The 204,589-nt window shown below is 37.3% G+C and overlaps 5 protein-coding genes, 2 long non-coding RNA genes and 1 other non-coding gene across 17 annotated transcripts; 4 read left to right on the forward strand and 4 right to left on the reverse strand.

Annotated features, from left to right (window-relative positions):
• Positions 1-35,269: 35,269 nt before the first annotated feature.
• On the reverse strand, positions 35,270-102,281 carry KIAA0586 (KIAA0586 ortholog). Of its 4 annotated transcripts, none has more exons than XM_087952354.1 (33): positions 102,126-102,281; positions 100,323-100,564; positions 99,709-99,794; positions 98,369-98,435; positions 97,488-97,557; positions 96,790-96,952; positions 96,079-96,315; positions 93,993-94,155; positions 92,985-93,164; positions 90,634-90,745; positions 90,004-90,148; positions 89,433-89,474; positions 87,859-87,963; positions 87,290-87,498; positions 86,360-86,432; positions 85,382-85,528; positions 84,149-84,323; positions 82,638-82,826; positions 81,561-81,754; positions 78,769-78,864; positions 77,581-77,664; positions 75,884-76,077; positions 75,070-75,188; positions 74,109-74,299; positions 70,730-70,871; positions 67,875-68,094; positions 64,423-64,664; positions 63,753-63,829; positions 60,615-60,749; positions 59,420-59,591; positions 56,092-56,216; positions 54,653-54,740; positions 35,270-35,642 (listed from the first exon to the last, which is right to left on the reverse strand). In XM_087952354.1, exons 2-33 carry the CDS (start codon positions 100,555-100,557, stop codon positions 35,497-35,499), a joined length of 4,623 nt encoding a protein of 1,540 aa, XP_087808480.1. In that variant the 5' UTR covers positions 100,558-100,564; positions 102,126-102,281; the 3' UTR covers positions 35,270-35,496. The 4 variants fall into 4 exon arrangements, with proteins under 4 accessions (XP_087808480.1, XP_087808479.1, XP_087808478.1 ...); XM_087952353.1 differs by having other exon boundaries at positions 84,149-84,326; positions 102,126-102,269; XM_087952352.1 differs by having other exon boundaries at positions 102,098-102,256.
• A 57-nt stretch (positions 102,282-102,338) lies between these two features.
• TIMM9 (translocase of inner mitochondrial membrane 9) lies at positions 102,339-108,525 on the forward strand. Of its 4 annotated transcripts, none has more exons than XM_026670191.2 (4): positions 102,339-102,676; positions 104,591-104,654; positions 104,915-105,010; positions 107,952-108,525. In XM_026670191.2, the coding sequence occupies exons 2-4, from the start codon at positions 104,616-104,618 to the stop codon at positions 108,084-108,086; spliced, it is 270 nt and encodes an 89-aa protein (XP_026525976.1). In that variant the 5' UTR covers positions 102,339-102,676; positions 104,591-104,615; the 3' UTR covers positions 108,087-108,525. The 4 variants fall into 4 exon arrangements, with proteins under 4 accessions (XP_026525976.1, XP_026525975.1, XP_026525977.1 ...); XM_026670190.2 differs by having other exon boundaries at positions 102,345-102,826; XM_026670192.2 differs by having other exon boundaries at positions 102,372-102,732.
• A 26-nt stretch (positions 108,526-108,551) lies between these two features.
• Positions 108,552-118,107, reverse strand: TOMM20L (translocase of outer mitochondrial membrane 20 like). The gene is made up of 5 exons (XM_087952356.1): positions 117,975-118,107; positions 113,042-113,085; positions 111,042-111,123; positions 109,556-109,698; positions 108,552-108,652 (listed from the first exon to the last, which is right to left on the reverse strand). Exons 1-5 carry the CDS (start codon positions 118,105-118,107, stop codon positions 108,608-108,610), a joined length of 447 nt encoding a protein of 148 aa, XP_087808482.1. The 3' UTR covers positions 108,552-108,607.
• LOC148133496 (uncharacterized) lies at positions 117,912-119,791 on the forward strand. The gene is made up of 3 exons (XR_015746893.1): positions 117,912-118,428; positions 118,518-118,705; positions 119,701-119,791. It is a non-coding gene; the product is annotated as an uncharacterized LOC148133496 (long non-coding RNA).
• Positions 119,792-121,482: 1,691 nt separating this feature from the next.
• Positions 121,483-174,253, reverse strand: ARID4A (AT-rich interaction domain 4A). 2 transcript variants are annotated; one of them, XM_026670195.2, is made up of 25 exons: positions 173,589-174,253; positions 171,960-172,027; positions 170,439-170,549; positions 169,081-169,146; positions 167,674-167,764; positions 160,597-160,676; positions 160,417-160,511; positions 159,006-159,138; positions 152,548-152,627; positions 150,657-150,724; positions 149,424-149,593; positions 139,562-139,634; positions 138,278-138,372; positions 138,079-138,176; positions 137,261-137,486; positions 135,910-136,154; positions 132,550-132,744; positions 131,062-131,146; positions 130,428-130,629; positions 130,170-130,232; positions 128,027-129,139; positions 126,842-126,946; positions 124,572-124,781; positions 123,888-124,034; positions 121,483-123,295 (listed from the first exon to the last, which is right to left on the reverse strand). In XM_026670195.2, the coding sequence occupies exons 2-25, from the start codon at positions 171,963-171,965 to the stop codon at positions 123,192-123,194; spliced, it is 3,861 nt and encodes a 1,286-aa protein (XP_026525980.2). In that variant the 5' UTR covers positions 171,966-172,027; positions 173,589-174,253; the 3' UTR covers positions 121,483-123,191. The 2 variants fall into 2 exon arrangements, with proteins under 2 accessions (XP_026525980.2, XP_026525978.2); XM_026670193.2 differs by having other exon boundaries at positions 132,550-132,747.
• A 187-nt stretch (positions 174,254-174,440) lies between these two features.
• Positions 174,441-181,979, forward strand: LOC113413715 (uncharacterized). Of its 2 annotated transcripts, none has more exons than XR_015746894.1 (2): positions 174,441-174,573; positions 181,903-181,979. It is a non-coding gene; the product is annotated as an uncharacterized LOC113413715 (long non-coding RNA). The 2 variants fall into 2 exon arrangements; XR_003371083.2 differs by lacking the exon at positions 174,441-174,573 and adding an exon at positions 174,633-174,757.
• PSMA3 (proteasome 20S subunit alpha 3) lies at positions 177,825-194,430 on the reverse strand. Of its 2 annotated transcripts, XM_087952355.1 has the most exons (12): positions 194,282-194,430; positions 192,175-192,295; positions 185,794-185,876; positions 184,595-184,718; positions 183,968-184,069; positions 183,460-183,533; positions 181,923-181,995; positions 181,086-181,151; positions 179,635-179,681; positions 178,841-178,908; positions 178,593-178,657; positions 177,825-177,987 (listed from the first exon to the last, which is right to left on the reverse strand). In XM_087952355.1, the coding sequence occupies exons 3-12, from the start codon at positions 185,814-185,816 to the stop codon at positions 177,943-177,945; spliced, it is 687 nt and encodes a 228-aa protein (XP_087808481.1). In that variant the 5' UTR covers positions 185,817-185,876; positions 192,175-192,295; positions 194,282-194,430; the 3' UTR covers positions 177,825-177,942. The 2 variants fall into 2 exon arrangements, with proteins under 2 accessions (XP_087808481.1, XP_026525981.1); XM_026670196.2 differs by lacking the exon at positions 192,175-192,295.
• Positions 194,431-194,640: 210 nt separating this feature from the next.
• On the forward strand, positions 194,641-194,713 carry TRNAK-CUU (transfer RNA lysine (anticodon CUU)). The gene has a single exon. It is a non-coding gene; the product is annotated as a tRNA-Lys (tRNA).
• Positions 194,714-204,589: the final 9,876 nt, after the last annotated feature.

Here is a 204,589-nt window from a genome sequence, read left to right on the forward strand (position 1 = left end):
GAACTATTAGTAAGTGGTAGATAGCTCAACAAGGTCAACTAGGGTTAGTATGGGGATGGGAGATCAGCCAGGAGTGGGAGGGAAGAAACAATGACAGACCATTTCCTTATCTACATGTCTCTGTCCATCAAAATCTCTAGGACTGACATCAAGACAACCTGATTTTTGTTGGTCTTGTTACTACCGAAGACTTTGACAGAAGAACCAAGCATTCAGAAAGTGGCCGGTCTCCTTCATTGATAGCATGGAGTTCACATGAAGGTTAAATAGCCATCTTTCAAGGATGTTTTAATTTGGATGTCAGTGTTAAACAAAGATGGGAATTAATGGTCTCTTTCCAACTCTCAGATTGTGTGCCCCTAATCCAATTTCTTGTGTTCCACAATGGAAGAAGCACAAGTTTTATGGAAACTCACAAGAATAGTTCAAATAGATTGCCCCTTATTATTACTTTGCTATTCTTCCTTATTATTAAGATGGTATTCGGTAACAACTGGAATTCATAACTCCCCGGTCTCCATCAGAAGCTCCCATTTCATTGTCATGAATCTGACATGATCTTTATTTATTTATCAGACATTTTGATATGGCCACTCACATCCATATATTTATATGAAACAGAATTATGGCTACACTTATATGTCACCTATGTAGCTTATTCACTCTTGCCAGTGAACAATGGAAGTTCCTTTTATGATATGTTTAGTCTGATAATGTGATCTAAGATCCCAGGCTGCATTTTTCCAAGTAAGTATGTATGCACAGGAAAAAAACAAAATGCAGTCTGATGAATAAAATATAATAACAGTAAACCAATACAATACCTTTTAAAGAGCAAACAAATGTGCTGGTCCATGATCATAATAAATATTGAATTGAATCGAAGAGCAGGTAAATAAGACCAATTAGCTGTGACATAAAATGTATGTAAAAATTGGGGGAATTCTATGGTTTTGGGGAATTGAATGAACTTGCTGACAAAAAAGGACATTAAAATCAATGTCAGACAAAGTACTTCCCAACAGGGGATGTCACCACCAAATGCTTGCTCTTCTTAGAGTCATTAGATTGAAATAGCATTAATGTCACAGGAGACAAGCATATATACATAACACATTTATGGGGGAGGGAAGGAAGGAGAGGAGGGAGGGTGGGAAGGAGAAGGCAGGAAAGAAAAGGGAGAGAAGAAGGAAGGGAAGGAGGGAGGGAGGGAAAAGGCAGGAAAGAAAAGGGAGGGAAGAAGGAAGGGAAGGAGGGAGGGAGGGAAAAGGCAGTGAAGAAAAGGAAAAAAGGGAGGGAGAAAAAAATGTATATGCGTATTTTAATCAAGCATATAAGTTGCAAATTGCAGTTTGTCTCAGTGATTAGGTAATTAGTTACAGTATATCTTAATGAAGAACTGTATAATAGGAACTCCCATTCCCAGTAGCCCTTGAAATGAGGCTGAGGGATGGCAGAGGCCTCCTTCAGTAATTTAGTATTTTAGTATTTATTTGATTTGTCAATCGCTTACAAGATACAGGTACAAGAATAAATATAGTTTTGAATACATGAGATAGATACTTATAACAAAAATAAAAAAAAACAATAAGACAGGGACGGTAGGCACGATTGGTGCGCTTATGTTTGCGACTCTGGGACTCCACACTCTGACGCGAAGGCTGTGCCATTTTTATAGCCAGTTGCCGGTGCAATGCTGGGGAAAGTGGCTTCCCAGGGGAGAAGGGACAAGTGGGCTGAGGAGATGAAGGAGAGTGGAGAAAGAAGAGTCCTTTGAACACAGGGCTGTCCCAAATTGCAAAGGATTGCGATCAAAGCTGCAATGTGGCAGCTGTTTTAAAAACAACCCAAATCAATCTGGCAAGGTTATTGCAATGAAACAAATGTTACAGGCTTTGTACACTAATTAGAGGCTGTGGCTTTTTCTCTTTCTTTTTTTAAACAACGGTGATTTTTCTCCTCCCCTCCCTCCAAAGAAGGAATAGCAGATGGAGGGGATATAAGGGAATATTGGAAACTAAGATAACTATGTTTGGTTTTGAATTTGGGACAATGTATGATGAGAGAGGAAGACCCTTCCACAGACATGGGAGTGAGAAGGACGTGGTCCATGATTTCATCCCTCTTTGTCTATGTCGCTGCCTAGGAATGGATCAAAGAACCAGAAAGTCAAGATGATGATGCTAGGTTGAATAGGGATCAGCTAAAAAGATCACCAAGGAAGCACAGACTTTCTAACTTGAAGTTTGATGAGTTTTTGAAACTGTAGTTTGTTGTTAGGAAAGACAACACTATAGCAGTGGCAGTCATCGTCTCAATCCTGCCTGGGATCACACAAATGCAGGTAGTCCTCGACTTACAACAGTTCACTTAGTGGCCAATCGAAGTTATAATAGCACCGCAACCTTCTGACAGAGTCAATGGGGAAACCAGATTCACTTAACAACCGTGTTACTAATTTGACAACTGCACTGATTCACTTAACAAGTGTGGCAAGAGAAGTCGTAAAATGGGGCAAAACTCACTCAACAAATTTCTCACTTAGCAACATACATTTTGGACTCAACTGTGGTCATAAGTTGAGGACCACCTGTACTTTTAAGCTAGCTATGCAAGTTTTAGGCTAATGGGTGATGCAAAGTCAAACCCACATCCTTCTTTTATAATTTGGTGTATTGTATGTGTTATGTGAACACAGTCGGTCCTTCTCCTCTTAAGAAAACGTTTGCCAAAAATGCCAGCCTTGCTGCCTTTTTTCTTGTATTTCTGAAAATATTTGCAGTCTTCTTTTAACTTAATCCTTTCATTTGTCTATTTGCAACTACAGCAAATACCTAATAGATTATAATTGTTATTCAAGTCTGGCTGAGACTTTGCAAATGGATAGATAGTTGATGGATAGTTTAATAACAGATCTCTGCCCTTTGGCTCAATATCTGAAGTTATCTCACTGCGGGCTCTATTTTAAACAGACAGCATTTTTAAAAAACATTGGTTCATTAAGTGCAAACTCAAAAATATACTTGTGTCCCTCATCACAATCCTTTCTAGTCTTAAAAGTTCTTTTTTCTGTTAACCCCACATGGCGAGGGGGCTGGAAGAGAAAAGAAATGTTAAGATTAGTAAACTCTCCTCCATCCCTTTTCTTTGTTATGATCAGCATGGATATCTTTCAAAATCAAGTAATGCCTATCATTACATCTGGATGTAGAAAACGGTTGGAAAAAAAGTTTGGATAGTTTGGAGCTGTTGGTCCCATCACTGATCCTCAGGTGCTCAGGGGTCTTTCTCCAGGGGTGGGATTCAAAAAAGTTTACAACCGGTTCTGTGGGCATGGTGTGGCTTGGTGGGTGTGGCAGGGGAAGGATACTGCAAATCTCCATTTCCACCCCACTCCTGGGGGAAGGTTACTGCAAAATCCCATTCCTTCCCCATCCCACTAACCTGCTTTCCAGCTCTGTTCTCCTGTGCAGGGCAACAAAAGAAGACCCAGCCAATCATCTGGGGCTCGGGAGGCAGATAATAGATGGGGGCGGGGTCAGTTAGAGGTGGTATTTGCTGGTTCTCTGAACTACTCAAAATTTCCACTACTGGTTCTCCAGAACTGGCCAGAACCTGTTGTGTTCCACCTCTGTCTTTCTCCCTGTTGGATTCTTCGGATTTTCAAGACTTGGGTGTAAGGTTCTGCAAGAACTTGAGAAGGATTTGGGGAGCTATGCTTCTAATACTAGAACTTTGCCTTTTGATCAGTGGTTCTAGAATATCTATGCTGTACCTATCAACTACCTGGATCACCCAGTCTCGAAAAAACAGTTTTTAAAAGTCTGCCTTTTTAAAAAAAAATATTCCGGTCATTTTTAAGCACAAACTTCAGTTGAAAGCACCCAATTAAAAACTGCCCAGAGTCCGTTTCGATAGTGAGATGGGAAGCATATAAATTTAATAATTAAAGGAAAGAACACACCCAGAGTCTACTTTCTTCCACACATTTAACTATAAGTTCTGTACATTAGAACATTACACGCCACCTTCAGATGCTCTTCCCTAGCCTGCACATGACTGTTAGAGCCAGCCAGGAGATGTCATGGATTGAGTAAAATGTGAAACTCACTTAACAACGCTCTTGCTTAGCAACCAAAATTTTGGGCTTAATTGTGGTCATAAGTCAAGGACTATCTCTGCCTCCCTCTGCATGGCAGCCTTGTCCTAGTAAACTCCTTCTCCTTTCTGGCAATTTTCCTCTCTGTTAGAGGCACCAAAATAATCCAGCCGATATAAGGTTTCCTGCTGGAGCAGGGGGTTGGACTAGATGACCTCTAAGGTCCCTTCCAGCCCTAGATTGCTGTGCTGTTTCAAAGATGATCATTACCTGATCAATCCCAACAGGACTCAATAGAAAAAAGAGGATGGGGAAGGGGTGGGAAAGGAGATGGGATGGGATGGGAAGGGAAAAGAAAAGAAAGGAAAGGAAAGGAAGCTGCAGAGCCATTCTGATTGTGGATCTAAAAGACATCTGAATCAGAGGTAGTATTTATTTTTATTTATTTGTTTGATTTGCCAATTGTTTACAAGATAATAAGTATAAATGTATACATAGTTGTGAATACATGAAATGGTTACATATAAGAAAAATAAAAGAATAAGAGAAACAATAGGACAGGGACGGTAGGCACGTTGGTGCGCTTATGCACGCCCCTACATTCAGCAGGTTCTGACCAGTTCTGGAGAACTGGTAGCGGAAATTTTGAGTAGTTCAGATAACCGGTGGTAACCTTCCCCCTGGAGTGGGATGGGAATGGAGATTTTACAGTATCCTTCGCTTGCTATGCCCACCAAGCCACACCCACCAAGCCATGCCTACAGAACCGGTAGTAAAAACTTTTGATTCCCACCGCTGATCTGAATATGAAGATCTCCTATGAGGCTTCTCTTCTGAGCAGACCAATGGAAGTTGTGGTCGCATGATATACTAAGCCAGATAACAAGCATGCATGTATTTAATATAGGGTACAAAGTCCTGTTTCTCTAGATTGGTTCCTCAGGCTTTGGATAATATCAGCATCAAAGTTTTGTTCGGGAACTGGAGGAGATGGGGATGGCTGTGGGCACAGGATTATTAGGCCAAACTTTTAGACTCCAAAGGTCATACAAATCCAGCCAAAAATGTCACCATCTTCTTTGTTGCAACCAAATGGAGGCTATCAGGTGAGCATGAAATATTTCACAAAGTTTCTGTGTCTTGTCAGGCTTCCTTCTCAGGCAGGAAGCAACCACTTAAGCAAACTCGCAAAAAAAACAACACCCCAAATCTCTTTTCTTTGGGTTCCCTCCCCCCCACACACACTTTATTTGATCCCTTCTCCCAGACGGTCTGGTCCATGTCCTTTCAATCCTTTGTTTTTATAACTGTCAGGTTTGCTATTGCATTTCTCCCTGTCACTTTGAGAATTCTCCTGAGATTAAATAATTTTGCTTCTCAAGTCTATTGGCAGTGTGACCTGTGCGCATCACATATTGCTAGAAAACAGATATCATGATTAAAAGTTGTATGTCCTGGGGTAGACCTTTATGAAATCCTGTGTAGGTGGGACTCCAAATTGTGGAGTAGTAGAGGGTTAAACTGATGGTAACAGTCCTGACTTTTCTGCTCCACATGGTCAGCTAGATGTAGATATAAATATTTGTATTATACTCGTGTGCCCTCCTTGTAGTGATTAGAATAGAAATAGAAATAGAAATAGAAATAGAATAGAATAGAATAGAATAGAATAGAATAGAATAGAATAGAATAGAATAGAATAGAATAGAATAGAATAGAATAGAATAACAGAGTTGGAAGGGACCTTGGAGGTCTTCTAGTCCAACCCCCTGCCTAGGCAGGAAACCCTACACCACTTCAGACAAATGGTTATCTTTTTTAAAACTTCCAGCATTGGAGCATTTACAACTTCTGGAGGCAAATTGTTCCACTAATTAATTGTTCTGTCAGGAAATTTCTTCTTAGTTCTAAGTTGCTTCTCTCCTTGATTAGTTTCCACCCATTGCTTCTTGTCCTGCCCTCAGGTGCTTTGGAGAATAGCTTGACTCCCTTTTCTTTGTGGCATCCCCTTATTTGAACACTACTATCATGTCTCCCCTAGTCCTTCTTTTCATTAAACTAGCCATGCCCAATTCCTGCAATTGTTCTTCATATGTTTTAGCCTCCAGTCCCCTTATCATCTTTATTGCTCTTCTCTGCACTCTTTCTAGAGTCTCAACATCTTTTTACATCTTTTTTTTTTAATTCTTTGGATGTGGTTAAACTACAACTCCCAGAAACCACTGCAACTTCCAAACAGATTTTCAATGGGATGTGCATCTAACTGCTGTTTGCCTGGCAAAAATTTTGCAGAAGTGAAATGGGTGTGTGTGAGGGAAAGGGCACCCATGGACAAAATCCTCTCAGAAGGCCCCAAACATGGATAGTGGAAATTTATCTTTTTAGAACAGCTGCAGGAATGCCATGACTACTAAGCCAGATGTCTAAGGGTTCTGAAAAACAACCAGACAAGAAACCACAAATATTGGGCTGACTAGGTCAGGATGACAGAAGCATGAGCACATTTTATTAACAAGACAACCCATTGCCACAGGAAAAAAAAAAAATTTTTCTGGAGAACTTAGACCACATTTGGCAGATTAAGACCAGCAAAGCAGACAAAGAAGAGAAAAGAAGCAAGGATTTTCAAGCAGAAAATAAGAACCAGAAAGGTATTTTAATATGGAGGCAGTGTCTCTCTTTTTCTAAGAGAACAACTTTTTCCCCACCCCACACCAGTAGAATCTCATCTCCAAGCAGCTGATGAAGAAATTGGATCTCAAGCATTTTGCTGGTTGCTGTTTTATGAGGACCAGATGTGGAAAAAAGGGGAAATTCTCCACATAAACCAATCTCTGCTTCCCCCACCTCCCTTCCAAGCTCCAATGGTTACTTAAGCATGAAATATATTTCATTTCAGAATTCAGGAATAGCCTGGAGGCCTTGCGTAGCTGATTCTTATAGACTGTCTTGTACTGCCCATTGCAGAAAAGGGTCTTGTGTGTTTGGGTGTCCTGTACGTGATTTATGCATATTTTAAAATCAGTTCAGTTACAAAGCAATAGCCATAGCAATAGCACTTAGACTTGTATACCGCTTCACAGTGCTTTCTTGCGCTCTTTGAGTGGTTTATGATGTCAGCATATTGCCCCTGACAATCCGAGTCCTCATTTTATCAACTTCAGAAGTATGGAAGGCTGAGTCAACCTCGAGCCATTCGGGATCAAACTCCTGGGTGTGGGCAGATTTAACCTGCAATACTGCATTTTAACCACTGTGCCACCACTGCTCATAGGCATGGTCAAATTAACTATGATTTTCCTTCTTAACCAATTTTTTTGGGTACATGCATTATATTAAACAAAATGTATTGTTTAATACATTTTTAAGAGCCTCGCAGTGGTTAGAGTGCAGTACTGCAGGTTACTTCTGCTCACAGCTGGCTGCCTGCAATTTGGCAGATCGAATCTCACCAGGCTCAAGATTGACTCAGCCTTCCATCCTTCCGAGGTGGGTAAAATGAGGACCCATATTGTTGGGGGCAATATGCTGACTCTGTAAACCACTTATAGAGGGCTGTAAAGCACTATAAAGCGGTATATAAGTCTTAAGTGCTATTGCTATTAATGTGTTTAATGTAAACAAAACAAAATAGCAATAGCACTTAGACTTATGTACTGCTTCACAATGTTTTACAGCCCTCTCTAAATGGTTTACAGAGTCAGCATATTGCTCCCAATAATCTGGGTCCTCATTTTACCCACCTCGGAAGGTGAGTCAACCTTGAGCCTGGTGATATTTGAATTGCCAAATTGCAGGCAGGCAGCAGGCAGCAGAAGTACCCTGCAATACTGCATTCTAACCACTACACCACCGCGGCATCTGTTTGAATGGTGTATGTTTACTTGTGTGAATAAATGAATCAGGCCAAGTGAATAAAAGTTAATCACAATTCTTTTTCAGGGAAATCTGTACATTCTGTCCTACATCATCAAGGTAGACCAGCAAGAGTTCCAACACGTTGCCTAAACCAGGGGTGTCCAACCTTGGCAACTTTAAGACTTGTGGACTTCAACTCCCAGAATTCCTCAGCCAGCTAAGCTGGCTGAGGAATTCTGGGAGTTGAAGTCCACAAGTCTTAAAGTTGCCAAGGTTGGACACCCCTGGCCTAAACCCTAATAGGTGACAGTGCTGTGTTTTTCTCTTCACCATTCTATAACTACCTCACCCTTTTCTTCAAAACTCTGGTGAATTGTCCAATATTTTTCTAAAAATATTTTTTAAGGGCACATTCACTAATGTGCCTTTTCAGTGGCAGGGAATAACTTGCATGCTGCAAATATATTGATGCTTATAAGTGTGTGAATCCTTCTGAATTTTCAATCGTTCTGCGAAAAAAATATGACTAAAAGGTGATCTGTTCTCCACACAAGTCTTAAACTAGATAAAAAGAACCCAAGTAAACAAATGAGTCAGAAATATTATACTTGTTCATTGTCTATGGAGATAGTCACTCATCCAGGACATAGCTGTCCCACAGGTGCTTTTTCAAAAACCAACTGGACTTTCTTTGTTTTTTCTTGAAGACGTTTCACTTCTTATCCAAGAAGCTTCTTCAGCTTTGTCAGAACTGAAGATTCTTGGGTGACAAGTAAAATGTTTTCAAGAAAAAACAAAGAAAGTCCAGTTACCTTATGAAAAAGCACCTGTGGGACATTATACCTGTTCACTTGTTTATTGAGAAAAATGACCCAAAGCTACAAATTTGTGTGGGGCAAAAGTATGTGACACTTTGCTTTCAGTAAGTGTTGTGCCCTTCTTGGGCAACAATAATTGCAACCATTCCTCCTTACTGAACAGCTTCCACTCAAGCATGTTGGTGGGCTTTCTTGCATAAGGTGCCTGAATCAGGTCCATCCGCAATATTTCTATAAGATGGACAGACGTTGACTTGGCAAGTCCATAACATTATTGTATAACATCTACCTTCTTTGGTTGTACGATTTGTATGTTTGGGCATCATAAGCTTGCTGCATGACCCTCTTTCTCTTGAGCTTCAATTCATGGGCAGATACCCTGACATTTTCCTGTAGAATTTACTGATACAGTTCAGAATTCATAGTTCCATCAGTGATGACACGCCATCCTTAAGGCACCATACAGGGCAATAAATATGTGAGTAGTTAAGCCATTACAAATAATCATTTAAAAAGTCAACAGGAGCAGCAGCACCATAAATGATGATCAGTCTTCCTAATAAAGTGAGTTTTATCTGCCATTCTTCTAAGTAGTTTGGAGAAGCAAAGCTGGTTTGGTTATTAAACAGAGTGGAGAAGATTCCTTGGGAAATAGATCCTGGAGATCAGAGAACTGTGATGCTGGCAGAATTGTACACTGCTCAAAAAAATAAAGGGAACACAAAATAAGACATCCTAAATCTGAATGAACAAAATATTCTTATTAAATACTTTGTTCATTACATAATTGAATGTGCTGACAACAAAATCACACAAAAATGATCAATGGAAATCAAATTTAGCAACCCATGGAGATCTGGATTTGGAGTTACACTCAAAATTCAAGTGGAAAAACACTACAGGCTGATCCAACTTTGATGTAATGTCCTTAAAACAAGTCAAAATGAGGCTCAGTAGTATGTGTAGCCTCCACATGCCTGTATGACCTCCCTACAATGCCTGGGCATGTTCCTGATGAGGTGGAGGATGGTTTCCTGAGGGATCTCCTCCCACACTTTGACTAAAGCATCCCCCAATTCCTGGACAGTCTGTAGTGCAACGTGGCGTTGGTGGATGGAGCGAGACATGATGTCCCAGATGTGCTCAATTGGATTCAGGTCTGGGGAACAGGCGGGCCAGTCCATAGCATCAATGCCTTCATCTTGCAGGAACTGCTGACACACTCCAGCCACATGAGGTCTAGCATTGTCGTTCATTAGGAGGAACCCAGGGCCAACCGCACCAGCATATGGTCTCACAAGGGGTCTGAGGATCTCATCTTGGTACCTAATGGCAGTCAGGCTACCTCTGGAGACCACACGGAGGGCTATGAGGCCCCCTAAAGAAATGCCACCCCACACCATTACTGACCCACTGCCAAACCAGTCATGCTGGAGGATGTTGCAGGCAGAAGAACGTTCTCCACAGTGTCTCCAGACCCTATCACGTCTGTCACATGTGCTCAATGTGAACCTGCTTTCATCTGTGAAGAGCACAGGGCGCCAGTGGCGAATTTGCCAATCTAGGTGTTCTCTGGCAAATGCCAAACATCCTGCACAGTGTTGGGCTGTAAGCACAACCCCCACCTGTGGACGTCGGGCCCTCATACCACCCTCACGGAGTCTGTTTCTGACCGTTTGAGCAGCCACATGCACATTTGTGGCCCACTGGAGGTCATTTTGCAGGGCTCTGGTAGTGCTCCTCCTGTCCCTCCTTGCACAAAGGCGGAGGTAGCGGTCCTGATGCTGGGTTGCTGCCCTCCTATGGCCTCCTCCACATCTCCTGATGTACTGGCCTGTCTCCTGGTAGCACCTCCATGCTCTGGACACTATGCTGACAGACACAGCAAACCTTCTTGCCACAGCTCACATTGATGTGCCATCCTGGATGAGCTGCACTACCTGAGCCACTTGTGTGGGTTGTAGACTCTGTCTCATGCTACCACTAGAGTGGAAGCACCGCTAGCATTCAAAAGTGACCAAACCATCTGCCAGAAATCATAGGAACTGAGAAGTGGTCTGTGGTCACCATCTGCAGAACCACTCCTTTATTGGGGATGTCTTGCTAACTGCTTATGCTTTCCACCTGTTGTCTATTCCATTTGAACAACAGCATGTGAAATTGATTGTCAATCAATGTTTCTCCCTAAGTGGACAGTTTGATTTCACAGAAGTGTGATTGACTTGGAGTTACATTGTGTTGTTTAAGTGTTCCCTTTATTTTTTTGAGCAGTGCATATGCTCTATGATTTCCAAATGCAATCTCACCTTGGATGCTAACATTAGATGTCCTGGATGGTCTGCTTGCTTTCTTCACATTATAGATATATCTATGGCCTTTTTGCCCTTCATTTCAGGAAGGAGAACATTTTAGGAAAATTTTCTTTTTGATCAATAAATATAATAAAGGAAAGTGTGGATGACAGAGCCTGCAATTTTCATGATTAAGGAGCTGAACCCAAGACACTTTGCTGCTACCCTATCCTAACCTTCTACCTGCAACATTACAGTGGCTCTTAAGTTTTCACAGCCCCTTTAGAAACTTGTACGGGCAGTTCTGAAGCATTATCAAATCCTTTCAATCTATACAATATGTTGAAAGGATTAACCAAATTCGTGGAAGATAAGTTCAGGGCCAACTTTAGTTCTGTAAGGCCATTGGATAAAATGTCCTCAGATGACTCCATCCTTTCTGGGATTCTTTTAAATTCCTTGGCAATAGTAACAAACGGCGAGTATTAGGAGCTGTTGTTTACATTTTCCACAATGGTCTTGATTTGGGGTTACACCCGGGGCATGAAAGAAAATTAAAATAATACTTTCCAGGTTGAGGAACACTTTTAAAGAATCAGGAGATGTAGGGAACATATTAGGCATAATCCAGGAAGGCATTGTTACGATTCAGGGAGTGTTAACGTTTATAGTGTATGAAATATAATTGTGGGTTACAGTGTAAAGCAGACCTGTGCATTTCGTCTCTCTTCCCCGCTTCCAGACCACAGCCGGTTTTTTGGTTGTCCCTGTCCCGTCCATGTGAGGTCAATCAGAAATTAAAAATCAAATGTAAATAAGGGTACACCATTCACACAATATAATTGCATTGCTTTTATTTTGAAGGCAATTGTTATTTTTTTAATGTATATATGTACATGTGTGTGTGCCTACACACCTTCACAGTAATCACAACCATATAATTTAATACTGCTGCTTTAAATACAACAATAAAATTAATATTGAGAGATTTAAGTTCAGTCTATTAGTTCGGTGCTCCACAACATTCCCAGTTTCTCATATGGTCCCTTGGGAAAATTAATCGCCCACCCCTGGTGTAAGGCAAGAAGTTCATTGGTCAACTTCTGGATGAGTGGAAGTGAATGGAGTCAAATCATTGGGGTGAAATTTTATTGCATGGTCTGGCTGTCTTTTGACTTCCTTCACAGACCTCCCAGCAAGCACCCAGCTCCTTCCTCTACCTACAAAATCTGAGGTGTCTTCATAAAGTACTGTGAATGTGCTGTGAGGATTTATCCTGGCAGTTCTGATTCCAGTAAATCTCTGCATAAACATCCTAAAGCATGATTTACAATTTAACCTTTTTTTTTCTGTCAGAGGCAAAATTAGTCTTGAAACTCACACAGAAACATCTAGATTTTGGGGCAAACTAGCATGTCATTCCTACATTATCACGAAGACACATACACACACACACACACACACACACACTTATTTATTTATTTATCACATTTAAATCCACCAGACTCTTGGTGACTCACAACAAATAACAAAACAATAACAATGACTAAAACAGTGCCTATGGGCTTTATCCCTCTGTCCTCCTGGGTGACAGCTGGTTGGGAACTACAGCATCTATGAGAGACCAGAATGTATCGATCATTTAGTTCAGGAGTGTCAAACTCCCAGCCTGTGGGCTGGGTGCATCACGTGTTGGCTAAACCCATGCCCAGTTTAGCAAAGGGGGGAAAGTCCCAATATGTCACATGACGACGCCATGACTACATGAGTTTGACATCCATGATTTAGTTCCAGCCTCTTGAAATAGTTAGTGATCCTGAGACCCACTGACTAACAGGAGACATCATGAAGTCAGTTTCATCCATTTGAAATTCATCAGACACAAATGTCCATGGGTTGGATAAAAAGAATTGAGGCGGTAGCCAAGCCTTCCTGTTTTCATGTGTCAGTTAGGACTGGACAGAACTTGGTTAACATAATCTTTTCTTCCAAAAAGTCATCTGATTTCTTGTTACATCCCTATAGTCTGGGGATGATGGGAGCTGTTGTACCTTTCATACTCCTGCTCTGAGCAGTTCTAATAATCTATGGCTTTATTTGTGGGTTCTATAGTTATAAATATATGCCTTCGAACCTTGTTCTGAGATGAATAGAATAGAATAGAATAGAATAGAATAGAATAGAATAGAATAGAATAGAATAGAATACAATACAATACAATACAATACAATACAATACAATACAATACAATACAATACAATACAATACAATACAATACAATACAATACAATAGAATTCTTTATTGGCCAAGTGTGATTGGACACACAAGGAATTTGTCTTGGTGTAAATACTCTCAGTATACATAAAAAAAAAGATACATTCATCAAGCATCATAAAGTACAACACTTAATAATAGTCATAGGGTACAATAAGCAATCAAATCATACTAGGAAACAGTCAATAAAAATACAAGCAACAAGGGTACAGTCATACAGTCATAAGTGGGAGGAGATGGATGAAAGGAAGGATGGGAGGATTAATAGTAATAGTAATGCAGACTTAGTATATAGTTTGACAGTGTTGAGGGAATTATTTGTTTAGCAGAGTGATGGCGTTTGGGGAAAAACTGTTCTTGTGCATTCATTTAAATAAATAAATAAATGTTCTTGCTAAAAAGCCAGGGTCTCTCCTCCCTCAAGCTAGAATTTGGCTGCATATAAGGTATTCCCAACTCCCCATAATGCCTCCCCTGTCATATGTGGAGGTTCAGTGGCTATTCACACACTTCCTGGCAATTCAGCAATGCACAACCTTCAGCGGCCATCAGGGAAATATCATTCTTCCAGCTCTTACTCCCAGTCCATATCTAATTATGCTCTTGCCTTTTGGCCTTATTTTGAATACAGTAAGAAACGTTTCTTAAAGCCCTATTGCAAGATGGGGATATGGCAATAGAGGCTGCAGCTAGCTAATCATTGCCATGCCCAAATCGTGTTGAAATCATTGGAAGATATTTTCTCCAGAAAGGAAGATCCTTACATATTGTCTAGGAACTTGAGAAAGAACATTCATCTGTGGTGTTTATTTATTGTCCTTGCTGTTGACCAACCTGTTTCTGAACACTGTGAAGTGTTGATTGCTGTTATCTCTTTGTACTGAAGTAATCAAGGAGTGAGAAAGGGAGCAGGCTTGGGGGATTTTTGAAGACTGCAAACAATAATTAGCATGCAGATTTGGAGGCAGAAGCACATCTGCGTGTTTTGGTTGCCTCTGTGTTTGTTTAGCTGATTCATCTGTGGCTAAACTAGAGCTTCACTTAGCCCAGCAATTAGCACCAGAAATATAAATTTGGGAGGAGGCTAATTATCACAAGCAATGGCTTTTCTCTTTTTTTCCCATTCAGTGGCAGTGAAATTGTAAGGCACCCATGAGGGTTTCAACCAGTGGAGAACCAGAGCTGGCTTTCTGAAGGAACTTTTCCTCCAAAAAGTATCCCAAAGCAAAATCCTCCTCCTAATTAAAAGACGGAGGCAAGCTTTTGCCTATAAGTAAGTACAAAACAATGTGCTACACAGTAAGCTGCTATCCCTAATGCATACATGACTTTAAAATGCAGCACAATTAATTGGGCTTTCACCAAGACACAGCTAACAAAGGTGTCTGTGTTCTGGTAATTGTCTTGCTTTTGTGGAAAGCCCTGAGAGGAGAGGAGAGTATGAATTAAACAGGCTATGTGGCAGGAGCCAGAGGCAAATTATTTAGAACAAAGGGGTCAGAGTCCTCCAAACTCTTTTGCTGATCCCAGTTGTATGGAATCTAGCCATCTTTACTATTTGAAGTCAGGGAAGGCAGCAAAAAGCATGCATCTAAGGATTAGAGCTTTTTTTTTAAAGGAATAAATTCATAAAAGACATTCCAAAGATGGTTTTCAGTTATTATCCCAAACAAATACTCAACCAACAATTCCACGAGACTGGAAAACACTATTTTCTCTATCTGACCATCTCCAATGGATGCAATAGAGTGGCAGAAGCTTATAGAAAAACTTGGGCCAGGATTGACATTATAAATCTAGAAATTCATTTCCTGCCATCTGCCAAGGGGAGGTGACTCAAGATGCATACACAACAATCAAATACTAATGGGAAAAAATAAGAAACCCTTATTAGAAATACAATCACTCATCAAATGCACTAGCAGGATTGAGCCCAACATCCAGTGCAAGTTAAAAACCCTCCATATTCACTACAACCAATTGCTCTGCTTACAATAAAGTAACTATTTTAATCTATTCAAATAATGCAATTGTTCTAGGTGGAATAGCTATATTTATTTATTTTTTAAAACAAACTTTATTGACTATAGAACTAAAATATCAAACAAACACATACACAACACACACAAAAAAAGAAAAAGGAAAGAAAAAAGAAAAAAAAAGAAAATGATTAAAAACTAACAATTCTACTATATTTATTTTTAATGAAAGCATCTCTGATGGTTGGCTGAGATGATGGAAGTTATAATTTATCATGTCTGGTGGTACCAAACCAGAAAGCTATTCTATAGATGAAATTTAATTTAATATACTTTTAATATATCTTAAGTAAACTGGTATGACTGATTTAAAACTTTACAAATCCATTTACAATCTCAATTATGACATGTTTATATCCATTGCGCTCCAGAAAAGTCATTCATTTATGCTGCATGATAACAAAAGTCAGAAATCATTGAAAATTCAAAGCTGATGAAATAGTACAAAGAGCAGACAACTGTAACTGTCTGAAACAAGGAAAAAACCATTTTTAAAATCAACTCAACCAACCATTTCATAGAAATTATGCTGAAAGTTTGATTCTTGGGGATTTTCAATTCCTTGTTAATATATCATAGGTGAATCTGAACAATGCATTTGCCCATCCTCAATCAAAATGCTGAATTCCAGTGAAGCCTTTAAAATGTGGGTCTCAGAGTGGGTTCAAAATTTCACATAGATACGACAGTTATTCTGAACTTAACATCCATGCATCTTATCCCTCTCCTTCTTGCTTATGTGAGAAGATTCCTAGATTATTGCCCATGTCCCTATAAACAAGTTTTTCTATTGTAATAGCAGGAGCCTGTGAGGATTCCAAGGCAATTTGGACTGGCAATTAAGGAAGCATGACTTCCCACCTTAGCCGTGAAAGCCAAATGGGTGACTTTGGGCCAGTTAGTCTCTCTCTCTCTCTCTCATCCAAACCCACCTCACAGGGTTGTTGTGAGGAAAATAGGAAGAGGAAGGTATGTTGGATATGTTCATTGCCTTGAGTTATTTATTCAAAAGAAAATAAAAGGTGCAATATAAATAATTAAAATAAATTCCTTCTAGGTATTAGCGAGAACTAGACTGCTGTTTCTTCAGCAAAGATGATGAAACATGTGTCCTTAGAGACTGTGTGGTATCTTCCACTTCCAGTACTATAGGAGTCCTGAGAATGATAATCCAAGTCTTCTCATACCACCAGTTTCTTCACAAAGCAATGCTGGCTAGCTATGTAATCATTAGGAATACAGAATAGAATAGAATAGAATAGAATAGAATAGAATAGAATAGAATAGAATAGAATAGAATAGAATAGAATAGAATAGAATAGAATAGAATAGAATAGAATAGAATAGAATACTTTATTGGCCAAGTGTGGTTGGACACACAAGGAATTTGTCTTGGTCTAAATACTCTCAGTATACATAAAAGAAAAGATACATTTGTCAAGAGTCAAGAATCATAAGGTACAACACTTAGTGATAGTCATAGGGTGCAATGAGCAATCAAATCATACTAGGAAACAGTCAATATACATCGTAAGGATACAACAAAGTTACAGTCATAAAGTCACAAGTGGGAGGGGATGGGTGATAAGGAGTGATGAGAAGATTGACAGTAATAGTAGTGCAGACTTTGTAATAGTTGAACAGTGTTCAGGGAATTATTTGTCTAGCAGAGTGATGGCTTTCAGGGAAAAAATAACTTGATGGCATATAATGAATAAATCAATCACCAGTTGTGCCAATGTAGGCAAAGTCTTTTATGGTAAAAGCAATTCGACAAAGTGAGGTGATGGATTCCAAGGTCCCTTCCAACTCTATTCTTGACCTCCGGGGTCCCACAAGATGACACTATTTAATGGAAGGGTATCAGAACATATCAATTCTATCAGATGTTACTGAACAGATAGGCATCATTCAAGGCAGATGATCCCACAAATATCTACAGCAGATATTAGCTTTAAGTCTTGTGGACTTCAACTCCCAGAATTCCTCCTCCAGTCTTGTTAGCTCAGGAATTCTGGGAGTTGAAGTCCACAAGTCTTAAACTTGCCAAGTTTGAAGACCCTTGATCTAGAGCCCAATGCCATATGTAAGACTTTTTAAACAACAACTAGCTGCTTCAATTCTTCCTGGAAACTTAATGGAAACCAGTGCAGTTTACACAGCAGAGGTGTTACATAGGTGTGCCAAAGAATTCCCATCACGACTTTTGATGCCCATCATAGCTTCTGATGTCACTCATAAACAGGCTCTTGCTACGATCTCTATATGGAGATCATTGCAATAGCTCATCTATGAGCAACATCAGAACTTCCCAATCCAGAAATTTCTGCAAAACACACATGCGCAACACACACACACACACACACACACACACACACACACTGTCATTTTATTCATACATTTTTCTACAGTATAACTTTGGAACGATTTATGAAAAAGATAAAAGACAAATGAAATAAAGATGACATATATTTTAAAAATCTTTTGGATTGCTGCCAGATATTATATATTCATTTGCATGGTATGTGAGGAAAAAATATCTTGTGTAAGCATTCACATTCAAAACTCACAGATGTTTATTTTCAACCCAGATGGCATAATCTAACCTGGAGGACACCAACTTGGAAAAGGATCCTGTAGGCTCTATGCTGAAGCTATAAAAGTGGACTGACTGATTCCATATAAGGCTGTCTCTTATACTCTATGAATCTCTATGAAAAAAGCTAATTTGTGGGTTGGCCAGCTCAATTTCCTCATGCATATGCAAACATGCTATCCCCTGCTGTGAATTGGCCTAACCTTGTGCATATTTCAGATACCAGCAAGAGAGAGATAAACCCAGTTGGGATTAGCTAAATTGGACAGACTGTCTTTCTAGAAGTTGAGCTGTTAAAAACAGATGGCAACTTGAATCCCATTCTGGCGTAAAAGCAGGATATACCAGTAGAAGCTCATTTCCATCGCTTTCAGAGACCCAAAAGCTGTTATATCCTGTTTCATTTTTAAAAAAAAAAATAGGAAGAGGAAAGGACCATCTTAACTTCCCAACAAATTTCCTACAGTGCAAACTTGGGGAATCTTTACAGCAGCCCTCCCAATGGAGTACCCTGAAGATTTGTTTGGATACCAGCTCCCAGACTTCCCAAATGCATGACCCAAGGACATAAGCAGGGGTGGGATTCTACCAGTTCGCACCTATCCGCTAGAACCGGTTGTTAACATTCTAAGCAGTTCGGAGAACCGGTTATTAGAAGAAATTACTGGCCTAATCCTGTAAGGAAGGCAGGAAGGAAACATTCTGGTGTTGCTTACAGAAACTGCCTCTCCATTAACCCTTATTACATTCTTGGCAGGACTAGACTTCCTGCCTCAGGAACGTCTCTGGAGTTTTTTTTCCCTTCCTTTTCTGGTACTTTGCTTGTGTGGAGTGACCATTCAAAGTTACAATGGCACTGAAAAAAGTGACTTATGACCCATTTTTCACACTTACGACTGTTGCAGCATCCCCACAGTCATAAGAGGCCAGGCGAGGAGATGCGTGCCTCGATGTGAGTGATATTGAGTTGGCCACACCCAGCCAATAACGTGACCACCAAGCCATGTCCACCCAGTCACATGACCACCAAGCCACGCCCACAACTAAGCCATGCCCACAGAACCAGTTGTTAAAAAATTTGAATCCCACCCCTGGACATAAGCATGCATTTTCAGAGAATTGGGCGAATTTATAGTTTCTGCATATTTTAGCTGAGATTTAAACAATCCCTTTGGTGGCACAAAAGATGCCATTCCTAAAGATCATCCCCACAATGCCACCTCTGCATATCCTGAGCAGAGCACACACTTAATGTAGCTGCAATATTCAGAAAGAGATAATTGTTTCCAGAAGCGAAAAACAGTGATGACCTAAGATAAGAAGTACTTGGAAGTCCTGCGGCAGGAAAATGCCAGTAAAATACATTAAAAACAAACAAACAAAAAGAGACCCTCAAGCCATGTCCCATAACCTCCATAATGTAGATCTATACCAGATGGATATGAAAACAGCTGCTCACAACAAAATCTTCCTAATGAGAGAAGTCCAGTATTGTGCTGTTTCTCCAAAAAAAAAAAAAAAAACTTGAACATTCTTATTCCTGACACTTTGATTTTATTTGAAATATGCTTGTGATTCTTTCTGAGAGCTGTGCTCAAATATGAATTTATATAATCCAAATGTATTCTATTTATATAAATAAAATATCCTAATTTTGAAATATCCACTCAAGGAAAGTTGCTAGTTGCAGTCATAGGAAAAATGGCAAAAGTCTTTGTTTTTTCTTATCCACGATTTCTATATTCTTATCCACTATTTTTTTGTTCACAAAAAAAGGAACCACACTTTTCTTCATACATCGGGGGGGAAATGTCCAAAATCCACAGCTCAGGAATTTTTTTAATTAAAAGTGAATTTTCCATCAGTTTGAGCCAGTGGTGGGATTCAAAATTTTTAACAACTGGTTCTTTGGGCGTGGCTTAGGTGGTGGGCATGGCTTGGTGGTCATGTGACTGGGTGGACATGGCTTGGTGGTCATGTTATTGGCTGGGTGTGGCCAACTCAATATCACTCACATCGAGGCATGCATCTCCTCGCCTTGCCTCTCGTGACTGTGGGGAGGCTGCAATAGTCGTAAGTGTGAAAAATGGTCATAAATCACTTTTTTCAGTGCCATTGTAACTTTAAATGGTCACTCCACACAAGCAAAGTACCCACAAAGGAGGGGAAAAAAATTCCAGAGATGTTCCTGAGGCAGGAAGTCTAGTCCTGCCAAGAATGTAATAAGGATTAACGGAGAGGCAGTTTCTGTAAGCAACACCAGAATGTTTCCTTCCTGCCTTCCTTACAGGATTAGGCCAGTAATTTCTTCTAACAACCGGTTCTCCGAACTGCTTAGAATGTTAACAACCGGTTCTAGAGAATAGGTGCGAACTGGTAAAATCCCACCCCTGGTTTGAGCTCAGTTATGCCGGTGATTTAATCTAGATATTTCCATACAATTTTCTTGGCATGTTACAGAAATGATTCACCACTACCTTTTTCATATATGTTTTTTCAACATTCCAAAATAATACAGAATTAATGGGGAGATATGGTTTCTCTGTTTCAGAGCTAGGTTATGTGCATCTACAAATGTATTCTGACTGCAAACCTATTTCTGAGATCATGGACATCTGCAGAGCTTGATCAAAGCAACAAAAACAGCATTACACCACTGTACTGCTGGTTCTACTCCTTTCATACATGGATGTGACATCATGGCTTCCATCATGACAGCACACAATGCTATTCTTATCATCCTTCCTCTCTCTGCCCTAGTACAGATTCCACAGCCTCAGACAGACTTTGTGCTGCAAAGCTCATAGTTCTAATATTTGATATAATGATATAATGTTTTAGACTTGTACGTCATTGTTTCTTTCTGTTTTGCACTGGTCAGATTTCATGTATTGTGTCCAGGTCAGGAGAGTACATTTCAGAAAGGACACTACCATATTGGGACATGTCCAAGAGAAAACAGCGAAGGTGATACAAGTCCCTTATATTTTTTGATTCATGCTTTTTCCTTCTCTTGCTTTTTGTACCTCTGCCTGATGAAGAGTTCAGAAACTCAAAATCTTGCATACTCTTCCATATAATTTTGGAGTGAATTTAACAAATGAATTCCCAGCTGGGAAATGGGGTTTTTTGCTCACTGAATTATTTTTAAAGTGTTGTTTCTTTTTTATTTCTTTTTTATTAATACATTTTGCTATATTCAGTTAAAATATTTGTGCATTTTTGACACTTCAGAAAAAGTTGAGTAAGCTACAATGAACTAACTGTAAGTCAACATTAACCCATATGTTTTGGTCTTGTCCTATTGTCATTGAGTTTGAAACTGGCATCAACAGGATTTTTAGTGTACTTGCTCAGATCCTTCATTCACCAAGTCCAGCCTTATTGACCATGACTGACAGAATATCAAAGGTGTACTTAAAGATGCGTAGGTTGATTCTCAAATTTCGTACATGCCAAGATGAGTCTGAAGGCCTGGTATTCTGTCCTGGTCCAGGCAAGGCTGGGTTAGTAAAGACGAAATGCATATTATTAGCTCATGGACAAGATTCTAGCTAGAACAATGCTTTGAGATGCTTCATAAAGATTTAAGTAAAACAAAAGCTGTTTGCAAAAATTCATTGAGGCAGTGACCTAGTTAATTGGCCTACTGAGGCAATGACCTAGTTAAAGGGGGGAAGGGGGCATAAGGAAGATGGAAAGGGGTCTGAAAACAGTTCTAAGAAAGGTTCACATGTACCCATTGATAAAAAGTAATGTGACATTTTACCTTACGGGATTATTTAGCTTATGGATGGTTGCAGTGTCCTCAGGTTAGATGATTTACTTTTGTGACCTTTTGACAAGTAAAGTCAATGGAGAAGCCAGATTCATTTAACAACCATGTTACTAACTTAACTGAACCAGACTGTGTTCTTTCTCTGTGTCATATAATATATTTGGCTATATGCATAATTTTGTATTTATTTATTTATTTTGACATGTTTATGTAGTATTTATTGGAGGTAGTGATCTTTGAGAGCTGTATGCAACGAAATTTCGTCTTAAATGTATGCCGATTAGCATACATTCAAACTGGCAATAAAGCTATTCTATTCCCATTCCCATTCCCTGTTCTGTTCTATTCTATTCTACTCTATTCTACTCTACTCTATTCTCTGCAGCGATTCATTTAACAACTGAGGCAAGATAGGGAGTAAAATGGGGCAAAACTTAACAATTGTCTTGCTTAAAAGTGGAAATGTTAGGCTCAATTGTGGTCATAAGTTGAAGACTACCTGAAGTAGATAACTAATGAGTGAAATTGTAACCTTGTAAGAAAGTATAAAAACTTTAGTGCATACCTGTGTCAGGGCACACACACACCCATCTCCTTTTGAGCTGGAATTTACTGAAATTGTCAGCTTAAGGTGTCCACTTTGTGTCTGCACAAAAATAAAGTCTTTGAATTCAACTCTCTGTGAATCATTGGCTCATCGCTCTGGGGGAACAAACTAAAACGTGGTTTGTGGCCATCAAGTCTTCTAAAAGTCTCTTCAATTTAGAGACCTAAATTGACCCAAGCCTCTTCACCACACTTAGTCCATTTAAAGGTGCCATTAGATGTAAGTTTTGATGTGACATAACAGGAATAGGATTAACTGAATGTGAAAGAATCAACTTACAATTAGATTTATCATTCATCATTTACTTCATAGCTTACCTGTTCTGTGAATTTTAATCGTGTTTAAACAGAAAATAGATCAAATCTCTTCCGATTCTTCCTACTTTTTGCCTTTTGGAGTATCTACTGTCCTGCTTTCCATTTTTAGAGCACCTTCCCCCCAGACTAAATTTTAAAACTGTATCTCTGTTGGAAAATAGTTTTGCACTCCTGAATTAGAGAAAGTTAATATGAATTTGTGGTATTCTAACCACTTCCAATATTAAAAAAACAACAACCACAAAGCCTAAACGCTTATGAAAAGCTAAGGTTCTAATATTCGTAAAACTATTACGATGCCTTTCCAAGAACTGTGAACGGAATGCAATTCTTTTCAACACTAGCATCATATTCCTGTAGGAAGTGAACTCTACCTTGTCTTGTTTCCCAGGTGTATTTTTTAAATGAAGTGTTGTGGCTATCTGGAGTCTTTCACGCACTCTCTGTTAAATTGTACTTGTTAGCACCACGCCAGGGGAAAACCCACCTCATTTTCCAATAGCAAGTCAACAGACTTAGAGGTGGTGTTCATTGCCCACAGTCTCCATGGATAAGCCCTTTCTGACAAGGAAAAAACCCTGTGAGGGAAAGTGCGGAGAACTTCATCTGGCATTGCCAAGCTTGAGAAGACAAAAAGCAGTTGTGATTTGTCAGCATAGCAAAGGCCCAAACTGCCGCAGCTCACAGGAAAACTGTCTTTTGCCGTACATTTCACAGCTGTCAGTTCTGTTTCTCTACAAGTGCTTCTCATGTCTTGATATCTGGGGCAAAAAATGCTTTCTTCTCTAAAGGCTGCTTTCTTCTTATTCAAGTTTTTAAGACGTAGATTTAGTTGAAGGATTTTTTAAAAATCCAGCCTTTGTGCCTTGAGATCCGTATGGGGTATGCTGAACACATACAGATAGTCCTCAACTTACGGCAACAATTGAGCCCAAATTTTCTGTTGCTAAGTGAGACAGTTGCTAAGTGAATTTTGTCCCATTTTATGACCTTCCTTGCCACAGTTGTTAAATGAGTCACTCAGGGGTGGGATGCTAACCGGTTCCACCCGGCTCTATAGAACCAGTAGCTCTGAAGAGCAGCAGACACCGAATCGGTTCTGTGTTTGATGCTGTTTGGCCCACCTGCCCGCCTGGTCTCTTACCTGTACTTTATTTCCTGCTTTTTCAACCTCAGCTGCTTTACACGGCACAGCTGAGGTAAAAAAGCAGGAAAAAAGAGGCTTTTCAAATGCTGCGCATCTGCATGCAGCGCTTTTCAGCTGTCTGGGCGGCACAGCTTAAGGTTTTTTACACACTACGCGCAAAACGTAGTCACCAAACCAGTAATAACACTGGTTGAATCCCACCCCTGGAATCACTGCATTTGTTAAGTTCATAATACGGTTGTTAAGTGAATCTGGCTTCCCCATTGACTTTGTTTGTCAGGAGGTCACAAAAGGAAATCACATGACCTTGGGACACTGCAACAGAAATATGAGTCAGTTGCCAAGTATCTGAATCTTGATCACGTGACCATGGGATGCTGCAATGGTCGTAAGTGTGAAAAATGGTCATAAGTCACTCTTTTCAGCGCCTTTGTAACTTCGAACAATCACTAAATGAACTGTTGTAAGTTACAAGGACTACCTGTATAAGAAAAACATATAGAGGGCTTAGCTAGTGATGGCAAACCTATGACACATGTGCTAAAAGTGACACGCTATGATAGTTTGGGTGACACGCCAGTGCTCACCAACACCTGATAATTATGCTCAAAAGCATGCCCTGTTCTCAGGCAACGTTTGGAGGCTGCGAAGGTTGTGCAAAAATGGGAGGGGTTGCTCTCATGCAGTCCCTGGACCAGTGGTGGGATTCAAAAGCTTTGACTACCATTTCTGTGGGCGTGGCTTGGTGGGTGTGGCTTGGTGGGCATGGCAGGGGAAGGATACTGTAAATCCCATTCCTTCCCCACCCCACTAACCTACTTTCCAGCTCCGTTCTGTGCAGGGCAACAAAAGAAGACCCAGCCGATCAGTTGGGACTCGGGAGGCAGATAATAGATGGGGGCGGGGCCAGTCAGAGGTGGTATTTGCCGGTTCTCCGAACTACTCAAAATTTCCGCTACCGGTTCTCCAGAACTGGTCAGGACCTGCTGAGTGCAGAGAAGAGCAACCAGGATGATTAGGGGATTGGAGGCTAAAACATACAATGAATGGTTGCAGGAACTGGGCTTGGCTAGTCTAGTAAAGAGAAGGACCAGGGGAGACATGATAGCGGTCTTCCAATATTTGAGGAGCTGCCACGGGGAGGAAGGGGTCAAGCTATTTTCTAAAGCGCTTGTAGGCCAGACAAGGAATAATGGATGGAAACCGAAGAAGGAGAGATTTAACCTGGAAATAAGGATAAACTTTCTGACAGTGAGAACAATCAACCAATGGAACAGCTTGCCCTCGGAAGTTGTGGGAGCTTCATCACTTGAGACTTTCAAGAAGAGATTGGACTGCCATTTGTCAGAAATGGTGTAGGGTCTCCTGCTTGGGCGGGGGGTTGGACTAGATGACCTACAAGGTCCCTTCCAACTCTGATTATCTATTATCTGTTATCTGTTAATACCACCTCTGCCCTGGACCCTTGCACAAAAGAGAAATTGCACATTGTGCTCGCATAGTGTCTGGAGCCTCCAAAATTATTCAAGAATAGGCCGTGCTTTTGCATGGCTTGCAGAGGCAGAGGAAGAGCATTCTCTGAAGCCATTTGAAAAACAAAGGTCTCATGAGATCTGGAGCAGCCTCAGGTAGGCTGCACCCTGCCTGAAGGTATGTGTCATAGCATGGCAGATCCTGGGGAATAGCACGAGGCAGCCTTTTTGAGTAGTAACGCTGGCACTAGGGCTGAAGTCAAGGCCCGAGCCTCTATTTTAGGCCTAGTGTCAGTCAGGGGGGTGGGGAGTGAGACTCCAGCAGAATCAAGTTAGGCATTTTCCAAATTTTTGATGTGCTGAGCCCACAACTTTGCCACCATTGGCTTTTAGACTCTGTTTCTCAACCTTGGCAAGGACTTCAATTCCCAGGAAAATTCTGGGAGTTGAAGTTTACACATCTTAAAGTTGGTAAGGTTGAGAAACACTGGTTTAGAATGTTGGACCCAGACTGGGAGTTATATACATTTTCATACTCACACTCATAGATATCACTGAGATTATTGCCTCAAATCTCATTTCCAGCCTGAAAAAAAGGGTTCCTGTAGAGCAGGGGTCCCCAAACTTGGCACCTTTAAGACTTGTGGACTTCAACTCTCAGAATTGAAGTCGAAGTCCACAAGTCTTAAAGTTTCCAAGTTTGGAGACCTCTGCTCTAGAGTCATTGATCAGTTTAAAACTGCAGGCCCTCTCACCACAATTAGGTTTTCACCTTCTGCTTCTACGATTGATGTCCCTCACATCTTCTTAGTGCCAAATTTTTTCAGGAAAAATCATTCCTAGTTACATATTTTATGTCTTCCTTCTGTGAAGAGAAACAGCTTTTCTGTTTTCCCAGGCAGAGGACAAACTAAACAGTACTTTGTTCATTTTCTTTTTGTAAATAAAATATTTTTTCCATGGGAGAGATCATATTTCACAAATGTTTGGCTGCATCTGACTTCTAATTTCTAAAATATTTCTCTACAAAGAAAACCACAGAGTCTTCCTCTGTTTCAACTGGGCCAAAATTTCATAGCTAACAATTGCATCTTTTTCTTCTACTTCCAAGTCAGCAGCGAGCCTGCATGACTTGGACCCTGTAGGATTTGATTTTTGTTTTTATTTTAATTGCTCCAGTGGGAGGAAAAAACCTTGGACATGACAGCTTCCCAGTCTCCTTTAAAGTTGCCTGGACAACATTAAAAAAAATGGCCATCCCGAATGACTGGGTCACTTGAGATTGCATCTGCATGAGCAACTAATTGGGTCAACTATGTTGTTTGATCACTGCCAAAGTGTTCCAAGCTTGCTGTACTATTAATTTTGCTTGTACCGTTATTAGCAGAAATTGCGTGCTTTTTATATAAATAGGCAGTCTTCTTCAACTTAGCATGTTCCAGCACTACTGGGATTGCAATTGCCAAGAGTCATGGGGAATTCTGGGAGATATAACTGATCCAAAGCACAGAATTCCAACCTACAGAGGGTTTCATCAAAATAGCACATGTAATGGTTACAGCTGTCAAAGGAGCAAAGGACATGCAAGCTGCATATTCTCAGTTGATCATAGAGACAGTTTGCTTCCTCAAGAATCCAAATGTATGGCTGAAAGTTATTTATTTATATAATATTTGACCACTAGCTAGGAACTTGCCAAAATAAGTTGCTTAAAATTAGTTATCTACTAGACCAAATTTTATTTCTCTAGAGTAGTTGGATAGTTTATATTCATCCTTCCTCCAAGCCCAGGCTTTCCAGATGTGGTGTGTACTTCAACTTCCACCCTACCCTGCTTTTCTGCCTGGAAATTTTTAAGAGAATGGGTTTCTCAGCTAAAGGCACCCATTTTCTTCTTTATATTTTATGAGATGAAACTGGGTATGTCTAGTTTGATGAAAAGAAGGACTAGGGGGTGACATGATAGCAGTGTTCCAATCTCAGGGGCTGACGCAAAGAAGAGGGAGCCAAGCTATTCTCCAAAGCAACTGAGGGCAGGACAAGAAGCAACGGATGGAAACTAATCAAGGAGAGAAGCAACCTAGAACTAATTTCCTGACAATTAGAACAATTAATCAGAGGAACAACTTGCCTCCAGAAGTTGTGAATGATCCAACAGTGGAAGTTTTTAAGAAGAGATTGGACAACCATTTGTCTGAAGTGGTGTAGGGTTTCCTGCCTAAGCAGGGGGTTGGACTAGAAGACCTCCAAGGTCCTTTCTAACTCTGATATTCTGTTTTATTCTATTCTAAAGTATATTTTATGAGATGTAGCTTGTTTTTTAAAAAAATTAAGAAATAACATAAATAATAAATAGTTCCTACACTATGTCCTGCCTTTCACTTTTTGCAAGGAATCTGAATTATGAAGCCAAACCTGACAACAGGAGGGCGTTTCTGCTTTTTTCACCTTACAGCTAGTGTTTCTTGAAAAAAATATTGTGTCAATTCATGTATTACTAGGATGTCATCAAGGGAAATAATGTATGAAGAAACAGAAACCAGTGACAGACAAACTGGATATTTGATCAAAGCCATGGTTTGCACTACTACTAATGCTTGTGGTTGATGGGAGTTGGAGTTCAACAATGGTGAATGCTAGGGTGGGGTAAGCTTCTTTTAAAAAGTTCACTCCTTAATTGTAATTGTTTCTTTTACACATACACTGAATTATCCTACTCTTTCAAATGAAAATTCTGGCTGCAGATTTAGCCTACTTTAAAACAAACCCTTGTGATTAAATGTATTCTTGGCCTTCCTAATGTATTCATTACTGATCTGAAAGATGTGATTTCTCTGTTAGTGCTGATAAGAGGAGGGATTATCAAATATTGAAAAAGATTATAGAGCCATCACTGTAAAATAGATTAATAAAACAATGGAAATTGACTGCTATAAAACATTAATAAATTACACTGCACATGTAGAAGAAAAGCTGTAGAAAACAAACATCTGAGAAAGAATAGAATTAACTTGGGCTTTAATTATAGTACTATCAAGGAAAAGCGCCTTTGTTGTCATAGTGTAAATAAATTATAAATACATTATACACAGGGGTGAGATTGTAACAGTATAACAACCACCACAGGCTATATATGGCTCATGGAACCCTGGCTACACAGGTAACACTCATTTAGCAACCACAATTAACATCAGCAGCTCTGTCATTAAGCAGGAAATCACTTGACCGTGACTGTACTTTCCTTTTTTGCATTTCTATTATTTGGAATGCTCATGCCAGTGCTGGGATAATTAGCAAGAAAGGAATTAATGTTTGTATTTACATTCATTGGAGAAGAAGGGATTTCAAGAGAGTAGACAGGCAGGTGGGGAATATATGCAATGCAATGACACTAGCCACACTGAATGAATTCAGGGCTGGGAGCTGGATGCACTCTATGAGAACAAGTGAGAATGTTCCCCATTATAGGCCTGTAATCCTGTTTCCCTTCTGTGAGAGGAAAAATGGATCAAACACATTAGGGCTGTCAAACCGGTGGCCTGAGGGCAGATGCATCACGTGTTGGCCACGCCTAGTTTGGTGAAGTCACGATACATCACATGATGCCATCTTTTTTTTGAAAATAATTTTATTGGTTTTTAAAGACAAACAAAAACAAACAAAACATAAAAAACATCTTTCATAAATATACAAGCAGTGTGTCGGTTGGTTTACCAATTTTTTGTGCATCCATTTCGTAGTCTCAATTACAGTTACATTGCATGATAACTCATATTATCAATCAAAAATTAAATACCCTAGTATCACTATTAAACAATCATTTGACTATAATTTTATTCATTCATATTTTGCGAGATAACTATAATTTACTTAGTTTATTTTATAACAATTCATATAATCCTACCAAATCTATCCTACAAACATTTTATAGATATGATATCAAAAAAAAAAAAAAGAAATATATCTTTATATATTCATTATTTTCTAAAATTCTAGATATTCTATTATTGTATTTTATCATCTAACCATTGATAGAAAAGGTCCCAAATTTTATAAAATTGTTTATCCTCTTGTTCTTTAATTTCAAATGTCAATCTGCTCATTTCAGCCCATTCCAATATTTTCTTAATAATTTCCTCCTGCGGTGGTATTTTCTCATTTTTCCAATTTTTAGCAAATACAATCCTAGCCGCTGTTTACACATGATGCCATCTTGATGTTGCAAGTTCGACACCCTTGGCCTATAGAGACTGCTTGGTTCTCTGCCCCCCCACCCCCAGCACCCCCCCCCCACACACACCTATGCAATCTTTCCACTCTGAGGTGAGAAAAAAGGGGGAAAAAACCTAAGGCTGTAGACAATCTCTCCAATGCCTGAGCAGTTTTTTCTTCTCTCTCCTTGCAGAGCACAACTATTGGAGAGGAAGGGATTACAGGAGAGTAAGTAGGCACAGAATGGGGAATATACCAAGCTGTTTGTACAGTGTGGTTGCAGCTCCCAGCCTCAAGCATGTTAAGGATTGCCTCATAACTTTTGATATGTATTCCCACTGTGTGTGTGCTTCCTCTCTTCTAATCCATAATTTTCCAATATGTTTTCTCTGCAAGAAGAGGTGGTGGGGAGGAACAGATCAGTCAGAAGTCAATGCATACTAACTAACTATAATGGCAATCACATGATTGAGGGACACTGCAAAGGTCATAAATTTATTTATTTATTTATTTATTTATTTTATATTGCCGCCTATTTGGCTATGGCAACTCGAGGCGGCTTACAGAATGTAAAACCATATTTAAAATAAAATAAAAAAACAATAAAACCTAACAAAAAGAATAAATTAATAAAGTACAATAGACCAAGTCTGGGAAAAAAAAAAATGCAGGTGTTGACCTTGAAGTTATTTTTTTCAGTATGTTGAACTTGTTTTTATCAATGTCCATTTGATATATAGCTTCAAATGGTTGCTGACTAAGATAGTAAATGAGACCTACCTCTAAATTCCTGCATACCTGTTAATCAGCCATAATCTGGATATTGAGATAGGATTGCTCTTCTAGCAGTTAATGGTAATCTCTCTACCACAAGGGGCTTCAAAACACAATTGCCTTGCTGTTATTAGCAGTCAAGAAATAGCCAACTAAAACAGGCCCAGAGTCTATTGCCATGCTGTCATGCTCCTTTCTCCCCACCCCTGGCTGAATATGCTTTTCTCAGCCCACAAAGCATGCCCTAAGCCCAAGATGAGCTGCAATTATCTGATTCTTGATGGTTCTGGCTCCACAACCCACATTTCCAATCCTTCCCCAACCTCTTATTATCACATTAGAAAGTAATCCTGCATCTGCAGACTCAAAGAAGTCCCACTCAAGACTTAATTTTGAGGAAAATGTGCACAGAATGGTGTCCCCCACTGTATCAACAACACAAATGTTCTCCTTCCAAAATTTCTCTGCTCCTTGAACTTAATTAAGATACCAAGGAGGTCATCAGTCATAGGACCTACTCCTTGTTGCATAAACCCTGTACTGCATGTGGTTGCTTTACTTTTCTAGAAAGTTGAGAGGTGGACTCAAAGGGCTTAAATGCAGACCTGGAGCTCACGGGAAGATTTTAGCTGCTACTTGGAAGACTGGAAAGTGGCACAATGTGGTGAGGTTTTTGGAGAAATTGCTATTCACTGGAAGAATCTGCTGCTGGTTTTTGAAACAGAAGTGCAAAACTTGAATGGAGGATCCAAGCTGTTTAACAAATGGGTGTATGTCATCTGAGCCTTCCAGAGGAAGAAAAAAACAACAGGGCTACTGACATTTTCTTTTTGCTGTCAACCGAGTAGGAAACTGAGGGAGTGGGTGGGGTGAGCAAGTTAGCAAATAGCCCACAAAACTGCCTGGCAAATTGAAAGGTAGCAGAACTTTCCCAAGCAAGGTAGGAGGGAATGGCTATAAAGAAAATCAGTACCTTGGAAGCAATTACTTAGCCACAGAAAAAGAGGAAAATGGAAGCACAAGCGGATAGATTAAGTAGAGACTTGCAGAGTTTGGCGAAGGAAAGGAAGTGAAGCATTTAAGAAAAGCAGAGCAATTTAGGTTTTGTAACATGCTCTCATATAAAATAGCTCACATAAGTCGGAACTTCCGGTTTGAGCTTCTTCGGCGACAGACCGAAACCTCGTCTCTCCGAGGCTTCGATCCGTGGTCACCGCTGGAGCGCCCCGAGCCGGCTGGTTTTGGGGCTAAGCCACCCCGTAGAGGTGGTGAAGAGGGGGGAGACTGCCAGCAGGGTTGAGGAGAGCCGCATCTCTCCTCCCCAGCTGGCCATTACTCCCTTTCCCGAAGGCGGTTGTAGCAGTGGTCAGAAATGGCCACCACAAAGAAGCACTCAACCAGAAAAGAATGTGCAGGAGGAAGATAAGAAGAGAAAATTTTGGTTGACCAGGTCAAACAGCAAAAGCAACAAATAAGGTACCCTGGAATTTAAACTTAACTACATTGTTCCCAAAGATTTTGAAGCTACGAAGGAGAGAGAAGGGAAAGGATTAGGTTTTTTTTTTTCTTCCCTTCCTTATACTGATTGCTAAGAGACTTAAGCAAGAAATTGAAAAAAAATCCACTTTGACATTAATAGGCATCTAAGCTGAAAATAAAAGTCGAAGGGATAATAAAGATTTCTGGACATTTAAAAGTTTTTAAAAGCAGGAAACGAGAAAAAAAGAATAAAAGGGCAGGATCTGGAAAAATGGAGGAGACTGCCTGGAATTAAGGAATGGAACTGTAATTAAAAGGAACTTACAGTGAAATTTTAACAAGATTCCTCAAAGATACATTTTAATTGAAACTTGGTAATAAAATAATAGAACCCCAGGAAGAGAAAGTGGAAAAAAGAAGCAAGTAGAAACAGCCTTGGATTATTTGGTGATTTTTGGTTTTTGCATCTAGATGACTAAAATTAACCGGGCGGTTGTTTAAAAGTTTTTAAAATGGTATCACTCTTAGAAGAACTGAAAACGGAACTTAAAAAATGGAAAGAAGATGCACAAGAAAGGAGAAGTTCTTTTGGCTTCATGTTTCAATTCTTAGAAATGGAGATCTGGAACTATGAGAAGCAACAAGAAACGCTTGCAGAACAAGAAGATTGGGACAAAGAAGAAGCCATCTTTAATGATCAAATAATTTTAAGTGGGGGGAAAAAGAAAAGGGGGGGAAAGAGAGTGAAAGGTTTAAGACTAGAAAAAACAACCAAAAAGAAGAACAATTTGAAAGATAAGTATAATATTAGAAAGCAACAGAAGAGGGGATTACAGATGAGAGAGTTAGAAGTAGAAAGACGAGGGGGTAAAAAGGGGAGAGAGAAGAAGAGGGGGAAGAAGGCAAGGAAAAGAAGTTATAAAAAACAGAAACAAGAAATGGAGAAACAGAGAAAAGATATAAGGATTGTAACCATAAGCTTGTTTAGAGATAATGGGTGAAAATTTAATTGCAAAAGGAATTCTGCAAAGGTACATAAGATAGCATTGTTATATTACAAATAGAAATAATTTTAGAAAATATGATGATGGATAAAATGTTTACTGTAATGTAGTGGGATGTTTGTTAATAAATAAATGAATTAAAATGATTGAGAGAATTAAAAGGGAACATTTTTAATAATTAGTAATGATTTATAAAAATATAAGTGAGAAATATGGAAAAAAAGAATTAACTATGGAAAGTTTATAAGTGTTCCCAAGGAAGTATGGTATTTAATTGAAAAGAAATGTTAAAGATGTTAAGATTTTAATGCATATTAATGATAGAATTGAATTGGAATGGAATGTGTGTTTTATTTACATATATAATTTTTTCTTTTAAAGAATATAATCTCTATTTTAAGAATGTACCAAGCAGAACTCGATTTGAAGTTATGTATTATATTGAATGCTATAATCTTAAAGGTATACATTGAAGCTTAAATGGGAGTTTGAATGGAGAAAATTAAAGGATATAAAGGTGTCATACTCTAATTGGTAACTACAGGGAAAAATTTGCTTAATTAGAAAAGATAATGTGAAATTGAAACAGGACAGACAAAAGTATAAATATAATGATTTGAATTGAGATGAGATAATTAAAACAAAGTTGAGAAAATTAAAAGAGGGGAAAAGCTATGTAGAAAATATAAAATGGTAATAAGATATGGAATAGAATATAAAAATGAGCATGAAATTGAGTTTTGTGTCTGTATGAAGAAGTGATAACCTGGGACCATGCTATTTTCAAAAAAGATGTTTTATTTGTATTTTGTTTTTGTGAAAACCCAAATAAAATTTTCAAAAAAATAATAATAGCTCACATAAGTCTGGTTAGTAAAATTCTGTCAAGAAAAGTGGTATGCACAGGCTTTGCATTAAAGACAATCCTAGGCCAAAGATCAAGCAAGCAAGCAGATGATAAAGAATGCTGGCTGAGATTTTGGTCGGAGACAGAATTGGGCTACTATTGATGAGAGAATCTAATGAGCTGTTAGATAACTTTCTATGCTCCTACATATCCTCACATATTATGTCCGTGTGCTAGCACTGCCTTCTCTAGTTTCCAGCAACAGCAGACTCAATGGTCTGACTCTAAGAAATTGCCAGGGAATGCTAGTCCTTTTCCTAATTTGTTCCTGTTTGTCATTGTGTTTTTAAATTCAACTTACCCTTCAACATCCTGTGATCTAATTCATCCACCCCTGGAGACTTGGAATTCATTTAAATTAGCTAAGTTCTCTCTGACCTTATCCTAAGCTGTTCCCTCCTCACATAGTGGCTAAATCGCATTTGGCAACATCTCCATTTTCTTTCTGAAAAAAACAAATAGCAATAGACTTATATACTGCTTTACAGCCCTCTCTAAGCGATTTACAGAGGCAGCACATTGCCCCCAACAATTTGGGTCCTCATTTTACCCACCTCAGAAGGATGGAAGGTGAGTCAACCTTGAGCCTGGTGAGATTTGAATTGCCAAATTGCAGGCAGCAGAAGTAGCCTGCAGTACTGCATTCTAATCACTGTGCCACTGTGGCTCATGCAAAATATAAGATAACCATTTGGCTACTTGGCTACCAACTACCAACCTCTATGGACCTTCCTTCGGTTATCCATTTATTTCTAACATACCCAAAGTATCCTTTTTTGGATATGTTTGGTATCTTCTGGAACCCTCAGCTCATTCTATAATTTAGGAGATAGCATTGTATTCTTTTATTATGTTATCCTTTCATTGTCCATATATGCCCCATTTCCTCTTCATCATTCAGAGGGGTCTGAACATATCCATGAAGGTCTCTTTAGAATTATTCCATTTTGCCTTATTTGGGGAACAAGGACAATCTGATGATAAGTGGGCTACTGGAGCAAATCATACATGGATGAGCTGACCAGGAATTGATAGAGTGTATGTATATAAATGAAAATGGAGCAACACCATCCTTGCAAGGTCTCATGGGATATTCTTTTATTATGATAAAAGACAAAAAGTAAAATTGTAAATATGCAGAGATTCCAATATTAATTAGGAAGTTGGATTTTATACTACACCTGTCTTAATTTATACCATGACACCTATACAAAGGTCAGAATAACATGTTTGGCTTGACAGCCTTCCCCTTCCAGATTAAGGAACCACATTTAGATTCCATTTTTCTTCCCAGTTACACTGATCTTCACAAAAGTACGGATAGTAATTGTAAATTACATGGAATAACAAAACTTTGTCCAGCTGCAATTGTAGGAAAATCTTTTAATCCAATGATAGCAAGCATAAAGAACTTCTGAAGCTCAGTCCTCAGGTTTGGCATGAAACCCTGTGGATGTTGCTAATTTTTAACATTTTTAACATTAGAAAGTAAGAAAGACCAATGGTCTGATCGCCCATGTTCTGCTGTGCAATCTGATTCTCCCTTCCATTCAAATTTGTGTTTTCAAAAGATGAACAAAGAAACAATACCAAGACTTAAACTTTAAAAACACAAAATATTTTATTAAAAATGTACATATCTTATCAACACATATGCACACACACACACACACATATATATATAAAGGCAAATCAATTCTTTACAATAATATGGCTGGCAACATCTCTGCACCAAAAGCTAGCGTGTTACATTATTTTCAGACAAATATCCATCAACATCCTCTTCCCCAAAATGCCTGTGTGCATGAATAAGCCTGCACATTTCAAAATGTGTCTGCTCCAGAAGAGCCTGAACTCCCATGGACTGAACTGAAGCTCAGAGTTTTGTCCTCTGTATCAGCAGATGGCACCTTCACAGATACTTTACCTGGTGCAGGAAGGGGACTTAAATGGGGTATGACCTCTATCCCTGAAACAGAAAGAACATTTAGTCATTTGCAGGTCAAGTTGCCCAACCTCAAACTGAAAAATGCCATCTGACTGCACGGCCTTCATTTTAGAAAACACTAAGATCCTGAATGCTTGTCCACTGCCAAAAAATCATGAGACTATTTTACAGAGGGAACTAAAATCGTGATTCAGATTTTCCTAGATATATTAACATCTGGTAGTGGTGTACATTAATAACACATTAATAATGGCTATTTTTTTCTTCTAAAAAGTAGGGAAATCTTTCCAAATACAAAATTGAAAATGAAATATTAGATGGTTTAAATTCAGTAGAGTAATGTAGATTATTAACATCATTACTATAATAGCTAAATCTGAGATCTTATTTACAGACTGGATCTTGGCAGCTTTATTCAGCCAATGAATTTGTATTTTTTTAGTCTGTTAAAATAATAGTTTCCAATTATGTTCCAGTCTGCAAATTTAAGCCACAGATTTCAGGAACAATGTAGGAATGAATACATGTTTAAAGTTTATTTAGTAACCTTTTGTCTTTCTCTATTAATACTGGCTACACAAGAACAATCTTACCATTGCACTGAAAACAGATCATTCCCCCCCTCCCACCACCTCTCTCTCTCTCTCTCTCTCTTTCCCTCCCTCCCTCCCTTGACACAATATAGCAGATGCTTAGCTAACTTTGAAACAGTACCTAAAAGTAAACACAGAGCATGAAATCATTGTTATATTATGACATCCAATGATTGGATATAAGCTTGGCTAATACAAGGCTCGTGGTTGTAAATTATTTAAGGAACCTGAAAATGTGGATTGAGTTCCAAGATCATGCTTTGGATTGGTTTGCATTATTTTCCAGGCAAGCAAAATGTTTCATTAATTTGCAGAGCAAATTACATTTTCTCTTCAATTCTAAAGGATTGAAAACTCTTTCCTCTTTCCTCGCTTAATTATCTAGCATGACTATACAATGGCAGAAGATTTATGTAATCTGTTCCTTGTTGTGCCTCAGAGACTAATAATTAGCTGATCAAAACTGACATGAAAGCTTCTCTTTCAATATTGTGTTCAAGAGGATGGGTGTTAAGTTTCTGAAGTCTCCACCTGGACTGCCCATAACTTGCCTCCAAAAGACCTACCTCTAGTCAATCTTATTGAGGGTTAAGAGTCTCAAAAAAGCCAAGTTCACTATTACACAGTTAAGAGTCTCAAAAAAGCCAAGTTCCTTATTACATTGGGGTGCTATTCTGATCCTACTCCCATGTAAGATATTAGAACAGGATGGGTCAATCTTTTATTTTTGCTATTGAGGGATACTGTCATCTTGGGCATAATCTGCTGGATGTAACACAGTGTGTATAACTGAATGAAGTTAAAACATCTCTTCTCTCTTCAATCCTCCTTGCTTCTCTTTCATAGACTTTGGTTTTCTCCTCTCATTCTCATTTTGACACAACTTACAGAAAAGGAACAGCTTTTATCATCAGTTATTCAACTGATTTTTCCTAGAGAACTTTGGATACAAGATTGTGGATTGCACACTGCCACCACTTCTCTAGACATATGTAGTGAGTTTACATGCAAATGAATACCAACATGATCAAGGAAAATCTTTTTTCCTGATATTTTAAAATGAGCAGAGGTTGAGACAAAAAATGTTTATGTTTCCAGGATCAGTATTGGACATTAAATATTTCTTTTCAGCAATATTAATATACCACAAAGTGCTCCCATTGCTTTTGGAAGACAGTATGGTACGTTTTGAGTATATAGCAAAATATGTGGGTTCCAACACAGAGAAGCCAAAATCTAACAGGTATCACTCTATACAAGGGGAATTTCAATACCATGAAATCTGTGCAATGGGCTCACTTTGCAAGGAACCAAATTCCACTGGATGTACATTGTACTGTATGATTTTAGTATGCAAACTATACAAAGGATAGTATAGATTTCCATCACATGTACGATATCACAGAACTGACATGTCACCTCAATGATATATTCTCTGATTTTTCAAACTATAATTATTCTCCCCCCCACCCCCCGAAATTTATTAACTTTCACTGCATACTATTCTCAGAATAATCATACAAATTTTCTAATAGCAAGAGAATATTGTAATGCTTAAGTGGGCAAATATATTGTATTCACTGAATATCTACAGGTGTATTCCAAAATCTGATTTATTAAATGTTCTTTGTGATTTCTGCCCTTTTCTTTCAAGATTGATTGACATATGCTAGATGCTGGTAAAGCATAAAAAATATTCAAATGTCATAATGCAACTATATGTTTTATAAACATGGTCTTCAAAGCAATGATGCCAGAAAGGTTAATGAGTTGTGTCTATCCTCAATGGCATTCTTTATAGTAATCACCCAGTCTAACAACTTACGGGCTGTTCATTTAAACAAAAAACAAAAGCTAAGAAACCTGAAAAATGCTTATTTAACTGCAAGTAAATATACAAAAAGAGTCCAGCCAGATGTTGAAAATGCTATAAACCATATGTAAGCACTAAGCCTAAAAATTTAAAAACATATTTTATATCGATACATTTCCAAGTATGACCAGAGTGTCCTGTGCTTCCTGTAAAAGCTTACCAAGTCTTTCTCATAGCGTAAGCAATATTGAGGTTTAAGAGAAATATTTGATTTTTGAATGACATTATCAATGATGGTATTCCCATTAAAAAGGATGGGTCCAAGGGAAAAAATGAACATAGTTAAAATGTAAAATTCAATAAAATTATACGAAATAAAATATCCCTCTGTTAAAATTGTACACTGATGGTAACTTCTGGAGAGGCACTGAGAGGCTCCATTTGGCACTACTATGTGTAACTATAGAGGGTGTATCTCTACTCAGAAAGAAAATCAGTACTAGTAGGCAAGAGAACATATGATCCAGGGATATTCAATAACAAAAATGCCTGCTCAATATGAACAGCAGTGAAAAAAAACCCTTCAAATCTTAGTGGAGTTAACGCATCATACTATTGTATTACTTTTTAAATTTGACTCTGGCTTAATAAACTAGGTGAATCTAATCTTAGTGACGTGTAAATGTGTTTTGAACAACCATGGTTTATTGACTAAACATTAATAAAATGTAACATGACTTAGCAATATATTGCAAACTGTTAGAGAAGGCATTGGTATTAGAGGAGGAATTATTTTAATCTACATTTATATAAATCTTTGTTGGTCCTCACCCTCTGGAGGTTTTTGGACCTCAAGTTCTGTTTTGGAACCATCAAACTCCAGGCCAAAGACTGCTTCAGCCCTGAAAGCCCAGAGGTTCAACACAAATTGCTTTAACCCAGTTTGTATTAATTACACCTGCTGCCAGAGCTCCCACTGTGGCAAATCAGACACTTTTCAAACACAAAATGAAACTAGTACAATATAATGGGTTTGGTCTGAAAATGGTTTTGGTATGAAGGATGCTAAGCTGCTTCCTCTCAACATTGCCCAAACTTACTGTAGCCATCCTATTTCATTCTTTTAATCTGTCCTGTGCCAACTGCTCTTCCTTTCTGTAAATAACAGTCTTTACATACAGTAATAAACTTTACTTTTGGGACCCTATATTTTTCAACAGTCTAAAACAGAGGTGTCAAACTCGCAGCAGCCTCACGTGACATATTGTGACTTTTTTCTCCTTTGCAAAATCGGGCGTGGGCGTGGCCAACACGCGACACATCCGGCCCGTGGGCCACGAGTTTGACAGCCCTGGTCTAAAATCTTTGAATGGCCCCTTGAAGAAACACATGATTTTAGTTTAGTTTTCTGCTACAGCCCATCAATAAGCTACTTGTTCATACCGAGAACATTTTGTCCTAACATACATGTTGCTGCTGTATTCTGCCCAGCCATTTAATTTTAATGTTACCCTTAATTACCTGTCTTGCTTTCATCTATCACTTGATAAAGTCTTCTGATAATGACTCTTATATGGGGTTGACATTGCTATTCATAAAATCATCACAGATTTTGGGCAACCAGCTAGATTGGTTGGATGAATCTAAAACTTTAGAGGACAAACATGCAATAAAGATTTATACATATGTTTCTAAAGTACTGCTTCAGTTGCATTTTAGCAGCACATGAGGCTAAATGTTTCTCTACTTAATGTTTATATGGTTTTTGCATTTTGGGACTATGCTGTAATGCTGTTTTTCTTCCAGATTTTACTTTAAAAGAATAAAGAGCAGCTTGGGATGCTTCCTACAAAAGCTTTCCCCAGTTTATTGCTTCTCCAGAGATATCCGACTACAATTCCCACCACTCCTCAGACAACATAACCAGTTAAAGATAATGGGAATTAGGGTTAACGTATCTTGAAGGCATCAGTTTAGGAAGGATACCTTGAGATCCAGACAAATCCTCCTCCCAGATGTATGAATGTGGACTCTGCACTGCCACTATTTTCTCAAACATGTCCTTCAGATATGTTAGAATTTCAGTGTGCATAATATCTCAGCCAACATGGACACCAAAGTGAAAGTCCAGCACATTCAGAACTGACCAAATTGGGAAGACTACACTATTGTATCTGGAAACATAATATACCAACATGAAAGCTGCTTTGCCATTAGTCTTTACATTTATTTCTTTATTGTATGGCACATTCACCTCACAGTATTTACATTGACCAACTTGGGAAAGAAGATGCATGGAATGCCATACTTTGCCTAAATCATGCAATTTTATTTGTTTTCTCTTTAGCTCTTAGAAATGTTGCCTACACTTTTAAGAGATTTTAGAAATAGTTTTCATGGACAAATTGATGAGAAAACTCCATAGAATCACAGCATTTTCTTACTGATATGACTAGGATCTGTTTTTAAATATTTTTCAATCCCACATATAAGAAGCCAGAAGGGGGTAGAAGTATCACATTGCAAAGTTTGCAACCTAATACAAAAATAAAATGGTTGAAATCTATGAAAAGAACACCTGGAAAAACATATCTAGCAAAATATTCATCTTCCATTAAGAACAGGGCAGAAGAAGTGACTTGTTTCTTCTACTGCCAGATTCTGACTGCTTGGCTTTGTTGAATATCAACTTCAAAGTTTGAGTGTTGTTGTGTTCAATGTCTTCGTGCCCTCCGATGAGTTTGTTTCAAGCCTGATCCTAAGACATCTAAGTAGACAGCTGCAACCTCCTAGCTCAATGCTTTATATGTTTCCAGAAAAGAAGCAAATTTCTTTTGCTCTTTATATAGTCATATCCCTGCTCCTCTTTGTGATTTTCTCTCTTCCTTTTGCCTGCTTAAAGCACCTGGATTGTATTTATATATACAATTATTTTGAAAAACACATAACTCATTGCTGAGGAAATGCTGGCAACGTTTACTGCAGCTCCATATGAACATGGCAGCCACTCTATAGTTAAGATAGCAGCAAAAGGGAAGTTACACTATCCTTGCTGGAGTAGTCATTCTTATAGGCTTGATGAAAAGTACTAAAGAAAATGCAGAAGCTCTAAAGAACTAAAATATCCAACTTGATCCCGTCTTCATAATTTGAAATATTAGGATTATTAGGCAGCTAACTGAAATATATAACAATAATAACCTCATCTTGTCTTTGACTCACGATATTAGCTCTTGTTGTTCAGAAGTGGCTTATTGGCAAACAAGACACTTGCTCGAAGAACTACAACTTATATCCTGCTCACCCATTTAGTTTAGCATTATATGAAAATATTTGGAAGAGGATGAGAATTTAATTGTGGTAGATAGGAAAAACAATATGGATAGACGGAGGTCAACCTGAGGTCCTATATGTTTAGCTCTTTTTCAAGGAGAATACATGAAAGGCAGCCATGTGAATAGATATTCTCTTACACATACTTGCCATCCTGATGAGGTTATACTCATAAATACATTTACCACTTGTGATAAAAAGTTAGGATTAGAAATTACAACATGTTTCCTTACCACAACTAACATATCTTGCTAGCAGCATGATTACAACCAGAATGCCATGATAAAGTTGATTTTGGGCAGGAATTAAAAAGGTGAGTAAGAAGCAGGTATAAATGCTTCTATTTTGATAGATTACATTGTCAGCTTCGGAAGCCATATTGAGATTCGATGCTCCACGCTGCCACAATTGAGCCTGGGAAAGTGGGAGGGGGGAATTCGTTTGAGTATATCTAGTTAGACAAAATAAAATTCTTTTGCTGGTTCAAGATCACATAGTGTTGCGCATAGTGAAAAGGAAGTCTTACGTTGGGACGGATGGTGATTGGGCCATGTGATGTGGTGATGGGTATGAGGGGTGGATTTGTAGTTTTTACTTTTGCAAGGAAGCCCGAAACTTTCAGATTCGGGATTCCACAGATGTGCCAGTTACTATCCAAATGAAAGGAACTTTTGAGAGAAGTCTGTCTCGTTCCAGCAATGTTCCATTCCAACCAATACCTCTGAGACAGACATCTCTCAAAACTTCCTTTTATTTCACGAGAAGAGTACTACACTCCTCTGCTTGCAACAGAATACCCCATATCACCAGGCTTGAAATTTTGGGCATGGACAACCTTGAACTACGCCACCTATAGTTGGACTTAAGTGTAGTACACAACATTATCTGCTACAATGTCCTACCAGTCAATGGCTACTTCAGCTTCAACCGCAACAATACAAGAGCACACAACAGATACAAACTCAATGTTAATTGCTCCAAACTCGATTGCAGAAAGTACAACTTCAGCAATAAAGTGGTCAATGCCTGGAATGCACTATCTGACTCTGTTGTTACATCCTCAAACCCCCACTCGTTTAACCTCAAACTATCCACGATTGACCTCACCCCATTCCTAAGAGGTCTGTAAGGGGCGTGCATAAGTGCACAATCCTGCCTATTGTCCTTGTTCTGTTGTCCCCATTTATTTGTACCTATTTCCTGTGTTCTTACTCATGTTTATATGTATCTATTATCTTGTAAGCAATTGACAAATCAAATAAATAAAATAAATAAAACTTTAGCAAAACTATTTGCTAATGGAGTCAAGAATGCTAACCAGGGCTAACATCTGGCATGTACAATTAATCATTAAGTATATTCCTAAAGGTTCTCTCTGATTGTGACAACCACAGAATAATGTAGTATTTAAAATGTATTATGAAACTGTGTTGACAAACTAACACTAGGGAAAGAATCTTGAAAACAGTCCTTTTATCTGCATTATGAGCATGGATAAGGGAACCCAACTAGAATGCAGATTTCATCAAGGGGAGTGAATTTACAAGGAACATATTATCATTATGAGGAACACTACTATTCTGAGGCTTTTCCATATATTCCCATGGTATTTTTTTTTAATATTTCAGGAATGACCCAGAAATTAAACAATGATACACCATAGATTCTCACTGTGTTTTTCAAAGTTTTTGTAAGTAGTATTCAGGCATTTATAAAGATGTTTTTTGAACCACAAAAGCCAGTATGGCATAGTGGATAGGGTATTAGCAGAAAGTCCCAGGTTCGAGTCCTCACTTAAAAATAAAACTTTGGGTGAATAGCTCATGCTTAGACCAACTTATTATATGCAATTGTTGTGGGAATGCAATTAGAGGAGCCCTTCCCCCTGTCATGTTAAGCCACCTTTTCCAGAGAAAAAAGTAAACTATGCAGTTACTGGTCCTTCCTGAAAGCAGAGGTTCTCGGGATCCTAATTATACATCATATAAGAATTCATATAGATATACATACTGCCTGCCTACCTACAGTCATCGTTAGTAAGCAGTTTTTCACATGACTTGTATTTATTGAATTAAAAAAATCAACCTTATCCCCGTTAGATATTGAACAGTAATCATCACTTAGAGAAGCAAATCCCCTTATTGTTCCATGTCATATATTATTTTGAATCATGTCAAGAAATTAAAGCGTGCTTATGCACATGTGCATATACTTGCTCACACACTGCTTTTTAGAAAAAAAAGCATTTTTTTCCAGTACAGGAAACACTTGTAAAATTTAAAAAAAACTTTAATAAACCATATACAGATTATACAAAAATGAAAAGTTCACTGGAAAGGAGAACTTACAGTTGAGTTGTGAGGTTCAGCAATACTGTACTGATCATCATTCACACATAACACCACTGGAAATAAAAACTGGTTCAAGTTCTAAGTTGTCATTGTTTGGTTAATAGTTTCAAGCTGCTGCAGCACAGCTGCACCAATCCAGCCAGACAGATTTTCACAGCAATGCTTTGATAGCATGGGGGCCCTTAAGTGTCAAGATATAGAAAAAGCAGCAGTTGTTGGCTGTGAAAACAGTCTGATGCAAACCAGATGGGGGCTCACTTGATGGGCAACATAAAAAGAAAACAATGGGTTCATTCAACAAAAGTCAAGCAGTCACTGCCCAAGAGAGAGTGAACAGAACACAACAGTCAACCGGAATGGAAGAAAACAAGAAACAGTTGTGAGGTTCTGGATGAGGAGATTTGCTGCTCTTCAGACTAAACAAAGTTTTGATTTCTAACTCTTAGATTAATTCATTTCATTCCAGATTACAAGCCTCTTCCCATCTTCCTCATCTCTTTCAATATATATGCAATTTATTAATTTTGCTTTAAGCAAAAAACACTTGTGTATAAGAAACTGTATAGGATAACAAGTTATTTCTAATCACTACATCTTGAAAAGTACCTAACAAAGCAGAAAATTTCCAAGAAGGGTTGGCTGTTAATTCTAAAATGGCTCAGTTATTCATCTATCAATAACACTGCTGAACACATTTTTCACTGAGTGATCAGAAATGGTTTCATGCATGAGAATCACAGTAAACTTGATTTGCTTGGAAAATTCCCATTTCTCTGCCATAGTTTCGCAGTGGTCTAGTTCAGATTATTATCACATTAATAAATATAAAGCAAAATGAATTAATTAATATAAAGTACATTTATAATACAGTCATTTCAATTCTAGCCTGGTGCTACAAAAAGAAAAAATACTGTCAGGTTGGTCCTTTTGTTAAGGTATTCCTTAATTATCAGTTTTGGAAGAGAAGGGGAACCCAATTTAAATCCTACATCAATTTAGCCAGGCCACACACCTAGGAAGTCAGCTGTACTTCACAAAAACCCATACCTTTTAATAACATTTGTCAGTCTGAAAAGTTGGTATCAGACTCCTTCTCTTATTAATAATGATCTAATCACAGTCAGTAGCAAGACCTTCTCATACTACTGTTACAAAAGAAGATGAATTCAGTAGCAAAGTTTAAGAGAAGTAACATGTTCTTTGCAAGGATGAAGGGTTTATATTATGCTCATATTTAGTTATATGTTTTATTTGTCATAGCAATGTAAATGTAAGTTGGACTAGATGAGAAAACAAAATTGTTGTAGGGGATGCCAATTTTCTTGCATTGATTAGTAGCTCAGATTCTTGTAGAGTCCTTAAGCTTGCAATAAATCTTTATACCCATTTAAACTGTCTGGATCTTCTGATTTCCCCGGATTGACATTAATCTGAACTACTAACTACTACTAAGTAAATCAGAAGTAGATAAGAGTCAGTGGAATTGAAGGTGGGATGGACTTAGATCTCTTGTGGGTGCAAAGGGACTCATGACTGATGATGCATTTGATCCCTCCCTTGGGCTCAAGCCTGATCATCTCCTTATTTTTTCTTTTAATAATCATTTGTAAGGAGGGTTCTTAATCAAGAAAATGTGAAATTAATTGCAGAGTTACTGCTGAAAGTCAATGTAGATTTGAAGATAGGAAGACAGGAAGGGCTGAGGGTCAGCTTAATGTTAACCTTTCAATAATGCCTGAACAAAGTCTCTTTCCTTTCCATCCCTGTCCAGTTATTTTGGCCCTTTGCCACATGTCCACCCAGGTATTGCCATTTTGCTCTGGCCCTACCCTTGTTCAGAATGTGGCTTCTGCAAGTACATATTGATACATATCTTCATTACATAGGATTGCCCTCCTGCCCTACCAAGAGCAAAATGGAAGGAATGCACAATACTTTTTCCACAGAAATGTGATACTAAAGCAGAAAAGGCTAGTACAAATAACTTGCTTTTTTAAAAAGAAAGCATGATCTGGTTTTTTAAAAAAACTTTCATTAAGGCCTGCCAAAAACACAGCAATCAGTTGAAAACTACCATAATTCTTTAGAGGGTTGGGCTGGTAGAGGCACATACAGCATATTAAAACACTGGCAATTAGATTGTAACCAAAATGGGCATGACTTTCATCTAAAAACTTAAATGGATTTCTGAGTTTAGTGCTACGTTTCAGTGAATTAATACAGATCTTCTTAATGTTGGATTATATGTAAGACACATAGTCTTGCAATGATGGAGTGTTACAAACATCAAGCCAACATAGTTGGAATTACATATGCAGTATTAGTATACTTCCTCTTTTGCAACTCTAGGGGTGAGAACTAGGAGTTACACTGCAATGAGTGTATGTCAACATAAATTCACATTGTCCAAATCTATGTGAAATAAAACATTTTTTTAAACTATGAACTGCAAGGGTGAAGAAGGGTATGTTTCTGAACTGTGCTGCAAATTGGAAAGTTATTACTTTCTGCTTAAGGTAATTAACTGTCAAGATTTGGATAAAAGTAAATTTTTGTTACACAAAGGTAATCAGTGAAATTAGTTGTTACAAAATATGGTGACAAGGTACTGTTTTCAGCGGTTTCAAAAAGAGATTTAAATAACAATAAGCTCTGTTTCTTGGAGGCTATGTCATTGTGATAACTGATGTCCTAAAACCAGTCTTCAGTAGAATAAGGGCTACATTAGATGTAATAAAATTACATTTAAAATTCAGATAATCATCAGTCCCATGATGTAGAGCAGACCAAGAAATAAACTCAGGACTAACGATACATATTAAGCTTGGCTACTGTAAAGGCGTACTACAGGTCTGATGGTGCTTGACCTCCTTTCCCTTTTATACACCTATGAGTTAGAGGTGGTTTGAGATATTTTCATAAACCTGTGTCACTTGGGTTGCAGCCATGTTTTTGCCTTGTATCTTTGGTAATGGATCTTGCCTATTTCTGTCCAGGTCAGTCTCTTTACTCTCTACAATATGATTGATATATAACCCTTTCTGAACAAAAGCATCCCTAGAGTTTTTCGTCTTCTGGCAACCCCCTTCAATGGTTATGCTGCTTCTGAAAACAATGTGCAAATTGTTACAGTGCATCTTTCCCTCCAAATATTTACCTGTAAACTAAGCTGGCATTCTCAGTTGATTACAGTGTAAGAAGTTGTTGAAAACAAAATAATGAACAAGAGTTGCAAATGGCTGCAAACATTGCTGCTGAAAACTGTAGGTGTATCAGAAAATCAGGTGATGATGACAATCCTAGAGGCACACACATAAATATGTAATTTTGGATCATTCTCAATACGTTAAGTATAATATTCTTGGCTCATTTGTTTAACTGAGATTCTCCTACCTAGCTTTAGGACTTGTGTGGCAAAAAGATCACGTTAGGTCATATTTATGTAATTCTTTATTGCCCAAGTGTGATTAGACACACAAGGAATTTGTCTCGTGCATAAGCTCTCAGTGTACATACAATAGTGATAGATCATTATCATAGTCACTGTAAATTTACATTAATCATAAAACAGATACAAATATTAGTAATAGTCATGGATACATGTGTGTATGTGTATTATGTTTTTTTCTACATCTTAATTATAATGCATTTAATTTTAATATGTATGTACAACTGTCCAAAGAGTATTCCTGATCACTGGATTAAAATTAATAAATAACTGCATCTTAATAAGCAATTCCTTGATGAATCTTTATTTATAATATCTATTTTAAAAACTTGTATGATTTCCTATCTCAAGTAGTAATCCTAAATAGCTTACAACAACCAAGAATAACAGGAGTAGAAACACAGCAACTCTTCCCACCAGGTGCCAGATCAACCATGCTATTAACCTCCTGACTCTACTCCCAGCCTAGCCCAAATCCTTAGCGGAACAGTGAGGACTTCAGGGCCTTCTGGAAAGTTAAAGAGGTATTTTATATGCCGCTTAGAAAATTTGTTGAAGGGATTGCATAATAAACAAAAAACAAATGCTGCTGAGGGTAACAGCGGGAAACAGTTATAGCCTTTATGCTCTGCTTATAGGCTTTTGGTGGCAATTGTGGGAAGTACCAAATGTGGAATTCATTCAGCAGTGTTGTTCTGTTGGTGAGCCATCCTTATGCCAACTCTGCCATTGGGGATCTTGGAAACTGCAGTCATAACATATTTGTAAGAGGGGGATCAATCTATTATCCAAACCACCTTAAGGCAGGACAAGAAACAAAGGGTGGAAACTAATAAAGGAGAGAAGCAACCTAGAAATAAGGAGAAATTTCTTGACAGAACAATTAATTAGTGGCTTGCCTTCAGAAATTGTGAATGCTCCATCACTGGAGGTTTTTAAGAAGAGATTGGAGAATCACTTGTACGAAATGGTATCGGGCCGTGATGGCAAAAAGTGTGTGTGTGTGCATGCATGCGCACACTCGCATGCCTGCACCCATGACGCAATGCACGCATGACTCCCCCCGCCCCCCTGCACATGCACATGCAACCCCCACACGCTGTATGCCTCTGTGCATGCGTGCAATCTCCCACGCATTCGTCTCCCCCCGCACGTGCGCGGCAGGTACCCGAGAATCAGCTGGCTGGCGGGGGGCGCGTGCATGCGCAGTGGGGGTCTTCCGGGCGACCTCTCACGTGCCGGCAGAAGTGGCTCTGCGTGCCACTTCCGTCACGCATGCCATAGGTTTGCCATCACGGGTATAGGGTTTCTTGCTTGAGCAAGGGGTTGGACTAGAAAACTGCAATAATAGAAGAACTTCCAACTCTGTTATTCAATTTTGTTATTCTGGAGGCACCAAAATAAGGAAAGGACAAACTCAGATGGACTAGCAGAATAAATTTCCCATATATTTGGGATCCACAGACTATATCTGCAAATCTCAGCTGGGAATAATCTTTCTTTGGATACCAACATCTTTTCATCAGCATCACTCATCTCACTGATAATCTTTTCAACATCAGCAATGACCCTAATAGCAGACCCTTTCTGGCCAAACCTTGAGAACCAAAGAATTTCCAATTACAGGCTCTTACACCTAAGCCTCCTTTTCTCACCAGATTCTAAATTCATTTATAAAAAATGATTTTTTTACTGGCTGAGACTGTTTTGAGACTGATATCTTTGCATTTCAAAATAAAATGTTGAAAGTGATTGCTTTTTCTAACTATAATTCAGGAATGCAAAATAACACAGCTTCAAAAAGATCTTGAGAATCTGCACGGGGGGGTGGGTGGGGTTGGGGTTGAAGGATTGATGGTTATTTTATAGATGAAACAACTACTGTTATTAAAATAGACAAATGCAGATATTTACAATGATTTTTCTAAGCAGCTTTGGCTATAGCCTCATTTTGTATATATAAAACAGACTCCGCAACAAATTCAAGTTACGGAGGGTGGGGGAGCTAAGCCAGAGGGCAGTTAAGGACACTTTTATATTTTCTGCTTGGTATGTGTCAAAATGACAGACACCATGCTGTGACTGACAGATCCAATTTATGAGAAACCTTGGCAAGGGTAATGAGATAGCTCTTGGGCAAATGCAGTCATTAGCATCTCAGATAGGTTTTCCTGTATTTGCCATTCATATTGTTCCCCATTTATGCAATATGACCAATGCTTGAAAAGATGAAACCAGGTCAGCCTTACCAGCTCATCATCATCTGCTTTTGTTCCCTATCACTCAAATTGGATGCCAGTGGGATTTGTGCCCTACCTGCGTGTTCGCCTTCTCTTAATGGCGGTGGTAGCAATTATTAGTAGCATAAAATATGTGTTATTGTTCCCAGTATCAGGACAAAATTATTCAAGTTAATAGAATAACAGAGTTGGAAGAGATGTTGGAGGTCTTCTAGTCCAATCCCCTGCTCAAGCAGGAGACCCTATACCAGGGGTCTCCAACCTTGGCCACTTGAAGCCTGGCGGACTTCAACTCCCAGAATCCCCCAGCCAGCAAAGCTGGCTGGGGGATTCTGGGAGTTGAAGTCCGCCAGGCTTAAAGTGGCCAAGGTTGGAGACCCCTGCCCTATACCATTTAGGCAAATGGTTGCCCATTCTCTTCTTAAAATTGTCTAGTGATGGAGCATCCACCACATCTCAAAGCAAGCCATTCCAATGATCAAGTGTTCTAACTGTCAGGAACAGTTCTCCTTATTTCAAGGTTGGTTCTCTCTTTGGTTAGTTTCCATCCACTGGTTCTTGTTCTGCTTTCAGTTGCTTTGTAGAATAGGTTGATCTATTACATCCTGGTAAGCTTCTGAGCCTCATGAAAAGTTAGTAGAAATTGGCAAAAAGTGTTTCTTTGGTAGATAGAATCCCCAAAATGATAAATTATCTTCCCTTTTCTCTGCTTCCACTGACAGAACCCGCCTTTCTTCCTTTTCCCTTTTCAACCATCTCTTTTATCCTCATACTTTGATTCAGCATTCAAGTACTTTATCTCATATTTTACAGGTAGCTGACCTAAAAACCCACATTTTTGCAACAATTTTTGCCAGCATCAGCTTGGTATAGAATAGAATTCTTTATTGGCCAAGTGTGATTGGACACACAAGGAATTTTTCTCCGGTGCATAAGCTCTCAGTATACATACAAGCAATAAGATATAAAATCATGATCATAGTCATTGTAAAAATACATTCATCATAAGATACAAAAATTAATGTTAGTCAGAGGATACTAAATGAGCAATATATTTAGTAATATTTAATAATTTAGTAATATATGTATATAAATATATACATTCACACAAACACATACATTGTACCAATATTTCTTCTCAACACAGAGAAAATTTGTGGATGAGAAAAGGAGTTAGAAATAGCTCAAGTTACTAAAGGCCTGAGATAAGACAAAAAAAGAGGTAATGTGAAAATAGTTGTAACATCATTTGTAAGGCTATTCCATCCTTGCACACTATTCTTGCTTCTACCTTTACTCTCAACCCATTAAGTCTTTCTTTATATATTTGTTTAGGAATTTCACCACATACACACATATATCTACATTCAAATCTTCTGAAAAATAGATTTAAGGCAGAGAAAAGGAAGCATTTCTTCATTTGTTTTATAAGGATTCCATTGCTATAAGTAGTAGTGGTGGACTACTGGTTTACAGACACAATATATATAATGTGATTGATTCTACCAATTTAAAAATATTTTTTTAAATAATTGCTGGGGAATCAGTCTTCATCAAATTAACATTAGGGGAGATGGTCTTCAATCCTTTTTCCTCATCTTAGCTCCTCTTGGATCAAGTACCAGCACTCTATTTGTATTTTTTTTTCTTCCATCAGAACTAATTATAAATGTTATGGGGAGATGAAAGAATACAAAAGAAAACTAAATTGCTAGATTATGATAAGGAATTTGAATGTTTATGTTTAAAATAATAATAATAATCCATGAAGACTCTTTTAAAATTAACACAAGGTGCTCCAATTATTTTATTTAACTGCTCTTTAAATAGTGTATTATCAACTCTATACAGTAGTGTCCTCTATGGCTTGGCACCCAGATCTTTTCAGGACCAAATTGGTCCGGCTGTTGAGAGAAGCAGAGAAGCATTGTAAACTCTTCTTAGACTTCTGAAAGTGATTAGGACTCAATCCCCATCAAGTCTGTTCTTCCAGTCCATAGGAACTGTCCCAGTTCTGATGCCAACCAGTTTTGTACCATCCCAAACTTACTTCCTACTGATTGCTCTGTGCTATCTGACAATATCCGTTTTTCCTATTATACTGCAAGCTTTTATTTCAAGCAGCATAGCCTATATTGTCACATCATTCTGTCCTTCAAAAGCAATCATCAAAAGAAAATCAAGAAAAATTATCCCATAACTGTTATTTTTTGTGTATGAATTGTTCATTTTGACTGTGTTGTTACTTACAACTAAAGCATCTGGTAGGAATTTAAAATAACTGTAATTCATTAGAATAATTTATGATTAATGACAAGGCATCAGCAGCAAAGTGTTTTAAGCAATTAATTTATTAATAGAAGAAATTAGTTTTGTAAACACACATTAGCTTCCAATTCTTATTTTCCAATACTGCACAGAAATCTTGTAAGCTTTTACAGACTGTTCTTTGATCATCCATTTCATCATGACAGCTACACTGCTTGTTAAATTTGTGAAGTGTTTAATATATTCAAGGATAGCAATGCACAGTTGATCCAATAATTTTAAATGGCAAATAATTGCTATTATTGCCTGATAGAACCCATATGGTATTTGGTATAGGAGGTTGGGCCAATATTAAAATTGGCTCAGTGATGAAGATTCATGTAGGAAGCAAAATTTTCACAAGATCAAATGTTTAAAAAATGTGACAGATAGGACAGAGTTCTGAATATTTTCCAGTAACCTACTACTGATGTTTATCTGTATTTATTAGAGATATATCCTACCTTTATGTTAACTCAAAGTGATGAACATAATGTTTCTTCCCATCTTCCCCACAACAATCTTGTGAGATTGGGTTGAGCTGAGAGAGAATAACTGGCCCAAATCAGTCATTTAAGCTTCTGTGCCTAGGGGAGAACTAGAACGGTCACCTAATTCGACTTTAACCACTACACCAAACATTCTCCTTAATACGATGTAACTGCATATCATGGAGGAGTCAATATATGAAAATACTTTATCTAAATTTATTAGGTACTGCTTTTCCAGAAAACAGGACATATCAAGTGGGGACTGTTTTTGAAAGTCCTGGGATAGCAGATCAGAAAACCTCTCCTCAGAGCCTGCCTCCATTTGGCACTGCCCATTGTGTGCCTCTTAGTAATTGCAATGGAAAGCAATAATCTCCAGCCCAAAGCAACTTTGTCCAAACAGGATCAACAGGACAAAACCAACATATTTACTTGCACCTGATTGCAGGCCTTAAGTATAAAGCAAGGTTTCTACAAAAAGTTAAAAGGCTAATTATCTTGCAAATCTAGAAGTTACTGGTATTAGACATAACTAACAACTTATATGGTTTTCTTACCAGAATTTACCAACAGAGCTTCTGAAAATAAATATTAATTTTATAGTGTTATTTAAAGTTTAAAGAGACTCAGACACAACAAAAAGCATCCCAATATTTCCAATAAGTCGAGCAACCTTATATAATTTTGTCCAAATCAATGTTCCAGATTCAAATTAATAATTCTTAACTGAATAAACATCACTATATTGTATTTATATATTTAATTATACACATATAATAAATTATAATATATACACGTGTATGTGTGTGGGTATAAAAAATTGAATATCAATTTTCCACGAGGATTTTTAAAGTATATACAGAACAAAAATCAAATTAGAAGCACAACTATATTTATCCAAAAAGAAAATGATCCTCAATTAAAGATTATCTTTAATACCCACCCAAAAATATAAATTTGGTAAAAAAAAAACCACCCTTTATTTACTGTATTCTCAGTAAATGTAAAGTAATCTTCATAATATTGAAAGATACGTTTCTGTAATAATTTACTACCTGAAGTAGTTTTCCTTAACATTACCATTCAGGTGAATATACTAGTGTAAATATAATTGCAATAATTGTAACATAAAATAATCTCTCTCTCTCTCCCTCCCTCCCTCTCTTTCTCTCACACACACAACCATATACAAACATTTTGATTCAAACAACTACTTCATAAACTTGTAGACAAGTATATGCTGCTCCTAATCCATGATTCTGTTATGAAAAAGATAAGTAATATTTATACTGAATAGCCTATAAAAAATTCCAGCATAAATATTTGATAAATAAAACATATACTAGCATGATTATTTGTTGAATGTAAAATCATTCTTAATCATTTACTAATTTCAAGATAATTTCCTTTATGTCCAGCAGGACATGTTATTACGTAGAAAAAGGATGTAATCTGAGGCGATCTCCAGCTGATCTAGGGCTTAAAGACTTTATCTTACCATAAAATAATAAACATCTCCCGTTATCCTGTTACAACAGTCTAATTAAATTCTATTTTATATGGCATTTATAGCAAAGCAGTTATCCCTTAAACAACCACTAACATCATGAAAAATTTTGTTGGCTGTGTCTTTTTCCATTTTGTAAGGAGCCTTCTCTTCCTAGCCTTCCTCCTTTATAAGCACAAGACACTGCCACCTTGTGGTCAAGAATTCAGATACAACCAGATTGGCTAAAACTTCCTATACACTCTCTAGCACCAAATGTGGATTTACTACAAAAGAGATCATTCATGGGACCCACTGCTAATCCCAGTTTTCAGGCAAGAGTATCTGTATAAGAAGATGCAAAAATATGTTTTCTATACTCTTCTAGATAACTCTGCATTATTATCCTCCACGAAACTTTGAAAAGTTCAGAATCTCAAAAGAGATTGAAGCATGGTTCTACAATCTATATCCTTCAATCTTGTCATTTTTCTCAATATCTATACCACTGAATTTTAACCACATACAACAGATGCAATTTTCCTTTTTTGTGTGGTGCTTCTAAGTCAGTATTGACTCCTGGCAAGTGCCTGGACCAGTTCCTGCAGTTTTCTTGATAAGATTTTCAGAAGTGGCTTGCCTTTGCCTTCTTCCTAGATCTGAGAAAGTGTAACTGTCCCAAAATGATTTCATTTGTTAATACCTAAGACCTTTCCCTTTTTGATTTGGATTACTTGGGAGCCTTGTTCAGAGTGAAGAGAACTGGGAACTCTTTGGCCTATTCTCATGTGTCTTATTAGACCTTTACTTTACTCATGTGTCCATTTCTTTGGTGTTCAAGCAATGGGTTAAAAAGAGTGACGAAAATATACTCAGCCTCAACTTTATACAAGAGACACATCCCCCAAATCTGACAATTCAATATGGATCAGGACAACAACTTTCAAACACGGTAACAGGATAATTTACCTTTCTGCTGTGTATGTTCGGATTTTGGTTTTACACAGATGATTCTGGAATTCACTGGTATTTCCTGGAAAGCTTCTTGGGACTTTGTCTGCATGACAATTATGAAACACATGTTGGTATTATGATATCTAACTGGATCAAGTAAGATCAAACAAAACTTCAAGAACGTAATTTAAAAAAAAAAACTGTTCCACATTTATCCCTGTCCAATCTTTCTTTCCAGCAGAAATTAAAGCAGAACTGATAAAATGAGACCTAATCCCTAATGGCCATTCATGTCAACTAGAACAAACAGAACACTTAAACTGTAGATTTATAACATTTGCCCTGAACACGAAGATATTCTTTTTACTTTGAAATGAGTAATGGAGGATGCGAGAAATCACATTTTGTGGATCTCCCCATAGATGCTCCTGAATCCATAGATGCTCCTGAATCCTTTCAAAAGTGGCAAAATCCTTGTTTATGCTTATGTTTATTGAGATCTTTTTCCTTTATTAATTCCAGTGGCAGCATTTAACTAAATTGGTTTGATCTTGAAAAGCCAAGCAGGGTTTGATCTGATTGGATGGAGGATGAGAAGATACTAAGAATGTAGACAAACTGGGAAGTTTAAGAAATATGCAGGGAAAAGAAATAATTACAAGTCATGTATATACAGTATGGTTTGGTTATGTATTTATTTCATCATCCAGCTCACCACAGTGATTCTGCAATCCATAACCATATACATAAACATGTATACACCTAAATGGCTACCAAGGCAATACTCAAACAACAAAAGCCCTAACATATCTTGGGCACAAGCCAACCTCCTACCCACAGGCCTGGGAACATAACCAGGTCTAAGGCTTTCCAAGCAGTTGGCAGGATTATAGCAAGTTGAATTGCAGGGGTACTAGGGTTCCAAAGGCTCATTTTCTGGGTCTCACTAGATGGGATCCAAAGCATACCTGTCCTATTGGAACTCACAATTGGAGAGAAGCAATCCCACAAATAATCCAGTGCCATGCCTTGAAAGGCATTATAAGTAACAACCAGCACTTGAATTGCATCTTACTTATATGAATTATGTGCCTTTATGCTTTAAATGACTAGTGAGAAATGGGGTGCAATATTCCATGCAAAGAAACAAGCTCTCTAGATAGCTATCTTCATGACAGGTGAGACTATCAAGAAAAACTTCTTGTAACATCTGAATTCAACTTCAGTCTATGTGAATTCAGGTTAGAAAAACACTTTTTTTTGCTGAAGAATAACACTTCAAAAACCACTTTAGATGTAAAATAGTAGGATAATACACACACAAAAACAAGTGAGATAGCTCTAATGAAATCTTATAAAATACATAGAAAGAGGTGCTTTGTAATACACAGAAAAGAATATTAAATACTATTTAAAAGAATACTAAAACAGTCAAACACATTGGCAAGGGCTACCTGCAATGAGGCATCCAACTGAGGTGTCAGATTGGTGTTTCCATATGCTCCTAGGGAATTAGGTTGAGCAAGTTCAGCTATGCTCATTGGCCCATGAGTAACATCAGGAACACCAAGAATATCTCCTGAGGGATTAAAAACATATTAAAAGCATGGTTTCAATTTAAAATGTTACCATTTCCAATGCACACCTATAAAGTTGGGTTGATAGCTCACTACCGTACGTGAGATCCCATGGCTGAAACACTGCTATCTACATTCTTTGTAGGTTACTCTCAGACAAGATTTTGAACATGCTCTGTATGATCATTGTAATTCTTTACATGCATGGTTATGATTTTTCAAAATAACTGGTGGGAATTTTGCCAACAGACAGAAAACGTTTTGAAATTGAAACTCGTAAACTAGTCCATGTTGGCATAAACAAAGTTTATTCATAAATCTCTTAATATCACCTTTTAAAAATACTTTATTGGGAGAAAGCACAATGAAAGTTTTCATAAAGAGTTGCATCACACAAAATGGGGATAATTTTAGCCCTAAATTATACATTATACCTTCATTATTGCAATGACACAACAGTGTATACGGGAAATTACTTTTTCTTCCTATAGTTGTTTTATTCTCAGTCTTATTTCTTTCACTGTTTTCTTTTTTCTTTTTCCAAACCATATTTCACCAGGCCAACTCCTGATGCTAAAAAAACAGGTATGTCCCATATTCAAAACATCTCACCATCCTTATAGTCTTCACTAATTCTCTTGATCTGTCATCATAAATTATGCTTTCAGAATTACATGCATTCCTTTGACATCTATATCCATGAATAAATTTATATTTAAAACATGTATTCAACACAGATATTTTCTAAAGAAATACATATCAAACAATCCCATTGTCATTCCCTGAGTTTCCACATGACCCAATCACTTTTACTATAATCTCATCTTGCTCCTATCTATTTATTTATGTTATTGACAGAAATAATGTTTCCTTGCTGCGAAGGTTCTTCCTGCTGAAGCGCCCAGCCCAGAACAATCAATCAATCAAATGTTTATTGTTAATGTACAACAATGACTCCCACTTAGCCTTCTTTCTGCTGTTGTGAGGAAGTCACCCTGTTACTGTCCCTGCTTGTACCTCTCCTCGCCAAGGAACTCTCAGGATCCAGCACACCACGCCAAAGGAGAGGTCCTTCTCCCCAAGCCCAGGCATGATTGGCAACTTGCCAGCTCAGATATGAATAAAAGTCCTCAAGCTTGGAATGGTGTGTGTGTGTGTAACAATGACTCTTGCCTAGCCCACCACTTGGGGGGGGGGGGGGCACTGTAAAGCGTGGTGAGGAAGCCTTTGGAGAAGAAGTGCAGACTGGAGAGAACTTTTACCTCCCTTCAGTTGGGCCAGCTTTGGAAACAAGAGTGGAAAGTCTAGGTTTGTGGTGAGTTGTCCCCATAGCAAGTTGGTTAGGGTGATTTGTTCAGCGGTAAGGTGGCTGCGGCAAGGTGGGGGTGATGAGGTGGTGGAACCAAGTTGTCCTAGACCAGAGAATATATGTGGCTCAAGATTGAACTTTGTGGTCCTTGGGGCTCTCTGAATTTGGTTGTTTGCTTGCAAATATTTCATTACCCAACCAGGTAACATTATCCCTGCTAGTCAGTATGGGGTTTGCTCACTGTTTACATATAGTAGCTTGCCCTGCCAATCTTGGTGGGGGTGTAGTTTTCTCCTTGGTAGTTCCTTGATTAGAGTATTATTTTCTATTTGGATTTTTTTTGGTCTGGTGTTAATTCCTGCTTATCTGGTCTTATTGCTCTCTCTCTCTCTAGCATTTTGGATTTTAGTTTGGTCTAGGATGCTCAGTGTCCCTGTTGAAAATATGGTTCAGTCTGCCCATCTCAGTCATCAATAGACACAAACCTTATTTACATGCAATATTCACAGGACAAGATAAGCTTAGAGTCCTCACTTAACAACTATGCAGTCCTCACATAACAACTTCAGACAAAACTGCCAGAATTGTTGTTGCCGTTGTTTTAAAGATATTATACAGGTAGTCCTCATTTAGCTACAAGTGGACCAAAAACTTTGTCATTAAGTGAAGTTGTCACTAAGTGAAACCACATCTTTGCTCATGATCTTAGTTTTCCTTTGCTTTATAGACTTGTGAAGGTTATAAATGTGAGGATTGGTCTAAAATTACTTTTTCATCAATCCCAGAACTCCGTACAGTTGCTAAATGAGGTAATTGATAAATAAGGACTACCTGTACTTCACACTAAGCTGAATTTTTATATTAAATATTAACCACAAAAATATTGACTTTTACTAAAAATCTTGATAGAATTACCATTACTTAATACCAGGAATCAGTTAGCATGCTTTTTGTTTCCCAGTATCAATGTTTATTTTGAAAAGCTCATTTAATATGTTTTTAATTTGTGCATAAAGTCAAATTCTGAAAATATGTAATCTTTATAACCAGATGACCTCATATACTATTTAACTGTTAACAATTCTAAATTATAATGCAAGCAACAAGCTTGAAATAAAATATGGGCACTTACCCTAAACTGTTGATGGAATGATATATAACGATGCTGTACTTTATTCATTTATTTTTACAGAATTAGCATAAAAAGTTGTAACTATTCAAGAATTCAATTCCCCTCCCTCCAAGAAAAAATATATTCTGGGCTAAGTGTGTTATTTAACTGTGATGTCTTTTTCAAGAACTCTTGAAGCAAGAAAATACTTTTAGTTGAAGTATTTGTGTTCTGAAAATATTAAATGTTCCAATGTTGGAAAGTGCCTATTACAGCATTGGGCCTTTCATGAGGTCACGTCAAATGTTTTACTCGCCTTATTACCTTACAGCTGAGGACAGGACCTGATGCTTTCTAAGGGCTCTCCCCATTGAGCTATGACCTCTGCTTAAGCTCTTGCTTGACTGGCAACAGAAATTCAGGATTTAAACCAAGGGGTACATCTTAAGAAATATACTGCGATAGTAGCTCCGATTTCCAAAAAGTAATGTATGCCAGTCTGAACATGCACATCTATTTCGCTTTCTCAGAGCCAGCAAATTTTAGCCAGAGAGGTTACCTTTTTAAAATGTCTTTAATCTACATAATCCCTACATAATTTAGATATTGGTTAGCATACATTGTGGCATTAGATTTTACCTATCTCCCAGCATATAGAATGAAGAAGCAACCCTTCCGGATGTTTTAAACCCATGGTTTTATGTTGCAAATTGGTAATCAGAAACTTTTTCAAGTTATACTATAATCTGTTTGAATACTTCATAATACTTCATATAAACTAATACCTGCAACATTGTCACGCTGTCCTGATGGTGACATCTGTTGAGTTAATTCTTGAGGAACTTGGCTGGTAGTCTGGCCCATGTAAACAGAGTGTCCCATCAGGATACTTTCAGCAGCTTTTGTTAGTCTTGGTCTTTGACCCTCGCTAAGTTCCCCAGCACTGTTGTCAGTATCCTAAAGAGAGGGGGGAGGGAGGATGGGAGGGAGGGAGAGAGAAAGCGAGTTGCACATCTACTCCATTTTGAAGTGGCTCCCATTTGTGAAGGTGGGCAGAGGGAATTCTTAAATGGAATCGAGGAAAGGAAGGGGGAGGAAAATTCAAATGCAGAGGGAAGGGGGGGGGGACTCAGCTTTTCTTTATTTATTAAAAAGAGTTCTGCTTTGGAGGGAGGAGAGAAGCATCAATTTACCTTTATCTCCTTTTTTTTATATAAAAAGGAATCTGTCTTAAGAGACACAAAAGCTCTTCTGTAATCAGATGCTTACAAAACACTGTATGGTAAAGTTGCTCCTGTTTACAAAAAGACGGAATAGAAGACTTCTCCAGCTACTCGCAAGCATGCAAAGATGCTCTTTTTAATAATAATAATAATAATAATAATAATAATAGTTTGACTCATCCCCACTAATAATTGCTACTACTATTAATAGTCTGTTTCATTACCACATGGTTGAATCATCAAATAACTGGTATTCCAAACATGGAAACAACTGGTGTCAGTAAAAACATTTAAATCAGGGTGTCCAACCTTGGCAACTTTAAGACTTGTGGACTTCAACTCCCAGAATTCCTCAGCCAGCAAAGCTGGCTGAGGAATTCTGGGAGTTGAAGTCCACAAGTCTTAAAGTTGCCAAGGTTGGACACCCCTGATTTAAATATTTATAGAAAAAATAGAGGAAGACAACATTAGTGATTGGAAATGAAAAAATATGGGTTTGTCAGTATTAGAAGAGACATCTTCCACGCATTATCATCCTTTTCAGTCGTTGCTATGATCCCACATTCAATTATTTTTTTAAGAACACAAATATGTTTGGCTACCAAAGAGCAAAAATACCAATAAAACTTCCCATTTACTTGATGTGGCTTCAGCTCCACTAGCAGTGAGTCTCCACAGATCATAGTAAAGGAGTGTGGCTTTCAAAAGAGAAAAAGTTGCCCATTCCCGTTACAACAGATTTAGAAATAAATGGTACCTCTGAATGGCAACTCTCTTCAGGCAAAGTAAGTGGAGCTTGGTTCAGTTTTGAAAAGAGAGAAAGGACTTGATCTCTGTGGGGTCCTCTGTGAGGTCTCCGTATCACTTGTCCCTCACTGGGAGGGTCATAATCCTAAAAGACACAATAGTGTTTTTTTTTTCCCCCCGAGCTACTCATAAAAGATAAACCACATTCCTGACATTGTGGGCTCTCAAAATGAAACAGCAGCTTAAAAAAATAGGAGCATTAAAACATCAGAAAAAGCACTGAAGCCGTATTATAGCATCAATGTACATGTACAGGATGTACATACTTATGCATGTATACGTTGGAGTCGGGCTGTGTCCACATTGAATAAAATAAATAAATATATAATAAACATGACATTCTTGAAACACCTTCCCCAATCTTCTAACAGCCAGATATGCTAGCACTGCAATTCCCAGAATTCTCAGTTTGCAAGATCAAGAGTTGCAACTTCAGTTACCGTATTTGCCGGCGTATAAGATGACTTTTTTGCCCTGAAAAAGATGCCTCCAATTGGGGGGGTCGTCTTATATGCCGGGTCGTCTTATACGCCGGCAAATAGTAATTGGGAAGCACTGCGGCTGCCCGCGGCTGAGGCACTTTGCGCACCGTGGAAAGCGAATCCCGTGAAGCCGAAAGGAGCAGCCAGCCTTCTCCCAGCTCCCAAGGAAACAAGGCTCGCACCGCCCGAGCTCCGCTGAGGTATCCAGCTGGGGCTGTCAGGAGTTGTTACCGCTAGCGCGGCCCGCACGGCTCCAGTCCTGCATTGCCTCGGGAAGGGAAAGGCAAAACCAGGAGCCGTTGCTGCCATTGCAAAGCGCCGCCGCGGCTCTTCCTTTTTGCCTTTCCCTTCCCGAGGCAACGCGGGACTGGAGCCGCGCGGAGCCGCGCCAGCTAACAACTCCTGACAGCCCCAGCTGGATACCTCAGCGGAGCCCGGGCGGTGCGAGCCTCGTTTCCTTGGGAGCTGGGAGAAGGCTGGCTGCTCCTTTCGGCTTCACGGGATTCGTTCCACGGTAGACAAAAGTGCCTCAAAAAAAAAAAAAAAAGTGCAAAAGTGGAAGGCGTGCGGAAGAGGGGCGAGTATATAACAAACTATATTTTGAGTGGAAATGTTGGGGGTCGTCTTATACGCCGGGTCGTCTTATACGCCGGCATATACGGTAATTAGAAATACTAGGTTGGGCACAGTTACTTAATCTTTCCCATCCTTTGAGTAGGAAAAAAAATCCTGCTAATTAAACCTGGATTTTATTATGCATACACGTTACTGGTCCTATCACTGAGATACATTTGCTCATTTATCCAATACCTAGAAATGACTACAAAGTAGCGTACATGGACTAACCTGGACCATGGTCAACAGATATAAAGGTGTTCCTTGAGTTATGACAACAATCGGGACCAGAATTTCCATCACTAAGCAAGGCGGTCATAAAGTGCAGTGCCATGAGATTGCATCACTTAGTAATGATAATCCCTGCAGTTCCCATTGCTGTCATTAGGCAAGGACTGAGGGTGGTTAAGTAAACACCTCCTTGCGACTTCCTGCTGGCTTCCAATAATCAAAGTCAGAGGGGAAGATAGCAGGAAGGTCCAAGTCCCAAATGGCTAACAAGCAGGCTGGGTGGCAGATAAGTAGCTGCTGCCAGGTGGGAGAGGGTACACAAGTGTACATGAGTGGCAGGGGAGGTGTGGGAAGAGGCACAGAAAAAGCTCAGTGGGATTTGGGATGGCTGTTGCCAGGTGGGAGAGGGTATGTAAGACGCAGGGGGGTGTATGCGAGTGCAGCAAACTTCAGGGAAGGTGCGCAGATGGGGGAGACTTACTCGAGTTTCCCTACTGACTTTGCTTGTGGGAAGCTGGTAGGAAGGTCACAAATTGACATCATGTGGGATGCTACAACTGGTATAATGGCAAGCTGGTTGTCAAATGCCCTGATCACAAGGCATGACCACAGGGTGCTGGGAGAGCTGGTATTCTGAAAATTAGTTGTAACCAGTGTTCATTCAACACCATCTGTTAGGAATATAAGTCACCTAACAGGTACTTGGGTTAGAAATATATAAACCAGGATAAACATTTTAAAACTGTATCTTTAAGAAAATGCAAAACTGTAGTTGGGTGTGGTTTCTCAAACGGCCATAAGATGGAGCCAGAAACCTGGGTTGTTTTAGTCTTAGTCTCAGAAGAGAGTGTGTCTGAGTGAGCATCTCTGTTTCCTTCTGTTGGAAAATATTGCCGTTCCTCCATTTTTTCTAATTGACTGATATTTCTGGATTTAATGTAAGTCTGTTACTGAACTGTTTTTTGACACTGGACTTTGATATTTGGATTATCCCTGGATTGAAAACTGACTGATTTACTTGTGAATGACTTTGGACTGTGTTTGGACTTTGCTTAAACCTTTCTGGAAGTAAAAACCTACATTTACTGTACAGTGTATCTGTGTACTGTGTGTGTATTATTCAAACACTTCTCTCAAATACGTCTCCCTGTATGCGCTCATTCTCCTAACGGGGAATTACCTCAACACCATCATAAGTTTGAATGGTCGCAGAACAAGTGGTTGTTAACCAAGGACTACCTATATGACATCAACCTTCTTCAAGTACTGGGTCTTTTTTTCTAAAGAACACTGCTTCCTAGACAATATTGGAATTACTAGTCAAACAAAGTACACAGCAAGATCAATTTCTATCTTGCATTTTCGAAAGAACTGGGGGAAGAGATGACAATAGAGTAGAGTTGACATTTTGGATATGAAGTCCATAACATACTGTGTCAACTTCTCGTTACTGTTGTAAATAAAGTACTGCTTTCAACTTAAAAAGCATATAATTGACTTGGGCTTCCCAGAGATTCTGCTACTAGCCCATCAGCTTGGATTTAAAATCAGGACATTTACTCTGCATGAAAGCCAACTAGTTACTCTTTTGGCCAGCCAGGATGAAAGTATGATCATTTTTCTATTTTATAAGCCAATCTCCTACTCTGTATTTACTGTGTACCCAAAACTGGCATTTATTGAAACAGTTTAAATATATACTCCATTAGACTACAGCATCATATTTGTTCCAATGTTTAATTTTTAAGTGATTTTATTACCATCTCAGGGGCATCATGAAGAGTGCAGGCAAAACTGTCACTGATGGTTGGAAAAGACAGTCCTCCTTCTGCTAAAGCTATAAAGATGAGAAACACACAATTGTGAAATGAACACTTGTGTTACAACTGGATTTTGTCTGCAAACATATCTGCAAAACAGATTTTTGAAATGGGTAGGAAATCCTCCCTTTAGATTAGGTTCAAAATTTATGTTTGCCAAAGTCTACAGCAATTACTCTTCCACTGGTTTGGCATCTTCTCTCTCCCCTTTAATCTGAAAGGGTTTCTTCTTCCTTTTCCTTCCAGACTGGTAGGACTCATAAACGTGATTGCGCCAGAGTATCATGTCCAATCTGGTTACAAAATACCCATAAGGGAAACAAAAGCAATTACTTCATTCCAAACCCCAAAACTGTGGGATTAAAGAGAATGCCTCACATTGCAAAAGCATTTTCCAGAGCTGTGGTATTTTTATTGTGTTAAGATATTCTCAACCCTTGCTATCTGGAGTAATACATCCAGAATTATATCATAGTCTTCTTAAATATGTAAAACTCTCGGAAAATTGTGTTACTATAGGACATATATCAGGACTTGATTCTCTTGGATATGGAGTTCTTTAAAAAAATAAAATGTTACAAGAATGATAGAAGGTCAGGAAAAGCATCACCTTTTGCAGCTAGCAGTTGACCATAGCTGTACAGAATTTCTCCTTCAGAAATTGGTTTGTCTGGAGCCTCAGTTTCTGTAGTAGTTGGACTGCTTTCTTCCGAGGAGTCAGAACTAGATGTTTCCATGGAAGGTGATGGAGCTCTAGGTTCTGCAAGAAGTGGACTGTGGGTCTTAGGTAACTCCGGAGAGATTGGCAATACCAAAATTTCTGGCTCTTCATGCTTACCCACGGACATTATACTAAAAGTGACCAAAGAAAATCCTTATAAATAATAGATGACACATATTTGCTAGCATTCCTTTAAAATATTTCTCGTATCATTTTGGCACATATTTTGACTCATATTTGCTAACATTTCTTGAAAATGCTTCACTATCCTACCAGCAGATAAAGGTCAAATGACAATTATCATAGACAGAATACAATATATACAAAAAGCCAAAGAATTACTGCCGGACAAATATGTCCACATCCTAGGAAATACCAACCCAATACAGAAACTAGACAACCTGATCAGGAGCATCCTTAATGAGCTAACCAAGAAAGATTGAATCACAAAAGAAGAACAAGGGCAGATGAAAAGCAGTGGATCCATCTTCCTACACTTCCATGAATGCCCCAAAATACACAAGTCCAACATACCTCTTTGTCCAATTATATCATTAGCAGGGCTCCCAGCATTCAGCATAGCCAAAGAACTTATTTAAAAAAATCTTAAATGCCCCGTAGAGCAGGAGTCCCTGGACTGCGGCCTGTGGCCTAATGAGAACCAGGCCCCGTGAGTGACGGGCCGGCATGAACACAGCTTGAGTTGCACGAGTGGTGGACTATCGTGTGTGCACATGAGTGCAGGGTTCAACTTGCACAAGTTGAGTTGTGTGCGTGCATGTACACCAGCCAACTGCTTGTGCAAGTTGAGCTGTGCACACATGTGTACACAGGCCCGCTATTCATGGAGCCCAGTTCCCCTCTCCCCCCCCCAATGGGTCGCCAAGCCACAAAGGTTGGGAATTGCTTTCACTCATCTGATCTAGCCAAATACGCTATGTTCAAAATGTCCAAAATCATGGACAGCATCAATCTCTGCCACTATCTTTCAGTTTGATGGACAAATATACCAACAAACCAGAGGAAGGTCCATGGGATTAATAGCAGAGAGTACTATAAACTATGGCCCTCCCACACATAAAACAAAAATTATGGATCTGGTATGTACACAGCAGCTTCATCTCCTTTGCCATAATAACAAAGGAACAACTGGAGAAGACACGTTAACCAACAACATCTCCAGAAGAATAACATTCACTAGGGAAGAAGAATACCCTTCCTGAATATCCTCATCAGCAGGAAGAAACAGCAAATTAGAAAGACAAGTCTATTGAAAAACAACCCACACTAACCACGTGCTCCATTACCAAAGTCACAACTTAACCTCCCACAAGAAGACCTGTGTAAGAAGGTCTTTAAGATGAAAGCAAATGCACTATAGCTACCCAAAGCATCGGAAAAGGTAAATAGATTGCCTATACATTATCACCCAACAAAATGGATTCCCATGCACCTTTATCAAAAAGTACCTGATCATTCAACACACTACAGCACAATCAATGAATGACAATACTGCCATACATCAAGATATCTCAGAAACAGCTAACGGATTATTACAAGCACACTGCAACAACCACAGCACACAAACTAAACAAACCTCTCCAAAACACGTTAAGTAAACCAAAAGACAAAGGAATCCAAGAAGAACAAATAGGAATCATTTACAGCACTACAGTGTAAGGACTGTTACAGCCTTAGGTCAGACAGGCAGAAGACTAGCAAAGGGACCTATGAAAACCAACTAGCAATCAAAAGACACAATGAAAATTTCTTAACCTCCTAACACAGGGGCAGACTCAATCAGTTTCAACTGGAAAACTGTGAGCATCCTAGACCAAGCTAAATCCAAAAAACCCTGCAGAATTCCTGGAAGCTTGGCATTTAGACAAATCAGTCATCAGTAGAAACACAGGAATAAAACAACTTTACGCAACAGGGAAAAGAGACAATTAGTGGGGAAAACGGTTAGGAAGGAAACATTCTCTCCAGCAATCAGCATCCAGATAAATAAGGGTTATTATCAGACAAGCAGACCACAATATCCTAATCAAGGAACTGCCAAGGAAAAAAACAACAGCTCCAAAAACTGGCAGGGAAAGGTATAGAACAGTGGTGGCTAATCTTTTGGGGCTCCTGTACCGACAATTATGTGTGCACTTGCTCTTGCACGCTCGCGCGCCAGCACCCAGAAGGCGATGCACGCGGGTCCCCCCTGCGCCCCTGCACATGCCCGCATGACCCACACACTGTGTATCTCTGTGCATGCATATGCCACCACTCCCACGTGCTGCGCATCTCTGTGCATGCACACGCGTCTCCTGCGCACCCCCCACATACACACCAGATACCCGACAATCAGCTATCGGGCGTGCAGCACCACGCATGTGCAACAGACCAGCTCTGGGCAAGGGCTCGCGTGCCATCAGTAAGGGCTCTGCATGCCACTTCTGGCACGCATGCCAAAGGTTCGCCATCACGGGTATAGCATATAATGAGGGGGGAGGGGAGAAAACCCCATATTAATCTACACTGAAGATATTATCTAGTAGGGTAATAAAACATCTGCAAGCAAACAATAACTAAGAGAGGACCAAGAACAATTAAACCCTGATCTATATTCAGGTAGTCCTCAACTTACAACCACAATGGAGCCCAAAATTTGTTGTTAAGTGAGACATATGTTGTGAGTTTTGCCCCATTTTACGATCTTTCTTGCTTTCTTGTTGTTAAGTGAATCACTGCAGTTGATAAGTTCGTAACAGCTGTTAAGTGAATCTGGCTTCCTCACTGACCTTGGTTGTCAGAAGGTCGCAAAAGGGGATCATGTGGCCTTGAGACACTGCAACGGTCATAAGTATGAACCAGTTGCCAAGCATCTGAATTTTGATCATGTGATCATGAGGATGGTGCAAAGGTCATGTGAAAAATGGTCATAAGTCACTTTTTTCAGTGCTTCAAACCTCAAATGGTCATTAAATGAAATATTGTAAGTTGAGGACCACCTGTATATTTTATTCTATGGGATTTCTTTAAAAACCACTGCTTGTTCGTTGAAGAGAGTAACATAGGGCCTACTACTTTTAAAAAATGCATTATATTTTTGGGGGGCTAGCATTGGAGTAAATGCAGCACAGAGATGAGCATGCTATAATATGACGCAAAGCTCAATATATATTCCAAAATATTAAAAAGCCTCTTTGCATTCCACCTAGCCAATAAGAAATGCCAGAAAGACAATTTCAATTTGGCATAAAAACTAGTCTTGTATTGCTTTTCTTTTGGCTGTGTCTTATTCTTGCAGTTGAAGGCCGCAAGAGTCATTAACGTTGTGGAGGACTCACACAGCTGTTGGATGATAATCTTCTTCACTCTGTGGACTCGGCTTTTCTTCTTCCAGAGGAAGTTCTGTATCTCCCCATGCATTGGGAGAGGTTTGTCTTTTCATCAGTCCTGTGTCCAGGATGCGGTCTGATATAGGAGGGCTTGGTGAGGCTACTATGGGTGTTGCTGTAGGGGTAACCACAGGTGTACGAACCGTACTGACAACTACTGCCTCAGACCCTGCATGTACTGTGGGGTGGGGGGAAAGAGAAAGGGAATGCAAGGTCAAATTATATTGTTGTCTATTTTTTTTTGTAATGCAGAGAGAATAATCTAGTCCCTATAGCTGGAGCCATTCTCCCTTCTCTGAAAATTCTTTCAGGTTATTATCATTATTTGCATTGAAATTATAGTAATCCTAAGTTTTTCACAGAGAGGATCTATCAGATGGATGTAGAACAGGGGTGGGCAAACTTTTTGGCTCGGGGGCCGCATTGACTTTTAAAATTTGACAGACGGGCCGGGTCAGCACAAGATTTTTTGGGAATCGCCCCCTTCCCCTCCCTCTTCTCCTCCTTCCTCCCCTCGGAGGCCCCGAGTCAGGAGTTGCTACCGCCGGCGGCGGCTCGTGCGGCTCCAGTCCCGCGTTGCCTCGGGAAGGAAAGGCAAAAAGGAAGAGCCGCGGCGGTGCTTTGCAACGGGAGCAGCGGCACCGGAGGCTCAGGCTCAGCGGCTCCTGGTTTTGCCTTTTCCTTCCCAAGGCAACGTGGGACTGGAGCCGCACGAGCTGCGCCAGCAGTAGCAACTCCTGACAGCCCCAGCCGGACACCTGAGCGGAGCCCGGGCGGAACTGCCTGTTGCTGCTGCCGGAGCACCGCCGGGTCGCCTCCTCCAAGCAGCCCGCCCGCCAGGCTTCCCTCTGCCGCGCGGCTCGGGCCAGGCGCGAGCGCCCGCAAGTTAAAAGGAAGCCAAAAGTTGCTGGGAAGTTGCTTGGGTGCTGGGAGCAGGCTTTTAAAGTGCCGCCCGAGCAAAGTTTAAGCAGCCCGCCCCCGGACCCTTCCCGCTCCTCGGTGGGAAGAGGCTCCAGCCTGCAAACTTTGCCTTTGCAAAGTTTAAGCCTGAAGCCCGGAAAAAAAAGGATCGGCGGGGACTCACCTTCGGAGAAGTCGCACTCGAAGGTGATTTCGAACTCCCAGCCGAGGCCTTTGCAAAGTTCTTTTCTTTCCACCCGAGAGCGTTCCGCACTGTTTTGCAGCTTTGGGGGCCACGCGGCACAGGGCAATACGCCACGCCCAGCTATTTTTTTTTCAGGGGCGGGCCGGATTGGACACACCAACGGGCCGGATGTGGCCCGCGGGCCGTAGTTTGCCCACCCCTGATGTAGAAGGAAATGAAAAGGATGGGAAACCTAAGGAAAGTTAGCATCAGATTCAAGCCTCAATTTCTTTCACTTGATTATCAAAAAAGAAAAAGGCTTGCTAACTTCTATATAAGCTGTCAGGGGTCTGCCCACACACACTGCCGTTTTTCATACCCACTATAACATGTCTCAGCTTTTACAGGCAAGGAAAGAGTTGGGATGCAAACAGGAACTCTGAGAGAAATGCCGCTATTGGAACTCTGTGCAGCGCCACAAGCAAAGTTCATTTTGCTAGTGCCCTGAGTCACAGGGAAGGAATCCATGGAGTTAGCCCACCCTGCTGGAGCCCTCGTCCTTTTTCAAATCAACCACAGGTCCTACGTAAAACTACTGGATGTTGGATGGGCATCTAGGAAATTGCAGGTGGGGACAAAAACTATTTAAGCTCAATTCTCAAATACACAAGTATGCTGCATGATATAATGTGAAGTGGCATGGAAGAAAACTGGATGAAAGCGGAATGGCTATTGCCAACTTTGGTTGATATTCTGAGTATGGTCATTCCTGGATCCATACTACAGTTGTTAGAGCATAGATAATATGTGATTACTATAGTACAGTGGTTGCCAGCCAGTGGGCTGGGGACTACTGGTTATCTGCGAGAAAATTTTGGTGGTCCACAGAGAAATGTCACCCCTAAAGTACCCCCCAAAGCAATTAATCTAGACTGTGCAGGAACACAAGGCTGCGCCGCCCACATGGCCCTTGGGAACACAAGGCTTGCGTCGCTTGCATTGCGAACAACACAAGGTAGTGAGGGGAGGGGAGAAAGGGCAGAGTGGGGGAACTTGGCCCACTTGCTCCACATGCCTCGCCTGGCCATTGGGCTGCTTCTCTCTGCTTCTGCTTTTGGCTGTGCGCAAGGAAAGCAGCAAAAATCTTTCTTTTCCTCCCCCAAACCCCACCAGAAATGAGTCTTTGGGACCCTGCAAGGCATCCTGGCGGAGTTTGGGGGAGAGAAAGAAATACTTCTGCTGCTTTTCCTGCATGAAGACAAAAGTCTCTCTCTCTCCCCACCCCGAGAACGGAGCTGCGATCCCAAATAAAGAATGATCGACTGGTAGGAAAACAGGGTGGGGAATTTTCCTGCAGATTTTTTGGGGGATTTTCCCAGGGTCTCTGGTCCGCGGGATTTAAAATTATGAGTTTGGTGGTCCCTGAAGTCCAAAAGGTTGGCGACCCCTGCTATAGTACACTTTAAGTAAAGCTACAATTATGCTTGGTCTGGAAGTTACAGCTGTAGCAACCAGGTGGCTGAATGGGGCATCTGGATGCATATGTTTCTACTTTGTTCCAATGTACTTTGAGTGATTAAAATCATGCTTTGTGATGAAAACAACATGAAACCTTGTTTATAAGAAAGCTCTTCAAAAGAAAAAAAAATCATGCTTCAAAGCAAAGATTGTTACATATAAATCATAATTCCTTTTGTAGTCTGCAAATCTGTATTTTTACCTATTGCACCCATATCTTCATCCATCTCGTTAATAGACATGGAGGACTCTGGGGTTTTTACGGTAAAGGATTCTTTTACAAGTGGTGGTGATGGAGATGGTGTGGATTCAGGTGTGACTGATGGAGTAGGTAATATAGTTTCCTGAAAAGGAAAAAAAGACACACAAAGGTAATAAAAATACTAAAACTATTGAAACCATCCTCATTGCTGCTGCTTTTAACGCATCTCTGCTATAACTTTAAATTTTGATTGAGCCAATTAATTAATAATCCTCAATTAAATGAATCTAATGCTTGCTATTCCAAGAAGGGAGAGTTTATTAAAGCACAAATATTTTACTGGTCAATGACAATGTTAATTTAATGCATTTGATTCTTCAGCCTGGATACAAAACCAAGTAAGTAATAAGTCTGGATTTGGAGTACAAATATAGAATGTCATGTTAAAGCAAGCCAAGATCTGCCTTCATACTGAGGCTTAGTTCTCGAATTTTATATGCCCAGAATAAGATTAAACCAATCTTTCTTTGCTGTCCAAGCCACTGTCTGACCAAAAGAATATACAAAGCCACCGATCTTCTCAAAGCCTTATGGAGAAACAGAATGGCCACTGATTCAGCTGCTTCTAAGCAGCCCTTGTAGTATTGTGGTCCTGGATATTTGTTCTGTGCATCTTGCCAGTTTCACTGTGCTGTGCCATAAGGCAGTATTCTATCTTCAGTGCTATTTATTATCTGTATGAAACTGCTCGGGATGGCTATACAAGATTTTGGAGGCAGGTATCACAAAGAGGCAGATGACCTTAAACTCTACTAGGTAATATCTGAACCAGGAGAGGCTGTGCATGTCCTCAAGTAGCGATTGTGTGGATGAGGTGGATGAAGATTACTACACTGAGACTGAATCCCAAGAAGACAAAGATTTTCTGGGGTTTAGAACTGGGAAATTTACATTCCTCAGAAAGAACAGATACCTGGGTCAAGAATACATCTAGGGACATCCACACTGGAAGCTCAAATTACTTTCACAGTTAGGGATACTTATTGCCAACTTTGGTTGATATTCCGAGTGTGGTCATTCCTGGATCCTTACTATAATTGCTAATGCATAGATAATGTAAGATTATTATAATACACTTTAAGAAAAGCAACTATTGTGCTTAATCTGGAAGGGGTGACATGATGGCAGTATTCCTGTATTTGAGAGGTTGCCACAAAGAGGAAGGGGTCAACCTATATGCCAAATCACTTGTAGGCAGGGCAAGAAACAATGGATGGAAACTAATCAAGGAGAGAAGCAATCTGGAATTAAGGAGAAACATCCTAACAGGGAGGACAATTAACCAGTGAAACAGCTTTCCTCCAGAAATCATGGGTGCTTCATCACTGGAGGCTTTTAAGAAGAGACTGGACAGTCATTTGTCTAAAATGGTACAAGGTCTCCTGCTTGAACAGGGGGCTGGACTAGAAGACCTCCAAGGTCCCTTCCAGCTCTATTATGATTGATTGAAGGTACAGCTGATGCAAGATGTGTCAATCAGGTGGCTTGCTGAAGCAACTACCCTGGCTGCCACAGATAGTCCTTGACTTACAACCACAGTTGAGCCCAACATTTCTGTTGCTAAGCAAGACAGTTGTTAAATGAATTTTGCTCCATTTTTCAACCATTTCTGGGTAGTTAAGTGAATCACTGCAGTTCTTAAGAGAACCCATCTTGCCCCATTGACTTTGCCTGCCAGAAGCTGGCTGGTAGAAGGTCACAAATGGCAATTGCATCACCCCAGGACAGTGCAACTGTCATCTATGTTTGCTAGTTGCCAAGCACCCGAATTTTAATCCACATGACCATGGGTCGTAAGCTGAAAAATGGTCATAAGCCACTTTTTCAGTGCCATTATAACAGGTTTAACAGATTTAACAGATAATCAGAGTTGGAAGGGACCTTGTAGGTCATCTAGTCCAACCCCCCCTGCCCAAGCAGGAGACCCTACACCATTTCTGACAAATGGCAGTCCAATCTCTTCTTGAAAGTCTCAAGTGATGGCGCTCCCACAACTTCTGAGGGCAACTTCTGTTCCATTGTTTGATTGTTCTCACTGTCAGAAAGTTTCTCCTTATTTCCAGGTTAAATCTCTCCTTGTTCAGTTTCCATCCATTATTCCTTGTCTGGCCTTCAGGCGCTTTAGAAAATAGCTTGACCCTTTCCTCCCTGTGGCAGCCCCTCAAATATTGGAAGACTGCTATCATGTCTCCCCTGGTCCTTCTCTTCACTAGACTAGCCAAGCCCAGTTCCTGCAACCGTTCGTTGTATGTTTTAGCCTCCAGTCCCCTAATCATCCTGGTTGCTCTTCTCTGTACTTTTTCTAGAGTTTCAACATCTTTTTTATAATGTGGTGAACAAAACTGGATGCAGTACTCTCAGTGTGGTTTTACTAAGGCTTTATAGAGTGGTATTATTACTTCCCTTGATCTTGATTGTATCCCTCTGTTAATACAATTTAGGATTGCATTAGCTTTTTTGGCGGCTGCTGCACACTGCTGGCTCATATTTAGCTGGTTGTCCACTAAGACTCCAAGATCCCTCTCACAGTTACTGCTATTGAACCTGGTTTCACCCAGTCTATATGTGTACTTTTGGTTTTTCTTGCCTAGGTGTAGGACTTTACTTTTCTCTCCATTTAATTTCATTTTGTTAGATATGGCCCAGTATTCTAGTCTGTCAAGATCCATCTGGATCTTGAGCCTATCTTCTTGGGTGTTAGCTATTCCTGCCAGCTTAGTATCATCTGAAAATTTGGTAAGTTCCCCTTCTATTCCCTCATCTAAGTCGTTAATGAAGATATTGAAGAGTACTGGGCCTAAGACGGAACCTTGTGGCACCCCACTGCTTACTTCCCTCCATTGTAGACTTAGACCCATTAAGGACTACTCGTTGAGTACGGTTTGCCAGCCAGTTGCGAGTCCATCTAGTGGTGGTGCTATCTATTCCACTTTTTTCTAGCTTACTAAGAAGTAGGTTGTGGTCTACTTTGTCAAAAGCCTTGCTGAAATCTAAATATATTATGTCCACAGTATTTTGCTGGTCTACTAATTTAGTCACTGTGTTGAAGAATGAAGTAAGATTGGTTTGGCATGATCTGTTTTAAAAAAATCTGTGCTGACTGCTATTTATTACTTTACTTGTTTCTAGATGTTGGCAGATCTGTTTTTTTATTATTTTTTCCAGTATCTTCGAACAGTCACTAAACTAATGGTTGTAAGTTGAGAATGAGCTGTAGTTTAAACCATTTAAATAGCAGCCAAAAACGTTAAATTATTGGCTGCCCAACTCCAAAGAACTTTTATTAGTCTCAAATTAAGTACAAAAGAAAACAACTTACCTTTTCTGCCAACTGTGGCACGCTTGAAGAAACAACTGGATCCAGTGCAGCTTTTTTGCTTTCTCTGTTGCCCAGCATTACAGCGACTCTCTCAGCAAGGGCTTCATTGACAAAATGTCTTATCATATCAGAATCTACTGGGATGCCAGCATCAACAAATAGCTGAAAACCTTTAGTGCCTGCTGCTTCAACTGAAGATGGATCAGAACACAAGCAGAAATTCAACTTAAAAGTTATACATAATAAGGTTTGGATATTATGAACTATATTCCTCATTTTCAGTTGTTTCTGCTATCCCAAAGCTGATCCTGAGCCAGAGTATTGCTAGGAATGATGTGAGAGACAATGCAAGTGATGGAATGATACCCCATTTCCCCCTTATGCCTTTCTGTTTATATGTGATTCTAAATGCTTAACTGTAGGCTTTAAAGGACAAGCCCATAGAAACATTTAATATCTCAGTTTACTATTTCTTATTTTTCATAATTAGAGCCAGCTCAGTGTAATGGTTAAGGCATCAAGCTAGAAACCAGAAAACTGGGAGTTCTAGTCCCATCTGAGTCACAAAGGTCTGGATGACCTTGGGCCAATCACTTTCTGTCAGGATCTGAATCTGGCTGGAAAACGATGTGGAAGTCGATCAGATTTTCATGATACTAAACCATGACCATCCAATACCTGTCCTCTGCAATTCTTGCATTAATATGTGTTATTAGGTTGGGTTGTTTGGAGCTTGTTTCTTATTGCTACAGAAACAAAAATGTGGGAGGGAATGTGTTGGAGGCCACAGCACGTATTTAAGAAAACAGTAGAACTAGGCGAATTGAGGAAAAATCCAATTTATCAGATTCAAGTTTACTATAGGAATCCTTTTCCTGGACACCTTCTGTAAAAGCTTGCCACCCATTCTTCTTTAACCAGGATAAGACATCTGTTTGGTTTTTTTTGTTTTTTTACTTACCAATGTCCGAGGATACAGCTTGGCTCTCTTCACTCTCCGATGAGCTTAAGTAGCGAATCACCTCTTTCTGAGCTGGATACATTCCGCTGATAACTCGTGCCATTACTTCTTGTTCTACCCTGATGGAATAATCATGTTTATATTTTCTCTAACTGCAATTAAACTGTTCAGCATACTGATTACAAATAGCTACATTAAGTAGTGTTAGTTCATGGGCTTAGGATTTTCTTACATAAATAATTCCTTTTTCTTGCCTTTCAAATTCTTCACTGTCAACCTTTCTGCTTTTATCTACCCCTATCTATCTGCCCCCTTAATACTTCATTTTTTATCAGCGCTGTGTAAATTTCTCTCTCAAATGAGTCTCTTCATCCTCTTATTGTCATGGATGCTGAAATGTATTCTGAGATATTTGTCTGACTATGTGAATTGACTACAGGTAATCCTGGACTTACAACCATTTGTTTAATGTCGGTTCAAAGTTACAACAGTGTTGAAAAAAGTGACCTACATCCAATCCTTGCATTTAAGATCATCAGTGTCCCAGGGGCTTTTGATAAGCAAAGTGAATGAGGAAAGTCAGATTAGCTTAACAGCTGCATGATTCACTTAACAATTGGAGCAAAAAAAAAGTTGTAAAATCAAACACAATTTGCAACTGCATCGCTGGTCATAGTGACAGATGCTCCAGTCCTAATTGTGATTGTAAGTCAAGGACTACCTCTACACATCATGAAAAAATCAAATAAACATTACAAAGCATGAATGGGATTGAAACATAATGATCACCATTTCATGGTCATTGAGAACTCACCAACTAATCAATTTGTTTTCCAGGATCTCTTGTTTTTCTATTATCTTATCAAGAATATCGGCTGAAACTTGAGGTGCTGGAGCCACTGGTGGAAATGGAGGTCCATTATATTTTGGAGAACTGATGTCTCCTTGTCTGCTAAAGTGTAGGAATGGTTCAGAGAACTGTGACATCCTGTCATCATCTCCTTCTTCCTGATGGCAACATAACCAAACAACATTCAACATACATTCACAGTCACCATTGCTTTTGAATTCAATACATTCTATTTACCACATTAATAGAAATAACACTTAGACTTAGGCTTTACAGCACTCTCTGACAGGTTTACGGTGTCAAGATATTGCCCCCGACAATCTGGGTCTTCATTTGACCGACCTCAGAAGGATGGTCAGCATCAAACTCCTGGCTGTGGGCAGAGGTATCCTACAATACCGCATTCTAACCACTGCACCACCATGGCTCCTAATAATAAAGTGAATATAAAAACCCAGACTGAAAAAAACCAGCAGAGATTATTCAGATTTTAGACACTCTAGGGCAGGGCTGTCAAACTCCTGGCCCAAGGGCCGGATGCATCACATGCTGACCATGACCACGCCCAGTTTAGCGAAAGGGAAAAAAGTCATGTGATGGTGCTGTGACATGAGTTTGACACCCCTGCTCTAGGGTCACATCCTGGGTGACCAGTACAAGAGTTTGATCTGGCACATGGAGGTATTACAGCAATTGAGATAGTTTCAAGCTAATATTCATATGGAGAGGTAAAAAGCTTAAAAACTAAAGAGTTGTGTGATTACTGGTTTGTTTTGGTGATAGGTGAAGTTGCATGCATCATCACAGAAGGTAGCTTACAAATTACACTACAAAACAAACAAGTAGCAATGGGGACAAATTAACTTTAAGACCAGTGAAAGAACAAAACCAGCATTGAGATGCATTACCAGGAATGTATTATGCAATTAGAAGACAATATTATTCTTCGCTCATATGTTCTTTTTAACATGAAGGCTGCTAAACATTTCATGAACCCTTGCATGCTTGTACTTTCAAAAACCTGTTAAGAAAATGTTCCTTAATGCCGTAAGTATTTTTACATTTTTAAATATCAGTAAGTAGACTTTCAGATTAAAGATCTCTTGTGTATTATCAGCTTGATTTTTAAAGGTTTGTTACTATAACCAAATTCATGGTAAAGGTAATTCCAAATGGGGAAGAAGGCAGAAATTTCTTTCACATCTTATAAATGGATGTCTTAGTGTCTTTTAATGTTATTTCACAAGCTGCCTTTTTGCCTAAGTTGATACTAAATGACTAAGTAAAGGCTTCTTTAACTAAAAAGGATTTTCACTAGCAAGAAGGTATTACTTCCTATAAAAATAGAGAAATATTACACATTTAACTCATAACCTGCTTTTCCTTTAGGAATTTAAGGTAGCATGACGATATTAGACAGAAAAAACAAGCCCATGTGCCTCATTACCATACTGTCAGCACCAATAAATGGTGATCTTGTTATTTTAAGCATAAACACATCAGAACGACAAAATGTGATTTGTTTCTATTATAATAGGCCATCATGCATTTAACAGTTAATCATGCATTTAAGGCAATAAGCTGCAATGGGTAAAAGCAGCAGTGTTTAAAAAGGTTAAGCTACTTTTTTATATTGCAAGGTAGAGTATCCGAAAACTGACCTGAGTAATATCAGTAGCATCAATAAAGTTAGCACCTGGAAGTTTCAGATCTTCATTCTGAAGCAAGCTGTCTTCTGAAGTGGGCTACATAAAAGACAGATTTCAGTTATCTCTCAAATTTAGCTACAAAAGTACAGTACTAGAAAATAAAAGAATGTGATATTGAGGGGCGGGACTAAGGTATGTAACATGAATGTCACATACAATGGATGGAAACAGGATAAGAGCCTACAAACAAAGTGATTTGGCCACATAAAGACCAATGAGAATACTAACTGGTTGCTTAGAAAAGGTTTTGTTTGTTTTAATAAAGATTTAAACATGTCTATTCATAAATACACATGACAAAAAAATAAATATAAATGCATAATTGATTTGATTATTTATGATGAAAGACTGAGATAATTAGTGAAGGATTACAGGATGAAGAAAAATTCTCTGATATAATAGACCATTTTTAATATGGTGATGACTGTGCATAGAAGAAAATGAAAGAAATGAAAATAAAAAATGACAGTAGAAAGTAGAAGTCCTGCATGAAAATAAAAACAAGAAAAATGTTTCAACACAATTAATACATATTTTCTATAATACAGAATTAGAGCAAAAATGAGGATAAGAAAAACCATTATTCAATGTGAATAGCAAGAAAAGGATAATTGCAAATAATGTAGTGGGGGGAAAAGCACAATTAATATTAAGGCAGAGAAAATGTAGTTAATCTGATAAAAATAAAATTTGTATTAAAGTGGATGAAAAAAGCTAAAGGAGACCCCATATTAAAAATAAAAATGATGAAATGACTTGGGATGAAGGCACACAAATGGTGGTAGAAAGATAGTGTAATACATGATCAACAAAGATGAATGAAAGTTGAGAACATGTCTTCTGTCCATTCTGTTATTTAGAAGTGAGAGTTGAGTATATCAGAAGGAACAGAAAAGTTGAAGCAGTGGGAATGAAGAAATCTGTATGGTAAGTCAAGAATTTGGTTTGAATAAAGTGAGGGAATATGGCTGTTTTTATAAAATACTCAACATCAATCAGTAATCACCTGGGTTTTCAAATGACATACCATTATACATAAAGGCTTTTCTTATAAGAAATTAATCAGGTGAAGCATATCAATGTTAAATTCTCTTTTCAGCAATATTACAGGAAGTTTGCTTATTGGAAACCAACAGATACCTGTATTGTAGCCTTTGCAGGACCAGATAGTAAAGACACCTGGTTTTCATTTGTAGTGTCACTTGAGATGCTATCAATATCAATATTAGGTAGTGTCTGCAAAGAAAGATCACAAATTGTGTTTTTCATTTCTGAATTGTATCCAAGCCACATCTCAATCACACCTTTATCATTTATGCTGTGGCAATGGATACACAAAACACAAATAGGTTATAATTTACATATTAATACAGGTAGTCCTCAACTTATGGCCACAATTGAGCCCCACATTTCTGTTAAGTGAGAATTTGTTAAGTATTGCCCCATTTTACGACCTTTCGTGCCACAGTTGTTAAGTGAATCACTGCAGTTGATAAGTTAGTATCTTGGTTGTTAAGTGAATCTGGCTTCCCCATTGGCTTGCTTTTCAGAAGGTTGCAAAAGGTGATCACGTGACCCCCAGGCAGGGGTGGGATGCTACTGGTTCTGCCCGGCTCTATAGAATCGGTAGCTCTGAAGAGCAGCAGACACCAAACCGGTTCTGTGTTTGCTGCTGTTTGGCCACCTGCTTGCCTGCCCGGGCTCTTACCTGTCCTTTATTTCCTGCTTTTTCAACCTCAGCTGCTTTGCCTGGCACAACTGAGGTTGAAAAAGCAGAGAAAAAGAGGCTTTTTGAATGCTGCGTAACTAAGCGCTTTTCAGCTCTCTGGGTGGCACAGCTTAAGGTTTTTTTACACGTGTGCAGTGTAGTCACCAAACCGGTAGAAACACCAGTTGAATGCCATCCCTGCCCCCAGGTCTCTAAAATGGTCATAATTATAAACCAGTTGCCAAGCATCTGAATTTTGATCACATGATAATGGGGATGTTGCAAAAGTTGTAACTGTGAAAACCATCATAAGTCACTTTTTCAGTGCCATTGTAACTTTGAATGGTCACTACATGATGTGTTGTAAGTAGAGGACTACCTGTACTCTAGACAGAAAGTAGGACTGTCAGTATCATTAATGTCTTCTCCAAGCCAGACCATGTCCAGAATAAAGAAAGGGGGTAGAAAAGTAGCCAAATGGGAGAGATCCTTCAACACCAATCCGACAGCTGCAGCTATTTTTATTTCAGAGAAAAAACTTCAAGCTGAAGTTTTCTCTGCTAAAAAGGGAAACTGTCTAGCCAATATCAATAAGACTAAGTATTAATTAATTTTGACAAGCTATTTGTAAAAGCAAAGAGTACAATTGTTCTGGTATGCTGAAAATGGAATGGGTATCAATCAATCTGACATTATCATAAAAGGCACACAATATGAGGGCAAAATAATATATTACATGCACAAAAATATTGCTTAATAAGATTTCTTCTTAATAAATTTGAATCTATTTTTTAATGTTTAGCGTTTTTAAAACTTTTTTTTAAACCGAAAGGCTTTCAAAATGGCTAAGAATGAAAGCGAACAGAAACCACCTCATATAAGTTTTATATTTCTTAGGAGATGGAACTGTATCCAAATCACAACTTCTAAGTCAGCACTTTTCAAATTTGGCAATTGTAAAATATGTGGACTCCATTCCCAGAATTTCTCAATCAGCATGCCAGAAGTCCAACTATCAAGTTAACACTGCTCCCACTCGTCACCCCCAAGGGTTCTATGTTGTTTGCAAGAATGAAAACACACTGCCCTACCGTGGCGGTGGCAAAGGAAAAAAACTTCAGGAAGATTAAAAATGGTTTGTTTGTTTTATATTCTCCAGAAGCAACAATTGAATGAAAAAGGATGATGACAAGGTTGAGCTTTTGATGCAATATTTGCTCCACAAAAAAATGGGGGGGGAATCATCCCATCTGAGTAACCTAAGGGACATTTATTTACAAAGGATTTTTTTTAAAAAAAAAATCAATTTAAACAAATGTACTTGCAGTATGTCTGTACTTAGACGTAGGAATCTGCCATCATGCTCACTCCAGCACTAAAAATTACTAATTATCTGATAAATTATCAGTCTATTAAACAAATTTCTAGTAATTAAAATAACCAACCCTACCAAAAACCACCGCCGACAACAAAATAACCTGTGGCCCCCCCCCCAAAAAAAAAAAAAAAAATAAAAAAAGAACCAAGGGGAAAAAAAAACCCAAAAAAAAACCCCCCCCCCCCCCCCCCCCCCCCCCCCCCCTCCCCCCCCCCAAAAATAAAAAAACCAAAAAAAAACCCACACCCACAAAAAAACATTCCCCCAACCCCCAACCACCCCCCCCCCCCCCCCCCAAAAAAAAAACAAAAAAAAAAAAAAAAAAAAAAAAATAAAAAAAAAAAAAAAAAAAAAAAAAAAAAAAAAATTATTAAAAAAATTAATTAAAAAAACTAAAAAAATAAAAAAATATAAAAAAAAAAAAAAATAAAAAAAAAAAAAAAAAAAAAAAAAAAAAAAAAAAAAAAAATAAAAAAAAAAATTTTTTAAAAAAAACAAAACCACCCCCCCCCCCCCCCCCCCCCCCCCCCCCCCCCCCCCCCCCCTCTAAGGTGTGACTTCAGAAGACTATTATGTGTTTTGGAAAACATAACTGCTTAAATAATAATAGACTAAGAATATCTCAGCTAAGTCAGCTTAATTTGATTTTAGGAATGTTCCCACCTATACTCCCCCTTACAATTTCTCTTTCAAAAATTGCTGTTCATAGTGTGCTCTTTCTGTGGTCTCCAGATACAAAAGTGGGCATTGTGCTTTTCTACCAGAGAGGGACAGAAACAGAGGAAGATACAGTTTTCTCAAAGTGACTATTAAGTCACTAAATATTTCTTATTTTTTATTCCATACCTGCATAGTTAGTTTGGGAGGATCCTTTTTCTCTGATTTCATTTCTATTATTGTGACTTTGGGCTTGTTCACTTTTGACTTTGGTGGTGGGGGAGAGGAAGGGGGAAGAACAGAAGTTGTCACAGTAACAGGATGGAATTCACCTATATTTATTTCTGAAGGCTGAGGTGAGATGAGATTGATCTGTTTTTGCCCTATGAACATTCAAAACAAAAGAAAGCAATGAAAATTAACGTGAATGGATTCTAACCAGGAACAAAACTATAGGCAAAGTTAAAATAAATAAAAAAGATGAATCGGATAAGAAGATATCCAAAGAAAAAGAATTATGGGAAATTCAAAACAGATTGAAAAATTGCAACTCGATATACAAATGTAAAACAAGATAGCTGACAAGCACCTACATTCTTTTGTTCATGGAGTCATAAATCAAAATTTATGGTAAAAAATCAGAAAATACCTTGGAGCTTATCTCTTGCTTTATCAATAGCTATACATATGAGGGCTAAATCAAAACAACATTCAGAGAGTATTCTTCAATATTAAATGGAAGAGGGCTGTTTCCTTCATAATCTGCTTATCACCTTCTTGAGAAATCTCATCAGCCAATGCTGCAAACTAGATGCTGCCCTAGAGAGGCCTATTGACCCACGCATATATTGTAAGGCAGGTCAATCATTTCAGTAAAAATATGGCGCAGATTTTTCAATCTTCAGTCCTTCAGTTTTTTGGGCTAATCAAATCTGAGGTATCTAGAGATGAAGAACACAATTCTATTACATAATGTTTCAAATCGGAAGTCAAATGACTTTTCATTTGACTTTCATTTGACAAATGACATTTTTCCTCATTTGTGGGAATTTCAAGCTTTAAGAACAGATCTTTCGTCTGTCTGTCAGTCTGTTGGCCTATCTCTCTCTCTACCAAATCCCTTACAGAGTGACTCTAAGAGATATCAAATTAAGATTTGGCTTGGCATTTAAGATAATCAGAAGAAAAAAACCCACTGAATCTCCACAGTTATCTGATCCACTTTTCGATAAATAAGGGCTGCTTGAGTAACTTTTTAATTCATACCTAATGGAATTGCCATTGGAATGAGATGACCTTCAAGAGAACCAGATGCTTCACGAATTGCTTTTGTTGGGCTGAAAAGATACTGTAGTTCCTGGTGAATAGCAGATACTAATTCTGGCTTCTTAAGACTGATAACTTTATTGTCCAGATGGGGGCTGGTCTGTGTCTTGGTAGATTTTACTTTTGTACCTGGTGAAATCAGATTAATTATGTATTCACACACTGTGCAAAATCAATTTTGAAGTAAGCCATAGTTTAACAGGGAGTCAAGCTATCCAAAGCACCTGAGGGCAGGACAAGAAGCAATGGGTGGAAACTAATCAGAGAGAGAACCAACCTAGAACTAAGAAGAATTTTCCTGACAATTAGAAAAATTAATCAATGGAATAATTTGCCTCCAGAAATTGTAAATGCTCCAATACTGGAAGTTTTTAAGAAGAGATTGGATAACCATTTGTCTAGTCGTGTAGGGCAGGGATGTCAAACTTAAGGCCCATAATGTGGTTGGATCCAGCCCGCAGGGCCATCCTGGTCTACCCAATGGGAAGAGGAAAGATTGGCCCAGTCTACCCAGTGTGAAGAAAGAGCAGGCCAGCGTAGCTTTGGCCCGGTCTGCCTGGTGTAAAGATAAAAGATCAGGCCAATGTAACTTTGGTCCAGTCTACCCGTTGCGAAGAGGAAACATGCCAGCAGTTTGGGGAATGGCATCAAGTTGGCCACACCCATCCAGTTCACCACACACCCCAGTCAGCTCCCCTCCCCGCCCCGAGGTCAACCACAGCCCTGATGCGGCCCTCAAAGAAATTGAGTTCGACACCCCTGGTATAGGGTTTCCTACCTAAGCAGGTGGTTGGACTAGAAGACCTCCAAGGTCCCTTCCAACTGTTATTCTCTTCTATTTGATTTGCTCAGTTATCTCTACAAGGAGGAGAATGATAGCAGGACTAACTCTCTCCAAGACCTACTTTGGCAAGAAATTCTCCATTTTACAGAAATCAAAGACTGCCCTTCTTTTGGAGACAGGAGAATAGCTGGCTCAAGAGATTTTCCTAATTCTTAATTATTATTTGTATTAGTTTATAATATAAAATACAAAACCACAAAAGAAAATAGTAGGAAAATAAGGGAGGGAGAAGGGAAAGAAAAAGTGTAGGGAAAAGGGAAAAAAGAAAGAAAAGGCATTGACTTCCGACTCCCAGTAGACTTCTCTGCAGTAGAATAAGATAATAGCATCAAACCTCAACTTTTTACTTTTACATAGTAGTATAAATTAGCCATCTCTATAACAACGAAGAGATTTTCCTAATTCTTTATATTTGCACCCATTTCTAATGCATGTATGGTGGCAAAGATAATTAAATGTCATGAATATGTTATTTATCAGAAATAGCTATATTACTCTACAGATTTTTTATAAGATCATGGTGGAATAAAACATACCCTAAAATAGAAAGGCAAGCTGTTGAAATGTTGTTCTTTTGAGGAAAATAAATAAATAAAACACTACCTACCTTTAACACTTTCTATTACTTTTGGTCGTGGAGGTTTTGATTTGGGAGGTGGAGAATTGAAGCGCAGATACGGCGATTTCTTCAGGGTGCTTCTGTGACCTTGGTAAACTGGCCTGCCATAAACCTGAGAAAGATACTCTTCATTTTGTGCTTCCAACCTTGTTTTCAGAGAAACCTGCTTAAAAAAAGAAAAAATCATTCTGAAATTTGACGTCAGATAGATAGATGGTTATATAAGAATCATTATATTTAGCCACCTAAATCTAGGAAATAAAAGGCTACATTTATTTATTTATTACAGTACAAATAGTCCTTGACTTAGTGACCATTTGAAATGACAACAGCACTGAAAAAAGTGGCTTATGCCTGATTTTCATATTACCGCAGAAGACTGCAACCTTCATAAATACATGCCAGTTGCCAAGCATCTGAATTTTGATCACATGACCACAGGGATGCTGCAATGGCAAGAAGGATGAAAAACAGTGCTAAGTCATTTTTTTCATTGCTGCTATAACTTCAAACAGTCACTAAACTGACTTAATAACCTTTTGTTTAGTGACTGTTCAAAATTTGACTTAACAACCTTTGTTAAGTACAAAGGCTGGTTTGAACTTCAGGGTTGACAGCTGGGCTTCCTTGGCGCCTACGTCATTTTTCCTCTACAGTGGATTACAAAATGTTATGAACAAGCACTACTTGTATATACTTCGACTGAAAGTCCCCAATATTATTGCTAAAGGTCTAGCAGATAAGAAAAACTGTCTCCAACATGACCATTTGTTCAGTGACAGTTCAAAATTATGATGGCTCAAGCACACTCTGCTCACACATGGCCCATTGGCCCACCTGCATTCCCCAATACCTGCTTGCTGCACGCACACACACACACACACACCTGCGCAGCACCTGTGCAGCCCCATTGAACTCCTTGCCTAGGACTCCCAACTCGTTCCACTTAACAACCCACACAATCTTGGAGTTATGATGGCAACCAGGATTGTGGGATTGCTGTTGCTAAGTGATGTAGTTACCTGACGTCATGCTTTACAACCACATTGTTTAGCGACAGCAATCCCAGTCCCAATTGCCGTTACAACCTGAAGACTGCTTATGCTAAATAAGCAAGGGGTAAATTCCTCCTTTTCATGCAGTTCTTGATTAGATGGCCTCTGCTGAGTCCAACCTGAACTAGATTTAGCCCACAATAGCTCCCATATAATGCATTCTCACTTTGTCTGGCAGTTTTGGAGATGGCTTTGTTGCAGTCAAAAGTCTTTTTTGGGGGATTCTTTGACCATGAGATTTTGCATATGTTTCTCTGTTGGATGTCTTGACGGCCTGTTGTGCCTTGAGGTAGTCCTTCCTTGCCATTTCATCCTAAAAAGAAAGCGTAAAAGCAGAAATAAAATGATAGCTTTTAGAATAATACAAAGGTTGATGGAGTTTTAATGTGTGAGCGATGTTTTCAACAATAGTGCTGACAGTATCCATAGGAAAGAAGACAATTGGTATTATGCTGCAATATCATACAAGATTTAAGGTCTTGTGCCTAATATCAGCAATGACATAAATTTGTAAATATTAATTTAAAAAAACACTGAAGACTCAAAAAGGAAGTATACTTCTTTTATTTGTTTCTGTCCTATCATTCTTCGAATTGTCTGCAGTTCAAATTATCATAAAGGCTATGCAAATAAGTTCTTCTAGCACTTTGCTAAATTCTGCTACTTCAAAATCTCCTATGCAAAAGACTGCTATTTTTAAAAGAAAAGAACAATCTAATGACTTTATTAGTTATCTAGTAACTTAGGGAAACTCCAAGATTGTTAATGTAACTTTTCTTTTCTCCAAAAGTAGGTATTTCCTTCAACTATATATTAAAGCACTCAAAATCAGTCCAAAGAAAGGGTAAAGGAGAACTTATTTGTCCAGTTTGTATCTTAGGCAGTCTTTAGTATAATTTGCTACATTTGGAGGAGCCATATATTCCCAGATAATGGACAGTTCTACAATAAATTTTGTACAATCAAGTGGTAAGAATTTTGCTGTTATGGGGTCTTGAATTCAAAAGCTAGAAACAGGCGTGTCTGTTAGCATTTGCAAAAATTCCAAAGAAATTCAAACTGAGATGTGAAATGGCTTTGTTTGGGAAAGATTTAGAAAATCTTTTAGCAGTTGTATTTTGCCACAAACCATTTTCTGCCACACCTGAATTTCCATGCTGATTATCTTAATCCATTCGTCTACAGTCTTCCTGATCCGTATTTCCTCTAGGACATCTCTAGGAGAGAGGAACAGCAGCAGAAAATTAGAGGATCATATCATTAAAAATGAAAAAAAAAATGCTTTAATGAAGAGTTTGAAGCTCATACAGACTCATTTGTGTGTGTGCATGTACACCTTAAACTATACAGACGGACAAGCCCTGAACTTTTTTTTTAGTTCTCCTACCCACCCACCCCCATCAATAAAATATTGCTCCGGAAATTTGTCTTGCTCCTGGAATTTATCATTTAAACAAAATTAAAACTTTCTACAAGTTGTCAGGGATAAATGAAGCAACTACAACCACCCAATACAAGGGTCCCATCCTATTATTTGTATGGTGTCATTATATCATGCTCATATTTACTGTAATTCCCTGGCCATCCAAAATAAAGGCATAGAAAATAATTGCCTGCTTCTCACTTATCGCCGTTCTGTTTATTTTAACCATTTAGTTAAAAACAATCTTGGATGAATATCATGCCTTCTTGGATCTCAGGAGCTTTTAATGCCTCTGATTTATTATTGGAAATGCATGAAATCAAAGGTTTCTTTATGTGACAAGCTTATCTTCAGAAAGTCAGGGATGCCAAGGCTCTACACTTTTCACCTTTAGATCAAAACGTTTCTAAACATTTTAAGGGTTGGTTGAGTAGTTCTTTTAATTCATGTTAATGGTATGACTTGAATATTGGGGGGTTAATTTTACTATACAGGTGGTGTGTGATTTTATATTTGTCCACTATTCTGGACCTCCCTTACAAAGGATGGAAACAAAATTAATATTAGTCAATTTTAAATGGTTGTAATTCTGAAGGGGGAAATAATATTCCTAGAACAAAGAAAATGCAAATTCAAAATGCAGAACTCTACCGATCTGCTGTCAACTCATCGATGAAGGCATGCAAAGCATCAGCGTCCTTGGCACGAATAATGGCTTCCAGGTTTTCTTCAAGAAGCCTTTTATTCTTGCGCACTGTTCTTAGGATCTTTTCAGCATCTTTCAATATGGATTTGGATGCCTTGTTTGACTGAAGAATGGATGACTTGGAAAGTTGCTGAAGTTCAAGAAGATTTCTTTGCTGAAATCCAAATGAATTTTAAAATGTCACTAAAATCTAACAATGCAAGGTATGTTGAATTTTATCTATAAACGCTCCCTACAAGTTAACATAGTAAATCAGCTGCACCCACAGTTTCTTCTATGCTTTTGGAATCTGCTCCAAGGAATTGGCAGATTTTGTAGCATACCTGAGAAATGAAGCACATCTGGTGGAAACCCACACTGCAAGCACACTCATACCATACTGACTTCCCTTTCGTATGCAAGAAGTTCAGTGTGTAATTATTGGAGGCTAGCATGTGTGGCTGTCAGATGAACCTTAGAGATCCACATCCAGGGACTGTAACTGAGCCCATTACCTGGTTTCTCCCTGTCATACCTCAGTTTGTGGTGGCATCTTGAGAAGGACCTCTGGCGAGGGGACAGGTTGATGAGAAAAGAGGTTGTCCTTCTTTTGCTCAGCTTCTTTGGGGTATGAGGTTTTCTGCAGTTTAAGAGAAAAGACAACTGATGCCTCTGAACAGATATTTTAATGAAGAAAACAATGAAGGCTAGCTACAGAAGACACTAAAACAAAACCAGCTGCAAACCCTTCTAGAGTATCAGTTCTCTTGAGGTACAGAGAAGTAGCATGTGGGTGAATTTGAAGCAGAACCACACATTGTCCTAATTTCATAGGATGGATATTAGACTAACGGTAGTTTAGCTCACCATTTGGTTCCTAAAGTAAATAACCAAGTGGAAAGTTGATCAGCAAGTATGAGAGCAATATCACTATCCCTTCCTGTGTTCATAGGAAGTAAACAGAGCAATATCTAATGCTTTTTATATAGGAAATAATATATAGCCATCGTGACTAATAATTTAATTTATTTATTTTATTTGTCAAGTATTAGATAACAGATTAGGTATAAGCATGGTTATGAATACATGAAATGGATACTAATAAAAAAGAAACAATAGGACAGGGACGGTAGGCACGTTGGTGCACTTATGCACGCCCCCTACAGACCTCTTAGGAAAGGGGTGAGGTCAATAGTAGACAGTCTAAGGTTAAAGTTTTTGGGGTTTGGGGAAGAAACCAGTCAGGTAGAGTATTCCAGACATTGACCACTCTGTTGCTAAAGTATTTCCTGCAATCAAGTTTGGTGCGGTTTACCTTGAATTTGTATCTATTGTGTGCTCTTGTATTGTTGTGGTTGAAGCTGAAGTATTCATTGACAGGTAGGACATTGCAGTAGATAATTTTATATACTATAGTTAGATCAGACCTGGCGTAGTTCTAGGTTGTCTAGGTCTAAAATTTCAAGTCTGGTGGCATAAGGTATTCTGCTACAAATAGAGAACTCTTCTTGTGAAATATTTCTGGACTTTCTCAACTGTATTAATATCAGATACGTAATGCAGGTTCCAGACTGATGAGCTGTATTCAAGTATTGGTCTAGCAAATGTTTTGTATGCTCCAGTTGGTAGTGTGATATTACCAGAGAAAAAGCTACGCAGGATTAGGTTAACAATTCTTAATGCCTTTTTGGCTATGTAGTTACAGTGGGCTCTAGCACTTAGATCATTAGAGATGAGTACTCCAAGGTCCTTGACTGAGTTTGGATCATCAACAAGGTCTTGATTATTCAGCTTGTATTTTATTTCTGATTTTTTTTTTTGCCGATATGTAAGACAGAGCATTTGTTTGTTGAGATTTGAAGTTGCCATTTGACCATTCTGAGACATAGTTGAGGTCATTTTGAAGGGTAGCAGTATTGTCAGTGGTGTTGAATAGCTTTACATCATCAGCGAACAGAACAGAATACATGAATAAAAATTCAAACACATGATAATACTATGGTACAATTACCATATTGCTCATTTTAGTGAATATCAATGAGGCAGCATGAGTGCCTTCAAATTAAGACCCATTGAATATATGGTATAAAAAATAAACTGAAACCGAACCTTCACAAAATCGTTCATGTCTGATTTCCACTCCTTTGCATCCTGTAAAGTATAAAAAATGCATTATAGAAAGGTCTCTACACAGATATACTAGTTCTGTACCACAATGGAGAACTATTATTTATTCAATTCATAGTCCTCTGAAAACTGTGTAACATTCTTTCACTGAGGGGTTATATTTGTTTATTTAAGATACTTATAAACTGCTCTTCATCCTTTTGTATACTAAGTCTAACATAACATGCACAACTTCTAAACACATTTTTAAACTACTCAGAAGCTGTATCCGGTCTAGAATGCAGTGATCCCTGGAATGCAGTAATGAGCACACATGCCCATATAACGTTGTTATTGCCATTAGGCTTCAGAGTGCTATTGAAGGTACTGCATGTCACCCTTATTGACTGTAACCATATCTTACTAAATAGCATTTGTGTGCAAGTTTGTATGCTTTCGAGGAAGTTTAAAATGTTTATGAAGCAATATTTTCAATCACAGTAAATATCTATGCATGCCAAGATTCTTTACCTATTAATTATTTCAGTAATACACAACACAAAAGCATTTTTACCTGCAGTATATTATGCATTTCTTTTTTCAATTGCCCAAGATCATGAAGCACATCATCTGCTTTTTTCACAGTTTTCCCAATGGAATCAAGATCTTCACTTGCACTTTTAAATACAGAGAACGCTGTCTGAGGAACACTGGATCTGCTAAAAATATTTTCAAACAGTCATTAATCCCTACTGAGATTACAAATAATATTTTATCTTCTGAGATTTTCTAAATCAGTCACATTCAACTAACAGCTTTCCAAATATTTTGCTCTTTCAAAAATTACCAGGCTACATACTATAATGTCATACAGATGACAGCATACCAGTTCAGTTTGCCCTGTTTGATATACATAAATACATAGCTACATGTATTTCTTCTCCAGTTAAAAAAAGTTGTGGAATTTTCCCTAATAGGCAAATGTAACATTTAAATCATTGTAAAACACCATTTATGTTTAACTTTGAAGGGTTTTCCACAATCAAACTTTTTTCAATCACATTTAAAAGCTAATGACTTGAAGTAAGTAGAGATGTGTTTCTCTACCTCAGCAACTTAAGCCTTAAGACTGCCTGGGGAATTCCAGGAGCTGACATCTTAAGGCCACTGAGATTGAGGAACACTAAGCTTGAGAAATACTTACTGCTCGTTCCCTAAATGCCATGGCACTGCCCGGTTGGTTACTTCTGAGGATGTGCTTGGATTTAATGGAGCTTCATGTGCTTTCAGGATTTGCTCCAGAAATTTCCCTCCACCTAGTGGAGGGGAAAAAAACAATCCATATATATAAGATTCAGAGGTGGGAGACACATAGATTATGCATTTTCAGTAAGCAGTACTTATTATTTTCCAAGAGAATTAGCATTTCCCATTTTAAAATCTTCTCTTGGCAGGTGCTTTCAGTTTTAGAATTTATATCTTGACATGCATTTTAATCAACATAAGTATATTTCACTGTATTGCCTTTGTAAAAAGCATGCTATGATTTAATACAATGCTGAAAAAAACCTTCTAGCCAAATACACAGTAATTTGAAAAAATATCACATTAAATTACAAATTCAGAGTTTATATAATAATCATCATGTGTAAATATAAAACAAAACATAAAATGCACTGCGTATAAATTAATTGGAATTCATGGAATTTAAATAGCGTGCACATAATTCATTTTCTAACCAATTACAAAGAAGAAAGCTCACAAAAGACATCCCCATGTAATTCCCATTGTGTAAGTAAATCCAGTCAAAGGAGCTCCAATAGCACAGTCTTGTCACTCGGAAACACTGTTTTAATACCACACATAAAAGGTTCCTAACACTGACATATTAAAAGTTAAGGTAATTTAAAGATGAAAGACACAACTAAAAATACTTGAAAATGCTTGTTCAAAAGGTAATTTACAGGGTTTTCATTGTAGCTAACTATTGTGGCAGGTCCACTACAAGATTTCTTTTAATACAAGGTGGAGGGATGAGTGGAAATAGTAAAGAGAAGGAAGCAACAGTTAAGAATACAATTAGAAGAGGTGCAGTATTTACACAATAAACAGAAGAATCATCTGAGAATTTTACAAAGGATATGAGGGTATCTAGATTTGAGGATTATGTAAGAAGTAAAAGGAGGTTTTCTGAGAAACATAAATAATGGTTGACGAAAGGAACAGTTGAAGAAATCCTACGGCAATGAAGATGCAAACAAGCAATACACAGCAGTGTTAATTGAATATTTTGGGCTACAAAGAGAATAAATTGAACTGGAAAAGGGAGTTTTGGCAAAGTAAAAGTGTTGTAGAAGAAAAAAAGAGGGTTGCTGGATTTGTGAGCTCTAGTGCTTATATCCAGGGGACCATGCAAATTTGACATAAAGAGAAAGGAAACATAATAATGAAGATAAATAGAGGGAGAACTGGCATGCTGATAAACATGCCAGGAAAAGCTCATAAAGGTTGTAAGTACCTTGGTAATGCCTTTTTCTGGATTGAATAAAAAGAGAAAACAAATTCTATAAGATACTACTTGTAGAAGATAGACTTTTTTTTAATCCTAATTTATAGGCTAAGCACTTGCTCTTTAGAAGCTCAAAACTGAGGTTTTGTTAATAGTGATGTTTTTAGTACCTTGTGGAATATTAGGTTACATGACAAATGTCAGTTTGGGAGCAAAGTAAAAAAAATTTGTTTCTTGGAATTAATACAGTGGGATTAAGAATGCCGGTTTCAAGTATAACTCCATCATCCACTGAATTCAGTAAAGATGCATTCCCAGTCATCATTTTAAAAATTAAGTGAGAAGCTGATACGCTGCTAGCTTCTAACATCATTTTTATTTAAAACAATGTATCTGAGGCCCAGATATGTTCCATGATGACAAGTGAGAGGTGACTACAGCATGGGAATGTGCTACCTGCCCAGTTAAAGTTAATAATAGAAAAATTGGGGGGTGGGGGGTGTTTTATTTGAACAGGCAATTAGAATGCAGATAATTGACCTGCAGAGTGAGCAACTAATTTAGCATTTTTTTTATTTTTATTCATATTGTAATATCCACCCCGAGTCCAACCAAATGGGATGGTATCAGAATATTGTAAGTGGATATATAATCCCTCTATTTATTCATTATTTTAGAAATAGGAAAGTTCCTTATGTGATGTTTTTTGATAATGACCACAAAAGTATTCCCAAAATTGCAAATACAGCTCAGAAGATTATCTTACCACTGATCCAGAGAAAGATATCAGGATGTCAACTTTGAAGAGGAGAAATACCGTTTTTGGCATGTACACAGTTCTGTCTTTTATAAAAATGCTGGCAAATAGATAGCAAAAAGGTTTAAACTTTTCCCAAAGCTAGAATGTAAAGTGTTTTTCCTCCCAAAGGCTAGTAAAACCAAAGAATGTTATAATATATTATTCTTCTATAATTAACATACTAAATGAACAATTAACCAAATAAAAGGAAACATTGCAACTGGTTTTGAATCTACATTTTCCTTACCTAGAGTTTTACCACAAGACACATTTTCTTTCTCTCCAAAAGACAGTTCTTTCTTTGCCATTTTCTGTGAAATTTGAGCATCTTTAGATACAGGCATAGGAGCATATCTCCGTGGTGCTGGTGTCTTCAAAGGGGATTTCTGTATAGAAACACGCTGTTTTTCTAATTGCTGTGAATAGACTGGAATATAGGAATATGAATACCGGTATATACATTATAAATAACAAAAATAGAATATCTTATTTTCAAGCCATAAGAATTATGCCTTAGTCATGACAATGATTATGCCTTAGTCAAAAGATCTGACACGTTTTGATTAGTTGAGAAAAATACTAATCAAAACATGTGTCAGATCTTTTGGTACGTGAAATTAGAATTCTGGAGATAAGCAAGGGCAAAGCTCTACAGCACAATGCTGATCCAAGGACCATTCAGCCTGAACAAGGTGATCCAAAGTTTCCAAAATCTGGGAACTTCCAGTAATCAGTAGAAAAGTAAAGAAGGGAAATTAATCTAGTTTCTGTCTTTCCATGTTTTTCAGCCGTTGCCAAATTCATTCTAATTTGGAAGTTTAAGGTATGACAGGTAGAATTCATGCTGATTATTTGTCGATTCAGATATTTAACTGTTTCCTCTCTTCAAAGAGGCTTATTTCCAGATATTGCAACAACACATGAGATCTTGAGAACAGAACCAAAAAAAAAATGTTTGGTATCCATGAGTGAACTGTCAAATAAGTAAATCCATTGCTCTGTCAAAAAGAACCTTATCCAAATATAAAGATGGCCCACTAATAAATTGTGTTTTGATTATTCCAAAACTGAAAGGTGAGTTAAAGGTAGTGAATGGACTATTGAAAAAAGAGTTAGCTTTCTTTTGTTTGTTTGAACTATCAAGCAATTCTAACTTGTTTTTATGTTAATTTTAAAAAATCAACTGATATACAACTTTGCTCTTTGTTCTAAGTTTACATTAAGTTTAAATATAAATAAATCAAATATGTCTCACCTTGTGTGTTTGCTGCCCTAGACAGAAATAAGTCCTCTTGAGGTGTGGTTTGGTTATCAAGCAGCTTCCTTGCCTTCACTGCATTTTTTGATAATTCTTTGAAAGGCGCTGCCTTAACAGTTTGAAAACCACCTGAATTCAGCGCAGAGCTAATTAACTGAGACTGTGAAGAAGAAATTAAGGATTCAAAAGAGAAATTTCAGTTCGAATTATGGTTGTTAAGCAAAGACAACCTGTACAGACTTCTGTAACAATGGCTCAATTTTGACTGCCTTATCTTGACTACAAACTGGTGTGTCATCTGAGCCTGAACTATTGGGTAGCATATAATTAAACAGTCCACCAAGAAAACAATGTAGGTGCAGAAAGGACCATAAAACAGAGCCACTCCTGCCCTAATACCTCAAGTGTTCCAACTTTATTTTCATCCCTAAAGAAAATCTCACCTATCTCCACACATTTTCACTCCAATTGCAGGGAAGGACCCTTTTCTCTTTTTGCTGTTGTACACAAATAAACAGAAATTGGCTGTACAAAGCTGAATGCTCTCCTTTCTAACCCTACATTTTTTCACAGAAGAATTGGATGATCATTGCCTTTACAAAACAATGTTCATTTTAGTCGATCTTTAACGTTGGAAATAATAATTAATATTTCTTGCAGTTGATCAATCCAGCATAAGAACATAGAAAACAACACTCCCCAAAACCAAAAACACATTGTTGAAATGCCTTACGATGCTTTAGATATTTTTAACAACCATGAACTATACTTGCACAATACACAACTGTGTCAACAGAAAGATAATTAATTCATGAACAATTGAAAGTGTTTAGCCATAGGTAAAAGAGGGGACAAAGTTTTTGAAAATACTCAAGTATATTGATAATCTATTTAAAAAGTGATAAGCACAAACTAGCTCTGCATAAGTTGATAATTCCTCATATAGAAATATGATTAAATGTACAGAAAGAACAAACCATACATATACTATATATCTGAAAATATACATTAAAATGCTGACTCTCAGGCCTACTGCAGAAGTCACTGCTTTTATAAACATTTCTTGCTTGCTTCAGTCTACATCATCCAATTTCAGTCACAAGTCTCAATGGGATCTTGACTTTTCCCCTTCCTACCAAGGCTGTTTCTATTACCAAACCAGCATCCATACAGATTGCTGGGATTGCTTTTCATCACAATGGAGGGAGGTATCACTAAAGTCCTGTGTCTTCTACTCTTGATTATTTTCATTAATGATTTAGATGAAAGGTTAGATGGGATGCTTATCAAATCTGCAGGTTATACAAAATTCAATAGGAGGGCTAATACTCTAAAAACACTAATGGCATTCAAAATGAACTTGATAGGAATGGGGTGAATAACAGAATGAAATTTAACAAACAGATGCAAAATTCTTCCCTCAGGAAATGAAATGCAAAGGTATAAGATGGGACATTGATAGGAGTAACTACAAAAAAAAAGTTCTTGGCACAGAGCAGTTGATTGTTAACTAAGTAACGCAAAAAGCCAGAAGTGGGATGTGGTTACAAAGAAGGCAAATACCATTTTAGATTGCATCAACACACATATAATTTCCAAATAACAGGAAATGATTATTCTACTCTGTTCCCCTTTGGTCAGACCCTACCTGTAGCACTATGTCCAGTTCTACAGGTGTTCAAGCGGAAGCAAGACTGCAGCCTCCTTAAGGTGCCTTCATTTGGATTCCTGCACTAGGCAGGGGATTGGATTTGAGGCCTAAATGGCTCTTTCAGCGCTTTGATTCTATGGTGTTATATGATATAAATGTGCTACTCAATTCAAATTCTTCCTTGAACTTGGAAACGAACTGCTCTTTTCTGCACAAAAAAATTAACATTTCACGATTAAGCCGAGAATCCTATTTTTTTAATAGTTATATAGGATATAATGGTATCAATACAATTTCAATGAAGAAAGGATGATAAATCACAATGAACCATTTCCAACATCCATGATTCTGCTGGCCAACATTTATCCCCCAGTGATAAAGAGAAGATAATTATAAAATAAAATAGCAGAGTTCTGTTCTTTATTGTTCTACCTGGATATTCATTTGTTGTTGCTGCACATTTTCCAGATGTTGAATTCGTTGTTCCATGAAGATATTCATCTGTTTTTCAAGTTTGCCAACCATCTGATTGCTGGAAGACCCATCAAGCTGTTGAGTCTTCAGACTGGCTTGCTGCTCAGCCACACGCTGCAGCTGTTTATCTGTCTCTTGCAACTTATTTAGCATTTCAGAAACAGAATTCACTTTTGCTTCCAAATCACTCTGGACCTGAATGAGAAAACACAGAGCTTATGGGCCTTTTCATCTTAAAGTCAGACTAATTACCAGCTTTGGGGGATGCAGAATGATTAAAAGGTAAATCTTTCAGCAGGAGTAAAGAAAATGTAACAAAGAAACTTGTGTTTATAATCTTTAAAATGCTATTTATGAACTAGTAAGATTTTAAGGTGTATACTACTTCTGAAAGGATCAAAGTGGATAGTTGGATAAGCAACTTTACATCCATAAACATTAAACCATTCCCTATAATAGACCTTCTTCATCTGATTCTTGCTAGAACATAGCAACAAAGTGCTTAATATTCCCACAAGCCCATTACACAATTTGAAAAAGAAAAGACAAAAGCATGACAACTCAGCGTGCATATTTTAAACACATGCTTAATCTGCTTGATACATCCCACTCACAGGACTTTATGATGTTTTATTTAGCGACTCAACAATGATGAAATTTATCACTCACTTTCAAAAGTGGGGCTGTAGAAGCAATAGCTGCTGCTGTTGCAGCTGCAATGGTTGTTGCTGAATCCATTTCACTTTGAGTTGACTTCGAACTGTCCTTTTCTGGACATACATTATTTAGAAGGTTTACCTTCACTTCTTTAAAAACAGGAACATTCTGGATTCTGTATGTACAAAACAGACATGTAAAGATATGTAGTATTTTTGAGACATTATTTTTTCTTTTCCAAAACATATTTTTAGGAAACGAATTTCCTTTCAATCATAAAAGTAGACTTTCTGGGGTTCTCTTCTCCATTTGGCTCCCTCTGTTTAAAATTTCAGGTAGAGAGAAGTCCTTCCTATCACCATCTAGCTAATCCTTTTAACTGGAATGCAAAGCTCAATGATATAACATGTATCAAGCTTCCTCTCTATATAATTACCTTTCAATAAGACTAAAAACGTATGCCAAGTTACTCAACATTTGTACAAATTCAAAAAGTATCAAAATTAACTTTAGTTTTATATACTATTTTTATATTCTGATATTTTACTGTATACTGCCCAGTCACTCTTTGAGGAGATGGGCAATTCAGAAATGTGAAAAATAAATAACTAAAAAATTCTGAGACAAACATCCTTTACCCTCATACTTTATATTCAACATATCTGATTGATTAAAAATTATAGCGCATCATTTCATGCGATTGTCCTTACCGCTGTTTGAACGCAGCTCTTACAGCTTCCTTCTGTCCAGTGTCATACTGGGAGATGAAGATATCTGATGCTGTAGAGCAAAGAGAATGAACTATTTTAATCAGGAGCTAAAATGTCCCTTCTTAGCAAAAAGAAAAGAAGGAAAGGCTACTTCACAGTTTGCAAGGAGAAATTCAATTACAGTATCATACATAGCTTTCAGCAACCCTATCTCATATGGAAACATTCTATTCTTTGAATCTGGGATTTGTATTAAGGCATAACTTCAATCCTGCTTTCAAGGAGATTGCAAAAAATGTTTTGTGTTTGATTAGTGTTGTTATTGCCTAACTACTATATGAAGTAGGATATCAAAAAAATATAAATATATATATATATATAAAAAATAGCAGCATTCGATAATGCACCCTCCCTCTTTTAGTGGAGGAATTACGTATTTATACTTTAAAGTTTTATATTTATATTTTACAACATTTCCCAGATGGATTTTTGAATCTATTTGGCTCTTTTCTTCAAAAGCCATACTCCAAATTTCTTAGCTTGCCTTATTGCATAATATTTTGTGTAAGATGCTAATCCTAAATGAATTTGGTTAGATTTTTGTTGTAAACATAAATAACCATTGCTGTATACTCTCGAGATCTAGTCATCAATCTTATCCCATTGGCAAAGTTCCTTTTTTCCAGTATTATATCAAATTGATTCTTATCACAATCAGCAAATATTTCAATAGGTTGATTTAATTATTTAAAAAAAAACAGGTTCTCTTTTTTAATTCAGGTTCAATTTAATTGAAATATGGCAAACAAATCTCTTTCCAAAAACCATGACCTAAAGTTGTAAATATATGCAGTAACATGAAATTGCAGGCAAAATATTACCTTTCTGCTTAACTGCATCTCCTTTCCTTTCTGAAGTAATCTGCACTGCAGGTTTATTTGGATATGTCTATCTCAGAAAAGGAGAAAGAAATTTGAAATAAGCTTCAGAATTACATCACTACATATTTAATTTCTAAAAAAAAGTAGATATATATTTATATAAGACATAAAGCAGAAAACAATCTGGCACCTTAAAATGTGTGTGTGTGTGTGTGTGTATTCAAAATTAACAGATTCACTAAAACATATAGCCACCAAGATTCCTTTGATTACAGCAACATATAAATATGGAAAATAAATAAATGGGCACATTTAAATCAGTTATGTGCAAAGTCTGAATATTGTCAGGCTATTGCCACCTTGGAAACGTTGCTTTAAACACCGTATTTCCTTTGACAGAAAAATTGCAAAATAAAATAGTAAAGTTGCAATAGGAATAGGAAATAAAGAAAAATAGATTTTTGGCTAATCATATATTTATTTATCAAATTTATAGATTGCCCATTTCACTCACAGAGCAAGTCTGGGCAGTGTACAATTAAAAAATGTCTAGTCTTCCTTAAAAAAGAAATAAATTACTTTGGCTATTTTATGCCATTTCAAATTGAGAACAACAGCTACAAAATAACATTGTGAAACTGATGAAACGTATTTCAAATTGGTAAGGTATTCCTTTCCTTTAATAAAGCACAAGTGAATATACAACCACAAATATAAATATTTCTTGGGATTTGGATCAGCTAGACATAAACATACAAAAATGTTTAGTGAGCTATTAAGACTTATAACATCTCCAGAGCTGAAACAGATTGCAGATTTTATATATGCAAGTAAATAGTAAAATTCTTTGGTTTATTGCATGTATCTAAACTTCAAAGGCAACCAAGAAAAGGAGGAAGAGAACAAGGAAAGCAAAAAATAAACAATTCGTTTCTTATGGTAATATGATTGTAAATGGAGAGTGATGAGGAAAGAGGCTGGAGACAGCTTTAAAGCGCAGTGATTTTCTGTGACAGTTGAAATGGAGAAAACAAATGGCCTGAGTCAATCTCAAACTGTCTACCGTGGACCTCATGGTATTCACCCTTCTTAAGAGGTCCTTAAAGGGGGGGTATGCATAAGCACACCAGCGTGCCTACTGTCCCTGTCTTACTGTCCCCATTTATCTGTATTTACTTCCTTTGTTCATGTTTATGTTCATAGCTATACTTGTTATCTTGTACATGTTTGCCAAATAAATAAATAAAAAATAATAATACAAGAAATGTTATGATTTCTGAGAGGCAAATAGGGAAAGTATCAATGAATATATGAAATGTTCAGAACACTACTAAGCCTACCTCTGAGGAAAAGCATAAAGACTGTGCATCTTTTTCAGGTAATGCTAACTCTTCTGGGTCTGTGCCAGCATGCTTGCTCACAAGGCCTAGAAAAAAGTATGGTTAGTACATTATCTGTATGAGAATTAATTTACATATGGAACATTTTCTAGTATCATCCTAGCATAACTTTTATTTCTGCTATTCAAAAAGTGCACAACAAATCAAGATAACTGCAGAATAGCACTTAAACAAAGGAAAAGGAAGGAATTGGATATACGGAGCATATTGTCAGCACAGACTATTAATGTGCTGATATCGATATACAACACAAAAGTTACAGAATGTCCCACATATGCTAGCAATTTAACAGAAAACAGTCATGCAATTAGGAACCAGGAAACACGTTGGAGTGAAATGTTTTATAAGTCTAATAAACAAGTAAGTGTTCCATTAATGTGTCATTAAATATTATTATGCAAGCTTGACTTTACTTGAAGTGTTAAATTCCTACTAGCTATAACCTCAATTAAAATTCTGCAGATATCTATAGTATAATTTGCTATTTGAAATTTTCATACAAATAAGATGCAGACTGTTAAGTTTCAGAAAATTAAGAACAGTATTAAATATACCCCCTGCAGTGCATCCAAAAGATACTGCTCTTGATTTATGATGTACGGTTTTGTTTGCCAGCAGTACTGATGGTATATAAGCTGCATCATCATTAACCGATGCTGAACATTCTGGACGACTGAGTGGAGTCACTTCTCGAAGTTTCTTCACTGAAATAGTCAATTTTTTTCTAGCACAGACATCAGATTTGCTGCTAGCAGGTGCTGCCCGAACACCAAGGGATTTATTTTTCATGCGAACGCTGATGGAATAAATGAGAAAATTACTGGCAGTGAGGCTGGCCAAAAAATCTTTGCCTGAGGTAGTAGTGTCTTCTGCTTCCTTTAATAGCTCACATCATATCCATTGGGCCGGGTTTCTGTTAAATAATCACAATACTAAATAGATGACGCAGTGTTTTAAATATAACAAGAGAGGAAAAAGGAAGAAGTGGGACAGGTTCAACTGAAATGAACTCTGCTGTTCTATCAAAAGATAACCACCACCATGAACTGTAGCAGAAAGACATATGCAGCATACCACTATTACAGAGTTCTGCTTAAATATACTCTGATTAGAGAAATCTGGAGCTGCCACCCTAAAGAACATTCTACAGCCAACTTGTCTACAGAGAAAACCTGGTTTTATGATGCCCTCCGCCCCTGCGTTCCTACATCCTAAAATAAAAAAATAAAGTTAACATGGTTTCAATATTCATACACAGGTGAAATAATATAACTGTTTCTATTTCTGAATATCCTCATTTTTTCCAAAAAGATTTACAAAAAGCAAGCATTGCCTACACATTCCCTACCAAAATTCCTTGCAAACTCATAAGCTGCAGGAAGCAGTTCACTTGCTTAACATTAAAGATGCTATCTAAAGATGCTAATTATGAATTCTAGACACTGAAACAATCTATAACAAAAAACACCCTAAAAATAGCTAGCCTCCATTAAATTATTCTTTAGTAGCAGATATAAGTGTCAAAGTTTGAGGTAAATGCATAGATGCTTGTTCCTGAGAAAAGCATCTATTCATTCATCGCAAGCTTTGCTAATAAGACACTTGTATCTCCTACTAAAGAATAATTTCTGTGGCTGTAAGCTACAGTTCCAGGATTACCTTATGGCTAGAGGCCTTTAAACCATGAACACTGTCTAGTTTTATTTGAATTCTATGCCCAGCAGCTCTGAGCCAGTTTTGGTACAAATAAGTGGAGAAAGAAAAATATTTCCAATCTATAGACTTTTAACTGTACAATTTGGCATGAACACCCTTTCAATGGTGTGGGAGTAGGAATGGATTTCCGGTGGGAAATTTTTTTGCAGACTACAGGAACCAAAAGCATTACTCAGGTGACCCTAAGGACACAGATAAACCTCCAAGTGTTTCAATGATCCTCTAAAAGGATGCAAATGACCAGCTGTCTCCAAGGAGGATAAATCCTTCCGTTCCCCACTATCCTGTCAGAGCTGAAGAAGCTTCTTGGATGAGAAGTGAGATGTCTTCAAAGAAAAAAACAACGAAGAAAAGTCCAGTTGCCTCCTGAAAAAGCACCTTTGGGACAACCATGACCTGGATGGCTGAGAATCTGCAGCCTTTCCACTCTGCCTTCCATTACAACCTAGTAAACCCTGTACCATTATTTCCAGCTGTCCAAATTACATAAAGCAGTATGATTAAGACTAAGCTGGATATAAGATGGTGTGTGTTGCTTTTGTTCAGAAGATAAGGGAACCATAACTAACCCATAAGCTACGGGGGAGAGGGAAAAAGATCTTCCGAGCTTTACCTCGCCATAGCTTTCAATCTCCCCTCACCTTTCATCCCCAATGGGGACCCGACTTCCCTACACTTTTCTTCTCGTACATCAGTTTTTGTATGATCGTCCGGCAATCAGCCATTAGAAACGCTGGTTGTCATAGTCACAACAACCACTTACAGCGGGAGCTCCCGCCGCTTCCAAACTGACGAATGAAGCCCAACCTCTTCCTCCTAAGGGGGGAGGAGGAAACTGCCTGAGTAAAGAATGCGCATGTGCAGATGGAACTTCCGCTATCTAGAGCGGAAGACACTGCGCATGCCTCGCAAAATCCGCCTTTCTTCTCTTCCCATTCGCGACACCTTTATTTTCCCCTCGCTTACCCAGTTCAGTTATGGTAATTTTCCGGGTAGAAACAATGTTCTACACGAGTGGTTCCTCCACTCACATGCCCTATTTATAGAGCTATTCCGTTCTATATATCGCTTCCTGATTTGCCGCCTTTACCAAGTAAAAGTGAGAGCAAAACAGCCTTTGTAAGCAATAGGAACGCCTAGATGAGAGGAAGGGGACATTTTACAGTGTCGCGCACATTTGGTGGTTGCTACGGTAGGTAAACCTGCCTGACAACTCCGCCGTCGCTGATTCGTGTCCACCGCCACGAGGTATGTAAGTGGAGGCGAACGAAAGGGAAGCACTCGTGTTGTGGGGAGTTGGTTTTGTCGTAAGCAAAAGTAAGGAAGGAAACGAAGAATAAAAGTAAGAATTTGTAATGCATTCCGTAGGGTTGCATCTGTTAAATATTGCAGTTGTCTCCCTTTACCAAGTCTCCCTGGAGAAAGTCAGTGGGATAGTAAAGCTTTTTTTTTTGAATGAACAAAATAACAGAGGGCAAGCTTCGTTTGCTTCCATTTCTGGACGTTGGACTGCAGTGATAAAAGAGAGATTTGAGGTTGGGTTTCTGAGTTTTCTCCATATGTTCTAGCGCTGCAGCGCTTCTGGGGAAAGAGAAGATGTACAAGCTTTCATCATGACCTTGATAATCCATCAAGCTGCTTCCTGGGCACCAATGAAATCTAGGGCTCATTCAAAACTCTAGACTCAAGAGACTGGAATGTGATTAGAGAATTAGTATTATAAAGGCTATCAGCACTTGAATATTAAAAGTATAATTTAAGTATAGCAGTAAAAAAAGAGGCTGTCAGCCCTAGTTTTACAAAATCCTGTTGGATTCATCCAAATGTCTGTCTGATCAGAAATCATCTTTCTACAGCAGGCAGATGTTTGGCCTAGGAAAAGACAAACATTTCATGGCATCTCATATTTTTTGATAATGTTTTGGCTCTGATATTGGATGTAACAGTCATTGTATGTTGTGATTTTCACAACCTTACTCCTTGTATTTATTTAATTCCCCTTTACACTTGCTTAAACATGACAAAATAGTACACAAAATGTGCACCTAATTTGACATGCATAGCCTTGTACATTTATATCCTATTATGTTTATGAAAAATGGAGAAGAGATGTTTCCTTAGCCTTTCCGTCTTCAGAGCTGCATCCATAATATCAGTCCAAGCTCAGGAGGAATCATATAGGATCCTTTTTTCTAACTCCTTTTGGTGCTAGGGATAATAAAGTACATGTCATTCCCAGACTAATATAGGGAATTGTTGCCTCTCAAAAAATTGGCAGAAGTGTCTCCCAGAGGAAAGATATCCTTATTGCTTGATAACCTGTTCTGATGAAGACAAGTAAGGTTTAGTATTTGCTAAGATTCAGAACAACTGAAACAGTCCATTTAAATGCCATTACCATCCTAACCTTATGTTGGGCCTCTGAAAGAGCTAGAAGAAATGATCAAAAGCTTATATGACTGTTTTTGATAATATATGGATTGACTGAATATATTGTTCTAATGAAAAAATAATGTATTGGAAGAACAGAGAAAATCATGTTAGGTTCAATACTTAAAAGTTCTTATCAGGAAACCTATTAAGTAAACAAATAGAGATTTAAAGGGTTATCTCTTGGTTGCAATGTGTATTTTCTTTTGAAGGCAAAATCCATAAGAGCATTTTGTCATGTGTTATGAAGTCCCTTCAGTTTGTATAACTTGAATCTTGTGTGATTAAAATACTGGAGAGTGAATTTATGCATTATGTAGAAATCCAAATTGAAATACCTCTAAGAAATGGCTGGTTAGCTTCTGCTGGAATATAAATGGTAAAGGACCATCACATGTCTGGATAATTGGTTCTACCGAATAGATTCTATTATTGTAAGAAAATGTACCTTAAACACTGTTGGTTAAAAAGTGATGTATAAATTACAGACTGAAGAATTCACCAAATCTTTCGTTGTGAATTTTGTTTCACAGAGCAGCATTAACATGACCAATGGGCCTTTGTATTCTTTCCGTGCTCTTCCTTTTTAAAAACAATAAATAGGTAAACAGCAAAGTATTGAATTGAAAAATGTTTTGGAATAAACATTGACTTAGATATCTTGCTTTCTGCATAGGTGGCAGTTGCCTCAGAATTAAAACATGGCTGGACAAATATCAGAATCAGATCAGATCAAGCAGGTAAATATGGTTATCATTTTTAAATGTTTGGGTGCTTTTGAATGTTTGTATTACTACATAATTTGACACTTGAATAGTCTTCCTTAGAAAGGTTAATATTTGTATCAAATGCATTTATCAGTTCAAAACAAGTACATACTTGATACTATCCAAGTGCCCTTACTTTTATGGATGTTATTTCTTCTCAATCTGTCCTTCATATTTATTTTCTATGAAGAATGGGCACATCCAAGTCTGAATATCTATTTATTTATTCACAGTTTAAGGAATTTCTTGGAACATACAACAAACTAACAGAAACCTGCTTCCTAGATTGTGTGAAAGATTTCACTAGCCGAGAAGTGAAGCCAGAAGAAGTATGTGACTTATTTTAAATTTTTTGAATTGTAACTGGTAAGAAATTAATGTCAGCTACAAAGTTGCAGTATGATGAGGGAAAGATAAATGAATTAGTGCTAAAACATCAACAATAATCAGACTTTAATTAGAGCAGCAAATGGATCAAATTGATGATTTACGCTAAGCCAGAATCCAATTATCAATCCAATTCCAATTTTCCGATTCATGGAAGATAAGATATTTCTGGGAAATGATGGTTTTGCCAGCTAATTTAAAATTTGCAGGTCATATACCAGAAAGGGTATACACAGAACATGTTAGATAATTACAGTTAATAGTAACTGTTTATTAACGAAAATCCATTATGTTACAGAGATTTCTCTCTCATCTCCTAGAGTGAGTCAAAGTAGCAGGGAAGAAATTCCATCAAATTGAGTCACAAAGGGCTTGCTTTCATTGGGCAAATCTTATATTTGATGACATATGAATTGTAAATTATATCAATAACTCTTTCCCCTTCAGCCTTGCTTCAGTTGCTTAGTTTAGGCATCAGCATGTTAGGAGTCTAGCAGGTACTGGGTATCAAACAAAGACAAATGTGGGAAGTAATTACACATAGTCCTTTACTTAGGACCACTCATTTAATGACTAAAGTTACAATTACTTCAGGGAGCTCTATGGTCTGTTTAAAGCACTTCTGGCTTACCAGTATCATAAAACATGATCGCATGATTGCAGTCTGGATGCTTGATAACCTGTTCTGATGGCCAATTTCTAAGTGTCCTACAATCACATAATCACTATTTGCAATCTTCTCTGCTGGCTTTCCCAGAAAGTCAGTGAGGAATCTGGAATGTTGGCAGGGAATGTTGCAAGCTGCTGATGTCTGCCAAGCAGACTCCCTCTCATCTCTGGGAGCTGACTGGAAGAACTGCCTTCCAAGGGGAGCTGAACTCCCTTGCTGTGATTTTCACAGCCTCGGAGCTCCATTCCTGTTGCCTTCCACGTATAAAAGAGAGCTGATATTCTCTTGCAGGGTGCAGAAATGGAACTTAAATCCTGATGATTTAAAGTTCATTTCTGCACCCCACAGAAGTTTTCTTCCATGGAGAAAGAGCTAAGACCTGATATCCTTCAGTAGATAGTTCTTTCAGACACCTTCTAGAGATAAGAGGGATCCAAAATCCAAGTAGAGGGTGTAGAGGCAGTGCAATAATCTGAGAATAATTTGGATTAGCTCAGGCAGGAGGACGAGGTCCAATGTAGGTAGAACACTAGTGTCTCTTCACTAATATCTCTACTTGGATTTTGGCAGGGAGGATTTTCAGCTCCTAAGCAGAGAGAAAGCACAGTCAGCAAAGGAGCACAGAGTGCCCCCGGGGGAGGCCCAGTATAGGGTGTACATAAGTCTCTCTCTCACTCAGGGTGACATCCTGCTTGGATTTTGCCAGGGAGAATTTCAGCTCCTGAGTGGAAACTCCCCCACCCCAGGGCACTATGCACTCCTTGCCTGGGACTTCTTGTGCAAGCACTTTTTATTTATATATTTGTATCCCACCTTTACTGTTCTTACAAATTCAAGGTGGTGAACATATCCAATACACCTTCCTCCTATTATCCCAACAACAACACCCCTGTGAGGTAAGTGGGGCTGAAAGAAAGTGTCTGGCCCAAGATCACCCAACTGGCTTTCGTGGCTAAAGGAGAACTAGAACTCACGGTCACCTGCTTTTCTAGCCTGGTACCTTAACCACTGGACCAACTGGCTTTCTTTTAATGAACACAACCAAGAGTGCTGGGAACACAGTCACAGGATGTCTCATTTAACAAGTGCTTTATTCATTGCTCAAGATTCTGGTCCTAATTGTGGTGGTTAAGCGAGGACTACCTCTATCTAATAGAGTTAGAATGGGAAGTTTGTTGTCTCACAAGTTCAAGAACTGTTCAAGAACAGTTTGTTTGTCAAAGCAGCCTCTTCTAGATGTTAATTAAAAAGTTGGGTCAAACTCAGGACAGATGGTGTGCCAATGAATATAGTTATTCTATTTAGTTGTCAGTAGATTGTACAAGGAGAATGCTCTTTTTGTAAGATTGATCTTTTTTCTGTCCTCTGTATTTTCTTGTATCCTCCCTTTCGAAATTACTAAAAGTGTATTGAACATAGCTCTATCTAATAGGGATTAGCAAAGTTAAAAATCTTGCAGTAATAGTGTATTTTTTTTTGCCTCTTAATTTGAATTCTACTTCTGTAAAAATAATTTGAATTCCTTGTTAACAACCAATGATACAGATTATTCCCCCAGGAATTTTCAGGTTCTTTTGTTACAATCATACAAGCTAGCAGCTGCATTATATATAGCAGCAGGACACTCTCTACCTAGAATCCAAGAGAACAATTACTTTAAGTATCAGAATTGATTTTCCTCAATGTAAAAAAAAAAAATCATAATCCAATCTGGTAGTAACAGAGATAGACACCGTGACCTGTCCAAATCTCCCATTTAGTTTGATATTGGAATAGATTTTAAAGAAAAATATGATATATGCAATTTCTATTGTTAAATAAAAGCTAAACGTTCCAAATTCTTTATCCTATACATCTGATCATCTATCACTAGAAATGAAGGAAGTATGTTAAAAAGCAGCATTAGACACCAGTATCTTAGTGTCTTAAAATAAAAGCGATTCTAATGGCTCAATTTACATAATTTGTTTTGAAAACACTGATAGTGTTAAATTATCATTATAGCAAGCTCAAAAGGGAAGTGTTGAGCAAGTTCTGCTTATACCTAACATTTTATGAAGTTTTTAATGTAGTTTCTGTAGATGTTTAAATGTAGTATCAGATGCACTGGAATGAGTGTTTATGAAAAATAGTGCATGTATGCATTTTAAAATACTTTGCATATTAAAAAAACTGAATGACAAGTAAGTTCCTCCTGTTTTTTTCTTATACAGATAACTTGTTCAGAACACTGTTTACAGAAGTATTTAAAAATGACCCAGAGGATATCTATGAGATTTCAGGAGTATCATATTCAGCAGAATGAAGCGTTGGCTGCCAAAGCAGGACTCCTCAGCCAGCCCCGCTAGAAAACAGCAGATTGTCCCACCTGAAGGAGTGCTAGCATTGTCTACACTACATGCGAGGATGCCTGGTGTCTAGTGCTATTCTGGCAACACCTACCACCAGCTCAATAATGGGATTGCTTAAAGAATGATTCAGTTGTCTCAAAATATCTGGTCTACAGTTGGGATTGAACAGCCATGGAGTTCATGGAGTTCATCTTTTTTTCAAGATTGTCTTTTACTGTAATGCAGGAATAATGTTGATTCCATCTTTTCTGGAAAGATGGGTTGGTTCTGCATGTTAATCGGTTACAGATAAGGAACAAAAACATTTTATTTTTTATTGTTTCTAATACAGCGATTATTCATTTTAAAAGAAAAATGTGTTGTCCAAAATTATATGTAAAAGTGTCTAAAACAAGCTTTATTTTTTATTTAATCAAAGTAAAAGAGATAAGAATTACTGTTGCTTTTGAGAAGTTTTTTGGAATTATCAACAGTCATTAGGTACTCTCTTAAGAAAAGCCTTGTGTAACACTGTATTCTCAGTCATCTCCAGCATTCTGCTGGCTCACAGCTATCTCAAATCGCTAGTAAAGGGGAGAAATAGAGTAATAATGCACTTAGATATAGAACATATTGATTTTCTAAAAACTATATTCTAAGAAGATATTTATATTCGTAGATAACAAATATTACCTCCTACTTTCCCTGGATGCTTGCAGGTCTTATTTTTCCTCTGACCCCAACATTCTAATTTAAAGAGACTACTTTCAATGGTTTAAGGAATAATTTAGAGGCATATGAAGTTGAAGAATAAAATAGTTAACTATTATGGACCAGCTTAGCAACTTGAATGGTAGATCATTGGAAACAATGTGGTGTAGTTGATATAACATGTTAACAAATTAGGTTAACAAATGTGATTCTTGCATTCACATACTATACCTAAGTAAATAAATTGATCTGTTATTTAACGGCATTTAATGACTGGTTCATACAGCATAAAATAGTAGCTCAATTTTCACTTTAAATACACAGTTCCATTTTTGTTTAGCCTAGCTTGTTGTGTGAGCCTGATGATTGCGAGACGGGAGTATTAATTTAATTTAATGTATTGCTATCTTTTAAAACCATTAGAAAAGTTTAATTCAACTTTTGCCCAGAAAAATGAAGCAGCATTAAAATCTTACTACTCTACAAAGAATAGGAGGCCTGAAAGAATTTCCTTTTTCCAGGAAAAAAAGCCCAAGACTTAATGCTGTTTCATAGAAATACCTTCTTGTTGAATTCTCTCTTTTTAAAAAAAAAAGCTTAGCTGCTACTGGTAGTTGTGTTTGATTTTGAAATTAATGAATTCTAAATTTTGCAGATTATATTATGGCCTTTTATGAGCCATGAATATAAAATGCTGTTTTACATTTGACTAGCATGGGTTTTGAAAATGATTCTACTGCATTCACTAATGTTTAAAAAGTTTAAAATTTACTTACTTGAATAGTATATGGGATACTGTGCACAAGCATTTCAAATACTTGCGGAGGTAGAGTTTGCTCCAAGACTTGTATTAGCTGGTTTGGCTGTGCGCACACAGAAATGGCATTGATGAGGTGCTCAACACTCTTCTTCTGCTCTCCTGTAATTAATTCATATTTCTAAAATTCAATCCATCATTCTTAAAAACAGTTCAATCATTTATATGCGCCTACAATTTGCATTCTGTATCTAACGCTAAACATTGATTTAACCTTCTGCTGTCTACCATGCTGCAATGTGATAAAGTATATTAATTGCTACAGCAAGTGAAGCAAAGGTGAGTAAAATGACCAGCAATTACATCCTCTCTACCTGCAACCTTTACCTTAAAAGTAGCCAAAAGAAAAATTCTCTGCATGTGTATTCTGTACAATAATTTCAGATGACAAGGTTACTATGAATTTCCAAAATAATCACCAAGATGTCAGTCATAGATTTTTTTTTCATAGTACGTGTATAAATTCCTGACCCATGTGATTTATTTAAAAAAATGAGGCTGTAGACCACCAGTGGAACTGTTAAATAGGCACAAGAACATAAAACTATCTCTTTATTGTTCACCATATTTAAAAACTCTGGGGCTTTTTGCCTTGTGAATTATTTCTATAATTCTAGGATTGGATTGTTGCAAAATATACCCAATAAAACAATCTAGATTATTCTGTAATTCAGCAATTGTTCTGATGCGAAGTCTTTTATATGTTAAAATATTTTCTTTTATATTTACTATAAAATAAGATACAGTTTCAAATTTATATGAACAGAAGTATCATTTGGAATCATGTTAGTCCCATGAGTGAAGTCAGAACTGTAACCTAAAATGCAAGCCACTGTCAAAGCAAAACAGTGACAGTGACAGGGTTGTGACATGGCAATTCTGTGTTTAGCTAACGCTGAGATAAGCTCTCTAATTTTTATTTATTTGCTTTCAAGTCACTGCTGATTCCTGGCAAATGCCTGGACTAGGTTTCTAATTTCCTTCACAACATTTTTGGAAGTGGCTTGCCATTGCCTGCTTAGGGCTGAAAGAGCGACTGGCCCAAAGTCATCCAGCTGCCTTTGTGCCTAAAGTAGGACTAGAACTTAGTGTTTCCCAGTTTCTAGTCTGTTCCCTTAACCACTACATCAAATTGGCTCCAAATGTTACTGGACTTATTTTCAACAGGACCAGGAAGCATAGCTAATGCTAAGTGTCAGTGGGAAAACAGTTTAATAAAAGGTCTCAGGTTCCCATGCCTGAACTAGCTTTCACATTTTGTTTATACCATCCAGCACTGTAGAGGAACATCAAGTGAAATGATACCACCTTTATTCATCTCTTTAATTTTCAGAAGCAGAAACATTCAAGTCAGTTCCTTACATGTTCCCAAACCATGCTTCATTAAAATGGGTATTTTTACTATTTTCAAAGTTATACATTTATAATATTTCTCTCAATTTTACCTTTTGTCAACCAAAGTTCCCCTAGCTGTATCTCCTGCAGAAAGAATTCTTGTACTTCTTCAGATTCTTTTAGCTTGTGTAACTAAGGGTTTTGGGTTTTGTTTTGTTTTTAAAAAAAGAAATGGAAATCAGTTAATTAATCTGAGTTAATGACATTTTTAAAAAAAATCTATAATTAAGTTTCCAGTTGTGGAAATAGATCTTGTGAAGGCTTTACAATTTATGAAGATGCCCATTGGTTTCAGAAAAGCATCAACTTCTATGAATGTTCCATGACTACAGCTAGTCATCGACCTACAATCATTCATTTAGTGACTGAAGATAAAACGGCACTGAAAAAAGTGACTTATGACCGTTTTTCACACTGATTGCTTCTTCATGGTTACATGATTAAAAAACAGTCACTTGGCAACTGGCATGTATTTATGACAGTTGCAGAGTCCTGACATCATGTGATCATCTTTTTGTGACCTGACAAGCAAAGTCAACGGGGAAGCCAAATTCACTTAATCGTGTTAATAATTTAACAACTGCTATGATTCACTTAACTGAGGCAAAATATGGTGTAAAATAGACCAAATTTCACTTAATAACTCTTGCTTAGTAACAGAAATTTTGGGCTCAACTGTGGTTGTAAGTCAAGGACTACCTGTCTGGCATTTAAAGGGCATTTGTTATTGTTATATTATTGTTTCAGTTATTGTATTAGTATTTTTACATTTAACAGTATAATTCTAAATACTTAAAACTGGAAGATCTATACAGTCAAAAATGATCATGTAGTTCCATTACTAGACCCATGTGGGATATATCATAGATGTGGAGATGAATACATATTCTTTCCCAGTTTCTCTTATTTATACCTTTCCGTGCCACCCATTCTAAGATTAAAGTTGAATGCTAAGAACTATAAAATATTGCAATTCTAAAAAGCCTCAGTACAAATAGATGTTAAGTCCTAAACCACACTGAGGGGGGCAGCCTCAACATTTACCCTACAGTACAGAACCTGCTACAGAAAAATAATTTTATCATAAAGGTATCTCTGGTAGGATCTGCAGAAGGGAACCCATTGAGGACCTAAGAGGATGGATGAGGTGACTTGAGCATGAATAAATACCTCCTGAAAGTAATTTGGGCTGAAGACATGATTGGGTTCAAAAACAATTGGCAAACGAAAGCAGTTGTTTTAACATAGGCATGATATGGCATCTTCTAAAAGTGTTACTTGCCAGCTAGGTAGAACATATTCATATTTACTAATTCAGGGCCAGCTGCAATTTCTGAACTGCACCCTCACCAGCATGCCAGCTCTAAAGGATATTGGGACTGATAGTTCTACAACATCTGGATAATTTTTCTGTCTGGATTGAGAGACTAAGTCAGAACTGATATTAATTTTGAATAGGGAGAATCACAACTAACACGATATTCATTAATTGCATGTAATTAATATCTATGTCATCCTCAAGAAAAACTAACTTAATCTGGTGCATGTTAATTCTGTTGACCATCCATCCATCCACCTCTATCTATCCATCCATCCATCCATCCATCCATCTATCTAATTTTTAAAGTTTTAATAAAATTATATGAAATAAACTCAGAACAGATATATTTTAAAATGTTGATGGCTAACAATTCTGGCCTTCTTGCATTTTTAAAATACTACTCAAATTATAAAAAGACTACACTAAATCCAATTCTCCCCATCAACTACATTAAAATCAGGAAAGTGCTAAAAGTAAAATTTTTGCATAAATTCAATAATGGATGCTTAGGCATCAAAATCAGCTCTATTCCAGCTGCCACTTGGCCTCCACTTAGAAGGTTCTTAATCTATTGCTGTTTTTTTAATTAAAATAGAAGTTAGAATTGAGTTCTAACATTTAATTATGACTATTACAATATTCATGTGGAGCTTAAATACATAGGCTTTGTATTTTAAGACTACTAGGCTATCCAAGAAATCTGCAGGATTTCCAAAGATTGTTTTTCACCTCTGCTTCATATTCTTTTGCTTTTTTCTGTTCTTTTCTTCTTTCTGTAAGAGTAATATGAAATATTTATTAACTACTTTTAATAGCTTAGAGCTATGAAAATATTTAAATTAAAATCCTGGTTTCTTTCCTTACCACTATTCTCCTTCAAAGATTAAATATTTAGATTTTCCAATTTTTCTTCTTGTAGATAAATATATTTCCTAAATAAAGAAATAACTAAGTAGGAAGCTCATGTGATAGAAAAAATTGACCCTGGAACCTGCGTGAAATTAGACTTATTAAAATTGGCAAGGAAGTCTGATTAAGAATCTTCCAATTTTTCTTTATTTTTCCTTCCTTGCTCCCATCTTACCTTCTTTTTCTTTTTCTTTCCTCTTTCCCGTCCCTTGTATGCTCAAGTGCAAAAGTGGAAACATTTCTCCTTTTGTTTAGTTTTTAATTTGTTTTTAGGGCCCTCTGCCAGTGAAAACAGAGCTGGGGGGCAGGGCTGCCCCCCCGCCCGTTTTCAGCTGTGACAACCTCCTGCAGCCTTCTGCCAGCGAAAATGGAGGACGGGGGAGGGTGAGCTCCATTTTTGCTGGCAGAGGCACTGCGGGCCAGGCCTTTGCTGTTTCCAGGCCAGGCTTTTGCGCGGGCCAGATCTAAGTACCCTGCGGGCCAGATTCGGCCTGTGGGCCTTGAGTTTGACACCCCCTGGTTTATCCCAAGCATCTGTAGATTGGTCTAATTGGGCTGTTTTGTGTTTTGTGAATGTGCCCTGAGAAACCACTACTAACCATTGTGTGTGTGACAATAATAATGGGCTATGTGACTGGACTATTAATAATGGGCTATTATGGCCTAAGGACTTAATTATTGCTTTATGTATCAACAGAAGGAACACATCCTTATTTTCCAGGGATATATCTTGTTATTTTTTCATTAAAAAATGACATCACTGTTCATATCACTCCATGCCATGGAAATGCGAATGCTCCGTTGGATATAAGGCATGTCCCTTCTTGACCACATCACAAATGACACCATTCAACAACATTTTGGTATGGCATTAATTATAAAGATGAGAGAAGGCCAGCTCCACTGATATGGACATGTCCTAAGATAAGCACCTTCCACCATTGCCAAGACTGCCTACCAACTAGAAGTCAATGGCCGGCGATCTTATGGGCATCCAAAACAGAAAGATATGTAAGCTGTGGGCCTGCGCCTTGGAGATGCAGCTGACCATACAAAGTGGCGTTCAATGATCTGAAAAGCGGATCCTGCACTAGTGGGAATACATTAGGAAGAAGTCTGATATTATTTTATACAGTATATAATGGGGACAGGAGCTGCTATGGATCACTGCCATATGGGAAAGACGAAGAAGAGGAGAAAGACTTCCAAACCGAAGAAGCTTTTTGGATGAGAAGCGAAATGTCTTCAAGGAAAAAGAAGAACAGTCCACTTTGCCTTTTGAAAAAGCACCTTTGGTACAACCATGACACAGATGACTGAGAGTCTCTATAGACAAATAGAGTTGAGTTTATAGCGCTAATTAGATTGGTCTAATTGGGCTGTTTTGTGTTTTGTGAATGTGCCCTGAGAAACCACTACTAACCATTGGACGATAATAATGGGCTATGTGACTGGACTATTAATAATGGGCTATTATGGCCTAAGGACTTAATTATTGCTTTATGTATCAACAGAAGGAACACATCCTTATTTTCCAGGGATATATCTTGTTATTTTTTCATTAAAAAATGACATATCGCTCTCTTCCGGTTTGCAAGGTTTCGGCAGCGGCAGGGATTCGCGATACTGCGCGATCCCTGCTGCGTTCGCCGCCAAGATTCCCCCGATCCCTTTGGATCTGGGGGATATAGCTGCCCGTAGAGGCAGCTGAAGACAGGGGATCCGGACAGGGGCTTGGGGGTGTCGCAGACCCTCCCCAGCCGGCAGAACCCCCTTTTCCCAAGGCGGAGGAGCGGCGGTCAGCAATGGCCGCCACGAAGAAATCTGCAGCCGGACAAGCAGGAGCAGGAGGGAGAAAGTTGGAAGAATTACGAAAGTTGCTTTCAACCAGGACAAGGCAAGAGAAAGTGCCCTGGAGGCTTGAAGGCTGCTAAGGATACATTGTTTCCAGGAGAGTTACAAGCTGCGAATATTCTTAAAGGGAAAGTTTTGTTTTTTTCGTTTCACTCTCCTTCCTAACGTGACAACGGATGGAAAAATCTTTTTGGCTGTGAGTGGGAAGGGAGAGGGAGAAAAAATTGGAGCAAAATTTGAAAATAAGGAGAAGATTGCCTAGAATACTAAAGAGTTACTAAACATCAATAAGACTTCTAAAAGATATATTTTAAAGGGAACTTTGTGACTAAACTTTAACCCCAGAAAGAGAAAGTGAAGAAGGAGAAAGTATTTAAAAGGAACAGCTTGTTTGGATTGTGTGGTGATTTTGGAACTTCTGAGAATTATTTCTGACTAAAAGCACTTGGGTGGTTGTTTGGAAAAACTTTTTCTCTACATAATGGCATCACTTGTGGATGGACTGAAACTTGTATATCAAAAATATGAAAAAGAAAAGCAAGAAGGGAAAGATGTCCTTGGCACTCTTTTTCAATTTTTAGAAATGGCGGTTTGTACTTATGTAAAGCTGAATGAGCAACAGGATGATGGGGACAAAGAAGAAGCCATCTTTGATGAACAAATAACTTTGGTCGGAGAAGGAAAAAAGAAAGAGAAAAAGGAAAAGAAGACTTTAAGACCTGGAAAAACAACCCAAAAAGAGAAGAATAAGGTGAAAAGGGGATATTATGTTAGGAAACAACAGAAAGGGGGAAAGCAGAATAAAAGGGAGATGGAGAGACAAGGGGGTAAAGAGGACAAGGAGAAGAAGAAGCAAGGGAGAAAGGAAGGGATGAGAAGCCTTAATGGTGGGGAGCAAGATGTAAAGAAGCAAAAGTTTTTTAGAGATAATGGATAAATTTTTATTGAAAAAGGGATTCTAGAAAGGTACATAAGATTGCATTTCTATATTTGTATTTAGAAATAATTATAGAAAATTGGAAATAATATGCAATTTAAAATGTGATAAAATATTTAGTATAATCTAGTGAAATTTTTGTTAAGAAAAGGGGAGTACTGTAATGAAACAATGATTTAAGATATGTGATGGGGGGAACAATTTTGGAAAGCATAAGTGTTCCCACAAAGGCATGATATTTAATTGAAATGGGTAAAATGTTCAAGATATAAATGATTGTTAATATTAATGATTAGACTATGTTATCCTAGTGAAACTTTTTGAGAAATGAGAGATTTGAAGTAGAAGAAGGGGAACATCGTAATGAAATAATGATCTATAATATGTGATGTGGGGGAATAACTATGGAAAATAGGTGCTCCCATAAAAGTATGTGATTTAACTGAAAAGTAATGTGCTAAATATTTAAGATATGAATATCAATATCAATGAATAGATTTGTATTGGTTTTGGTAATACTGTATAATTTTAGAATGTACCAGACAGAATCCCAATGTAAGTTATGTGTTCTATATTAAGTATTATAAATATAGGGGAAAGAGATAAAGGCATCATACTCCATTTAGTGTACAGGAGAAGTTTTTTTTTTTAAAGAAGAAAGATAAATGGATAGCTGGAAATAGAACAGACAAAGAATAATAAATATTATGATTTGAATTGAGAGGAGATAAATAAAATAAAATTTTTAAATAAAATTTAAAAGAGAGGAGAAGTTATATAGAAAATTGAAAATGCTAATAAGATATGAAATGGTATGTAAAATGAATATGAATTTGAATTTGTGTCTGTACCAAGAGTTTTAACCCGGGACTAAACTTTCAGAAGTTTCACAACTTTCAGAAAAGAGATTTTTTATGCTTTTATGTTTTGTGTGTTTGTGTATTTATGTTTTGTATGTCTTTAAAAATTAATAAAATTTGTTCAAAAAAAAATATGACATATCGCTGTTCATATCACTCCATGCCATGGAAATGCGAATGCTCCGTTGGATATAAGGCATGTCCCTTCTTGACCACATCACAAATGACACCATTCAACAACATTTTGGTATGGCATTAATTATAAAGATGAGAGAAGGCCAGCTCCACTGATATGGACATGTCCTAAGAGAAGCACCTTCCACCATTGCCAAGACTGCCTACCAACTAGAAGTCAATGGCCGGCGATCTTATGGGCATCCAAAACAGAAAGATATGTAAGCTGTGGGCCTGCGCCTTGGAGATGCAGCTGACCATACAAAGTGGCGTTCAATGATCTGAAAAGCGGATCCTGCACTAGTGGGAATACATTAGGAAGAAGAAGAAGTCTGATATTATTTTATACAGTATATAACGGGGACAGGAGCTGCTATGGATCACTGCCATATGGGAAAGACAAAGGAAGAAGAGGAGAAAGACTTCCAAACCGAAGAAGCTTTTTGGATGAGAAGCGAAATGTCTTCAAGGAAAAAGAAGAACAGTCCACTTTGCCTTTTGAAAAAGCACCTTTGGTACAACCATGACACAGATAACTGAGAGTCTCTATAGACAAATAGAGTTGAGTTTATAGCGCTAATTTCACCTTTTCTTCATTCACCCATTGGAGGGGTTCGACCGCAGTTCAGTTCCTCCTCCCCCCCCCCCGCCCCCAAATAGCTTTCTTCCTTCCAGAGGCGTGAAACTGCCTCCACCACCCTGCCTTTGCAGAGCACCGGCTTGGGAAAATTACGTCCAGGCCGATAGGAAACGTGGAACTGACACCTCCAGCTTAAAAGGGCCTGCAAAGGGACGCAGGTCCCCTGTCCCTTTTGGTGTCTTTCTCCCCGCCCCCGCCCTTCCTAGCAAAGGCATCCCCAGCCACGCCTTCTCCCTGAGGCGGGGAGAGGACCGCAGGGGCGGCAGCTCTCCCTCCCGCGCGACTTACTTTCTCTCAGCCTCTGTTTGAAGTCTGTGGCGTTTCGTCGCTTTCGGTCGAAGTAGACGCAATAGCCGAGCAAAGCCAGACCACAGGCGCCCGCCAGCAGCCACAGCAGGACGCTCCGCGACCAGCATGCCATGGCGGGGCAGCCGCCCCCCCCTCCTCCTCCTTTTCTCCCGACCGCCGGAGCGGTCTGAGGAAAGGAGGCTTCGGCGTCTCTCTCTCCCCCCTCCCCCCTCTTATGTTCGGTTAATTAGTTGCCGAACAGTCGGCCCGACCCGTTTTCTCCTTCGATTTCTCTTAGCAACAATCCTTAGCTTGTCCAAAGGCATTTTATTAGTACCGTACTCTTGTGGCTTCCGTCTCGCTTTCTCGGCGTCTTTTCCCTTCTTCCCTGCATCCTGTCAAGCCTAGGCGTTTTTTTTTTTAGGTTATCAGCCACTCTCATCCCCTGCACAAAGTATGTGAGTTTCTCCCTCTTGATCAGAGTCTTAAAGGAATAATCGGCTTTTAATTGATCCTGTAGTAATTGACTGTTGTTTTTTTCAGGGTGGAGTTTGTAAACTGTTTCATCTCGTTAATTTAAAGTTCGACGAGGGTCAGAAGTGGTACAAAAGGCCACTCTTTTGTCAGAAAATGGACAGCAATAATAGGAAATCTTTACTGAATAATCTTAGTATGTTGAAACCAGGACTGATCTAAATGGATTCTATGTACCTACTTAACATGTTTTAAATGTATGTGTTTACAGCCAAAGTTTTTGTTGTCTCATACATCAGGAATTATGTGATCGATTCAGTTAACACAGAATTCCTTTAAAAAGTCCCTGAAAAAAAGAGCTACCTAACTGAAGTAAATCAAGATACTTGTTCTTTTACCATGCTGGTGAAATTTTATTGTAGTAGATGATTTAACAAAAACAAGCTCCTTCACATATGAACAGAATTAGGAAAATATATCAAATTTATAAAATGGAGATACAGTAGAGCTAGAAATTTTTTTAAAAAAACTTTAATGAAAGAATATAATCAGATTGCTCAACGTTTTCTGAAAACATTATCTTCATTTAAAAAAAAACCTAATTCAAATGTTAACTGCCTATACTTCCTAACAATCCATTGTTGCAAGGCAGGTCATTTTTTTTATCACTTTTGCATGCAAGTTCATAATTGTAGATGTTGATACATTACAGATACTTGAATATTAGCAAAAGAGAATGTGTCTGAATTAAAAATGAAATTAAAATCATGTGAAATAATTCCCTGAATTTAATTCTCAACAGGAAGGTAAGTAGAACTTCAGAAATTTAGGGATTATTGTGTATTTAAAATTTTGAGAGCTTATTCATGCTCTAAAAAGGTTGCACAGGGAAACATGCATTCACAAAATGACTGCCAAATGTGCCAGTCTTTGTTTCATTCATTCATACATCAGTAAACTGGTGGGATTCCTTCTTGCTGCGCTTTGTGCTTTCATAATTATCCTTACTACTTTAGCTTACAATGGTCTTAGATGGATCTTCTGGGCTACAACTTTTTAAGAATGTTATGGCAGGTGCTTATCTGCTTGAATTTATTATTATTAAACTTGTATACTGCCCAATTCCCACTGATATTGGGCAGCTCACAAGAAAAAATGCAATTAAAAATGACAAGTGCAATAGTCCAGATGTAATTGTCCAAGGCCTATGTGAAGGAGTCAGATCTTTGCTGTTTTTTTCTGAGCAAAATAGGTGCCCTCTGGATCTTAGGAGGAGCCTCATTCCAAGGCAGGAGCTGCTACAGAAAAGGCACATATCTGAAATCCCAGATGATGACTTTGTTTAATTAAAGGAACTCAGATTGCTAACCGTGGAAGAATTGGTCAGTAGGTGCTATGGAAGTCAGGAATGTACAGCATAAGAATGTTTTATCTTTTGCTTTACCAGCCATTTCAAGTAGTAACTAACTAAGCTATTTGCTTTACACTTTTGCCTTACAGCAGTTGCAGTTTTCAGAATCAGGATTAATTTTTTCTCACCTTCCAAAATTGACTTCTGTTTAACACTGAACCTTGTGGGTACAATAATGATCTAATTTAGTTATTCTATTAAGTTTTATTTAGAAAAACCTAATTCTTAATTGTTCATTATAACAGACCCCTTTTCCCATAAATGAAATATATTCTGACAGTTTTGCCTATTAATGCAGTTGCAGTTTAAGGAAGGCAAGCTATATCCTCTTGAGTCTTCTAACCCATTAAAGTATTACTAAAATTTGAAAGCTGTATCTACATTTTGAGATGGGGAATAGATACGAAGTGTAACATAGTTCTTACATTAAGAAAACCAATGTTGCAAAAAAGCCCAAACACCGGTCCTGCTCAATTATGAAGTGCTACTCATTTTGTAGCCCTCACCACCCTCAAAAATTTTTGTAGTGGAGACCCTAACCACTGAAAATTGCCCCTCATCCCAATATATAATTTTGATAGAATAACTATCCTAAGATGTTACCACACTGATACAGTAATTAATATATATTGATCTGTAGTTGTTTGGTGCACAAAATAGATTTTGTACCATGTTACTTATTTGAAGGTATGAATGGGCATGTATAAAAGTACATGTGACCTTGGAATACTGTGTGCCATAAAAGCAGAAGGATTTATTCTGGAAGATTTCCAATTTTGCAGCAAATGAAAAGAATGAGATATCTAAAGTGATAAAACAAGAGATGGTTCTCAAACATGTTATAATATAAATGAAGTACAAAAAGCTATGTCATTCATGTGAGAAAAGTATCAAGTGGTTTGGAAAAAAAGGCTAACCTTAGGACTGGGACATCAGTAGTTTATCAAAGTGAGTAGGAACTGTAGTACTTCAAAACCACCACACAGTATATCATGATGGAGCTAAGTGTCTCATATCTTCTGAAACTAGCCTGGCTAACTAGATTTTGAATTACATACATGTGGGTGGTTGTGAGCAAGAATGAGTAAATGAATAGAAGTGGTAATTCTATGTTTGTTTCTACTTGCTCTGAGTCTTGATTATAAATAGTGGTGGTAGAAGTGTTACAAATACAGGTAGTGCTTGATTTACCACTAGAATTGAGACCAGCCAAGCAATTAAGTGAGTTGTGCCTGATTTTAGCACTTTTTTTTGCTGTGGTTGTTAAAACAAACCATATTTGTAACCAAATCCAGCTTCCCTTGTTGGCTTTGTCAGAAGCCCCTTGGAGGTTACAAATGGCAATCACATGAGCCCCAAGATGCTGCAACCATCATAAATACATGCCAGTTGTCAAACACTCTAATATTGATCATGTAACCCTAACCCATGTGATGGTTGGAAGTGTTTAATGAATGGTCATAAGTTGAGGACTACCTGTATTATCCTTTTTGTGATTCTCTGTGGGACGATTAGCACCATGCTATCAAATAGTCCTATTATGATTCTATACTTCTTGTAACAATTGGATTTGACAGCAAATATACAAAATCAACTACTGTAAAAAATAAAATAAGGCCTAAGTTTAAAAATGTAACTTTTATTAATGCTCACAAGTGAGCTTGATTTGTATCATACATTGAAATAGCTCTGCTTAAGAAAATGACAGAAAAAGTGCATTTACAAGAGTAATTTTTTCTTTAGTTCTCTGTGAAAATGGAAGGAATTGGAATCACAGGTTGACAAATTGGTAAAATGGAACTGTAGGTGACATTGAGCCTTAAGTAAATGACCCCTGTACATGTCTCCCACATGAGACTTTCAGATACTGTGAATGTTTAATAATCTGACAATCTAGAGAATCTGTTATAACTCTACAGCGTATTAACAAGGAAAAAGGCAGAACTCCCCGTTTCATTGTACAAAGATGAATTTTAAAAATTGATTAAAAACCACTATTTACAATTCTATGCAAACTGTCTTAAATACATGGTTTCTGGAGTTATTTACAAACTGTTTTCAGTCTGTGGGAACAATCCACAGCTAAAACAGTCATTTTATATCTCAGCTTTGGCAGATAACTCACTTCAGCAACACAACAAATGAAAAATTGTGACAAAGTATTGTAAGGGCAACCCAAGAAATTTGTTCCTCAGAAGCAACAGAAGTACGAGGGCTGCCAAAGTTTTCAAGAAAGGGTGCCGGGTTATAGTTGTACACTGTGAAAGATTGAACAGACAAAAGGACTCCATATACGAATATGGCTGATACATAAAGCCATGTGTATATGAACTCTTTAAATGAAGTATTTTTTATTGAATGAGTGAGCCTAACTTAGAATTTTTCTCCCCAATTTTATTCTTTTTTAAAAAAATACATAAAAATACAACATCCAATGTCTGAATAAATATATTTAACAAGTCACAAGATACCTTATTTTACACAAAAAATTCCGCTTTAGAAATTTTGTTAAATAACTTCATCGTTATATATTTTATTTTTTGCCTTTTGTAACAAAATAAAAACTCTGAAATTACATAGAAAAAGACAAAATACTTTTGCCAAGGGATAAGATAGTCCACTGAAAACCTATTCACAATTCCACTGTAAACATTAAACATTAAAATATTTGCATAATCATGTGCTCGAAAAATCCTATAAAAAGTGGAAGACTCATTAAGACGGTAGTTTCCAGTCAACTACGCTTCCTTTCACAATTTATTTTGTCCAATTTAAAACTGGGCACAATGCTGAGTACCTACTTTGGCAGGTCTGTACAAAGCAACTGCATCTCCTAAACATAAAAATAAAAGTGGGACTCTCGCTCAGAATTAAGATATAGCTCGGTGAAAAAAGTGCAGCAGTAATTATTTTCTGATTAACTTATTTTGATGCTATTTTTGGTGCACTTGCTCTTTTACTTAAAGTTGTTTTTTTTACAATGCCCAATGCTTCATTGGATACCTGTGTTTTCAAATCAGATTAAGTGCCCTTTTTCTGTTTAAAGCAAAGTAAAAAAAAAACAAAGCATAAGACAGAGGTGTCTTAAGTGCACCCATTAATCTTTAGTTACCAATTAGATTATTCTCCACAATAAAATGTGTTGTTTAAAAAAAACTATATGGACAAAATAGAAGAAGGGGCACAAAGGAGTAGAGACAGACAAGTCCAGCAGTGGAAGAGTATACACACTATACTTGGCAATGTCAAACCAACTGGATGCTTTCTGTGAGATTTCCGGATTTCTGTCCATGGCAGCAATTTTCTGCATGAAGCAGAGATAATCACCAGTATCACCTGCATTCAACAGCAAGCACACTCTGTGGAGGGGAGGGTGAAGATGGGCTCATTCCAGTGTCTGAAGAGCCAGAGGACATGGATGCTCCAGTATGGGACACTGTAAAAACCAAAAAGTGCTTCCATGTTAATGGCTGTCTATATTCTTTGGTACTATAATGCAATGTTACTCCCACCCCAAATCATCTAACCAAACTGGGAAGTTTTGTATCAAGTCTTCAACATGTTGCAGGTTATCAGCTACCAGGCCAGTAAATTGTCTCAAAAGATGCCAGAAAACTATTAGCTTAAAGGGGAGCCTTAAACATCTGGAAACGACCAGCTGTAATGCATCCCAGAACTGGGGTTTAGAATTTTGGTAATGTTCACACATCAGAAAAGGCTATTTATTTAAACTTACATGCCAGTTCAATTATAACAAACTTTATGTAAAGATTAAATAATAAATAAAATCAACCACATATCAAGGGACCAGCACTTCAAATATTTTGTGTTTTGACCCCAGTGTGCAAGATTTATTTTGCATTTTCCTGATACATACTTTTCTTCCTGGAATTATAGCTAAGCATAATTTTCTTAATTATGGATTTTAATCCCCCCCCCAATGATAATGTAAGTCAATATCTAGAGCAAAAGATGTATGGGAGAGTTATGGTCAGACCACTCATGCAAATGAATATAGCAAAGCTCACCTTCTCGGTCCTTCTTTTTCAATCGTCTTCTTCTCCTATCAATCGTTGCTACTTCTGATTTCAGAGACATGTAATATTTCCTGATTTCCTGTAGTTTTTCTTGTAGAAATGAGATTCTCTCTGTGCTGTTCATATTGTCCAATTCATCTGTTTATACAATCAAATATCAGCAAAAAGATTTTTAGCACAAGTCTAAAATACTGCACTAAAGTGTGATTGTTACACGTGCAGGTCGTCCTTGCTTAGCAACCATTCATTCAGCGACTGTTTTGAGCTTACGATGGCAGTGAACAAGTGGTACCTACAACCAGTTCTCAAAATTATGATCGTCACAGTGTCCTACAGCCACATAACTGCACATTTTATTGCAGGCTTCCAACAAACATTGGGAAACAGGCAGGAGGTAGCAAATGGCAACCATGTAACATTTTGCTTAACAGCACGGGATTCATACAACCAATCAACCAGATGTACTGGAAAACTATACTACCATAGTAGTATTGCAGCTAGTTAAAAAATTCAAATAGGAACAATGAGTCTGATGTATTGCTTACAGTGATCAAAGCTCATGTTCCACCCTTTAGCACAAGGAAGGGGCCATTTTACCAACTACTAATCAATTTAGAACAGAAACAGAATAAATAGAACCCACTGCATATGTGTATATTTATACAAAGGACTTACTAAGCTGGACAGTCCATTTGTACACTCTTGGAGAAACATGATGGTTCTTCTCTCTCTGCTTCTCCTTATCCCCATCTTTGATATTAGGAGATACCCCTCTGGCAGGCGATCGATTGAGTTTCTGTGGCTTCGTTACACCAATATGCTTTACAGGAGTACATTTACTTGAGCTGTCAAGGGCTGGAAGATCTTCACTATCACTGCTTTGCCCTAGAACAAGACACAAACAGATTTATACTGTATAGCATATATGTAATGCTAGGAGATTTGTGTGTGTGTTTGTGTGTGTGTGTGTGTGTGTGTGTGTGTGTGAAACGTAACATAACAGCATTACATTTTAATATTGTGACTGACAAATATATTCTCAGTAATCCTAACATGTCTGCAAGACAGAGCAGTTTCAAACAATACTGCATGCTGAGGGGAAAAAAACAGAAAATGATTCAAGATCATATATTTTGTGGCATTCAAAACCTTTGCTAGACCAATACTTGAATTCAGCTCTGCTGTCTGGAATCTGCACTGTATATCAGACATAAATACACTTGAGCGAGTCCAGAAGTATTTTACCAGGAGAGTACTACATTCCTCTGTTCACAACAGAATACCTCCTATACCACCAGACTTGAAATTCTAGGCTTAGACAACCTTGAACTACATCGACTAAGACTGGACTTAAGCAAACGTCTTACCAGTTAATGGATATTTCAGCTTTAACCACAACAACACAAGAGCACACAACAGATATAAACTTAACGTAAACCACTCCAAACTTGATTGCAGGAAGTACAATTTTAGCAACAGAGTCCCTAATTATTAGTTCCTATTTCTTATATATAAACTTATGTTTATTCTTATTTCTATTGTATTGTAAGCTTTTGACAAATAAATCAACAATAAATAAATAATAAATAAATTATAGAATTATTTCCAACTGCATTTAAAACCTGATATTGAATATGGATAAAATGGCAGCTAGCAACTAGATTTTTCATACTCCCTAAATCACAATGTGGAGATTTTTCAGATTGCCCTGGAATACTATTTATAGTACTAAGAGAAGTTTCTCAATTTTATCTGCCCATGCCAATAAGGCCTATACAGCAATAAGTGTGAGTTGAATAACATTATGTCCGGAGGGCACCAGGACTACCTATCCCTGTACTACAGGGGTGTCAAAGTCATGTTGTCACATGACTATCACAACTTTTCCCCCCTTTGCTAAACGGGGTGTGTGCAGGGCCAGTGTGATGCATCCGGCCCACAGGTCACGAGTTTGACACCTCTGCTGTACCACAATTCAACTGAAATAGTTTCATCTAAACAGAAGACTATAAACATCTGATATTTAAATGGCACATCCGCGTAATACGTCCCACAACTATTTCTAAAAAGGAGAGAACTCCAACTAGGATGCCATACAGTCATGACAGTTTAAGCTTAAAATGCCAGAACACAGACTTGCATACTGTACATACTTCCAAAAAAATATTACTGGTAGTCCTCAACCTGCAGTCATAATGGAAGTTGCTCATCACAGTCATAAATCATGATGCTCATAAAACAGGTTGATTGGTCACCAACCTAATTTTTCAGTCATTAAAGCAAACATGGTTGTAAAGCAGCCACTGTGGTCACAGTTATTCAGAGATTAAGAATTGAGGGGGGAGGGGAGGAAACTCTCAACAGGGTCTTTTGTATCTATGAGCTCCCTAGATAAATAAGTAACTCCTGGCCAACAATGGCTTGCAAAAATCAAAAGGCACATTTCTGTCTGGAAATAATGTAATAGAATGCCAGGGTCACTTGTAAAAGATTGTCCTGACCTGTAACAGCCCCATATGAATGAGAGAAAATGTTAAAGTTTAACAGGAATAGGTGAATCAAATCAAATGAAGAAATGGGCTTGAGGTGTAACGGTTGCTAGATAGATGAAAAATAAAATATAGCCAGTGTCAATGAAACCTATTAAATTTGTATGCAGATTAGTGTGTCCAGGACTGTCATTTTGCTACTTGTAATCCCCCCCATTCTTTCACACTGACACTGGCAGTGATGATGGTGACGATGATCACAAAGCTTTAGCATTTTAGAAACTGACAGAGATGCAGAATTCTATCCATTATTCTTAGCAAAGAATACTATATATTGTGAACCCATCTCTTCTTGACAGCACTTCTCTAAAAGTTTTAGGGAAATTCAGCTCTGTATACTTATAACACTTAGAAGAACATAAAACCAAAATCCTTTCTGGAACAAAACCTACATACCTGTCCCATTTTTCTCACTTTTGGCTATCGTACTTGCTCGTTTGGGGGTACGCTTTTGCCGCTTTGCCAGTGAACTACCACTGTTATCCCCAGGCCTTTTTTGTCCTGAAAGTAAAATGAAAGTTGCCATTCTATATAGTATGTTTCATTCATAAGTTACTTGTATAAGAAATGAAAAGAACCAGAAAAATTGCCATTCCCAAGAGATCATAATGACAACAGAAAGAAAAAATATGTAACAGTCCAAACTCACTGTACAATGTTAACTTCAGAGACATAAAAATATTGCCCCAAAGGGGCGGTAGGGAAAGTGTCGAGAAAGGCAACAGAGTCATCTTGTGAAGGACAGGGAGTAGAGTGTGGAATGTGCAGTGGAGGTACACCTAATGCACTCTTAAGGCAAGAAGATAATGTGAACTACATGGGAAACCACAAGAAAAACAGAAAATCAGAATAAAAAGGAAAGTTGTCTTTTCTTAAAATTTTAAATATTCACTTCTCCTTGCTGCCTGGGTGTTGTGGGTGTGCCTGAAACCACCCCTGCACTAATTGCTGCTGCAATTATGGTGTAGAAGTACTTTACAAGGTTAATGAAATTGTGGAGATTACAGTTTGATTTTATTTTTTTATATTGTACTCCCAAAGCATTTTCTCACAGCCTCCTTACACTTGCTAAAGATGAAGAAACAGTCATCACGGTGAACAGAATCACGACTTCCTGCTAATAAATGCAAGTTGCTGCTAATGCACAAGTTGTATCCTCCTCTAAAAATGAACCACTGGCTATCATACAATAAAAAATAAACCTGAGAATATACTTATCAAAACGCTGCAGTAACACCCAAATTAATTTCAATTCAAAGGTTTCAACCATTTATTTAATGGATGCAACATTCATACATATCAACTAGGATAGTTAAAGGCAATCCAAATTGAATAAAATAAAAAATATAAAAAATATTCTTCTATTCTCCCCTCTGCCCCCACCGGTATTTTATTGTTATAAGCTTGATGATGGATAAAAATGAACTAAATTGTGACAAGTCCCACATTTGTCTTTAAAAAATTAAATGAAGAATTAGTCAGAAAACCTGATTTCTGATCTTTTGGTATATTGTAAAATGCATTCTCAATTAATTTAAATCACCACAGAGAAACTTTGTACTTAGAATAGGTAATCCTTACCCTTTTCTCCAATTTCTGGACCAGCTATGCTACAGTTGCTGGAAGCTTCAAACCCATTGGCAGATTCATTCTCGCAAAGGCCTTCTTGAGACTCTTCAGCTATACTGTCCACTTCAATGGTCATGTCACTTTCACTTTTTATGCTTGGTGATTCATCCTGACTGAACATTAGAGGTGAGGCAACAGAGAAATTTGGCTGGATCACAGAAGGTAACATAGGGGGATTTGAAGTGAGGTTACTACCATCTTGCTTTTCTGCAACCAAACTTTCAGGCCCATTCTTGTCCTTTTCATCAAGATCATCCAAGTCCACTTCATGGCAAAGAAGAGTTTCAGGACCAATTTGAGGCATGGAGTCATCTTCATCTTTCAACAGTGTGCTACGGTTTTCCTCTGAAGAACAATCAAAGGGCTCACGTCCCCTAACATGGAGCCGTTGATCTGATTCTGCCACCAATGATGGCATTTCTTCATTCTCATTTCGAAGAGACTCATCAGCACTGAAATCCTTACGTTCTTCCGCCCCATGACATTCATTTGCCTTCTCTTCAGTCACAATATTTGGTACAGTGAGCTCACCCTCTTGTCGTACCCTTTTGTCAGGTGACGGCTGTTCTATCACTTTTCTTTTCATAAGCTTCTTATCTTTTGACCAGAGATCTGTTTCATTCTCAGAATTAGAGCTCAAACCTTTATTTTCCAAGGAAGAAATATTTAATCGTTCAGATTCTGCAACAGGTTCATTGGTTGTTTCTTCCTGATTTAGTAATGTAATCTTTGAATTCTCTAGGGAAGAATCTCTTGTTCGGTTCTTCCGGCCTTTTCCTTTAGGTGATTTCTCCACCTCTCTTTTCACTTCTTCTATTTGATTATTTTTACTTCCACAATTCTGAACCACTTGTTCACTCTCTTCACCTTCTAATTTCAATTTTTCTAAAGGATGAACTTGATTCTGATCATTCTCTGTTAGCATTTGCGAGATCTTTGCAATCTCTTCAACAGGCTTATCATCTGTTTGTTTTTCATTTTCCATTTCAAAACTTGCTGGAGAAAATTCTTCATTAATGGTCTTTTCAGAAGCTTCATCTGCTTCACTATCTGATGAAACTGAGTCTATCAAAAACAACATTAAAGGACAAAAAGGAAGAAATTCAGATTAAAATCTACATATTGTATTTATGTACTACATAGAAAAAAATATGTTCAAAGCATTTTTTGCTTTTAGTACTCCAATGAGAACTATCTAAAAACATATTAAATGTTTAAGCAATCTTTACAAACACAGCCACACAATTTTATTTAGGAATTTGTAATTCCAATTTGTAACCGTAAAATACATAAAATATCAGAACGAAAATTTCATTTTTTTCATATTTCAAGTCATGTCCCAGCTTAATATTTAATAAAGAAAGAAAAGACTTCAACTTACATGGCAGGCCTTACAAACTGAAGGGATGTATGTGGCTATTCTAGAACTTTTAGTGAAATCCTTTCAAAAGTTGCCACCTAATTTTTAATGTCTAATGTAAGATAAAATTAAAAGAATAGAATTTCAATATTTCTCTGTGGTAGTCCTTGCATTATGAAACGTGCTATTTCCAGTGGCACATTTAGTCTTTCTCTTCTGATATTTTCATTAGCATTGAAAATCATTTTGTTTCAGTGGGTCTTCGGCCTCTAATGAGGCGCTGTGGACAAAAAATACCCCTTTTAATTTCTAAAAATATCACAAAATATAATTTAAAAGGGTATTAATTGGGGTTATATCATAAAGTGAGTAAACCTTCTATCATCTTTGGATTGTGTGTGTATGTGTGTGTATGCGCGCGCGTGTGCATATGTGCTGTAGGATGTTAGTGAAAAGTATATTTACATTTAAATTTAAGTTACTTTTGTCCAGACCCAGACATCACTTTAAAGCCAAGTACACCTCTCACCTCCAAAATGTTGTGCAACTGTTTTATAAAAGTCCTGGAAAAATGGAAGTGTTCATTATGTCAGTAAGTGGCAAGTAATATACACTCAGTTCTTTCTTCATTGCAGATAGCACCATATATCTCTTCATCTAAGGGCTGGCACTTGCCCTTTCAAACCCCAAATTCGTGAAATTTCTCCCTAGAGTTCATTTCAAAAAAATTCTCACCATTTGACCCTCTGTCAGAATCCAACATTCCTGAGCTACGTCTTGTTTGCCTGCGAGGCATACCTAAAAAAATTAAAGAGGCTATAATACAGGTAGCACCATTTAATAATTTTGCAATTATTTGTATATTTTCACACACAAGCATGTGTTGATTTTAAAAACAGAAAACTGTTTCTACCTTAATGTGCCTCGTTTGCCAGCTTGAGCAACTGAGCAAAAAACTGATTGTCACACCACATGACACGTAAGCAGAAGTACCTTCTGTCCCATTAAGCAAGGGTGAACAATCCAGCAGGCTGCTGCGTGCACTTCGCACTCCTGATTTGCCGTCACTATTAGGAGTTTTAGACAGACCACAAGAGAGATTTGATAGAAGAGTTGATTTCAGAGGAGGACGTCCACGCTTTCCTTTTTGTTTTTCTTCCTCTTTCTTTTCATCTTTTTCAGAGTCTTCTTTACTCTGAATACAAGCATAAACAATCTCATTGTCACAGGAAGTTTAGACTTTTCCATCACAGAATGCATGAAAATATGCACTATAGAGCTTCTGGTCAACAGATGATACAACCAGTGTCAAGTGACAGATCTCTATTTGTGGAATAGGAGTTCCTAGATAAAATTAATCCTTTGGAAAATCAGAGCTCTCAGTCATAAATCTTATAATTCTAAGCACCTCAATATTTTATTTCATGAAAAAAGTGAAGCATCCCTTCAAATTACTCACAAACTTTCTAGAAAAACCTAGATTTGTTTGTCCAAATGTTGGGTATTTTCCTGGTCTTAATGGTGATACGTTTTCTTTAACTTCAAATACACTGAAAATAGTAATAAGGGAAGGGAAATATTTTTATAAATTTACTTTGATATGAAAAATAAGTGATGAATGTCTTACTTTTGTTTTTTTCTTTTGCTTCTTCTTTGGTCCTCCTTTTTCTGCAGGCCAAATAATCCTATCAGCTTTTACCCATTCATCATATCTACAAGGAAAGGAATATTGCATCCATTTACTTCAGTGCAAAACCACAGAGGTAAATTTAACTTTGTTTGCAAAAGGAACTACAAAAATAATTTGTAACCTGCAACCTGGAATTATATGTTAATATATCTAAGAATCATTCCTTTAAATTCTAAATTTGAATGTAAAATCCTAGCAACTCAGAATCCTGCTTGGAGTATAAACCGCATAAAGAAAGCTTATATGTTTTACTGATGGCATATCCCACCATCAAAATTGGCAAAAATGTATCCGAAAGTATCCCCTAAATGTTGGAAATGTAATGAAGAAATTGGAGCATACTATCATTTATGGTGGAATTGTAAGAGTCCAAATATATTGGTTGAAAATTAAGAATTGGATAGAAGAGATGTGTAAAATTAAAATAGAATTTAGACCCAAAATTTTTCTACTGGGAATTAACGTGGGAGATTATAACAAACGTGTAATATATTTAACAATCCATGTCACCACTACTACAAGGTTAGTTTTTGCTCAAAGATGGAAAGGTAATGAAATGCCACACGAGATGGAAATAATTAGGAAAATTTAAATTAACTCAAGAATTAAAAAATAAGACCGAATCTGATTATTATAAAATTTGGGAGAAGTTTTACCATTAGTTGAAAAAAGGAAGGAATAAGTGTATTAAAGATGACTAAAGATTATGTATATATGTAAATTTGTATTATTCTTTATATTTATTACTTAATGATGTAAGATTAGTAGGTGTATCAGGATGTATGCACCATGTTCATTGTTTTTAAATGTCTTTTATGTTTGATTAATAAATTTTTTAAAAAAGAATCCTGCTTGGATTTAACATAATAAGCAAGTAGGCAAATAAATAAATCCTACACCCTACTTCAAACAATAGATAAATACAATTGGCAAATAAATAACTTATTGGTAGAGCTTTAAAATTTTCCCACATAATCTGATACAATTTTCAACTCTTATTCTTTCTCCTTTTTTATGAACAAAGCTATGTGCCTTTAATTAAAAATTGCCGGGATAGCAAAGACAGGACAGATTCTGCCCATGATCCACTATGCAATTATTATTGATTTTGAACATGAACATGTACAGCAGAAAATTTTACATGTAGAGCCAACCTCTACAAGAACACTACCATATGTAAATTGAAGCGAATGGCAATTCTCCATGATGACTTGTTTCTTTTTTTAGGAAAAAAAAGGTCTCACTGTAACTCAGGTTCCCATCTTTCAACAGAGCCAATGTGACAATATATGTATCTGACCATATTTGAGAACATTGATATTCAAGAAAAAAGGAGTGGGAGCAGGAATGAAATTCTGTAGGCATCTGAAGTAGACCTGAACAGACCACTTTAACTTTTACAGGGTAGCAATCTCTTCTCCTTACCTAACATTCCAGCCATAATAATGCACCAAATACAAAATCTCTCCGTCATCGTTTTCTGTACTTTTAATACTGGCTTCATAGATTTTCTGTGTTTTACCACGGCCATATTTTACTTTTACTTTGGTTCCTGTAAGACAAGGTTCTGCATCTTCTTCACATTCTTCCCCTTCCGAGTCTCGATTTTCAAGCTCTTCCCTGCTGCAGAATAGACAACAAGATATTAATTAATTAAGAGGCCAAATGTAGACAACTGTGATTTTCCCCGTTCATGCCACTCTTTCAGGTCACCTATAGTGCTGCCATCATTTCCTTTAAGGAAAATGACTCGGAAAGGTAATCTTGACAGTACCTGCACTTTCCAAGTAATGAATCTTCTACACACATCTGATCAATCCCATGTCAAGGATTAGCAAAAGGCAACGCCCAGATCAGTCGCAAGGAAAACTATGATCAGCTTTGCATGACTAACTTTTGTTACTGCACTGAAGTTTTCTGAAGTGGTTCCCTACCACGATACTTCTTTTACTTGTGCATCATCCTTCCCAATGGTACTTCTAAATTGGTTATGAAATAAAAAGTTAAAAACCAAAATCATAATACATGTATTAGCTATCCCTTATACAGCAAATAATTTCATGCAGAAACTGCATGGTATTGTAATGCACTTTTCATTGTTTTCTGTAACACAATGTCCCAGATAAAGAACTTTAATTATTTTGCTTAAGTTTTGCAAGTTTTACACATAGTGATGCATTTTTAATTTCCCATATATGCTATCTTAAATTCATTTAACATTTTTCAATAATTTGCTTTTTTCAATTTCTGTAACTACCCACCCCAAATTTTCATGACTTCCAATTAATGATGTATACAAGCATATTGGATCTAATCTATTAATTTCTATAGGTGCCTGTACACCTATAGGTGTTCCTCCTTACATCACTTATTCAACAACCATTCAAACTTACAATGGTGCTAACAAATGGTGCTTATGGCTGCTCCGCACACAAAAGGCACTGCATCCCTTCAGCCACATGATCATACTGGGTGCTTGGGTTGCAGTGATAACTTTGCAGCATCCCATGGTCATATGATTGCCCCTTGTAATTCCATAACTGGCTTCCAACAAGCAAGGTCAATGGGGAAGCTGGTGGGAAGTTGCAAGTAAAAACCATGGCAGCAATGGGCTTTCTTAACGGCAACCAAAAGTTCTAGAACTACCATCACTAAGTGGTGCAGTGATGTGATATCATGCTTGATCATTTAGCAACAGAAATTCCTGTCCCAATTCCTGTTTTAAGTTAGGACTACCTATACTTTGTTTACAATCCTTTCCTAAATTTTAACTGTTCATTTACTTTTGCTATGGAGCTTTCTAGTTGAAAAGTCCATTAGGATATCATAATGCCAAACAGATATCAAGTCATTCAAACAATATTACATCTGGAAGGTTTTAAAAAAGAGAATTTAGAGGTCAGGATGACGTTGAACCCTGTGATTAACATTTATAATTATGCTGAATTTGTTTTACCTCAATGACTTACATTTCTTGTACCTTAATGAAAAGTATACATATTTAGCCAGGAACATATCACAGAATAGAACTGAATATTTATGTATGGATATATCTGTGCATGTGTAAAGGTCTCGATGGATTATATTGTAAAATGGCTACGGGATCATCTATCACAATGCACAATTAGTGACACTAAAATTAAATTTAATAAACTTACTGATAGCTCAATCCAAATATATGCCCTGTATACAGATTGTATTTTTGTTCTGCTCTCTGATCCTGAGGAATCTGGTTTCTCAGGCCTGCATTTTCCTCTCTCTTTGAATTAAAAAAAAGATTCCAGAAACTTTAATCAATGCATTTCAGTTGCTAAACACATCATGGTATCAATGCAGTACTGAAATCTCTACTTTGGTCACCAGGTTTTTGTTTGTTTGTTTGTTTATTCTAATGTTGACTTTTGGAAACTTTAAATGGATTGCAAAGCCTGTGAACCCAAAAGGATGCATTTGTTCTGAACTTGCCTAGCTGTTATGACCTGTGTAAGAAGCCGCATGAATACAATTAAATGGAAAAGATTAATATATGTGAAAGCAGCCCTTGGGAGTTTTGAGAGGTTCCCATTAGAGACACGGTGGTGCATTGGTTAAAATGCTGTACTGACTGTCTGAATAGGGATCACTATTAATCCAGGATTAATTTTAATCATACATTAAGATAAAAGAACAAACTATTTTTGATGGTTGAAAACTGATGTTTCTTTTTTTTAAAAAAAAAGCAGGACAACATCCGTAATGTAGAAAGGGCCATGCTATACATGTGGGTTCCCTCCCCTTTTTCTGGTAAAGGGAGATAATCCTTTTATTTTTAATTTTAGATTTGATATAAAATTGTGATGAATTTTCAGCAACCACAGTGGCCCGGCAGGGAATGCAGGAACTATAAAAAGGAAGGGATAAAATAACAACATACAATCCATCTCATCCTGGGAACCCTTTTTTTGAACTATTACCATCTGGCAGACGGTACAGAATAATAAAAACAAGGACAAATAGGCTGAAAAACAGCTTCTATCCCAGAGCAGTAGCTCTTTTGAATTCTGCTATATAGTGCAGTATTGGTGTGGTGTCGGGGGGTTTCGGTTCAATGTGTGGAGGGTGAAGGATGTGTGTTTGTGTTTATTTTCATGGTCATGATGTGCACTGAGGATGGTGTTTGATTTTGTTCTACGAGATGCAATGAAAATAAAGTAAACTAAACTGGGAATTCTTTAAGTTAAAGTAGTTACACCAAAGTAAGGAGAATGCAAACACTGTGTCAGGAAGGTTAAGACATAACATTAACTGATGATAGTAATTAGAATCCAGCTATAGATTCTGCTACTGACCTCAATAATTATAAAGGCTAAAATTATGAATTAATTTTGAAAAAAAATTAGCACTTCATTTAAGTCAGGAATTGACAATACAGACCTCTTAATGTGCTATTATCAGACAATAAAAATAGCCAAAGTCTTGTAAAACCATTGATGTTTACCAGATTTAACATGAGATTCCCTGGGGACTTTGCTGAAGTTTTTACAAAATGTACTGATTTTGGCTGGTTTAAAAAATGTTACATTTGTGTATATGTGTGTGTGTGTATGTGTATGTATGTATGTATATTGAAATTCTCCTGGCAGTGTTTAGGTAAAAAGACCGCTGCCCTCAATATAGCTCTATATTTGCTGTTAAATTGAGCCTATTAAATAATGACCCCATCCCCTCTTTTCACAAGTTATTATCAATTATCATTGCCAGGCAATGTTCGGCAACCCAGACAAAAGCCTGAAGAAATTTCCTTGCCTTCTCTCTTCCTCTTCATCTGACTCCCTGTCAGATTCCTCTTCCTGTTTTGCTTTCTTTTCCTTTTGCTTTGGTGTAGTCTTTCTGTTTGCAAGTGCCATATCATTTTCAACCTTCTCTGCATTACTGGAAATCTCTTCTATGTCTTTGTTCTCCTTGTTGCTGTCTTTTAGCTTATCTTGTATTTTATCATCTTCACCTTCTTTTTTAACAAGAGACGCATCGCGGATATGTCTTCTTCGTCCCTGTGTAAGGAAAACAGTGAAATATCATCCCACTTAAGATGCATTGTTGCTTTCCAGGAAGCTCGATTCCATAACAATGGTTTTTTTCCTTTGTTAATTAATGGACAACCAGAATAATTCTCAACAGAAGAGTGTTAGCTTTTCTTTTAAAAATGTAACATATAAATTCTGCTGCTGCACAGAATGCAGACAAGAAAAGAATACAAGAAATTACACAGTGGCTAATCACATACAGTTCTAATTGTGACATGCTTGATTTATGACTTAGGATGTTTTATGATTGTTACTCTTTTAAACAAAGCATCGTTAAACTTTGATTTACTATAATACATGAACCAAGCTATAAAATTAGTATGCAAGTCAACTTTTTTTTCAAAATGAATCAAATATTTTTCATTTTCTCAATGCTCTATAATTAGATACTTGAACAACTGCTGGAACAGCAGTGATAGAAATAACTGGATTGTATTAATTGCAGTAGCAGGAAATACAGATGTAAGGTGAAACGTACTTGCCAATTCCTATGAAAGTCTTTTCTCTATAAATTCAGTAGCAACTCAAATTGTGAACTGGAATCATAAATTTATTAAGAATACATTACATTTCATAATACCCTGATAAAGTGAATGCAGTAACTCAGATGACAGATTTCATATCTCAGAAAGGATGTTTCTCCAGCTTGAAAACAAAGGGGTAATACTTTTTCTGATGCTGGGGAAGGCCCGTCTACAGGTAGTTGTTGACTTACGACAGCAAATGGAATTGGAATTTCTGTCGCTAAGAGATGCAGTTATAAAGGGCAAGCACACCACTTAGTGAGAGCAATCCTAGTTTGCTGTTAACTGAATCCCGCAGGCTTCAGGAGAGGCAACTTTCTTTAGTCAAATTTGTTAAATTTGTCCAGCCATCCTGAGGGTTTATTATATAGGGCAAGTGGAAATACTGGAAATAAATAGTGGAATTAAAACTACATTTGAATAGGACAAGAACAGACAATGCAGCCAGTATTTGAGGACAATGAGAAGCAAGTGGAAGGACGTTCTCAACTAAATTACAAAAACCATTCCTTATTTTATAGCAACTTGTTTTACAGTGCAGTTGCTTACCCGTTGAGACCTCTGTTCTAGTTCTTCTTTTTCACTTTCACTGCTACAGTTGTTTTCTTCCATCTCATTCTGAACCTCTACAGGAGACATTTCAGGCTCTTCTTTTACCTTTTCCTCCATTTGCTCTTCTTTTTTCTGTACTACAATTATTTTTGGTTCATTGTGGTGGATGGTTCGGAACTGAATGTTTGCAGAACGACAGTATTCTTCAAAACCATAAAGATACCTACAGATTTTTAAATACATATTCATTATGGGATATCCTTAAAAATAATTCCCATCAAACTTAAGAGTACACAGGGACGGTATACACTTTTTAAAATCCTCACAAGCTCCTTCAAAAGTAACAGATTAAAAAGTAAGTCTGGGCTATTAACACTAGCATCTCAAGTTACCATCCCCTTCTTTCCAATTTTCTGATTTCTAAGTTACAAGAATAGTTTTTAGTATGATACATGAGACTTGGACGCACTTCACTTGTTATTAACTCTATTGTTATTGGATTACTGTTTTGCTTTTTTCTGAAACTTTGATTTCTTTAGAGAAAGTAAATAGTCTACAAGTGGGTTTGGCTAAAAGGAGATAAAAATTACAAATAAATAATAAAATGTTCCGGAACAAAGGAGTTATTGTTAATGAGATGCCATCATTAGTGCCTATCCCAGTCCCCTCTGCTTCTTACATTCCTTTGAATCCAGACTAATTTGATCATTTGACAAGGAATTGCTCAAATAAAAGCCTGATAAAATGTACTCAATTCTTGTTCTTCAATCAGTTCATGTCCAATACAAATTTAAAAAAGAAAAGAGGTCACTTACTTTCTATACGCAGTTTTCACATTGTAGGAAGCAGCTGAATTCAAAATAGGAATGCCAAGGTCCATATAAATTTGTTTCCAAACAGCTCCACTATCAATCTTGGAAGAAAGAATGGGCAAAAATAAAGCATCTTAGCATGTTGCTAGTTTGAAATTAAATAGCATAAACTCAGGATAAATGTAAGAAATTTTATGCTTACATTGTCACACCCACCCTGCTGATATACCAGTCTGAAAAGTTTGAAGAGGTTAAGATCCTTATAGCCCAGAACAGGTGGTTTATTGATAGAAGTTCCTAATTAATGAAAACACGAGGACAGAATATTATGATGCAAATGTTTTACACTGGAGCATAAAACAATACATTTCAACTTATCTGATGATTGCAGAATCATGATTAGTACTGTACATAAAAATGCATATATAAGTGCTTTGGTGAAACAGATCTTTTAAAATGTATAGAGATAGCAATATATTTCTTAAATGGTATTATTACAAATACTAGAAATTCCAACATGGATGTAAGTGAACATCGACATAGGTAGTCCTTGACTTATAACTATTTAACAACATTTTGAAGTTACGGTGTTCTTGCAAAGCATGACATATGATCTATCTTTGAAGTTATGAGCGTTGCACCATTCCAGCAGCCAAGATTATCACAATCTGGGTGATTGGCAACTAGTTTTCATTTATGATAGTTGCAACAATTTATGGTCATATGATAGCAATTTGCTAACTTCCCAGCTGGCTTCAAAGAAGTAAAATCAATTGGGAAGCCATATTTATTTAACAACAGCACTATTCATTTAACAGCCATGGTAAAAATGGTCATAAAATTGGGTCTGGTCGCATGACTTACTTAATGACTGAAATTCTATCCCCAATTGTGGTCATAAGTTAAGTACTCCAGGATGACTTTTTTGTGTGTGAAATATTTTAAATATATACAGTAAAAGGACTTAAGCTTCAACGACCCACACATTCCAGAGAAATAATAACCCCCATCTAAAAGTAACAGGAAATGAATAGTATTTCTTCATTATATTAACCACTGCCATATATATTATTAGAAAGTTGGTGGGATATAATGCTTATTGGAACTTCAATACTTAAAATCTTATCAGTGAAAAATATAACATTTTGATATTTATTGATAAGTGAAAAGGCCAACTGAAAAGTTCAGAATAATAAAGCCTACCTAAAGATCACTTCCCATTCAAAAACATATAGTGCTAGGAAATTACTCCATTCGTCACAAGTAGGCAACCTTTCAGATGGCCAATAGGTGCAACTGATACTTTGGGAATTAAGAACCCAAAAATGAATACAACCATATCTCAGTTTGGGAGGACAGAGCTTGGAATGGAGTTTCTTTTGTTAATAAACTTGAATGAAGTCTATTTTAAAGATTAGGATCCAAAGCAGTTCCTAGAGGAATTGGCAGGCTACAATCTATACATAAACAAATGAAAACATACTACCTCTGTCTTCCATAAACTTGTAAAGCTGCTGGAGGAAATTGTCCCTCTCTTCAGGATCAAGCTCTTCCTCAGGCTTTTAAAAATAAAAAAGACACATTGTAATACATATCTGAACAACAAATTTCATATCTCTAAACAAAAGTAAAACTGGGGAGGATCAAACTATTCATAAAATCCCAGTTAAGTTAGTATGATACATATGACCCCTGCCAATTACCAATCCTTAGCTTTAAAGAAACCTTAAAACTGGATTAAGTTTCAAGAGTACATAGCACTAAAAAGTGACTATCATGAAGTCACTAAAACTAGATGTTAAACTTCGGCATTCTAGAGTTACTGAGCATAACATTTGTGTTAATTTAGCTTTCTCTAAGCATTCCAATAATTCCCTCTTGTTATTTAATGTCCTATTTTTTGTTGGTATTCACCACTTTCCAAAGTATATTGGCTATGAATTAACAAATCCATCAAAATATGGCAAATATAAAATTCCATTATTTTCAAAAAGCTTTTTTGAATCTCTCCTTATTGTACTTTCATCAGCCCTTCCTTCAGATGGCTCTTCAATGAGGCACAGAATTTCTCTTTGCCCACTCTCTATAACCATATAATATGGACTGGTTAGCTAACTGGATTGGGGATAAGTGAGACCTTACTCTTATTAGGGAGATAGGAATGACTTAACTCTAGTTCAAATTTGGCTATCTAGCAACCATATATGCTATTACAGCAACTTGCTTACATTCTTTGAAAGTGGCTTCTAGATAGCTGAGTTTGTCTACTTTTCTTAAGTAATTTTCTTAACTAATCCTAGCTCAATGGTTTCCATACTTCCCTTAATGCAGATTACTTCGTCAATACTAAAAGCTTCTGAGTAATAACACATGAAACAATGCATTGCAAGGATTGACAGGTTAATGCCTTGAGGCCATGTAGCACATGCAACTCTCCATGGTGGATGGCCTCCATAGGATCTAATATTAAATAAAATTAACATTTTAATTAGATGGATGGAATTGTATTATCCTGCAAAACGTTAGGATGTTGATGCTCCTGCCTGAAACTATTGCAAGATATCCCCATGTTCCTGCTTTTCTAAAAAGAAAACAGTGGCACCTGCATTATGAATCAAGTGTAGTATTCTTATAGCTAACCTGTTATTTCCAAACACAGATTGGGGAGCAATGCCCTATCAGAAATCTCAAAACTGGTCTTTAAAGTAATATTTCACTCCTATAGTGTCCCTGTCTTAAAATCCTGAATAATGTGATTTTTATATATAAACAAAAATGGTCCTAAGATTAATTTGTGCGTCTGTTTCTGTAAATATATTATGAAAATCAATATTGATTTGAGTTGCAGTAGACATTTTGCTCAATATATCTGATAAACCTTATGGCATATGAATTTCCTAAACTTCATGTCTGCTGGTGCATGATTGCTGCTGCAAAACATAAGTAGGCATGAAGTTTAGGAAATTCATATGCCATAAGGTTTATCAGATATATTGAGCAAAATGTCTACTGCAACTTAAGGATCACTAGGGTAACCTTATATGAGCAACACCAGAGAACTAAATTCCTAAGCTTTCGGTTGCTTTCAGTAAAATCAGTGTATGTGAAGTTCTGAATGTGTGCCCATTGGTAATTTGATTCTTTTCATTCAAGAGGAAACTGAACAAAGACAGGCAAGACAAATGTGATTTGGAGCTTCAAGTGTATAAAGCTTCAAGTCTGTATTTTTCCAAAAAAGTATCTTGTAGAAAACAGCCTTATCCTTAAACCTGTTTATTTGGAAATAACTGTATACAAACTTGATCTCTCTGGTAAGAACATAAAATAGGTAAAAAGCTAAAATATTTAAACGATGGTATTGCATGAAAACATCTAGATGAGAGCAATCTAAACTTAAGTTTGCAAAAAAATAAAAAATACAAAGGTAGTGGAGAAGCATAGATTTTTTGTATCAAATATTAAATGTACATTTTTGTCAAAATACAGCAAAAGGCTTATAGGATACTAGATCACAAATAGGATGACACTCATATGTCCTCAACAATGTCCTTGTAAAGTTATCATTGTTTCAATTAACTTGGCATGGTAGTAAGACAGACTTTTAAAGAATCAGACAATACAGATGAAGTAAATGTATGGTTCCTTCTTTGAAATATCTATGTTTATATACCCTTTAACAATCAGCTGTATTCAACTTCAGTAGCACTCTTCAGGTACTGTTTTAAATCAATGAAGGAATTGTTTCTTTCTAAAATTCCAGATTAGAAGACAATGGGATTAATAAAAGAAAAATCATTAGAGATTTACTGTAGTCTAATATTTGTTTGTTCCTTATGCAAAATAAAACAAGAACTTCTTACGCATACAAATCTTTGCATTTATGAAGGAATTTGAACAGCCGAGTAATTATATTTCTTCGTAACCATTTTAAATGAAACCTTTGTTTAGGTTATAGAATATGGTTACAGCTAATATGCAGTTAAATTCAGACAGATTCTAAAGGAAAAAGACTGGAAAATAATATATTTTTGCCTCCCTTTAAAAAGAAAATGTAAGAATTACTGAAACATTGCAGAATATATTTATCAGTAGAGGATACCAAATACTATAATTGAGATGCCATACATGATCTTGTTTAAAGTATAAAAGAACACATTTATATTAACTAAATTTATATATTGGTAAGTATGTTTTATGCAAAAATGTTCATAATGCTAGGATATTCATTTTCAAATATATACAATTATATGTTACAATGTTCTGAAAAAGTTATAATTTGTCTCTTAAGAAAAATGCAATATTACATTTGTTAATGAAATATTATTGAATTGCTGGACAGATTTGAACATGTTTAATGCAGAAAAAATCTCATCCAATATACATGCAACCACCTTTCTGCAAGGACACAAGAGTCAAATGGATATTGCAATTTTGGCCTGCAGTACATGTACATTCTAGAACACAGAGGGCAGTGAAAATACGTTCAATCAAATGGAAACTCTTGATTTTTTATATATTTACAAGGTTTTAATGAACTGCAAAGCATAATTCTTAGCTTTGTGTGCTTGGTTAAGTAGCAACAAAACTGAACAGTTTTAGCAGCAATCCCCTAATACCAATTAGATGAAATAGCCTGAACAATATATTATGTTCCAATTGTTGATAGCTTAGTGTTTTAACATTGAAAATAATTCTAAGTGTTTCATTAAATTCAAAACATAATGCTACTATGGTACTGAAATTCAGCCATTAAAATTGAAATTAATATAACCTTGCCCAGAATAAGATTCCTAATAAACTTGCCCAGAATAAATAAATTCCTAATATTGTATCTAATGAGAAATGAGACTCTAAGTAATCTGAAGGGGAAAAATCAGAAATGTTTGCCCTATAGAAAAAACTGTGTTTTAACTCTTAAGAGTAAAAGAATTTTAAACTAAATAACATAGACACATTCTGATTCAGTATGAAGTCCAACAGAGCTGTTTTAAAAAGAAAAGTGCCTAATGCTAGCATAGAGACAAACTTGTTTTATATTTTAAACAGAATTCTAGTTATTCAAACCTGAAACTAACTACTTAATCTCTGAAGAAAGAGATGAATTGTTTTTAGTTAAAAGAGAATCATAATAGCTTTCAAAATTAAGAAAATTTAAAAATGAATGCTTTATATTGTGACTAAAAAGCACTACATAAAAGCTTCTCCACATACTGTACACTATTTGGATAATGACAACCCCTTTTGGTTTAGGTTAAAGTATCTTAATGCACAGAAGTTGCAGAAAAATTGGTTTAAAAATACTGGGACAACTTTGGGATCCTTGTTATGTACAGCTTTTGCAAATCACATCAGACAAGAGGCATGCAACTATTAGAGATGTTATATTCTATATAGGCATCTTTCTGGATAATTTAGTGATTATTTCCTCAAATTTATTTTACATAATCTATTAAATATACATTTTAAAGTCTACTATTACAGTATTCAATAGAAAGTAGCCTATGTTTCAACAAGGAAGCCCTGAGTTCAAATTCCTAATCATGTTGAGTACATTGAAAAGTAATGGGAAGGTGGCTGCTGCTATAGAACCTCTACTTATTTCAAGAGGACAGAGTGGAGTCTTAAATAAACACGACTGTAATAAGTAAAGTAATAATTGCTGGATTGGACCTAAATCCGTTTATCTAAGAATTGGTCCACTATTCCTGGGATGACTGCATTGTCCAAACATGCAATATAAATATCTGATAAAAATTTGTACAGGGGCTTCTTCAAATATTGTAATGGTTTAATAAAGAACTATGCCCTTTTAAATAAACATATTATTTTTTAAAAAAATTACTATAGGAATCACAAGGTCTCTAGCTACCTATTGGCTTCCCTATTACTGCATTTTGTTTGTTAAAAAAATAAAAACAATTTTGACTATTCCTTTCAGATGTAAAAAACAAGAATGGAGATAGACAGTGAATGTGTTAAAAAAAATTAAATTATAAATTCAGCATTCAATATGTTGATTTTTCTGCTGACAGCATAGAAATATGCCACTGTTTCTACACCTATATTCCTTTTTTGAAGAAATAATCTCCTGTTTCATGAAACAATAGATTCAGCAATTTTTTCCAGCAATCTATTTTTTTTTTACTTTACCTTCCAATAATTGCCGAATAGTTTATTTTACTTCAAATTAAGTCTGAAAAATATCCACAGGAATGCCATTTTTATTCCCCCCCCCCAACAAAGCTCCTCTCCTCCCCTTCTCTTTTGTTTGAAAAGCTAAAGCTCTTTAGAACCAAATAACAGCTTCAAGCAACAACATTTAGATTTTTACAGTCTAGACTTCTATTCACTTACCTAAAACAGCAGGATATTTACAAATGCTAGCATTAAAAGTCAGTGCAGTCTGCAACAGTTCACACCCAGCAAAATGTGGCCTATTAACTGTGTATAACAACATGAGGGAGGGGGAGGGGAAGGGTGAGATTCCACATTCCACAAACGATCAAGCACTACACTTTGTTCAGTATTAGCATGTTTGCGTGGAAAGTGACTCCATTTTGTTAAAAGCCATTATTTTATGGCACACTAAAAGCTATAACCAGATTCCAATTGTCGTTTTGCAAAGGAAAGAAAATACATGCATCACGAAAAAGCCGGAAAAAAAGACCAGAAACTTACAAAATCTAAACCCAACCCTTCTTCTTCAAGGCCCATATGCACGGCTAACTAAATAAGTTACAACCTGAATCCACAAATAATCCTTACCCAGGTGCTGCATTTTCTCTCAAATGTAAAATGGTTACATTTGCTTTTCTACCTAATCAGCTCACGGTGCCTCAATGCACTTCAGCCTAACTTGCAAATATTTGCGTTCCTCCTTTTGCTGCACTGAATCCAATGTTATGCAGCATTGCTTACATTCTCTTCCATGTTAAAAAAAAAAAAATCAGACATTACATGAAAGGAAAAGAAAGAGACAGCCCATTTCAAAGCATCTGGTAAGCCTCCCCGGGCACTCTGCCAAGCCTCTGCTAAATCTTCCCCTTTTCTGAGCATGCTCACTTGCAACCAACAGTGCATTACCATGACAACCCGGCAGGCAGCCTCTAACCATGAACAGCCATTCTGTTTTCAGCCTTATTAAGACCACAGACTTCCAGGGGGAAGTGAAAGGGAAACAAGATTGTACTTTAACTCATCCCAGTTTCTTCTCCTTTTCTGTTTTCAATAGATGTAATCTTTAAGTTTTAGATGCGCAAACGCAGAAAGTTCCCATTGTTTTGTCACCCTAGGCTTGTTTTTCCTTTTCCAATCTTGGCTAATGTTTAAAACCAGACAATCTAAAAGTATGTAAAGTGCAAAACTTTGGTAAACAAAGCATTGCTTTGTAAAAAACACAAAGGTATAATAGTTTATCATTAGTTTCTGAAGAAACAGCTTTGGCTTTTCTCAACCACATGAAGTTTAAGATGTGTGGACTTCAATTTTCAGAAATGCCCGGGCAGCATGCTGCCTAGGGAATTCTGGGAGTTGAAGTCCACAGGTCTTAAAACTTACTGAGGTTGAGAACCACTGCTCTAATAATCCACTCACAATTTCTTCACTTAGAAGAGCAAGTACTGAAAAATTAACATCATATATAGTTTCCCTCCCTATATGCATTACAAATTCAAAAAGGATGTAGAGAGCAGATTTTCCAGATACTTCTCAGGATGGATTGCAACAGTTATTCACATAATTCTTCACCTCATCCTAGAAGTTCCAGTCCCAAAACATATCTATACAGGATTAGATAAACTATATGGTGTAAAGAAGGAAATGGAATACAATAATGTTCACCTGCCAGGTGCCTTGAAATATCATGGGAGGCGTTTTGGGAGGGGGAGGTGACACACTAGAAACAAGCATAGAAATAATAAAGCTTTGCTGACTACCACAAATCAGAGGAATCAAAAGTCACTTTTAAATTGGGATTTAAAAGCTTTTCAGAAGCCCTATTACTTTGCCAGAAATGGAAGGAGTTTACATTTAACCAGTAGTGATCAGATCTCGCACTTTAAACTCAGGATTCGGGAGATTAAGAAGGCACCACAGCAGTTCTCCTTTTTAAATCAGAAGTTCATTCTGTAGTCATGGTTATAGAGAGTAAAATCTGTTTTCTGAATACTAAATATTAATATGAAAGCAAGTAATTTGATCTCATCTTCCATATGAAGGTGCTGAGGATAAGACATAAGCTCTCAAATACATTATGGCCAGGTGAGTTTTGAATTAGAATGATCAATGTGAGTTTTTTTTAAAAAAATGTACTATTTATCCTATGTGTGTAGCACACTTTGTATTACCTTTAGGAAGTAATTGATGCTATTTTCTTCTAAAAACTTGTATACCTAACATATAGAATATTAACACAGTGAACATATTCAGTTTAGATTACAATTTAGCAGTCCATTGGTCCATCCTGCTAATTAGTATGTTTAGCAAACATGGCTAATAAACTGTGAATATATTCACTCAAGGTATATTTAACTGGTTGTCATCTGAACCAGTAATTCTTATTTGCTCTCTCAATCAAAATATATTTGAGCAAATGCTGGCTTGCCACATACAACAATTTCTTAATGTAATTAATTGTATGCAATTAATAATGCGGCTTTCCAAATGATGTAGACTGTACAGTACTATATATAAAATTTGTGATGGTGATGTTGATCAATAACAGGACTTCTTGGTTTCTTCCTCCAATAAGTAGTTCTGCATTTCTAAGAAGGCAGGCATGGAAGAATATGCCTTGATCCTTTGTGGTAAAAAATTTCAACACTCAGACAACACTCCATTGGGTTACAACACAAAAAACCCCACATCATTTTCCTAATCAGTGACCAACTGTCCAAAAAAAGAAGTCAGGTTACCATATATCCATTTCAATATTTTCAGCCCCTTGCTGTAGTAGAAGATATGGCAATGTGACATTTTGGCACAAATGATACTAGAGTCATGTTCATACTATATAACTTGTTACAGTCTTCATACTATAGGTTCTTCATCTATTACAATGAATATTTTTTCTTCAGAGGCCTCTGTCTTTTGACCTTTAAAAAAAGTAAACTCTCCTTTCCAAAGTCAGGTCCTACAGCTTCTAATTTCATTAAATTTGCTCATGAAGTTTTCCTAGCAACAGAACTGAAGCAGTACTGAGGAGCTGACACTTTCTGGGATGTTTTTAAAAAGAATGAGACAAAGTTATAATACTAATACTAATAATTTGTTATTTTAACTAGACCTAAGCCTACTAGGCATTAAAATCCTGGCAAGATCAGTCAGTACCTAAGAAAGGGTTCCTCAAAATAGGAGAGAGAAAAATAATGAAATTATATTTGGCAAAATTACTTTTCATACTACTGTATAGTGAAAAGAATCCAGCTATGAAAAATAATAAACAGGTTAAACGTCTAGAGAAAATCAAAAGAATCATACTTCTTCACCAAGATATTATGCATAAAAATTATGGTACATTTTTCTTTAATAAGAAAAACTGGAAAAATTCAAGTAGTATTATTTAAATGTACAAAGCCAGAATCATGAATGCAAAATGAAAAAAAGATCTAGGAGAATATACATTTCATGAAGTTGAATTATTGACTCCCAGAAACTGTATTAAGAAAAATCACATTGTTTTGCCTATTGTGTCTTAAAGCTGACAGATTACATAGTCAAATATAAAAATTAGTAAATACAGAACCTACTCAGATAAAAGAAGTGCACTATAGGGAAAATACTTAATTCTTGGTGTAAAAATTAATGAAATTAAGGATATTGAACACACTGCCTTGCTCTCTTCTCTCAAAATGCCCTCAGATAAAGAAATTTCAGATTTAATTATTGTAAGATTTATGTTAGTTCATATTTTCACTCTGTACACAATTTTAAAATACCATGTTTAAATTGTATCACAGTCAGCAACTTTATGATGTACAATATGGGCCTTGCAAATCTTTTAAGGCAGGACAATCTTGCCTATACTGCAAGACCCAGGGCCAAATTATTTGATACACATGCCACAAGAATCAGGAGGCTACACATATTCTAGGTCCCATGTATTCAACTCATCTTGTGAGACCTAGTAGTCATGCTTTCTCTAATGCAGTATTTGCCCTATGGAACAGCAACTCCCAGGAAATCCAAACAGCTCTTATTTTGTTGGCTTTCATTAAAGCTCTGGCTATTCTTTCAGAGTTTGGGGCCAGGAAGTTAAGTGAGCTTTGTTGGTTGATTTGCTTGGTTCCACTATTTGGACTGTAGAGTCCTTCATGTTCTCTGAGCTGGTTGTTTGCTTGCAAATGTTTCATTACCCAACTTGTTAACCAGTGCACTGATTAATGGCACTGATGGTATTACTTAGTTGGATAATGAAACATCTGTAAGCAAGTAACCAAGTTCAGAGAGCACCCAAGACCCTCACAGCTATCTGAGTTATATACAATATACTCTTACCCCCAATTAGAAAACGGAATGCAGATATATTTGTGCCCCCATGAAATCTGAAGCACCTTTTTAGAATCAAATACGAAGCATTGTACAGCCCTGGTATCTTCTGTAGTTTTCTGTAGAATATTTCTGTAGTTCTCAGAAAGGTATTTAAGATCCTAGATTGAATGTTTCTTGTTTCTTATCCTTTTATTAACCTCATTTGAGGCACATAATCATACTTTTTGGTTAGTACTGGAAACACAGCATTTCTTCTTTACAGGGTTTATTAAAATATCTCTGATCTTATGTCTTTCACTGTTACTGCACAAAAAATTGTCTTTTTCAGAAGGTGCCAAGCTCCTCAAATTGAGTAGTGATAGAAGAATCTGGAGGTTTTTCCTATTTCTATAATTCACTAGTTAGTTATAGATACATAAAGGAATTCAGGGCAACAATGGATTATTGGTAACAAGCAAGCTTCCAAAATTACTTCTTAGAAAAGAATCTAAATTAGGAGTCCAAGCTCAAATGCTTATATCAAGCTTTCTATGATAATTTAAATTCCTGGTGACTGTAAACTTGCAGAAAAAGTTAAATAGGAGAAATCAGGAAGTATGTACCATCAACCTTGCCTTTTGAAAACAGGCCCTCAACTTCCCTCAACTCGATATCCTCCAGTTGCATCGTATTAAAATTTCTAGAGTTTTGAGGCACATGGGATTTCTAGATGTTCTGGATAATGCCAGATTGAAGAAAGCGAAGCCTGTTGAAGCCTACTTTTGAAGTAATCATTTGAGGAGCAATATTATATAAGAAACAAATAACAATGGCTATATATTTGGTTAAGACATATCAAACAAAATTGCTAATATGCTTACCACTACTTCTTCCTCTTTTTGTTCTCCTTTTTCTTCTTCATCATCATTACTTCCTGTCTCTCCTCCATCTTCTTCATCGCTGCTGGAGGATTCCAAGATTTCACGCATGTCCATCTTCCAATTAGAAGGAATGGTTTTCCAAAGGAAGAATGAGCTTGCCTCTTGTACCCCTTGGGAGGAAAATTATCCATCAAGGTAATCGGAATAAATTACATAATCATTGCAAATCACTACTAACTCTGCTTCTCTGCTAGCCATTTTTGATTTCAGATTGTAAATAAAATTCAGGGCTGAATTTTATTTACCTCTAGAAGATGTGAGATTTAAGCACGTAAGATTTTAACAACTATATGATTAATTTGATACATTTCTCAGGCTTATTGTTGCCACTAATTCCAGATGTTTAATCTTAGAGAAAATTAATTACATTAAATTACCCCAATAAAATGAACAAACGTTCATTTGTTACTGATGTATTTTATGGCAGGGCCAGTGAAAATTATCATTCACTGACTGTTGCAAGATGTCTGGATGTTGGACTATCAAGGCTATCAGCCCATCATAACTTTTGCCTCTCTGAACATATAATGTGGCAATATTCAATGCCTGTGGCAAAACAAAGCTGCTACAGCTTGTTAAGTAAGCTTTCTTTATAAAACACCTGTGAAATAGTGATTACATATTCTTGTGTAAAATGACATATATGTCAGTGGTGACAAGTGATGGGATTCAAATTTTTTTACTACCGGTTCTGTGGGCATAGCTTGGTGGGCGTGGCAGGGGAAGAATCTCCATTCCCACCCCACTAACCTGCTTTCCAGCTCTGTTCTCCTATGCAGGGCAACAAAAGAAGTCCCAGCCGATCAGCTGGGACTTAGGAGGCAGAGAATAGATGGGGGTGGGGCCAGTCAGAGGTGGTATTTGCCGGTTCTCTGAACTATTCAAAATTTCTTCTACCGGTTCTCCAGAACTGGTCAGAACCTGATGAATACCACCTATCATTTTGTTATGATAAATGTGAAATACGTAACTATATTTCAGAATTTTGTGCTTCAGTGATTTTGCTTCTTGGAGTCAGAATTGAATAAGGCACAAACAAGGCTGTCAACAACCATTAGGCATTACTTTCAATTGCATCTTTCTTTCATGTTAAAAACATAATATGGCAATTAAATATATATAGCACAATAAATTAACTTGTTAATAATCTAATTAACAAATGTTAACATTTACCTTTATTAGAAGGCAGCTCTGAGTTTCTAAAATCTAATTCTTCAACGTCCTTTCTTGCTACCGAATAACTGCAATAAAATTAATAATTTACATTACGTTTGTCCTAAAAAGTTGATTAATTTCTATTTCTCTTTCCTTTAATGCTGCTACTTGTATTGTCAATGCAAAAATTTGTCTGCTCTATGAAGAAATGTTGTTTCAATGTTTAACATTTAGTAAGGTTATGTTATCACATGTTTTGAAAGATTAAGTTTGGCATCTACCAAAATGTTTTAATTAATATCTGGTCCCATCAATACTGGCCCAACTGATTACCTTGACCAGGAAGAAACTGGGCAGGCTCAGGGAACTACAGCAGCCCTGATGCTGTGGAACAGCCTCCCCATGAAGATCAAGCTGCTTGCGCTTTTCTTTCAGAAATTCTTGAAGAATGTTCCAGAGCAATTTCCCTTGATGTGAATGTGTCCATCTCATTCTCATTTATCTTTATTTTCTTTTGGTCATTTTTACTTTTGTACCTTTTAAGAGCTTGCTTTTTTAACCATGTATAAACTTGTACCCTTTCTACAGAAGCTGAGATTTCAACTGCAGCAACATAGAAATATGGTTAAAAATGAATTGATTAATGGAATTTATTAATAATCAGGGCTGATGATGAATAAGTGTAGAGGTGGCTACACTCACATCACATGGGACATTTTTCGCAATGTTGTTTGAACCTACAGTATTTTCCTCTTTCATGGGCATCATGTATTCTCCTGATCTTGTTTGTTCATGTTTAGCCATTATTTATCTGGTCCTTGTAAGCTGCTTAGAGTGTGATTGAATTGTGATACAAGCTAACCAATACATAACTAAAGCAATGTCACTGCTTTTCCATGATTGTCCCTACCTTATATATTTGCCACAGCAATCCAGAAAGCCCCCAACCCCTTGGGTCTTCTTGTAAGGCCACTTAATCTGGCTCATTACCCAAACACTGAGGTAGAGTTGTGGACACTGTAGAGAGTTGTTGGAATCCCCTGATTGAGGAAACATTTTTTTATTTAGTTTTCCTATGGTTTTATTGCTGTGAGCCCAGAGTTGTTTAAAGATGGAAAGTCATACAAATATATTAAAATAAATATCTTTAAATTTTACTAGTTTGGTTTGCCTTCCTTGTAAGACAGCATTAGGTCAGGCTCTGAAAGAATAGACAACAAAAATAGATTTGGGTTCAAATCCCAATTTTACCACAGATTTACTGGTGGCTTTGATTAAGCCAATATCCAAAAGTTTGAACTCCAATTTTATAAAAACTCACTTGACAAAATTATTGCTGCATCTGCTGATTGCAAAAGTAGTAAAACACTGTAAGGTCTATAGAGAGACCATTATATGAAAACTGTCGATAACAAGCTATCTTCAAATGTATGTATATCTATTGTATATGTCTGGTGTTTCTGCTAGATTAATCTGAAGCATATGCCATACTTCCAAATTGCCAAAAATGTAGGTTCCATCAAGGTCTATAGAGATATATTTTGACTTAAATGTCAGTTGGACTGCAAGATAAGGAGCACTAGTTGGAATGGAAAAGAAAAATGAATTACAGTGGCCCTTCTTATCAATCATGCTTTGTAATTTTACACATAGCATGTAATTGTTAATTGTCACCAACATTTAAAACTTCCAAAATAATTATACTTGCTGCAGGATCATCTCAAATGAAGTAAAGTAAATAAATAGTTCCCTATTAAATACCTTTAAGTTTCATCTTCCTGGTTTCTGCTTCTCAGTTAAAAATCAGTATATGTTTATAATATATATTATTTATAATATATCATCTACACACACACACACAAACAAATTCTCAAATTCTATATAGGAATGTTGTCTAAAATTTACTTACAATTTGGAATCTGCAAAAGAACGAACTAAACACTGGTCCTTTTTCACTAAAATGTCATCACTGCAGCTGGGGGATAAGACCTGGGGTTTCAAATAAAACACATTAGACTGGGCAGTGTTTTCCATTTTCCATTAGTAAAAAAAAACAGCTTATGTAAACAAGGTTCAAACTATGTTATGGCCTCTCCCAGGTGCAACACTTAATTATCTAGAAAAAATATAACCTTAAGTAATCACTATGAAGGAAGATAATTTTTTCTCCTCTCTTTAGAGATCATCCAATAAATTATAATAGTTAACATTAAATTTAGGACATGTATATCATACCATTTACACTCAAATGAAACTCTTTACTGCTACATAAACACAATAAACACAGCCTTATGAATTTAACAGCAAAATGAAAACTGATCCAGTGCCAGTCTCTTGTATTTAAAGGAAGGGTATGGGATTTGGGGAGTAGTTAGCATCCATTCTAGCCACACTATTAGACTTACTGTCAATTATAAATTCTATTGCTTTCTCTAAAAGATATGGTTGATATGCCAGGTATTTCACTGATGAAAAAATGGCCCTTGATGAAAAAACGCGGAGAAGGCAGAATAGCATCAGAAGTAACAAGATAGGACTGAGTTATCTCAGGATGTGATGCAAATCCATATGTAGTCTAGCCAAAACAACAACAACACCCTTTCTATATAAAGTTGCTACCAAACAGATGAGCTTTATTTAGCTTTAGAATATACTAAACAATCCATTAGTTGGGTCATTCTTTCGGATATATTTCCCGATTCCCTAATCAGAGTAACAAAATGACAATGGGCAGGTGGGGAAAACAACAACCAGTGGAAATAGGAGTAACCTCTGACCTCCTTGCCAGCTTCCCCACTGACCGCTTATACTGTAGGAAGCTGGCAGAGGATGTTGGAAATCATGATCACACATTTGTGGCAATGCTACAGAAGCCACAACTTTATGACCACATCTGGTGTGAGGATCCTTAATATTTCAATTACACAATACTGTAACGGGTCCTGGATTTTGTATGCCTTGTTTAAATTAGTAGATATTTGAGATATCTTGAAAATTTTTGTGATACAATGTACCATTTGGGCTAATTGAAGATAACAAACACACAAAAGAAGTTTAGTAGTATACAGGTAAGATTTAAGCATGTAAGATTTTTAACAATGATATGATTAAACTGAAATAGTTCTCAGGCTTATTTTTGCCATTAACACGTCACAAATATTTAATCTTGGAGAAATTTCTCATTTGATTAAGACAGAAATAGTAAATAAATGAATATTATGCAAAAGTAGTCATTAAAATGAGTCATTCAGGCAACCAAATTTAACATAGGAACTGAGTTTGCCATGGCATTTGCAAAGGACAAACAGCTATGGCAAAAAATTTTACTACCGGTTCAGTGGGCGTGGCTTGGTGGGCGTGGCAGGGGAAGGATACTGTAAAATCTCCAGTCAGAGGTGGTATTTGCCGGTTCTCCGAACTACTCAAAATTTCCGCTACCGGTTCTCCAAAATTGGTCAGAGCCTGCTGAATACCACCTCTGAGCTATGGATTTCCTCCCTTATTGCATAGATGGAAACATCTATGGAAGTTTTATCAAGCAGATGATCTAGCAGATAATCTTCAGTGAGTAGTACCTTAATATCATTTGAGTTGTACTGTGAGGAAATTGTATAATTCTTTTAAAACAATACTACTTGGATTCATCCTTTTAAGCAATAATCTATCTACCTATTCCATTGCATTGATTGTATTTGATGTGTGCCTCCTCACAAAGCAAAATAAGGTTCTTGTATTTGCATGTGCAAGAAAGCAGCAAATAAATTTAGCAAATAAAAGAAATAACAAATAAATATTAAATCTCTCATCTGCTTGGCTTTTAAGTGTCTTTAAAACCCCTACCCTACCAATTGTCACTTTTTTTTTCTTGGTAAGTTCTCCATTATAATAATAGAAACAGTAACATGGACCTTGTTTGCTAAATCGTTGGAACATGTTTTTAAAAGGATCTGTCAGTGTCCAGTGTTCTATATTCAGCCTGCTATAAAATAATATTGGGAAGTTTCTGCATAACTTCTTAGGAACTATCCTGGGGGCCCTAAAATATGCTTATTATAACATTCCCTACTAAAAGAAACAAATCCAAAATTGATAACTCGTTTACTGATAACCTCAATAATATTCAATGACCTTTTCATGGAATGGCTTCTGAAGGCAGTCCAAAAATTGCAACTGGCTCAGAATGCAGCAACACAACTATTGATTTATACTTCTTGCAGCTTCCACCTTATTCCACATCTTCAACAGCTTCAATAGAGGCTGACTATTCTCTGACTCCAATCTGAGAAGCTCATAATATTATGTAATGCTTTACCTGGTGAAAGATCAAGCTATTTACAAGACAGTTTACTCCCATATAACCCATTCATGCTCTTAGGTTACCAACAGAAGCAGTTGTTCTTCCCCTTTGTGTCAGAATTATAGAAAAAAAGTCTCACAGCAGTTGCACTGTAATCTTGTGTTGGAGGACATTATTAATAATTCATTGCCATGAACATAACTCTCTTTGGTTGCCCTCTAACATTTTGGGTCCACCTACCTCTGGAGAGAGAAGGGGCAAGTTTGGTTGACCCTTCTTGCACGACTGATGAACCCTGTTGGCTTTCAGAGGGAGCTTGGGGATTTTCTTGAACACCTGTCTGGCAGGTCAGCTGAGGCCTTGGCTATAGCCTATAATAGGCATGTGATTGGGCCATATTGTTCCTATACAAACTCTCTCTGTAAACCAATCCTAGGGTGCTCCTTGGTTTTCTGAAGAGCTCCAGTAGGTGAAACACCAGAAGCAAAAACTGGAGTGTCTCTGGAGAAAGACAAAGAGTGAATCCAACTGAATACGAGTACAAATGTACATTATAGATATAAAGTCTGCAAAATATCACTATTTCTCTGCTCTTATAGTAACTTTTGTTAGTCAATCTATTGGTGATAGATGGATCACAGAATCATCTGCAGGGCTAGGTAAGGAATAATCAATTAATCTGGCAGACAAAAATCATTAAGATTTGATTAACCTTGACTAGGCAAATCAGAGTCGCTAGTCGAGTTGTTCAGGCAGTTTTGTGCTGTTATCTGGAATGAATCTTATTTTTTGAGTTACACCCAAAGAAGTAGGCAAGTCCTCTGTCTGTTAGCTAAACCTCTTATTTGTTAGATCCTGGTTCCTCCTAGATTATTAAAGCAGCCTGAGGCATAATCACAGGTTGGCTTCCTGAAATGTTTCCAGCCTATTTGAGGGGGAATGATCCCAACAGTAGTACGTCCCTTCCTCAAGAGGTTATTGTTGGACCCATTTCAGTGTGGTTTCAAACCAGGGTATGATATGCAGAAGGGCACGGGTTGTGCTTGTTCATTACTTTTCAAAGAAAGTGGGACATCCATCCTAGTGCTTCTTGATCTCTCAACAGCTTTTGACACTTTAACCACAGTATCCTTCTGGATTAGCTGCAGGAGTTTAGGAGTAGCACTGTGCTTCATTGGTTCATACCCTTCCTCAATGGTTGGTTCTAGTTGATGCTCAGGGTGGGGGATGGGGGAAACAGGTCACATCCAGAGCCTTATGTTGAGGATATCAGCCCTCCCAGATAAACCAGATAGGAAATACAATTAGAAGAGCTAATTCTACTTTATTGTAAAGCTTCATAAACAGAATCTTGCAAGTCTGAAGATACAAATCTCTCACCATTTTTTTAGTATTCATGCTGCTGCTTCTTGCTGGGAGATCCTGGTGAGGTCCATCAGGGAGAATGTATAGACTATTTAGCCATGACAGTCACATTGCCCGGGGAGCACCATGAGGAGGCTAGTCTATATTGTTTTAGTGGGCAATGTCTAATCTAGATCTGTCTAATTTAGTGCCTGATCCAGTACAATGCCCCTTTGGCTTTGATCTCCTAAGGAAAATCTGGACAGCCCTCAATCAGATTTGTGGCAGGTGCCAATACTGGAAATATGGTATAAATGGGGTTGGTTGACTGTGACTGTAGGACATCCCACAAACTTTACAGCATATTGCAATGGGATGGCCCCTCAGAAGGTTCCCTAGATCTCTGTATGAAATACATCATCTCAAGGGCACTGCTGTCCAATGGCTAAATGATCTAGATATCTAGCCACAGGTTTATCACTTCAATAAACTTCTCATACATAATTTTATTCATAATTTTCTTCATGACTCATACTGTGCATTCTTAGAATAATTCACTGCTCTGGTGTTTTATATTTTGATACACATTTTAAATTTGTTTCTGTGAATTTTATGGTGTATTTTGCTACACTACACAAAATAAAAATAAAACTGCCACTTTCAACAGCTCATTCAAATGCAGTGGATTCTTTCTAGGTTTCTTCCTCTGAGCATTAAGACACTGCGGGCTCCCCCAGGAAACATTTTTTCTTCTCCCTCACATTCTCACATATTGTTAGAAGTAATCTTCAATTTACAACCATTCATTTAGTGACCATTTGACCTTACAACAGCTCTGAAAGAAGTGACTTTTGACCATATTTCACACTTATGACTGTTGCAGCATCCCCATGGTCACATGATCAAAATTCTAATGCTTGGCAAGTGGTTATGACGGTTGCAGTGCCTTGGAGTCATGTGATCACCTTTTGCAACCTTTTGACAAGCAAATTCAATGGACAAGCCACATTCACTTAACAACTGTGTTAATAACTCAACAATTGCAGTGATTCACTTAATACCTATAGCAAGAAAGGTTATAATTTGGAGCAAAACTCACTTAACAACTGTCTCAGTTAACAAAAGTGAAATTTTGGGCTCAATTATGGTTGTATGTCAAAGATTATGAAATAAAAATAAAACCACCACTTTTAACAGCTCATTCAATTGTGGTGGATTCTTTCTAGGTTTCCTCCTCTGAGCATTAAGCCACTGGGGGCTTCACCATAGGAAACATTTCTTTTTATCCCTCAAGGTCATTCTCAATTGTGGTTGTACATCGGGATGTCTGGGGACTCAATGTTCTTCCCTCTCCTAAGATTAGACACATCTAATAAGTATTTCTCGACACTTGGCTGAGAAATTCTGTGAGTTGAATTCTATACATCTTAAAGTTGCCAAGGTTGAGAAACACTGATCTACATGAAGCCAATGAGAGAGGTCAGTTACCAGTTCAGTATTATTAATATGCTGATGATACCTAGCTTTGCATCTCAATCCTGGTTTGCAGGGGTGAAGCTACTGATATATCGATCCAGTGTCTGGAGACTGTTTGGATCTGGATGAGATGAAACAAACTTTGGCTCAATCTTAACAACATTGAGTGACAGTGGCTGTTTGGGCCCAAGGGGTTGGAGATGTTACCATTATTGGTTTTTAATGGAGCTGCACTTCCCCAATTGAGAGTGGTGAACAACCTGAGAGACCTTCTGCACTTGTAGCTATTGCTTTAATTGTGGCAGTTGTGGCCAGGAATGCTTTGTACAGATTTACCTGGTGTGGCAGCTGTGCCTGTATTTGGGGGAGGGCTATTTTGTTTTATTGTATTGTTTTTAACACAGTTTTAGTCTGGGTTGCATGTATGCTTGTATATTTTCTTTGTTTTTATGGATTTTTTTGGTTTTGTATAACTACTCAGTCCACTAGAGTTGGGGAGCTATAACAAATTTGAATAAATAAAATTGCCATTTGAAACATTTCCTAGAACATTTACGTATTTATTTAGGCCTATCGCTGCAACTTTGTTTGGTATTGTCATACATTCACTCACTCACTCATTTATTGGATTTATATGGCTGCCCATCTCACATGTGACTCCTGTTTTAATACTGATGATAGGGATGCTTTACTGTACTATATAAACAGAATGGACAGCATATAAATCAGAAATACAAAACTGATTTCTTTAGAATATTGCCATTTTTTGTTAGATTTTTTATCCTGTTTTTCTATGCAGGAGCTCAAAGAAGAATCACAGAGTTCCATCCTCACATTTTAGCTACAATAACCCCATGAGGAAGATTAGAAGGAAGAAGAGTGGTGGTCCAGAGTCATCCTATGAGCTTCTGAGGCAAAGATTTAAATCTGGGACTCTTCGCTGCCAGTCCAACACCTTTAGTAGAATATATATTTATATAGAATATATTTAAAATATATTTATAGATATATTCAAATGAAAACTGGAAGGAGTCAAAAATCTGATATACTTTCAGAGACAACTGACATGAAAATATATTATTATTACTATAATGCTACTCTATAAATTATATAAATTCTAAATAATGGCTAGCGGCTTTTTCGCTATAAAGTACAAACAAAACTGAAACATTGTGCTCTCAAGATGCAAATAACCTGAATTTGGGGGAGAAATATAATTTGATGCCATTCTTAAAAAACTTCTTACTTACCAAAGCTGGATACCGTTCTGCCTTTTCAGTACTGGATACCACACTGACAATTTTACCAAGCAATTCATCATTAAGACGTCTCTTATCTTCTTCTTCCTCTTCACTAGTTTCTTCCTCTTTTTCATCTTCATTGCTAAAAGAATTAGGCATATAAAGATGTACACTGTCAGATTGTGAAAGTAACACTTGAAAGGAGACTAACTTCATCGTAGCTATTGGATGTTGAGTTCAGAGGTTCTTGGAAATTTATTTTGTGGGAACAATTCAGCAAATACTAGAATGTTTAAAAATAACATCAGTAGACATTCTGATGCTAATTTACAAATGTCAATGGAGATTCTCTATCATCTAGGTCATTGATTATCCCAAAAGTGCATTTTCAAAAGGCAAGAAAAAGAACAAGAAAGTCCAGTTGCCTTTTGAAAAAGCACCTTAGGGATAATTTACAAATATTTATGAGAAGAAATACTGAGATGAGAAATGAGAACCACTGAATTTATGTGTGTCTACCCATATGTTGAGGTATGAGGTTTTAACGTAGAAAACATTTCAACTCCCAGAATTCTCCAGCTAGAATACTTGTCAGGGAATTCTCAGAGTTGAAGTTCACACATCTCAAAGTTACTTAGGTGGAGTATTTAAGGGCTGCCCTACTGTTACATTCAGGAATATGTCTACCTACCCAAATTGTTCATTAAGTTTATCCCCTCTTTAAAACAATGGAATATACAAATTAGGAACATGCATAAAGAACTAATACACAGACCTGCTCTAACGAAAGCTAAAATCACAATTACATATGTAATGTGCACTATATAACATTTTTTGCATAATTCCTGTATTACCAGACACTGAATAGCAATATTTATAGGAAATCCTGCCTTCTGATTGCTTTTGTCCTCCATCTCATTTTAAATTCTTTCACAGAATAGGGCACTAGAAATGCATTTCTAAGTTACCCTAGCATAGATATCTAAATCTGTAAGAAATCCAGAAAGGCATCTTCTGTTGCTTAGTGCATGGGTTCTGCATGCTTCTGCCTCTATACTTGACACTGAGCTCCCTCCTTCTTTATCACCTCAGGAGCTGTTCTACAGATTGCAAACAACTGGCCTAGGGCTTCAACTTCCTCATCTGAGTCCAAAGTACTATCAACTAGTTTTATAATCAGTAGGCACTTTTTAAGCAAGTAGCTTTATTGTTTGCACCAACTTGGCCCTCCTCCTTTATTTGACAGATATGACAATAAAAAGTAGTCCAGCAGATTGTGCAAAAACATAAAGTTCAATTCCCCAAATTGTCAAGTACATTTCTGAAGGTATCTGCATAAGACATGCATAATTACTTTATTTCATCCCAGGTAAAGAAAAGAAAACCCACACAAAAATGTGGCATCGTAAAAGTTACTCACACAGGAAGAGACGACCTTCTTCCTCTGTTGGATTTCTTTCCAATTACAGGTGTTCCAAAGTGCTCTGGATTTGTTAGTGGTAGTTGGTCAAGTGTCTAAGGAAGGAAATTAGAAAAGATCGTTTGCTGATTTTCAAATAAAAAGTGAAATAGCATTTAAAAAACAACTGTAAAATCCTACCTCGCTTTCAGCAAAGTGCCTCTCCCCCTTCAAACACAGTGAGGTCCGTCTCAATGTCCTCTCATCACCGTCATCAAAAACTAAACAAAGCCAGAACTATTATTAACTAAATAGTAAAGTATTTTCTAAATAAAACTAAACAGAAAGTATAGATTATCCTAGTAAACAAAACTCCTTGTTTCAAGTGTTCTTTTCAATATACATGGAAGAATTAGACCAGGGCCCCCCAAACTTGGCAACTTTAAGACTTGTGGACTTCAACTCCCAGCTATGCTGGCTGGAGAATTCTGGGAGTTGAAGTCCACAAGTCTTAACGTAGCCAAGTTTGGAGGACCTTTGAATTAGACCATCAAAGTGTGTAAAATGTAAGACTTTTGTAAGCAAAGGCACCCTCAATCATAATCTTTTTCTTTAAAAGAAGGTATTTCCAGTGTATCCTGCTCTTTCACAACAATACAGAAGTGCTACACAGTACAATACAGAAGTAGTGGTACAATACAGAAGTGCTACACAGAGAGGGATGGAGAATGAATAACTAAATAATGCTTCAGACACGTATGGACTCTTATTTCCACATTGGCTTGAAATTATGGAATCAAAATTGAAGACATCTGGATTTCAAGGGCTATTATTCTAATCCTGATCATATTCTGTAATATGTTTACATACCCTCTGTGAAAGTTTGAGTAACAAAGAGCAGTCTTCCTAAATCAAGATGTTTCACGGTATTCTTAAAACAACACAGGACACTCGGTTGAGGCAGATAATAGTAAAACTAACAAGATAAATATGTGACCTTGCATATATGCAGTGATGAGCATTTTCTATATGTTCTTCTCATACTGATGAACAGTGCTGCTACATTTTGCTGATTTGTATGCTAAAGGGGATTTTTTTTGTTATTTGTTTTAGAAAAGCGGAATATAAATGATACAATCCTAATCACCATTCCTTAATGGACAAGGGAACAGAATTCAAACTATATCTTTCTGCTATATACAATAAAGAACTATTTGCTCCTTTCCCTTTTTAATTTTTGCATGTCTTTGCCACTGAATGTTATTACTTGTTCAAAAAGAATACATAAATAAATCCAGAGCTTTAATTAACATTCCTGTAGCTCATGATCAATCTTCTCCTATCGCTGTGCAAGAGCTTTGGCCCATTCCTCAACTTAGCAACTCCAACTAAATAACACTTAATACTTTCTTAACATGAACTGTTTACTTCAGGTTTTTCATATAAAAAAATGTCTATGGGATTTAGGTCCGGATTTTAACTTAGTCATTCATAAATAGGGAAAATGTTCTTCTTGCTCCATTCTATTTATTCTATTTGCTTGTACATTTGAGAATCTGTCATGTTGCATTGACCCACCTATTTTTCAGCTGACAGAGAAATAGCCTCAAATTATCCTGAAATATAAAGCAGAATTCATTCTTCCTTCTGATGGAAAAACTGTCAGAGTCCTTGAGGCAACCTCCACGATTAATATCTTGTCCCCTCCATGACTGATATCTTGAATGAAGTTCTCATCGTGAAATGCAGTGATTTATTTTTGCCAAGTGTAATAACACCCATGCAGTCTGAACATTTTCACTTTTGACTCATCTACCTGTAGAATATTAGTCTAGAACTCTGAAGAAGTTGAGATGAGCTCCAATTTTCCTGCTAGTGAACAACAGCTTCTGCCTTACTCTTACATGAATCCCATTTTCCCCCCAATATATTTTCTGATGGCGGGGAGCATAAATACTTTATAGGGAATGTGATAGCCTGAAGTTCCCTAGGTGATGCTTTGAGGTTCTTTATGATTTCCTGGACAACGTTGGAAGTGATTTTGAAGGAGAGCTATTCTTGCTTGTTCTAAATCTTTTCCATTTAAAAACTATAACTGTGTGTCAATAGAGCCTCAGAACTTTAGAAATATTTACCTAACATTTTCTAGGCTGATAGGCATCAACGTCTTTTTAAAAGAAATCTTCAAATCTTTCTTTTAAGTTCCTAGGACATATTTAGCCCTAGAATGATATGCTTCTAGAATCTATCTCTCTAAATGAGTTGTCTGAACTTTTGGGAATGGGAATAAGGACAATTACTCTTTCATTTAGGCATTTCATAACTTAGATGATTGTATGAAATAAATGGCACAGATACTAAGCTTTAAGGACATCCCCCCCCTCCAAACCCTCATTTAACATATGTATGATCCACAGGAACAACTGCTAATATTCAGTGTCAAAGATATATTGGAACTCAAAATCTGAAACGGGATTAATTTATCTATGATTAATTCCATAGAGCCTTCCTTTTATTGCCACTTTCTAGTATAAACCATTGGCCACAAACCCATCACAGTTACATAATAACGCCTTCCAATGAGCAGGCATAAGCACACTGGAAAAGAGGAAACAAACATTTTCTAAAATATATCAGATTCTGCTTTCATTTTTTTTTTAAATTTACTAGATTGAAAAACATATAGAATACAAAATATTGTCTATCATCAAATCCTGTTCCTTAGTACTGAAAACATGGCTGTATTTATCCGTGTTTTATAGTATCATGCCTTTGTCAGGTTCTTTCAACTAAATATTCCTTCCTGTTTTAAATCTCCTTAAATTAAAGCCATCCTGAGCATGTCCTTTTTCAAGAATATAGCTGTTCTTAAAGAACATACCATTAAGAAACTATTAAAATAAGGATACCAGAAACCAGAACTGTCTGAGCAATGTACTCTTGTCTTGCTATCTTACAATGTTATAGTGCATATACAAACATTTGTAGTGTCTTAGCAATAAATATATTTATTAAAATAAGTTTTAATAATGTGGCTTCAATATTTTCACAATTATTGCACAAATATATCAAGACACATGATAGCTCAAATTGTCTGCATTTACTGTATGCTCTCCAGTTTGAGCTGGACAACCTAGTCAGTAAGTAACTAGGTAAATAAGTAAGTATTCAAAGTAAAAGCAAAGTGTGAAGCACTTGGAGAATAAAAAATAGAGAACTAAAAACAACTGATCCTTTTCTTTCCAGGCATTAATTTTTTTATTAATTGAGCCATGCAAAACATTTAAAAAGATGTTTCATAATACGCATGAGCAAAAAGCAGCTACTTTTAAATAGTTATTAAATATTTTGCAAAGCTCAGGTAGCTACTTCAAAAGCTGTTCCCAACTATAAATGTGCATATGTGCAGACAACAGTTCTCTTGAGATTGTCAACAATACAAGTAACTGTGCATGCACACACATAAAGAGTCAGCAATACAATTCCTTGGTACAGTACTCAACTGCTTTGAAACTCATCAAATTTGGTACTCAGTGCATTTTGCTGCGAAAATTTTGTCCCAGTATTCATCATTTGTTTGGTACTCGACACACAGCTAGAACTTGTCAGTGTCACTTGCCTTATGACTCACTATATTATTCCTGATGGGAAAAAATTCTCTGGTACTCATCATTTTTGATATTCATTGCACCTCCCGGAAGCAATTAAACAATGAGTTGTAATAGGTTCTGAAGTAACTACGCTAGCTTGTAAAATAAGTGGCTGCTTTATTGATAGGAAGAAAAGTTCTTTATGCCTACAGAGAGATGAAGGACTTATATTTAATACTTGCCCACCTCTCATTATTAAAGACTCCGGTCCTGTTCCTACAGAAAGCTCCAGGCAGATCTCAAGTTTATTTTACCTATGAAGAAATGCTGTGAAGTATAATAGATTGCAAGCTTAGACTGGACACTGAACTTAATGATCTACTCAATCTCCTTAAACCAAGATGCCATCTACCAGAGATAGCCTAATACTGTGAGGTAAGATGCCCCCTTTCTGAATCCATGTTTCTGTTTCAAAAAAATCCCATTTTCTACAAATGCAATGAAGGCTGTATTCTAATTAGAATGACATTACTACAGTCAGATTGTAAAATATTACATGGACAGAAAATTATTCTGTTTGCGATACAAATTCAGGCTTTTGTCAATTCTGTCATCTTTTTAGAGTTGCAATTCCATATATGCTAAAATAATAGTAAGCACTATATATATATGTATATACACTAAACATATAGAATTATGTAGTCCAAAAAAACCCATGTCATTATTGGAAGACAAATGTTCAAATCTTCATGTGGAGGTTTTTTGGTAATGTTGTGAAGTTCAAATGTAAGCTGCATCCAATAATGCACATATTGGTACTAATCCACATTGTTTTTATGTACCTATGTTCACAGACCAAATTCATATAATCTATTCTCCTTGTCTCAAAATACAATTCCACGTACATAATCCATGGGGTAAATTCTATAGAGCTCAGAGAGGCTTATGTCTAAATACGATTGTTAAACATCTTTTTTAACTATCTTAATTTACCTGTAACAATACCTGCTATGAGAAATTTTATAGCAAAGTGAAAGAAAGATGAAAATAGATTAGAAGAAAGAAGAAATGGTGCAAGTTAAGAGAAAAAGGATCATAAATACAGTAATAATAAAAGGAGAAAAGAAAAAAGAGGCATATAGAAATTAGCAAGAAAAGGTGAAGAGGCCTAACTTTTAGCATGACGTACTACCTATTAGTTTCTTGCTGGCCTTCAGTATGTTGCTTGATTGAATCAAGAAATTACAACATAACCTAACCCTAAAAATATTTGTACCCAGACAACACACTGTTCTATTGAAATTGGAATTTTTATATGCTCAAAAAAAAAAAAACTTGGAGCAAAAAGAAAAAAAGAAAAGAAATTACAACATATCCCTTGCCTGTCTCTGACCCCTGGACTCATTGGCTTGGTAGCAAAATTCTACTAATCGGCTGTGAGCAACTTTAATTACCGCTCCCTTGAGCAAAGAAAGATACATGGCATTTAGCCATGGGGATGTAAGTAGCAAATATCATTACAAATATGACAAACCACAATCAAGTGGGGGCCTCAGTGCAACCGTACAACAAATTTTACAAATTAAAATTTTCACCTGAAAGCCAATTTTAATTGTTTTTGTACAATCAAAAAGGCTAAATTTGAGTATCTCCATAGTGCTAGCCATGACACTTGCATTAAACAGTTTTAGAATGTTTGTTGTATTTTTCTAGGAATCAATATCAGTTAAAATGCAAAGTTTACTTTGTAGAAAACTTTGTAGGAAACTTTTACAGGTGATAGTCTAATTTTTTGAGTTTCACCTGTACTTTGTAGGAAATGAAGTGAAAGATGCAAATTACAGATAAAGTGTTCATAGAATAGGAAAATTGTTTTACAAATTGCTGACAGATAGTTACATGGGTTTAGAACAAAAGCAGCATTTAAGTTGAAAGCTAACCAAAAACTCTTAAAATTTTTGTCATGCTATTTGCCTATAAAATGATCTATAGTCGTCAGCAATGATCCCAGGGCCTTCATACAATTAAAGCTGTCTAACAATCAGCCATATCACTGCTCCATTTAACACAATGTTTCCTACTAAAATGTCAACTATCTCTGGCTATTGATCATGCTATCTAGGGGAAAAAATTATCTACTTTAAAGCAAATCAGTCTCCCCTCGCCCAATCAAAGTACTGTGCTGTTAAAATGGGAAGTTCCTGCTAGAATCACTGAAGATACATTAATAATGTCAAATTAATTCTATCAATCCTATTTCTGTTTTTGTAAAGAGTGGGTATATATTAAATTCAGAATAATTTTCTTTTCAGTGAGATAACAAAAACATCTTGGAGACATGCTTAAGGTAGAACTATTAATAGAAAAGACTGGATTGTGAATTTTCTCCAAATATAATGTGCATGATAATGTTTGTGACCCAATGATTACTCTATTCGTTGTATTATTAAAACATCAAGAAAGTTTTCCATGTAAATACCGGTACAATGCTGATTTCCATAATTTTATTAATATTTACTGTAAATGCTATTTTAGCTTCTGAAATAATTTCTGAGGGGCAGTACTATTAAGCCAAAGGGATCAAAACTTCACATATTCAACAAACAATTGTGAAAGCAATTCTTGTGTATCAGAGATCGATGTTTTATTTGAAATGTCTAGAAATATACATAGTTACTAAAACTCCTAACCAAATGTATCACTTCTTTTGATTCTAGAGTATCAATATAAAAAAGACAAAAAAAAACATTAAAATGTTTTTTTGAATGTTTGCATATTTTGCCTGAATGTTATCAATTTCACATTATCGTATTTCTACATAAAAATGTAACAGGTTCTATTTTAGTAACACTAAAAAATTAATATTAGTTTCTTTCATTTCACAAAATCTTCCAAGAGATATATAAAAATTTGAAAAAAAGATAAACACTTTTGCACATGGAAAAATATTGAAAGGATTCCTTTATGTTTTCAACTGTTATACACTGCTAATATTTACAAATGGCCTAAATGACAGCAGAAGAACTCTGTACGCATTTAGAAAGCAGGCAGAAGAATTTAATGATAGAATCACTGTGTCCATTATAAATATTTTGTATATATTAAAGATGTTTTAAATGATAATAGGTTTATTTGATTCAGAAAATAATTTTAATGTATGTGATTAATCAATGGAGTTTAATGCAGTATTAATAGTAGACATGTATAAAACCTATCATACCATTTCCCCTTCAGACTATTCCCAATACAGAATTATCTTCCAGAAAACCACTAGTTCATTCCCAGGAAAAGTTCCCCCCAAAATAGAGTACTTCAGATTTTTCTTCAACATTCCCTGACCAGCAGTAAAATGTTATACATTCTTATTGTTCAATTACTGATAATGTATGATGCCGGCACTTTCAAATTTAATGAAAAATTTGAGTCTTGCCTCTTTTGTCCAAAGCATTTTAAGATAGCACCACTTATTCTCCTGAAATTAAATGCTTTAAACAAACCCAAAGTCCTCTTTCTCAAATATACTACTGCACCATATTTGACCATTTGCTTTTCACAGAGATTGTCTCTGAGTAAACATAAAAAGCAATTGCTCATTAGAAAATAAGATGTGCAGCTGTATGGTAAGGAATTCAAATATATCTCAGTGCAAGAAAATTAGTCTTTAGTAATAAAAAACTAAAATACTTACCCACGGTATACCAGCTGGCATCTGTCAATTTACTGATGATAGCTTCTTGAAAGGTTCCATCAGGCATCTTGGTTTCAACAACTGCACCAGCCTAAAATCATGATGTTTATATTTAATGTACTATTGCAGATTTTTTATTTACATCATTAAAATATTTCACTAACAAAGTGGGAATTCGAGAACACTGCATTTTGTTCATGTGAAAAGTATATACAGGACAGGAAGCACAGCCAAGACATGGCAAAACAGACTGACTCCAGGTTAGCAAAGAAGTGAAACAAAGTTGTATACTTTCTCCTTATTTATTCAATAAATATGCTGAAAATATATCAAGGGAAGCTAGATATTTTTTTAAATGAACATTATTTTAAAACTTGGAAAAAGGAACGTTAACAACCTGTGCTATGCTAATGGCACCAGTTTGATTGCTGGAAATGCAAATGAATTGAAAGCTTTAGTAATGTGAGTTAAGGAGCACAGTGAAACAAATGGAACAAAGAATAAATATGAAGAAAACCTCACTAAAAGTAACAGGTACAACAAACAGCCTCACAACTGACAAGGAATATACTGAAATGGTGGATATCTTCTGCCTCAACATTCACAAGTACTGCCCAAACCTATATTGCCAATTTCCTTAGATTAAAACTTGGAATCACACTTTAACATACTTTTCAATCTGGCAGAACTCCATACTGCTTAAAATAGTCAAGAAAGCTGCATCAATATGGTCCATCAATGTCTATCCTCATCTCTTCCCATTTAGTCAAGGCTAAAGAACTGATATATTCTGGACAACACATCTAGGATATTATCAAGTTTATTAATTATAGGTTAAATCATCTTACCCTCTCTATTATGTTATCATCTCTCATGTACCATTAGAAGCAGTATTGGCAAATTAATCTTGCATCTAATCTTGAATCAGTCCAGTGAGTTAATTCCAAATATTGGCTTATTTTCTCATAGCATACTCAAATTGTCTCCCAGCGGTAAAATTAGATCAGTAGAAAGCAACAGTAAAGCATTAAAAAAACAACCTAAATCCTCAGTCCAAAGAATGCTAGCTGAATTTAAAACTTTTGATTTCAATACAGCTGTGATATACTATCAAAACTGAAGCTATACTATTGAATTTAGAAATTAATTATCTCCTGAATGAAATTGTTACATGAATATGTGCAGCTAAATAAATTCTAATATTTTAATGATGTTCTCTTCTATTGGTAATTTCTTTCCTGTTACTAAAATAGTTAGTGATACTCTCTTTTACAAGATGTGAATGAAAAAAGATGCATGTGTCTTGGAGCCAATATCAAATCAGTAACTACATAGTTTTACTTCAGTCATCCTATATAATTTTTAAAATCTTATTAGTATAACTGAAAAAAAGTGTTATATACATACCCTCAAAGGTCCTTTCACCTGATCATCTTGCACCAATTGTGTTGAATTATCTTGCTTTAAGATCACCTAAATATTTTGAAAGAAATTTCAAAGAATTATACTTGTACAATATTTAAAAATTATGTGCATAATTTAAACTTGCTGAAACCCAGTCTAAAGCAGAAATCTGATCACAGGACATTACCAATGAAGAAAGGGAAAATGACCATCACTGCAGGCTAAAGTGACTGAAAATAATTTCATTTTTTTCAATAGGAGATTTCAAGTACATAGATCTATTTAAGGAATGCATGGAAAGAAAAACCAGACTGTACCCATCTTTACTAGTGTGCAACTTAGAATTTCCTTACAAATAAGAGTGCATGTCAATTTATGAACAAAATAAACTTCCATGTAACATTGGAGCTTAAACAGTTTATGAGTAGGTTGTATCTAATAGTTTGCCAAACTATCAAATTAGGGAAAACACACTTCACTCTTATAAGAATGCCTATCAAATAAGTGAGAAAGCATGTTACATTCTTAACCAAAATTTGTCAGTTCAGCTGTACTGTATCCCACAAATTTTTTGCCAAACTAACAGAGCAAACTATAAGTCTCTATCAAAAGTAATGTTAGTGAATTCAACAAGGCTGACTTAAAGGAATACGAGCATAAAATTTTAATCTAAAATAAATCTAAATCAGGTAAAATTTTAGCAGACCATCTTTAAAAACCTCATATTTAATACACGTGGACTATTAATTCAGATATTCTTTCCTATGAAATGACTGAACAAGTAAAACAACTGGGCCTTCCATTCTTTGAGAAAAATTGTAGATAGCATCAATTGTACGCATTAACAAACTAGGAGTTCTGAATCTGCATAATGTTTATAATACATATGGAAATACATGTATAATTTCAAGGTAACTAATGTGTTTTACAAAGTTTTCTAATTCTTTATAACAAACATAAATTAATATTAAATATCAATAGTCAGCTTCAGTCTAATTGTCAGAAAATGCTATAGGGGAAAATTCAATACTCAAAGTATTGAATTATTAATTTATTAACTGAGGTATAGGAAGGAAGTGACAATTCATGCCACAGAAATGTAATGAGCTATCCTATATCTTGGTAAACCTGTATCTGCATGGATGGTCTTTCCTTAGGTCAATAATTATGAGGGCATATTATTTGTATGTTTGATTAATAGTTTTTCAGAGAAAATTATGTGAAAACCTGGCTGCCATGAAAAACTAATGGCAGTTAAACTAGACAAGAGAGATCTAGACAAATTTATTGCCAGAATTTGCACAAAGAAGATTAGAATGTTCCTTAATGGTCTTTAAACTCTTGTTAGCATTTCTTCTTACCTTAACTTTCACTAGCCTTTTCACTGTCTTAATTTTTGCCTCACAGAAAGCACCCCGATATTTGGCACTGACATCAGTTCCCACTGTTAGGTAGGCAGGCTCATCTGCTGCCTGAAGAAAAAGTAGAAAAATCAATTAAAAAAGCTGAACTGACAAAAAAGTTTAGATATGCTTCTCAGATTTCAGAACTGTCACTCCAGTTTTGTCATAAGTGACAGAGCACATCAAAAGACCTAAATTATCTTTTTAAAAACAAAAGTTTATATCTCTCAAACAAAGCACACAGTACTACTACCTATGTCATAATTTGTAATGAAATGTTAAATATGCTACTAGCTCATACAAAAGAAAGCCCCACTTCTTAAGACTAATTTGCTTAAGTAAATTTGCACTGGACTGCAGGCTTGATCCTACAATCAGGATGGAAGTCATTAAAACATGTATAACGAATGAATAGCATACTGTTAAAAAACAATAGTTAACATTTATACTACAATAACAAATATTCTGCCAGAAATCATAAACACTGAATACTATTTTCACTTTGGGAAAACCTATATACCTGACATCTTCAACTGTATATGTTGAATGATATTGACTCCACACCTACAACATAAACAGTCTTACTTCTCTCTCCAACCCAACAGGAAAAGTCCATTTTCAACATATTGTAGAAATTATTTTTCTACTTCTGTAAGCAAATAATCTATAGCAGATTGGCTTTGACATTATTTGGCATTCTGAAAGAACTGAAAACATGGCTTTGTAATTTGGCCTGTGGATAACATAAATATGGTGTAGAGCTTGCAAACTGGCTGTAATCTTGGTGAAATTAACTGTGTTCTCTTGGCGACTACTTTGGGTTTTTAAAAAAATAGTTTTAATTGTTTTTAATAGTTTTTGTTATATATTTTTTATTTTTGTATTGTATCAATAAAAACACAATTTTAACATTGTAAGCTGCCCAGTCATATGTATGAGACAGACAGCTATACAAACTTGATAAATGATTAAAAGTTCAGCCCTGCTACTTTTTAAATTACTAAATGTGTAATTTGTAAATACAGCAAAATTTGAACATTTTGAAGATGAATGCAGAAATACAGAAAAACTAGTGCAATGAACCAAAGTCCAGCATGTTTCTGCATTCTTAAATTCTCATTGCTTTAGTCAAATGCGAACATTTCCTTTAATTATTTTTTTATCTTACAAAGGGGAAGCTTTGTCCTCCAAGTTTTAGGACTCATTTTCCCAGATACAACTTATCTAGTAATTTCTGAGAACAAACTTCAGAGAAAAAACTCAGTGTCCAATATGAAAGAGACTACTACCTGATTTTGCAAGTTTTGACAGCTCAGTTGTTGCCACAGTAACTCAGGATGTGTATGGAACACAATTACATCCTTTTCATATTTTTGTTTTTAAAGTAAGCAAAATATTACATCCTCAAGTAGCAAATAAGGAGGAAAAGGTAAGACAGGGAAAGCTTTCACACACTCCAAAACAGACATGGAGATTTACCTTCATATTTGAAGGTTATTTGAGGGATTCCAGCTCAAAGCGTTATGTGTACCACAGTTGAAGAAAATCTGGAAGCAAAGGGGAAAAGATTACTGTTATCAGATTCATCAACTTCAAAGAAAGATCAGTGACATCTGAATAAGAGAATCACCTATGAAAACTGGAGTCAGTCATTAAAAACACTGACTTTTGGTGTTATAAACAGCAATCCCTAAAAGTCTAGAATGTTCATGTCAGCATAGCTTGCATTTGAAAAATAAGAAAAATGGGCTGTAAAGAATCAGGAAGGTCTTTTTCAGTTCTCTTAGAAGAGGAATGGATGCTACTACATTCAGCCTTAGTTTCCTCTTGCTCATCTCTACTTCCTTTGTATCACTCACCACTGTTGCTCCCTCTTTCTTTGCAACCTGTTAGGAAAATAAAGGAACTCCATATACATGCAAAATATAAATCACATCAAGAGATTTCTCAGGTAAAGGTGAACAATTGCAATCTGGATCTGTCATTGTCCATGTCTGAATCTGAAACCAAGATATTAGCTATGCAAATAAAAATTAAGGTCATGGGCCAGTCTACTATACAGGTAGACTTTCACACTATTTCTAATCATATTTAGTCAAAAGTATATATGAAGTAGGAGTTATTGTCATGTGTACATGGGACTGCAGCAGCCTCTCAAAGTACTGCCTTCTCTCAATGTGTGGTAATAATTTAAGCACTTTAAAAAGTATCTCATTCCTTTCTGGTAGCAGCAGCCTCCCTCACATGATTCAAGGCCTTTCTCACCAGTTCCCCATATGGTGTTGTCTAGTGGTCTGGGCTTTTTAATATAAAACATCAATTTCACGTGCCATTTTCAAAAAGTATATCTCTTCTTCCATCACAGTACATTTGTTCTTACTTTATTCTGTTCTCACCACAGAAGGAAATATTCCCCCATCCCACAAACCCCTGTCTCTTCCTCGAACCACAAAAACTCAGCATCCTGTATAACAGGATCCCAACAAACAACTCCTTCAGTTCACCCTTGAGGCCTCTCCTGCCCCCCCCCCAAAACAACTCATGGAAGCCACTCGTCCCACTTTCTGACTGTAAATGGTGGGGTGAGAAGAAGGCCCGAGCTGAAAGAGGAAGGAGTGGAAGAAGGGCTAAGTAGGTGAGTAAAACTGAGACTTAAGAGGAAGGGAAGAAATCCGGCTAATACGACAGACGAAGGTGGAGGGAACGAAACCTGCAAAGAAAGCCAAGCCAGCCCCCACAACCAAGCGAGGCTAGCCTGGGTAAGTGGTCCGAAGAGGGAGGCAGCGGAGAGAAGCAACATCCCACCCGGACCATCTTCTAAGTGAGGAAAGAGAAAGACCGGACTAGTTTATTCCCAAAAAGGGCAAAAGCATAAATCACGCCCCCCTCACATTTCACCACCCGTCCCTCGCGGTTGACCCCACCCCCAGCCAACCTTCCAAGCCGAGGAAGAGGATTGCATCCCAACCTTCCCTTTCCCTGAATAATTGCGAGTCCGTCTCCTTGGCCGCCCCCGGACTGAGGACGGGTTCCCGGCCCGGCCCCTCTCAACTCCACGGCTTCACTCCCAGTCCCCTCCCCCCGCTTGCAAGCCCCTCTTAAACTCACTGCTGAGTGCAGTCCACGGCGGCAGCTCTCCTTGCCCGGCGTAGAGCGCGGGCAGCCCGGCCGAAGGCACCGTCCGACCCCCACCAGGCACAAGCCGCGACAGCAGCGGCCAAGGAGGAGGAGGAGGAGGAGGAGGGCGACGGCGACGACGACGACAGCAGCAGCAGCAGCGGCAGCAGCAATAGGGGCTGTCCCGCCTTGCTCCGCCTTCTCTTCTTCCTCCGCCCCCTCAGCAGCCCGGGCTCGGCGGCTCCCACTCACAGACGGACCGAGTATCACTCTTTCAGCCCAGCGCCGCTCTCACCACCCAAATAACAAGCTGTTGAGGAGTAGGGGCGCTGCGCGGCCTCTCATTGGCTCCTCCCCTCGCGCGCCCCCCTCCGCACGCTTGACGCTGGAGGGGGGCTTGCCCCTCCCTCATTGGGTGCTTCGCGTGCCTCCCGCCTTTCATTGGACTGCGGAAGAGCTTCTCTGGGAAGACGATTGGGCGAACGGGCAGGCTTTTTTTTTTTTAAAGAGAGAGCGAAAGGGGAAGCGACTTCTCATTGGCTTAAATAGTAGAGCAGCCAAGCCTTGTTGGAAGCCCGGACTTTAAAAGGGAGTGAAGTCAAAGCTTCCACCGATCCCTCCTTCGTTCCTTTGCCTTTGATTGGAAACAAGCGAGGTTTTTTTTTTTAAAACATCCGGATGGGAAGCCCCGGACGCTTGGATTGGTGGAAGCCCGGCGGGGCCGGAAGCTGCGACGAAAATAAAGGGGGAGGAATGGAACTTGATTGGTTTGTTGGTTTTTCGTGAAAACGGAAAGGGGCGGGGTGAAACTAGGGAACAGCGGTGACGAACGAAGACGTCGCACTCCTGATGCGCATGCGTTTTTGGCGGGGGGGGGAGGGTATTTTCCTTTACCGTCCTCTTCGCCGGCGCCATTTTATGCGCCGCTCAGTCACGTCTTAAAACTGAGGGGAAGGGAGGGGACCGGAAAAAGGAGGTAAGACTACTGCGTGAAAGCTGCCTAAGCTGTGTGGCCACGAAGCCTCTTTGAGAGTCGGCACGGTGAGCTCCGGTAAGGGAGGCCCTGGGATCTTCGCTTTCAGGTGGAAAACATCGGACTTCCGCGATGGCAGCAACGAGGGAGGAGGCAAAGATTGTGACGACCATGACAGAGAAAACTGGTTCGTAGGCCGCGGACAGTACTACGGGGGAGGGGCGGAGCACCCAAGTGGAAGCAGAGTATGACGTCCGGATTGGCGCAAGCGCCGTTGGGAGAGGGGCGGAGCTTGTGCTCCCTTCGGTAGGAAGGTCTCCCGAGTGCCGTTTGAAGAAAGTGGCGTTTTGTGGAAGCCTGGATGGCGTCCTTCGGGTTCAAAGACGACCCTCCTGTGCAGGTCATGGAAGTGCGGAGTCTACCACAACAGTGGAGGCACTGAGAGCCCATTGTAATAACTGGGTGTTCATTCTATCAAACAGGTTCAAGCTCAGGTTTTCTACCGCCTATGGGGGTGGGGTGTCTTCAGAGAGCTGGTGACGCAAGGTCGAAATGTTAGCAGATGCAATAATAAAAATATGCTGATTTGGTGAGGGGAAAAAAACTATATATTGTTTTACAGCTCCATGAGACTTGGCATCCAATTTCAGAAGCAAATTCTTAAGTATACTTTTGAAGTATTTGCTTCCCAAGACTTCACCCAGTGACATTACAATGACTTGTTTTATGACATGAAATGTCTTGTATGCCTTTCTCTTAAGTATGCCAAAAAAATTGTTGACATGTTTATTTGTAGCCTTACATTTTCATTAAATAGAAACATGTCTATGATTCAGATTCAATCTGAAGAGTAAGGCAATATCTTTCAAGGCTTGAAGCAATAGGAATCCTAAATTCTAAGCTGTTTTATGAGATCACAAATGAGAAATTTCTGCTAGAATTATGTAAATTTATATGTAAATTTACAGCCTTCAAGACTGTAATAAACTTAAGCAGAGAAGAATATTATTACTGTGGGATTATCAAAGATATACAAATTGCAGTATTAGTGCTTTATGAAGACACTGTTGTATTTTTGTTTTGGCTTACACAATTTGTGTAGTTTTTTCCAAAGCCAAGTACAAGCCATTTGTACAAGTATGTAAATGACTTCTATTCCTTTCCATTGCTTTTGTGCAAATTACTTTTACTATTTGGGAAAAACTGATTTTTTAAAAATAAGTATAAAAGCTGCATGTACATAATCTGTGAACCTAGCTATTGAAACACCATAGGGTACAATGTGTTTTTCTACATAGGGAAGTATTTTTTATCCTAAAGTCTTTGTAGTCTATTGACTATTCATGTCTGCTTAATTCTAATCATGAAGACCTAATTATAGCAGTTTACAGCTACTGGTGATATGGCAACTTAGAGGTGCTACTCAGCCTGAGAACAGGAGGACTAGTTTCTGGCTTTGTCAAGGAAGAAGGGGTGTTGTTTTTTTTTTATAACTCTAACCCCTGGGTGATAATCTACAATGGCAAACAAGTGAGACAATGTGGCCTGCATAGAAATTAAGTGCAAAATACATACTTTATTTTAAGGTAGGACATTTGCCTTTGAATAATTATTGAAACAATTTAACTGTCCAACATTATACTCTGAATATTCAAATATGTTGGGCAGTTAAAAATAATTTCTAAACAAAACCAGGTTATTTGGAGTACTATTCGTGGCAAGTAGAGAGGACAGTAATATATATGGATTCACTAAAGCAGGGGTCCCCAAGTCCGCGGACCGATACCGGGCCGCGGAACAAGCCTTACCGGGCCGCTGGTTGCTGGGCGCCGCCATCTTTTTTTTGGTAAAAAAGCGCTTCTGGTGAGCTTTTCCGGTAGAAAGCTCACCGAAGCGCTGTTCTCATAAAAGATGGCGGCGCCAGCTGTGAGCTTTTCCGGTAGAAAGCCATTTCTACCCGAAAAAGCTCACCAGAAGCTGCATGCCGCTTATCTTTTATGACGAACAGCGCCCGTGACGTCACCGGAAGCGCCTTTTCGTCATAAAAAGATGGCGGCGCCCAGTTGACGCCGGTACCGGGCCGCGGCGCCCAGCTGATGTCGGAACCGGGCCGCGGCGTCAAAAAGGTTGGGGATCCCTGCACTAAAGGAAGTACAAGGATTTAAATTATTTAATTGGCCCATATTATTAACGTATTGGCAAAAGCTGCCCAGTACATGAACAGCCAGCAAATATATAATGCAACTAAAATCCATTAGAAAAGTCCTGGAAACTTTTTAAAAAATGTGAAAGCTTTTATGTGCTACACAAATTCACTGGAAAAGTACTGAGTAAAACATTTAAGGTTTTTTTTCTTCTTTTGAACGTTTTTCCCAAGCAATGTTTTAACTGAAAGTTTAATGGAAGAAAATGGCACTATCCATTATCTAAATTTGTAAATACTGTTTTCCCATCTCTTGTCATATTCCAGTATTCCAGAATAGATTATGTCAACTAAATGGTGATAATTGAAGGCATGCCTGATAAAATCCTACTGGGGAAGCTATTTCTATTCTGTAGCTACAAACTGACAACATTTTAAAAAATAGTCAAAGCTTATATATTTAACATGTTTCCTTTACATTCTCATTTAAAGCTATAAAAGTATAATACTTTGGGCAAATATTTCATCTTAGTCACATTCATTCAGTAATTAGTATAAGTACTTCAGGATTTGTTTTAAAGTATTGTCACACAGGTATCCTGCCTAATACCTCTGACTGTATTATCACAACAGGAAAAGCAGTCAGGGCATACCTGAATACATTAAGTATGACTTGAAATGCTATTTCCCATGTATCACCCATTAAGGATTGAAAGGACAGGTTCCCCTCCAGAAAGTTCCCAGACAATGATGGGTTAAGTAAATTGGGATGGAAGATAACTCTTCATCTCCTGTTGTTGCTTCCAATTTTGTCTAACACTTGCCAGAATCACAGCCTAGAATGTTATGCAAGCAAAATATGTTAGCAAAGTAGATCCATATAGCAACCTGATGTTTCCATGGATTCTAATCAAATATGTCAAATATCTTGTCCTTAAACTTGGTATCATGTAAGCAGAATTTGCAATGCTTTGAAACACACTAGGTGTGCATGTGTAGGAATAAAATCTTGTCTGTAAAAGAATGTTCAAATCTATCATATCTCATCCCTTCTAGTTTTCCTTTAATAAATTCTTGGACCAATCGCTCAAAAAAACACACCCTCTAAACAGTAATTGGAAAATGGTTTAGTGCAAGTTGGCCATTAAAATATTGTCTAGCACATACGTAATGGCAAATACATAAGCAGGTCTGTAGTACAGATTACAAAATGAATTAAAATAAAAATGTTACATGTTTTCATCATCTGATTCATCCTCTTCTTTCAAAGATTCCTGTTAAGAAAATAAAATCAGACCTTAATTATTCTACTTTGTAAAAAAAAAAAAAAAATAAACATAAAAATCAGATTTTCAGATAGTGAAATGCAAATTGTTTGATGTAGACATATTGGATTAATGTAGGTAAAAATTCAAGAGCAGCCTTTCGCTGTGTATTTTTTTCTGGTGTTTTTATACATTGTCTAATAGTCAACATTACATCAGAAATATACTTTTTTTCTCCCATAATATTGAAATAAGATTTAATAAAAATTCCTTCCCAGTGATAGCACTAATTTTTTGGCATATCTTTTCCAGGAGATATCCCAGCATCATTTTGTTTCATAAAGTTGCCAGGCTGCTAGTGTTTGAAAAAAGATACATTCTAATATTAATGTTTTTTTAAGGTGGTGGAGAAGTGTTCTGGATTCTGTTTTAAAATTGTTATGAATCATTTTGAGTCTTGGGATCTGAGTAGTATTTATTTAAATCTTTTCATCATTAACTGCATAATTTTGATTCCTGAACTATTTGAAAATATCTTGACAATCGTGGGAAAATATATGGAATTGTATTAATTTAAAAGCCAGTTTCATTTGCTCCAAAGTTCCCAGTGTTACCTTAGCGTATTTCTCTGCTTCTTCTTTAACATCTTTGGGCACAATTTCATGTTTTCCTTTAGTTACTGTAAGTTTAAAAAAAGTTAAAACAGTGTATAATTGGAGAATAAAATTCAATTCAGCAATATTTTCTTTAAACATTGTGTCAGTTGTATACCTCAAACAATGATCTATCATAAAGATTAATATAAAATAAGTTTAGAGCAAGAGAGTTAAGAAAATATTTTTTTGAAAAATGTGATAATTACTTTCTCCAACCCAACTTAGTTCAAGTTCGAAGGCTTTATCCTTTACTTCATCATGGACTATGTAGATTCTAGAAGGGAAAAAATTAGAAAATTGTTACTTCAAGTAGAATGAGATGTATTAAAATGTTTTACCCATATTTATGTACAGTGTATTCTCAGATTTTAAATAGTGTAAAAATTCATATATTTTTGGGATAAACCAAGAATAAAAAGCTGCAGACATGAATTTTTTGGCCCATTCCAATTTGATGTCTTAAGAGCCTCTGATCTCATTTAAACAGAGTGTCTAATTTATTTAAACTGTGGGATCTCCTGCCCCATTGTCAAAAAAACAAAATATTCTCATGCAAGCACTTTCTTTGGGTATTAGATCAAAATAAAAGTACAGGTAGTCCTTGAATTACAACTCTTCAAAAGTACGAGAGCTAGTTATGACTGGATTCCAAATTGTGACAGTCTTCACACCCTCACAGACACATGACTAAACTTCGGGTACTTGATGCCAGGCCACATTTACAGACATTTGCAATGTCCTACGGTAATGTGATTGCGTTTTACGACAGTTCTGCCAAAACTCAGCATTTACTACTGGTTTTCAGAAAAAGCACACCCTTCGTAAATCATTGGTTTGCTTAATGACCATGACATTCACTTAACTGCCTCAAAGAAAAATGTACAATTAAGTCTGACTTATAAACATGAGGGCAGACTCATTACATAAATCAAGGATTATCTGTAATGTTTTTTGTTTCAACCTAAAAACTGGCATGAAAGTCACTTTTAAAAAAACTTACATTTTTGCAACTTCTTTAACAGCATCACGGCATGTCATTTCTTTCATCTGTGGAGGTATTAGAATTTTACTAATTGTTAAATACTATTGAAAAACAATAGTGAATTTGAAGAGCATAAATAGCCTCAAAATATGTGTATGAATATAATTAATGCATTGCGGTTTGGAGAGTTTTTGGTTCATCTAACAATTCCTGAGGTAATATCAACATCTTGAGATAAGACTTTTTTAAAAAAATGTAAGTTTTGATATGTCTACATGTAAAATATAATTCTACCATGTCTGGATCGGATTGGAGAACCAAATTGGGAAGCTCCAGAGAAAGATCTGGAAACAAATATAGGGAGGATATAGCTCATCTATCCTATTACAGGTAGTCTTTGACTTACAACTGCAAATAGGTCCAGGATTGCCACTGTTAAGTGATACAGTCATAAAGTATGACTACATTGCTTAGCAACAACAAACCCAGTATTCCCAGTTGCTGCTTAACCTCAATCCAACAGGAGGGAAGTTAAAACGTAATGTTAAAAAGTATTATTTCACGAAAAGAATAGTGGAAGCTTGATACCAACTTCCAGTGGAGGTAGTAGCTCAATCATCAGTAACTGAGTTTGGGATAAACACATGTCCACCATCCAACAAAAAATAAAATTCAAAAATAATAATTAAAAAGAAAACAAAAACCTTAAGGAGCCGCCTTGATGGACCACTGGGTCTTTTTCTGCTATCAGTTTTCTGTTTCTATGTTTTTCTATGGCATGTATATTAAATGGGAAGTGGTACGAATCTTAGTTTTCCATTTATTTTAGTCTAAAGTAGACTCAGGCTGAACAGAAAATAATTCAAACTAAAAATTTATACATGTGCTTCTAAGAACTGTACAGTGTGATCCTGGTTTCTTTGAATGAGTGTAAGGAATAGCAATTTCAATTTAGAAACAGAAGCTTTCACTCTTATCTGTAAATGAAAAGTGGTTGGAAATGAATTCAAGCTGTACAAAAGAAAACCATATCTTCTTACAAAGTGTGAGTGACACAGGAAAAAGTTTGCAAAGCACTAAAGTTTCATGTTGTAACTATTACCAAAGTTATCCCATTGCTCACCTTTACGTTTATTTGTTTTAGTTTAATTGTGCAATGATCAAGGACAACTTTTTAAGTGAGATTTTGTTCCCATAAGATTGAAATAAGACAAAGGGTGCAAAGGTAGATTCATTCAATGATTTATATTAATATGCTACAAGAATGGCAATACTTAAATGGAGTCTAGCTAGAACTGATAACTCTGTTATTGCAAGTCAATATTTTAATTGCTTTTACCTTGTCAAAAGGACTGAAGAACTCTGGAAAATCAGAAGCATTTCCATATAGATTTCCAGTTAATATCACACATTTGTACAGAAGAGCAAGAAATGCTTTTAGTATGTAATGTGCCATAATATAGTCTTACCTGAAGCTTTTCAATCTCTGTCTTTGCAGCCTGTCTTGCTTTACCAATAGCACATCCCCAGTAACCCTGCAAAAATAAAAAATAAATAAAAGGGCTATATTCAAGGAAAGTAATCGCTGAAACAAACACATTTAGATTGTTTAAAAATGGCAGACACAATTATATTTTCATAAAAACACACATGTAAATTATGTGATTTCTCAAAACAGTCTTTTTATACCATCTCCAAATTGATAAGTTAATCTAATAAAAAACTATCAGTTTGCTGATCTTTATTTAGAAGCTGCCTTTAACAATATAACAATTCAGATGATAGTGATCCAACAGTAGAACCACTACTATAGAACACAAACATTTGAGGCAAGAGATGGAGGTAGAAATTGAATCTGCAGATTTTTTGCTTCTTTTTTCCAGTTATAAAGTAACTTCTAGCATAATGAGCAAAAACATTTATCCTTTCTGCCTATTTATTATAAAATAAAGGCAGTAAGTAGGAATTGTGAACAAATCACTTACCTGATATTCAGAATTAAGGTTATGACTGGCCAATGGGTTTAAATCTGAATAAATTTGCACTTTTCCTGTAAAGTGCCTATGTGGTTTTACCATGAACACACTTGTAATAAAAACTATCAGCATTTCATTACCAGCTTATGATTTTAGATTCTCTACAGTTATTATACAGTTCTCAAAATTTTGTTTACTGTTAGATTTAGCTATTCACACTTGCCTCCATGAATTAATATGCTTTCCTGTGATCTTCTAATTGCTTCCATTTCATTAAGCTCATGGATAATCTTGGTTTTCATTTAAACAGATGTAGTTCAAAATACTTACATATGAAACTCCTGATGGATCTATCATATACAGCTGAGCACCATCATCATCATCATAGGAACCTAACATGAAGCTGGAAAATCAAGATTTCTTATTAGAAACTATTAGGGAGAATTGTAGCACAATCTTCAATAAGTTATAGAAAAGCAAAGTTTGCATCATTCATAGTTGTTTCACTGAAGGAATTGCTATAAATTATAGTCTGGGATTAAGCAGAACTGTATCTCTTGGCATAGAATAAAAGTTGTAGTTTCCTAAGAGTAATATATTCATAACAATTAACCAATCACTTATATTATCCTTCCAAATTAAAAGGAGAATTTAGTCACACCCCTGAACTGGATAGTGGCAGAATACTACAAGGACCATATGTACAATTTGGTACATTACTTCTTAAAAAAAATTATCTACATTTATTCATAGTCAGGTTTTTCTGCTTTAAATATGACCTCTTTTTAACAACATGAATATGAACTGCTTAATGGCTAAAAGAAAGGTAGTGTTTTTATTTATTATTGTGAGGCACCTGGGATTGTTCTATGAGATAGGGTTAAATAAGGAGTATGTTGAGAACATATTGGTTGAAAGTATGCGGAAGAGGCCTTCATCCTGAAGATAGACAATGGTGAGGCTGAGAACCAAGAAACAACCTTGGAAAAGGCAAACCATAATGATCTAGACAGAATGGAGCATTTGGAAATGGAGTTATTCTGCACTTCTTCAACAAGGTTCGCCTATTTAGCTATGAAATATACTCTTGCTATGATCTAGGATTTGTGAATCAAATAAATTGTGGTTTATTCAATAAATCTTATTTGAGCAAATTTTATATTACGTGTTAACCTGGTTACTGAGTACTTAGTAACATTCTTGAAGGTTTGATTTTTAAAATACCATTTTGAGTGTCTTTTTACAGACAGAATTTTTTTTTACTGAAATAGGAATCTATAATTTCTCTCAATAAAAATCTACCTGGGTGAATTGGGAATGTACTATTTATATAATAAATTCTCCACTGGTATCAGTTTATCTCCCTAACTGTGTCTTCCTTGTTGCTATTTTAGATGGATTGTAGCTTTTCTTTCTACTTAATCTGATTGCCCAAGAATATATAATTATATTGGTTGCTGCTATAGTTATTGTGAACCTATAGATTCAATTTGGTATAATGATTAAGGCATCAAGCTAGAAATAAGACTGAATTGTAGACTTTAGCAACAAAGTCAGTTGGATGACCTTGGACTAATCACATCTCTGTCCTAGGAGGTAATGGCAAACAATTTCTAAAAAAAAAAAAACTTGCCAAGAAAACTGCAGGAACTAATCCAAGTAATTGCCAGAAGTCGAAATAAAAACCAAAAAAATGTTATTTGCAGTATATTCCCAGCTTTAATCAAGTATGAGATCTATGGGAATGTCTTTATTCTTTCTATCAGCATTCAGGGGCTAAGGAGAAATAGACTGTGATTTATTACTTGCTCTGAATTTTTTAATGCCATTATATTTTAATGAACAATAATATAAGAAAAATTGATACCTGCAGCCGAAAGGTCTTACAGCACTATATAGAGTATAGGCATGTACATACATAGCCACTCTATCTGCAAGATGCTATAGGAAGAAAGGAAAATAATTTTAGAGCACTGAAAGTAATATTTCCATTTAAAATAAACTGAGATAAGTTCAATTTGTATTTCAGAAAGAACAGTGGTGAGTCACAAGGTCACCCACTCAGCCCTACCCTCTGTGCTATGCAGGTGGGTAGGTTCAGAAGGTTTTATTTTCCCTTGTTCAACATTTCATGCTATCTAGAATAACAAACTGTAATTTAATTAGCTGTAATGAATCACAAAACAAGATAACTTCAAGCTATGGATTATAAATCTGACTGTAGATTAGAGTTACTATAGAGCTAGATGCTATCCTGGTTTGATAATTCATAATAAAGCATGGGTAACTAAAAGTTTCTAAATTTCAGCAATTTAATATGGCTTAGGTTTTTCTTAGCTCTAATAAAAAGTAGCTTTGATAAAACCATAACCTACTTTTAATGGAATATTATAACCGTAGTTGGATCTAAAGTTAGAAGCTTCTTCTCTTGCTATGTCAGCCAAAGATCGGGCATCTGCGAGGAGTCCTGCTACTGCCTGAAACACAGAAGCACATTTCACAACCTAAGCAGACAGGAATTTGAAACTCAACATGCCAAACTTTACACCTCTCATTCTGACAGTATCCTTTATATCAGGAATGTGATTGCCAGGCACATGTTTTGAGAACTGGATAAACCAGAACTTCTGCCCCTACAAGATGAAATCTCAGCTGCTTCCTGGTTTCAAATTGAAAGTTACATGTTGATTATCCAAGACACAGTTTAATTATAGGGTTGCTTCTGTTAAAACTTGAGTTAAGTGTCGCGTGAATTAAGCTTGGTATTTTTGTGCTTACATGGACATATCTATGTTGTTTTCTTGGCATTAGTACAGAAGTAGTTTACAGAAGGATTTTTTTAAAAAAATGTCTGAATCTATCAGGAAACCAAGGGGTATAGGTTAAGTCTCTCATGAAGTTCCTAATCAAGTTCAACTCTGCCTAGTTTTTTAATATCAGCCAAGATTAGTTAGGTGCTGGCATTTAGCCACATGCTAAATAATAAGTAAATACCAACTCACCATTCCCACATGTCGATCAACATTAAACAAGCGTTTATTGGATCCTTCCTCATACAATTTGGATAAAACTAATTTTTCTACTCCAAAGACAACACCATCTTTACATCTTATCCCAATTGCTGTACTGAAGAGAAAATAAAGCATAATAATTGGTTAAATATACACTTCATAGCATTTAATTTGATATGATTTGTATTGCTACACAGTTTAGAGGCTAAGCTGCATGGCCAAAATGGCCTTTTCAAACTCTAATTCTGTGGTGTCTAGGGATACTTCAGTAATCTAATAGAAAGAAAACACCTCAAAGGAATTTATTTAATTTTAAAAGCCAAATCTAAAATACTGAGTTGATTTAATAATTTATTTAAGCAAAACAGTCTCAAATGAAAAATTAATTACTGAATAAAACATTTTAGTTTTAAAATATGCACAGCTACAGGTTAAGTAGTAAGCAATGCTTCTCGGCAATTCTTCTGGACAAATCAAATTTTAAATTATTTTCACAAGTATAGTATAGTATGGGATTAACCCTATAAAGAGGTGCTATATAAAAAGCAGATATATCAAAAACCAATTTTATAACCAATACAGTATTTAAAAAAATATGTGAAACTCTGGAGCGCCCATGTTCCTTCCATTTAAGTTCGAAAAAAATGCAATAGTAAAACCAATAGCCTACGTACAGAATTGTTAATGTTTTAAGTACTAAAACAACTCTTGATGTTCTATCACAATACCATCTTATTTTTATTTTAATACTGTTCACTTCTCAGAGTCACTTGTTGAAATGAGTGGCTGTGCAAACTGAATAAAAAACTGACTGCAATCAGGTAGTCCTTGTCACATGCCTATTCCAGACTGCAGCGAAGGCCTGGTGAAGTGTGTGACTGATCCCTGGGGAAAATCTCAAGATCTTCTTGGACTCCATCAGGGTCCATCAGTCATCTCAGGCAAGGAATTCAATAGGCCTTCTCTATTAGGCTTTAAGGTTGATATTTCAAGGGTGCTTTCTTGAAATAATTAGATATATTAACTGAATTCCCTCTACAGTAAATTAGCTACAAGCATAATTTCATTCTTTATATTTTGTTTCTGAGATTGAAATAAAAATACCAATAACCAGTATTTAAGTTATTTGGACTAATGGAATCCACAAACGTAAGTGACATTATTGCAGAATATAAAAATTCAAATCTTACCTGCTGTTTTCAACAGCTTTCATAGCATACTCTACTTGAAATACTCTGCCATCTGGAGAAAAGGTGGAGGCTGACAGATCATACTGAAAGAAAACAAAATAGATTTTTTTAAAAAAAGTAAAACTCACGGAATTGAATTCATTAGCCTTTCACTGCATCCCTTGATACCTGAATATCCTCCAGAATCACCTTATAGGAGAAATGGGTGGAATAAAAATAAATAAATAAATAAAATACAGAATTTAATGGCTTCCCACTATTAAAACAATTAGGTTCCAAAATGCTAAGGAATTCTGTATTTACTAAACAAATGTAAACACATGACAATATTGCTCTCATATCAGAATAAAAATACAACTCTAAGCATATTTTCTCACAAATCAGTCATTTAAACTCAATAACATTTACTCTCTAGAAAGAAGAATGCAGACTTCAGTCTTTGAGTATAGTCCCTGGAACACTTATTCTGAGTAACAAAAAAAGTACATAGGTATTCTCTTTGTATTTATTCCTATCCCAAAAAAGAATCAGAAATTCGAGAAGGTGGAGCCTCCTCGCTGACGGACCGTAGATCGTGACTCTCTGCGGCTATGGTCCATGCTCTTTCGTTGGAGAGCCCCAATCATTATGATTAGGGGCTGAAGCTGCCTTGGAGGGGCGGCGGAGTAAGGGGAAGCCGCAAGCCAGGTTGAGGGGAGCCACATCTCCTCCTCTAGGCTTGGTCTTCCCCCACCCCGAAGACGACTGCAGCAGTGGTTTAAAATGGCCACCCCGAAGAGGAGGACTCAGCTGGATTAAGATTTGTGCAGGAGGGAAGAAAGAGGTGGATAACATCTGAACCGGGACAACTGGGCAATACAACTAAACAAAAGTACCCCGGGATTAAGGTAACATGGAATTTTTAAGAAAAGAAAAGTGAGCGGCGAAATTACAAAGGGACAGGAAAAAAAATAAGAAAATATTTTTGACAGCTAAGCGGGGCTTAGAACCGGGAAAGGAAGAAGCTGAAACTAAAGATTTAACTAAATTGGACTAAAATATTTTGGGAATAAACAGGCATAAAATAAAGCTGGACTTAAGACTGTCAAAAATAATAATAATAAAGTTTACAAATTTGAGACTGGATTGTGCTGGAATATTGAGGTTCGAAAAACCCTAAATAAAAAATAGGGGGAAAAGGTGAAGACTTTGTATAATGGAGAGCGCCACCTTTTGACAAAAACTTGAGCCCAAACAAAAGGGAAAGCATCCTGTTTCTGAATGAACTTGTGTGGATATAACATTAAAGAAATATTGAAACAAAGTAAGAATCTTAAAAAGTGAAAGCAGAACCAGAATAAAGAAAAAAGCAAGGAAAGACTGACTGTGGGATTGATTGATGTTTTTGATATAGACCCTGGGTTGGAATAACTGAGAACTTTAGAAAATTGAAAGAAGAAAGAAGGAAAGTAAAAGTATTTTTGTGTGTGTGTGGACTTTAACGATCATAAAATATAAGAGTGTGTAATGATGATATCTCTTCGGGAATTAAAAATGGAACTTAAAAATATGAGAGAATTACTACAAAGAGGCGAATCACTTTGCTGTGTTAGAAAAAATGGAAATGGCGATTGAAGAACAAGAAGAAAGAGCTTCAGAGGAGGAGGAGTCAACTCAAGGAGAAGACATTTTAAATAGATAATTAACACAAAGAACATTACAAAGAAGTGGGGAAAGAAGGAAGGTTAAAAAGTTGAGATTTAAGAAGGCAATCAAAAGGGGGAATACCTGTGAAGTCAGGAAAGGCAGAAAGACCCAGCAGAAAAGGGGAAAGGAAGATATTAAGAAAGAGAGGGATATAAACTGGAATGAGAAAAGATATGGGGAAAAGAGGGGGAGGAGAAGCAGTAAGAAACAGGTGCATGAAATAAAGAAATACGGAGATAGTGAAAGGTTGAAAAGAAATTGTTTTTTCAGAGATAATGGTTGATGAATTAAAAAGGGGATTCTGCAGGGTGACAAGGGGTAATAAGAATATTTCTGCAATTAAAAATATTTAGAAAATAGGGTAATATAGATACTGATAACTCTTATTAAAAATCAAGGGGGGAAAATATGCTGCGGAATCCAAATGAAAAGATGTAATGATTATTATTGTAACTTCTTAAAAATAATGATTTATTGGGAATCAAGATGAGAGAATAAAGGTATATTTTAATCATTGAGGTGTCACACTCAAAGCAGTAAAAGGGGGGAAACCTATACTTGTTTTTTTTTAGTGTTAAATTTGTATTAATCTAGAATCTATAATGTGTAATGGAAAGACTAAAGAACCAACTAAATTAATAAGTTAATATAGACTATTAAAAGCAAGGAGAGACATTGGTAACTTTTATTATTATTATCAGGCAAACACATGTTTATCTTTATTTTTAACATAAATATTAAAGGATTATATTTGAAATAATTGAAATGAAACAAAAAGATGTTTTAATTGAGATTAATGAAAGAGGCTACAATTAATGTGTTTGTTTCTCTCCTTACTGAAAATCTGGAATGGAAAAGGTAATAATAGAATTAAGTATGCATATATGAATGTATAATTGCTGTCATATTTGTATGTAAAGGTGATGACCCAGAAATATGTTGTCCACTAAAAAGAGATTTTTGTTTTTAATGTGAAAAACTGAATTTGTTAAAAAAACAAAACAGAAATTCATTCTGAAGTATTACAAGTTTTGTTTCATTTAAACTTTCTAGTAATCATTATAGCTTATTACATATTTATAATACAGTACTAATTTTTAAGGGGCAGAAACATTATTTTAATACTTAAATATTTTAAGTGTTTACACACACACACTTTCTCTCACTCTCCTTCACTGTCAAACAATGATAAAAGTATTTATGTTTTAGATTGTCTTGGTTGTAAGTGGATGACCATCTGACTCTTGTGCCAAGCCCCTCAAAATCAGTTATCCAAGTCGATGCTCCAATGACTGATACAACAGAGTTTGAAATACAAGTAGTTCTTGACTTACGACAATTGAGCCCAAAATTTCTGTTGCTAGGCAAGATAGTTAAAGTGAGTTTTGTCCCATTTTACCTTTCTTGCCAGAGTTGTTAAATAAATAACTGCAGTTGTTAAGTTAGTAACACAATTGTTAAGTGAACCTGGCTTCCCCATTGACTTTGTTTGCAGACTCTGTAATATACATGCCAGTTGCCAAAAGTCTGAATTTTGATCACGTGACCACGGGGATACTGCGATAGTTTTAAGTGTGAAAATGATTATAAGTCACTTTTTTCAGTGCTGTTGAATGGTCACTAAATGGTTACCTATAGAGGTTTCTATGCCAGCATCCAAAATATTCTAAAACAGTGTCCCCAAAAGACAGCCAAACAGTTTAGATAAAAAACGGGATGCGCAGAGACTGAAAACGGGATGCATGGCAGCGACGATCCCCACAGCCTGGAACAGCTGATTGGCAGTATTCCGGGAGGTGGATCCAACCACCAATTATTTGCTCGTTCTAAATCAGGCTGCAATAACGTGCTGAAGCTGACCAGGCTATTTGCTGTTTGCTGCAAGGATGCTCGCCAGATGAATACCAATGGATGCTGGGAGGCAGAGGCAGATTTTTTTTTTTTTTTTCCTCCCCAAAAGCTAGGTGCATCTTATGGTCTGGAGCATCTGATAGTGCAAAAAATACGGTAACCTAATTGGCCAACATGACCAGTGACACTTGGAGAAGGGATTACTTTCTATTTTAATTATGATGACACTGCGAGAACAATTCACAGTTAGTTTTACACTAAATGTGCCGATATGATGTACCCAATAAAGTTCTTTCAGAAAGATTCAAACCTTGGAGTTCTGATTTGCTTGGGTCTGTTAGTTGGAACCTTGTCTGTCAGCAACAAAAAAACTCAGCCTCCCAAGGATGAAGAAAGGGAAGTAGAAACAGAACTAGCCATCCTTCAGGAAGAAGTTATGTGGACTATGAACCAACTGTCAAATAAGGCCCCAGGTGTCTACCATCCTTGCAAAATTAATGAGATCAGTATCACCCACAACTATTATACCTTGGATCAGAAAATTTGGAAAACGAACATGTGGCCACAGGATTCAATGTGATCATTCCACTGCCAAAAAAGGGCAACTTTAAGGATTGTTCCAATTACCAACATGCCTCACATTAGCAAGACAGATCGTGTTACAGGGAAGAAACGGCCGCTGCTTTGTCTCTGGGTCACATGGCTCCAGCCTGGAAATGGGTACAATTTTCAGAATAGCTGCAATGAATTGTGCCCGTTCCAAAAATGGCACCCACTTCCAGGCTGGAGCCATATGGCCTAGAAACAAAGCAGCCTACTCTTCTTCCCTCATACAAGCTCCAGAGATCTTATAAAAGTAAGTACACAATCAGTAACTGGGAGTGGAGAGGAGGATGTGGGATCCAGTGGTGGGGGGAACCAGGACCAAGGCATGCAGGGAACCTAAGGGGTAGCAAGTAGAGCATGGGATACCTTAGGGCAGAGGTGGCTAACCTTTTTGGGCTCCTGTGCCAAAAATTGTGCGTGTGCTTGCATACTCGCGCTCGAGTGCCAGCAGTCAGAAGGCAATGCGCCCTCCCCCACGTTCCCTACGCATGCACGTGTGATCCCCACCCACCCCTGCTGCCCCCTAACCTGCACTGCACCTCTCAGCTGATTTTTGGCCAGTTTGAGGCCTTTTTCAGCCTCCCAGAGGCTTGAGGAAGGCTTCTGCAGGCTTTGCAGGCCAAAAACTAGTCCCGTTTTGTCACTTCTGGTATTTTTGGAAAAACAGGAAGTGATGAAACGGGGCTAGTTTTCAGCCTGCAAAGCCTGCAGAAGACTTCAAGCTAAGGCCTCAAACCGGCCAAAAATCAGCTGTGAGGCGCGTGCATGCGCAGTGAGGTAAGTTTGCCTGCAGCTTTGCGTGCCGGCACAAATGGCTCTGCGTGCCACCTGTGCCACAGGTTCACCATCATGGCCTTAGGGGGTGGGAGAGGCATGAGGCAGGGAGCAAATCTGATGCCCACTCAAAAATGCCCACTCAAATGGGTTCACTTAACAAGTGTGGCATTCACTTAATGGCTGTTGCACAGAAGGCTACAAAAAGTAGTTCGTCACATGTGCCTTGACCCATCACATTAAGCTTTCAACCAACACCCCTCATTATCCTCAAACTTTCCAGCCAGTTAAGACTATTGAGAATTTTGGTAAGTATATAGAGAATACAGGTTAAGGGAAATCACTGTGCCTGCGTTTTACACATTTTACACCATTATTAAATGCATCAAGATTTACAGAATTAAATGAATTCTTTGGCTCCATCAGCAAAATGGGCTGAATGGGACAAAGTATTCTTAGACTGAATCCCTCCAAGATGCAGTTGGTTTTTGTCAACAAAAATTCAACAACTTTGGCCCTAGTAGTTATTTTGAATGGGGTGGAACTCTACCTGAAAGGGTTGGTTCACAATCTGAAGATCCTCCTAGACTTGTGCCTATTTCTTAAGTAGCAGGTGAAAGGTTTCTGCCCAGCTTTGGCTGTTTTGTCTACTATGAGATATCGGGATCAAGAAGATAATATATTATGCTCTGATCACTACTTGACTTATGATCATAATGGAATCTGCCCATCACAGTCACGTCACGGGGGGTCATAAACGTTTAGTCAGATGATCAATTTGATTTTACAATCTGCTTTGCAACCATCAGGCTGCTTTGCAGCCACCAGGGTTGTTAAGTGAACAACAGTAATTGTTAAGGTATACCCATGGTTTGCCATGGGTACACCTTTGCTAAAAACTGGAAGTAAATGCTGGATTTTGGCAAAACCAATGTAAAACATGGCCATGTGATCACAGGATGTTACAAATGGTTGTAAATGCAGCCCAGTTGCTAAGTTCCCAACGTTTGATTATATGACCACTGAAACTTTGAATCTGGGTCATAAGTAGCTCCAGGCAAGACTGTCATAACTTTGACCCATTGTAAGTCAAGAACTACCTTTATTTGACTGATTAATGCATTCAAAATCAGACAGCAGTTGGAGACAATCCAGAAGTTTCAGCTGGTTCGATACGTCATAGCAAGTTTACTCACAGGACAATTCCATCATAACAACATGACAGCATTAGGAAAGTTATTGCTCTGGTTACTGTTAGGCTTCCAGGGCCAATTCAAAGTGCTGGTGACGATTTACAAAGCTTTTATCATGAATCACTGTTTTTTCCAAGATGGAATCTGCCTGGCCAGTAAGAATATAGTAAGATTTGTCTACTTGGAGTTCCCATTCTGCATGAGGCAAGGAGGTCATGGACTAGGCAAAGGGGTATTAGAATTCCAACTCTTGTTCTTTGGAAGTCCTTACCTCTGAAGATTTGCACTATTTTCATCTGTCACATGCCATGTTTTAGCAAAGACCTCAAATTTGCCAAATGGCATAACTCAAAGCAATTACCATCTTGAATTCCCTTCAATTAGGCAACAAGCTAAACCAAAACAAACAAATTATGAGCAGATCACGTATAACATGATTGCAACTGGTTAATTTCTTTTTAAAAAAAACTATGGATTAACATTTGGCACATACCATACTGCATTCACACATAACTTGCCTAATGACACCGAACATTTTAGCCTAGCATGTTTGTATCCATCATTAAACTGGAAAATTTGTTGATGACACCTGAGAATTTGAAAAGTGACTGGACAACTATATGGAGAAGGATATTATAAATGGCTTATTTTTTAATGATTGTTTATAACTTCCAGAAAAACAGGCATTTCTTAAACATTTGCTACTATGCAGCACTAGTGGGGAAAAAACCTATAGCTATTGCCTGCCTGTCCATCCTCATGAAGTACAGCATGAATCTTATAAATTCAAGCTGAATTGAATATAAACATATAAAGAACAGTTGCAGAAATTGGGTATGTATCATCTGACAAATAAATATATATATTTATAATGAGCCTCTATGGTGCAGTGGTTAGAGTGCAGTACTGCAAGCTACTTCTGCAGCTAGCTGCCTACAATTTGGCAGTTCAAATCCCACCAAGCTCAAGGTTGATGCAGCTTTCTATTCTTCCGAGGTGGGTAAAATGAGGACCATATGCTGGTAAAATGAGGACCATATCAATATGCTGACTCTGTAAACCGCTTAGAGAGAGCACTGTGAAGTGGTATATAAGTCTAAGTGCTATTGCTATCTCAGGGCTGTCACAGAGAAGAGGGAGTCAAGCTATTCTCCAAAGCACCTGAAGGCAGGACAAGAAGCAATGGATGGAAACTGATGAAAGAGAGAAGCAGCCTAGAACTAAGGAGAAATTTCCTGACAGTTAAAATGATCGATCACAACTTGCCTCCAGAATTTGTGAATGCTCCAACACTGGAAGTTTTTAAGAAGAGATTGGATAACCATTTGCCTGAAATGATACAGGGATTACTGCCTGAGCAGGGGGTTGGACTAGACTTCCAAGGTCCCTTCCAACTGTTATTCTATTCTAATTCTATTCTGAATAAATTACTTGCTCAGATGCATCATAGTTAATGTGCTTTCTGGAAAAAAGATTTCATACTCATGAATGATGCTACCAAAATTTATTCAACCACTGAACAGAAGTTTTGCCTCCCCAGATAGGGAGCCCTACCCTAGGAAATACAGCAAACCCACCCCGTCTTCAAAAGCTGCCATTTGGCTGGTCACTAACAGCAAATGGGACTAAAGGCCTTAAATAAAACAATGTCCACATTTTTCACTTTGAAAGATGACAAGCGAATTAGTAAGAAAAGGACAGTGGCTCGTGAACTGGAAACCCCCCACCCCCAGTAACTAGGGCAGAGGTCTCCAAACTTGCCAACTTCAAGACTTGTGGACTTCAGCTCTCAGAAGTCTCCAGCCATTTCTGGGAGTTGAAGTCCACAAGTCTTAAAGTTGTCAAGTTTGGGGACCCCTAAACTAGGGAATGCATGACTGGGGCTTTCACTTTCGAGATTCTCAGCCCACACCGCCCGTTAGGTAGCAACTTGGCAGGGAAGCTCTCAAACCAAAGAGGGGTCGTCCATAAGGCAGCCAGGTTCCCCCAGCCGCAGTTGGAGGGCCCTGTCAATGGAGAGGTAATGGATGCCAAGACTTGGGAGCGTTTGAGGGCGCTGTGGAAAGTTCTCGGGTCGAGGCCCGTTCTATTCCAGGAAGATTCGCGCCTCCCTTCCTCCGCTTGGACTCGCCTTCCGCTTTCGATTTTCTTCTGTGACTCAGCACCGCCATAAGCACCCCAGTTCTCCAGGCAACTGCTGGTGACGTCATAGAAAGCGCGTGGCTCCCTCGCAGACCCCGTATGTGCAGAGCAGTTTGTCTCCTCGCCCTCCCCTCCCCACAGCGCCTCTCCCCCTCCCACCTTCGAACACCCCACCCCACCTTCGCCAGGGCGAGGGTCAGCGATTCCTTCCCCCCATCTTTCGCCGGCTCACTTACCCCGGTGCCGATGGAGCTCATGGCGGAGGAAGCCTCAAAATAAACCACAGCCTTAGCTCCTACCCGGACTTTTCCTCTCTTTTCTTTTTCTTGTTTTTCGCCCCTTCAGATGGTCACCCACTCGCGCGTCTCACTCGTTTTTCAACAACGCGCACGTCCATTGGACGCCACCTCCAAACGCCTTGACTAATGATTTCTTCCGGTAGGCTAGGGGCTCGAGGAGGTGGAGCCAATCGCACGAAGTATCGAGGGCGCGCTCACGAAGGATCGCCGAGTCACTGCTGACGTTTTCAGGGGTGCGAGCTTCATTGAAAAAAAATAATGGAGTGATATCCAGTATAGGAAGCCGAAACTGCAGAGCCCGGCTAGCTCAGTCGGTAGAGCATGGGACTCTTAATCCCAGGGTCGTGGGTTCGAGCCCCACGTTGGGCGGCTGTTCTTTTTCTTTCCAGAATAAAACCATAAAACCAATAAAACCAAAAGCAACAATACAGATGTATAAAGCTGGCAAGGGGACCCAACGGGAAGAGAACTTCCAAATTTAATTAATTTAAATATATAAAAGCAGAAAAAAAATCCATAGAGTTCTACCAGGAAGAAATAATATGTAGGTATTTCATTTTTATTTCCTCATGTTTTATTTTCTGTGTTGTTTAATTTTATTATCAAGATAAAAGAACAAAGCAAACATTTTTATTCTTCAGAAAAATAAACCAGACCTTTGCTCTCCCCAAAATATCTACACTATTTTTCTTAACACCTAGCCTGATCCTTTTTTTTTTCAGAATTCTTAAGTATACTTTCTTTAAAAAAGGAACTAGGTTTTCAAGAAAAAATTGTTGTTAGATGGGGCATGTGTACATTACATGCTGTAATTACATGTGTATATTATATATGCATCACCAGTCATTGCTACTTCTCTTACATCTTGGGGAGAAGCTTAATATAAATTCTTATTCTTATTATGGGAGTCCAATTCGCTCTTCATACAGTATCTAAAGCAGTGGTGGTATTCAATTTTTTTTACTACCGGTTCTGTGGGCGTGGCTTGGTGGGCGTGGTGTGGCTTGGTGGGCGTGGCTTGGTGGGCGTGGCAGGGGAAGGTTACTGCAAAATCTCCATTCCTTCCCCACCCCATTAACCTGCTTTCCAGCTCCGTTCTCCTGTGCAGGGCAACTAAAGAAGACCCAGCCAATCAGCTGGGACTCGACAGGCAGAGAATAGATGGGAGCAGGGCCAGTGGCATTTGCCGGTTCTCCAGAACTGGTCTGAACCTGCTGAATACCACCTCTGATCTAAAGGCTAGGTAGCACATTAGGCCAGGGGTGTCCAACCTTGGCAACTTTAAGACTTGTGGACTTCAACTCCCAGAGTTCCTCAGCCAGCAAAGCTGGCTGAGGAACTCTGGGAGTTGAAGTCCACAAGTCTTAAAGTTGCCAAGGTTGGACACCCCTGCATTAGGCCATTATGTGACTTGCTTGATTTTGGCTACTATATTGTATGTCATTATAGTTCAGGATGTCATTTGACATATCGGGAGTTTTTTCCCCTTCGCTAAACTGGGTGTGGCCAGCGCATAACGGATCCGGCCCGCGGGCTGAGAGTTTGACAGCCCTGTTATATTTTGTTAACCATATTTTGCAAACATGTAAGTTTTGAATTACAACCATTTATTCAAAGTTACACTGCACTGAAAAATGTTATTTACGACAGATCCTCACGCTTAGAACCATTGCAGCATTCCCACAATCATACTGTATAATCAAAATTTGACGCTTGGCAACCAGCATGTATTTATCATAGTTGCAGTATACCGGGCTCACAAGATCACCGACCTTCCCAGACAATTTCTGCCAAGTAGTCATTAGGGGAAGCCAGATTCATTTAACAACCACATGGTTCACTTAATGAGTGCAGTGATTCGCTTAACCATGGCAAAGAGGTTGTAAAATCAGGCATGACTCACTTAATAACTTCAGTACTTAACAACAGAAAGTCTGGTCCCAATTGTGGTCATAAGTTGAAGATTACTTGTAGTGTTCAGGTAGTCCTCGACTTACGACTACAACTGGCCATGCTGCAATGATCGTAAATGTGGAAAATGGTCATCAGTCACTTTTTTCAATGCCTTTGTAACTTTGAACAATCACCAAATAAATATTTGTAAGTGGAGGAGTGTGCAGAGACATACAATTGGGATTTATTAACAAAACATGGATAAATGAAACAGATTAGCATGCCAATGCTGGGGATTCGCAGGGGTTCAGGAGAACCCCTAGCTAAGATTCTGCACAGTTTGGAGAACCCCCAAATCCCACCCCTGGCTCCCCCACTGTCCCTCCCAGGAGTCCCCAGGCGGCCCATTTTGGATGCAGGTAAAGTGCAGGGCGCATGCAGAGGCTCAGGAAGGGCAAAAAAACAGCCTCCCAGGAGTTCAGGAAGGTCAAAAACAGGCCTGTTTTCGGCTTCCAGAGAGCTCGAGGAAAGCCTCCGGAGTCCGGGGAGAGCAAAAACACCCGCCCTGCCATGGTGCAGGAGGCTGACTAGGCAACACCCACCATGGCCACGCCCACCCAGCACCTGGGCAGAGAACCCCTTGCTAAAATTTTTGAAGCCCACCCCTGCATGCAATGTAAAGGCAGCCAAAATATTCTAAGTGCAAAAATATTGCTAACCCTTTGGTTACTTCGGCTGGGCTGGGAGCTGTTGAAAAATGCAGAACTTTACTGGTTTTATTGATCCCAAGAGAAATAAGCAGATCATCTTTATAGTATGTTCTTTCATTTTTATCTGCCTCCTGTTGATACAAAGAGCATCCAAATACAGATCGTCCTCAACTTACAAATAGAGCCCAAAATCTATGTTGCTGAGTGAGAAATTTGTTAAGTGAGTTTTGCCTCATTTTACGACTTCTCTTGCCACATTTGTTAAAGTGAATCACTGCAGTCGTTAAATTGGTAACGTGGTTGCTAAGTGAGTCTGGTTTGCCCAGGGACTTCGCTTGCCAGAGAGTCACAAAAAGGTGATCACATGACCCCGGGACATTGCAACAGTCATAAGTGTGAGTCAGTTGTCAAGCATCCGAATGTAAATCAGGGGGATGCTGCAGTGGTCATAAGTGTCAAATATGGTCATAAGCAGAGGTAGTATTCAGCAGGTTCTGACCAGTTCTGGAGAACCGGTATTGGAAATTTGGAGTAGTTCAGACAACCACCTCTGACTGGTCCCTCCCCCATCTATTCTCTGCCTCGAGTCCCAGCTGATCAGCTGGATCTTTTGTTGCCCTGCACAGGAGAACAGAGCTGGAAAGCAGGTTAGTGGGGTAGGGAAGGAATGGAGATTTTGAAGTATCATCCCCTGCCATGCCCACCAAGCCACGCCCACCAAGCCATGCCACACCCACCAAGCCACGCCCACAGAATCGGTAGTAAAAAAATTTGAATCCCACCACTGGTCATGTTTCATTTTTTCAGTGCCATTGTAACTTCAAACGATCACCAGGCGAACCGTTGAAAGTCAAGTACTACCTGTAATCATTTTTCCTTGTAAGATAATGCTCTAGCCTAGGACTTCTCAAACTGTAGGCCAAGGGATCATATGCAATTTGCAATTTTTGAGAGGGAGAAGAGGCATGCAGTTGAGAAGCACACGGTCAAATTCCTACGTGAACTTAATTCTACTTGCCTAAACATGCTGGATTCTGACTTGTCCAGACGGAACGAGACTGAATTCTTACAGAGTTCAGGTTTTATGCATGCAAGACTGATACTCGGGGATGGTGGCATGCCCCACGGTGCACTCCCTCCTCGTTTGGTGTAGTATGCGGGCAGTAAGCAGATCAGATCAACAGGGTTGGGATTAGGTCTCACTGTCTGTGGAAAAGACAGCTCCCAGCCCAGCCTAAGTAACCAAAGGGTTAGGAGCTACATGCATCCTTTCAAAAAAACAAAAATACAGAGAGAAGAACCTCTGCTTGGAGCACCACCAGCTATTAGAGCTTCCTCTCTGCTATGGAGTAGAGCAGGATGGCAGGCTGTGTTCCCTCAGTGATGCTCAGACAAACTCCCATCTAGGGATTGACTCCCTGGTCTCCCTCCATAGATGAGTAGCTCTGGGCCCATTATCACTGGATCTAGCACAGGGGTCTTCAAACTTGGCAGCTTTATGACTTGTTGACTTCAACTCCCAGAATTCCTCCTCCAGTCATGTTAGCTCAGGAATTCTGGGATTTGAAGTCCACACGTCTTAAACTTGCCAAGTTTGAAGACCCTTGCTCTAGCAGGCTAGTTTCTGGGTGGTCTGTATTTGACCATGCAGTTTGGAGCCAAGGCAGGAGAAGAAAGAGCCCCAAGCAGCTTGTCTAATTGGATTGTTGATGGCAAGCCCTGCTCAATCCCACACATGATATGAAGAAATGGGCTTGTTCAATATAGCCAAGTGGGCAGGCTGTAACGGGTAACCAAATGCTTTATGCTGTGCAGCAATGCCTAGAAAAGGGGGTGGCAACATATATAGAGGTAGAACAGGATCAGAGCTTGTCCTGCACCCAGTTGGCCTTCTTTGATAACTAGGATGAGGTGGCTGATCTATAGTAATACCTTGTGTTGTGAAGCAAGGAAGGAAGGATCACTTTTTGGCTTTGTTTCGCCTTGGTTTTTTTTTAAAGGAACATGCAACGCAGAGCAGGCCTGCAAAATTGGGAGTGAGAAAGGAAAGGAAAAATCGAGGAACATAATTGGGGAGTGGGGAAAGAAATGGTGGTCTGAGGAGAAGAAAGGTTGTCTAGGATATAATAGGCTCTGAAAATGAAGGCGGAGGACCAGGCCATACAGAGGGTCCTCAGAAGGCCCTGCTTTTTCGTCCGTCCTTCCTCATGGCCTACAATCCCAGGAGTAAATAACAGTTTTAAGGATGTAGAGTTCTTGCGGTGACCAATTCACTGAGGTCCCATGCTGGGATCTCAATGAGGTAACATTTGGACATCTGCTATAGTTCTTCTCTAGTCCTGCTATCTGATAGCCATAGACATATCACAGCAAACTAATCTCTTCTTATTTTCAGGCTTCTATACAGATTTCTTAAGTATGGTGGTCATTGACTGTCATAAGCATTTGATTTGATTCAATTTGATTTCTTAAGTATTCCATTCCCATGTATTCAACTTATACTTTTATATTTCTCTTGACATATTTATCTCCAATTTCTTCATCACAACAGACCATAACATCCACTAACTTTCTATCAACATTTGCAGATCTTAATATTTCTCCATCCATTTCCCGATCTGTAGTAAACAGTCTACCAAGGTGCATAGACCCATATAGTTTTTCATAATTTATCTATAAACTCAACTGTAACATCACTACAAGTATTCCCTATACATTTGTGTATCATTAAACAAGGGAATATTATATATTCAATGTTTAAATATTCACTTAGCACATTATGCATTATTCTAATTGTATTCAGCCACCAACCTTGAATTCCATTACTCATTCTTTGGAAATTGCAACCTGGCTGTTTTCACTCATATGTGCATATGCTTCCAGGTGTACTCAGCATCTTATCTGTATCGTCCTTGTAAATGATGTTTTAATTATTTGAAAAGAGCTGTATATATTCCTGAGCATTATACTGTGGTGAAATGAAGTCTGAAGTACCAGGAGGAAGGGATGGTATCCCAGAGGGCAAAGAGGAAGCAGAGCTTGGAAAATTTATTAGGCAAGAAGAGGAAAAATATAGCGTTTCCTTAGCAGTTCATGGAGTATAGCTATACTTTTCCAGATAGTTGCTTTAAGTGTGGCAAGATTATATCTGTAGGTGAACACCAATAAAGAAACTACTCAGAAGTAATTCCTCAAGTTGTTATTGGTTCTTGGGGCCTGGCAATGCATATTTTTGAGTGCTTGGTACACTGATACTATCATGGTACACTTCCATCTACATGCTAATGTCATATTTATACGCTCCAACATTTATGAGGGCTGGAACTACCAAAGTGAAAATTAAATAATTTGACACCAGACTGGGTCATTAACAAAATCTGATGCAGATGTCTTCCACTTCTACAGATGAGAAATGAGTGGAAGATTAATTTAATTTAAAAGATTAAAATACTAGGGCCAGTTATTACTGTATGGAGAGAAGGAAAACTGCTAGATTTTGTAGTAGCTTCTTTTCTTCTTTTGGCTTTTTATACCTGCTATAAAAGCAACTTTCCAACCCAAGCTCTGCTACTGACTCTTTTATTGCTAACTCCTGAGTGCTGGTCAAGTTGTTAGAGATTTATTGTCATGCTCTCCCATGAAATCCCGACACCAAGAACAGCTATTCCTATTCTCAACTTCATGTGAGGAAAAAAAACACTCAAAAGTCCAGGATGAAAGCATGGTTCTACACCCACCCACAAATCCATTCACTACAAGTCAGATCCCAAACTCTTGATTCCAGAATTAGAATCATATGGCAAGCCAGATGAAGCAACCAAGCTAGCACAATCTATCCTCACTAATAGCTCCTGTGCTGCCATCCTGCCCAGGATCCAGGAGCTGTAGCAATGGCAGCTGTGCTCAGATATTGAATAGCTGCCCACCTGGTTAATATGATGGGGATCACCCAAGCAGATGTACTATCCATCTTGCTCATTGTGACTTAGGTATTTCTTAACCCCCAATGACTTTCCAAATATGATTTTAGATAGGATTTTTAATTGAGTCCTTAACAGAGAGAACGGCCAAAAGGAAAACTCCTTTCCAGTTGTGGAACAGCCCAAATTTTAGACACAGCCACATATACAGCCCTTTTGTGAGACTCTTGGGGACTAATGTGACAGCCTTGTCAATCTACTAACTGTGAGATCCATTGCCTATGACTGAGTAAACGATCTGCACAAACATGTTGCTGACTTTTAGTTATTAGCTCAGGATGGGAGCTGCAATGAAAAAGGCTTACACGAACAGTTTAAAGAGGAGACAGCAGATGAAATATGGGATGAGCTCATTTATCAGGGCACCCAGACAATGCATTAATCAATCTCTACATGGGAATCTATGGAAGACGCAAGAAATCGCAGCAGAGTACAGGTGATGGAAGAAGATATTGCTATTCTCTTTTGTACACCAATTATTTACCATTTTCAGTACATCAACATATTTGTAATGTAGTTTCTTCTGTGCTGTGATGGTTGGGAGAACTTGAAATTCCACAGGTAGTAAAATATCTGTGCCTAGGAATCAGATGTTTTACAATTCCAATGATTGTGTGGATTCTGAACTGGTCAGTTATTAAAATTGACAATACAGAATATAGTATCAGGGAAATGAAATCGAATTGCAGGGACTATATTGATGGTTACAGAAGGTGAATAAGAGAAAGTCCATGCATTTTCAGATGCACGCTTGAGCTCCAAATTTAGGAGTCTCCAATCAATAACTTCAATTTTGACAGGAAGATAGGTTGAATAACAAAGTCATATTTCTGTGAGGATGAGAGGATAAAATTATCTGTGGCAGCTTTTAATCTGAAAATTGATTAGAAGTGGCTAATGAATATATCTTTCAGAGACTAATGAATAAGACTTATCCTAAAGAATTCAAAAAACATATTCAATAGAAGAATTCAAGCAGTTACTGTGTTTTCAAATGAGAAACCTATATATGTAAATTAAGGAAGAAATATTCCAATTCATATTTTTCATGAAAGGGAAGACGCTTGTCTTTTCTATGAAAAAGAGCATCAACCTATACCTGTTTATTATTTTGGAAATATATATTAAATTTCTTATCAATGTGATACCAATGTTCACAACCAACACCAGGATTTATGTACAGGTGAGTCTGAGCCTAAAAGTTCAAAGTTATTATGTAGTGCTGTATGTATGGGTTTTACTTAATTTCTGCAAGGTTAATTTCTATCCAGTTAGATTTTGAGCTTTTGAAGTATTTTGCTTGCAAAATGCTCCCCCTCCCCACATTCCTATAGATACAATACATTCCTACTGCTTCGGGAGCATGAGTGGGGGAGAGGGGGTGGAGATTTCTTATCAAACTACTTCTGTGTGAAATGACTAGATGGTATCCAGCCAGAGATCATTTCGTGTATTGACACAACTTTTCCCAGAAAGAGTGTAGAGTTGTGACGACTGTAATTCCAAGCTAAATCACAGTAGTAAGTTGAGGACTACCTGTATAAAATTATGTTATTTGATTGTCCTCCCAATGAGCCATCCCATCATACAGTTATTGACATTACCAATCACAAAGGAAGCACCAAAAAAAAAAATTAATTTAATGTGCTAGCAAAATAATGCTTATGATCATCCAATGCAGATTAGAGCCCTAAATGGAAAAGGGGATGCCAGATATTTCGTGTGGCTTTAGAAAAGGCTGGTGAATACAAAACCTTATAGTTGATGCATACTAGGTAACTGAGAAAGCCAAGAAGAAATCAATATGTGTTTCATTTATCCTGAAAGGCCTTCGATCATGCCAATCATATCAAGCAATAGAAGGTGCTTAGACAAATTGGAATCCCAGAACATCTTATTGTCCTCATGAGAAACAATGATTTACAGATCAGGAAACTACAATACAGATAGAACATAGCAAAAAAGACTGGCTGATGACATTATGAAAAAGAAAGAACACAGTGAAAAAGGGCAGTAAAATTAAATGAAAAGATCAAACTAATGACAAGTACAACAATCAAAATTTCACTAATAAAATGCCGATTCCAATGCATCACTGATCACGAAGATAGGGTTCTCCAATATGTCCACAGATAAAAAACATAAAAAATTATTGTCCATTCATCTTGCACACTGAGATACATACTTGTTCCCTATACTGACAGAAGGGGGAGCTCTTTTTCTAAATTGATATTTAATCACACATTTGTGATTAATGCAGCTCACAAAAAGCTCTAGTAAACATAAATTAAATAAAAATAATTAAAACAGAACTGTGATGTACTTCTAGGCTCAACATTGCCTGAAATAAAGGAAATTATTTGATAGACAGAGGAAGGTTCATTTCTTACTGATAGGGATCAGCACAGGGAATATGGGGGAATAAATTTATCTTGTTATACTGGTTAGGGATCCAGACAAAAACTAAGTTAATACTTATATCTACTTATTCTATTTTTATATCGTCTTCAAGATAAAGCCTGCTCGAGATAGCTTAAGTAAAATTTATCTTGAGTTATGCTTCACGCCTGGTGACTACTCTTTAAGAAATTCATATTGTTTTCCAGGCAACAATAGAGAAATGGTTTACCATTTCCTTCTTGGAAGTTTTTAAAAATTTGGTTTAGTACATAAAACTGGATTTGTGATGGGCTCCCATCGAAGTACAAATTAAATATAGGCAAATATTTAAACTAATAAAATTATAAGACATAAAACATGTAATTTACAAGACATAAAACATTTAATGTAAAATATGCATAGGATTTAAGCTCAGGACCGTATTGGTTGGAAACATGCAGAAGAGAACTTCATCCTGCAGTGGATAGACTGGCTAAAATGATGATTCATAGGATTTAAAGTTAACTCAAGTTTAATTGGAAACAAGGATTTTTGAGCTTATTGACTACAAACTTTTAACAACAATGCTCTATAAGGAAAAGGTACAATAAATCAGTTTTAGCCAATTCTGGTAATACTAAACATTGTCCAGCAAGGAAAGAACCAGTCAACTTATGGAACACAAAGGTTTAACAAATAATATAGAATATGTGGGAAACGGATACGTAGACATTTATCTTTTTCTGAAAAACACATTGAAGCTGAATCATAAAAATTCAATATATGAAGAATTTGCACTGTACCTTTTGTGGGATGACAACATAATAAATCTCAAATCCTGGTTAATGTGTAGGATGTGATAATATGCGAACATACTTGTTAACGTTGATTGTGGGCTTACTGTTTTGTGAACGCGCCCACTGGATATGGCTATTTGTTAACAGTAGCATTGTGTTCTCCCTATACCCAGGCATGATATTCTTGCATGCCAGCTGCATAGGAGCAGTTACAAAACACCACTGTCCTTTTGTCTTTCTTGTGCACAGCTACTCTGAAAAGCAAAATGCTTGATTATTTGTGCACCCTAGTCTGCTGTATTTGGGCCTTACTTCTGATGGAGGAAGTGGGATTTAATTATAAACCGCCCAGTGTCACAACTGTGAGATGGGGCCGGAGGGGCTATATAAATTGAATAAATAAAAACTCCCACTTCCACGTGTTCATATAATATCTGAAAAATGCGCTCGTCATGCGGCTACCCTATACAAAGACGGGATTCTCGC

The sequence above is a fragment of the Notechis scutatus genome, chromosome 1 (genome assembly GCF_049901735.1).
Source record: "Notechis scutatus isolate UNSWTSFEM ecotype Mainland chromosome 1, rNotScu1.2, whole genome shotgun sequence".
Lineage (NCBI taxonomy): Eukaryota > Metazoa > Chordata > Lepidosauria > Squamata > Elapidae > Notechis > Notechis scutatus.

Bases quoted from the DNA above. Each gene is read 5' to 3' on its own strand.
- KIAA0586 (XM_087952351.1), bottom strand. From the start codon at position 102,132: ATGAAAGGTGAGGGGAGATTGAAAGCTATGGCGAG. The intron at 99,795-100,322 runs GTATATTTAATA...ACTTTTTTCTAG, and splicing joins TTTTGGATGCACTGCAGGGG to GCCTTGTGAGCAAGCATGCT. The intron at 59,592-60,614 runs GTACCATTTATT...CCCTCTCTTTAG, and splicing joins AAGAGAGTTGCCATTCAGAG to GATACTGACAACAGTGCTGG.
- TIMM9 (XM_026670191.2), top strand. From the start codon at position 104,616: ATGGCTGGACAAATATCAGAATCAGATCAGATCAAGCAG. The intron at 104,655-104,914 runs GTAAATATGGTT...ATTTATTCACAG, and splicing joins AATCAGATCAGATCAAGCAG to TTTAAGGAATTTCTTGGAAC. The intron at 105,011-107,951 runs GTATGTGACTTA...TTTCTTATACAG, and splicing joins GAGAAGTGAAGCCAGAAGAA to ATAACTTGTTCAGAACACTG.
- TOMM20L (XM_087952356.1), bottom strand. From the start codon at position 118,107: ATGGCATGCTGGTCGCGGAGCGTCCTGCTGTGGCTGCTGGCGGGCGCC. The intron at 113,086-117,974 runs GTAAGTCGCGCG...TTACTCTTACAG, and splicing joins CAAACAGAGGCTGAGAGAAA to AAAGAAGAAAAGAACAGAAA. The intron at 108,653-109,555 runs GTAAGTAAATTT...CCCCTTTACTAG, and splicing joins GTATCCCATATACTATTCAA to CGATTTGAGATAGCTGTGAG.
- ARID4A (XM_026670193.2), bottom strand. The intron at 131,147-132,549 runs GTAAGGAGAAGA...CTTTCCTTGTAG, and splicing joins TATTATGGCTGGAATGTTAG to ATATGATGAATGGGTAAAAG. The intron at 123,296-123,887 runs GTGAGCTTTGCT...TGGTTTTTACAG, and splicing joins GAAAAAGAAGGACCGAGAAG to TGTCCCATACTGGAGCATCC.
- PSMA3 (XM_026670196.2), bottom strand. From the start codon at position 194,302: ATGAGCTCCATCGGCACCGGG. The intron at 185,877-194,281 runs GTAAGTGAGCCG...GTTTTCTTTCAG, and splicing joins TGAGCTCCATCGGCACCGGG to TATGATCTGTCAGCCTCCAC. The intron at 181,996-183,459 runs GTATCAATTTTT...TTGATTTTCCAG, and splicing joins GTAAGACCTTTCGGCTGCAG to CTTCATGTTAGGTTCCTATG.